Source organism: Phycodurus eques, chromosome 3 (genome assembly GCF_024500275.1).
Source record: "Phycodurus eques isolate BA_2022a chromosome 3, UOR_Pequ_1.1, whole genome shotgun sequence".
In the NCBI taxonomy this organism is placed as follows: domain Eukaryota; kingdom Metazoa; phylum Chordata; class Actinopteri; order Syngnathiformes; family Syngnathidae; genus Phycodurus; species Phycodurus eques.
Window position 1 is genome coordinate 30711703 of NC_084527.1, and position 288358 is coordinate 31000060.

The 288358-nt window shown below is 41.9% G+C and overlaps 5 protein-coding genes and 1 long non-coding RNA gene across 8 annotated transcripts; 3 read left to right on the top strand and 3 right to left on the bottom strand.

The window, feature by feature from the left end:
- The first annotated feature begins 9837 nt into the window (after positions 1-9837).
- Positions 9838-14844, top strand: bcl2l16 (BCL2 like 16). The gene is given in 4 exon segments (XM_061671147.1): positions 9838-9977; positions 9979-10108; positions 10110-10294; positions 14697-14844. Coding segments are annotated over 4 exon segments (603 nt in total).
- A 564-nt stretch (positions 14845-15408) lies between these two features.
- Positions 15409-23137, bottom strand: LOC133400432 (tubulin beta-1 chain-like). Its single transcript, XM_061673097.1, has 4 exons — positions 22971-23137; positions 22251-22359; positions 16915-17025; positions 15409-16760 (listed from the first exon to the last, which is right to left on the bottom strand). The coding sequence occupies exons 1-4, from the start codon at positions 23025-23027 to the stop codon at positions 15700-15702; spliced, it is 1338 nt and encodes a 445-aa protein (XP_061529081.1). The 5' UTR covers positions 23028-23137; the 3' UTR covers positions 15409-15699.
- A 13216-nt stretch (positions 23138-36353) lies between these two features.
- LOC133400433 (uncharacterized) lies at positions 36354-66947 on the top strand. The gene is made up of 3 exons (XR_009768347.1): positions 36354-36367; positions 66381-66425; positions 66520-66947. It is a non-coding gene; the product is annotated as an uncharacterized LOC133400433 (long non-coding RNA).
- LOC133400431 (tubulin beta-1 chain) lies at positions 37114-39684 on the bottom strand. Its single transcript, XM_061673096.1, has 4 exons — positions 39557-39684; positions 38585-38693; positions 38367-38477; positions 37114-38291 (listed from the first exon to the last, which is right to left on the bottom strand). The coding sequence occupies exons 1-4, from the start codon at positions 39611-39613 to the stop codon at positions 37231-37233; spliced, it is 1338 nt and encodes a 445-aa protein (XP_061529080.1). The 5' UTR covers positions 39614-39684; the 3' UTR covers positions 37114-37230.
- A 1420-nt stretch (positions 66948-68367) lies between the features above and the next one.
- LOC133399583 (Golgi-associated plant pathogenesis-related protein 1-like) lies at positions 68368-74577 on the bottom strand. The gene is made up of 6 exons (XM_061671148.1): positions 74571-74577; positions 74273-74482; positions 73981-74058; positions 72911-73060; positions 68612-71202; positions 68368-68531 (listed from the first exon to the last, which is right to left on the bottom strand). The coding sequence occupies exons 1-5, from the start codon at positions 74575-74577 to the stop codon at positions 71027-71029; spliced, it is 621 nt and encodes a 206-aa protein (XP_061527132.1). The 3' UTR covers positions 68368-68531; positions 68612-71026.
- Positions 74578-87533: 12956 nt separating this feature from the next.
- Positions 87534-133908, top strand: LOC133400434 (protein crumbs homolog 1-like). Of its 3 annotated transcripts, XM_061673100.1 has the most exons (15): positions 87534-87605; positions 87788-87870; positions 97984-98146; positions 108632-109327; positions 109641-109836; positions 113624-113763; positions 114483-114668; positions 114749-114862; positions 121757-122710; positions 122955-123496; positions 123809-123974; positions 125035-125896; positions 127488-127604; positions 128123-128249; positions 129208-133908. In XM_061673100.1, exons 3-15 carry the CDS (start codon positions 98077-98079, stop codon positions 129427-129429), a joined length of 4392 nt encoding a protein of 1463 aa, XP_061529084.1. In that variant the 5' UTR covers positions 87534-87605; positions 87788-87870; positions 97984-98076; the 3' UTR covers positions 129430-133908. The 3 variants fall into 3 exon arrangements, with proteins under 3 accessions (XP_061529084.1, XP_061529085.1, XP_061529083.1); XM_061673101.1 differs by lacking the exon at positions 87534-87605 and having other exon boundaries at positions 87762-87870; XM_061673099.1 differs by lacking the exons at positions 87534-87605; positions 87788-87870 and having other exon boundaries at positions 97871-98146.
- The last annotated feature ends 154450 nt before the right edge of the window (positions 133909-288358 follow it).

Consider the following 288358-nt stretch of genomic DNA (forward strand, 5'->3'; position numbering starts at 1 on the left):
GGCGATACACACGGACACAAATATTGGGACGCTTTGTCAATTCACTTACAGAAACTAAAAGTTCTTAAAATATGGAGTTGGTCCCCTTTTTACAAGTCCAACAGCTTCCACTCTTCTGGGAAAACCTTCGACAAGATTCACACACACAGCCCTATTTTCGTGACCGATGTAAATCCGGTGCAGCGGGCGGCGATACTATGCGCCAGGGGCAGGTTAGGTCGCTGTTGGTAATTTCAAAAACTAGCGCACCCTGGTGGACCCGAGTGTGGGCGAGCTGCGGGTGTGTCTCCAGTCGATTTCATTTGCTGCCAATCAAAGGGGCTCCTCTCATTCCCTTTAAATGTGGCGCAATGACAGTCTTGCATGGTGACATCTCTGTGCAGAAGATGATGATGCGGAATCGCAGCGATCCATGTGTAAGTGAAGCATTGTCACTGCTCTTGGCCGGTGTGGCAACAGCGTAAGTGGGTATCCTGATTAAATACAGAATGAGCTGGTGATAACTGCTGGCCAGAGGTGGGAATGTGTCACATACTGCATGTGCAAGATGCATGCAAGTCTGAAGTCATAACGTTCAAGTTTCAAGTTACTGTGAAAAAAAAATCAAGCAAGTTGAGTCGCCACCAAATTTCTAGCAAGTCAAGACCTGGTTCAAAGTGTATATTGGAGTGATAAAAAAAATAACACAAAAAGCACATGTACTATTCTCAACATTAAATGAATGCACAAAAGAGTACGTATACACCTCTAAAAATGAATAACTTAAAAGTAAAAAAAAAAATTTACTATTAGTATTATTATTTAGAAGAATATGTTTTTTTCCCATTTGCATGTGTTTACAGCAACTAATGTATCTCACACTATTAATGTGATGATAAATATTGAAATATATTGTATGTCGGAGAAAACATGCAATCAGAATTAAAAACAATTGCTTCCAATTGTGTGTGTAGGTGTGTGTGTGTGTTTGTGTAAATGGGTAAAATGAGAATTATTAACTTTGTAGGTTGTCGCTTTGTTGGGGAGCTAATCTGTAAAGGTAACCGAGCTAGCTTACCTGCATCAGGCAGATGAAGGTATAGACCTTGTAGAAGTTGTGTCTTTTATCTTTGAGTTGAAACCTGCTTGTGGGAACCCTAAAACTCTAAACCCAAACGGTGTTTCCACTGTATGGTATCCACTTGGCTTGAAACAGCTCTACACAAAATTTTAAGCTTTTGCACTGGAAAAAAAGATATATTGTGAGGTACTGTCTTATCTCAATTTTTTTCCATTATGCAACTCCAGCCTCCACTTCTCTGCTACAGCAGTCAATTTTCTCATTTCCCCCAGTCACGAATAAAATTTGTTTCCCACTCTACCAAAGAGAAATTTGCTTAAAGGAGATAAATACAGGAGATCCTCATTCTCCTCCAGTATTGGTGCATGTCCGTGTCTCTCTTTATGACTGATGCATTGAGTGTAGCATGATTTTCGCAGTTAACAGCAATTACATTTTGAAGTCCTCTGTATGGGTTAACAAAGTTCTCCCACCCCATATTCATCCAACTATGACTTTTTAGGCCTTCCTTTCCATACTGGGGCACAGTCGTGCTGGAAAAAAACGTTTGCTGAAGTGTTTTCACAAAATTTGAAGCATTGTAATTGCGGAAATGTCTGAGTAAGTGAAGAATTAAGAGTCCCAAATAAGCATGCATGTTTGTGCATAATGGATGGGATATGCAAGTGCAAATATGCATTTTGGCATCATTTTGTTTGTATAATATTTCATCCATGATATTATGTTGTAAAGCTTTATTTTAGAAAAACAAAGGAGCTCTGTAAGCGAAAAATTAGGGTAAGAACTGAGGTCTTGGTTCAAATGGAGGTAAAGCTATACAGATTAAAAATAAGTCACATATGTGAGACTGTGTGTCTGCGTGCGTGCGTGTGTTCAAGGCGAGCGGGGGTGGGCTTCTTTCTGGATGGTTAGTCTTATCTTCATGCACACTCACAATGTATGCTGCACCAGATGGCCACAGAGCACATAGCAGCTAATAGCACCACTTGATCATGTCTGGGTTGTGCTATAAATCAGTATATTAACAATGAACACATGTCATACATAATGTTTGATTGATCCCCGTATGACACAGCAAGCAATTTCATGAAAAGGGAGGAAACACTCAGAGGACTAGATAGATTTAGCCGTGCGTGTCTGATTGATGGGCAACAGGAGAGATCTCACAAGCATTATCCTCAATTTATGATAGCTCTCATGTTTGCATATACATATTGTTTGTTCATCAAGAGATCACATTGCTGCTGTCCATGTGGGGAGACTTAATTGGTCTGCTCTGTAAAGCTGCTTTCATTTTTAAAATCTCTGGAAACAAGTGGTTATGAGCTCTGATGAGAGTGAGCAATTTGACAGGGAAGACACAGGCACAAACCACTACCACATTGCCCTTCTATATTGCAACTATTCGTGAACATTTCTTAGAAGCATCAGATGTCCACAAGAAACAAAATTCAAATACTGAACATGTCATTATTTCATTTTAGATGTTCACTTTTTTAATTGAAGACCCTAAATTGCCCATAGGTGTGAATCTGAGCACGAATGTTTGTTTGCATGTGCCCTGCGATTGGCTGGCGACCAGTTCAGGATGGACACCGCCTCTCGGCCAGAGTCAGCTGGGATAGGCTCCAGTATGGCCGTGACCGTAGTGAGGATAAGCGGTACAGAAAATGGATGGATGGATGTTCACGTTTTCATTTATCACACAAATTTAGTATCGTAGATAATTGCTTCCTGTTGCACAAGAGTCAGACTGAAGGCCGGCCAGATCCGGCACTTCACATAATTTTATGTACCAAATGATTGCCAACATTTTTATTTGAATTAAGTTCAAAACTAGCAATACAATGATAATGATAAAATAATGGGGCAATTTCATAGTATGATGGGGCAATTATTAGGATTCCCACACAGAACAAATTATAGGGACAAGAAGTGCAACTGCTTGGTGCTAACGCCACACATTGAGTCTTTAAGAGCACAGCATCTCTGCCTCTGGTTCACAGACATCATGGCTAGGGATATACGTTTGGCAGAACTTAAAATGGCATCACACCAACGTGGATAGCAGGGCACCTCAAAAAATTTATAAACTGTATAGTGTGGTGCAAAGCTGAGTTCCAGCAGATTTTAAACAGCAGCAGGCAGGCTTGTTAAATTTGTCCTTGTGTACACAAAATGTAAGGGTCTCTGCAGACTTGGAGGACAATTTAAGCACCAACATTTTTTAAAAACATAACTTTAGTGCATGGATTATTTGAAAATTCATGGGAGACACACAAAAAGCCTCCAATTCTGCAATGACCTAAGAAGCAGTTTGCAATTTGCTGTACCAAATGTGAAAGAAACCGTTAAAGCAAAAGCATACCGTCGGTAATCATGGTTTTTGCCATCCCATTCCACCCTTAGTGATTATACATTTGTGGTTTCACTGTTGTATCCAGCCCCCTGAGGGGAGACCATAACTACAAAGTGACCTCTGATGAAAACAGGTTTGAGACCTATACTGGAGAGTCAAAATTACATTTGCTATACAGTATCTTGCATATCCCTTGACCTTTTGCACATTTTGTCACAATTTTATTGTGATTTCATGTGAGAGAGAAATCAAGAGCAATGTAAGTACCCACCACCCACCCTATTACTAGTGGTTACTTGGTCCCCAACTAGCAACCATTATCCCTGTAGCGTGATCCTGTAATGGTGGGATGTCATAATCAGAATCAGAAGCATCTTTATTTGCCAAGTATGTCCAAAAAAAACACAAGGAATTTGTCTCCGGTAATTGGAGCCGCTCTAGTACGACAACAGACGGTCATTTGACAGAGAACACTTTTGAGACATAAAGACATTGAGAATGTCTTTATGTCACTGAACAATAAAGGGTTGCTAGTTATCTGGTAATGCCAGTACATGATTATTATTATTATTTTTTTTGGACAATTGTGCAAAAGATGCAGAGTCTTCTAGCACATAGAGCAGTTCAAATGACAAATATTACAATAGTCCGCCGAGACTTCAGGGAATGTATGCAGTTTAAAGTGACAAGTAGTGCGATAATCTGGGACAATGTTGATTGTGCAAATGTTGAAGATACTCCTCAATCAGTGTGCAAATGGGGCAGATGCTACTCTGGCATGAGTGGCCAGTATTGGTCAACAACAGATATGCAAATAGTGCAGCGTGGTGAGACTACTACAGTGAGTGCACGAGTAATATATAATTGGCCCGACAGAAATGTGACAACAAACTCAAGACAAAAAGACAAAAAGACAAAAACTTGCCAGCACGTTGTAATGCAATTGTAGGTTAGGTGTTTAAGAAGTTGATTGCAATAGGGAAGAAGCTGTTGGAATCTCTGCTAGTTCTAGTTTGCATTGATCGGTAGCGCCTACCTGAGGGAAGGAGCTGGAGGAGCTGGTGACCGGGATGTGGAGGGTCGGAGAGGATTTTGCATGCTCTTGTCTGGCAGCGTGTAAGTCCTCAAGGGTGCGTAGGTGGGTACCGACAATCCTTTCAGCAGTTTTGATTGTCCGTTGCAGTCGGAGTTTGTCCTTTTTTGTTGCAGCACCAAACCAGACTGTGATGGAAGAACACAGGACTGATTCGATGACCGCTGTGTAGAACTGCCTCAGCAGCTTCCATGGCAGGCCGTGCTTTCTCAGAAGCCGCAGGAAGTACATCCTCTGCTGGGCCTTTTTGAGGACGGAGTTGATGGTGATCGCCCACTTCAGGTCCTGAGAGACTGTAATTCCCAGGAACTTGAAGGTCTCGACGGTAGACACAAGGCAGCTGGACAGCGTGAGGGGCAGCTGTGACGAAGGATGCCTCCTGAACTCCACGATCATCTCTACAGTCTTGAGCGTGTTCAGCTCCAGGTTGTGTTGGCCGCACCACAGCTCCAGCCCCTCCACTTCCTGTCGATATGCAAACTCGTCACCGTCCTTGATGAGGCTGATGACAATGGTGTCATCTGCAAACTTCAGGAGTTTGACAGCCGGGTGCGTTGAGGTGCAGTCTTTCGTGTAGAGAGAGAAGAGCAGCGGAGAGAGGACAAAACCTTGGGCGCGCCAGTGCTGACGCTGCATGTGGATGAGGTGGCCTCCCCCAACCTCACCTGCTGTGTCCTGCTCGTCAGGAAGCTGTAAAGCGACTGGCAGATGGCAGGTGAGATGCTGAGCTGGAGAAGCTTTGAGGAAAGGAGTTCAGGGATGATTGTGTTGAACTCTGAGCTGAAGTCCATGAACAGGATCCTCGCGTAGGTCCCTGCACTGTCGAGGTGTTCTAGGATGAAGTGCAGTCCCATGTTGACTGCATCATCCGCAGACCTGTTTGCTCGGTAGGCAAACTGCATGGGGTCCAGCGGGGGGCCTGTGACGCTCTTGAGGTGGTCCAGCACAAGACGTTCAAAGGACTTCATGACCACAGATGTCAAGGCCTGTAGTCATTTAGACCCGAGATTGCAGGTTTCTTGGGGACTGGAATGATGGTGGAGCGTTTAAAACAAGATGGTACTTCACACAGTTCCAGAGATCTATTGAAGATCTGAGTGAAGACTGGAGCGGGCGGCTCTGTGCAGATTTTGAGGCAGCATGGGGACACATGGTCTGGGCCTGCCGCTTTGTTAATCTTTTGTTGTTTGATGATGCGTCTCACATCCTGTTCGCAGATGGTTAACGCAGAAGTCGGTGGTGTGATATTGGTCGGTGGTGCGGCTGGGTGAGTGTGGGGTGTGAAAGTGTCCTTTTCAAATCTGCAGTAGAAGGTAGAAGTCATTGGCTAGTGTTTTATTGTTCTCAGCTTGGGGGGGGATCATCGCTTGTAATTTGTCAGCGATTGGAATGCATGCCAGACTGTCGTGCATTAAATTTAGGGAGACTAGTGGGAGTGAGGCGAGACGGTCATGGGGCAATGATGACCCACAACCGTCACCCCCACCCAGGCCAACCAGCTCCCCAAAGGATGTTCGACTGTATGTGGTGCATTAAAAATCTATGGGGAAAGGCATGGCGGGCCAGAGAGCAGGCCGGAGTGCCGGAACACCTGGCCGAGTGTCCTCCCCAGCCCGACACTGCCCTCCCCCTGCTGACGGGTGTATGATGCATTAAAACTGGAGGACCAGCAGGGCAAAGAAGGTGGGTGACCAGACCGGAGACCAGCACAGATGTGCCAGTCCCCCAGGGGACCCTGAATGAAATGTGAATGTGCCCATTGTGCGAAATATGTACATTGTAAGTAATAAAAATGTGCAGAGTGTGTGAAGTAAGAGGCTAAACCCCTGCAGGCCCAGCCCGGCCCGAGCAGCTAGAAGACCACATAGAAAAGGGAGGCACCCTACCATGGGCCCAAGTCAGCCGGGGACCCCACACTTCTCAAGTGAGAGAGGGGCGATGACCACGGCGGAACGTCCCGGGGAGAGGAAAGAGGAAGACACAGGCCCGGGATGCAGGAGTAGGGCCCCCAGGCCACCACCTGGAGACCAGGACTATGCCCCGGAGTGGGGCCAGTGGGGACCTCCCTGGCACCCAGGGACAGAGAGCAGCCCCGGGACTGGCACCCCCAAGGAGGGCAACACAAACACAACCAGACCCAAGAGGAGGAGGGGGACACAGGCCCAGCATCCTCAGAGGCCCACACCGCAGATCCAGAAAGCTAGGGGTTCAATTACATGCAAGTGACCCTATGGCGTGCACAGAAGTCTAAAATGAGAAGTTATGATTTGGTCGTATTACATTACATTTACATTGAATTACATTTCTGTATGACATTCTTTCCCAAGCAAATAAGAACAAAGCTTCAAGGTTCACCATTTTAATGAAAGGTGACCAGTTTGTCTTAAAGTTATCCATTTGGTTATTACGTTTAGCAGAGATATTTTCGAGTTTTATATACTCTGACAAGATTTTGCCATTGGTTAATGTTGATAGCTTGTTTATCTTTCCAGTTTACCAATATTGTTTTTTTTTAGCGATTGCTAGAATTACAAGTATTGGTTGAGCATGTTCATCTGGAAAATCTATGCCTTTTAAATCACCAAACGATTAGTGGAAATCGGAATTCTACAGTTCAAAATTGATGAAGGTTTCTGTGTAACGAGTGACCAGAAGCGCTGTACAGGTGTCTAATGCCAAAGAGCAGGAAAATAAGTGTCTGAAGCGTTTTCAGAATTAGTACATATGTTTGATTTTGAATAGCCCATTTTATGCATACTACATTGCATAATGTGTGATCTATGGAGTACTTTGTACTGGATTAGCTGTAATTTACAGTTTTTTGTCGTGGAGATTGTATTTCTGCAGATTTGCAATCATTGTCAGTAGACACTGAGAGGTCTTTTTCCCATTTTCGGAATGGTAAGTGTATTGAATTCGTACTTCAGATTAATTTGTATACCTTTTAAAAGGATTTTTTTGTTTTCGTGGGAGTCGTTCCACTATTTTCTGAACAAAAACAGGTAGTTCTAAAGTATTCACGTGTTTAGAATCTTTTTAGGATAGCTGTTCTTACTTTATAGCACAGGTGTCAAACTCAAGGCCCGAGGGCCAGATCTGGCCCGCCACATGACTTTATGTGGCCTGCAAGGGCAAATCATGTGTGTCGACTTCCATGATTCTTGTTAAAATATGATTTCAAATTGTCATATTTTGGAAATAACATTGAGATATTGCAAGCATTTTTGTGTTACCAAATATGAACAATAATTGAAAACCCCATTACCCTTGATTTCTGATTCCAAAACTAGTTTATACATTTCGGGTGTAATAATATGATGAGGTGATTCGGCTGTTACAGCCACACAGGACAAAAAAATAAATAAAATGAGGTGATTATTTTTATGGTTTCACAGTCATAACGGCCCTCTGAGGGAAACCGTAACTACAATGTGGCCCGCGACAAAAATGAGTTTGACACCCCTGCCTTATAGTATTGAAGGAAGTTACCACCTGTAATTTGAAATTCTTGGAATAAGCTTTGACATGTGATGTAGGAGGTAAATTCCCCTTTGTTTCCATGTGCTGCGCTAAAGGTGTATTTTATTCATCTCAAAATCGGGATTGTGCCAGATTGGGGAGCATTGATAGGGTGCTAACTGAGATTGTGTGGTTTACAGAGTTTTCCACAAAGCTGATAAAGTGGCTGCCATAATCTGATTTTTCAAACAATTGTGGTGTTTGACACTTGTGCTGATAAATGGGAGGTCCGGAAGATTCATGCTAATGCTGTCACGTTTCGGGTTTTTTGAAAGCAAGGAAGGGGAAGCAAAATGTGGAGGACCCAAGTGGAGGGAAGCAGGGAGGCCAGGCAGAAGTCTCAAAACTGATATCCATCCATCCATCCCATCTATCCATTTTCTGAGCCGCTTCTCCTCACTAGGGTCGCGGGCGTGCTGGAGCCTATCCCAGTTATCATCGGGCAGGAGGCGGGGTACACCCTGAACCGGTTGCCAGCCATGACATTGAACTGACAAGGACTGAAAGCAACCAGTGAACTAAATACACACAAATTGACAAGACAACAAGTAACACCTGGACAAGACATGAGTGGCTGGACGGAGCTGATTGGTCGACACAAGGTAGATGATAATCCATAATAGTCCATAATAGTCCGGATGGTTCTTTTCCTCTTTTGCCCGGAGGGCACAAGGTCCACAATTTCCAAAAACAATTTGAAATGTGGACTCGTCGGACCACAGAACACATTTCCACTTTGCATCTGTCCATCTTAGATGAGCTCGGGCCCAGAGAAACCGGCGGCGTTTCTGGGTGTTGTTGATAATTGGCTTTTGCTTTGCATAGTAGAGTTTCAACTTGCACTTATGGATGTAGTGCTGAATTGTATTTACTGACATTGGTTTTCTGAAGTGTTCCTGAGCCCATGTGGTGATATCCTTTACACATTGATGTCGGTTTTTGATGCCGTGTCGACTGTGGTATCGAAGGTCATGGGTATTCAATGTTGGTTTTTGGCCTTTCTCCAGATTCTCTGAACCTTTTGATGATATTATGGACCGCAGATGATGAAATCCCTAAACTCGTTGCAATTGTACGTTGAGGAACATTGTCCTTAAACTTTTCTCACACCCTTGTTCACAAAGAGGGGAACCTCGCCCCATCTTTGCTTGTGAATGAGTGAGCAATTCAGGGAAGCTCCTTTTATATCCAATCTTGGCACCCACCGGTTCCCAATTAGCCTGTTCACCTGTGGGGTGTTCCAAACAGGTGTTTGATGAGCATTCCTCAAGTTTCTCACTCTTTTTTGCCACTTGTCCGAGCTTTTTTGGAACGTGATGCAGCCATAAAATTCTAAGTTAATAATTATTTTCTAAAAACAATAAAGTTTATCAGTTAGAACATGAAATATCTTGTCTTTGTAGTGTATTCAATTAAATATAGGTTGAACATGATTTACAAATCATTGTATTCTGTTTTTATTTATGTTTACCACAACGTCCCAACTTCATTAGAATTGGGGTTGTACATCTGCATCTGTTAGAATGGAGATGTGAAACATGGGTATCAGTGTGCACATGACATTTGAGACGCCTGTCAGTAAGAGCTCTATATTTAGCTGGTAAAGAGACGAGGTGACTCGGTGTGACTACAACACACACACCACTGGACCTTGTGCTTTTTCATCAGCTGGATGATTCTTTTTGTGTGTTCTATGCCACTCACAGGAGGAGGATTGCCAAGTCGGCACGACAGATCAAAGTGATTTAAAGAATGCCTGTGCTGCTTGGGTCTGTCATCTGTTTCCTAATGAGAATAGAGGAAACCATGTGCCAGTCAGAGGTACCAGAGGCCAGACGTGGTTGAAGCAGTCCTGACCCACTGGTGAGCGAGGCCTTCCTGATGGCCCATGATTACATAGACTATGTGATCACAGACAGCACAACGGGTCCTGCCCCCACTGCAGCCCACTGGGGATGTGCTCCTTACATGCTTCCACAGCTTCTTCAGACGCTGGCCACGTGTCTTCCAAGATGTGACAGAGAATACCGCATCCCCTACACTCATGAGGATCCTAGATAAACACTTCTTCCCCACTATCCCTGGGGTTGCGACGCCGGGACCTGGCACGGAGCGCAGAATTGTCAGTCTATATTCTAGCTGGTCAGATGGCCTTGCATTGCCATGAGAATAGCATGGTGGTGGTTATGCCTCAGCTGAAGGAGTGTGTGGGTGCTTATGTAGAGAGGGTCATTTGCCCTGAGATCAGAGAAAGGGGAGGATGCATATGTATTCCCAATCTGGATATATTCTTACTCATAGAGCACATTGACAGTATGTATACGTTGCGGTCCAGTGTTTGAACATGGACTGTTTCCATTATTTGTTTCCTGTAATAACACCTCCAGCAGATTTGAAACGACACAACCGAGATGTGATTGAACTGAAAACTTTACTTTGAGTAATCAGTTCGATTAAAAAAAGTCATGATCACCCACGGCACTACAAGAGGAGATGACACAATGCCGATTAAGTCTATCAGCTCCTCTAACATCTTACTGTATTTTTCAGTATTTTATCTTTTATATTTAATGTCGATTAGCGATATAAAAAGAATTAGCGATAGCGATATAAAAATAATCATCATGATGACAGACCGGAAATAATGCATTTTACCTAGCAAGAGCGGCGTACAGCCCCTTGTCTCCTGTTTGTAAAAAGCTAACTAAACATTATTTTTGCATTACTGTAGCAGAAAATAATCATAGATTAATTACCTCTTTGAAAGAATCCATCTTTTTTCCACACCTGCTGTCCTTCAAAACTGAATAAAAATGTACAATCACACCGTTGTGGGGGCGGGGGCTTGGTAAGGCCTACTTCATATCAAAGGGACGGCTCTGTTGTCATGCAGAATTCCAGCACAGGGCCGACAGAGCCGCTACTAAACGGCCAATTTGCAGTGGAGCCATCCAATTTGCCATCACCTCACTCCGTGCGGCGGGTTGTGGGCATAGCTTCATAGCTAATTGCACGCTGTAGTAGTAGAAATGGGTCAAGTTATTAACACTAACTCGCAATTGTAATGGATAGCCACCGATGAAATGACGGCACCCAGTACTAACGGTATACAGTATAGTGGCGGGGGGCCAACTCAGGGCCAGAATGTACACCCAAGCCCAAGTGGGTACTTGTGGTTGTTTTTAACCCCGCCCAACAAAGGCCATACAACTGAGATGGTGAAAAAGTTTAACACTATAGCTCAACAATTCAATACTAAACTGTTAAGTGTTAAAACATGTGCAAAGACTGATCTTAAAAACATACAGTGGAACCTCAGTTTACGAATTTCATTTTTTCCATGACTCCATTCTCAAACCGAGGTACATCTAAAGTTGTTTCCAATTGAAATGAATGAAAAGGCAATTTTGATCAGAGTGTGGTTAAAAATAAATACTACGCAATATATAAATAGGTGAGAACACAATTTATGATAATGAAATAACAGTGGGTTCGCAAGCAAATCACTGTCTTACCCTTTTCGGGTACAGTATTGTTTACATTCACTCTGGTTACTGCTAGCCCAAATGGCCACCACCTTCCACAATTCAGTGTAGCTTGTGTGTTGCACTGTGGGATGTGGTGAGCACTTTAGGTAAAAACAATAAGGCCTACCTGAAACACTGAGCCAATGATGTTTATACGGCGCAAGAAAAAGCACAGTTCTGAAGCCTTCCGCTGTGCCAACAACGTTCGTAAAACAAAAAATAACCAAAATAGTATCTAACCTAAGATAATTTTATTTGGAAAAATTGTTCATGCAGCACAGTGGGGGACTGGTTAGAACATCTGCCTCACAGTTCTGAGGACCCGGGTTTAAATTCGACCTTGGCCTGTATGGAGTTTGCATGTTCTCCCTGTACTCTAGTTTCCTCCCACATTCTAAAAACATGCATGATAGGTTAATTGAAGACTAAAGTTGCCCGTAGAATGTGAGTGAATGGTTGTTTGTCGATGTGTGCCCTGCGATTGGCTGGCAACCAGTTCAGGATGTGCCCTGCCTCACGCCCAAACTTAGCTCGAATAGGCTACAGCACGGCCACGACCCTCGTGAGGATAAGCATGTAAGGAAATTGCTCATTAACCAAATCATTCATAAACCAGGTCATTTCTAAACCAAACCTTGGTTTACAAATGACCTGTGATCTGTAAGTATTTAGAAACAAATCACGAAAATTACTTGACACATTGTTTCATCTGCCAGAAGAAAACTGATTACAGAACACGGGGGAGATCTTTTAGATGTTGTCTCACCTCTATTTCGGGTTTCCTGTGCATGAATTTTACCAGTGGTTTGCACCTTCATGTAAACCCAGGAAAACCTCCAGTGATGTCCAGTGACTGCATATGTCAAGCAACCAATGACTGCAAGTGATTTTCATCAAAATACAAAATATTATGGTTATTTTGAACAATTACAACCCAATTCCAATGAAGTTGGGACAATGTGTTAAACATAAATAAAAACAGAATGATTTGCAAATCATGTTTAACCTATATTTAATTGAATACACTACAAAGACAAGATTTTTAATGTTCAAACTGATAAACTTGATTGTTTTTAACAAATAATCATTAACTTAGAATTCTATGGCTGCAACACGTTCCAAAAAAGCTGGGACAGGGTCATGTTTACCACTGTGTTACATCACCATTTCTTTTAACAACATTCAATAAACGTTTGGGAACTGAGGACACTAATTGTTGAAGCTTTGTAGGAGGAAGTCTTTCCCATTCTTGCTTGATGTACAGCTACACCTGTTCAACAGTCCGGGGTCTCCGTTGTCGTATTTTACGCTTCATAATGCGGCACACATTTTCAGTGGGAAGCAGTTCTGGACTGCAGGCAGGCCAGTCCAGTACCCGCGCTCTTTTACTATGAAGCTACGCTGTTGTAACACGTGAAGATTATGGTTTGGCGTTGTCTTGCTGAAATTAGCCGGGACGTCCATGAAAAAGACGTCGCTTGGATGGCAGGATGTGTTTCTCCAAAACCTTTATGTACCTTTCAGCATGAATGATGCCTTCACAGATGTGTAAGTTACCCATGCCATTGGCACTAACATACCCCCATACCATCACAGATGCTGGCTTTTGAACTTTGCGTCCATAACAGTCCGGATGGTTCTTTTCCTATTGATGTTGATGTCGGTTTTTGATGTAGTGCCGCCTGAGGGATCGAAGGTCACGGTCATTCAACGTTGGTTTGCGGCCTTGCCCCTTACATGCAGTGATTGCTCCAGATTCTCTAAACCCTTTGATGATATTATGGACCGTAGATGATGAAATTCCTAAATTCGTTGCAATTGTACGTTGAGTAACATTGTCCTTAAACTGTTCGACTATTTTCTCACAGACTTGTTCACAATGAGGTGAACCTCGCCCCATCTTTGCATGTAAATGACTGAGCAATTCAGGGAAGCTCCTTTTATACCCAATCATGGCATCCAATTAGCCTGTTCACCTGTGGGATGCTCCAAACAGGTGTTTGATGAGCATTCCTCAACTTTCTCAGTCTTTTTTGCCACTTGTCCGAGCTTTTTTGGAACGTGTTGCAGCCATAGAATTCTAAGTTAATGATTATTTGCTAAAAATAATAAGGTTTATCAGTTTGAACATTAAATATCTTTTATTTGAAGTGTATTCAATTAAATATAGGTTGAACATGATTTGCAAATCATTGTATTCTTTTTTTTATTTATGTTTAACACAACGTACCAAATTCATTGGAATCGGGGTTGTATATCCCTTTCAAATGAAAACAGAGGGAATCTACATATGCAATACAATGCCTGCAGTTCCCTAATGGTAAATAGCATGTTTTGGGAATTCCTGTAAATAAAACCTAGACATCTACACTTCAAACCCATCCATATTGCTTCTTTTCAAATTTATTGCAGTTGTTTATAAAGGCAGCATATCTTAAACCTCTACCACTGTCCAAAATGCAATTTCTGGACCAGAGAAGAACAAAAGTCACAGAATTTTAGCACAGTATAGCAAAATCTTTAATAATAATGTAAATTGAGGTCATTTCAAAGTTTTAAAAAAAGTCTCCAAATAAGCAAATGTCATTTTCAAAAGTAACCAGATTTAAAATGCATAATGTGTGCATCAGAACACTAACACGACATCCAATACGTCACATCGGAATGACAAATTTTCCATCCATTTTCTTTAGTGCTTATCCTCACTGGGGTTGCGGGCTGCTGGAGCCTATGCCAGCCATCTTCGGGCGGGAGGCGGAGTACACCCTGAACCGGTCGCAGGCCAATCGCAGGGCAAATAGAAACAAACCATTCACTCTCACATCGACGGGCAATTTACTCGTTTTCTCAACCAACCTACCACGCATGTTTTTGGGATGTGGGAGGAAACCGGAGTGCCCGGAGAAAACCCACCCAGGTACGGGGAGAACATGCAAACACCACACAGGCGGGGCCGGGATTTGAATCCTGGTCCCCAGACCTGTGAGGCAGATATGCTAACCAGTAGTCCACCATTCCATTTGACATGTTATTATTATAGTCAAATATTTAAGTATGCTTGACAAATTGGGGGGGGGGGGGGGGGGGGAGGGAGAGAGAGAGAGACTATTACCTTCATTTTACAATCGTTTTCTGCCAGAATGGTTTTGTGTCACGATTAGGGGACAAACCGAACCTGGAGGCTCAGGTGAAGGAAGTGTGCTGCTGCACCCTGCTGGCTTCAGCCTCAAGCGTCCGCAGTTACGTCTTGTGGAAAAATGTTTTAGCCAACATTGCCAGCTACTGACCATAGCCAGAATTACAATGGCCAAGCTTTTGTTTTTACTGTTTTTTTTTGAGTGACTGTCTTTTTAGGAGGCACAGTGAACGAGAGGGTAGCACATCTGCCTCACAGTTCTAAGGAACGGGGTTCGAATCCGGCCTCGTCCGTGTGGAGTTTGCATGTTCTCCCCGTGCCTGCGTGGGTTTTCTCGGGGTAGTCCGGTTTCCTCCCACATCCCAAAAACATGTGCGGTAGGTTAACTGAAAAAATTTAATTACCCATTGTTGTGAATGTGCGCACGAACGGTCACCTGTATGTGCCCTGCAATTGGCTGGCGACCAGTTCAGGGTGTACCCCTCCTCTCACCCAGTTAACTGGCATAGGCTCCAGGACACCTGCGACTATAGTGAGGATAAACTATGTAAAAAAAATTGGGTTTTATTAGATTTGAGTAGCTCTATCTCCTCAATTGTATTGTCAGTATATTTCAAGCTCATTCGGTCCAGTTTTAATATTGATGAATAAACGCATTGTCAACATTACTGTGAATTTGCTGATCGTGTATGAAAAATAATGACCTGAGAATCATGGCTTTAAACTCCATATTTTACTCATTTGTTTTAATTGAAAAACATTGGTCGCAGTTACAAACCTATTCCAAATGTACAAAATGTTCATTTTATGGAAAAGCTGACCATCTCTGAAGGTACGCCATATACAGTCAATTTTTGTTTCAAAAATAAACACTCAAATCAACTTTCACTATGAACTAAACTTCATGAACTGACACTTGTGAACACTGAAACCTGGAAGGATTGGAACGTATTTCACGTTGAATAACGAACGGCTGGGGGAAAAAGGGGAAAAAAAAAAAAAAGGTTAAGCCATATCTTCCTCATCATCTTCACCAAATTCTCCATCATCCTCAGCTGTGGCATCCTGGTACTGCTGGTACTCTGACACCAGGTCATTCATGTTGCTCTCTGCCTCAGTGAACTCCATCTCATCCATGCCCTCGCCAGTGTACCAGTGGAGGAAAGCTTTGCGCCTGAACATGGCTGTAAACTGCTCTGAGATGCGCTTGAATAGCTCCTGGATGGCTGTGCTGTTGCCAATGAAGGTGGCAGCCATCTTGAGTCCCCGAGGAGCAATGTCACACACTGCGGTCTTGACGTTGTTGGGGATCCATTCCACAAAGTAGCTGCTGTTCTTATTCTGCACGTTGAGCATCTGCTCATCCACCTCCTTCATGGACATGCGGCCACGGAAGATGGCGGCCACGGTCAGGTAGCGCCCTTGGCGTGGGTCACAGGCAGCCATCATATTTTTGGCATCAAACATCTGCTGAGTGAGCTCGGGTACCGTAAGGGACCTGTACTGCTGGCTACCTCTGCTTGTGAGGGGAGCGAAGCCTGGCATGAAGAAGTGCAGACGGGGGAAGGGCACCATGTTGACGGCCAGTTTCCGCAGGTCAGCGTTGAGCTGTCCGGGGAACCTGAGGCAAGTGGTGACGCCGCTCATGGTGGCCGAGACCAGGTGGTTGAGGTCGCCGTAGGAGGGAGTGGTGAGTTTAAGGGTGCGGAAGCAGATATCGTACAACGCCTCGTTGTCAATGCAATAGGTCTCGTCTGTGTTCTCTACCAGCTGGTGGACTGACAGTGTAGCGTTGTATGGCTCAACAACTGTGTCGGATACTTTTGGAGAGGGCACCACGCTGAAGGTGTTCATGATGCGGTCTGGGTATTCTTCACGGATTTTGCTGATGAGCAGAGTGCCCATTCCGGAGCCAGTACCGCCACCCAGAGAGTGTGTGAGCTGGAAACCTTGGAGGCAGTCACAGCTCTCTGCCTCCTTCCTCACCACATCTAAGACAGAGTCCACCAGCTCCGCACCTTCTGTGTAGTGACCCTTAGCCCAGTTGTTACCAGCGCCACTCTGGCCTGTAAGAAAGATCAAGAAGGAGCTCCTCAACACTACATTAACTGACACCAGTAATACTGCATGAAGCAATCTCAAACAAAATGAAATAAGAGTAAACTGTTACATTTAAAATTTTCTCTGATGTAAAACTACAATTTAATCAAAAGGACTCACCAAAGACAAAGTTGTCTGGTCGAAAGATCTGACCAAAAGGTCCAGACCGCACAGAGTCCATTGTGCCTGGCTCCAGATCCACCAATACAGCACGGGGAACATATTTACCACCTAAGAGAGCAATATAACAGGTGAATAGATATTGCGGCATGTTATTACCACAAGCTACTTCAAATATAAGCTTACATACATTATATGAAAAGACACACCCCCGACACACGCACGAAATCAGACTAAACTTACTGTTTTCAGTCAATTAGTATTACCAAAAATACGCCAATTGTCTTTTTTTTTTTTTTAATAAATACAATTTTCCCATTACTTTCTTCAAGTCAGAAGTTTACATACAGTAAGATTACTATGCCTTCAAATAATTTGAGAAAACCCAGATGTCATGTCTTCGGAAGCTTCTCATAGGTTTATTGACAACATTTGAGTTACACACACTTGTAGATATATTTGAAGGCACACCTGAAACAAACTGATTCTTTGTGTAACATCATGGGACAGTAAAAATAAATAAATAAAATAAATTTAAAATCACATCAAGAAGAGACGTGGACTTGAACACCTCTGGTTAATCCTGGGGTGCAATTTCCAGATGCCTGAACGTGCCACCTTCATCTGTTCAAAAATGTATATGAAACTATAAACACCACGGGAATGTCCATCCATCATACTGCCGAGGAAGGAAACGGGTTCGGCGTCCCAGAGATGAACGCGCTTTGCTCCAAAAATTTGCCTTTCAACCCAAGAACAAAAGCAAAAGACCTTGTGACGATGCCGGCTGAAGCTGTTAAGTGTCATTATCCACACTAAAACGGGTACTGTACAGACATGGGCTGAATGACTACTCTGTCAGGAAGAAGCCACCATCACAAGTGTGAAACATCGGGGCGGCAATATCATGCGGGGTTGCTTATCTTAAGGCGGGACTGGTACACTTCACAAAATAGATGGAATCATGAGGAAAGAACATATGTAGAAACACTGAAGCAACATCTCAGGACATCAGCCAATAAGTTAAAGCTTGGGTGCTAATGGGTCTTCCTAATGGACAAGGACCTGAAGCATACTGCCAAACTGGTTACAAAGTGACTTAAGGATAACAAAAGCAATTATTTGGAGTGGTCATCACAAGGCCATGATCTCAAATCTATTGAAAATGTATGGGCAGACCTGAAAAGGTATGTGCAACCAAAAAAAATTGGCTCAGTTACACCAGTTCTGTCAGGAGGAATGGGGCACAATTCCTGCCAACTATTGTGAGAAGCTTGTGGAAGGATACCAAAAACACTTGACCCACATCATAGTTTAACAGCAATGATGCCAATTACTAATGAAATGTATGCAGTCTTAGAATAAAGTTTAAAAAAAAATTTATTCTGGCATTTAGCAAATAGAAATAATTTTGGTAATCCAGTTCCTAATTTACCTCAAACAGGAGGTTTCATCTGATGTCATGTCAGATAGTGAGGGGATAAAAAACAAACCTGTGTCTTTTCATCTAGCACAACATGACAAGACTTCTCAAAAATGACAGTCAAAATGCAAAGTGTGGTTGGAATGGCCAGTTTAACCCAAGTACAACATACCAATAATTTTGAAAATCGGATAACTGGTTCCAGAGAAATTGAACTTTTTTCGTGTGTGGGGGGGCTTTTGGGGAACGCTTGTTTGTGATATCACCTATAGAAAATCTGTTCATTAAAAAATGTTTTAAAAAACAAGCCTTCAATTTCAAATGAAACTACAACTTCACCATGTCTACAAAACTTCACACATTTCTGTATTTGGTTATGCGGAATTTGATTTTGAACTTATTTCTTACGAAGATTGTCATTTAAAGGACTTAATTAGCATATATCATGCCCCAAAATTGTTGATTATATTGTTTTTTTAGTACTTTACCCCCCCCAATTTCCTTGTTACGGAAATTTAAAAACTAGAGAAATTTAAAACGTCAGTATTGGTTGCCATGGTAACAGTCATTCCGTAATAGAATTAAAGGATTTCAACAGTAACTATTTCTCAAGAACTACTACGTGGATTTAGCTGAAAATTGGCATGCACCTACTTGTAAAGCTATTACGTGCAACTATGACGTTTGGTGCTATACATTCAATTCTACTTCATGCAATAGGTGCCTGAAGTTGTGAGACCCCACACCACACCTTGGTATTTTGTAACACTGAATAACCCTTTTCGGGAGATTATGTGTAAACCTGAATGAAGACTCTTTTGAACAGTAAAGAAACTTTTGATTCAACTTTTGAGTAAATCCTGAGTATGAACCAGAGCCTACACAATCAAAGCAGGATTGAATCAAGGCTGAGCACATAAATTTAACATGGTTATAGGCAGCTGTTTTACAGAGCTAGAAATTAGCACCTAAAAATCACATAATTTTTTTTTTTTTTTATAACAAATTAAGCAATATGGAAGACTCTGAAGAGTACATACACGACAGCAAAATACAACATTTTCTTCATGCAGAAAAACATGCATTTACACCGCTCAAGTACTTGTTGATGTACAAATGTAAGATTAAAATTAAATTTGCCTGATTTCTTTGCTTTTTGTTTTGGCCTCTAACTTGAGCCAGACTCATCTCCACCTGTGCCTAATTCCTGCTTCAAGCTGTGCCACATCAATGGCATCCCCCTCTTTTGCGCTCACATTCTGGAAAACAATTGGCGAAACCATTGTATAACTTCATTTTTCACTATTACCAATTTCAAAGGCTAATCCCAAAACCACCATCCAGGAAAATATCAAGTACAGTATTTTTCCATTTCTGAATTTGAAGTTAGTTCATTCTGTGTTGTGACATAATCCCTAACATCGCTCCGTCGCTTAATACAGTTAACATTAACAAACTAATTAGGAAACTCACATACAATTATCTAATTAATATGTACAAGCAGATCAGCACTTGTCGCCAATGTTACTTGCGCTTCGCGGTTCCTCTGGGACCACAAGCAGACCCACGAACCGCAGCACCTCAACGGAAAAATACAAAAGACCAGCGCAACAAATACCACACTGCCTGATCTGATGAGGAAAAATGTTGCTTAAACGCAAGAGTAGCAATAAAGTATGTCCGCTCCAGAGGTGGGGAGCGTAGCCAAATATCGTACTCAAGTAAGAGTACTGTTACTTGACAATAATGTGACAAGTAAAAATAGTCCTCCAAAATAATTACTTGAGTAAATAGTACCCAGTGGAAAAACAATACTCAAGTACTGAGTTACTTCAGATTTGTTTTAACCACAGCATGAACAATAAAAAAAAAAAATTGTGAATGTGCAAATTCTGAAATTGATGTGAGTGTATATATGCACCGCCAAAACATCAGCAATTCATTGCAAGGTGTTTTCTCAAGTTATACGTGGGGTAAAATATCCACAATTGGGCAGAGTGCGCCATACAAAATACTACATGAAAGCTGTTGTTTCTGTTCATCTATATGTAAACACGACGAGTAGCGCGCCGTTGCCTTCATGGTAACGACAACCTTCCCAAAATGGTGGCCACGTAGGCACGACCAATAGAAGATGCTGTGTGAGGTCATGTGACTGTCATTTGATTGGTGCACTAGACTTAAACGTCATTAGCACTTAAATTGGATTGGCACAAATAGCACCCAATACACCCAATACAGAAGTCGAAGTCTTGTGCACAAAATAGTTGATAAATAAGCAATAATTGATCAATAAAAGTAATGAGCGACATTTAGATCATTATAACAGAGTAAAAATACAGTTACTTCTCAACAGCAGACGGGGCGGAAATGTTTTTAATCTGGCCTCGTCAACTCCTGTGACCTATCCAAAGCAGGCGCACAGGCGGAACCTCAGGCCGATGCCCTTGCATGTTAGTCCGTAATATTCAGAAATTACATGCGTGTGTGGATGGTGGCAAGGATCTAGCTGCCAGCGTACCAAACAGTCTAGGACGACAGAGACCCAAGAAAACGTATCGGATCTATACGATTCACGTCAATGGCCTAATTTGAGTTCAAAACGGCAAATTGCGCTGAAAGGCGACTGATGTGCATGGATGAAAAATGTATTATGCCCAACAGAAGCAAAATTAGTTGATAATCATGTATGAAAACAGAAAAGATTGATAAACATTTATGAAAGAACACATTTGCACAAATTACCTTTTATTATATGGTGGTAATAATAAATGATACTGATCTATGTGAAGACATAGATCATGTTAAAGATTTCTCCCAACGATCAATGATTTAACAAGTAAAAAATATCAACGTGCAACACTATAATTGTTTTTTAGTGTTTACATTTTTAAATGGTCACTTCAACAACATTCCTCTGAGACAATCACTGGTGAGCTATTTTTAGAACAGGCCCACTGGCTACTCATGTGATCCTCAGGGGCACGCAGGTATCATGTTGGTGACCCGGTCTGAAGGACTCTTCATACTCCCGACAACGCCCGCATTACATCACGTGACCGACGAATTGGCCCGTGCGGCCCCTCATGGCAAAAATTGTTGCTACGCGTAGAATGATGAGAAATGCCGCGGAATGCTCTCGTGATTGGTCCGTTTTAGTTACGTGCTGTGATGATGTAATCAGCGTTCCTCCCGGTTCCACGTAGCACCTACGCCGCTGCCTTCTCGATTGATTTTGGCAGCATATTTAAACGCATCATCTGGTCATCTAGGTCCATTTGTTCTAGCAGACTCTGTTCCACGGTCGCCATTGTTATTGCTGTGTTCCTTGTTACGGAAAGTAAAGTAAAAACCAAATTTCGCCGAAAGGAGACTGATTTGCATGTATGATTTACAGTTGCCATGAGTTTCAGGGAATATACTCAACCGGCACAGAATGTCTGTACTCACCCAGAAAAGCCACATTTTGACATCCTCGACACAGACGCGCATCTCTCCACACCTACGAATCGACACGGTTGTTTCATCTGCCCCTCGGGGAGTCCCTTCTTTGATTAGCTGACAAGTTTCAGCTAAAACTATCACGCAAAAGCTCATACAGGCCAAAATTCCAAGATGTTCTCCAAGTCAAATCCTAAAAATTACAGTGATGTTTCAAACTGCATCGCCCTAAAAACTCGACTTAATAGCGAAAATAAAGCATTATTCGTGAGAAGAGCAGTGTTGGCAGTAGAATACGTCATATCCGTTAGTCAATTGTTTTTTGGTGAATTTATTTGTTATGGAAGATTTTAGAGGCATTTGAAGTACTCATTCCATCCTTTTCAGAAAACTCTACCAAGGCGGTGGCCACTTGTCACGTTGCTACTTAGTGTATGTAAAGGTCTGGTTTCCACTGTGTATTCGATTTTACCTGAAGCTTCATTGTAGTAGACATTGATCCTGTCCAACTGCAGGTCACTGTCACCATGGTATGTCCCAGTCGGGTCAATGCCATGCTCGTCACTGATGACCTCCCAAAACTAAAGTCAAACAAGAAATGTACATAGTTGGGAAACGTGGCAAACGGTCGCAAAACAATGTTCTGTTTTTTTCCAAGAAACATGTTAAGATACCTCACTTTTATACTGAATTACCCCAAATATCGTAAAATTTAAAACGAGCCACTTACCACAATGGCGTTAGCTTCAAAGTTAACTACCCTTCATAATACAAGGGACTGAGTTTAGAAACGAATCAAAGCCATCAAACGTAATGAACGGCATGTCTCATGACATGTCACGCGCCTTACTGTTTGACAAAGGCCAGGTCATTTCGCTAATAAACTCATCCAATGACCTATTACAAGTTTGGCTACATTAATGCTGTGAAAATGGCGTTAATATTGATACCCCAAATTGGCTTTTTCCAGGGCACCTGGACAACAAACGCATGGATTCGCTTCCCATCGATAAGCGATCGACTTACGTTTCAAATAAAAAGTCAGCCTTATCCAAATGTAAATTCAACCAAAGTTTGGGATGGAAAAGACATGAATAATCGTCAGACATTGTTTTCAAGAACGCTGCCCGGAATAAGGAACCAAATATAGCACAATATAAAACCTTAACAATAGAAAAACATATTGACTGACCTTAGCACCAATCTGGTTTCCACACTGACCAGCCTGAAGATGCACAATTTCTCTCATTTTCTGGCGCGTCGAATAAAACGTGTCTCAAACGTACGAAGTAATTCGAAACGCAACGTTACGATGGTTGAGATGTGTGATCTGTGCGTGAGATTATTTCTACGGGGATACCACGCCCCTTTATTCTCAAACCTACTCTGTTATTGGTTCTTCTTCTTCTTCTTCGTCTTCTTCTTCTTCTTCTTCTTCTTCTTCGTCTTCTTCTTCTTCTTCTTCTTCTTGTTCTTCTTCTTTTTCTTCTTCTTCTTCTCTTTTTTATTTTGTTATTTTATAAATTAACGACAAATTAGTACTGTACATACAGAACAATACAGTGTACTAAATATATGAAACAAACAAAAGCGACATTCAGTGAGGTGCGTTTCAAGACCCCCTGTGGGTCCCAGGCAAGAAGGAACATGCGACTGCCCCCCCCTCCCCAAAAAAGGCTATATGAGTCTATAAACAGTACACGACATAAAAACAAAATGCCAGGGGTTGCAGGTGCGTTCAGAATTTTTACAAATATTTATTGTTTTAGATCCTTTTTGTTACTAAAGTCATCGAAAAGTTTGATGTATGAAACCGTGTCATTGTGTAAGTGTATAAAAGCAAGCTTCTGATTTGCATATTTACTTGTCAATATAAAATGTTGCCATTGTGAACAAATTACGAAAAATGCATTAAATTTATCATGCTTTCTTAAGAAAAAACAGAAAACAATATTTTCTCATTTAGTCCTTGTGAAGAAGCATTTAATTAAGCTTTTCCAAAAAGTCAGGGCAGGTGAGCAGATGGTGTTGAACTGTCGCTGGGTGGGTTCCACAAAAAGGTCAATGTTCCTTTTGAATTTAGTGTGGATGGAGACAACATCTTTCTGGAACAAGGCACAAACCTTGTAAAATGTTTATATTGAGCCAAACAAACATTACTAATCTCTGTCTTTAAATGATTATTTTCAACCCCGAGGTTAGCGTCATATAAAATAGCTTATTCTCTTGCCGTGATTGGAAATTTACAAGCGTTTAAGAATTCTGATTAAAATATGAGTTGCCCATTGCTGTTAAATAGCCGCATAACTAAAAGCACTATACAATATACAGAACAGTGAAAAGTCTACATACATAAATAAACAGTCTACAAACATAAATAAGTAAACAAAACAAAGATATAGGAATGAAAGGGTCTGGAGAGTATTTTCTTAATATAAATTGGAGTCCTTACAAAGTCTTCTGGTCTGAATGGGCTTGGGATTCAAAGAACAATTTATGTCAACGAGATATACAATGGGGGAGGAGTTAGCACAGGCGATAGGGGCGCTCGCTCGGCGTGTCGGGGTTCGCCGGATCGATGCCCGCCCGAACCCCCCCTCCTTGTCCTTGTCCAATGGGCACGATGGCCGACTGGTTAGAGCGTCAGCCTTACAGTTCTGAGGACCCGGGTTCAATCCCCGGCCCCGCCTGTGTGGAGTTTGCATGTTCTCCCCGTGCCTGCGTGGGTTTTCTCCGGGCACTCCGGTTTCCTCCCACATCCCAAAAACATGCATGAATTGGAGACTCTAAATTGCCCGTAGGCATGACTGTGAGTGTGAATGGTTATTTGTTCCTATGTGCCCTGCGATTGGCTGGCAACCAGTTGAGAGTGTACCCCTCCTCCTGCCCGATGACAGCTGGGATTGGCTCCAGCACGCCCACGACCCAAGTGAGGAGAAGCGGCTCAGAAAATGGATGGATGGATAGATATACAATGGGAAGAAAAATTATGTGAACCCTTTGGAAGTTCTTCAAGTTCATAAATTGGTCATAAAATGGGGTCTGGTCTTTATCCATTCATACCACAAAATTGAAGTATATGTTTTCATATTTTAATGAAAATAACATGTAAACATTCACAGTACAGGGAGTAAAAAGTGCACCTCTAGGCTACAGATACTCCAAGATCTAATCAGATTCCGATGGGAGCCAACCTTGAGTCCAAACAAATGAGACACGATTGGAGGTGTGGCTTAAAGCTGCTCTGGCTACTAGAAAAAATCAAGAAGCTGATGTGTACCATGCCTTGCTCAAAAGAGCTTTCAGAAGACCTATGATTAAGAATTGTTTACTTGTATAAAGCTGGAAAGGTTACAAATGTATCTCTCAAAGTCTTGATGTCTGTCAGCCCATGGGTAGACAAACTGTCTATCCATGGAGAAAGTTCAGCACTGTTGCTTCTCTTCTAAGGCGTTGCTGTCATATAAAAATAACTGCAAGAGCACAGAACAGAATGCTCAATGAGGTAAAATGAATGCATACATACATAAATATCCATCCATCCATTTTCTGAGCCACTTCTCCTCACTAGGGTCGCGGGCGTGCTGGAGCCTATCCCAGCTGTCATCGGGCAGGAGGCGGGGTACACCCTGAACTGGTTGCCAGCCAATCGCAGGGCACATAGAAACAAACAACCATTCGCACTCACAGTCATGCCGACGGGCAATTTAGAGTCTCCAATTAATGCATGTTTTTGGGATGTGGGAGGAAACCGGAGTGCCCGGAGAAAACCCACGCAGGCACGGGAAGAACATGCAAACTCCACACAGTCGGGGCCGGGGATTGAACCCCGGTCCTCAGAACTGTGAGGCTGACGCTCTAACCAGTCATCCACCGTGCCGCTAATTTCGTATCCATTTTAGTTAACTATAATGGACATGAAATTAAGCAATCTGTATAAATCTTGTATACTAAAGTAAAAAAAAAAAAAAAAAGAAAAATCTTTGTCACTGTCCAAAATATCATTACTGGACTTAACTGAGGAGAGCAGCACTGCAGACACAAGTCACAAAATTCCAGTAGGTAATAGCTAAATCTTTACAATCATTATCAATGTAAATAGGTCATTTCCAAGATTAAAATAGCTCCAAATAAGTGAATTCTATTTTCAGAATGAGATGTGCACATTCTGTCCAAATGTACATCAGATCAGTTGCATAACATCCAATACTTCAAAGCAAACATCGGAATGAAAGATTTACACGAGTGATTAAGTCAAATATTTAAGTATGCTTGACATACGATGCTGCTTATTGTGAAATCCAGACAACATAGTTATCGCTATATCAATGATCCTGAAAAGGCTGCACTTCACAGCAACAAGTGTCAGTTAAGGTCCAGGACTGGTGTCACAAAGGATATATTTCAAATCCAAATGACAAGTTTTCCCCTTCAAAGTAACCCCCCAGGATTGGAACACATTTTCCCAGCCTTCTCTGCCACGCCTTCATGCACTCATGAAAGGATTCTTTCAGGATTTTCTGCAGCTTCGTCGTCACGTCCATCCTGATGTCATCCATGTCTCCAAAAGGGCACTCCTTTTGATGACCCCTTGAGCTTGGGAAAGATGAATAAATCACATGGAGCCAGGTCGGATGAAGTAGGGCTAGGGAGGTTGCTCCAGCACTGCAAATTTCTTCTCAGCCAGTTGTTGGATGCTCCTCTGTTGTGAGCAGGTACGTTGAGCAGGTACGTTGTAGAGGTGAAACACCCATGGGTTGCACTGCAACCACTCTATCCTCTTCTTGTGCACTGAAGCAAGCAAACACTCCAGGATCTCTATGTGGACATCGAGATTCTTGCCTTGTCACGTCTTGTCTAGATTAAAGGGGAAACAAATCATAGTTTGTAGTTTTGGTTTGAAATATATCTTTTGTGACACCAGTCCTGGAATTTTTCCAACACATCTCGCATAGCAAAACAGGGTACATGCGTAACAATTTTTAAAATGTGAGAGACACGACAAGAAAAAAATATCACCTATCATCACACCACACACATAACGATGTACCATGACTGGTCCATGAAAGTCATCGTGGTGCCACAGGGTACCCTGACTGTCAGAAGAAAAACAAAAGAATAATAAATAGTAGTAGTTGAATAGAAGACGCTAACTGCAAGGTTGCAAAATCATATTGACCATTTCATTGTGGTGATTGACTGGAGATGCGCTATACAGACACCTAACACAAGTTGACCAGGACACTCTGGTAAAAGAGATTTTTAATCTCGATGAAGTTTTCCTGGCTAAATAAAGGTTAAATAAAAAATAAAACAATCATGAGGTTCAGAAATCAGATGAACTCTTAAGGACTTGCAATCGTAAATATTGAACAGGTTGAGCATTTACGATTGTCAGCCTGATTGGTTTCCGAGCAGAGAGTAAACATCACTGTAAACACAGCCTCCACCACAGGATAATTGGTTAGGATAATCTTTTAGACACCTTTGATAATCGGGCCTTTGCAGCCTTTGAGGGAAAATGCTCAAATTTGGCCAGATTGTTGGTATGTGTGTACCCTGCTTAAGTGTTTAACGAAGAGACCTGATAAATAATGTGACTCTACACGCCTGGACAAGCTTGTGAGAAAAGCAGAGCCTGAATCCAGAACATCTGTTTGAGAGAAAAGTACCCTCCTTTAATTGCTGTCAATTAATAGATCAATCAGGGTCAGAGGTGCATGTTCAGTGGGAGGCTGCTGTCCCTCCCTGTCCTGCCCAATGGACAGACTAAGGAAATATTTCCTTCCACGAGCCATATGGCTCCACAACTCCTAAACAACTTATTACTTTTTTTGCACTTTGTCACTTAACTGAATTGCACTGAATGCACATTATGCCAATCTTCTCACGGTTGCAACGTTTACAGTAACATTTCAATTGTAGTTGCTTTCATTCCTTTTTGATTTACAGTGGGTACAGAAAGTATTCAGACCCCCTTCAATGTTTTACTCTTTTTTATATCATAGCCATTTGCTAAAACCATTTAAGTTCATTTTTTCTACATTATTGTACACAACGCACCCCATATTGACAGGGGTGGGAAAAAAAAACAAAATTGTTGAATTTATTGCAGATTTATTAAAAAAGAAAAACTGAAATATCACACAGCCATAAGTATTCAGACCCTTTGCTCAGTATTTAGTAGAAGCACCTCTTGAGCTAATACAGCCATGAGTCTTTTTGGGACTGATGCAACAGGTTTTACACACGTGGATTTGGGGATCCTCTACCATTCCTCCTTGCAGATCCTCTTCAATTATGTCAGGTTGGATGGTGAACGTTGGTGGGTAGCCATTTTCAAGTCTTTACAGAGATGCTCAACGGAGTTGTTCTGAAGCTACTCCATTATTTTAGCTGTGTGCTTAGAGTCACTGTCTTGTTGGAAGGTGAACCTTTGGCCCAGTCTGATGTTCTGAGCACTCTGGAAAAGGTTTTCGTCCAGGATATCCCTGTACTTGGCCGCATTAATCTTTTCTTCGATTGCAACCAGTCTCTTTGTCCCTGCAGCTGAAAAAAACACCCACAGCATGATACTGCCACCACCATGTTTCACTGTTGGGACTGTATTGGACAGGTGATGAGCAGTGCCTGGTATTCTCCACACATGCCACTTAAAAGTGCTCTGACATTCACTGTGAGCTGTAAGGTCTTATATAGACAGGGGTGTGGCTTTCCTAATCAAGTCCGATCAGTATAATCAAACACAGCTGGACTCCAGTGAAGAACGATTTTAAGGATGATCAGAAGAAATGGACAGCATCTGAGTTGAATATATATGAGTGTCATAGCAAAGGGTCTGAATACTTATGGCTGTGTGATATTTGAGTTTTTCTTTTTTAATAAATCATCAAAAATTTCAACAATTAAAAGGTTTTTTTCTGTCAATATGGGGTGCTGTGTGTACATTAATGAGGAAAAAATAAACTTAAATGACTTTAACAAATGGCTGCAATATAACAAAGAGTGAAAGATTTAAGGGGTTCTGAAAGCTTTCCGTACCCACTGTACCTTTAGATTTTTTTTATACGACTTGCCTTTTAAGTAAAACTGTTGCTTGCTGTGAAATGTTGGTCGAGCTCTTCAGGCTTCCTCAGACTGGTTTTGATGCCCCTTCAATGTGCTTGGAACCCTTGAAGTAGTCGCCCGCCCTAAACTTGATTGAGACTGTGCCTGTCAAAAACCAAGTGTTGACTTATGAAACATCAGATCACTTTCAAGTAAAAAGGAGTTCAATTTTTAACTCATCTTTGTTTGCTTATTCAAAAAATGTTTTAATTTGGGACTATTGCAAAGTGTTAAAGTACCTTACAAAGACCTACTTTTCTATGAGCAGTTGTACTTTTCACAAAATCAAACAGATTAAAAAAAGAAAGTCATTCTAAAAAAAACCACGGTTCTTCCAAAAGATGTATTTTGGACAAACAATCCGAATTCTGTCTATTTATCATCTAACGTATAAAGTAAAAATAACATCAAAAACTATAACAATAATTTAATACTGCCAATAACAATAATAGGGCCATATTATCTGCCGAGGGAGCAGATCCACACAGTGACAGCAAAGCTGCAGACACAGCACCCTAAGGAATTCATTATCATCGCCGGGAATTATAATTATGTCACCCTGGATCCAACCTTGGCTGCCTTCCAACAGGCTGTGGACTGCCCCACAAGGAACAACAGGACAATTGATGTACTATATACCAATGTGAGGGATGCACATAGAGCCCATCCCCCTCCCCCCTCTTGCTATCATAACCTGGTCCACTTACAGCCACAGTACACTCCCCTAGTACAAAGACAGCCTACGACAACAGGCTTTGAAGTGATCAACTGAAGCAGAGGACGCTCTGAGTGACTGGTTTGACACCACAGAATGTGCTGTTAAAAATCTCACAGTGAATACATAGAGGGGCAGGCACAAGCACTGTCTGACGGATTATTTACATTTCTCTTTGGACGTGGTGGCGGCACGGTGGTCGACTGGTGAGAGCGTCAGCTTCACAGTTCTGAGGACCCGGGTTCAATTCCAGGTCCCGGCTGTGTGGAGTTTGCATGTTCTCCCCGTGCCTGCGTGGGTTTTCTCCGGGCACTCTGGTTTCCTCCCACCTCCCAAAAACATGCATTGATTTGAGACTCTAAAAATTGCCCGTAGGTGTGACTGTGAGTGCGAATGGTTGGTTGTTTGTATGTGCCCTGCGATTGGCTGGCAACCAGTTCAGGGAGTACCCCGCCTCCTGCCCGATGACAGCTGGGATAGGCTCCAGCATGCCCGCGACCCGAGTGAGGAGAAGCGGCTCAGAAAATGGATGGATGGATGTTTGGACGTGGTGTCCCCTGCTAAAACCGTACGTTGGGTGACTCGAGGTTAAAGCTGTGCTCAACAGGAAGAAGGCGACTTTAAGAAGTAAGGACATGGAAACAATAAAATCAGCACAACAATTTCTGAATGTGGCAAAAGACAAGTACAAGAAGAAGGTGGAAGAGAAGCTGAGTGGGAGTCATAGGACGGAGGTCTGGGACGGTGTTAACACCATCACAGGACACAGGATAAAGACTAACACAGCAGCGTGGACAATAGACCCTCCCCTGGACAATAGACCCCCCCCTACCCTCACAGTGGCCCAATAGCAACAGTGATGTTGCCTCCTCCCCTCGCCCCTCTCCTGCCCCCTCCACCCCTGACCCCTCGCTTCAGCCTCTTCCTCCCTGCATAACTACAGATCACGTCAGGAGAGAACTGAGGAAGCTTAATCCCAGGAAAGCAGCAGGGCCACACAAGGTCCCCCCTCGGCTGATTAAGACCTCCGTTGCTCAACTAGGGGAATCCCTCCAGCACGTCTTCAACCTTAGTCTACAACTCGGGAAAGTACTCATCTTATGGAAAACATCGTACATCATTCCAGTTCCAAAAAATGAACTGACCCAGCGAGCTGAACGGCTACCGACCGGTGGCACTTATAGTATATCAAAGCTAATAAAGATATTTTAGTGGCTTTTCCTCAACCCCAAGTGCACCATGCCGAGGACCCTCTACAGTTTGCATACCAGAAAGCAGTTGGTGTAGAGAATCCTATTCTCTACCTACTACATCAAGGCAACTTGCACCTGGATAAGGGAACTGGCAGAGTGATAAACCTTTTCCTGGACTTCTCAAGTCCTTTTAACACCATCCAACCACTTATGCTCCAGGAAAAAGTGATCCGGATGCTAGTGGATCCCTGCCTGGTGTCTGGATCTCTGACTACCTCACCGATACACCACAGTATGCCAAGCTGAAGGACATAACGTCTGACATTGTGGTCAGCAGGACAGGAGCACCTCAGGGAATGGTGCTGGCCCCTTTCCTCTTAACCCTATGCACCTCAAACTTATGCTACAAATTGGAGCTGCTGCACATCCAGAAGTTTGTTGATGGCACAGCCATAATGGGGTGTATCAGGGATGATAAAGAGGACGAGTACATTTATATGGTAAATGTATTTGTTGCCTGGAGCCAGTTTAAAAAAAAAAAACTACAACTCAACACTTTTAAAAACAAGGAGATGGTTATAGACTTCAGGAAGTACAGACCATGTCCATGGCGAGTGTTGATCATGGGTGATGAGGTTTAGGTCGTAGGCAACTACAAATACCTTGGCTTGTGGTTGGACAACAAGCTGGACTGGACATCCAACACAGACCACCTGTACAAGAAGGGTTAGAGTAGACTGTACTTCCTGAGGAGGCTGCGATCATTCAAAATCAGCAGGAAACTAAAGTGGATGTTCTATCAGTCTGTGATCGCCAGTGCTCTTTTTTATGCTGTGGTGTGTTGGGGTGGCAGCATATTTAAGAAAAGATCCACTAGGCTGGATAAACTGATCAGGTGGGCTGGCTCTGTGGTTGGACTGAAGCTGGACTCTCTGGTGACAGTGGTAGAGAAGAGAATGCTCAACTAAATAGTGACTATCATGGACGATGCCAGTCATCCGCTGCACACTGTCATTTGTACACAGAGAAGCCTGATAAGCAACAGGCTGCCCCTCCCCAGGAGCAGAAGCAAAAGACTCAAAGACTCCTTTGTCGCCCGAGCTATCAAACTGTACAATTCTGCACTCAGTGAGATGGAGATAAGTGGCAGTGGCGAGAGGATGGGGAAGATGATAAGGAAGACCACCACCTAACCTTTTCCATCCATTTTCAACACCGCTTATCCTGGATAGGGTCACGGGGCGCTGGAGCATATCCCAGCTGACTTCGGGCGAAAGGCGGACTACTCCCTGAACTGGTCACCAGTCAGTCGCAGGGCACATGTAGACACAGACAACCATTCACACTCACATTCACACCCGTCACTGAGTGGGAACTGAACCCACGCTGCCTGCACCAAAGTCAGGCTAGTGTACCACTGCACCATCAGTTACCTTTAATTTCATCCATCCATGCGTGCTGGAGCCTATCCCAGCAAACATCAGGCAGGAGGCGGGGTACACCCTGAGCTGGTTGCCAGCCAATCACAGGGCACATACAAACAACCATTCGCACTCACATTCACACCTACGGGCAATTTAGAGTTGTCAATTAACCTACCATGCATGTTTTTGGGATGTGGGAAGAAACCGGAGGGCACGGGGAGAACATGCAAACTCCACACAGGCGGGGCCGGGGATTGAACCCTATATTATCGTAATATATTTATGATGACACTTCATTACCTTAATATGTATAACTATGCCACTTTATTATTTTGATATGTTATTATGTAACTTTAGTTTATATCTACTTTTTACCTGTTTTACTCACCTACTGATGCTGTCTTGTTATCGTACTGTTGGTGCTGTGATGTTGCTTGCTGGAACCTTTACTTGAGGGAACCCTCCCAAGGGATAAATAAAGATCTATCTGTCTATTTATCTATCTATCTATCTATCTATCTATCTATCTATCTATCTATCTATCTATCTATCTATCTATCTATCTATCTATCTATCTATCTGTCTATCTATCTATCTGTCTGTCTGTCTGTCTGTCTGTCTGTCTGTCTGTCTGTCTGTCTGTCTGTCATTGTATGCTTACCATTTACAAACTTTAGTAACATCTGATCAATAGTGGTCCTGCATAGATTGACATCTATTTCGTATAATGATTAATCATTAAAAAGCCAACCAATGATGGACAGTCAGAAGTATAGAAAAGGTAGGAATGACCGATGGTCAAGAAAGTGGACTTCTCTGAGGAAAAGTCATCTGCTCACCACAAAGTGAAAATGTGTTGGACCTCATGTTACTGAGATAACAGATACCTGTACTTTTTATAATGCATTACGGCCAACATTCATTGTGGGTATTATTTACATTGTTATGGAAATGGTCCAAGTCATGAGTCAAATCATGAGGTATTTGGCTACCTCATAGCTATATGTGAGTCAAAATATTTGACACAGCACTACAAAATACACCCTGAAGGATTATTTTTAATAAAATGTTGCTCTCACAGTGGAAATAAAAAACTCAGCATTACATCAAAGGAAACAAAAGTTTTACAACCCAGTGTAAGTATACTTTAGTTGCTATGACGTTATGTCTCCAAGGACTTTTAAGTGACAACTGCCACAAGGGGACATTCTCCCTTGGCATTGCCAAATTCAGTGCATCATGAGAATCATGTGAGCTCTTGATAGACCATATCAGTATTCAAAAGATTATTTACGCATGTCATGTATTTTCATGTAGAGAAAATGAGAATGATGAGGATGAATGGATTTAAGGAAGTAAGTGTATTTGTGTGATTGTACAACCGCAATTCCAATAAAGTTGGGACGTTGGGTTAAACATCAATAAAAACAGAAAAAAATGATTTGCAAATCATATTTGACCTATATTTAATTGAATACACTACAAAGACAATATATTTAATGTTCAAACTGATAAACTTTATTGTTTTCGCAAATAAGAATTTATGGCTGCAACACGTTCCAAAAAAAGCTGGCACAGGTGGCAAAAAAAAGACTGAGAAAGTTGAGGAATGCTCATCAAACACCTGTTTGGAACATCCCACAGATGAACAGAATGAGAAGAACAATCATTGTTTATTGTCATGAACATGCACATGAAATTTGTTCTTTGCATTTAACCCATCACAGTAAACACATACACATTAGTGGAACACACTGGAGCAGGAGGCAGCTGAAGCGCCCGGGGAGTATTTCTGGCTATCAGTGTCTTGCTCAAGGACACCACAGCCGTGAGTCCGGGGGATGTTGGCGGATGGTCCAGTCGGGGACTGGAACCTTGGTCCCCCACAGTGGCAGGCAATGAGCTTAACCATTGGGCCACGGCTGCCCAATTTTGGCTAATTTGGGAACAGGTGGGTGCCATGATTGAGTATAAAAGGAGCAGTCATTCACAAGCAAAGATGGGGCGAGGTTCACCTGTTTGTGAAGAAAATAGTCGGACAGTTTAAGACCAATGTTCATCAACGTACAAGTGCAAGGAATTTAGGGATTTCATCATCTACGGTCCATAATATCATCAAAAGGTTCAGAGAATCTGGAGAAATCACTGCATGAAAGCAGCAAGGCCAAAAACCAACATTGAATGCCCGTCACCTTCGATCCCTCAGGCGGCACTGCATCGAAAACTGACATCAATGCGTAAACGACATCACCACATGAGCTCAGGAACACTTCAGAAAACCAATGTCAGTAAATAACGTTCGGTGCTACATCCGTAAGTGCAACATGAAACTCTACTATGGAAAGCAAAAGCCATTTATCAACAACACCCAGAAACGCTTCTCTGTGCTCGAGCTCATCTAAGATTGATTGAACCAAAGTGGAAAAGTGTTCTGTGGTCCAACGAGTCCACATTTCAAATTGTTTTTGAAAATTGTGGACGTCGTGTCCTCAGGGCCAAAGAGGAAAAGAACCAGCCGGACTGTTATGGAATCGTCCGGAATGTTATGGACGCAAAGTTCAAAAGCCAGCATCTGTGAAGGTATGGGGCTGTGTTAGTGCCAATGGCATGGGTAACTTACACATCTGTGAAGGCACCATTAATGCTGAAAGGTACACACACGTTTTGGAGAAACATATACTGCCATCCAAGCAACGTCCTTTTCATGGATGCCCCTGCTTATTTCAGCAAGACAATGCCAAACCACATTCTGCACGTGCTACAACAGCGTGGCTTCGTAGTAAAAGAGTGCGGGTACTAGACTGGCCTGCCTGCAGTCCAGACCTGTCTCCCATTGAAAATGTGTGGCACATTATGAAGCGTAAAATACGACAACGGAGACCCCGGACTGTTGAACAGCTGAAGCTGTACATCAAGTAAGAATGGGAAAGAATTCCACCTACAAAGCTTCAACAATTAGTGTCCTCAGTTCCCAAACGTTTATTGAATGTTAAAAGAAAAGGTGATGTAACACAGTGGTAAACATGACCCTGCCCCAGCTTTTTGGGAACGTGTTGCAGCCATAAAATTCTAAGTTAATGATTATTTGCTAAAAACAATAAAGTTGATCAGTTTGAACATTAAATATCTCGTCTTTGTAGTGTATTCAATTATAGGTCAAACATGATTTGCAAATCATTGTATTCTGTTTTTATGTATGTTTAACACAAAGTCCCAACTTCATTGGAATTGGTCCCTCACGTACCTTGTTTTGTAATCTGACATTGATCTCCTGTTCGCTGAAAAACGTGATGTTTCAGAGAAAATAAATTCATACACAATCAAATGAGCAAAACATTCCTTGAAAGGTTTAAAATGACTTTACCACTTACCAAAGATAGTGATTTTAAACCGGTCTATTTTAAGTGTAACTGTACACAAGCATCAACTAATCAAGAAAATGATACTGTGGCTATGACTGACTCCAAATCATCACTTTGTCACATAGGAAGGGACTTAGCTGTGCAACGCTTACAGTGACACCATTGCATAAGGATGAAGAGGCTCATAAATCAGTTTCCTTACGGTACAATAATACACTGTCTTGATTTTTACTTAACTGCACTATTAACCCTCCTCAAGCAGTAAGATCAATGCTACATGGCAGATTCCATTCTTTGGGATCTTGACACACCTGTAATCAATTCTGCTCATGATGTAATGCAAAATGTTTAAAACAACAATAGTGTGCAGTGTCTAAAGTTAGACTGCTAATGGCACTGACCATCTGTTTGGAATCCGTTATGATCCAGGAAGTAACTTGCTAACAAATGAACAGATGGACACAAGGAAATACACCCTTTGGGTTAAAGGGTGTATTGGAAAAGCAGCAACAACACAATAACACATTTCTCTTTTTCTTTTCATTCCAAATTCAACCAGCCTTGATATTTCCTCACGAGATTTTATGAGTGAATTCATAAACAACAAACCTAATTATTTAGTTTATACTTCAAGGTAGAACCACAAAGCTTTTTTTATGGTGTCACAGTTGTGGGTGGTCAGATGATATGACACGTCCATTTAATAAAGGATCAAGGCTCAAAGGAGCCTCCTATGTGGTATAGATCCTGCCAGGTTAGTTTAGATAGAGAAGACGGAGACAGCGGTGGTAAGTGGAGACTATATGAATGTTTAATTCCATTCGAGAGCCGTCTGAAAAATTCTACAGATGACTCTTTTCCCCGTTTTCAGTCGGGTTTTATTAAAACATTTTCATATATCGGATTTATTTTAGAGTGGTGTAGATCTGTACTGCACGATACCGTCTTGAGTGTTTTTGGTTGCCTCATTTAACTACGAGTTGAATTGGAAAGACTTCCAAGTACGATGCAGTGTAGTTAAAACACCGATGTGAACTGGTCAATAACCTGTGTCAATCACAACTGAGCATAACCTATTAAAAGGCTTTTTCCCCATAGAGCTCCTGTGTATAACATCACTACAATGTGCCATTTAACTCAATTGTGACTACCCAGTGTAATGAATTAGTTATATCAGTCACCATAGTGATCCTGAAGTTTCTAATTTTGTACTGCAGGAGCTGGATTTTTCTTTTAGCAACACTGCCACCTGGTGACCACAGCCAGCACTACCAAATACTAATACTCCGGCTTTGTCATACTGCAGTTTGTACAATGTACTCATTAAGCTAGGATTTACACTGCAAGCTATGCTACACATTTGTTAGATCACTTGACCCTTGGTGATAGGTAGTACCATTTACAACTAAACCTCTGGAATTAAAGTGTGGCATTTAACATGTTACAAACAAAACTAATTTGATTGCAGCCACATTTTATGGACAATGTGGGACATGGAAATCAGTTTCAGTAAAATTTCAACATGCAAAAATAATTTTAAAGTATGCACAAGAACCTTTATTATTGACAACAGCAGACAGAACACAGAAAACTGGAAGAGACTAACAGTAGGAACTGGAAATCAGCTTCGAGCAGAAACCAAGGAAGAAAATTAGGCCATCTCCTCCTCCTCATCCTCACCAAATTCTCCCTCCTCCTCAGCAGTAGCATCCTGGTACTGCTGGTACTCTGACACCAGGTCATTCATGTTGCTCTCTGCCTCAGTGAACTCCATCTCATCCATGCCCTCGCCAGTGTACCAGTGGAGGAAAGCTTTGCGCCTGAACATGGCTGTAAACTGCTCTGAGATGCGCTTGAATAGCTCTTGGATTGCTGTGCTGTTGCCAATGAAGGTGGCGGCCATCTTAAGACCACGAGGGGGAATGTCACACACTGCGGTCTTGACATTGTTGGGGATCCATTCCACAAAGTAGCTGCTGTTCTTGTTCTGCACATTGAGCATCTGCTCATCCACCTCCTTCATGGACATGCGGCCACGGAAGATGGCGGCCACGGTCAGGTAGCGCCCGTGGCGTGGGTCACAGGCAGCCATCATGTTTTTGGCATCAAACATTTGCTGAGTGAGCTCAGGTACCGTAAGGGACCTGTACTGCTGGCTGCCTCTGCTTGTGAGGGGAGCGAAGCCTGGCATGAAGAAGTGCAGACGAGGGAAGGGCACCATGTTGACGGCCAGTTTCCGCAGGTCAGCGTTGAGCTGTCCGGGGAACCTGAGGCAAGTGGTGACGCCGCTCATGGTGGCCGAGACTAGGTGGTTGAGGTCGCCGTAGGAGGGAGTGGTGAGTTTAAGGGTGCGGAAGCAGATATCGTACAACGCCTCGTTGTCAATGCAATAGGTCTCGTCTGTGTTCTCTACCAGCTGGTGGACTGACAGTGTAGCGTTGTATGGCTCAACAACTGTGTCGGATACTTTTGGAGAGGGCACCACGCTGAAGGTGTTCATGATGCGGTCTGGGTATTCTTCACGGATTTTGCTGATGAGCAGAGTGCCCATTCCGGAGCCAGTACCGCCACCCAGAGAGTGTGTGAGCTGGAAACCTTGGAGGCAGTCACAGCTCTCTGCCTCCTTCCTCACCACATCTAAGACAGAGTCCACCAGCTCCGCACCTTCTGTGTAATGACCCTTAGCCCAGTTGTTACCAGCGCCACTCTGGCCTATAAGAAAGATAAAGAATGAGCTCCAGTAGCAACTGCATGAAATCAAATGTAGCATTACACAAAACAACTTACCAAAGACAAAGTTGTCTGGTCTGAAGACCTGACCAAAAGGTCCAGACCTCACAGAGTCCATTGTGCCTGGCTCCAGGTCAACCAGTACAGCCCGGGGAACATATTTTCCACCTAAAAAAAAACAAAAACAAAACAAAAAAAAAAAAAAAAAAAAAAAACAGCACAAATTTAATTATACACACACACACACACACACACACACAAAAGGCAAACATTACCTGATGCTTCATTATAGTAGACATTGATCCTGTCTAGCTGCAGGTCACTGTCACCATGGTATGTGCCAGTTGGGTCAATGCCATGCTCATCACTGATCACCTCCCAGAACTAAGAGCCAAAGGACAATTTTCAGTTAATAGCACATTATATATGCAATATACTACAATATATATATAGTATACAATATACAGTAAGACAGCATTAAGTTGACCAAATGTGAAAAACTCTTGAAATTCAAACGTGCAATTCCCGCCGTGGAGCATTAAGCGCGCACACCCTGAGCCCTTATTGGCTCAGACCCCATTTTGAAAAAGTCCTCTTGTGTGACGTCATTAACCGCCAGTCTGGCCCACTCCCAGCAAATGCCGGCCTCAGCTCGAGACGCAATGCGGTGTAGGCCTCATCGAGTTTAGACGGGGGCAAAAAAAAATAAAAAAAAATAACGGGAAATGTTCATTTCACAAAAGGTAAGACTATTAATATACCGGTCGTTCAATCATATTAATCGATGGAAACGCAATATAGCAAACGCAGACATAAATGATAACCATGTATTTTTGTTTCATTGTATTACCCAACGTGTGTAATACAATTCGCGAAAACTTTAATATCGTGGTTACATTCTTATAATGCTCAATCGCAACTACTATATTAAAATTGTACCGTTTGATTTGGAAGTATTTTTTTTTTGGTGGGGGGAGAAAAAAAAAACTAAAAAAAAAAAAAAAAAAAACTAAAAATGTTAAACCGTCGAAATATATTCTGAATAAACAAGTAAATTTAAAAACACCCGACGTTTTACAATTACCGTTATACAGAAACACTCGTAAGTAGGACACGTTGATAATCCTAGGGTGTGGTTTCTAGGACACAAACGGGCACAAAGCAACGACTAGTGGGGGGGAACCGCAGTTTTAATGGTGCTTTAAAACCCGATTTTGAGCCTTCACCAAACGCAAACGTTCACTAACCTTAGCGCCAATCTGGTTTCCACACTGGCCAGCCTGAAGATGCACAATTTCCCTCATTTTGTCAGATGCCGTTACAGCTTCGTCTCACACGGTCTTTGGCTTGCTGAAAGTGCGCGCACAATGGCGGAACATCCATATTTATAAGATCTTGACCCGCCCTCTCGACCTCCACACGACGGATTATTGGACAATCCCGAACGAAACCTATACCGACAAGACGCGCAGCCAATGGAATTTAACCTAGGCTTTACGCCATTGGTCAGATCTCCAGCAACCATTCCTTTCCAAGTTTGACCAGCCTGCGTGCAGAAGTCAGGCGACTTCATCCATGATGAGATGGCGAAATTGAAGAAAAGACATTGGAATCGTTGCTCGCGAAGTCTGATTGATATCGTATCATTTTAGAAAGAAACTCATTTAAATAATTTAAGGGAATAAACAAAAGTGGAAACAGCTGACCTAAATGCAACATGTCTGGACGAAAGAATATTAAACAGTACTTTGGTTAAACAATGTTACTATCTAGATTACATTTGAAATGGTTAATTTGATTGGATGCGTGAACATTTCACTTTTACTTTTGTTACAGTTGCTATGCTCATGTTTCCAAGGACTGTGGGGGGATGGGAGTACATTTTCTCTCAGGTTGTTGTCGCCATGACGATGAATCTTTCCACATGGGCAGGAAGAACCTGCTGCATTACAAGAGTTTTTAATGCTTTCTATAGTGCTTTAAGCATTAAGTGCATTTTAATGTATTTTCATTGACTGATCTGTTGTGAAGTGTTCACTTGAAATAATTAACTGTGATTGACACAGTACATTCATTCATTCATCTTCCATTCCGCTTATCCTCGCAAGGGTCGCGGGCGTGCTGGACCCTATCCCAGCTATCTTTGGGCGAGAGGCGGGGTACACACGAACTGGACGCCAGCCAATCGCAGGGCACATATAAACAAACAACCACCCAGTCACATTCACACCTAAAGGCAATTTAGAATCTTCAACCAACCTACCACAGATGTTTTTGGGATGTTGGGGGAAACTGGAGTGCCTGGAGAAAACCCACCCAGGCACGGGGGGAACATGCAAACTCCACACAGGCGGGGCCGGGATTTGAACCCCAGTCCTCAGAACTGCGAGGCGGATGTGCTAACCAGTCGTTCACCGTGCCGCGACACAATACATATCACGTATACATATTTTAAAAAAAAATCATATTCTTTCAGCATGGGTTAAGGGTGTTTTTTTTACACAAACACCACCTGTCATATAAGTTGAACTGGTTGCCAGCCAATCGCAAAGCACATATAAACAAACAACCATTTGCACTCACATTCACACCTACGGGCAATTTAGAGTTGTCAATTAACCTACCATGCTGGAGTGCCCGGAGAAAACCCACGCAGGCATGGGGAGAACATGCAAACTCCACACAGGCGGGGCCGGGGATTGAGCCTCGGTCCTCAGAACTGTGAGGCAGACGCTCTAACCGTGCCGCCAACTATACAACATCCACGGGTAATTTTTTAATGCAACTTTAATGCGATATTCAAATTCTGTCACACACTTGGTTTTACTAGGAGAAATCTATGGAAATTGAAGGACGTTGAAAATAGTATTCAGAGTACGAACAAATTGCATGTTGTAATCAGACCTTGGATATCAGCTAAATGTTATTTAGTACTGTCATCCAGCAGAGATGTCTTTATTATGGATTTTTTGAGCCATATCTGATAATTGTTTTTGTCTCTCCCAAATTGACGGCTCAGTGTAAGATTTGGCCTCAGCACAGTTTAGCATGCACGCTTAGTACATCGTAGAAGAATAAAAACATTTCAAGTGAATGAACAATGTCAGGATGAAGCTCATCAGTCAGTGTGCTTTTCAATACAGAATGTCTACACTGCCATGTTGTACTGCATGGCGGTGCTTCCTATGACTCAGCATCTATCAGAGCACTGCAGCATTTAGCGCTCATTCGCCAGCAGTCAGATCAATACTATAGAGGAAACAGATGCCATTCCGGCTGGCATCGACACACCCTGAATTGATCCTGTAGATAGGCAGTAATGCTTCATGTAATAACGTGAGTATAGTGTATCAAGATCCGAAATCAGTTTGATTTTCTTGTAGTCTTTAACATCACAAAATTACTCGTGTTATAATGTTGATGTTGGCTTTTATTCCTAATTCAGAATTCACAATTGTGCCTGTACTGTACTTTACATGATAGGTGATACTTTCCAGTAATGTAGACCTAACCTTTGTTTCATTTATTTATTTATTAATTTTATTTTTAAGTTCTCATTAACCTCCGATGTCATTTTTTTAAAATCATGTGGAACCAGTACATGTTCAAATTAAGTAAATGCAGAGTTTAATTTTCCAGTTGGAGCCATAGATAGCAAGAACTGTGAAAGAAACTATTGAATTTTGGTGTGAATCTGGGCAATTGTGCAATCAGGTCAGGGCTACATTCAAGTGTTAGCGCTTTTGTCAAGGTCAAACTTGACAAAAGTAAAAAAATAAAATAAAATACTGGATCTGTAGCTTTATATTTACTGGGTTCTTACTTGGCCCATGTCCCAATAATGTGGAAGAGGGTTAAATGGTTTTTGTGTAATCCTGCAACAGAAGCAAAAATAAAAATATTCCCATACATGAGCACGAGGATGAACACAACATAAAGGTTTTTGCTCTTTAATGTTTGGCCTTGATGGAGGGCTGTACTCTTATGAGTGATCGTGTTGTAAATTTAAACATTCTATGGGAACAGTCAGTCCACTTGGGAACAGTTGTAGGGAGGACAGGTGTTGGAATAGAACAGCTGGGCTCATGTACTGTATGTCAGCTAAAAGAACCACTGATTCACCCAGCTCAAGTTACTGTTTCCATTATTCATCAGCATTCAGGCAGGCCCACGTTCTATACGTTCTGCTGAAAACTTACACACCATCATTATCCATCCCATCAAGGTGTGGGAGAATCTCAGGACCTACTTTCTGTTGAATACAGGTTACATCCAAACCTCTACTGCATTGTATAATAAAATGGAAAAATAAAATGGAAAAACACAAAGGTTTATGCGGGTAGGAGACTCCTGCCCGATGATAGCTGGGATAGGCTCCAGCACGCCCGCGATCCTAGTGAGGAGAAGCGGCTCAGAAAATGGATGGATGGATATATAGTTCCCTCCAAAAGTATCGGAATGGCAACATCATTTCCTTGGTTTCTGATCAATACTGAAGACATTTGGGATTCAGATCTGAAGATGGATATGAGACAAAAGTTCAGAATACTAGCTTTTATTTAATGGTATTTACATCTAGATGTGTTACACAACTCAGGAGAGAGCACTTATGTTGAAACCACCCACTTTTCAAGTGAGCAAAATTATTGTAACATGTGACTGATGGGTTTCTAGTTTCTCGGGTGTTGCGTTTTAGATTGATTGCTTAAACATTAGATCGTGCTTGTTTTTGGCTTTGGGATTCACCTGTGAACTGCATTTGCTGCTAAGCAAACATGAAGAGACCAAGAGTAACCTCTACCAAATTGATGGAAAGGCCAAAGTACAGAGAAAGAAATGATCTTAGGATCCAAAACACATCAGCTTATCCGTGAAGCACTGTGAAGGTAATGTCATGGCTTGGGCTCATGATGGTAGCAGCAGAATGAATTCTGAAGTCTACAAAACCATTTTGTCTGGCAATTTACAGAAAAATGCATCAAAACTAATCGGGAGAAGCTTCATCATGCAACAACGCAATGACCCAAAACACACTGCCAACAAAACAAAGGACTTCATCAGGGGGGAAAATTGAAAGGTCTTTGACTGGCCAAGTCAATCACCGGACCGTAACCAAATAGACCATGCATTCAACCTCCTGAAGAGGAGACGGAAGGGAGAAACCCCCAGAAACAAACAAGAACTGAAAGAGGCTGCAGTAAAGGCCTGGAAAAGCATTTCAAATGAAGAATGGAACAGTCTGTTAATTTAATGTCTGTTCCAATACTTTTCCTCACTTGAAAATTGGGTGGCTTCAAACAAAAGGTGCTCTGTCCAGATTTAACACACCTAGATGTAAATGTCATGAAATAAAAGCTGTAATTCTGAACTTTTGTCTCATATCCATCATTTGATCTGAAACCCAAATGTCTTCAGTATACAACAAAAACAAAGGAATTGAAGTTGCCGTCGAAGTTTTCTGGAGCAATTGACTCAGGAGACTGCACCTCATATATATATATGAATTAGTTTCTTCTTCCGCCATGTCAAAGATGCCAGTGCTCCACTCTCGCCACACTTAAAGGGAATAAGAGCTTTTGATTGGATGGGATTGATGTTCGCTGTGTTCACGACACACAGAAGTCAATGCCACAGATGCTCCCGGGTGCGCTGGTCCACAAAATTATAAACACCGGGTGTAATCACCGAATTGGCAACACACCACACTGGATTTACGCCGGACAAAACAATAGAGCCCATTGAGTTGATCAGGTTGTTGATTGTGGCCTCTAGTTAGTTCATCACTTGACATTTATTTTATTGTGATGTTTTTATTTTTAGGTCTTCTGTTATTAATTAAAGCGTTTGGGAAACTGTTTTAGTTAATTAAATTGTTTATGGAGACTTCTTTGTTGATTGTGAAGTGCTATTTTGTTCACACTGTATTTATTCTTGCCCATTCCTTGGCACATTTTTAGTGACATGGCAGTGTACATTAGCCCCTGGATGATTACGTGCACAGTGGGGATATCCACCCATACAAGCTATGAGACCACTCCAGATGTTGTCCCATTGACAGATGAAAGATTCCACAGTCTTCATTGCAGGAATTGTATCCACTGCAGCAACCCTGTAGAATCCTACATGGCAATTCATGGGATATTTTCTGTAAAATAATGTAGATTGTGCACAGTTGTATTCATGTGATATGTAATTGCTGCTTAAACATTGATCTTTGGAAAATAGTCTTTTTTTTTTGTTTAAAGATGTCCCATATATTTTTGACTTTTCAGGATCCAGTTACCCTGCAGACCCAGTTCTTACAGGATTGTTCTAAACACGGGGAACAATATGTTCAAAAAACAACGCAGGGTTTCAATTATTATTGTTTTATTTTTGTTTTGGTCCTGTTCGGTCAAGCAGGATGGAGGATCTGTGTCCCTTTTATGTTTTACTGTGTCACAGTGGCGTTTTTAAGCTGCTGCTCTGGTTTCTTAGTAGTATTACGGATATTTATTGAGAATCAGAGTCGATCAGTCGAACAGAACAAGGTTTCTAGAGGGGAGTGAGAAACGAAGACAACAAAAGACAAGTACAAACTAAAGATGAGAAAAGTAAATCCTTATACAGTGGGAACCGAAAGTATTCAGACTTTGTTCTTTGTTATATTCAGCCATTTGCTAAAATAATTTAAGGTCATTTTTTTACTCAAACTGAAATATCACAGCCATAAGTATTCAGACCCTTTGCTGTGACACTCATATATTTAACTCAGGCGCTGTCCATTTCTTCTGATCATCCTTGAGATGGTTCTACTCTTTAATTGGAGTCCAGCTGTGGTTATACTGTTTGGACTTGATTAGGAAAGCCACACACCTGTTTAAGACCTTACACCTCATGAGACCTCAGGTGTTCCTTTGACCAAGGGAAGTGCCTGAAGAGCTCAGACAGAATTGTGGCAAGGCACATCTGGTCAAGGTTCTGGTTAAGGTTCCTAATAGCACAGTGGCCTCCATAATCCTGAAATGGGAGATGTTTGGGATGACCAGAACCCTTCCTCGAAACTGAGCAATCGGGGGAGAACAGCCTTGGTGAGAGAGGTAAAGAAGAACCCAAAGATCACTGTGGCTGAGCTCCAGAGATGCAGTCGGGAGATGGGAGAACGTTCGTTGAGTTCGTTGTCACATTTCTGTGGGGCCAATTATATATTACTCGTGCACTCACTAGTAGTAGTCTGGCCTCGCTGCACTATTTGCATATCTGTTGTTGACCAATACTAGCCACTCATGCCAGAGTAGCATCTGCTCCATTTCCACACTGAGGAGTATCTGCAACATTTGCACAATCAACATTGTCCCAGATTATCGCACTACTCGTCACTTTAAACTGCATACACACCTTGAAGTCTCGGCCCCCTTTGCACAATAATCATTGCACCAGACTATTGCAATATTAGTCATTCGAACTGCTCTAAGTGCGAGAGGACTCTGCATCTTTTGAACAATTGTCAAAAAACAAAAGGATGATTCTGATTCTAGAAAGTCTACCATCACTGCAGCCCTCCACCAGTCGGGGCTATACGGCAGAGTGGACCGACGGAAGACTCTCCTCAGCGCATGACCCATGAAAGCCCGGAGGGAGTTTGCTAAAAAACACCTGAAGGACTCCAAGATAGTGAGAAATACAATTCTCTGGTCTGATGAGACCAAGTTAGAACATTTTGGCCTTAATTCTAAGCGGTATGTGTGGAGAAAACCAGGCACTACTCATCACAACATCCCAACAGTGAAGAATGGTTGTGGCAGCATCATGCTGTGGGGTTATTTTTCAGCTGCAGGCACAGGACGACTGATTGCAATCGAAAGGATAATATGGCCAAAGACGGGGATATCCTGGACGAAAACCTTTTCCAGAGTGCTCAGGACCTCAGACTGGGCTGAAGGTTCACCATCCAACAAGACAATGACCCTAAGCACACAGCTAAAAAAATGGGGTGGCTTCAGAACAACTGAGTGACTGTTCTTGCATGGCCCAGGCAGAGCCCTGACTTAAACCCCTCTGGAGAGAGCTGTCTACCAACATTCACCATCCAACCTGACAGAACTTGATAGGATCCCCAAATCCAGGTCAGAAAAACTTGTTGCATCATTCCCAAAATGACTCATGGCTGTATTAGCGTAAAAGGGTGCTAAGGGTCAGAATACTTATGGCTGTGTGATTTTTCACTTTTTCCTTTTTAATAAATCTGTGCAAATATTGAAACAATTCCATTTTTACTGTCAGTATTGGCTGCTGTGTGTTCATTAATGAGAAAAAAACTTACAACAAATGATGTTAGAAAATAAAGACAATTTTAAGGGGGTTTGAATACGTTCTGTACCCACTGTATATCTAGAACAATGACATTAGATATGAGTGTTGTATGTGGCAGTAGTGGTTACACCCTGTGCGGGAAGGACAGGACAAGCTAGGACAAGGACAGGAGAGGATGCATGCAGGACAAGGGTCCTGAACCTGGCTGTACAACTAAAGTGTGGTGGGACTGGCTATGTAAATTATAAACATCTATCGGACCAGTGTGAGTGAGGGGATGCCCAAGCAATACGCATATTCAAGAGTTTTTTGTCGCAGTAAGTGACTGGCCCCACACCCAGAGAAAAAGTCCCTTGGGTGTGCGCATGCGGACACATGCAAGTGAAATGACACCGTTTCGCATGCACAATGACAGTGTTGTGTAATTGCTGTGCCTGCACCGCGGAGGCTGACTCCACCCAATCAATCGAGAGGCGGGATCGGGGCGGCGCCACCACAACCGGCCACCCAGAGGCCGCAGGGACACAATGCCACCCTCCCAGCCAGTCACTCAGTCACTTTGGAACATTTTTCTAATCCTCGATAATTGCAAAACTAACTGGATTTCTCAAAACATCCATCCATCCATTTTCTGAGCCGCTTCTCCTCACTAGGGTCGCGGGCGTGCTGGAGCCTATCCCAGCTGTCATCGGGCAGGAGGCGGGGTACACCCTGAACTGGTTGCCAGCCAATCGCAGGGCACATAGAAACAAACAACCATTCGCACTCACAGTCATGCCTACGGGCAATTTAGAGTCCCCAATTAATGCATGTTTTTGGGATGTGGGAGGAAACCGGAGTGCCCGGAGAAAACCCACGCAGGCACGGGGAGAACATGCAAACTCCACACAGGTGGGGACAGGGATTGAACCCGGATCCTCAGAACTGTGAAGCTGACGCTCTAACCAGTCGCCCACCGTGCCGCCTTTCTCAAAACAGTTTGTACAAATAGCAAAACACCATAGATAACCTGCGAAATTTTGTCAGTCCCTTGATCAGAAGCCTTAGTTCATCTCTCAAAAGTAATATCTGTGACTTTCAACATGTCAGTGCCATCAAAAGTATCATTGTGTACTGATGAGTCAAATTGATTTGTCATGTCAATGTAAGTCCTCTGAAGGGATATTCTGACGCAAACTTGACTAAGCTTTTCTCACTCAGTTTCTTAACATTTCTCCCAATCATCTTCGACATTTGCAAAACAGGTCATTTGTTCATTTCTCCCAATCATCTTTGACATTGCAAAACAGTTCAATTCTCAAAACAATTCATACAAATGGCAAAACACTGGATTGTCTGCAAAAGCCAGTCTCTGGCTCAAAATCATTGGTTCATTTCTCAAAAGTAAATACTATATTTTCACGACCATGAAGTGCACACAAGTAAATATTCTCCAAAATGGATGGGGTGCCTTGTAATGCGGCGGTGCGCCTTATGTGTTCACCGAGTTCCAAAATCTGTAAATGTGTGATGAGCGCTCCGCTTGACTGACTGACGGAGCATTTCCTGCTGACTTATACAGAGGAAAGGCGGACGTGACTGAGGACAGCATGCGGATGTTAAAAGGGGAAGGGTGCGCGTGAAAGAGGACGCTAAAGGCACGCCCCCAGTAGGTATATAGTGCCGGTATGTGCATTGTTCAAAACATCGGTTTGGCTAAGGACCCCCGAAAATGGCACATTCGAATAGAGACGCTTACGAAGCACAGTCTAAACTGCAAGCTATCAGTTACGCGGAGGAAGATGGGAATCGAGCAGCTGCGAGAGAGTTCAAGATCAACGAATCCATGGTCCGCAAGTGGAGGTAGCAGGAAAACGCCGGCATCATTGCTGAACAGCCCCCCAGCAACGAGCCTGACTCCGACAATGACGAAAGGGAACTTGGCATGTTTGATGGAGAACTTGGCCAGCTGTTCATTTCGGATACAGAAGAGGGACTTTGATGGATTTGTGGAGGAGGATTGATCAAAAAAATAACGTGAGTACATTGTTAAATACTTCAATAAAGTACAACCGAACGCAGTGTTGCTCCCGCTGCCTTTTTAAAAACATACGGTAGTGCACATGCATGCTACCGTATGTCTTAAGATAGCGTATGTCTACCATGCCTGAGCCCAATAATACGGTGCGCCTTATGTATGTGTTAGACCCCGTAAGAGACTGCTGCGCCTTTTAATACGGTGCACCTTATTGTGAAAATACGGTAACTTGTCAATGAATGCTAGTGCTGTCAGAATGACATGTCCTTGTCAAAAGTGTACGGATAAGAAATTAGGCATGTTAATATAATCGTGTCCTCTTGAGGGATGTTCTGTTGTAAACTATGGATCAAGTTTTGATATTGTCCTTGCTGTATGTGGGAGATTGTAAGATTTACGCTTATACTGCTTGTACTGTAGCTTATTGACAGACTATTGAGTTACAGAAAGGAAAAGACAACCCTGCATAGCACAAAGGAAAATACAAAAGTGAAAATGTGAACATAAAGACAAGTTTCTTTAGGAAAAACTACATAGTCCTGTAGGAATTACAGTGGAGTCTTTCTACAACACCTGACATTCCTGTCTGTTGGGCTACAATTTGCTTGCAATGCAATATGGAAAGAATCTTTTACGGTCATATCCAGCCTCTGGAGGCATCTGCAGTGATGTCATCACATGGTGCATCAAAAGCCAGCCAGAAGAGTAACTGGTGTATGTGGCTTGTAGTCATATAACCTTCCATCACCATGCTGAGACTAACCAATAGTATTGATTTCCATCCATCCATCCATTTCCTGAGCTGCTCCGCCTCACTCGGGCTGCGGGCGCGCTGGAGCCTATAGCCTAAGGTCTAGTGGAAAAAAGTATGGGCAATTTAGAATTGTCCAATTTTACAGAGAGTCATTGAGCAATGTAAGGGTACCTCGTACAATAATGTGAAACTAGCGGAGTCGAGTAAAGTGACCAATTGTATGGTAATTCTGATACGACAATTGTGAAAATGGTGCTGAAGCATTTAATGTCCAGTGGTGTGGTAATATTCACTGGTAATACAGGGAAGCAAATAACAGACTCACGAAGCTACAACAGTCCTAAAATTTCAGGTTTCATGGCGAGTGGGATAATGGTGGAGAGTTAGAAGCAGCTTGAGACTTGACACAGTTCCAAAGCTATACTGAAAATCAATGAAAACTGGAGCCAGTTAATCAACACAGACTGGGACACACGTGTACCAGCCCCAACGCGTGACTGATCTTTTGCTGCTTGAAGAGCTCTCTCACATCCCATTCGTGAATAATGGGCAAGCCAGGAGGGGTAGTCAGCAGTGTTGCCACAGTTACTTTGAAAAAGTAACTTAGTTACTACTGATTACTTGAGCTTAAAAGTAACTCTTTTTTTTATTTTTATTTTTTTATAACTGATTACCTGATTCAAAAGTAACAGAAAAAAGTAACTTTTTAGTTACTTTCAGCAGTTGCCAAGTATCACTTATCCACAGTACAAAAAAGCATTAGCTTAATCGTACCCATTACTTGGTAATGTACGCCACACAACTTACAGAATGATGTCATCAATCCATCCATTTTCTGAGCCGCTTCTCCTCACTAGGGTCGCAGGTGTGCTGGAGACTATCCCAGCTACCATCGCGCAGGAGGCGGGGTACACCCTTGAACTGGTTGCCAGCCAATCGCAGGTCATCAATATGAACCAATGATTTTAATATTAGTGTAGTTAAAGCCACATTAAATGAGCAACTTATTGCAACCTTGACATGCCAACACAATACAGTAAGTACCTAAATGTAAACAAGCGCACCATTTTCAGTACACTTAACTGACAGATGCCGATTGTGGTCCATGAAGGCAACTGTGTGTGCATGTTCGTAAACGTGAAAGTGACACACACATAGACCATTAATTCCACCACAGTAATTTTGATGCGAACAGCGGCGTCAGCGTCAGCCGTGCAGGGCGTAAAACCAGTTCACAGTCCGGACTTCAGACTAAGTTGAAAGTTCTCACTTTTCATTGTAAATATTATTTAAGCTAAGTATTGTAAGTCCTTCAGTGAGTCAGTCCTTACCCGCCATGACCCTGCACTTCGGTATGAATAATTAACCCACAATGCATTCCGTGTTTAACACGCCAGTAAAACTGTACTCAATGTGTAAATAAAAAAAATCCCAATCAAATACACTTTGTACTTGGGAAAAAAAACAAAAATAGTGAAATTTTGCATTTCTTTGCACTTTTATGGTACTGCCCTGTCACTGTATTATGTAATAAACAATCACTTTCGTCTTATTTCTTGAAAAAAAAAGCTGTCTCGGTTAAATGCTTCTACACAGCTGAACTGCTCTTTGTTTGAATCACCAGCTACAAATTAGTACTTGCTACTTGGTGAGAGACATTGATGTTGCAAAAGTAACTATTGTTGGTTTGAAGAAGTAACTGTATTCGAATTACTTTCCTGGGAAAAGTAATGCGTTACTTTGTTCGTTACTCAAAATGGAGGTATTTTAGAGTTTTGCATCACTGGTAGTCAGGTGTGTGATAGAGGTTATTCATGGTGGTTGGGCAGGGTGAGTTTGGGGTTTGAAAATGGCTTTTTCAAATCTGCAGGACATGTTCCAAATGTCCATTTGAGGGGTGGTCTCCTGAAGTTGGTTATTGATTGCAATAAAGCCTTTCCACACAGATCCAGGATCGTTAGCAGAAAACTGTTTTTTTTTCATCTTATCTCTATAGTTCCTCTTTGCGATGTTAATTTGTTTTGTCAGTTTGTCTCCACTACGATAATGCGTCCTCCTCGGTCTGACGGGGTTGGCAAAGTTTTCCAGTGAACCACAGCTTGTTGTTATTGAACGTGCAGAACGTGAACGTTTGTCGGGATATACACGTCTTCATAAAAGATGATATAGCATGTCACAATGTGTATATTCATCCAAGTTGCCAGTTGAAGTTTCAAAGACATGCCAATCTGTGCAGTCCAAACAGTTCTGTAGTTTCAGCTTTGCTTCATTGGTCCACTTCTACACTGTTTTCACCACAGGCTTTGCAGATTTAAATTTGTCCTTGCATGTTGGAATTAAGTGGATTAAACCGTGATCAGATAAGCCCAAAGCTGCGCCACCAACAGAGAGATGAGCATAGCATAGCAGTGGTCTAGAATGTTGTTTTCCCTTGTGGGACAGTTGATTTAGGAAGTTCATGTTTTGGTTTTGCTCAGTTAAAGTCCCCAAGAATAAGGCTACATTCACACTGCAGGTCATATGTGACATGTATCAGATTTTTTCATGTCCATTTCAACAGTACAATTAAGATTTTCCAATGCCACCCAGGCCTCTTTCGTGTGTGGATATACATGGAATGTGTCCGATGCAACTGCAGTCTGGATGCTCGGGTCGTCCTCATCTGACCTAAACATGATTAAAAAAAAATATTGTGAAAAAACATTACAAACCCAATATATGTTGCGACTGGAGCGAGATTGTATGACTTGACTTGCGACTTGCTTAAACCAAGGAATGACTTGACACGACTTGGTTGAAATTTAGTGGCGACTCGACTTGATTATTTTTTTTACCGCAGTGATTTGGGACTTGGCTTGAGACTTGAAGGTTATGACTTAATACTTGCATGTGACCTCTGGTAGAAGCATATGCAACCACCTTTTGTTTTCCCCAAGAAATCCTTGCCGTGATATGCTGGATGAAGTTGGAAGCCGGTCAGTTAAATAGCACTGTTAGGGTTGCGTTCATTGAGCCAAAGTTCAGTAAAGCAGAGGGCGGCAGAACATGCAAAGTTTTTGTTGGTCCTTGTGAGGAGAAGAAGGTCATCCATTTATTTGGGCAGAGATTTGCCTGATTGATCGATGGAAGCCAAGTTCGAAACACCCACTGGTGTAGCTTCATCAGTACGCCCATGCGTTTCCCTCTTGTGTCATCGTTTGCATCTCCGCCATGGGCCATAGAGAGCTGCTACGCCTTCTGTTATTAGCTAGGAAAAAACGAGGAGAAAGATTAACGAAAATGACAAAAAAAAGACTACAAGAGAGCAGGTTTCTAAGGCGACCATCTGCCGCAGAGCCATCTTGGTTCACATTTGCAACTTTTTAAAAGAGATGAGAAACTGCTTGTTTTATGTGCACATATGACACAATATAAATACTGAAGTAGTTTTGAGAATTTCAATTCTGATCTGAAAAACATACCAAGCGACTGAGAAAACCTGTATTCTAAATTGTGGGTTACACCCTGGTGTATGTGGAAGATTGATTGACATTGATTCACAATTATACCTGTACTGTTTGTACTGTAAATTGTTTACAGATCATGTCACTGCAATACAGAAAGGAAAATAGCACAGCAGAAAAAAAATTAAGTAGAAATATGAGCATAGAGTACCCCTACATACAGGAATCACTACATGCAGTGCTGTAGGAATTACATTGCAGTCTTCCTATACTGTCCCATACGTTCCTTACTGATGTTCTTGTCAGGTGTGGGAAGTCGCTGAACCCAAGACCAGGTGGAGGCTGATGTAAAATGATGAACAGTTTATTGAGCAAAGGTTATGGAGGTGGTCCTGGATGTGTTGTCGAGGAGTTGAATAGCGTACATGAGTACAGTGGGCCGGGGTACCGCTAGGAGAGGCTGCAATACTTTGGCAAGGATTTCTGGGAACAGGCAGGCTTATTACACCGGTGGTGATGAGGCTGATTGAAGACAGGTGCTGAAAACAGAGAGGGCAAGGGGGGGAGAGGACACACGAGAATATCAATTCTGACCTGAGAAATGTAGACAAATAAAAAAAGACACCAGCGCACAAAATATTCCAAATAAACAATTCCATTTCTTTTACATATGAATGTTTGATATTAGGGTTTTGCATGGTAGGTTATTGGAGTGAATACATTTTACAATGTATATACAACCCCAATTCCAATGAAGTTGGGATTGTTGTGTTAAACATAAATAAAAACAGAATACAATGATTTGCAAATCATGTTCAGCCCATATTTAATTGAATACACTACAAAGACAAGCTATTTAATGTTCAAACTGATGAACTTTATTGGGTTTAGCAAATAATCATTAACTTAGAATTTTATGGCTACAACACATTTCAAAACGGCTGGGACAGGGTCATGTTTACCACTGTGCTACATCACCTTTTCTTTTAACAACATTCAATAATTAACAACATTCAATAAACGTTTGAGAACTGATTGTAACACTAACTGTTGATGCTTTGGAAGTGGAATTCTTTCCAAATCTTGCTTGATGTACAGCTTCAGCAACAGCAACAGTCCGGGGTCTCTGTTGTCGTATTTTACGCTTCATAATGCGCCACACATTTTCAATGGGAAACCGGTCTGGACTGCAGGCAGGCCAGTCGAGTACCCGCACTCTTTTACGACGAAGCCACGCTGTTGTAACACATGCAGAATGTGGTTTGGCATACTCTTGCTGAAATAAGCAGGGGCGTCCGTGAAAAAGACGTTGCTTGGATGGCAGCGTATGTTTCTCCAAAACCTGTATGTACCTTTCAGCATTAATGGTGCCTTCACAGATGTGTAAGTTACCCATGCCATTGGCACTAACACATCCTCATACCCTCACAAATGCTGGCTTTTGAACCTTGCGTCCATAACAGTCCAGATGGTTCTTTTCCTCTTTGGCCCAGAGGACACGACGTCCACAATTTCCAAAAACAATTTGAAATGTGGACTCGTCGGACCACAGAACACTTTTCCCCTTTGCATCAGTTCATCTTAGTTGAGCTCGGGCCCAGAGAAGCCAGCAGAGTTTCTGGTTGTTGTTGCTAAATGGCTTTTGCTTTGCATAGTAGAGTTTCAAGTTACACCCATGGATGTAGTGCCAAACTGTATTTACTGACATTGGTTTTCTGAAGTGTTCCTGAGCCCATGTGGTGATAGTCTTTACACATTGATGTCGGTGTTTGATGCAGTGCCGCCTGAGGGATCAAAGATCACGGGCATTCAATGTTCTGAACCTTTTGATGATATTATGGACCGTAGGTGACGAAATCCCTAAATTCCTTGGAACTGTACATTGAGGATGAGGAATATTGTCCTTAAACTGTTCGACTATCTACTCACGCACTTGTTCACAAAGAGGTGAACGTCACCCCATCTTTGCTTGTGAATGACTGAGCAATGCAGGGAAGCTCCTTTTATACCCAATCATGGCACCCACCTGTTCCCAATTAACCTGTTCACCTGTGGGATTCTCCGTTTGCTGAGCATTCCTCAACTTTCTCAGTCTTTTTTGTCACCTGTCCCAGCACGGGGCACCCGTGGCCCCATGGTTAAGATCGTCACCTTCCACCGTGGGGGATCAGGTTCAAGACCCCGACTGGACCATCTGCCAACATCCCCCGGACTCACGGGTGTGGTGTCCTTGAGCAAGACACAAATACCCCAAAATGCTCCCCGGGTGCTTCAGCTACCCCCTGCTCCAGTGTGTTCCACTAACATGTGTATGTGTTCACTGTGATGGGTTAAATGCAGAGAACAAATTGTGTGTGCATGCATGCATGTTCATGACAATAAAAAGATGATTGTTCTTCTTTTTTGGAACATGTTGCAGTCATAAATATCTAAGTTTATGATTATTTGCTAAAAACAATCAAGTTTATCAGTTTGAACATTGTCTTTCTAGTGTATTCAATTAAATATAGGTTAAAAATGATTTGCAAATCATTGTATTCTGTTTTTATTTATGTTCAACACAACGTCCCAACTTCATTGGAATTGGGGTTGTACAATGGATAAAAAGTCTACACACCCCTGTTCAAATGCCCATGTTTTGTGACATAAAAAGACCAAAATAAATGATTGCAAAATGTTTTCACCATTAATGTGACCTACTCCTCCCTGAGCCGTTAACCTTATCGTGGTGGAGGGATTTGTGTGTTTCAACGATCAAGGGTAAAAAGGTCCTCAATTCCGTGGCTAACAAGCTAGCTCTAAGGATGTGGAACGTCACCACTCTGACAGAGAAAGAGTGCGAGCTGGTATGTGAGGTCGAGAGGTTGCGACTAGATATAGCCGGGCTTGCCTCGAAACACAGGTTGGAATAGTACCAGTCTTCTTGAGAAGGATTGTACTCTGTTCCACTCTGGAGTTGAGAGGGCCTCATGGCTCAGTGCCTGTATGCTTGGGTTCAACACAGAGGATGAGAGGGTAGCCTCCCTCTACCTTTGTGTGGAAGTACGGGTCCCAGTTTTGTGCCTATGCACCAAACAGCAATTCAGAGTACCCAGAGTATCCTTGGATAAGGAATGCTGGAGAGTGTTCCCACTGGGGACGCCCTAGTTCTGCTGGGGGGATTCAAAGTTCATGTGGGCAATGACATTGAGACCTGGATTGGTGGAATTGGGAGCAATGGCTCCCTGAACAGAACCTGGATGGTGTTGGACTTTTGTTGTCATCATGGATTGTCTGTAACAAACACCATATTTGGACATAGGATGTCCATATGTGCACTTGGCACCAGGCACCAAGACAGCCTAGGCCGCAGTTCGATTGCTTTTGTGGCCGTGTCATCGGACTTGCGGCCGCATGTCTTTGGACACTCAGGTGAAGAGAGGGGCGGAGCTGTCAACTTATCACCAGCTAGGGGTGTGTTGGCTCCAATGGTGGAGGAAAATGGTGGGCCGACCTGGCAGATGCAAATGTATTGTGAAGGTCTAGTGGGAATGTCTAGCAGAGCACCCGGTCAGAAGGAGTTTCAATTGCCCCCTCCTCCAACAGAACTTTGACCAAGACTTGGGGCGGTGGGGAACACTAAAGTGAGAGTTGGCCATGTTCCCGGCCTCCATTGTTGAGCTGGTCTACTGGAACTGTGACAATAAGATGTAAATGCTTGTTGTGAAAGCAATCACCAAATCCACTGGGGGACACCTGCATAGAGCGATTCTTTGTGGCCTGTGGGACTCCGGAGACAGCTGATGGGTGCTGGCAGGCCAAACCGAATGCAGTTTTGGTGGTCGCTTAGGCAAAAACCTGGGACACGGGAGGAGTTTGACACCCTGGAGAATGACTTGCGGCTCATCTTCCACGGCCTCAAGATTGGGAAGCAGTGCACCACCTACACTTTGTATAGCAGGAATGGGGAGCAGCTGACCTCGACTCAAGATGTTGTAGTACTTTGAAGACCTCTACAATTCAACCAAGATGGTCAAAAAGCTCCTTGGTGGTGGGGACCTGAGGACGGATGTGATTCGTTCCTGAAGGTTCTAGATGTTGTGAGGCTGCATTGGCTGACATGTCTCCGTGTACCAGCTCTACACCCTCAGCAGGGTCCTGGAGGGTGCATGGGAGTTCGCCCAACCAGTCTACATGTGCTGTGTGGACTTGGTTAAGGTATTCATCCAGGTTCCTTAGAAGAAGAAGAAGAATCACCTTTATTGTCATGCACATGCATACGAAATTTGTTCTCTGCATTTTACCCATCACAGTGAACACATACACATGTTAGTGGAACAAACTGGAGCAGGGGGCAGCTGAAGCGCCCGGGAAGCATTTCGGGGTATCTGTGTCTTGCTCAAGGTCACCACAGGCGTGTAACCATTGGACCACGGCTGCCCAGCTCGCAATCGAGCCAGAACTCTAGGCCGGATTCCACAGGGGCATGACGGCGACCTGCGCCAGGGAAACTTGGGTCCATTCTTATGGTGTTCTGAGCTGTGCTTTGTCTGGTCCCTCAACTAGGACCTTTTTACCCTTGATCGTTGAAACACACAAATCCCTCTACCATGATAAGGTTAACGGCTCAGGGAGGAGTAGGTCACATTAATGGTAAAAACATTTTGTAATCATTTATTTTGGTCTTTTTATGTCACAAAACATGGGCATTTGAACAGGGGTGTGTCGACTGAGAGAGTCCTGTGGGGGGTGTTGCGGCAGTATGAGGTACCAAACCACCTGATACGGTTTGTTGTGTCTTGAAATACCAGTGTCAGTTTGGTCCACATAGCCAGAGGTGGGTAGAGTAGCAAAATATTGTACTCAAGTAAGCGTACTGTTACTTGACAGTAAGGTGACTCAAGTAAAAGTTAAAAGTAGTCCTCCAAAAAATTACTTAAGAGTAAAAAGTACACAGTGAAAAAACTACTCAAGTACTGAGTAAATGTTTAGTAACTTTGATTTTTGTAATCAGAGCCTGAACATCAATAAATAAAAATAAGAAAAATAAAAATGTGAATGCACATTCTGGTATTGCTGTGTGTGTGCGCGTGCGCGGGTGTGTGTGTGTGTACGCGTGTGTGTGTGTGTGTGTGTGTGTGTGTGTGTGTATACAGTGTGAGCGAGATTAGCACGTCCCCCAAGAGATGCATGTTTTACAGTTACTTGTGATAAAATAGGGCTAATGTGGGCTAATATGGGCGAGGGAAGGACTTCACTAAATGTACTGCCATGTGATTCGTCACCATTGTCACGCACTTAGGTGAATGACCAATGAGCAGCCAGCGTCAGGTAGCACCACTCAGGGAAGGAAGGAACTGAATTGAATGTACCGAATGTACTTAAGTGAACCAAATGTACTGTTAGCCACAAGTGACTAGTTCGTTGAACTTCATTCGCACCCTGATAAGGAGCGATGGACTAGTAGAGTGAGGCCATGGAGATTGACTTTCGGATAGATTTGAGGTAATTCTGGTCCACTATCCGACGTCTCAGGAAGGGGAAGCAGTGCACCGTCAAGACTGTGTATGGTGGGGATGGGGTGCTGCTTATCCCAACCCGGGATGTTGTAAATTGGTGGGCTGAATACTAATAATACTGAATACAGTGGAGTTTTTAAGCTTCCGCTGTGGTGTCTTAGTAATATAATTTGTTTATTGCGAATCAGAAACGATCGGTCCAACAGAACAAAGGGCACCATTTCTCTTTTTTATAAGTGTAAAATTAGGAAAAAGTAACAAAAAAAACCTCAGTTTCATTATGTCTCATAATCTGAAGGTTGCTACACTTAGGAACACTTAGGAAATATGAATTCTATATCCCAGAGGTCTCTTTCATTGTCGTACCTCAAACACAAAAATGATACAGGTAGTGGAATTTTATCCATCCATCCATCCATCCATTTTCTGAGCCGCTTCTCACTAGGGTCGCGGGCGTGCTGGACTCTATTCCAGCTATCGTCGGGCAGGAGGCGGGGTACACCCTGAACTGGCTGCCAGCCAATCGCAGGGCACATACAAACAAACAACCATTCGCACTCACAGTCACACCTACGGAAAATTTAGAGTCTCCAATTAATGCATGTTTTTGGGATGTGGGAGGAAACCGGTGGAAGAGTTCAAGTGTCTTTTTCACAAGTGACGGAAGAATGGAACGCAACAGTCTGCATCGCTGAGCTGAGAGGCGATGCTCTGGAGATGCCGGTAGATCTACCTGCTTTAGCTGCTGCCCCAGTGAACCGACCCAAATAAGCGTAAGCAAATGGATGGATGGATGGTTGCTATACAGTAATTTTAAATGGTTGTGTGTGTCTAATATTTCCTGTGACGAGTCATCAGCCTATCGCAAGACACGCATAGACAAAACAAGACTATTTCTTTTTAGTTATTCCAATCAAAAACCTTTATAGATAAGTTTCATATATATACAGTATATAGTCACTTATTTGGTCAGAGAGTCCATATAATGTACTGTGCATTTTCATACAAAAATGCTATTTGCCATGAATTCTCAGTTATTCTTGTTTAATTTATAACTCTCCACAAGATCTTGGTCAGGTAGTTATTAAGCCAGTCACCAAGCTATGTACAAACACAATCCCAGTGTAAAAGCGCGTGTTTGTCAGCCTGATACAGAGGAAGTCCACAATGAAATCAGTCAGGCAACAGGAAGCTTAGGATATCATGTTACACAAAGTGATACTGTGTCATGATACTGGGGGAGGGTCACGTTCACCATCTACTCTTAAGCTTATATTTACATTACTGTACTTAGACTGTAAAACTGTCAACACAATATAGTTGTATATAATCTTAGGTTAAATTTACACTATTCAAATCAATCAAATCTAAATTAATATAGCAACTTTCATCCTTAACAGCAACACAAAGTGCTTCACAAAAAAGACGAAGACACATACACTCAATACCTGTGTGTAGAAGTACCTACAATTTAAAAGATGATTAAATTCATAACATGGCTGCTGAGACATTGGTGAGTAGAGTGAAGAAGCGCCAGACTATTCTTGACTGTCCATTTAAGTGGATTAAACACTCATTGACTTAACATCTTACCCAGTTTTCAGTCCAGTAAGGGATAACCAGTTTTCAGTCAGGTAAGCTAGGGTACTCACATACTGACAATTGGGCCAAATTGGAGTCTTTTCCCTCCCTTGGAATCAAAGTCAGCAAAGGCAGCAAATGTCTCTGAAAGTGGGATTCTTTTTGGTGTGGGGTGTTAGTGTTCTTATAAACTACTGGCTGTCGCAAGCATACCTGGCACTCTGTGTTTGCGAATGCCGACCGGCGGCGCGGCCGCCTAGGAACAAGAGGCCGCCCGGTGAGCTGCTAGCCACTAGCTGCCTATTCTGGTGAGCTGGCGGCATATTCTATTATTTTAATTAATGAAAGCATATTCGCAATTTTTCTAGCATATTAACTTAGCAATTGACAGAGATGGGGGGACTCGAGTTGCCAATTTAATTACTTACTTGCTTGCCACAAACTGTACTTAAGAAAAGGTAGCCAAGGGTCTTGACTTGACTTCAACTTGAAATACATGACTTCGCAAGTCATCTTGTTTAGAGTTGAAAATCTGCATTTTAATTAATTTAATTTATTCACATTTAATTCATGCCAACCTGTCAACACATTCTGCATTGTTGCGCCCTTGTCAGTGTAAAGTAGCCACCCGCATGAACAATGATGGAAGGAGCTCCAAAGATAATAAAATTTGGATTCAAGGATTATGTTGTCGATGCAGTCTTTAAAAAGAGGATGGAAACCTGCATGGTTTGCAACTCGCACATTTAAAGCCACAACAAGAATGATGTCAAACTTCATCCGTCACTACAAAGCTCACTCGGACAGTATGCTAATTTAACAGTTTAGCTAGTTGGTCAAACATTAAGTTTCATAGAGTGGTTTGGGATGATTAAAAATAAAAATGATGCAATTGTGAATGTTTTAGTCCAGCTAAGAAATGGAACTAGGGGTTATGGTTAATGGTTTACAATGATTGTCGGAACCTTTATAGTTTCGGGTCATAGGCACACAAAACTCATTTCTTTCTCTCTCATTTACTAATGAGGTGGATGCATGCGAGAGCAGAAATTAGCGCCTAACATAATGAATGGAGAGCAAGTGAAGCGGCATTGCTAGCGCAGTTGTGGAGAGATTTGCAGGCATGACGAAATAGTCACCGCTAGAAGATGCCAACTTTGTTGTAGGCCTGCTGTATGTATGCAACATGGGCATCGAAATACTCCCTCTGCTTATTATTATTATTATTCATCCATCCATCCATTTTCTGAGCCGCTTCTCCTCACTAGGGTCGCGGGCGTGCTGGAGCCCATCCGAGCTATCATTGGGCAGGAGGCGGGGTACACCCTGAACGGGTTGCCAGCCAATCGCAGGGCACATACAAACAATCAACCATTCACACTCAGATTCACAATTTAGAATCGTAATTTAGTGTCTTCAATTAACCTACCACGCACATTTTTGGGATGTGCGAGGAAACCGGAATACCCGGAGAAAACCCACACAGGCATGGGGAGAACATGCAAACTCCACACATGCGGGGCTGGGATTTCAACCCCGGTCCTCAGAACTGTGAGGCAAATGTGCTAAACAGTCGTTCACCGTGCCGCCCATAAGGAGAGCCATTAACCTCAAATGGAGAAATTATGGAGCAGTGGTATTTGTGAGCAACAGTATGGTTTCATGCCTAGAAAGAGTAAGGACCCATTATTTGCCTTGAGGATGTTGATGGAAAAGTTCAGAAGAAGGTCAGAAGTAGCTACATTGTGTCTTTGTAGATCTAGAGAAAGCCTATGACAAGAGTACCCAGAGAGGAACTGTGGTACTGCATGCGGAAGTCTGGAGTGGCAGAGAAGTATGTTAGAATAATACAGGACATGTATGAGGGCAGCAGAACAGTGATGATGTCTGCTGTCGGTGTGACAGAGGAATTCAAGGTGGAGGTGGGACTGCATTAGCGATCAGCCCTGAGCCCCTGCTTGTTTGCAGTGGTTATGGATAGGCTGACAGATGAGGTTGGACATGAATCCCCGTGGACCATGATGTTTGCAGATGACATTGTGATCTGCAGTGAAAGCAGGGAGCAGGTGGAGGAACAGTTAGAAAGATGGAGGCATGCACTGGAAAGCAGAGGAATGAAGATTAGCCAAAGTAAGACAATATATGTGCATGCATGTGTGCATCAGACTTTGATGGTTTAGACACATCCAGAGGAGAGATTGTGAGTATGTTGGTTGAAGGGTGAGATGAGGATGGACCTGCCAGTCAAGAGAGCAAGAGGAAGACCAAATACAAGGTTGATGGATGTAGTGAGGGAAGACATGTTGTTGATAGAGAGGAGGATGCAGGAGTGTGTCATTCTTACATGGAAAAGAAATGACACACTGTGGTGACCCCTAATGGGACAAGTCGAACGGAGAAAAAGAAGAAGAATCTCAGTTGTTCATTTAACTTGTATAAGGTGTGAATACATTTTAGTGTTACAATTTATGGCTGGGAAACATTTTTGATATTGCGAATGGAGCAAGATTGCATGACTTGACTTGTGACTTGCTTAAACAAGGTCATGACCTGACTCGGCTTGTTTGTAATTTAGTAGCGACTCGACTTGGTTGAATGTTTTTTTCCCACAGTGACTTGGGACTTAAGAACTGAAGATTATGACTTGAGACTTGCTTGTGACTTGCACATACGTGACTTACTCCCACCTCTGGCAATTAAACATGATTTTGAACATGATTTCAGGATCTGGGATACCAACTTGAACGATGCGAGAACAGCTGTTACATCAGCTGTTAATGTTACATCATTAGCGAGCTAGATAAGTGGAACTGCCCGATGTGTGACTTGTCATTGCTGAATATTTACTAACTGTTTTTTTTTTTTTTTTAGTAAACAAAGCGGGCTAGAATGGTTGATGCACGTCACATTCTTCTGATTTCGCACTATCGTGAGAGTGAAAAGACCTAAACATGGCGGCCTCCCTGAGCGAGTTGGTGCAATGTTTCGAACGTATTTTTTTAGAATGAATACTTAGGAGATTTAGGTAAACAGCAGCTGATAAATAAGATTTGCATATTTCAAATATAACAAAGTTTTGACACCTTGGGTTTTGTTCCCCTTTAAAAATGCAACCTCTAAACACAGCAGGAAGAGTGTTGTGCAGGTCACAATAACATCCTGAGAGCTCCCCATGCAAAATTGTCTCACACCCTGGCTAAGAATTACCAAATTACCACCCTCAGGAGCCATAACCCGCTATACGAGTACTAACTGTAGAACAAAATGTCACGTATATAACTTGCTGAATGAGGGGAGGTATAACTCATATGCTATGGTATTTTTCTTGTGGCCCCAATATAAGACACCTCGGCTGAGCGATGTCATGCGACCACACCTGCACTTACTGAAGTCATCTTGGTCGCCTCTTAAGAACAATTACAATCGTCATTCTGCACCGAGATAACATGCAGATCAAGGCAATCAACTTGTAGGCTACCTATTTTCTCTTTTCGGTAGTTGTTGTAGTATCAATTTACTTGGTCGACGATGTTATATGGTATGTGCCCCTTGGACACTGGGGGCCCCAAAAAACGTGTGAGGATTTTTAAGAAATGAAAGGTTCCGAAAACATCACAATCCTACATCCTATATATAACCCAGTGGTTTTCAAACTGGGGCGCGTACCCCCCCAGGTGGGGCCCGACACTTTTCATTACGTTACACCCAGCAGATGGAGCTAATTTTACTACCGAGCATCGGTAAAAACAGCACCAAAAGAGGGCTGTTAAAAAAATGTAAACAATACAGGAACACATTTTCACCGCTCGCATGGACAAGTTTGTGAGAGGACTACCAATTAAACACAAAGCAGATAAGTAATTCGACCAAAGCAAAGGCGTGAAAATATGCCAACGCCTATCTTGCCCACGGCTTCACCTGTACAACAATGGGTAATGAGGAGAGACCACAGTGTGTACTGTCTCAACATACTGGCCGCTGACAGCATGAAGCCGAATAAGTTGAGACGTCATTTGGAGACTTTACATCCCAAACACAAAGATAAACCCACTGATTTCTTCAGAAAAAAATTCAATGACTTGTCGTGCACAACAGTTTCTCTTTACTAAAGCAGCGTCAGTGTCATCTAACGCCCAACTTGCCTCCAACAAAGTGGCATACAGAGTTGCGAGGTGTAAAAAGCCGCACACCATCGCAAGGAGGATTTGCTTCTTTGCAAACTTTTTTTGTGAAGCACAAGCGGTCTGGGGACGTGCAATTGTTCTACTAGTGTGTCTAGTCATTCTACTAGGTTGCTGAATTGTCTTCCTAGTGAGGACAAGGAGCGTACATGGACCTTAAGGTCTATATCAAGGATATTGAATAAATGCTCAAACAGCTTTCCATAATGGAACTGTTCGGTACAGGGATAACCTTTGCAAATATGCTTGATTAGTGCACAGGCTGAAACTTAGAACCACGTATTATCTAAATGTTTCATTGTAAAGATTTTCTGACATCAAAAGAATAGCTCCTATAATATTCAGGATTTTGAACAAGACCACTACAATGACGTTTTTGTTCTTGCAAAATAACACGTTTTCCAAATGATTATGTACAACAGTTAAAAAAAAATAGGTGGTTTTAGGAATAGGAAATAGTTTATTTCAATTAAATTGAGATTTTTTTTCCCAATTATAGCATATGTAATGTGTGCCTTCATGTGTTATGATGTTTTCTATATCCCCTCAGAATTTCATTTCATTACATAGAGGTCTTTTTTAATGTACCACACGTCAGATGTGGCTTCATGCATTCCTCAGGATCTTTTCTGTGTCTCTGCTGCCACCTAACGTTATCCTTTAGTATCAGTATACAGTAGAGATACTTTATTTTTAAATCAAGGAAGGGAACACATGCTCTATAATGGTCACTGAAATAGCACACATGAAAGAAACTGCTGATATATTCCTGGAAAATACAAGTATTGTAGCACGTGGTCAAATGGCGGCCAATGTACAGTATTTCATGGCTAATGACTGCCTTCTAGTATTGCCATGAAGCTAAATGTAATTGACAGACTGTTGTGTATATCGGATTTCTGATGGGAATCGAGACAGCTGTATTAAAAGCTACTTTACTGTTGAAGTGCATCTCAGCGAATTAGAATAGTTTTCAAACACCAAGTCAACTGCCTGATCACAATTTTCAATTACCAAGGACAAAACTGAAGGCCTCAAGACCCACAACAAGGAGCAAACTGTAGCTAAAAAAATGGAGACATTCTGAATAACATGTAAATCATAATGTTAAATGCATTTTTTCTTTTCTTCCTACATGCATCACATGTGTCAAGAGTGACTTGACCGTGGAAATGTGCAGTGATTCACGCCAACTGCATGGCTGGCGTACGCACGTTTCTCCAGCTTTTGGTGCTTTGGCGACACTTCGAGGTGATGCTGGGAAACTGTTCTCATAAATCCGCACACCAGAGTCACATGAATAATTAGCACTGATGAACAATTCATGCACGGCAACATTTGATTTCAACAATGCAATTGAAGCAAGGACTCAGAATTCATTTGTTGTGTCTTAGCCCATGTCCTCTATTTGTATAAAAGTGGGTTCCCTGGACGGCAAGAAGTAATTTCCAGCGCAGGTTGTTGTTTGAGGACAAGGCCATTTTAAAAGGCTCCCGGCTGCGGCAACCTTCGGGAAAATTGGCGCGAAGTGTTTCTTCAGTTTTGTGAGATCACGTGGGATCATGGGAGATTTCAAGCTCACTGTTTGAAAATAATCTTTATGTGTGTGGTGTTCTGTGTTGATACCTGAATCACTGTTTGAAAATAATCTTTATTTTGTGTGGTGTTCTGTGTTGATACCTGAATCAGAATCATTATTTGCCAAGTCCTTTGTCGATGTTATATCACTAGCAATTTCTTGTTTTCTGTTTTGAGGTTACCCAAGTGTTTCTTTGTTACTTTGATTATTGTTTTGGGACTTAGTTTCGTTAGATTTTTTCCACATGCCTCAGTTTCCTGTTTTTGTAAATAAATCATTTTGTTTTGTAATTCCTGCACTCCTGCCTGGCCTCCCTGTTCCCTTGCACTTGCGTCCCCAAAATTTTGACTCCAACCTGCACAAACGTGACACCTGTTCCCATGCAGTTAATGTATTAACACTCTGGTTATTGTGGTGGTAGTACTATAAGCGGGGTGCTGGGTACTTACACTGTAAAGCAACTTGGTTAACAGGAGATTTAACAAAAGACTAATCCTAAAACTTTGAAGTAAATTTCAAATTACAGTACCTCCAATAAGTAGGAAATGAATAGATACATTGCTTTATAAATTCCACTAAGATTAATGAAATATGCTTAAGACCTTATTTGTTGATTTGTTATTGTAAAGCATCTGAGGGCCTTGAAATTGTTATATAAGTGGTGTGCATTATTTTTTTTTAAAATTGTTTTTAACTTGTTCCTTGCTTCCCTGCTTTGAGCCACAGTGCAAAATGGAGAATCTCAGGACTGGTCTTTCAGGAACGTTCCAGGTATAACCAAGCCCACCACTACCTAATTGGACATTAAAGGTGCGTCATCCATCCATCCATCCATCCATTTTCTGAGCCGCTTCTCCTCACTCAGGTCGCGGGCGTGCTGGAGCATATCCCAGCTGTCATCGGGCAGGAGGCGGGGTACACCCTGAACTGGTTGCCAGCCAATCGCAGGGCACATACAAACAAACAACCATTTGCACTCACAGTCATGCCTACGGGCAATTTAGAGTCTCCAATTCATGCATGTTTTTGGGAAGTGGGAGGAAACCAGAGTGCCCGGAGAAAACCCACGCAGGCACGGGGAGAACATGCAAACTCCACACAGGCGGGGCCGGGGATTGAACCCGGGTCCTCAGAACTGTGAGGCCGACGCTCTAACCAGTCGCCCACCGTGCCGCTTGTACATGTTGGGTGATGAGAAACAAAAAAAATAAACTGCACAATTATTGTACATTTGACAAACTTGCTAGGAACAAAATAAACATCATAAAACCACAAAATAAAGTGTTTGAAATAATTGGCATGGAAAAAGTTCAGCTTTATCAAAATTAACAATATCAATACATTTGACATACTATTTTTGAAATAAACTTTGTTTTATCTCTTTCAATTACAGTTTACGCAAAAAATAATGCTTTGTGTTTATTTGGGCCAAAAATACTTTTTTGGAGTGTTTTTCTAACCTTTTGTTATTCACAGTTCAGGAAAATAAAGACTTGAGTAACACTCCAGCTGCCACCATACAAAAAGTGCATTTTCCAGCGCTTAAAAGGCTCTATAATAACATTATAACAATTAACAGCAACATAACCTTTCCACTGTCAAACAGCAATAGCATAATCTGTCTGATGTGTCCCAAAAACAATCCAGGAGCATGTAATGCCTAAAACATCTTCGTGCATACTTAGACCCCAAAGTGGTGCTCAAGCATCTACCCTTTTTCTCTGGATTAAAAAAAGTACACATTTGACTTGTTGCTTAATGCAAACCAGTTTTTCTTCATTCAACATTACTGGAAAAAAATACATAAAAATGACTGTCATGTTTTGATATGATATTGATATTTTTTTTATTTTAGTTTTTTTGTATACCTTTTTTTCGGACTAATACCTTTTGAATAATAAGACCCCTGTGATCTCTGCGGCCCATGGCTTGTGTTGTAAGACACAAACAATGGCAGAAAAAGCTTTCTGGAACAGTTGAAATGTATTTGGGGTTTATCAGAGGCACTTGTAATGGTGGCAGTTGTGTGGCAATTTCAGTTTAACATGAATTTGTAATTTGTAATAATTAAATTAGTATTTTTTTTTTCTTAATTCTGAACATGCCCAGCCACATCCCCATCCCCATTTATAGGAGGGCATGTGTATTTGTGCCAACCACGTTATCTCAGTTGTTTATTTTTGACTTTTCGTTGCGTTACAGGAACGGGTACACGCTCGTTTAATATTGGAAAGAAGTTTTAAAGTGATTTATCTTTCATTTTTGTACATCACAAAAACCTGCCGTTTGAACAGGGATGTGGAGACGTTTTATATTCACTGTAGCTTCCCTCATTTATTAATATTTGTATTACTGACCGTGTTGATTATGCTAACATAAATAATTATATAATATATACACTACTGTTTTTTTCCTAATTGTATGACTAATTTTGGCGATGAGTGCCCTTTTTGTCATCGAGTGCCTGCCTACAAAAATGTCTGTGAACATGACTGTGAAAAACAATAACATTCATCCAGAAGAACAAGTTGAAAATTACACTATATACCACAAATATTTGACAATTTTTTTCTGAAATAGGTGAAACTCTATTTTCATGGTATGCATTTGTAATTAAACTCTATTTTCATGGTGTGCATTTGTAAGTCATGTGTCACGACTGGTTATCGTACGATGTAGGACTGGACCCAAAAGCAGGCGGTGGCGGAGAAAGTTGATGAGAATGGTTTATTAAGTATTGCTCAGCGGATAGGCTATCCGAGGGGCGATGTTGGTCCATTGGAACGGGGAAGTTGAAGGAAGCGGAAGCACGGGCAGGAGGAATAGCTTGGCAGCGTGGCTGGAGCGGACAGTGAGGCGGGGGACACGGAAGGAGGACTGGAGACGGAGAAGAACACAAGGGGGGTAAGTATGATTGTGGGAAGTCGAGTAACTTACACGAAAGCTGGCCTGTGTACCGCGGATGAACATCAATACTCTGGCGCTGAATTCCTGGATCTGGCTGGCTAAAATGCAGGCAGTGATGAGTGCTGATTGGGAACAGGTGCGCAGGCGAGGGGGTGCTGAGAGAGGGAAAGGGGGTAGGGGGTAGGTGGTGGGTGGAGACGAAGGCGAGGCACAACGAGCCATGCAAGTTCCAAAAAAGCATGACATGTAGTTCTGATTCACCATTCAGTTTTAAGTTGTTTTGCGTGGTGCAAAAAACTGCTGAATTGAAACTTTAAATGGTATAATTCCCCAATTTCTTAAATTGAGAAGTTGTGCAATCTTAAAATAAGAAAAAAATATCTTGCTCTTCTGTTCTGGATTTTATGCAAACTTTGTTGCTTCTATTACCAATTCAATCTTAAAATTAGCGATCATTTCTTATGAAGAAAAAATTCAATATTTTTCTTTGCGGTAAAGTTACGAATGCAGAATTTGCTCATCAAGATTATTTTTTCTTTTTAGACTTGAAATAAGAAACATTTCCCATAAGTCATTTTTTAAAATGTTCTTATAACTCCCTTTTTTTGCAGTGTAGACTTTTCAGCAATCTTAAAAGTCACGGCGGATTTTAATTGGTTTGTAGTTTCCAGGGTCAGTTTTGACCAGATTTTAAAACTGGTATCACCATTACCTACTTCAATGCCAGAAGAAAATGCTGCTTGGTCCAAAGGGTGAAAGTTATGGACTGCCACTTACAGGTATCAGTTTAGAGTGGGAGACACACCGCTCTACAGGTAGTGACATGGCTATGTTGGTCATTTTCATATAAGTTTAATCAATGATGGTGAAGAAACCTGCCCAAGAAAAATTATAATTTCACATTTTTGGGTGTTTTATATGGGTAAGTGTCTCCCATGCTGAAAGAGCCAGTGTGTTATTTTCAAAAGGTTATGGATGTTTTAAAATGTTAGGCATTCATAGTAAATGCAGTCCTTAAGAGGGAAAATGATGGCGACCCATTGATACTTTATAACGGTAAAGTGAGTTGCATAATTTTACGTGTTGCCCTTCAAACTCTTGAGGATAGAGAGTTTGAAGTGGATAAATGGTCCTAACTACACATTACACTCGTCTTTATCCAATCATATTCCTGGTGAAGACAATAGTACACAATAGCAATTAGTTCCAACACTCACAAATTCCAACCCTGGCACTTCTGTAACATTACAGATACCGCTGGTGGATTGCAACAACATAATGAGACAGCTTGAGTGACAAAAGAAGCAGCATTTGGAAAAGACTGCCCCCCCCCCCCAAAAAAAAAAAACAAAAACAAAAAGGGAATAGAAGAAACTAAGATGCACTTGTGTTAGTTTTCATGGAAAAGGCATACTAAGCAATAGGAGACAAATGCTATAAATCTAAAAAGACACAAAAACGTAACAAATCATGAAACTTAATTTGGGATGCCTAACGGTAAAGACATTTTGGCATTAAAAGTTTGAAAAATATGACTTTATAATATTTTCTGAGAAACAATTTTGAGCTTTTGATGGATAACAACTGCACATGATTCAAGTCAAATTATTTGATTTTCAAAAGGAAATTCATTGGGCCACATCTTTACTGTTATTGATGAAATTATATGAAAATGGCCCATGTACTGTATTGTTTGCCATGTTTATAAAACACACGTTAGCAAGTGAACGCTTCAGCCGTCCACAGAAAAATGCAACGTGGGGACGAGACTTGTTGGTCGGGTGTGTGCTGTGTTGCGCATCTTCAGTACACTACATATTGAGAGAGAAAAAAACATGCCGATATTTTATCGTCTCGTGTGGGGTTTCTCCCATTTATGAAATAGGTTAGTCCCCGTAAAGTGAATTCCGAGCTTTGTTTCAAAATACATTATACTTGTTTGAAGATAGTTGCTGAAAACATATACAGAGACTGAGAACTATATATATGGTATAGGTAATGAATTGTGGAGCTATAGTGTTGAACTGGTTTTTTTTCATCATTTCACATCATTTTTTCATTATTTTGGTGAGCTTGATTAAAAGAACGCTCAGTGACGCAGTCGGCCGTCTGCATGGCTCGCCCATCCCCCACTATATACGAACTCGAGCTACTCGGTCATGTAATTACAGTAGAACAACTGGTCTGAAGTCACATTATGGTAATTGCCGTACCGTGGCTGAAGGTGGAACCCGGGCAGGCTTTCACCTGGGACCACCACCTACTTTTTTTGTGCCAGCTAGCTAGCCAAATCCCTCAGAAGCTCTTATCAGCTTCCATCCTAATGGCTCAGATGGAGGACTTTGCCACGTTGTGGACTAGTTCTGCTCCACTCTCTCCAGTCGCTGACGTTCACCCCCAGGGATGGGCTGCTTTTCGGACGCCTGCTTCGGTAGTAGCGTTGCCCTCTTCTTCTGTGTTGCTCCTCAGGCGCCTCGGAAGATTTTTACCTTCTCCACTGCGTCTGGCCATGCTCCCAGCAGGAACTTGTCTTCAATTCCGCCATGCAGGACATCATGCTGTCTCTGAATCCTGACTTCAGCATGCACATCGGCTCCTACGTGCTCGCTCCCCGTTACTGGGTTTGTTTGTTTTATATGTACTATAAAGTGAGTGTACAGAAAAGCATGATATAAATTAGATTTATAATAATAATTATTGGTATTATTTTCCCTACCAATGAGTGCAAGTTCGCTTGTGTGTGTGTTTTTTTTAACATTTATATGATTATAGTCCTCAGTTACTATTCAGTTTTAGGTACACTGTATCATGAGCATAATTTACTCGGAGGGTATGGGGGACATGTCCCCTGCACTTTTTTGTGCACTGTGGTTTTTTTACCTTCCAAAAAGAATTTAGATAAACAATGGTGAATAGACAAGCACTAGGACCACGTGGAAAACTCCTGCCCATAACAGCAGTGCAAATTTGGCAGGGTCGTTTAAAAACAATCTTCTCTGTGTTGTGTCAAAATTACAAGAAATATTTAATATATTCTGAACATTACATTAGAAAATGGAACATACCACAAAACATTAATATCATTTATGCAAGGATTTATTTACTGACCATATTTTGTATGGTTCATATACACATCTACAAGCTTAATAAACAAATCAATTGTCCCTTTACTGCTCTGGTGTAAAACAGTTTAATGCTAGAAAATATTGAATATTGATACAAGCAAATCAAAATACATTATTCATGCAATTGTACTTAATGACCGGACATATTGCGAGCATTTAATTATGTTTTCATGTCATGTTTGGCCTATACTATGCCGTATAGCTGATTTAGTTCTCTGACTCCACGTGTAGACTTATTGTAATGTTAATAAATATATTTTCATTACAAGTTATCAGCGCACAACAGTTGTAGAAGCATTAGGTTGGAATCCTGATCAAGACAACTTCATGGACGGTACTGCAACGATCCTCCAGGTTTTTTATAACAGTGTGCAACAATTCTTTGGATTCTCTCCCTCCCCACCGGGTCCTCCGCCAGCTGTAAAATGCACATCCTTTATGCTGTAAAATGAACAGTAAATACTATTGAGGTATTCCAGTTTTTAACCTGATGGTATATCCGATGACGGTTCTGCATTACTTCAACATTCCATGATTCATCCATCCATCCAGCCATTCATCCATTTTCCGTACCGCTTATCCTCACGAGGGTCACGGGTGTTCTGGAGCCTATCCCAGCTGACATCTGGGCGAGAGGCAGAGTACACCCTGAACTGATCGCCAGCCAATCGCAGGGCACATATAAACAAACAACCGTTCACACTCACATTCAGACCTACAGGCAATTTCACTTAACCTACCATGCATTTTTTTTGGAATGTGGGAGGACACCGGAGTACCCAGGGGAAACCCACGCAGGAACGTGGAGAACATGTAAAGTCCACACAGGCGAGGCCGGATTTGGACCCAGGTTTTCAGAACTGTGAGGCTAACCATTTGTTCACTGTGCCGGCCCCCATGATTAATAGTAAAAAAAAAAAAAAAAAAAAAAAAAAAAAAAAAAAAAAATGCTTCTCATCATCAGCGGCTATAATGCACCTGTTATCGCCTACTCTTCAAACTATATTTGTTTTGCCAATAAAGTGGGTAATTGAAAATAGGTTACTGAATGAGCGAAAAGGGGCAATAGATTCATTGAATTCAGCTGCAACCTCACACCAGATAACCTTATCATGCATTCCTAGTTGTGTATAAGATTTTATAAAATGTTCTGGCTCATACAATATACTATATATTATGTGAAGGGGACGAGATTAACCAATGAGTGAATTATGAATGACTTACCTCGTGGGAGGACATTTTCCCTGAAGTTTTGGCTCATGCTGATGTTGCCGGCTGGTCGATACTGCCCAACAACAAAAACCTTGTTGCCATCAGTGGCCATACCCACTCCCAGTTGGGTGCTTGCTTTCCACACAACCTGAGTAAAATGACCTGTAAGACGAAACACATGCAGGAATGATAAGGGTGTTGTTTTGTACTTAAGGCATTATGCCAAATCTTTAGGTACACCTTAACAATCTGGTAGCGTATAATACAAAAAAGGTGAGTCAAAAACCGCCTCTTTGACCATCATCATGCTCAGTCAGCAGTGTTTATTATTTTATAAACACATCAAACTTGCTTCTCATGTAAATTAAGGCAACAAATATACTAAAACAAGCTCTCGGTCTTTTGCAGGGCAGTTCTACATCACTACAAAATACAATCACAGTAAAGTACATATTGTTAAAAGTAATACTTAGATTAAGTATGGGCCTAAGGTTGTTTTGATGCAGCACTTCTCATTAGGCCATAGTGCAGTGGTTCTCAACTGTGACAGACATTTTCTATTGTTGCAAAGTCTTGACCCTCTTTTAGAGAAGTTAAGAACAATAAAGAACATTTTTAAGAAAAGCCTCAGAAAATACATGTGTTTTTAACTCCAGTGTATTTTCAAAAAACGTTTCTGATGTACCGCCAAAAGAATATTGCTCGGCATCGTGTCCGCTCGCCAGAGGCTGAGCTGCACTGTGTTTGTTTATCGAGTAAACTAGTGGCTAAGGCGTGAGGCAGCTAAACTTACTGTCACTTACTTTATATGTTCCATGTGGAAACTTGGTATTCCTCCGTACTGTTGCCGAAACCTCAAAATAAAAATACATATCATTTTTTTTACTAGCTGTCTGCGACCCACACAAAACGGGTCCCCGACCCACCATTTGAGAATCACTGCTGTAGTGCATCGAGTTTAGGCACGGGAGTTTAAATGACCCATCTGTATTTTGCACACATATTTGAAATGTACAGTACATGTCCAAAGAACAACATAATGTTGTAGAAGCATTTTCTTTACTCAATTTGTGTTATTTTACCTGTGTTGCTTTGAAATCCTGGGTTCCTCCAGTTGTATTGCTGGACTTCACCATACCATGAATCCACTGCTTCTTTCCCTAGACAAGACAAACTATCTCACAAGACAATTCCATGCAACATGTACAAATAAGGTAGGGAAATGAATAAACACATACAAAGAACCCAAGATTGTGTCACAATTTGCATTGTAGGTTAACATGAAACAACGATATTCACAAGAACAACATGTATTGAGTAAATGCTAAAATCTCATGTAAGACCTATTTATAGTGTTCAGAATTGGAAATACACCTGTTAGTTTAATGGGTACTGAGCTCCACTTGAAATAAATATTCTCTCCATCATTGCTGTCACTGTGCTGTGCAGCACCCAAAGTCAGCAAGCGATGCGCCCATTCGTGAGCCGCCGCATTCAGCTCATTGTTGAGAGTCATAGGTGGTGTGTTGTGCTGTGCTCTGTAGGCATTGTGAGTTTCCAGGAACTCCCGTTGAAAGCTTGCATCTGCTTATTAAATTATAAATTAGATTTCTGGTCTTCTGCGGAGGATGGCATGCTGCAGGAATTACTCCTGAAAAAGAAGTGCACTCACCTGCCATTGTGTCTGACGTTGCAAAGGGTGAAAAAAACATGAATACAGTTAAAAACCACACCACTCAACAACTGCTTTTTTCACATTCACAAAAATATTGAAGAAGGAATAGTATTAGTCATAATCTGGTGACGAGAGCGTGACACTTACATGTCAAACAGCAGAAAACACAAATTGCCCTAGAGAAATGACTAGTAAAGATCCACTTCCTTTGCTGTGTCAGCGTAGTCTGTCTTGATATTTATATGCTTGAGATGTGGAGGCGGAGACGGACACTGCACCCTTTGCTTGTTAGTACTTCTGGGGCATCATGCAGCAGCCTCGTGCGCATCATGTTCCGTTTCAGAGCTTCCTCTATTGTCACTCAATGCACGATGCCCCTGTATAACACAAATGAATATGGCCCCCCGAATGTAGATAATGTATACGCTATTCATTTTTCCTTAATGAAAGCGCAAAAGGCAGGGGATCAAAAGAAGGTGCAACCCCATTTTGGGTTCTTTGTTGAGCATTTGCATGTGATTGGGACAACAACAACCACAGACAAAAACAAGTTTTGCGGCTTTGTCTGGGTTCCACCCCTGTGAGGCTTTCACAAGTACAACCAAGTTCTCTGACCACAAAAGAGCTTCTGCTTTAAGTATGGCAAACAATATCGTGCAAACAGCCGACATTACTACAAAAGAAAAACCCAATTCTTCATGTTACTCCGGAGTAATAGTTGAGTGTTTTACGTGAGTTTAACAAGCGAAGACCTGAATGTAACATGCATACTGAACATTCCAAGGCACCTGCATCTCAATCACTCCTTTTAAAACATGCTATTACATTGTACTGAATGCTTGTACTGACAATATGCCTTTAGTACCTCATCCTAATATGGAAGACTGCCCCCAGGTATGAATAAATTATTTTAAAAATGTGATTATTAATTCTCTTCACATTTCTTCCTTCAATACCTCCATCCATGCATCTTCTATAATGCTTATCCTCACCTAATTTAATTGCAAGGAGTCTTATGTTATGTCAGTGCTGTGAGATGTTGAACAAGATTATAAAAAAATGCTCTTATGTGTTATCGTTTTCCATAAAACATATTGCAAGGTGTGGGGCATGGGGGAGTATCACAATCAATTATACATGTATAGTATATAAATTTAAATTCAAATGATCATTATTTTGCCTTGACAGTATGATTGTAAATCGAGTAAATGTATATGAGCATCTACAGTCATTGAACTTAACTTGCCATTTAATGCTTTTGTCAGCTTGTCAATGCAACTTAATAACCAAGATGTGACAATGGGTCCGCTTCTTACATATAATCAACCGCACACTGCACGTACGATTTAAGTAGATTAGCCATTTGAGAAGTCTAGTTAGCCCTCGGAACCTTTTTAAATTCAATGATTTGAAGTTCCAGTTTGCTGTTTGAGTTGAGTAAATTGTTTCGAAAGGGCGAGAAGGAGTGTTGATTTCCAGCACCACCAACTTGTTAGAATATTTTACATGCAGTAATTCTAGATCTGTATATGTTTCTGAACACCACTGAAACCAGACAAACACATTACGAGGATAGTTCCAACTGTCTGTTTTTCTAAGGTGCCATCTATGAGTATTAACTATATTGTACAGTACGGCCCTTCTTTTCAGAGCAATGATGGAACTTTTTTCTTTGGAACGTAATCATCCATCCACCCATACAGACCAGAGTACCCAGAGAAATAAATGCAATCATATTATTATTATTGTTCTTTTATTTTACTTCGAAGAGCAAGAAACAGCCAGACGCCTGGGATGAACTGCGTTGTCTTGACATGTCTCCAATGTATTTTGCAGTGTGTTTGGACTTGTGCCATAATTCTATCGCTGTAATTTAGCAAAAGTATAACACTGTGCTGCTCTGTCTTCTAAATCTTCCATTATTCATTATTTATGCCTATTACAGTTTTTCCCAGTCGTCTGGTACATTTCTCAGATCAGAATTGAAATTCTCAAAGCTACTTGTTTCAATCTTCACATCATTGTGTCAATTGTACACATCAATGTACTCATTGCTTTGAACAAGTTGAAAAATACTTGGGTACATCCATGCAAATGATTATGTACAATTCTCTGCTGTTTCTGACATTATCAATTGCTTATGCCATGTTGATCGGAATGCTTTATAGTGTTCTCTGTGGAATAGTCTCACCCCAGACAACATTGAGGCATGAGTTCATCACATTAAGTCTTTACCTGCAAAATGGTTGAACTTTCTCTTACAAAGGGAAATGTGTGAAGCAATAGATTAACTATTGATCAACCACTTTTCTGAAATAGCTCAAAGGCGCATCTCATGAACCATCAACTGGCTAGTACTGCAGCTGGAGCACAACAATGAATTGGACGGGGTCAACAGAGGAAGAGGAATTATATTGTTAGGTGAAGGAGTTGGGAGGCAAAACAGAGAAAGAAGCAGAAGACCGAGGACAAACGCATGTTCCTAATGAGATCCTGTAAAAGCTCCATGTCCATCCATCTATGTTTGGCTTTTTTTTCTGTCATCGGCTCTTACGTTGGTTTGAAGAGTAAAATAACCGCTAAAAACCATCAGTGCAAAAGTGCACCCAAGAGTTTACCTTATTAGTTGCCGCAATGTTGGCTCCGCGCGGTGTAGGCTGAGGCTCGGAGCACGTCAGATGCTACACATCATGAAAACCTCCTTTGCACAATATGATCTTATTCCAAATGTTGCACCGAAGCGACTGGTCAACAATTTTAACAAAGTTAAAAGACACTTTTGTTCGCCGCCGCCGTTGGGCACAAGCACGTCTTGTGTGCGTTCTTCATTGTTTTTTGCCGCTTCTTCGTTGGTTCTTGCCACTTCTTCTTTGGGGTCAGTGCACTAGGTATTGAAACTGGGAACTGAAATGTTTTAATTTGAACGATTCCAGGAGAACCGGAACGTTATTCCCGGTTACAATTGGTTCTCGAGTCTCGAAGCCTAACACTAATCGCAGTGAGCTCAAGTCTGTCAACAAATTACAGTGAAAGCATAATTGTGAATCTTGTCCAGTCTCTTGCAATCAATCCGCCACATACAATTAGGTTTAACTTACAATTTAAAATTATGTCATCAAAACCGTAGCCACAGTTTTCACCAGAACATTCTTCCAGAGTATATTGTTATATTGACAACATGACTAAGCAATTTGACTGTCTTATCTGCAGACAGATGCTGGTCTGACCTGGGAGGCCCAAACGTATTGTGAGGGTCTGCTGGGAACGTCTGGCAGAATCCCCTGTCAGAAGGAGGGATGTCGTAAACCAGAGGGGAGAATATTTCGAAGACCTCCTCAAATCCACCAACACGCCGGTGGCAAGGCTCCAGGGGTGGATAAGATTCGTCCAGAGTTCCTAAAGGCTCTGGATGTTGTGAGGCTGTCCTGGTTGACACGCCTCTGCAACATCGCTTGGACATCGGGGACAGTGCCTCTGGATTAGCAGACCGGGGTGGTGGTCCTCCTTTTTAAGAAGAAGCGTCTGCAGTGATGCAGACTTTGTATCGGTCCGTTGTCGTGAAGAAGGAGCTAAGCCAAAGGGCAAAGCGCTCACTTTACCAGTCGATCTACGTTCCTACCCTCACCTATGGTCACAAGCTGTGGGTTGTGACCGAAAGAACAATATCCCGGTTATAAGAGGCCGAAATGAGTTTCCTCCACTGGGCACTCCCTTAGAGATAGGATGAGACCCTCGATCCTCTGGGAGGGGTTCAGAGTAGAGCCGTTGCTCCTCCACATTGAGAAGAGCCAGATGAGGTGGCTTGGGCATCTGATTAGGATGCCTCCTGGACGCCTCCCTGGTGAGGTGTTCCGGGCACATCCGACCGGGAGGAGACCTCGGGGATGACCCAGGACACACTGGAGAGACTACGTCTCTCGGCTGCCCTGGGAACGCCTCGGGAGCCTCTCGGAAAAGCTGGATGAAGTGGCTGGGGAAAGGGAAGTCTGGGCCTCCCTGCTAAAGCTACTGCCCCCGTGACCCAACCTTGGATAAGTGGAAGAAAATGGATAGATATTTGGACCCTCTTTATTAGATAAAAATTAACAGCAGAGCTGAGTTCTTCAACCAGACATTTTTAGAACCATTAAAATAAAAATGACATGTCACAGAGTGACTGTCATGGGTGACATTTTTAAATGAAAGGGACAGAATTTTGCTGAAAATCTTATATCATCACTCAGTGAAAAAATAAAAAGTATCATTCGAAACTTCAATTTGATAAGTAAGTTTAAGTTTAAGTCGGCTTACCACCAAACTGGGCTTGTCACCAAGTTGACAATTAATTAACTTACTCACCTTAATTTCAAGATTTCTCTTTTTTGCAGTATGGCTGATGCAATTTGAATAGTTCTTTAAATTACCCAGATAATTTAGTCTGTGTCCAAATTTTAATTTTATTTCCTCAAAAACATTTTTGGTTTACATGTTACAATATAACCGACTGGTTAGCACATCTGCCTCACACTTCTGAGGACCGCGGTTCAACCCCGCCTGTGTGTAGTTTGCATGTTCTCCCCGTGCCTGCGTGGGTTTTCTCCGGGCGCTCCGGTTTCCTCCCACATCCCAAAAACGTGCATGGTAGGTTAATTGAAGACTCTAAATTGCTCGTAGGTGTGAATGTGAGTGCGAATGGTTGTTTGTTTATATGTGAACAGCCAATCGCCGGCAACCAGTTCAGGGTGTACCCCGCCTCCTGCCCGATGATAGCTGGGATAGGCTCCAGCACTCCCGCAACCCTTGTGAGGATAAGCGGCTCAGAAAATGGATGGATGGATGTTGCATTAAGTCACTGATGGTGTAGTGGTATACTCGCCTGACTTTGGTGCAGGCAGTGTGGGTTCGGTTCCCACTCAGTGACGGTGTGAATGTGAGTGCGAATGGTTGTCCGTGCCTATATGTGCCCTGCGACTGACTGGCGACCAGTTCAGGGTGTAGTCCGCCTTTCACCCGAAGTCAGCTGGGATAGGCTCCAGCACGTCCGTCACCCTTGTGAGGATAAAGCGGATAAGGCTAGAAGCTAAGGGGCAGGGTTCAAATTATTTTACGATAGTGTGGGTATGGGAAGAGAACTGGAGAAGGGGTTATTTTAAAAGAAGAATTACCTAAGAATGTCTTGGAAGTGTAAAGAGTGTCAGATCGAGTGATGAGGCTGAAACGTGAAATTCAGGGTGTTATGTATATGTAATTAGTAGCTATGCTCCACAGGTAGGATGGGACCTAGAGATGAAAGAGAATTTCTCGAAGGTGATAGACAAAGTAGTTCTGCGCACCCAGAAAGGTAGTTGCGATTCGTGCAGATTGTAATGGACATGTTGGTGAAGGAAACAGAGTTGAAGAAGAAGTGATCAGAATCAGAATTATCTTTATTTTATATTTCAAAAACACACAAGGAATTTGTTTCCGGTAATTGGAGCCGCTCCAGTATGACAACAGACAGTCGTGAATTCTGAGGAATGAAGGAAAAGTGTGCTGGTGCCCAATTTTAAGATCAAGGGCTGTGGGAACTATAGAGGAATAAAGTTGATGAGCCGCACAATGAAGTTATCGAAAAGTGTAGTGGAGGATAGACTCAGGACAGAAGTGAGTATTTGCAAGCAACAGTATGGTTTCATGCCTAGAAAGAGTACCACAGATGCATAATTTGTCTTGGGGGTGTTGAAGGAGAAGTACAGAGAAGGTCAGAAGGAGCTACATTGCGTCTTTGTAGATCTAGAGACAGAGTGACAGAGTACCCAGAGAGGAACTTTGGTACTGCATGCGGAAGTCTGGAGTGGCAGAGATGCATGTGAGAATAGTACAGGACATGTATGAGGGGAGCAGAACAGTGGTGAGGTGTGCAGAGCTGGAGGTGGCGGAAATGAAGATGTTGGGGTTCGCTCTCGGATTGACCAGGTTGGATAAAATTAGAAATGAGCTCATCAGAGGGACAGCCAAGGTTCGATGTTTTGGAGGCAAAATTAGAGAGAGCAGACCTCAATGGTTTGGACACATCCAAAGAAGAGATAGTGAGTATATTGGTAGAAGGATGATGAGGATGGAGCTGCCAGGTAAGAGAGCGAGAGGAAAGAGAGAATTGATGGATTGGTTTGGGACAGCAAACGCTAATGATGGGGTATAGCTGGACTGGCAATAACTGTACACGCTACTTAACCAGTGTGGCATCATACAAGTACGACAGCATGTAACTTGCTTATAAGCCAAACAAAGAGGAGAAACACAACATTATGCTCAATGACATTTCAAGCTCCTGGCCTGCAGGCTACTTCTGGCCCGCAGGATCAATTTGAAGTCTGCATGACGAGTACAAAAAGTGAAAGTGACTGGCAAACGACAAGGACAAAAAGAACACCGCCGGACCTCTCATTTGGCAGTGACGTATCCATGAATACTTTTCAGAGTCTTATGGGCTGAGTTTTCATTCACGTTATCTACGTTACGTTAGTGTTTATTCAAAGTTTTGACAATGATGAAAATGTTCCTCATGGTTGTTATAGCTCAATTCTGACTGCCCAAACTGTTTTTGGTGTCGAAAATCACACGTTTATAGGATGTGGACACAATAGAAAACTACTGTATATGGATGTGATTCACTGTTATTATTCTTGTTTTCTGTAATGTTTGAAGGAAACCTGACGATGCGCTCACGCTCAGTGTGACCCGGAAAATGAGATAGCTCGAGCATTGTTCGTTGTTTACAAACTCAAAATCACTGTATGATCGCAATTGGTGTTGGTGATCATATGCTAAATTACTTTGGATATTGACTATTTTCGGTATTTTGGTGAAAATATCAATGACTGTCTCAAGCAACAGCCGCCGCCGACATCCCCATTAGCTTGTGCCGTAGCAGTTTGCTTATCCTCCATCCACTTAAAATCAACAGCACAAATAATAGATTAGTACAGCACATATTACATCAATACATTAGTTACCCGATTCATTGATACAGTAGTTACTCAGTATGCAAGTAAATGCTACAGAGTCGAACAAGTAAACAACATGAACACAAAAGACACCAGTTAATAATTTGATAAGACATGAAATCAAAGAATGTTAAAAAAAAAAAAAAGAATTTTAATCCTTAAGCAACACCTCTCAGATCAAAAGAGAATCAAGAGGATATAATTCAACCAAATAGCAGCCATTTCTAACTCGCAACCCGGGGACCACATCCGGGTAACAGCTGCCCAAAGACCTCTATAAGAGGATTAAAAGGGGTTACCTACTGTAAAAGATCTGGCGCAAAATCAATCAAAACGAGTGACAATACAGACATACAAGACAATCAAAATCAACCGATCATGCTAGGTTCAAAGACAAAGAATAAAACAAATGTTTTCAAATGAAATTTAAAAACATTTATTGAGGGAATCTGTCTGATGTAAGGTGGCAGTTAATTACACAGTTTTGGAGATGTGATAACCTGAGCTTGCAGCAGGTCCTCGGGTCAACTGGAGGAATGTGGTCTGCTTACAGGGAAAACACAAGTGTATTCTTGGAGCAATGTCTGCAACATAGAGATGTACAATACCATTTGAAAATTATAAACAAAAGGATTTTAAAGCCAATGAAGGCAAGTCAGGACTGGAGTAGTGTGCTATCATTCACAGGTACCAGCATTTTAACTGATTGTCACAGGTTCTTCTAAAGAGAATGGGGGTATTTTACCTTGACCCGAACAATTGAGAAGTCTTTATAAACTTAGTCTTCAATTAACCCAACATGCACGTTTTTAGAACGTGGGAGGAAGCCAGGGTACTCAGAGAAAGCCCATGAAAGGATGGTGTCACGACTGAAAACGCAATGACTTGAACCCCAACGCAAACTGTACAAACCGAACACGTTGAACAGAATTTATTTAACAAAAGAGTGAGAAAGTGCAAGTAACACAAACTGCTGTGACAAAAGGTCTACGTGTTAAACAAAAGTAACCAGACGGACAAATTAAAAGAGGTGGACGGAGTGCCACAGGAGGAAGTCGTGGAGCGAGAGGAAAAACAAAAACTCAAAAACCTACACAGGGCTGAGTAAGAACGCAAAAACAGAAAACACAGTAGTACATAGGAAATTCAAAAGACGAGAGGTACTACTGGCTGAATAACAAGCAACACTTAAAATGCACGAGGTAGTAACAAAGTGGGCAACTGATGATGGCGACGAGCAATGAACAATAACTCGGCAACTTCCTCCTGCTTCCCCTGCCTCTAAATACCCCACTGATAATGATGGCTGGTCGGTGCGACCAGAGGACTCCGCCCACCAATCATCTCCACGAAACTGCAGCACAAAGAAAAAACAACCAGCAGAGGGCAAAACAAAGGAAGATATGACACATGGGGAGAATGTGAAAATTCCACACAGGAAGGCCAAAACCAAGATTTGAACCCAGAACCTCAGAACTCAGAAGCAGACATGTACCACCGTGCAAACGCACTATCACATAACAATTATATTTAAATAGTTGTTAATATACCTTTATTTTAAAGTACCTCAAAGTATAGGACATTTATTTTCTAGGCTGTCTGAAAAGCATTTGAAATTTGCTTCAATAAAATCAACAATCCACATTGAAGGACATGTTTTATAATCCGACAGTCCCTGTACAATGTTACATGATGGAGGAAAAACTCTGGTTAGATTGGAGGCTCTCACTGATTTTGTATGTTCAGCCAGTGAATTTGTTTCTCGCATGCATTGCTCGAAACTATTTGGTGTCGGCAAACTGGCGGAAACCTGCAGGTTTCTGCCAGTCTGCAGACCACAAATAGTTATTAGGAATACACTACTAATCTCTGTTATTGCCCTCAGGCAAAATTGTACTTTTTTGATACTTGAGTTGATGTTTTACTGCATGTGTCTGAAATCCTTTCAAAAGATACCTTTGCTCACAAACCAAAACATTTTCAAACTAGGTAATGTTTCCCACTGAAATGAATGAAAATTGCAATTAATCCGTTCCAGCCGCAGAACGTTATATTTACCTTATTTTGATCGATGCGTGGTTAAACGTACATCTTGTGCAACATACAGTCGAAATAGGTGAAAACACAATTTATGATTATGAAATAACAGTGGGTTCGCTAGCAAATCACTGTGGAGTGTCTTAGCCTTTTCAGGTACAGTAATGTTTATGTTCACAGTGGTTACTGCTAGCCCTAAATGGCCACCACCTCCCACAATGCAACTTGCATTGTGGGATGTGGCGCCCATTTTAGGCAAAAAACAAAAAGCCAATGATGTTCATGCAGCATGATAAAAAGCACATAGTTCTGAGCCTTCCGCAGCCATGCCAAGACTGTTTGTAAACCGAAAAATAGCAGGTTACCCAAGGCCATTTTTCTTTTAAGAATTGTTCATAAACCGAATTCTTCATAATCCGGGTCATTTATAAACCAAGGTTCCCCTGGAGTAAAGTCTCTTTCTGAAAATGTGTCTGTGAGTGAGCCAATACATTAGCTTCACTTTTCCATATTGTAACAGTGGTGCTAATTTGCAATAATAAGAATAAAAACCAGAGGCACTTTCTCGCGAGTCGGACGACACGGAAGCACGATGATGTCAAAGCCAAGAGGTACTCATAGTAATGAAATCCATATTTGCCATTGGTCTAGCAATATGTGGGGCGGAATGGGGGCTGGCTCACTTCCATGAAACTTGGAATCTCCTTCTCAAACTGGCAAATTTCAGCAAGACAAAAAAACAGGGTGTGTCTAGAAGACTGTAAATCTTGATGTAAAAAAGAAACAAAAACAAAAATATTTCTGAGGTCATGAGGTGCAAGGTGGTCTGGTCTGTATAATTTCGAGTAATTTTGGGTCAATTCTAATTCAAAAAGTTAAATATGAATGCAAAGTATATTTTTGTTTATTTTTGTAATGGGGATGTTGAAAATTGAAGCCAGTACTTGTGATTCTCATTACTTGTAGCATCCTAGATAAATTATCAACAAAAGAAATCTAAACATTACAAAAAATAAAAAATAAAAATTGAAATACAAAAATAAATGTCTGTTATTTCTTTGTTGTTCATGCCAAATGTGTAACTAGGAGATAATTCAAGTGTATGATGTGTAAGCTTTTATTCATGTGCTGCAAGGTCACAAAATGCTGTCCTTTCATCCAATTTACATAACATATTCCTTTTATTTTGCTTCACCACAATATTAACTCATATTTGCATTGTCACTGTCCAATGATTTTTTTCTTTTTCTTTTTTTTATTGAGCTGCAAAAAAGAACAAACATACTTTTTGGATTTCAGATAAGTAAAAATAACTATTTGGTTCTCGGTCTATCCATCCATCCATGTTCTTCCGCTAATCTGGGGTCAGTTCAAAGGGTCAGCAGCTGCTTGAGCAGGGAAGGCCAAACGTTCGGCGGGTTCGGTGCGAACTCCTGCCGGTGGGACTTGCTCGGAACACCCCACCGAGGGAGGCGTCCGGAAGACATGCCAAGCTGATGCTTGAGCCACCTCATGTGGCTCCTCTCGATCACACCATTTGCAAACTCAGCTACTTGCACATTTTTCTGTGCAACTTCAGTGAAAAACTTACCTACAGTATTTGCAACTCAAACGCCCTAATGTAGCTTGCTTTGGCCACCAGCTAATAGCTGGCTGGCTTGATGGCGAACAACAGCGTGATGGAAAATTCCAGTAGTGGTCAGACAGGCAAGCAACGCTCCTTGTGGGGTTGATGATGGAGAATGCTGGGTGGGAAACTTTTTAAAACGATGCAGACAAAGTTCTGGTTTGCAATTGGCTGTGGTGGAAGTTACTGATCACCTGGTAAATGCTCGAGGTAAGGTACATTAAGTGCCGAACTAAAGATGAAGTGTTGTTTGTGATATACGGTATGTATTTAAAAATGAGAGCATTTCTGTGTCACTGAGGCAAAATGTCATACAATGGCAAATAGAAAAGTAGACATTTTTCTGGTGTGAAAGTGTGAAGCCACGACAGTGTCCTTGCACTTCCGTTGTATTTTTATTTTTTATTTTTTTAATCTCATCATCTGTAAGCCATTTATTTTTAGGGGTAATGTAAGTTAAGCTTGAAACGATATGAACGTGTTTTGGGGTCATAGTTTGGGGTATATATAGGGTTTACTTTAAATGAATAATATAGGCAATGATAAACAGTTGTTTGGGCGGGCGACCATTACTGGCAAGTTTTCACCATTCACATCAGAGCTTGGTGTCGAACCCCCGTGAATCGTGAAGGTTCACTGTATAGTATTAAGTGAAGGAATATTAATAACCCTCCACAACCATTGTCATCTGCTTGGTTTGAATGCAATTAGTTATGGTTATATTCCATCGAGCTGCAGCCGAATTTGATAAACCACTCTTGCTACAAGTTAAAAGCACTTTGTGCTATCAGAAGTATCAATAATCAAAGTGGACCATGGGAATGACGGAATGGAATCAAAATGTAGTCTTTTACAGAGTGAATATATGTTGAATTTTGGACAGTACTCTTCATATGATTCGATGACCAATTACTGTACTGGAGAGGAGAAATACAGTCTCTGGTTTATAATAGCAACTTTCAATGGACCCAGGGACTCTTCGACTAATCTCTTCGGGCTATATTCTCCCGTATGCCTGAATCACAAAAGGCGCGCACCTCCGCGCTTTTCCCACTGCCTCCATTGTGCATTGTTGTAGCAATGTTGCCACCTGCTGGTGACATTGGCAAGTTACAGCATTGGTGTGAATGGCACATTCCACGACGGCGCCCTCTAGTGGTAGATTTGAGCCAGTGCCAAAGATAGTGTTCATCAGCTGGTCTGAGGACACGTGAATGGTGTCCTGGAAGGAGGAGTCATTTGGAACCTTTGTTTGACTCGTGTGGATCAACAGTGAAATCAAGACAACACCTGAACCAGAAGCACACACAAAGCAACTGTGTGGCATCTCAGCCATCTTGGTCCTAAAATACAGCAAATAAAGTTATCGTCTGTAATTTAATCTGTCACCTCTTTGCTGCTAAACATAATGTGATATGTCAAGGTAACTGCAGTTTGTAGTTAATTAATACGTGTGTTGTTCGTACTACCACAGTTAGTGTTAACATGCGTGTTATGAATAGTTGAAGAAATCATAATAGCATTGTAAGAGTCTGTCCCAACAGACTGCTGATATCATATATCTCTAGAACCATAGTGTACACAGCAGCTACCTGCAGTTATTCAGACAATCAATCTGACTGATAAACTGCATTTGGGTTTACGTTATCTCGCAAAAGCACGCAAGTATCTAAATACAATTGGTTTGTATTGTAGGTATTTGGGAGAAGTAATGTAAGAAATAAAAGAGCATATGTATGTATAATATAATTGCTCCACCAAAACAGCAAAACATCTTTCTGTCTGGTCTGCCTTCTGTCCCCTGCTGTGAATTCTCTGTCGTAATGTCAGAGTTAAGCTGGCAGGCAGACACAATCTAAAAGGCTCAATGGAATGCACTGTTTTACTATTAGATTTACTCTTCAAATTTTACTTGGGGAAGTTTGCTTTGATCCCTTGTGGCTCAGTCCAAATCCCTTTCATTACTTGAGCATTTGAGTGGGCATCCTTCAGGCCAAGTTTTGAAGTGTTTTGACGGAGGCGATGAAGGGTTAACGGGGGATGTTTTTAAAAGTCGTGGGGGCCTCTTGGGGGCACTGCTGGGGCTTGCTGTCTCTCCGGCTTATTAACCCTTCATCAAGATTATACTGAACAGGAGGCCAGGGCACAGGACAACAGATTGAGCTCTGACAATCTCTTTAAACATACAGAGAGAGAGAAACTATGACTGGAGAAGAGCGCAGATGCTTGCCTGAAGTACAGCCGGGCTCAGGTGGAGCTTTAGCTGTACATGTCCCTCCTGTATTGTAAACATGAACAACAGCAATGTATGTTGCTCACTTTGTTCAAGACATCAGTGGAGCACCTTATTCAGCAGAGACAGAAAAAAGCGGAAACCCTCATGTAGACAGACACAGACACACGGTCAGTAGAAAGGTCCTAGTTAGCTTCTTCTAAATCACTTTATTGCGCTAATCAGGTATTAGAGACAGCCAGGGCAATTAGTAAAGTCAAAAAGAGATTTGTTTCGGAGAGCCACAACAAGGCAACGTCATTTTGAATGAGAAACCCCATGGATCACGTATCTTGTGCTGCTTCTCTTTAAGATGCTTGAACAGGCCAGAATCCTCTTACCGGGACTGCGACTATCCACACTAATTCCCCCATGGAGGAGGTGAACTGCAGTACTGTAAGTCATGGCATTCTCTTATCATGGCTTCAGCTGCCAAGTTACTGCTTTAGCAGAGATTTGCACAGGATGTCTCAGTTTCGTTTCGGGCTGTTGATTTTTAGCTTTCGTTTGGACTGATGTGCTGGAGTTAACATTTTCGTGACTGACATTTTTTCAGCCTTGTCCTGCTTCTCTTTGTCGACCCTGTTTTCTCTCTATGATCCATCATGTTGTACACACCTGACCTGTGCCTGTGTTGTCTTTTCTGAGTTGATGTTTGTCGATCATCCCCGTTTTCATTTCTTGCCCGTCTGATAGGATTGTTCTTGACTATTTGCTCTGTGTTATTGAGTTTCTGGCTACCTCTACCTTGCCTGTGTTAAAAAACACTTGATTGCCACATATACCGTAATTTCTCGTCTATAATGCACAATTTCCTCCTCCCCCCCCAAAAAAATTGTCAAAAGTCAATAGTGCGCATTATACATAGCTACAGGGGAAAATGGAAAAAACTTTCACATTTTATAAATGTATGCCGCCATTTAGTGGTTATGAAAAAGCTGTACACTTTCATTCCAAAATGCCCTCGCCACCCAGAGGTTATGAGAAAGGTGTACACTTTCATTCTAATATGACAAGGGTACGTATGACTGCATATATGTACCGTTGTGCTCATAAGTTTACATACCCTGGCAGAATTTGTGAAATATATATATATTTTTAAATATGACTGACTAAACAACTTATTCTTTTCCTTTCGGCTTGTTTGTCCCTTTAGGGGTCGCCACAGCGCGTCATCCTTTTCCATGTAAGCCTATCTCCTCCAGCCTCCTCTCTGACCTCATGTCTTCCCTCACGAACTCCATCAACCTTCTCTTTGGTCTTCCTCTAGCTCTCTTGCCCGGCAGCTCCATCCTCATCATCCTTCTACCAAGATACTCACTATTTCTCCTCTGGAAGTGTCCAAACCATCGAAGTCTGCTCTCTCTAACTTTGTCTCCAAAACATCGAACCTTAGGTGTCCCTCTAATGAGCTCATTTCTAATTTTATCCAACCTTGTCACTCCGAGAGCGAACCTCAACATCTTCATTTCCGCCACCTCCAGCTCTGCACACCTCACCACTGTTCTGCTCCCCTCATACATGTCCTGTACTATTCTCACATGCATCTCTGCCACTCCAGACTTCCGCATGCAGTACCAAAGTTCCTCTCTGGGTACTCTGTCACTCTGTCTCTAGATCTACAAAGACGCAATGTAGCTCCTTCTGACCTTCTCTGTACTTCTCCTTCACAGTGGCTCTTCAGTGCCACTGTCTCTAATCCGTACATCATGGCTGGCCTCACTACTGTTTTATAAACTTTGCCCTTCATCCTAGAAGAGACTTTTCTGTCACATAACACACCTGACACCTTCCCCCACCCGTTCCAACCTGCATGGACCAGTTTCTTCACTTCCTGACCACAGTCACCATTGCTCTGGACGGTTGACCCCAAGTATTTAAAGTCCTCCACCCTTGCTATCGCTTCTCCCTGTAGCCTCACTCTTTCCCCACCACCCCTCTCATTCATGCACATATATTCTGTCTTACTTCGGCTAATCTTCATTCCTCTGCTTTCCGGTGCATGCCTCCATCTTTCTAACTGTTACTCCACCTGCTCCTTGCTTTCACTGCAGATCACAATGTCATCTGCAAACATCATGGTCTACGGGGATTCCAGTCAAACCTCATCTGTCAGCCTATCCAACACCACTGCAAACAGGAAGGGGCTCCCTGTCCCACCTCCACCTTAAATTCATCTGTCACACCGACAGCACACCTCACCACTGTTCTGCTGGCCTCGTACATGTCCTGTATTATTTTAACATACTTCTCTGCCACTCCAGACTTCCGCATGCAGTACCACAGTTCCTCTCTGGGTACTCTGTCATTGGCTTTCTCTAGATCTACAAAGACACAATGTAGCGCCTTCTGACCTTCTCTGAACTTTTCCATCAACATCCTCAAGGGAAATAATGCATCGGTGGTACTCTTTCTAGGCATGAAACCATACCGTTGCTCGCAATTACTCACTTGTGTCCTGAGTCTAGCCTCCACTACTCTTTCCCATAACTTCATTGTGTGGCTCATAAACTTTATTCATCTATAGTTCCCACAGCTCTGCACATCACCCTTGTTCTTCAAAATGGCAGCACACTCTTCCTCCATTCCTCAGGCATCTTCTCACGTGCCAGAATTCTGTTGAACAAGCTGGTCAAAAACTCCACAGCCACCTCTCCTAGATGCTTCCATACCTTCACAGGAATGTCATCAGGACCCACTGCCTTTTCATTTTCCATCCTCTTTAATGCCTTTCTAACTTCCCCCTTACTAATCATTGCCACTTCCTGGCCCACCACACTTGCCTCTTCTACTCTCCCCTTTCTCTCATTTTCCTCATTTATCAACTCCTCAAACTATTATTTCCATCTATCTAGAACACTACTGGCACCAGTCAACATATCTCCATCTCTATCCTTAATCACTCTAACCTGCTGCAGATCCTTCCCATCTCTATCCCTCTGTCTGGCCAACCTGTATAGATCATTTTCTCCTTCTTTAGTGTCCAACCTGGGCATACATATGCCTCTTGCTTGCCTTTGCCACCTCTACCTTTGCCCTATGTCACATCTCAATGTATTCCTTTCGCCTCTCCTCAGTCCTCTCGGTGTCCCTCTTCCCAAGTCTCCTTCTCTCCTTTCCTGCCAGAAGATACACCAAGTACTCTCCTGCCTGCCTCTCTGACCACCTTGACTGTAGTGCTCCAGTCTACTGGAAGCTCCTACTGTCCACCAAGAGCCTGTCTCACCTCTTCCCGAAAAGATGCACAACACTCGTCCTGTCTCAGCTTCCACCACTTCCTTTGTCTTCATAATCTTCCTGCCCACCACCAGAGTCATCTTACACACCACCATCCTATGCTGTCTAGCCACACTCTCCCCTACCACTACCTTACAGTCGGTAACCTCCTTCAGATTACATCATCTTCACAAGATGTAATCCACCTGCGTGCTTCTACCGCCGCTCTTTTAGGTCACCCTATGGTCCTGCCTCTTCTGGAAAAAAATATTCACTACAGCCATTTGCATCCTTTTTTCAAAGTCTACCACCATCTGTCCCTCCAAGTTCCTTTCCTGGATGCGGTACTTACCCATCACTTCTTCATCACCCTTATTTCCTTCACCAACATTTCCATTACAATCTGCACCAATCATGACTCTCTCTCTGTCTGGGATGCTCAGAACTACTTCATCTAGCTCCTTCCAGAATCTCTCTTTCACCTCTAGGTCACATCCTACCTGTGGGGCATAGCCACTAATCATATTATACATAACACCCTCAATTTCAAGTTTGAGCCTCATCACTCGATCTGATACACTTTTCACCTCCAAGACATTCTTAGCCACCTCTTCTTTTAAAATAACCCCGACTCCATTTCTCTTCCCATCTACACCATGGTAAAATAATTTAAACCCTTCCCCTAAACTTTTAGCCTTACTGCCTTTCCACCCGGTCTCCTGGACACACAATATATCAACCTTTCTCCTAATCATCATGTCAACCAACTCCCGAGATTTTCCTGTCATAGTCCCAACATCCAAAGTCCCCACATTCAGTTCTAGGCTCTGTGCTTCCCTCTTCTCTTTCTGCCGAAGAACCCGCTTTCCACCTCTTCTTCTTTGACTTCGACCCACAGTAGCTGAATTTCCACCGGCGCCCTGCAGGTTGACGGCACTGGTGGCGGACGTTGTTAACCCGAGCCACGACCGATCTGGTATGGAATTCCTTAGATTAATGTTCATATTTGTTGGGCATAGTTTTAAGCCGGATGCCCTTCCTGACGCAACCCTCTGCATTTATCCGGGCTCAGTACCGGTCTACAGTTTGCACTGGCTTGTGCCCCCCATAGGGCCGCAATTAAATACTTTGGCAGCGGTGACTGAACAACAACCATCATTAACTTCTTTATGGTTATGTTTTGTTTAATGATAATGCTTTACTAAAATGCTTGACCGTTTAATTTGAATCTCATTAAAATAAAATTAAATGTGGTTTGCCTGGTTCCTTCATGTTTTCTTGAAACAATTGTACCCATATTACAAATTCTGCCTGGGTAATCAAACATATTGTTGAGCACAACTGTATGTTTTCTAATTTAATCAATAAAAATAGGGCTGTGAATTTCAAAATAAGAGCAAGTAAATAAAAAAAAGTATTACGTGTTTAAATAAAGTGCTTAACTTCAGAATTCCATCCATCCATCCAGTTTCTGAGCCGCTTCTCCTCACTTGGGTCGCGGGCGTGCTGGAGCCTATCCCAGCTATCATCGGGCAGGAGGCGGGGTACACCCTGAACTGGTTGCCCGCCAATCGCATGGCACATACAAACAAACAACCATTCACACTCACATTCACACCTACGGGCAATTTAGAGCCATCAATTAACCTACCGTGCATGTTTTTGGGATGTGGGAGGAAACCGGAGTGCCATGAGAAAACCCACGCAGGCACGGGGAGAACATGCAAACTCCACACAGGCAGGGCCGGGGATTTAAGATGCTCTCACCAGTCGCCCACTGTGCCGCAACTTCAGAATTATTCTTGAAAAAAACTAACCAAATACAAATGCATTATACATAGGCAGAAGGGGTTTCCAGAATTTTTAAGGCAACTTTGGGGTTGCGTATTATACATGGGTGCGCATTATACACGAGAAATTATGGTAGTAGTGTGACCCAGGGAGATGGTTTGCTTGGCTATATGCCCTGTATAGGCAACACTGCAGTAAAAAATAATGGCATATTGTATGATCATGTAAATCCTCAAGTAGTTTACACTAATATTTTCTGCAACAAACATTAAAAATTCCATTACATGTCATTCGGAATAGGCAAGCTTTCATGGTTTACATAAAACATTAGTTATTCGTGAGCAAAATGCAATTGTTTGGAACAGATTATCATAAAACTATTCAGTAAAGTATTTCTTATTAAATGCAGCTTACAAAATATAGGGGTCATGTTGCATGTATGCAGTGATTGCGAAAATATACTGTGATATAAAATTTTCAGCCTTCACTGGCAACGTCTTTTTACTACTGTAATGCTGGGTGTAATCATGACATATTGTTACAGTTGCATGCATCTAATCCACAAAATCTGTGATGGGTAGTTGAACAAATGTAACTGATGTGCACACAAAGTGTTTAGGATTTGGGCATTGTCTGAAGCATCTGCATATTTAAAGATTTCTTCTCAGTGCCCCACACAAACCTCAACATATCCTGTTTAATCTTTCTTAAGAACTCTCAAATGCATCTCTCTGTTCAAAGTTACAATCAATACAGTTTCAGCATTTCAGATACTAAATTTGAACTAATATATGTTCCAAGATTATTCAGGTCATGGTCAATATTTTCAAGTCAGCATTTGCAACTTCCAGCCAAACATCAATCCATCTTTGTAGCTGCTTATCCTGTTCAGGGTCACAGGGAGTATTATTATTATTATAATTATCATTATTACTATTATTATTATTATATTGTTATTGCTATGTTTACTTAGAATGTGTTCACCATTTGAGCACTGGAAGCATTCTATGCTGGTATTTTAATTTTTTTTTTCAAGGAGGTTGAGTGGGGAAGTTTAGGGGTCACAAGGCAATTGGAGCTCTTTTGAAAAGTCATTGTTGCTGAAGGGCCAGACAGGAATGAATGTGAAGATGTGTAAGGGAGGGAAGAGTGTGTGTGCGTGTGTTTGTGTGAATGTGGGGGAGAGATTAGTAAAAGAAAGGAAATGTTGGGATGGAGCACCCAACAACAACTCTCTTTTCAAAATACTTAAAAAAGGAAAGTCATGAATCAAAAGTATAAGTTAGGGAGTGCTGGCTAGGATGTTTCCTGAAGACTAGACAGATTTGGTAGTCATCCCGTGCTTAAAATCACTGTTATTTTCTAAAACCCATAAAACACATTAGCCTAATAATAAACGTTAAATTCAGCCATGTTAAAATCATTTTCATCATATGTTCATAGATACAGTAGTCAGAATAATCAACTTCACTAAAAGTTGGGACTGCCAACAGGCACAATTCAGTGGGCAATAACAGACTGCCATAAAACCCAATTACCATTCAATGGATGGATTAGCGTTGGCTGCCCATTAGCAGCCAGTTGCTATACTTCACACAACTTGTAAAAGACCTCCAATGAAGTGCACTGCATGACTGGACACTGAAAAAGCTGTTATTTGGTACCGTATATTGCAGTGTTTCTCAACCTTTTTGGAGCCAAGGTGCACATTTTACATTAGAAAACTTCACAGAACATCACCATCACCAACATCACCAAAAAACAAAAAAAACCAAAAAAAAACCAAAAAAGGGCGTTTAATGGTTCTGCCTGTCACTATACATCACTATACACTATAATCTTTCACCAACTAAAACACGAGATTGGGGGCATCCGCGGGGTGGCCGCACCCGTTGGCGGGGTGGCCACACCCGCCGGTGGAGTTGGCCGATTTTCTGTCTGGGGTGCCCACGGCCACCCCTGGCCACCATGTAGGCCAGGGGTGGCCGTGGGCACTTTTGCACATATCCCTTGAGGCCCAACATGAATTAACATCCTTCCATCCAGCCATTTTCTGAGCCGCTTCTCCTCACGAGGGTCGCGGGCGTGCTGGAGCCTATCCCAGCTAACATCGGGCAGGAGGCGGGGTCCCTGAACTGGTTGCCAGCCAATCGCAGGGCACATACAAACAGACAAACAATTTGCATTCACATTCACATTCACACCTACGGGCAATTTAGAGTCTCCAATTCATGCATGTTTTTGCGATGTGGGAGGAAACCGGAGTGCCCAGAGAAAACCCACGCAGACACGGGGAGAACATGTAAACTCCACACAGGCGGGGCTGGGGCTTGAACCCCGGTCCTCAGAACTGTGAGGCTGACGCTGTAACCAGTCATCCACCGTGCCGCCATGAATTAACATTACGGGTCCATGTCTGTGTAGATTCTCAGTCATCCAGGTCATGGTAATCTACAAAATTCAATCAAGACAACTGGACTGTTCTTGTTTGTTCAAGACGCTTCACGTTTAATCTAAAAGGCTTCTTCACTCCTAAAATTTTAAGTGTGGGGCGTCTACCTATTTATGGTTTATGGGTCCATGTACGTTGTTAACATATCATTTGATACATATCGCATTATAAAATATTCCAAGTTCAGATTGTTCAGAGTGAACCAAGCCAAATTCTTGATAATTCTTTCTCAAATGCGGTATTACTGATTTACAAGTATAGCAGGCCCGTCCGCTAGAATTGTTGCTAGCTATTATTGTTGCCCGTGAATATCTTATTGTTTAATTATTTTATTTTTTTTGTCCTGTTTGGCTGTTAGGTCAAGCAGAATGGAGGATCTGTATCTCTTTTATGCCGGAACAGTTTTACTGTGTCACAGTGGAATTTTTAAGCTTCTGCTGTGGTTTCTTCGTATTATAATTGATGTATATTGAGAATCAGAATCGATCAGTCGAACAGAACAAAGTTTCGAGAGGGGAGAGAGAAACCAAGACAAAAGACAAAGCACTAATTGTAAACAGGATGAGAATATATATATGCAACGAAATGGAATCTGCAAGATTTAATAATTTTGTTTAATTTACTAATCTTACATAAAATGGCGACACTAATCTCTGAAAGTTTGAAGAGCGATTAAACATTGTATATATAGATTGCAAGGGATTTAAATATTTCACTCTCGATGGTGCAGAATATATAAACTCAAGTAGTAGTAGGATTTTCACTTTGAATGGATGCACCCATGAATACCCATAATCTGCAATCCTTTCAATTACTTCACAAGGACATCGAGGACCATCTTTCACCCACAGCAAATGACCCCATTTGCGCCAGGCTCCAATGTTTTTTGAGACTTCTAGTTACTGTACAAAGTCAGAAAGTTACTCTTTCAAAAGTCAACTTTTAGTCAGGCTTTAGAAAAAAAGGACCATCCATCCATTGTCGCCAGCAACAAATCAGTTTGAGTCATAGTATGGGATTGCGTCAGTTCTCTTGGCAAAAAGAACTTGCTCTTTTGTGAAGCGCGATTAATGCCCAAAAGCACACCTCGAAGAATGGGACACTAATTCATGTGAACGTCATCACGCTTGTACTATTGGTCAGTCCGTAAATGTCTATTTAGTGTAAAACAAATGTCAAGGTGGCAACTATTTCAACCAAAGAAAGGTGCTCCTTCCTGTGAAAAGTGACACAAAGGAAAGAGTTCAAAGAAAAAATAATGAAAACTCAAAAACTGCAGTAAATTAAATAGAGTTCTGAAAATCAGCACTCTTAACAGGACATTAACCACAGGGTGCTAGAATAAACCCTTGATAGACATACAGTATACTTTATTGGTGTTATTTATTAAATTCATGAAATAAAGCTACTGAATGAAAAAATACATAAACTACAAAAATCAGGGCCTAAAATTTTAAAACCTGTGGCGCGCTTGCTTTTAGTGCCTCAAAAATCAGAAAAAAGTAATCCACAGATATCAAATTTATTTCCATGCATTTGTACATATATTGCATGACTGCGATAAAACCAACGTGATTTTTTCTTTTTTTTCTTTTTTACATTCGGAAAAAAGTCCTTCTGACTGCTCTGACTCTAAAGGTATACCATGTGAGAGTGACAAAAACAGCTACAAAGACCCCCAATGTTATTACATTTAAAATAATATAATGATGTGTGTTTAGCATGTTTCTGTGTCTGCATTGTCCGAATCAAGCTCCTCAGGCCTGCACTGTGGAAAGCCAACCTGGCTGAGACAACATGTCACCCGGCCTATTTCTCTATTGTGTAACAGCTTTATAGAATGCAGCAGCCTTTCTCTGAGGAATGTGGGGCTGCTGTGACCCCACTATCTAACATGTCGCTTGTTGGAGGCGCTGAAGTGGCGAAGCTTGTCTCTCCCAAACGGCTGCTTCTTTCTCAATGTTTAATTAACTTTTTTGTTGCCATGAACGCGGCAGGGTGGAGTTAATGCTGGGCTTAAGATCTGGGGTTGGGGGTAGGAGTGAACGGGTGCCACAGTTGGCTCCACCAAATAAATGCCTCCGCCCTCTTCTAAAGCAGAAGGGTGGGTGTTGATGTGGACTGTGGAGCAACGATCCATTGATCCAAGATTCACACTCTTACAGTGATAATATTGAACTGGGATCCAGGCCCTGGTCCCGTGGGAGCTGCCGCACCAGAACAAACATGTCAGTGGACATCAGTGAGCACACATCACCTCAAAAAGCTGCCAGGAGTGCATTACTGACATCCATGAGGAAAACACTTTGATTCTTAGAAAATATTATATATATTTTAAAAAGACATTTATGTTGGACATCTTTGAAACTATCCCCGTTTCCCCGAACAGGATAAGCATTTATAGAAAATGGATGGGTCGATGTTTGAAAGTCCAACGTTTGGATCGTACAACAAAAGGCTTACTTTAAACTACAATAACATTGTATGCATCCTAAATATTCACCCACCATTACAAACAAGAATCTCTATTAACATGCCCCAACCTGCAACCATAAATCAATAAATCAAAAGTATATTCAATTGTATCTGGTGTATATAGTGAGTAGTGCTGATACACACACACACACACACACACACACACACACAGAACAGAATATTCATCTGGATAAGGGAATATTAATTGAGTAATATCATTTTTAGGTATATATTGTTGTATTCTGTACATATACTGTTCCGTATTGCAAAAGGTGAAAAGTCCAATTTAATCCGAAGATGTGCAACACTTCAAAATAATAATGGAGAGGGAGTTGTTTTGATTGAACCTGAACACAGTGGGTGGAGTTCAGTCCTGAGTTCCATTTCATGTTTTCCTCCAGCCACTCTCTGCTGGGGTGATTATTCTGATTTACTCTGTCCCAGTTTGTTCCCCAGAGAGACTACTCGTGCACACATGCCATTTGCTCAAACAAACACAACACGCAACACCCAGTAGTGCCCAAAGTGGTCAGACATGGAGGAGCTGGTTCTGACTCTCAGTTCACTTTGTGCAGCATGGATGGAGCTCTGCAGCGTGCTGGATGGAGAACCTGAGGAGTGACAGCATTGCGCGACGCTGATCGGAAACTTGTGCAGCCTGCATTGCCATGGAGTTAGGAAAAGTTTGGTCCAGACATCAGAGGACACTGCTGATCACCATGATGATGTTCAAACTCGGTAAGGCTGTACCTGTGCTTCAACAAGAGTAAAATTACTTAATTTCATACTACAGCATAATTTAGTTGTAGTAATTTGAGATGATTTAGAAATAATAGCACATTGTATTTGAATAGTGCATTAGTTGTTGCAAAGATGTTGCAAAATCAGAAATCAAAATGTGTTTAAGCATCATGGAAGTCATTGATCCACTGTCTCCAGCCCCTGCAGCATCACACTACTACAATAGCATTTGAGTTGTAACTGCAAACAATTCTAGAGTTTGTACACACCTTTGAGAAAGTATGTCTCTTATCAAAGTAGTAACTTCCTCATGCGTTCTGAACTAGTTTACTAATAAAACATCTAAGTAGCAATATTTTCCCCTGGATTAGCTCCACCAGTACCATGGTGTGTGCGGGGGTTGGTGTTGAGACTTTGCTGGGCGACCCCTCCACCTTTTGAAAACCACGCTGACCCATTTTCCCCGTGACCCTCATTTGTGTGCAGCGTCTGAAGCTCATTTAAACGGTGGCGAATCGAAGGCAGGGACAGGCTGGGTGGCATTGTTAAACATCACCATGGTAACAAGCTGAGCGTCCGGCTGCACTGCTGCACATTTTTTTTTTTGTCTCAGTGCTCAATGGGGGTGGTGATGGGAATTAAGAAAACATGCCTAGTACTGGCACCCTGAGTTATGAAGGAATTAAAGACAAATAAACCCTAAAAATGTCTTTGATTATGTTAACTGTGAAAGAGTACTGTAAAAAACTAAATAAACGTGTAAACAACCGAAACAACAGAAAAAGTTTGCCGCATACGTATTAATTAAAAAACAAAAAGAAAAGAGGCATTACATTCAATAAAAGCCTAGAGGAAAGAGGCTACAAAACACAAACCTCCCTGCTTCTCTTTGGATCTCTTATGTCTGCCATCTGCAGATGACTCAGTCAAGCACAGGTGCATTAGATCTTTGCAGCATAAAACTGACGAATCCAACTTGAATGTGTTCTGAAGAAAAAAAAAAAAGACAAATACACGACACACTGTTGGATCTAAGGTACTGGTAAATGTTCATAGAAATATATGCAATGCTAAATGAGTGAACAAGTAGGAAGCAGCAATTAATGCCAGCAATTATTGCTACTTTACAAATAAAAATACTGTAGATAAAACTAAAATGTTGAAATTGAATGAAATGTACTGTATGTTGCCACATGCACATTGTTTAAACTTGACAAAAACTTTAGATAAGGCATTAGACTATTCAGCTTACACAAGGGACAAAAGCATGCATGCCACTGTCTGACTCAATGTGTAACCGTGACTGATTCAGAGGATTTGTGCATTTTTGTATAAAGCAAAGCAGCCACCTGCTGTGGAGACTTTGGAGCACAAAGCTGTACCCAGAAGACCTGCCAGTGTCTGACGGGGAATAAAATGGCTCGGAGCTCAACTTGTTGGCCGGGGGCTTCCCCCTTTTTAAGTCACAGCACCACTGTTTCCTCTGCCGCTTCAGCATGCCTCTGATTCTGCTGATGTGATTGGGTACCTGCGAGAAAATTTAGCTCCCTCTGCCATACCAATATAATTACATTGACATACAATATACAGTATAAATACACCATCCCTTGTCCGCCAAGCGCTCAGCTAAAACTGAGAACACTGTACATATACATGTGTAGCATAATATAGCTCCTTTAAGTCTAAGTATGAGAGGCAGTCAAAAAGTAATGAGCAAAATTGAATTGAACCTACTAATTTTCTTTCCCGACATCATTGTTGGATGTCTGTCAAAAGCAGAGAGCTGTGATTGAATTTCATGCTTTGGAATGGGAACCGCCACTAAACGTTTACAAAAGGTTGCAAAATGTGGATGGGGAAGCTGCTATAGGCTACAGCACAGTCAAAAAGTGGGTTTCCAGGATTAAAGGCCAAAAACAAGAGCCTGCTTTGAGTGACCATCTTCAGCAATTAATCCTGGGAATAGTGCTAGGGTCGAGTCACTGATAAAGAAGATCGCAGATTACAGTATGTCATCACCATCGTGTGTCATCACTGATGACATAACCCTAACCCCATACAACATTTTGCAACCTTTTAAAAATGTTTAGTGGCGGGTTCCCTTCCAAAGCAAGAAATTTAACCACAGCTCTCTGTGTCTGATGGCATCCAACAATGACCTCATTTCCATAATGGCTGACGGGAAGAGGAAAGGCTCGAACAAAACCTTTTTTAAGTTAACCTTAAAACAAGTATTTAAACTACAAACTGTGATTATTTCAGAAAAAAGGAATTATTCATCGGTTAAATGAAATTGGTTGCATTACTTTTGGACTGCCCCTCACAGATATAGTACCACACATATAACTACAATTCGGTAGAAACCTGTTTTCTGCCAGTCAGAAATGTCATCGTAATGACTGAAGCGACAGTTGAATAAGATGAATTTAAAGTCATTTTATTGGAATGTCATTATGAATATAATTATTTCATGATTTGGAAAGATTTCCTTCGTAACATGTTTTATAATGCATGTCATGTGTAAGTGTATTGTGCAAAAAGACATTTTCATTTTGAAGTACAGTATTTCACTATGTGACTCTTAAAAGGTTAAAGCCCAGTCTCTACTGCTAAGAATCACCATCGGTGGTGGATTCATCTGGATGAATAGAAATTAAAATCTTTAAAACATTTAAAAAAATTATCGCTGCAAAGGGGAAAACCAACTGCCTATATTTCCTTCCATTTACTGTAAGGTTAATTTCAATGACCAACTCAAAGGTCCCATGGCATCAATGTTTTTTTTTCCCCATAATTGTTTATGTCCTTTTTCTCGGGTTTGCAAGATAATTTGGATTGGAAATACCCAGCATGCCCTTTTTCAAGCTATTCTAGTTAGTCTTTTACACCTGGCAATTGAGAAGGCCATATTTCTCATTAATAAAATAATAAGCTTTGCTCTGATTAGATTGCTGTTATTGGTCATTTAAATATGGAAAAGAGCTTTACTCTGATTGGTCCTTGGCAGTAAAACGGCGTAAAACGGCAGTCTTGTGGCGGCCAAGTGTTCATAACGACGACGTGTTTGGATCCTTCTATGTGGGGTCTTACTATCATTGTGAAGCAGAATTTACCAAGCGTTGAATTGTTGGCCCGCTAACAGGGAAAGTGAACTGAAATGGGATGTGGGTGGAAATAAAAGAGTGGAGAATATTTTGAGCGGCTGGTCCTGCCTCCCATTCACTTCAACATAACCGACATGTGACACTTATCGCTGGTGCACAATTTGGCGACAATGACCGCAAGCGTCGCTATTTCATTCACAGTTGGATTATAAATCATAAATATTAAAACAAAACGTATGTACAGTGTACAGTAGGACTGTTTTTAGAATAAATTATCCTATAGATATTTTGTCAATCTTTTTTTTTTTTTGCTACTAACATACATTTTATTCTAATTTATGAGAGCTGGACTTCTATCCTTAAACTGCATATGTTGGTACTGAGTGTACGGTACAAACTCTGTACAGAATACGTGACAAAAAAAATCAGCCTTTACTAAATGGTCAGCATTTGCGATTAGCATTAGCGCGCTAGGTATAGTATTGCACCAAGTACCGAAACCAAAACAATGCATATGGTGTGTTCAATGCCAGTATCCAAAAAGCTGACAGTCAGCCAACAACTGGGAGAATTAAATGGCTTTAAACTACCGACGAGCTCCTGCCTCCAGCGGACACGTTAGCATGCATTAGCATTATCCACTGGGATGTAACCTTAAGAGTCCATAGCTCACGAGACTATGTGAGCAAAGTCAGTGCTATATGCAGTGGAAACTCGGCATTCGATGCACAGGAGAGTCAGTGTTCGCAGCAGGAGATCGATAGTATCGACAGCATGAGATGACTTAGCATGAGTGCGTGCCGCATGGAAGCCCAGCTTGGAGCGCTCCAACTCAGATACAGGCTACGCTCGTCGTCGGAGACCACTCCGGAAACCAGGGAGTTCGAGAAGAATAAAAATCCACTGGAATGCAAAAGGAAAACCACTTATTCTTCAAGTGGAGCAAAAAGGCCCACTTTTTGAGTGTCGTGGCTCCATACGCAATGAAAAGCAGCACTGCACTGAGTGGGTTCACAATGTATTGTTTACAATGGGAGAAATCATGCATCCATCCATTTTCTTCATTAGGGTTGCGGGCGTGCTGGAGCCTATCCCAGCTATCTTTGGGCGAGAGGCGGTGTACACCCTGAACTGGTCGCCAGCCAATCACAGAGTACATATAAACAAACAACCATTCACACTCACGTTCACACCTACAGGCAATTTGGAGTCTTCAATTAACCTAACACGCATGTTTTTAGGATGATACCACACAGGCACGGGTAGAACATGCAAACTCCACACAGTCCAGGCCGGATTTGAACCCTGGTCCTCAGAACTGTGAGGCAGATGTGCTAACCAGTTTTCCACTGTGCAGCCCTCCATTATTAATAGTAAAAAAAAAAATGCTTTTAATCAGCACTGGCTATAATGAAGTTGTGTCTTAAAAATCACAATCAGTTTATCAGTGGTCCCACACCGCGTCTATCTGCAATGTATGTCCGTGTGAAACATTGGTTCAGGGGCAAAAACATGGTGCCGGGCGGAACTATTTTATTAATTGTATTTTTTATTTTTTATTTTTTTGGGGGGGGGGGGTCTTGGCGGAGCTTCAAGGCAGAAATTCTGCATCTTCCTATGATTGAAGTCGACTTAGCCGAGTCATTCGATTTCTTTTTTACCCAGCCCTACTTTATAGACGGTATTTGTATGGCTTGGCAGTAGCTGAGACTCGCTTAAAACCCAGAAATGCCGTGTTGCTGTTTAGCTGAGTTGAGAGAGTGGGTACGAACCACGAAATGGGCAGGTACGTGAATAATTACGAAATATATACACTAACAAACGGTCTGATCCAGTCTTTTTTTAAAGCCCCGTGCTGTTTATTGCCCTTTGCACCTAATGGACAAACCACATAGTTATCAACTTAAAGCAGGTCACAGTCGTATTTTGGCCTATGTTAATAATAAAGCAGTAGAAAAAAACTGATTTTGATGGCATGGGACCTTTAAGTCAACATTGGAGTGATCTGCAAATACCGCAGAATTGAAGAAAATTGAAGAATCAGTTTTATTCTACACAGCAGTGGGAGGTGATCCGCGGTTCACGTGACGCTCTAGAAAAGACACATTGTAGTCTGGACAGTGTCAGGGGCCGACAACTTCTACCTGCTAGCAGTGACCAGCTCTGCTCAACGTTATCTCTGTGCTGATATAGTCACGGTACCATTCAGTGCCAAGGATCAAGCTTGTCTCACCATAACCATGATCTACAGCGTGCTCTGTGATTCTGGGGGTTGGGCTATGTTAGGAGGTGCTGTTATCATCTCCTTGGAATGTGTGAGGGGTTGATGGGGTCTGGATGGAGGGGTGTAGAGTGAGGAGATCCTTGCAGCCGCTGTCAGCTACTCTCTCTATGAAGATCAATGACATTACAAGTTGAACAGTTTAAAGTATATGTTACTCCTCAGGATTTCCTTTGTACAGGTGTACAGGGTGATCTTTAGCATGATTTAAAGATGTGTATCTCCCAGCAGTAAAATGGTAGCTCAGAAGGATGTGAAGAGATGATGCAAGGCGAAGGAAATGACACATCTTTAAAGCTTCCATCTGAGATAAGGGGAAGAAACATAAACACCTTCACCACTAGATAATTAACACACAAAGTGCCATTCAGTTCACTTGTGAATTATTTCAGTCCCACACATTCCTTTACAGCACTCAAATTAAAACAGAAATCTTAGTAGTTGTATGACTTGAGATGTATCCCGCAAGTGCAGTGGAGAATCTGATGTGAGGAGTTACGGTAGATAAAGAAATGATAGAGGCGGATTATGAGTAGAGGCGGTGGGAAATTAAGAAACTATGTTTTTCGGAAGATATGAACTCATTGTTTTTTGGGGTTTTTTTGGGGATGGAAGGCTTGTAGCTGCTGTTTGGTGAGTTGCGCAATTAAGCACTTTCCATAGTAATTGTAAAAGTAATTATCTAAGCACGAATGAGAAATTAAACATCTTGTTGGTAGGAAACAGGGGATGTGTCAAAGTGGTGTAGTCTGTAGCCTAGTTTATATACTTCTATTCCCTTTATCAATTTTCCACACTGCTTGTCCCTACCAGGGTCACGGTGAGCTGGAGCCTATCCCAGCTGACATTGGGCGAGAGGCTGGGTACACTCTGCCTAGACTGGTTACAAGTCATTGCACGCACATACTAACTGTACACAAACAACCATTGACAGTCAGATTCACACCTATGGAAAATTTAGTCTTCAATTAACGTAATATGCGCGTTTTTAAAATGTGGGAGGAAGCTTTAGCAATCCCGCGCACACGCCACACAAGAGGGGCTGAGCCGAGATTCCAACCAGGGACATTTTGACTGTAGGGCGGAGCAGAGTTTTAATCATTTAAAAAAAGCAGGCTTTGCAACTTGTGAAATAATAACAAATCACATAATCTCCCTTTTCAAAATGAAAATCTGATAAGCGACTAGACAGCAACCCCTGCCATGACCTGTTTAACCCTTACATACTGTCCAGGTTAAATTTGACCCGTTTTGACATGTAACAGCAAGACAAATAACCCAAATGTAATTTTTCACCCCGAAATATGGTGACTTTTCCTAAAGGGAGCAAAAATACACAAATGATAAAAAACTGAAGCTTCTCCAGGTCAGATTTGACCCGTGTCCACTAAAATTGATTTGAGATATACCAGTGTGTGTCAATTAAAGGAAAATTGTAGTAATGGTGGGAATCTAGAGAGTGTGAAACTGTACATACCATAAATGTATGTACTGTATTTTAAATGGAAAAGTGATAAGAATATTCACAAGGGATTTTGAAACAGTCCAACGATCTATCTCTGTTTCCACCACATTTGCACAGGTTCCTGCAGAAACATGTACTTGTTGGTTGTTGAAGAGTCATGGGGGAATCTTGAAACAGTGGAATAGGTAGAATGATCATACAAAAAAAAAACAACAACATAAGGAAAGGAATTCATACAGGGGTCAGAGAGTGCCTTGACACAGGGTGAAGATCAGCACCTGCAAAAACAAATACCTGCAATAGCGGGGTTTACATGGAGACTTTTTGTCATTTCGATTAAAATCATTCGGATTGAGGATCTCTGGTCAACTATGTACATGTGACGTGATCTATTCCGATTGGGTGTATCCAGGTGCACTACATTTAATCGGAACAGCCGCGTGACATGGGCATTTCAATGTCTTGTCATTTATCCAGATGGAGATCCGTCATCTATTCAGCACAGTAGTTGGGATTATTTTTATACGTTTATAAAAAAAAAATAAAATTACGCTTAATAAAAACAACTTATAAGTAGTTAAAAACAAGATCTCCGTTACATACGAGCTCTGTTGGGAGCCACCATATTTACGCCGTGCATTTACATCGAGACGTAGCACGCACAGACAGAGCATTTCCCTCTATTCCGAATGACGGTTTACATGGCAAAAATTGACTTCTGATTGGTTTACCAAAAGGAATATTCCACCTTTATGAAATCGAATTAAATTCCATTTGGAATCGGCCTGTTTATTCTGATTGAGGTGTTTATATGGAGCATTTTCATTTGGTTTGGGCTTCTAAACCGATTATAATCGGAATAGTAGGTAGCAAAAAAATACACTTTCCTCATTAATCATCCATTTATTAATGCCAGACAGGCTTTTTTTTTGGAAAAAATCCATAGTTCATAATTTGATACAGACAATTATTATGAGGATATTCATAGCCCAAGTCAATGGTTATCCATTACACTTTTCAAGGGGGATTTTACCTAAGCATAAGTATACAAATTTTTTCATCTTATTACTGGCTCCTGATTATGACAAGCCAGTGTTTCAATCTGCATTACCTTTTCACATTTGTTTAAACAATGGATACTGACTACTTTATTTAAAAAAAATACCCAACTGTAACTCCTCTCTAATATGTCTTTTCACACCTAATTTGACCCAGCAAAGTAAATACTGTACAGTGCAGATAGACTACATGGGATGCTATGCTTTGAGTTAGAAATCATGCCACTCGATTAGTTCTCCCTTCGAGGTATCTGTTGTTTTTGTGTTATTAGGAAATGCATTTACAGTCTTCATCATTGCCCATAACAGTGACATCTTACCCACGTCCTTCCCAAACAGTATAAATGTTTGTGAGTGTTACTTTCATAGACACACTGACAGCTGCTAACCTAGCCATCTAATACGTTTACTTTTGACACCATCTGCTTTGACCTTAAATCCAGAAGAATGATAGGCTTTTTACCTTTCATTACCAGATTGGTTCCTAAGCACCTCGAAAGGTCAGAGCTACAGGTAGCCCCCTGTATAAACCACACAGTCATACAACTAAAGCCTATGAGAGAAGGATGTCCATACTTTGACCAAAAGTTAAGACGTTCACTTCCAGTCAAACTGACAGTTTTCAAACTGCTCATTGAAAGTTGTGCCATCATATGACCGAGATGTTTGGTAAAACATTTTTATGCCATAACTTTATCGTCTGAGGCATAATAGGTATGTTGAAAACAAAAACACAATTTACATGAATCTATGACAGACTATTTATTGCACTGGTCAAAGATTTATTGGGATGAACATGCAAGCTATATTATAAAATGTATCCATGCCACTGGATTCTTTTTAATAATGCACAAACATATATAGTAATTACGGTTTTTATTAACCAAAGAAATTAGGCTATTGCATTGCAAGGCATTTAAAGCAAACATGAAGCAGGATTACATAGAATAGAATACAGTATATTCTGTACAAAAAAAAAAAAAAAAGCTTTTTTTTTTTGCCTTAACTTCAGATGGTAAGTTAGTTGGAGCTCTCAACACTATGAGGCACATTAGGTCATAATTGTGGTTTCTGTAATCTGTAGATTTTTATGTGAGCAGGTGATTGGCCTTCGGCCCAACCCCAGTACCTGGTACTCCTAGGCGGTCTCCCATCGAAGTACTAACCAAGACCAACCCTACTTAGCTTCCAAGATTGGACAAGATCTGGCAGCATGTGGGGATTGGGCCGACTCAGATGATAAAACAGTCCGCTTATGAATAAATAGCCTTAAAAACACAACCGCTCCTGCTTATTGGTGTAATAGAGCACATTTTTTTGTACGGCTGTAGTTGGAAATCACTTAAATTCTTATGAAATTTGGCAAAACTATATTGCACTTGGCAGAACGGTGGATGATTGGTTAGCACATATGCCTCACAGTTTTGAGGACCCGATTCAAATCCGGCCTCTCCTGTGTGGAGTTTGCATGTTCTCCCCGTGCCTACGTGTGTTTTGTCTGGGTAATCCAGTTTCCTCACACATTCCAAAAAACATGCATGTTAGGTTATTTGAAGACTCTAAATTGCCCATAGGTGCGAATGTGAGTGCGAATGATTGTTTGTTTATATGTGCCCTGCGATTGGCTGGCCAGTTCAGCACCTCGCATCTCACCCGCAGTCTGATGGGATAGGCTCCGGTACGGAAAATGGACGGATAGATGGATATATTGTACTTCAGGATATGTGGCATGATAAATTAATTGTTGGTTACTGCTGGCCCGAAGCATGCCAAGTCCCCTTTTGATTCATGTTTCCCTCATAATCAAAACATGTATCTTTGGTTAACTTGTCGGCATCTTGAAAAGGATACTAACACAGAATTGACCTCGAATCTATTAAATAAGCATATTTTATATATTGTTAAATAAATACTTCCCTTACCGTGTCAATCAAAACTGAGCTTTTTTATTTTTGGAAAGTGAAACATTTTGATACAGTTTCAATAATTTCTTGCAAACAGGGAAAGCTACGACATTGTAATTATCTGATTAAACATGCTGAAACTGGAATGTGCTTCTGAAATTAGTTTAGCAGTCTTTCGGGTGTGATCACACTTTGGCTTGGTTAAAGTGAAATAATGTGTTCGATCAATCTGATTGAGCATCGTACGATTCTTTGTCGAGCAAAGACATTGACATTCTGAAATGGACAGCAGAAAGCACAAGTGCTAATATTCAAGTACTGAAGAGTACCAGAATTGCCATTTGTGTGTCTGTGTGTATAGTGGAGAAACTTCAAGACAATCGTACGTGACGTCGCAGCTGGTGAAAGAGTTTATGTTAACACATCCAGCAAGCATACTGTATGTAACATTACTTGTCCAGACCCAATTTACATTAATACTACTGACTCCTGTCTGTTTTTGCTAAGTTTAAAGTGATTAAGAAGACTAGTATTTGACATGACAACAAAAAAATCCAGTTCTGCTCTACATAGCAACTATTGTCCGTATAGTGTATCACTGTGTTATTACGTATTTTGTACAAATGGAGCTTATTAAATCCTCAGTATTTGTATGTCATTTCATTTTCAGGTCTTCTGTGTACAGCAGCAGCAGACAAATGTCTCTCATCACCCTGCAACAATGGCGCCACCTGTCTTGAACATCTGGGTGACTATGTCTGCCTTTGTCCCAAAGGACCCGTATGGTACATGGGCAAAAACTGTGATGAGCTGTATGACGCTTGCATCTTGGCACCTTGCACCAACTGTACCAGCAGTCCCGGAACTGGCAATTTCACATGCCACTGTCCGGATGGCTTCACAGGCCTCAACTGCACCCAGGATGTAGACGAGTGTGAGAGCAACCCCTGCAAAGGTATCAGGTCTTACTGTGTCAACAGAATTGATGCCTATTCATGCCACTGTCCATATGGATTTGGAGGCGAATACTGTGAGTCTAAGATCACCACTTGCTCAGAGGAAACATGCCACAATAGGGGAACATGTATAGACATTCCTGACATTGGACATCATTGTCAGTGTCATGCTGGATACCAAGGGGCCAGCTGTGAAGAAAATATCAATGAATGCAAGTCTGCACCCTGTCAAAATGGTGCCATCTGTAAAGATGGCGTCAATGCCTACCAGTGTTTCTGTGTGCCTGGATTTCAAGGCTTCCACTGTGACTTGGACATAAATGAATGTGCCTCCGCACCATGTCAAAATAACGGCACATGTTTGGACGAAGTGGACAATTACATCTGTGATTGTGCTGAAGGTTTCAAAGGTAGGGAAAACATGAGTATGACACTCTGCAATTACCCAAACCTTATTTTTATGTGAATTGCAGTTAACATAAACCCAAATTATAAGAATATATATATTTTTTCATATATTTGCCAAATAATTCCACTAGTGTACTCTATATGGATCCCATTGTAATGTACATCAAGTGACATAAAATACACGTGTTGCTGTTGGAGTAGTTTAATGTCTTGTGGTGCTGCTGTCCATCTGTGTTATTGTTTTGAGTGTTTGTGTGCTCAGATAAATTAAGTATGTTGCCAATCTCATGTCTTGGCCCACTGCCATCCCTGCAGGGATTAACTGTGAGGTAGAGATTGATGAGTGCGAAGTACAACCCTGCCAGAATGGTGGTACCTGCCGAGACTATGTTGCCACGTACACGTGTGAGTGTATGGATGGCTTCCAGGGTCAAGACTGTGAGATCAACATTGATGAATGTGCCAGCATGCCATGTCTGAATGAAGGCAGGTGCATTGATGGGGTCAACAGGTAGGGTCCACCAAAACACACACATCATCCTATTTCATTCATTATAAAAACCTGTGTCTGCTTTATTCAAACAAGACTGCAGGGGTGGACAGGGTCTGCTTTATTTAAACAAGACAAGTGCAATCTTAACAATGTGTGTTTTTGTAGGTATGCAATATAGAGTTGCAAGGGAAGGTATGTGCACCCCATGTAATTACCTTGAGTTCTGCTTAAATTGGTCATAAATTGGCCATATCAGACTAATATCACATAAATTGTTACACTATATGTTTCCAAATGTTTTTACCAAACAGCAAGTCAACGTGAAAGTGCAGGGTCGAAAAACTATATCAGCCTTTGAATTAAGAAATTCATTGAGCCTCCTTTGGCAGCAATTACCTTAAACAAATGTCTCCAAGTTGCAGATCAGAACTCTATAATGATCAGCAAGACCATTCCTCCTCACAATACTTTCAGTTCAGCAATATTTTTGGGAAGTCTGGTCTGAATCGCTTTTCTTTGAGGTCATACATCTTATTCAGGTTAAGGTGAGGACTCTGACTGGGCCACTCGAAAGGCATATTTTCTTCTGTTTGAAGCCCTTCATTTGTTGATTTACTTCTGTCAATTGGGTCGTTGTCCTGTTTCAAATCTTCGGTTAAGCTTCATTTGGCAGAAAGATGGTCTTAAGTTCTCATGCAAAATGTCTTCATAAAGTCGGAAATTAACTTTTCCATTCACTATAGCAATAAGTCCAGACCCTGAGGTAACAAAGCAGTCCCAAACCGTGATGACACCCTCCACCATGCTTTACAGTTGGGTTTGGTGATGGTGTTGTGCTGTGCCTTTTTCTCTCGCCACGCATAGCGTTGTGTGTTCGTTCCAAACAAATCAACTTTGTTTTCATCTGTCCAGTTTACCAGTAGCGCTGTGGAACATCCAGGCTATCTTTTGCAATGTCTTTTGGACAGAACTGTTCCTCTGTGGTGTCCTACAATGATATCCACGCTTGTTGATTCATTCATTTTCCGAACCGCTTATCCTCATTAGGGTCGCGGGCGTGCTGGAGCCTATCCCAGCTGACTCTGGGCGAGAGGCGGAGTACACCCTGAACTGGTCACCAGCCAGTTGGAGGGCACATTTAAACAAATAACCATTAAAACTCACATTCAGACCTAGAGGCAATTTAGAGTCTTCAATTAACCTACCCTGCATGCTGTTGGGATGTGGGAGGAAACGGGAGTACCCGGAGAAAACGCACGCAGGCACGGGGAGAGCATGCAAACTCCATACAGACGAGACCGGATTTGAACTCGGGTCCTCAGGACTGTGATGCAAATGTGCTAACCAGTCGACCACTGTGCCACTTCAGCAGCAACAACTGAAATCAAACGTTTTCTATAACTGGCAATGAGTCTTTCACATCTCTGGAGATATTTTAGCCACTCTTCCTTGCTGAATCGTTTGAATTCAGCAAAAATGGAGGGTTTTCAAGCATGAACGGGCTTTTTTGGGTCATGCCACTGCATTTCAGTTGGATTCAAGCCTGGACTTTGACTAGGCCATTCCAAAACTTTCATTTTGTTTTTTTAAGCAATTCAAAAGTTGACCGAGTGGTGTGTTATGGATTGTTATCATGTTGAAGAACCCAAGTCACAAACCGATGGCTGAAGATTCTCCTTCAGGATTAAAAAAAAAAAAGAAACATAATTCATGGTTCCATCAATCACAGCAAGTTGTCCAGGTCCAGAAGGAGAAAGCAGCCCAAGACCACCACACTACCACCATGTTTGCCTGTTGATATGTTCTTTTTCTGAATTGCTGTGTTACATTTACGCCAGATGTAACGAGACACACCTTCCAAAAAGCTCAACTTTCATCTTGTTATTCCATATGCTCTAAGTGCTAGTGGACTCTGCATCTTTTTGCACAATTGTTTTTTGTCAATGTCTTTATGTCTCCAAAGTGTTCTGTAAATTGACTGTCTGTTGTACTAGAGCGGCTCCAACTACCGGAGACAAATTCCTTGTGTGTTTTGGACATACTTGGCAAATAAAGATGATTCTGATTCTGATTCTGATTATCCCAAACATCATTCTGATTTAAAAACAAATATTAAAAAATCAGTCTCTTCCTTATGGTTTTGTCATGAACACTGACCTTAACTGAGGAAAGGGAGGCCTACAGTTCTTCAGAAGTTGTCCTAAGTACCTTTGTGGCCTCCTGGATGAGTCATTGTTGTTCTCTTGGGGTAATCATTGTAGGCCGGCCACTCGTGGGAAGGTTCATCACTGTTCCATGTTTTCTCCATTTGAGGATAATGCCTCTCCCTATGGTTCGCTGGAATCCTAAAGCTTGAGCAATGGCTTTTGTATCCCTTTCCAGACTGATCGATGTAAATTACTTTATTTCTCGACTCTTCTCAAATTTCTTTGGATCGTGTCATTTTGTTGCAGCTTTTTTAGATCTTTTGTCTGATTTGATTTAGTCGGAACAGATTCTGTTGAAGTAATTTCTTGATTAAACAAGTCTAGAGGTAATCAGACTTGGGTGTGATCAGTGAAATTTAACCAAAAACTGTGATTAGCCACAGGTAATTCACGATTTAACAAGGGGGGGTCATTACTTTTTCACACAGGGCCAGGTAACTTTGAATATTTCTGTTTCCTTAATAAATGAAATCACCATTTAAAAACAGCATTTGAAGTTCACTTGGGTTATATTTGTTTGATATTGACATTTTTTTGATGATCTTAAACATTATAGTGGGGAAACTTTGCAAAAATCTAAGAATTTGAGAAGGAGCCCAATACTTTGTCACGGCACTGTAGATGAATATCATCACATTTTAGGACCAATTTATGCAGCACTCCGGATAATTCCAAAGGATTCATATACTTTTTCTTACAACTGTTTATGACGAAAACCATTGGTCATTGGTAGTGTAGTAGTTCACATGACTGACTTTGTCGCGAATGGTGTGGGATCAATTGCCACTCTATGCCTCATTCACTGTCATGGTGAAATTGACAAGCCCACTATGTAGTGCGAAATACAATTGAGTGATTATTCAGAACGAGAGCTGTAAAACATTTCTCCAATATAAAATTATTCAGAAAATCTGACATTGATATGCTATAATCTCAACTACTAAATTTGATAGTCCATCATATTTTGTATATTTTCACATTTTGAATCACATACTAACCTTTTCACACTAATCAAATGCTGTGCCAGTGTAGTTCTCCACAAGCCACAGTGTACACTTCACCGGGGATAAGAATTAACCCAATTTCTCTCTGCCATTTCAATGAGTCATTGGATGACCAGATGCTGGGAATACCTAACGCAGATTGACTGAAGTGAGTGACAAAGATGAGGGTCATGCCAAATATGTCTGAGGAATCACTCAGTTAAATATATATTAATACATCAGGGGTTTACTAGACCTCTTCTTTGCTCCTGAGTCAATTCTGTGCTTCCAACTTTGTGGGAGCAATTTGTCAAAGGCTTTTTCTGATGAAGCATAACTGTGCCCGAGTTCACAAAATGAGGTCATAAAGGCGTGGTTGGATGGGTTTTGTGTCAGAACTGACATGCCCACTCATTACATTAGTACAATAAAACAGGTATAGGGTTGACCTCTCTATTTTGATCCAATCAATTTGCTAGTAGTTTACTTGATGGTAATCTGCTCTACCCAAGCAAAAATGTGTAGCTTTAAATGATATCAATTTAGGACTCAAATTATCATTCCATTTTAATTTAAGTTTTAAAAGATCCCACCTGTGTCTCTGCTCTTCCTAAGATATAAGTGTGACTGTGAGGGGACAGGCTTTGAAGGTCACAACTGTGAGGAGGATATTCCTGAATGTGCTTCAGGTCCATGCCAGCATGGAGGCACTTGCTTGGAGGGGATCAACCAGTACAAATGCCTCTGTTTGCCAGGTATACAACTTTTCTTGGTATTAGCTCGGCTTTGCTAATAATGCAAACCTCTAATTTACATAACATTTCTCCTCCTCCAAATATTTCATTATCGATAGATTTGTTAATAACACATACAGGTATTATGTTGTAACTGTAAATGCCACCATGCATCGACTGCACTATATCGCAATATGTCTTGCGAATTAAAGGATTCTAGCTAATGTGGCTTAATACCTCTGCAGACTGGCTGTTTCCCACGCATAAATCAAAATCAACAATAGAATTAAATACTTTGGGGTCAGAAGGTGTAAAAAAAAAACAGGGTTGTGTGATTCTGTGGAAACAGCAATGCAGCACTTCCAACATCCAGCTTCGTAATTAAAATAATACAGTACCTCAATAGAGATGCATGCAAATGTGTCAAGTGTTGCTGCTTGCTCATAATTGTGTTTTAAAACGTTTACACAATAAAGGTTTTACTTTGCTTGATTTCACCTTGCAAACTTGGAGTCTCATTTGGACAATACAGAGACATCTGACACACGTCTGTCGACACAGGTCTTTTGTAGACCTAATTCACACACTATTAAAAAAACATGAAGACATGGGCTGATATTAGGAAACAATTCAGTGTGCTTTAATCAAAATGATAGATACATAAATATAATGATGCCCTCCACACAGAAAGTCAGCCTGTTTTTGTAAATTTATCAATGAATTCATCTCTGTGTTTTTAGGTTACAAGGGAGAGAACTGCCAGGTGGATGAAGATGAGTGTGATCAGTACCCCTGTGAAAATGGCGGGGAATGCTTCCAGCGCTCAGATGTTGAGAACTATGGGGTACTCCCTGAACTCAGCACAGCCAATTTTTCCTATGAAGAAGCAGCTGGATTCATCTGCCACTGTCGACCTGGATTCACAGGTAAGAATTTTCTTGCCCTTTAACATTGCTTTGTCAGCAAAGTGAATGATGTGGACACATACTGTATGTTGCTGTTACAGGAGAAAATTGCTCTCTCAATGTGGACGAGTGTGAGTCTGCTCCGTGTCAGCATGGAGGAAGCTGCGAGGATTTAGTAAACTCGTATCAATGTTTGTGTTCTGATGGCTTCACAGGTAGGAGCATTTTTTTATCACTTCCTCACTTAAAACACTTATGGGTCTTATGTTCAAAAGCTGGTCAATCATTAGATAACATCACAATATTTCATGACTACTACAGAGGATGAATACAGTAGAAAACAGATTACACAGCGTGTGGTACTGTAGCTCCACAATGGGAAAAAACTGTTGAAATTTGCATCTGGTAGAGGGCTTTGATCCGGTTGACCCAAGGTATCTTTGGTTGCCACCTACGGTAACCTATAGAGCTCCTACCCGGGAAAGACAAAAGAATTCCTGAACTTTTGAAAATTACTTGAACTCTCTGTCCCCCTGCGACACCCAACACCTGTGTGTAAAAGTAGTTACAATTTAAAAAAAGATGATTAAATACAGAACATAGCTGTTGAGATATGGCTGAGCGCAGACTGAAGAAGAATTTACTGTATATTCATGTTTTTTAATGCAATAATAAAAAGCCACATGCTAGGTTACAGTATCATAAAGTTCATCAGTTCGCCCCCAAAAAGTGACCATCTTGATTAACTATGTCAAGTTATTTAACTGTTGTAGTGGGAAAGTTCTAATTTCTACACAAATCTAGCTGTGGAAGTTATAACACTCTGTTAAATAATTAAAAAGGTGAAAGTACCTAGAAAGAAAACTTGAATTCAAATTTGCTATTCGTCATTGTAATCATTCATTGTGTTCTTTTGTACCTGATTCTCTGATTACAAGAAAAAAAAAAACATTAAAAAAGAATATTAATGAAGAGAAGAAAGTCTGGGCTTTTGGTGGCAAAGCATTGGTAGTTACCCTCTTGCTCTCAAGTTCAGCAGACAAGCACCTTAGCATTTGATTGTGACGCCAATTTACCTTGAGCAAGCCTGGTCTACAACCCACAAGGATTTGTTTGAGGGCTGTCAGGGCATCACACTGGGGACAGGATGGGTCCTCTCCAAAGCAGAGTCGTAGGTTGGTTGGAGAGGGCAGGACATCAGAAGTGGCTCTGATGATGAAGCTTATCCCACTGGACTCCATGTGATCTTCCGCCACTCAACTGCATACCACTTCATCCAAGCGGCCTTTTTTTTTTTTGCTGTGGACACAGCCATGGCATACTGTACTTGGCTGTTTCTTCCTGGTGGTGTACCTCCTCCACCAACAGGTGCTGGTGTTTAGATGGAGTAAACATTTGCCATGTGGGTGTTGTGGCTCCCAATCCAAGAGCCCTCTGCCATGTTTGACATGCTCCACTGTGTCTTGGTGTCTTAGGGCTGTCTTCACCGCAGCAACTGCTGCACCTGGCCTCCATTTCCTCCCTGTTGCTACAGCAACTCTAAAAAATGGATCCCATTATTCTGTGAGTGTCATTTACAGACTTGCTTTGGCACATTTGTAATCCTTCACCAGACCAAAGATTGATGTACAACCCTATGCTGGTGAGGCATCTTGGTAGTCCAAGGCACTTTCTCACTTGGTCTCTCCAGCATATTGGTATGGGATAGGATGACATGACATCTGCGTGGAGTTTGGCCACATGAGATGGGGCATCAATCCAAACTGAAGCACCAAACCTTAAATTTTCCTGGGAGAACAGTGTTGTTAGTATGTTTGAAGCTACTGACGGTATCCTGCCTGAGTTGGCGCACCTGTTTAGAGTTTTTGAGGTCTGCACTGTACCACCAACCAAGGCTATTGTTGTAATGTCATCCATGTACGCTCTGATTGGAGAACGATAAAGCCAATTTTTCAAACGTTCCTCTGTTCTGTCAGAAAATGTATATAGATCCTACATTCTGCATGACCAAGCAGCCGAGCAGGAAAGGTTTAAACAAACAAACAAAAAAAGATGCTTGAATTATGAGCTCCACTGCCATGATGAAAGCCAGTGGATGAATGGTAATGGAAAAATACACTTAGCTGGAAGCGTAATTTCAACTGTTGTTGTCGGGCTAAAATGACCATTTTCGTCCATTTATTTAAAAAATGTCTTGTGCATAAATAGGGCGCACGTCAGCCAGGGTCGAGTTCAGCGTCAGCCGTGACTCAGAAACAAGGCTTTGAAAATAGATGTTTGGTCAGTGTTTCTAAATAAGCTTGGTTCAGTTGCTTCGGTCTAGGTTCAGCAGAAATGCCGCTAAAGGTATGGCTGGATAAGCTCATGAAAATGATGCCACTGGAAGCATGCCTATAATTGAAGCTCAAGGTGACTCAAATGTCTTAGCTTGACCTTTATATGATGCCCCGCTAAAGTGAGTGTTTAAAGTGAAGTGATTGTAATTGCAGCTGTAGGAAAAAGGTATACAGTACGTACATGTATTATTATTTTTTTCTGCTGATCATTTCACAAGGCCAAATTATTATTCCTCATTGAAGTAGATTTCCATCTCTCCAAAGAGTAGAAACTTTGCCAAATGCTTCAAATACATTACCAAATTGACACAGTACCAAATCAACATGGATTTAACATTTGTTTTTTTCAGGCCTGCAGTATTTTAGTGGTGCAGGCTGTAAAAAAATGTTTTAACCCCGTTGCAGACCCATCCATCCATCCATTTTCTGTACCGCTTATCCTCACTAGGGTCGCGGGCATCCTGGAGCCTATCCCAGCTATCTTCTGGCGAGAGGCGGGGTATACCCTGAACTGCTCGCCAGCCAATCGCAGGGCACATATAAACAAACAACCATTCAGACTCTACGGGCAATTTAGACTCTTCACTCAGCCTACCATGCATGTTTTTGGGATGTGGGAGGAAACCGGAGTACCCGGAGGAAACTCACACAGGCACGGGGAGAACATGCAAAGTCCACACAGACGAGGCCGGATTTGAACCCCTGTCCTCAGAACTGTGATGCAGATGTGCTAACCAGGCGCACACCGTGCCGCCCGTTGCAGACCGAAATACAGTATATGCAAACTGTACTGGTTGTTGGGGAGTATGGTGAATTCCTCTGGTCACGGAACCCCCAAACCTCCATACTAACCTCACATCTCTGGCAAAAAAGAAAGAAAGTACATAAGACAAAATCATGCAACAAAATGGGAAGCAAATTGCCAACAGCTAACAGCAAATCTGTTATTACCAGGACACTAGGACCCCAGCAAACAGAAGGGGATGCATATGGTTTACAGGAGGACAGCAGAAAACAACAAAGCCAATAAAAGGTCCCATATGTTCATGTTGGGTGTTAAACGAGGTCTACAAAGCAATTGTTGGAGGGAAGAGGAGATTATGACAAAGCTGCTTAGAAGCCTATTTCAAATGTGATGAAAAACAAAAGGACAATGTTGTGTACATGTGAATGTGCTAGTCTGGCATTTATAAAACCTTTTTTAAAATAACGTTTCAAATGTTGATTTCTTGTGAAAATCTCACTCATGCATTTGCAAGAAACATTAATGGAAAACTACATATGGAAGTCAAGATAATCCAATTATGTTCCATATGCGTGTGTCATTGCTTAACTTCCCAAATGCAAGAGGTAGTCACCACATTAACTGGGCTCCCCCCTCCATGCCCAGCCAACCCATAACCACCCTTCCACCCACTTACTTGACTTAGGCTTTAAAAAGTGCAAGGTGCATTATCCATCTGCACTATGAAGAGCAGTCCTATCAGTTTTGTAGCATTTGGCTGATTGTGAGCAGAGACAATTGCATTTACTCTATTAGGAGATATGTGGCATACTTTGGATTGTAAACTGCTCCGTAATTTCCATTCATTATCCATCCATTTCCTATACCGCCTATCCTCGCCGGGGTCGTGGGTGTGGTGGAGGCCATCTCAGCTGACTTTGGGCGAGAGGGGGGGTTACACCCTCGACTGGTCGGCAACCAATCGCAGGTCAAATATAGATAAACATCATTCACACTTACGCTCATATTCATACCTAAGGACAATTTAGTCTTCAATTAACCTTAGACTCATGTATTAGAAGGCCGTAGCTTGAATTCGTACTAACCATTTAATATTATTATTATTAGTAGTAGTAGCGCCATTATTTTAGTATTATTGTTTTAAATAATAATAATAATAATATAAAAATAATAATAATAATAACAAAATCATAGGTATTTGTATAATTAAAAATGAAACTTGATATTTTACCACAATACCTAAATCTATGACTGGTATCAACTTCCGACTTGTTTCTGCTTCATTTTTCTCGAAGTAAGAAGTGAATGTATCACTGTGTCAATTAAGCTCTCTTGGGTGAATAATACAAATACCTTTCATGCCCTGAAAATTAGGTACTCTGCCTAAAATGGCTGTAATTCTCATTTATTTAAATTTTGTTTTATTTAGTTTATGGACATTGTGCACGCAAAGGCTGTTTTGTGTTAAGGGATGCTACACTGCTACCAGGAGGAAGCCCTTGTCACCCTGTTCGTCATTGCATGTGTTTTCTGAATAAAGTGCTTCAGGGGTGGAGCTGCAGTATTATGAATGATTTAAAAACATTTCATATGTCTGCAAACATGATCAGATTTTCAAACTTTAACAAAGTGTGTGAGAATATGACAATGATACTGTAGTGTTTTCTTGTCCAGGACTTTAAGAGCTTTTTTAATCGAGTGACCCAAGTGACTTCAGGGTTCTGTTTTTTGCTTGAGACCAGCATGACAGAGTAGGAAAAAATGATGTAATTCTTGATTACAATTTTTTTTTTATGCTTGTAATGGGACTTTCGGATACATCTGACATTCACCAGGTTGTATTTTAGTGCGTGCCTCATTTGCTTGATATGCTATTTGAAACTGAGTTTATAATCTAAAAATGTTCTCCATTATCACTTACATTAGGACCATCCCAGAATCGAGAATCATTGAGCCATTTTGATACTTTCTCCATGGCACAACATAGCTTTTTAGCAACTTCTAAATTCTTCCTTCCATCCATGCATTCTCAATACCACTCATCCTGTTCAGGGTTGTGGGGCGGTGGAGCTTACTATCCCAGCTTACTTTGGGCGAAAGGCGGACTACACCCTGAACTGGTAGCCAGTCAGTCCCAGGGCACATAGACACGGACAACCATTCACACTCCCATTGATACTATCACGGAGTGGGAACTGAACCCACGATGCGTGCACCCAAAGTCAGGCAAATGTACCTATTTGTTTTTTGTTGTTTTATAAAACTTTCTAATACAACTGAATCAATGTTGTGTGTGTGTGTGTGTGTGTGTGTGTGTGTGTGTGTGTGTGTGTGTGTGCATGTGCGTATCGGCGCATTTGCCAAACGTCATCGTGATGTAGTTCTGGTGTCATAAAATAATTTCTATCGCGGTATGCAAGTTTGGGCCAGCGGTAACCAGAATTTGCTTGAAATACGAAGTTACGCACAAATGTGTCCCAAAATCCGTCTACCTGGCCTGATTGAGGGGATATATTTGATCGATAACTTTTCGGCCTACACAGTTTCTTCACGCATAGAACAGTCAATCATTCAACTGTTTATTGGAAAATGTTAGGATGGCAAAACATCTCCCTACGTGATGTGTATTTGCATATTATAAGGTTCATATCCATTTGTAATTTGTATTCGATGGTCGGCCTACTTAAGAGGTAAAATATCACCAAAAGTAACAGAGGCATCAAGTATTTAAGAGTGAGATGAAAGTTATGACCGAATGTGAGATATATTTTTTGTTTGTGCCAAATATAATTAATTATTTAAAGTGAGTGCGAGTGGTTGCGTTGAATGGTCTATATGAGCCCTGTGATTGGCTGGCGACCAGTTCACGGTGTACTCCGCCTCTCGCCCAGAGTCAGCTGGGATAGGCTCCAGCACCCCAGCGACCCTAGTGAGGATAAAGCTATAGAAAATGGATGGACGGATGGTTACATGTAGCCGTAGGTCTGTAGTGCCTCCTGCAGGTCGATTTCAGAAGCACCTGCCACTACATGGCACCCACAGGCTAGTGCAGGGATCAGGAATGCATTCCTCTTGTCAAATACTGACAGGAGCCAGCTGGAGGCTGGAGGCTTATTACTCTGCTCGGGATGGGCTGTAGACTGTCAGGAGCACAGGGTGTGAGGGAGGGAGGGACAGAGGGATGGAAGGTGGGTGGAGGGAGGAAGAAAAGGTGGGCAGGGCTGCCTTGTAATCACTCCTGTCTGCCTGCATGGAAAGTAGTGGAGGAGTAAAGACACTTCTACTTTTTTAAGCATAAGGAGTAAAAAGACAGAGAAGACGCAGTTGTGCCACTTGTGCCATCCAAGAGAGTGTGTGTGTTGGCTGTTAACTCATTGGAACATGAGAGGAAGGAGGTTACTGCTGTTGCTGCTCTGTTACTGCTGTGGGCAATGGCGGCTGACAGGTACAGCATGGTACAGCACTTTTGATATCCCTAATATACCAAGAAAGATATGTGCTTGTATTCCAGGATATACAGACTACAAATAGCTTTAGGGTACACTGGAGTTTGAATGTTTTCAAATATTTGTCTGCTTTTATCCTGCTCTTTCTAGAGTTAGTCAAGCCGTGTGTTCCAACTTTATCCGACCAGCGCGTACCACAACTATAACAATTGTATTTCAGTCAAAGTCAGCTAAGGCAAATTTATAAATTTAGGAATACTGTAAATTTAATTTACCTCCAGGCAATTACAATTTCCTGTCCCAGCTTCCTCACCTGCAAATGACAAAAGAATGCCCTGCCTCAATCAAATCTGCTTATAAGGCTGCATGCAGGCAAGCTTGTTTCGGCATCTAATTAAGGAAGTCAGATCAACCAGTTTGCAGTACAGTGGCCGATGCTGTTTGATCATCAACTTGGTCAATATAATTAAATTAATTGATGATATACTGTATGATAATGCCCACCGTGTTCATTATGAGAGGATGTGACGATGGATCATTGTTTTAGTATGAATGACTAAATCCGTTGTTCTTTGCATGCAGGTATGCATTGTGAAGTGGATATCAATGAGTGTGACAGCAATCCCTGCCAGAACGGTGCTACGTGCGAAGATGCTGCCAACTCTTATATATGTCAGTGTCCTGCTCCAGAACCTGGTAGAGAGCCATTGGGTGGGCGCAACTGTGATGTTCTCCTGGTTGGCTGCCATCAGCACCATTGTCAACATAATGGCGTCTGCATGCCTCTGCTGACAGCGTATGGTGAGCATAGCTACACGTGCCTCTGTGGGCCAGGCTGGACTGGAGAACTCTGCAACACCTCTACCACCTTTTCCTTCAACTCCGAGGGCTACGTCCACATGCAGCTTCCCGTTTCTAAAAACAGAGCAAGGCAAAGTACTGATGACTACAACTATGGACTCCATATGCAGCTAAGATTCAGGAGCACTTTGCCTGACATGTTGTTGTACCATCGTGGTACCATGGAACACTTCATCTCCCTGGAGTTAGTTCGGGGTTCTCTCCAGGCCAGGTTAAAATGTGGGAGGTTGCTACAGGTCATTTATCCAGGTCCAGTCAATGACGGCGAATGGTACCAAGCCACTGTGACCATGGACGAGAGACTGATTATGGTTGTAGAAGGACCTGGCTGTGAAGAAGGATGTCAAGTGAAAAATGAAGTGTACAACCATCTGATCTTTTTCCAGTCAAACTCCTTTCAACAGCTGTATGTAGGAGGAGCGCCTAAGGAATATTTGACACTCTCGTCAAGTGGGAGGAGTTTCATTGGCTGCATGGAAGACCTTAGAGTTGACTATAAATTGCTGCTTCCTCAAGACCTCATGAGAGAGGAGAACACAGGCTTGGAATTGGGATGTGTCAAAGAGGATTTGTGCCAAGACGACCCTTGCAAACAATTGGGGTTTTGTTTGGACATGTGGGTTGTGGCCAAATGTCAGTGTCACCGGCCATACTTTGGAGAAACATGTGACAGAGGTGAGATTTCTTAGAATTGTTTTATTATACTGCTTTTTAAACTGTCTAATCTGTTGGAGTAGCTGTGGTAATGCAATATAAGGCAGCTCCTATTTAGTTCCTAAAACAGACAAACTACAGCTTTGCTCATTCATAAACAGCAGCTATTTAAAATACAGTAAGTCAATACAGTATGTCATTCAAGCACTGTTTATACATTATACTGTATAATAAATACATTAATCCATGTACATTGTGTTTGCAGAATATCCGTCCTGGACCTTTGGTCATGAAAACACTACAAGCTACACTGTCTTCAACGTCACAGAAACCCATGGAGAAAATTTCACCATCTCCTTTATAATGCGCTCTCTTAAAAAAAATGGCCTTCTTCTGCAGTTTCGCCGGGAGGAAAAGTCCTACCTGACAATCTACCTGAAGGAAGCTACGATTGCCATCTACAGCCCTTACACCACCCTCTTGTCAGAGGCTAAGTTTGTTACAGATGGCAAAAATAATTTGGTGACGATAAAAGTAAACTATGGCCATGTGTTCTTCCCAATAGCTAGGAACCATCGCGCCTTAGGGAATGTGAGCATAGAGGCAGGGGATATTGTTTATGTTGGAGGACTCCCTATAGGTGAAAATCTCAATGACTGGGGTGGAAAATTCAAGGGCTGCCTACAAGACATTCGATTGGACGACAAACATTTGTCCATTGTGGGCCACAACGAAGAGGTGGAGATTTATCAGGCAACTGCAGAGAAGAATGTTCTGCCAGGATGTCAAAGTGACAATACATGCAGGGTACGGTTTAAAAATTACAGCATGATTTTAACAAAGCAATTTTAATCCAAAGATCCCAGTTTTCATGGTGCTTCTATTCCCAATGTAAGGGAAATGTGTTGCAATGTTTTCGTGCACTCTGACAGTTGATCTGTGCTGTGCTGTGCTGTGCTGCCTCAACCAAACTGACATTGATCTGGTTGTGAATCCCTTTGATCTGTTTGTTACCTCCTAATCTTCTCTGGAGCTCTATCTGTACCTCTGCAGTCATCTTGGGTTAGAGATTTTACAAGTGAGTATCTAATCCTTGCACCTGTGTTTGTCTGTACACAGAATGAGCCCTGTCTCAACGGTGGAAAGTGTCAAATCACCTGGAATGATTTCAAGTGTGACTGTTCCATTAACTTCTCTGGACGACTGTGCGAGAAACGTTTGTGGTGTGTCGAAAACCCTTGCTTCGAAGGAGGGCAATGTGTCGACCTATTTGATGGTTATGAGTGTGAGTAATCTTCTGTCACCGGTTAATGTATACTTTGGGCCCTATTTTTGGTGAACAGCATCAATCCGGCGCGGCGGGCAGCGCAACTATGTGGCAGAGGCTGGTTAGACCAGTGTTGGTAATTTTGTGCACGAGCGCAGCCCACTGGATCTGGGGATGGGTGGGCTGCACCACATTGGGAATATTTACAGTCGACTTCAGTCACGGCCAATCAAAGCGACTCCTCTCACCCCATTTTAATGCCGCAAATGACAGTCATGACAGAGACACCTCCGCGCGGATAAGGACGATACGTATTCGCTGCAAGCCATGAGTGAGTGGAGCATTGTCACTGCTCAAGTCATGCTGTGGTGGCATCAGACAATGTGAGCAAGTATACAGAATGAGGTACTGATAACCGCTGGCGTCTTAAATATGTCTGCAGAGCTCAATATCTGTCTGCGTGTGCCGCAATTAAATTCACCAAAATCGCGTTGGACCAGGGAACTATCTGGTGCCAGTATTTTGACGTGGGCATACAGGCATACAGTAAATTTAGATTGGCTTTCTGCCACAGAATCTTCTTGCCGCCATGTGCATGTCCAAGTACACTGCCTCTGCTGTGCCGGAACGCCCAGCTTGGCGCAGACTGGTCTGCCAAATTGGCAACATGCAAATCAGGATGCGCCAGCACAGGCGTATCGCCCAGATGCACAGTCTACAAAAACAGAGCCCTAAAAGTCACTTGAGGACAAAGTTTGAGAAGGGTCATATTAACATTCAATGGTTAGGACAACCTACCAACCGGATACCATTTATATGCAGGGAAGAAATTCAAGGTGAGTTTCTTTCACCTCTAAGGTGAAAGACAGTCTGTGATGTCAAGATTTACAATGCAATTGGTGTAGATATAAAAATAACTGCTGGTCGTGGTACCAGAATATATGAGAAAATAGCTTTGCCATAAAAGACAAAAAAGGAATACTGTGCTGTACGGTATATGAAATTGCTAATCTCTCACTCAAAGTAGAAAGTGAATTATTTCAAAGCATCTAAAACTCATTATCTTTGCCCCCCACAGGTTTGGCTGAAGCCATTTTCCAGGACAATGCCCTTGAGTATTTTGCCAACAGCTCCCTGTTGAGCCCAGTAACAAACATCACGATGGACATTAGAACACGGGACGACAACGGTATCTTGTTGAGGGCCGAGAGCCAAGCTGAGGTATTCTGTCTGGGTCTCCTTAATTCCACACTTCTGGTCAAAATGGACACTGGAACGAGTGCAGACCTGCTAGCTTTTACCAGTGACAGGGCCATCGCAGATGGGGCATGGCATCGCATCCAGTTGAGCATGATCGACCCTTCACAGTCAGTGTCCCGATGGCGTCTCACTGTAGATGGGCAGACAGCGGGTTGCAGCCTTGGAGTTGCTGGCAACCTTAACTTCCTCAATGATACCAAAATTTGGCTGGCAGAGAAATATGCTGGATGTTTGGGGGAAGTGAGAGTCGGTGGAATCTACCTACCAATTTTCAGTGTACCAGACGCCCCTCAGACAAGTCATTTCTCCAGACTGAGTGGACATGAGCCAAACTTCGGATGCAAGGGTGCCCCAGTTTGTGACTCTCAGCCATGTTTCAATGAGGGTGTGTGCCAAGACCATTTCAATGAGTTTAACTGCAGCTGCAACCCAGGGTGGGAGGGAGAACTATGTGAGGCCGAGATAAATGAGTGCTCTTCTGGACCCTGTGTCTATGGGACATGTAAAGACCTTCTGGCAGACTACCAGTGTGACTGTGAGCCTGGATATATAGGGAGAAACTGTCAGGAAGAAGTGGATAACTGTTTGGAGTTTAGCTGCTTAAATGACGGCACCTGTGTAGAAACAATGGTAACTCATACCTGTGTATGTCCTCCTGGATACATGGGAAAACGCTGCCAGTAAGTTTTTCATCTTACGTCTTTTTTAAAAAATGTTAGAGCATGTTAGACTTTGATAGTATATGAGACTTTACAACCCTTTTTTTTTTTTTTTTTTTTACTATTTAATTAGACCAGTAACTAGTGGCTTATTACTAGGCATATAATAATTTAGGACTTCATTTATCATTATCAAACTTATCTTATATGGCTTATTCTACTTGGTAATTTATTACTGTTACTTTACTTGTTGCGAAGTGACCTGGACTATTTCCCCCCATAAAATTACCCAGCACAAGCAAGGTAGTTGGACACAAATTTTTATCATAATATTGTTTGTTATTTTTTTCTGTGGAGCCAACAGTTCTTCTCTTCTATTTCTACTTGTCTCATTGCATGCCCGCTTGTCTTTTACCAAGTAATGTGTGAGGGTCGAGATACTGTTAAGATTGTCCAACATGGAGTATTGGCAGACTAACAAAAGACAGCCACATTCCTTCAAAACTTTATCTCTTGTGTTCAAACAAACATGTCAAATACAATGGAAACTTTAAGGTTTAGTACAATCTGTTCTGGGGTGTTGGCTGACTGCTGATTTGTTCATAAATTGTAGAGAAAGGAAATGAAGGAAATTTAATTCGATTCCAGGGGCAGAATGTCACCATCTAAAATCTTTCATTAACTGAAGATTTTAAGATTCTCTATAGTCATACAGTGTATTAAGAAAGTTAACTACTGTTAATAATGAGAAATAAAAGCAATACGTTGAGTACTCACCCATATGTTTGCACAGAACAAACACTGTAAAACTCCCCGCCTGCAGATCTCAGGCAAGCAAATTCAATATCCTTTTTTAAATCTCTTTTGAATAGTCTCTTTTATCGTTTGGCTTTTCTTAACTGTTTACTTTTTTTTTTAAACTCATCACTTTTATTGTTCAGCACTTTTTAACTTGTCTTCTTTTTAAGTGCTATAAAAGATATTAGAAATGTGGACGAAGGGAGGCTATAAACAGCTCCACAGAAATGCAGTTCACTTTCAAGTGTTCTTTAGGGCTTTAATTTTTTATTTTATTTTAATGTATTATTATTATTATTATTGACCTATTGTTGACTTAGCCTGAGCAGCAAAATGACATAGGAAACCAAGCCAACAAAGCGCTGCATTACTTAATTGCAGAGAATTGCGCTGATGTTTGCTGCATGTGGGCCGGTGTGGGATCCATTTATGTAAAAAAAAAGAAAGTTATTTATTTTTGCCTTATTTCTTGATTCAGCCATATTATACAGAGGCGTCAGTGCAGTGATGTATATATATATATATATATATATATATATATATATATATATATATATATATATATGTATTTCCTGAAAATCCTGGCCAGTTTACAAATTTGAAGATAGGTGCACTGTGATAACTCGCATATGTTAACAACCAATCCATGTCACCTTTACACAGTGGTAACCACCTACTATCAATGCCATGGCTCCGCTATTCTGCTCATTTATTTTTAAATATTGGATGCATATGTTCGCCAGTCATGAAGTACCAAGCATAAAGTCACCAGTCAGTGGCCCTGACATTTGCATTCTATTTTTGTGCCCAACAGGCGGCGATTCCCTCCAGCAGCATGTGATGCCAAAACAGAGTGCCTTAATGGAGGAGTTTGCATAGGGGGGGACACTGGTGGCAACTGCACCTGCAAGCCAGGGTACACTGGTGCCAGGTGAGAGCCTCACACAAGTTCCACGCTATGCACCTGTTTAGTTGATCTATCTGAACTGGCATTCTTGTAGAATGTCACCTGTCTAATCATAGTTCCACTTCAGACTACATTGGATTTTACATAGTAAGGATTCCGAGAATGTATTTCATCTTCATCAGCTAACATTTTGGCAGAGAAAATCTCATTACAGGCAAAAATATAGAAACGATTCGGAACATTGTAGCTGTATTACGTGACATTAAGTATCCTGTTTTGGAGAAACACCGTTGTGTAAAATTATTTATCAGGGGATTTCGAAGGAAATGGTGTAGAGTCACATTCTGTAGAGTTTGCATATCCGAGGTTGAAATTCCAATTTTTCAATACTAATCTCGGCACAAAAAATCTCCTCTCCAAACATGTTGTTGAGCGCGGCTTAGGCTGTCTCATCATGTCAGTTCAGTAGACCGTTTGTAAGAGCTGCTGGTGAAGGTGTTTGTCACTTCGTGTTGTATTAAAGCCCTGCTGATGTCTTTCAGGTGTGAGACAGAAATAGACGAATGTGAGTCCAGCCCTTGTCTCAATGGTGCCACTTGTCTAGACAGATTCAACCACTTCCAGTGTGTATGTGTGCCAGGCTACAGTGGCACACTGTGTGAAAGCAATGTAAGTGGTGATAGAATCTTCATACGCATTCATCAATTTGACTAATCAAGGATTATTTCCTTCATTGAAATTTTGTTTATATGACATTACATATATGAATAGTATGCCAACACAAGTAAGTGATATAGTGTATAATATATGCTTTGTTCCTCATGTACAACTACTACTTGCTAATATTTTTTGTGATCATTGATAATAATAAGGTATAACAATATATTGTACTATAAATAAAGGAATGACAAACGTCCAGAAAAGAAAACACATAAGTAAATGTTTATCATTGTTTTAATAGGAGTTAAGAAGTCCCTTTGTACTTTGGACCATGCACCATATATTGCTTGGGCATCGTCATTGTGATGTACGTGTGCGCAATAGTCACATCGCAGAGTCCACTGCACTGTTGGTATTTTTAATATGCAGTGAATCAACTGTAATTAAAAAAAGACAAACAGAGGGACCTAATTGGATATACAAAAAAGATTCGCGCCGACGTTACGGTAGAATATATCCCTTCAAACAACACACGGATCTGCCCAGACTGTTATATACATATCTCCTTGTATGATAACTATGAATGAGGACACGGTAAACAATATACACCAGCTGCATTTCCTGCATCGCTCTTCAGAAATAAAACTCATGTACGTCGCAACAGATTCCATTTGGCGGGACAGGGAGAGGTGGAGAGATTCTCTCTGCTCAAATTAAACATCCCCATGATCAATTTTCCAGTTAGAAATCTTCCTCACAATCATCTTCATCTATTACATAGTTGTAACTCCTAAAAATAACGGAAGAATGAACATGTAAGCCCAAATCAATACCCCCCTAAGGACTGCATTCTGAATCACAGCACTGCAATACTGGCTGATATCCCACAAGTGTGATTGAATTGGAATTTTGTTTCGTTAAAATTTGAGAGGAGTGCAATAATAGTTGCTCTCTCATCCTCTTGCAGAAAAGGGAGCAAAAAGAGCGGGTCCCTTGGCTGGTGGTGACCATCCCCCTCATCACATTATGTGTATTACTAGCCATCCTAGTTATCTTTTTCCTCATCATGACGGCCCGGAAGAAGCGTCAGTCAGAGGGCACCTACAGCCCCAGCTCACAGGAGGTGGCTGGAGCCCGGCTGGAGATGGGCAGTGTCCTCAAAGTGCCCCCTGAGGAGAGGCTAATCTGAGACCTGCAGCCTCAAATTAGAGGCTGTGCGGAACTAGTAGAGAGCAGAATATCTATGCTCTGAAGGGAAGTGCTGTGCCCCACCACTCCAAAAAACAATGGAAAGTCAGATGGATCTATTGTCTAAATGACCGATGCTCCATTTTGGGAGAACTACTGATGTTGAAGCTTCAGAGCTGGATAAGGTAAAATCCAATCAAAAGACAGGCCATGGCAACGATGGGTTTTCAAAGATGTGAAAAGTCGCAAAGACAATCTCAATGGTTGAAGGATTTTGACTCAAATTTAGAACACAATTAATTAATTCATCAGCTGAAGAAACCACATTTTTATTTATATTTATATTAAATAATGCCCTGTTTTCAAAGATAGTTAATTAATTTCTTCCAAATATTGTGGATGTTTACATCTGGTTCAAAACGTGTGTCCTGACCAATCCGATCACAAGTGGACAGCTATCTTTTGTTATTTATTAGATAATATCGGCAAAAGTCAATATTTCAGACATATTCAATTATGTACTCTTGGTTTATGACACTATATCATTTAAGAACAAATGTTTTTCAGAATTTTGTTTTAATTATTATTATATATCTTACATTACAGTCAATATTTTATATCATTTTGAATTGTAAACTGAGAGCATTGACTTTCAAACTAATACATTTTAAGTACGATTCTAAACTGTTTTTTTGTGGCGAGAGCTTAAATTATTAAATCTGGCCCATCCTATTTTAATTTAAATCCGACAGACCAAAAGAGCATTCATGACTTCCATCTTCGTTATTTTCAGATAAATAGTAATCAAATGTTTGTACTCCAACAGTAACCCATGAAGGCATTTTATTAACCACTAAGTATTAATATATGGTAATTGACCTCAAGCATCTTCAATATTATTTGATGCTGCACTGGCTAGGATAATATCTAATATACAGTATCTGTCATTGGTATTCAACCTATGTGTTTGGCCCAAATTTCTCAATATTCCTGCATTAATATTATGAAAGTAAAGTTACAAGAATAACATTGCAAACAGACCTTCGTGGTGGTAAGCCACAGCTACGCTGGGGTAGTCTAGCAGAAGCGTGGCTGCCGTTTTGCACCTATGGGCCCTCTGATCACCAACAAACAGCCAACCACAGTGAGTCCGAGGCAATGTGGGTTAAGCGTCTTGGCCAGGGACACACTGACATGCGCTCGGGTAGGGACACGGACCAGTGACTCTCTGGTAGCAGGGCGTACACTTACCCTCTGTGCCATACCACCAAGTGAATGATCAGTATTATTTCATGTGGATTTAATTACTAATATCGTAGGTAGGACTTGTTGAAGGTTGAATTGGTATTAATCTTTTTATTTTCTAGAAAGCACTGAAATTACACATTATTGCTTCTATGAGGCACAGATTAGCCACACTGTAAATATGTACTATGAGAAAACATTTTCAAATGATTTTGTGGAAATTTGTGTTTTCTATTTTGACCTTTAGAATGTGACAGCAAAAATAAAAATGTAGAGAAATGACACGATAATTGTTTTTGAAGGCGTATGATGACAACTTAACACGAATACTCCAATTGAGATCGGATCACTCAGGACGCATATGATTATACCAGGTCTACTCTGAAAAGGACTATTGTTTGAACTTAAAGGTCCCATATTTTGGCTATTTAGACCTCCATAGAGTGACTCTCTAACATGGACTTAGTGTAAAAGTGACAATTTCATTTTAAAAAAAACCCCACCTTGGTTTTGTCATACGAGTGTCCAGAAAAGGCCCCTCTGACAGCTACTTCTGTTTGACCCAGTTTTGTATCCGCTTTGTCCATATTTGGCTAAGACTACCGAGTGAGCAGGTCTGCCCCCTTTCCTGATTGGTTGCCTCCATGTAGAAGACCCACTTGTGAGAGCACGCATGTTATGTCGACAGCACTGGAAGGCAGAGTTCTTCACTAGTGACGTCGATAAGCTCAGGAAATTCGTGTTACCGGATTTCAGGCCTCTCGGCAGAAAAACGTCTCGAATTCAGGAATGCGTGGAAGATTCATCCATCCATCAATTTTCTACCGCTTATCTGAGGCTGGGTCGCGGGGGCAGTAGCTTTAGGAGGGACACCCAGACTTCCCTCTCCCCAGCCACTTCATGCAGTTCTTCCGGGGGGATCCCGAGGCGTTCCCAGGCCAGCCGAAAGATGTAGTCTCTCCAGCGTGTCCTGGGTCGTGCCCGGGGTCTCCTCCCGGTGGGACGTGCCCGAACACCTCACCAGGGAGGCGTCCGGGAGACATCCAAATCAGATGCCCCAGCCACCGCCTCCTCTCGATGTGGAGGAGGAGCAGCTCTACTCTGAGATCCTCCCGGATGACCGAGCTTCTCACCCTATCTCTAAGGGAGAACCCGGACACTCTGCGGAGGAAACTCATTTTTGAAATTATGTCCATAAAAGTTATGAACAGAATCGGTGACAAAGGGCAGCCTTGGCGGAGTCACAAAATACGGGACCTTCAAGTGACACTGGATTTCATTTTTTTATTTGTCTATTTTACATGGGATTTTTGTATTTGTATTGTAATTGTTCCCAACAAATCCATCATTTTGGTTACTTTTTATGTTATATAGAATGAGAATATGAGAAGACTTAACATATACACAGGCATATTCTGTATGCACCAACCAAGCATAGCATTATGACCAATAATATTCAATACAATGTATCAAATATTCTGCCTTTACAACGATAATAGTCAGTCTCCAATAATAAACACATTTTTAAATGAATACCTGACATCTGACAGTGTCAATCAAAGCAGAGCACATAAATCGGAATATTTAATACTGCTTTTGTAATGTAATTGTGCAAGGGGTCATAATGTTGCGGCTGTTCGGAATACACCCTTGTCTCAACATAGCCACATCCATCTATCCATCCATTCTCAACACCCCTTACCCTGATTAGGGTCGCAGGGTGCTGGAACCTATCCCAGCTGACTTCGGGCGAAAGGCGGACTACACCATGAACCGGTCGCCAGTCAGTCGCAGGACACATATAGACACAGACTCACACTCACATTCACACCGTCACTGAGTGGGAGCTGAACCCACACTGACTGCACCAGAGTCAGACGAGTGTACCACTACACCATCAGTGACTCATAGCCACATCATTTAACATATTGAATATGCTGCTATGTTGATTATTTGTAACAAAGTAGAAATGCCAGTTGCGGTGATAACATGTCTGTGACGGCCCCCCATAATGCAGGCCCAATGTCGAGTACGGTTTTCATTACCATGATGATTAGTGGAAAAACTAGGATGTGATTACTTGTTGACCAGAGTCTAAAAAAGTGAGTCTGCACTTCAGCACATCAACCAAGCGTCCAACTTACACTTGTAGTGTGCAGATCCATGTATGTGGTCCATGCAGTGGAGCTTGCTCTCAGACACGTTTTTGGAAATAGGCAGCTCACTAAAAATTTATCGGGTTTGCAGGCACTCAGAGACCCAATAATACATATACAAGCAATTTTAAAAATACATTTTCCACAGTGAGTAGGAAAATAGATTATGACTGATTCTGATCAGGGCGGCAGGGCGGCTGACTGGTTCTGAGGACCCGGGTTCAAATCCGGCCTCGCCTGTGTGGAGTTTGCATGTTCTCTCCATGCCTGCGTGAGGTTTCCTCCCATATCCCCAAAACACGCATTGTAGGTTAATTGAAGACTAAATTGCCCGTAGGTGTGAATGCGAGTGCGGATGGTTGTTTGTCTATGTGTGCCCTGTGATTGGATGGCGACCAGTTCAGGGTGTACCCCGCCTCTCGCCCAGAGTCAGCTGAGATAGGCGCCAGCACACCCGCGATGCTAGTGAGGATAAGCGGTATGGAAAATGGATGGAGGGATGATTCTGATCAGATCGTTCATAGCTAACTTGGACCCTTTCAATATCACTTTGTTGTTTGTTTGTCATCCATTATGTTCAATGAGAACACACAATTAATTTTGTCACATGCAGATTACAGGTTCCTCTTCGATTCAATTTTTAATGTTCAAACTTGCCACCTCCAACAGAAAGTGTGTTTGACTCAGTCAGACTAAAGAAAACTGGTGTCAACATATCTGAATGACATAGACAACTGCATAGTGTCTGAAAAATCACTTGACTTAAACCTCTAAATGATCCCTCAGATCACATTTAGATGGTTTTTTATCTTCGAATGTGTCTTAAAACTGGAATTTGTGAAATTAGTGACGGATGGTTTTGAATACACACACTGACTCAACACACTGATATGTAATGACTGCTGTAATATGACTCGAGGTGTAAGCCTTATGTGGTCACCATTAATGTATGTACATATGATGTGAATGTTTTCTGTGTTGTTTGGAATATGCAGCATTTCCTGTGTTTTCAGTTTTTTTTATAGTTTTTTTTAACATATTCAAAGTGTTAAATATTAAATATTTAATTGAGAAACGCATTACTGGGATCTAATGTAGTCACATCTCACTGCCACAGTTTCCTCGATGAGAACGAACACATTATAGTACATTGTATTATTATTTTCTCGAGGTATAAAAACTGGAAGTAGCATGAATCTGTGTCTAAAGACATGCAGGCATACTGTACATAGGTCAGTCCTGGCCAGTTTTACTCGCTGTACAGTTCAGTCTGGTGTCACTCATTTATTCCAAACAAAGTACATAAGAAAACAAATCAATCAGGGACAAAATGTGAAATATATTGGTGTTTTTTTTGTTTGTTTGTTTTGATTTTTAAATAGAAATATACGGTTAATTTAAATAAGAAAAAGGTCAATTTAATCCAATCATAGTTGTTTGATTATTAGTCATTGTCTGGCTTAATGAAACAGCACAAATACAACAAGATAGACTTCCTGCATATATAGCACCAATGCCTCCATGGGTCATCATTGAACATATTGTTACCAAATATACAGGTGATGGATATAAGTCATTAAATTGCACTGATAGAGAATCAAATGACCAACAGAATTAAGCAGTTCATTAACGAATCCGAGGCTGGACGCGAACCCTTAGTTCCATAGAATTCCCACATAGAGCATAATTTAAATGTGCTAATGTTTTCTCTTGTATGTGTTTTGTGAGGCCAACGTTTTTTTTCATAAAATAAGCATTGGGCCATGAGAGCAAATCCCTAGTTCTTTTTAATGCAACATTACATTTTTTTCAATGTGGGTGTTTGTGTTGGTTTAATCTCCTCTATAACCCTCCTCATCCACCCACCTTTCCCCTCCATGCAGAGATCCATTGTACTGGTGCTTCTCCGCTAACTAATGTTTACTCCTACTGCCTTTATTAAGGTATCTCTATGAAGGTATTGGGATGACTTAGTTCCCTTGTAAAATGCCTAAAGGGACTGCAGAGGTCTGTCTTGTGTATGATGAGATGCAAGTTGTGCCTTCATGTTTTCAAACATTTCTTTTTGTGGTATTTATTCCTGCTCAACTCAACAAAGGACAGCTGACTCATCCCATACACACAGCAATTTTAAGTTTATTGTGGTATTAAACAGTGAAACACTGTTCTAAAGAATAAAGGAAAATCTGATTGTGTCATATGTGTACATTATGGTTGAGATCCCACTGGAGTGGTCATTGTTGGACCATGCATAGTACAATTCAAAACTGGAAGTGCTTTTCCAAAGTATTATGGGTTCATGTTGTATCACTTGTACATTTGGATTGCAAATAGTAAATTTCAGCACCACATTAAAACTAATCAGAAAGATATTACTTATGCTTTCATTTCGTTTGACCATTTTCAAAAAAATGGATAACTTAATGTGTAATTCAGCTTTCAGATATCTGATAACGTGTTTACTGTCCACCAGAAATAATCAATCCCAAAAGTGGATTGTTCCACATAATGTCATATGTATAGCTGGAATTGTTGCTCTTTGTAAACAAGATGAAATGTATTTTTACAATACATTGTTAAAGGAATAATAAATAAATAGTGATTGCCATTTCATTTTGCAACTGGACTACTGAGAGAAATATCTACAAAGACATTGATCAGAAGACCGAGTTCTTCTGCAACAGGATTTAACCCCCCCCAAAAAAAGCTTTACATTACAATGTTGAGTGTTGCGAGTAACAACATTAAGTAATATACTTACAAAAGTTGGTTGTGTAATTGTAATCCATTACATTACTGGGAGAAAATGTGTCGTTAAATTAGAGTTGCTTTTGGAAATATTGATGTTTACAATTTTTGTTACAAATAAAAATAGCTGCAATATATATATATATTCATATCACTTCCTCCTTCTATAGCCGACGCTTGTGATTGACTCTGGTCACGTGCCATTCTTCAACAGTCTGTAACGTAACACGTTTTTCCAAATCTTACCTAGAAGCGCCACCTTGTGGCGCAATCTATTAGTTTGCGAGTTTGAAAAGGTTAAAGACTCATGGTTATACTTTTGAACACAAAACATTATTGACTTTTGAACAGCTTCATCTTCAGGAATCAGAATCATCGTTATTTGCCAAGCATTTTAAAACACACAAGGATTTTTTCTCCGGTAGTTCAGCAATGAAAGGGTACCAGTAATGTAGTAATGCTGATACAATGAAAATTGTCCAAAGTTTTCATTTTTTTTAAAAATGAAACATTGCCATACGAAGTGATATAGTCTAAGTTGTGTACATTTGTTATTAGATCAACATGGTATCATCTTTTCCACACGCTGTACACATATGTGTATATACAGTACACTGTATAGATGAGGCAACAAAATTTTTTTAGTAGGCATTTACATGATTTGCGATCAGTTTATTATTTATGTAAAGAACAAATATGTGGTTATTTCCAAAATAATGATCTCTGGTTTTAATCCACTTTTTTAGAGAGAAACATCCAAGGGTCCAGTTGATCCATTCATTCCAAAATAAGTATGTAATTAAAATGCAGTCAAATGCAATAAGTTATATTATTTTTTACAAGTTTATTTTGTTTTAACAAAACATGAGACTGACAAACTACTTTTTGATTTAACTTTGTTTCTTGTTTGAATATTTATTAACCAATGTTTGGATATAAACCTGTGTTTAAATGATATACCAGTATGTTGTTGAAAGTTTCGGATCGTTTCACCTTTACCGTACTAACCCTAATAGTACTGAAAATATAGCTCTTGCATTGAAGTAGGCATCAATTGACTCAATGGTTTTTGTCATTATTAGCACACGTAGTACATATCTTATTACATTACTGCCTGGCAGACATATTGTATTCTAAAACAATTACAGTTTAATATAATTTACAAATGTTCATAATAAGAACAAATTATTCAACTCAAATGCAATACCCTCGCAGAAGTAAAAAAAAAAAAAAAAAAATGCAGACGTGTTGACATGCAGATATTTTGAAACAAATTAAGAAAATGTATGTCATGAGAATCTTTTTCACAGATTTCTCATTGCCCTATTCTCTCTGGTGCATTATTTCGTCGAACTGAGCCACTCCTATCCAAGTCAGTTACTTGTGCACTGATTTTCACCCTCTAATGATGAAAAGTGAGGCATCAAAAGCAATCTACTCCTCCGCCTCCCTAATCCCACAGTGTAAGGACCAGAGATGCCAGGAATGCTGGCATGTAACCCTGAGGTCACTACGACAAATCATGTTGGAAGTAAACACACAACACTAGTGTTTTTTTTTCTTTATCAGATATTTAGACTATTTGATTATTCCATTTTTCAAGTACTTATATAATACAATAAGTATGAATAGTGGCGTCTTCGGATTTTGTATTAATGTCTAAAACTAAGTGGTTAAACCAAGCATTTTCAGTGCGCATCTATTCTTTCTGTGCTCTGATCTGATTTACAGTTGGTGAGGTAGACATGAGGTAGACATTTACAGTAAGCGGCATCAATCCATCTCTCAGGTACTCAAATCACTGAGACAATGTTACCTCTTTAACACAGTTACACAATAGAGCTACGGGGGGTTCCTCAATTAGTTCTCACTGAGGGCCAAATTATGTCAAGGTTGCCAAGTTGCAGGGCAAATTACAGAGGAGTTTTTTTTATTGGAATGGTAAATACCGATTGAGACTCCTATGATGCATAAAAACAAAGGAAAATATGGAGCCTCTGGAACCCGCCGGCCTGGAGGTGGGGCTCGAAGGCGAGCGCCAGGCCTGCACCCATGGGGCCCGGCCAGGCACAGCCCGAAAGGGTAAGGTGTATCCCCCTTCCCATGGGCTCACCCCCTGTAGGAGGAGCCATTGGGGTCGGGTGCAGTGTGAGTTGGGCGGTGGCCGATGGCAGGGACGTTGGCGATCTGATCCCCGGCTACAGAAGCTGGCTCTAGGGACGTGGAACGTCATCTCTCTGGCAAGGAAGGAGCCTGAGCTGGTGTGTGAAGTCAAGAAGTCCTGACTAGATATAGTCGGGCTCGCCTCCACAAACAGCTTGGGCTTTGGTCTGAGTCTGCTCAAGAGGGATTGGACTCTCTATCACTCTGGAGTTGCCCACGGTGAGAGGCGCAGAGCAGATGTGTCCCGGCGCCTGTACATTGGGGTTCACCCCAGTGGACGAAAGGGTAGCCTCCCTCCGCCTTCGGGTGGGGGGACGGTTCCTGACTGTTATTTGTTCCTATGCACCAAACAGCGGTTCAGATTATCCACCCTTTTTGGAGTCCTTGGATGGGGTGCTGGAGAGCGCTCCCCCTGACATATTTTCGTTTCCGACCGTGGCATCCACAGATAATGTGCTAACACTTTGCCCTGCTAGCTCAGCGTTGCCATAGACATGTGGCTCAAAGTATCTACAATGTCTATGATCAATGGGCTTGACATACGTTTTTTTTCAGCATTCTGCTTTTTATGTTGTGTCGTTGCTAACTTTAGGTTCTAAAGGGAGACTGTGTAGATATTTGTCCCATCTAGCGTTGAAATTGTGTATTACATCCAAACGAATAGTGCGCTCTAAGACCCTAATTTTTTTTAAACACGAATTGCAACAACGGTAGCCCTTGTATATATATATATATATATATATATATATAAAAAAGAACAACAACACAATTTAACAAAACCGAATGAAAAATGTTAGCGTTAGGCTAATTTAGGCAGCGTTGACTTACTTGTCGAGGAGAAAGCTGGCAGACTGTCATGGCCCTTCCCACTGGGTCACCACTATGTATAAATAAATCAAAAATTCTTCACTTGCAAGAATGTATCAGATTATTAGGAGAGGTCATAATAAACCAATGATAACATACACACACAGACACACACACACACACACACATATATGTTTTTATGTTTTGCACCCTCTCGCCCTCTCTCTCTCCCCTCCAATCTCTCTCTCCAGCACCTTCTGCAAGCCGCGCACGTGTCAGCAATCGGCCCTCGTCACCGCCTGCATATAAACCTGCCTGTTCCCGGAAATTCTCGCCAAAGTATTTCAGCTTCTCCAAGCGGTACCACGGCCCACCTGCCTCACATAAGCCACACTATTCCTCGTCCCCTGTAATGACTCCTGTGTCTCTCCTCATTCTCAGTGTTTCACCCTAATCTACGTCATTCCTGCCACACCGCCGCCAAGCATGCCGCATGTCCTCGCCACTGCCTGCCAACGCACCTAGGACCACCTCCATTACCTTCCATAATAAACTGTTCATCATAACATATCTGCCTCTGCCTGCTCCTGGCTCCACTCCTTTCCATTCGTGACAGAATACTTTGGCCATTATGGACCCATAACCCCGGAGGCGTTCAAGAACGCACTCACCCTCCAAGGTGCCCACATAGGACATCAGGACAAGACCTTGCAAGAAATCACCGAAATTCTACACTCCCTTTTGCAACAGGTCTCCCTCCTTTCTCAAAAGTTATAATCCGTTCAACTCACCGCAAGTACGCATTCTGAGGCCACAGTCTCCGACCCAGCCCGCTTTCCTTACAAAGAACCTCGTGTACCTCAACCTGAACCCTGCTCCGGGGATTTAGGCGCTTGTAGCCAATTTCTTCTCAACTGCACCCTAGTTTTCAACCTTCAACCTTACAGTACATCGAACAATCCAAGGTAGCATACGTCACTAACCTCCTCCGTGGCAAAGCAGCTAATTGGTAAAACACGTTTAGACCCCCAGGAGCGTCAGTGTCGTGTCATCCAGCGGCTGTGCATTTATTGCGGTCAATTAATTTCCTCTTGCCCCCTCCGACCAAAAGACCAGGCTCACCGTGATCTGAGAGCGTCATGGTGAGCCAAACTTTCATTTCCTCCAGCTCTTCCTCCCGCATGACACCCCCATTACAGCACTTATCGATTCCGGTGCCGATGACAATTTTATTTATGAAGGTATTGTTCACCAGCTCCAAATCCCTCTCCAACCACTTCTGTCCCCGAAAAGGGTTAGAACATTTCACTCTTCGTCAGTCCTTCCCCTGAGACGCCCTTAGTTCTTGGTATTCCCTGGCTCCAACTTCACAACCCCGCCATAGACTGGACGCATCTACAACGTATCTATTACTGGGTGGAGTCCACATTGCCACTGCTCTACGCTATGCCACCCTCAAAGGACCCACCACCCTCTGTTACCCCAGTGGACCTTTCACGGATTCCCGAAGAGTATCATGACCTCTCCCCAGTATTCACTAAAGACTTGACTATTTCTTCTGAGGAGATGCACTTGCAGAGGCCGGTGAAGGAGAAGTCAGTGTATCCATGAAAAGCATTGCAATGTAAATGCAACACCTATGTTTAAGCGTAGGAGTGATTCACACCGATACTTTGGAACTGAGAGATGAAGAGCATAAAACCTTCTCAGGTAAAGTGGTACAAGTAATTGAACCTGAAGTCGACTCAAACAAAGACAAGCTGATCACCTAGCTGTTGTCACACTGTTCAGTCAGTGCAATTAGATTCAATGTGGATGAAAATGGCATCGTGCAACGTAAATCCTCCCGCCAGAACGGTAGCTTCTCCCCAAATTTTTCTACTTGCTCGTCTAAAAAGAACTGCAGCAGGAAATGGGCCACCGGGGAGAAAAGATGACACAACCTTATTCGAGAGGGCTTTTATTGCCCACAAATGCACATGGATGCGATGTCCCCAACTCCTCAGTAAGGAGAGTAGCAATTGGCTGTCTTAAAAGTCGTGAGAAGTTGATAGAATGATGTCACAGCCTCATTTGCATAATTGATTCCAACGGACGCTGGAAGAGAGAGGTATAACGCTGTGGGAGAGATAAAAAAGTGAGTTTCAGAAAATGCTAAATATGATTAGAAGCCCAAATGAACTTTCTTCTGTTTACTCTTAGTTTGTTTTCTTCAAATTTATAACATGAACAATTGGAATAGGACCGAGGCACAGTTGTGAGCCTTTTTTTTTTTCTTTTAATTACATTTTTTTTTCTTGCTGTGTCTTGACTGCAGCTGGGACTGCTGCGCCAGTCTACTGTGATCCTGACTGCCTGTGAGTGATTTGCAATGGGGGGTCTCACCGCAGCACCCGCTGCTCGTTGAGGCTATAAACTGAAGAATGATACATGCTTTCATGTCTCCAAAACATCTGAAAAAGTCGCTTGGTTTGTCGCTAGTCACTTTTGAGGAAAAAAGTCGCTAAGAGGAGCTAGAAAGCGACCAACACAACAAGGATTTGACAAATGAACTGTCTTTTTGTCTTTCTCCGTTTGGGTAAATGCAAACATGGATATGATTACCTCCTGGTGCTCATGGATCACAATCGTGCTTCATGTATTTTACATATAATAGACTCGGAAATACAACAGCTTTGTCGTGCAGCGTAGTCTTAAAATCTGACACCCAAACTTGGATTATTTTAACCCTCACTTGAGAAGACACTTTGCGGTAAATTGTAAATGTTTTGGTTGTTGTTTTTGGCTGTGCAACATTAGCTCTAGTTTATCGTAAACTTACTGTAACTGTAAAATATGCATCTTTAGGGTACATTCTGTAATCTCTCTCTCTTTCGCTCGGCACACGCACGCGCGCACACACGCGCACACATGCACACCCCCGCACAGACACACACACACACATGCACGCACGCACACACGCACTATCAATAAGTCTGGTCAACAAACAGCTTCTTTATTCAATCATTTCAGTGACTAAAGCCAAAAATGTTTTTGCAATGGTGACCTGAACAAGATTATTTCAGTTCATTCTCACCTCTCCTCTCAAAAAGATTTAAAAAAATCAATTCAGTTGTGTAAATTCTTCTCAGTTTTAAATGTATTTATTTTGGTGTAAATTATTTTACACCACTGAAACCACTGTTGACTGAGGAACCATCATCATAATTTTTTTTATGGTTATGTTTTGTTTAATGCTATTGCTTTACTGAAATGCTTGACCATCTAATTTGAATCCCATTAAAATAAAATTAAATGTGTTTCGCCTGGCCTTTCATGTATTCTTTAAAGAATTGTACACATCTTACAAATTCTGCTTGGGTAATCAAACATGAGCACAACTGTGTGTTTTCTCATTTACTAAATAAAAGTACGGCTGCTAACTTTCAAAATAAGAGCAAGTAAATAAAAAGAAAGTATTACATGTTAAAGTACTTCACTTCAGAATAATTCGTTAAAAAAAATTAACAACAGACAGATAATACTTTATGTTTTGATCATATGGGGAGAAGCAAAATCATGCATTGTAATAATGCATTATACAAAGGTAGAAGGGTTTTCCAGAATTTTGAGGTCAACTTTGGGGGTGCGCATTATATGTGGGTGCGCATTATACACAAGAACTTACGGTACTCAGTACTTGAGTACTTTTGCCACTGAGTACTCTCTTACTCTTTTTGAAGAGTAACTGTATACTTTCTTTACTCTTTGGAGGACTACTTTTTACTTTTACTTGAGTCATAGTGGTCACTGATGGTGTAGTGGAGCACTTGCCTGACTTTGGTGTGGGCAGCGTGGGTTCAGTTCCCACTCAGTGACAGTGTGAATGTGTGTGCCAATGGTTGTCCGTGTCTATATGTACCCTGTGACTGACTGGTGACCAGTTCAAGGTGTAGTCTGCCTTTCGCTCCAGCGCCCTGTGACCCTAACCAGGATAAGCGGTGTTGAAAATGGATGGATGGATGAGTCATGTTATTCTAAATTAGCAGTAGTCCTACATGAGTACAATATTTGGCTACTCTACCCACCTCTGCTTTTTTGCACAGGGCCAGGTAGCTTTTGATGGTTAATTTCCTTAATAAACAAACTCATCATTTTAAAACTGTATTTTATGTTTACATAGGTTAGACTAAAAAAAAAAGAACTTCAGAAAAAGGCAAATAGTTTTTCACAGCACTATACATATTTTTACCTGAGTACCTATTTAGCCCACCCAGCAAATGGCACACTGTTTAGTGCATTATAAGAATGGCTAAAGAAACAGAAGGGTGGTCATTGGTCAACAGACCATTGTAGCAAAAATACTGTCACCATGACCTGTTTTGTATTTTTGTATTCTGTCAACAAAAAGCTGACACCAAAGTCCTTTGACAGAAGTGGAGAACCCGATTTAGGGAAGATAAAAATTAACCACGTGTCCAGCAGTGTTAGCAAAGTGGATATACAGAAGAAAGCAAAATTAAATACAATATATTGACAAGATAAAATGTCTTTATAAGTGTGCGGACAAAATAATAAAGTTAATGTGGCCTGCTGTTTCTATTTAACTGAGATTAACAATTTTATGAACATTGTATTTCTGGCCTGTGGATACTGTCCAGTAGTACTGAATAGTACTTAAAATGTATTTCAAAAGATCACAAACCATTGGCTACAATTAAATATGGCAGGGTTGACTTAACACAGGGTGACTTCTTTGTCTAGCCGTATATGTTAATGGCCACCGCCATTTCTTGATGGTGTCAGAGAACCAAAAAGCAACCTGAAGCAACCAACCTACAGTATGCTGTCAACAGACTAAATTGTCCACCATCAGCTGCAATGAGATGTAGTGGTGTTGTGTTGAACTAAACGGAATTATAGTCTCACCCTTCCATGCCTTAAGAGTGCACCAGTGACCCTCTTGTACCCCCTCCTCCACCCATGTACCCCTCGTTCCCCCTGACTGGATCGCTGGCTGGCAAGTGAGAGGACTGACAGATGAAGCCTGTTCTCGAGTTAGTATCATGTCAGAGGGGAACGAAGGCTCCCAGCGGCGTCAGCCATCATAGTGCCAGTTCGAGGTCTAATGAGGGAGACGGCTGCCTAGGCATTCACTCCCCTGTGTCAGGGATTGGCCGACAAATCAGCGGTGCATCACAGCCGCCCCCGCCCCCCACAAATGATATGTTGACAAATGCAGATATTTCACTTTTAATTGACACTAAGAGACAGAGATGATCCGGCTGCCAGGGCTTCTGAGGAGACAAGATCAAGACGGGATGGTTGGAACAGTAGGAGAGAGAGAGAGAGAGAGAGAGAGAGAAAGAAAGCTTGTGGAGAATAAAATGATGTGAGACAAGAGATGCTTCTGGTATAGGCCTGGGAAGAGTTGAATATTTGTGCAGGATGTCATCTTATTTGTTATAGTCGGGGAATTAGGTTTTTTAGATTAGAGGTGCACACTTGAGATTTGTCAGCAGTGGTACATGTGCCATTAGACAGCAGCCTAATCCCTGACAACACTGCATTCCATTTAGCCAGGTGGCCTTTCTAAGAAAGTCACTGTACTCGGCCCGACAATGCTTGAATGTTGAACACCTGATATTCTACCTTATATATTACTCCTACTATATTCTAACACCCCGAAAGTGCTCGATATCAAGGATATGTTACCATTATGGAACATTTTGCTGATAGTACAGCACTGCTACTTTGTTTGTCTTTTGTGCGGACAGTTATAGTTAGACTGCATGTTTGAAAGGTGATCCCACAAGTATTTTGTGGGAAATTGTTTAAAACATTTCCCAATTATTCAACTGCCTTTGCAATTTGCAGTATATTTATTTGCAAAGGTAACACGTTTAAGTCAATAACCAATAAAACAAGAACCATTTAAATAGCACTACACAACTAATAATACAAGCGGACATTACATTTTTCCAAATAAGTGTATTTTACAATTATTATATGATGAGTACTTTTGAGTGCAACAAAACCTGCCGCCATTGTCCATCCTTTGTACCACCCGTTTTCGGTTACAAATGACATTATCTGAGGGAAAGATTCAATAATACTTTATTTCTTACTTTATTTATTAGCAAAACAAAAAATAAGTATGAACTGTGAAATCAGCCCAGGTGGTAGATAGAGTGGCACTTTATGAACCCTCAGATAGTGTACTTTAAATACGACAAACACTCTAAAATATATATTAATATATTAATTAATATATATTAGTTAGTTATATTATTATATTAGTTCTTTTTAAGAACTGTTACGAATATTCAGTCCGAAGCACCGAAAACATTTCAGGAAGATTCCAGTCATATTTGTGGCTCAAAATCATATCAATTTTCTTTTGTCTTTCCAAGTAACAGTTCCCTATCGTGACCACCAGAGGACAGCCACAAGCTACCTCCTACCGCCAGACGAGGTAAAAGTTGATTCAACGTTGGCCTTTGCTCACCACAGCAGTTAAATTACGAACATTTTTAGCTTCCATTGCGCTCTCATGAACAAAACTCTCCTACTGCTCCTCTTCTGGCATTCCTAGACTATCTGAAGCTGATACAGCATATGTGACAAGCCACTAGTTACAGGTCACAAGAGAAACACTGTTTGATATCTGACTGTCAACAACATTGTTGGAGTCTAAATTGGACCACTGGGCAAGTGATTCAGGCAGTTAAAAATCAATCGAAATTTCTAGTTTCCATTTTGCGAGATTCCTTTCGGGGTGTGTCTTCTCACCTTTTTGTTTTGACTGGAAGAAATCAAGTATTTTAAGCTGTTGAGGTATCTATCCTGTGGAGTCGGATTCGAGCACTTCACTGGTTTGGGGTACTTCCTCATGAATATAGGTTTGAGGTTCTCACAGAGGAAAACAATATTTATCTTACTGATGAATTACTGATTATGGTGAGAACGTCTTGTGTATGACTATGCGAAGTGAATGTTAATGTGTACCCTTGGGTAGGAGTGATAGAGGAAGACATAGCTCATTAAAGTAATTAGACCTGCAGGAGAGGTTGCCTCTGCCCAGGAAAGAAGAAACACACACACACGCACACACACACATACACATGCGCGTGCACGCATGCACAAACACGTGCGCGCCCACGCAAACACACTATATTTTTGGGCCACAAAATGGCATTCAGTAGGTTACTCGGTAATATGTTATTATGTTAGTGTTACCAATTATCCAATATGGTGAACATGAAGGGTGCAAGGATATTACATTTCCAGGGATCATAATTGATGAGAGGATTAACTTGAGGCCACATAATAAACATATTAAAAAAGCATATTTGAAAAAAATTGCCATCATTAACAAAGTCAGACTAGACCATACACCACTCCTTACTGTTTAGTGTTCCCTAGTCCTATTATATTTTGTTAAGGCTTGGGGAAACAACTACAGGAAATCATTACAGTCATTACTCAGCCTACAAAAAAGTTGCGCTCGCTAACATTTACTGTAATAAACAGGTATGCTACAGCGGGCATTGTAAGGTACATTGAACACATGACTTAGCTTTAGAAGAGTTGTAGGCAGCGCGTGACGGGGTCCTTCCACTCAGTTGTGCATTTTTGAGTTACATTTCTCTCAAACGCCACCTGAACCAACTAACCCATTTGATTTCAGGCATTGTGTGCCTATGGTCTGAGAACATGTTTCTCAGAGTGGAGAATGGGAAATTATTGCACATTGTCGTGGAGGCGCTAAATGTTAGGCCAAGCATGAAAGCAGCCAGCTCACTTTGCCATCACCATCAGAACATGTAATAGCTGAGGTGACCATATGCAAACCCTGTTTTTTTTAAAAACTCATTTTATCTTTATCTTACTGTTAGTGACTTAAATGAATTGATTTACACGTGGATTAAACAAATATAAATTTTGGCATGAAAAGGCTAGACCAGGGGTGTCAAACTTAAACTCGCAGTGAGCCAAAATTAAAAATTGGGACAAAGTCATGGGGCAAATTCAATATTTATTACAAATTGACAGCGATTGTGCATGTTTTCCCTTCTCTCCAGATATGTAATGTTAAACCTTATCATATGAAAACAAACTTAACTGAAACTGGAATAAGCAAACTTAGAAATGAATGAGAAATCAAATGTGCAATAAGACATCTGTGGTATTTGTTCCTTCAGCCATCCTCACTCGGGTCACGGGAGTGCTGGAGCCTACCCCAGCTGTCTTCAGGTAGGAGGCGGGGTACACCCTGAACTGGTTGCCAGCCAGTCGCAGGGCACATATAAACAAACAACCATTCGCACTCACATTCACACCTACGGGCAATTTAGAGTCTTCAATCAAGTATTTGTTTCTTATTTAAATAAATAAAATCTGTAGATTTGAAATCTAACATCTGTCACAAACAGATAATCTGCCTCCCACCTGTCTTGAAAGCTCCTGTTTTCCATCTTTCCTTTGGCCATTTTTGGGAAGGGGATGTGTAAATTTCCCCGAGGAGACTTGTAGCATGGTTGATGATGACTGCAACAGAACTGGAGAGGGTGCTTGTTGGTCTTGATTGATGTGCCAACCCACTAGCAAAGCATTCTGGGATTTGTAGTATTAATTGCGCATGCGCTATATACTGGCAGGCTAGCTTTAATACACATTTGATATGTTCTCGTGGGGTGAATACAATTACATTTGAGACAGATTTGGCCCCGGTCCTGAGTTTTGCATATTTGGGCTACACTGTAGGGGGCGGGGGCAGGGATGGACTTCAACTCATTTGGGGGGGGCATTGCCTGTGACTGTGACACTGCTACCTACCAACCCACCTACCTACAGTACCTATCAGTCATTAAGTCCACCTATACAATCCATGCATCCTTACGGTTTGGCTTATGGTTACTTCGACAAGAAAGAGGGGTTGCGGTTATCGAAGCAGTGGCCATGGTCCAACTCTCAATAATGCCAACCATCCTGTTAAATGAATAGACTGAATAAGAGTAGGCAAAATTGTTATGCAACTTTTTCGAACTGAATATTCTGTGACTGCTCTGAAAGTGCTGGCTGGCAACTTTGTTTAAAAATATTGTTTTGAGGACTTAATATATCGAGCTAATGGTTCAGTATGCATTTTCCTCATACAGCTCTTTCATGTTTTTGCCATCGTAGTCTGGACAGACAAGAAGTCTTAACAACTCATTATACAGGTGTGTGTGTGTGTGTGTGTGTAGGTGTGTGTGTGTGTGTGTGTGTGTGTGCGTGCGTGCATGTGTGTGTACATTTCGCCTGAGAGCTGTAGAGCTTATTAACAGAGTGGAGAACAGCCGGATAAAGCAGATCTTGGAAGACACACTGAATGCAAATGTAGTTTGTCACTCAGACAGTATGTCTCAATTAAGGCCTAAAAAGTTGGTCTTTACTGCCAGGCTTACTGAACTCCTCCTCTCATACACGTACACTTAATGTTCACACATCCCCTTTAAGTATAAAGATGGTAAGGAGAAAGATGAATGAAGGGGAGGGGAAAAGACATAAGGTGGCCTTCAGCTGAGTGACATACGAGGAAACTCATGAGTTGAGTGTGTACAGTAAAGTGACAACTTGGTGATGATGGAGCCCACACTGATTCCACTTCTAGCTATGATGACAACTGTAATGGAAAACACTAAGATCTAATACTCCACTGCAAACCCCTCAGCCCCAACACACACACAGATACACTTGCCCCAACGTCATCCCTGCTGCATCCTGCTTTGACTGGCAGGTTGAGTAAAAGCCTATCCTGTGATTCATATTGCATATGAAAAAATAAATAAATACTGGAAATCTACAAAGAAAAATTTTTTTCCACCCCGATCTGCCAACAATTGTAAATGTTGAAATTTTTTAAATATTTGTGAATATGATCCTTACGTGTCTGGTCAAGACCGACGTCAGCTAATCCACTTTGTGATTGTGAAATGGAACATAATGACATTCAATTAGTAAATGACCTGAAGCTGTTGCTGTTATTTAATATTTTTTCCCCCAATTCATTCACCACAATAAAAATGTCAAGAAGTAATGTAATTACCAGATAAACTTACAGTTTATTCAGCTTCACAGGTATGAATAGGTAACTATGACATGCCCCTTTTGAGCTGCGTGCCTACAGTGTCACTAAGCTAGACAGGTCAAAGTCGTTGCATAGAGTTACACGCAGTGCTGTACAATCACAACAATGGAACTGGGAATAACCTTTCACAGGTAAAAAATAAATAAATAAATAAAATAAAATTAATAATAAAAAAAAAATAAATATATATATATATATATATATATATATATATATATATATATATATATATATATATATACATATATTTTAAATGTATTGATAGTACATAGCTTTGGCAATGACAAAAAAGCAAATATCCTGAAAATCGGTTGAGAATTGAGAAAGTTCCGACTTGTTTCATTTCAATGTCAATGCATGGGAACGTTGACCTCCACCACAGGGCCGCCACGAAGGCAGATCGGTTAGCTGGGTTGCTTCAGCACGCTGACGTATCTACTCCGACCCGCTTCAGATTCTCGTTTTTGCTTAGGAGCTTTCCTTTTTATTTCCTATCCGAGCACTTATTGCTCGGATAGGAAATAAGGAAGTACTTGGAGGATAGGTCGTTCGAATTGTAGAAATGTTTTTTGTATGGATATAATTTTAGTCTTACAATTATTGAGGCAAAAATGTATATTCACGTTGCTATTGTTCACTAGGGCTATTCTTGATGTATGTTTGTTTAGCTATATACTGTTATGTACTATTTCTTTAATTAAGATAAAGGTTTTATTTAATAATTTTTTAAAGTCTCTAACTTGACACTCAAGGATCTTCGTGTAGACTGTAAACCTTGTTGGTGGTCTGTTGCTTTAAATATTGCTGCTCCACTAAAGGATTGTGGGTAATACATTCCCGTGTTGGTCATTTTGAATACACCACACACTCTGGGCTCTTGTTTTTCTTGACCATCTTAAATCAGGCATGGTGTGTGATTTGACTGCTCAGTGGAGGGATAGACCGGGTTTTCGTAATTTGACAGATGCGTGCAGCCGGCGTATTAAAAAAAAAAAAGGGGCACCGATGTGGGAGTGAACCCAGCCGACTTCAATCATCGTCAATTAAAGCGGCTCCTCTCATTCCCTTTAAATGTGATGCAATGAGTCTCGTATGACGTCTCTATATGCTGAAGAGGACGCAGCGATATGTGCGTGACCGGAGCATTGTCACTGCCCTTCGCCGGTGCGGCAACAGACTATTAAATAAAGTATGAGTTGGTGATAACCGTGGGCAACTTAATTATGTCCGTAGACCTCATATACTGTATCTATCCCCACCAACCATCGTTCATGTGCTTCATTGATCACCGAAATCTGTGTCCATTTTCAAACATATAAGATACAGATACTATGCTCATATTTCTGTTTTAAAGTACTCAAGTTGTTTTCAATATCCTCATTTCAAAAGCAAACGCTGCACGAAAGAATATACAGTACTTTGGTCTCATGTCTTTCATTGTTAAATATTTGAAAATCATTTGAGTTTTATTGTCTTGGAGGTGGAGCTCGGTGCATGTATGGGCCTGCACATTGCTTACTTGTTTTTGGTGTGTATTCGATGGTCCCAGGTGTGGAGGGGCAGGTAACAGGGCCAAACTGGGTGTAAAGAGAGGTGTCCTAATGTGTGTGTGTGTGTGTGTGTGTGTGTGTGTGTGTGTGTGTGTGTGTGTGTGTGAGTGTAGCATCAGCTGCACCCAATCTGACTACTTGATTAAGATATGTAATCTCTGGCATGAAACAACAGCTGAGAGGCTCCCAAGGGTGGGGACCACACACTAACACACACCTGTACTAGTGGCCATGACAGCAGGCACCTTGTGCTCTCTAAGGAAAGTATTTGCTATCACACACCTGCCATTGGCAGCTCCCCTGACTCAATGATGGACCTGACAACAGAAAAACATGTAAAAGCTAGTCATATTTTCCAGCAAATGCTTGGGAATCACATCGCTGAGAGGAAAATGAAAATCCCTTTATTTTTTTTCTTAAACTTTGATCAGCCATTTATCATTTTCTACTACTAGCTAACAGGGAAATTCAATACAAAAACACTTAGTGCGCATTTCTACCATTATTCACCTTAAAAATCAATGAGAGCGCAGGTGCAACTGTGAGGGCTGTCATAAGTGGAAGTCTTAAGATACCGGCACATACGCATGCATACTCATGTGCACACTCCCACCCACGACACACACTACACACATTACCTCTTTGACTGCAGGTGAATAGTTGAATAATACATAGCCTCAGTCTTCAGTTCAATACAAAATAAGAGCATACAGACATTGATCAAGGGAACTGATACCTAACCATTGTAAATTTGCCAGTAGTATTGACACCAAGAGCACTTTGCCCCAAGGCCAAAAAATGTCCTTCAGGTGGGTAGTCATGTCTGCGATCTTCATATTGAAAAATGGATCCACTATGTGGATCTGCACCAAAATTTAATTCCTTCTTCCTAATGCCTGGATCAGAGTACAAGACAAATTTGGTCTTTCACGATCGCACTTTGTCAGACTACTGTCATAAGATCTTGCCATATCCAGTCAGACAGGACAACAATACTACACAACATGTATTCCAATACCACCGTATCTCGTCTTTTACAATCACTGGGCTTTATCTTGTCAAATCAAACACTGTCCGGGAGGCGGAACCAGAAAACGTGTCACTTTTTACTGCATTCAGTTACAACTGTTACCAGGGCGACAATAAGTCATTGTCAAACAATGGATCGCTGCAGCGATGTTGGGGAAAAAATAACAAAAAGAGGAAAAAAGATGTGCGGTGTCACCGGGTGCTAGGGAGATGACGTGTTGGGCTATCCATTCAAGGATTGCTTGAGGTAGGTTCATGTACCTTTAATACGATGAGGCTCTCAAGCAGGCAACAAAACATTATGCAACCTAGCAAGCTAGTGCTAACAATAACGTTTGTACGTAAACATGCCGGCGTTCTGTTGAATCGTGCTCTAAACATTGTTTTGTGCGCGTAAATAAATGTGGACAAGTATGACCAAGTATGTGGACAACGGCAAGCACGGGAGGCGATGACCCAGTCACAATACGCAATCCTATTGGTTGACGTCAAGGTGCGCCATGAGAGAGTTGTAATTAATATGTCACACTACACTGAAGATGGCCCAAAAAAAATCAAACATGCTAGACTTTTCATTTGGCGCCGTAGAGCTATCGTAGGGCTGCATCGTTGGTTGTGGATTATGTCACACTACAAGTTTTGTCCTTCCCTACAAAATATGTCGGGCCCGATCTGGGAAATCGTACACGATAGCTAATCGGGCCAATATAGGGGCTAAAATCAGTGTAGCCTTATCTAGACATTAGTGACAAAGTAAAGGCTAAGGTAATTATGAAATGTTTATCTATAAGAATCTCTATATACTGACACCCGTAGAATTACAAATTAAAAATGAAAGACAAGTGTAATGGTTAGCACGTCTACCTTACAGTCATCTCCAGCTTAGGCATTCCTGTGCAGAAGTTTAGTGTTCAGTGTGTTTTGCGTGGGTTTTCTCTAGTTTCGTTACACATTCCAAAAAAAAACATGCATTATAGGTTAATTGAAGACTCTTAATTGCCCTTCAGAATCAGAATCATCTTTATTTGCCAAGTATGTCCAAAAAACACATAAGGAATTTGTCTTGTAATTGGAGCCGCTCCACTATGACAACTGACAGACAATTGACAGAGAACACTTTTGAGACAAAGACATTGAGAAAAACAGTCACTGAGCAATAAAGGGTTGCACGTTATCTGGTAATGTTTTTTTGACAATTGTGCAAAAAGATGCAGAGTCCTTTAGCACAGGCGTGAATGAGAGCATGAGCAGTTGTTTGTTTAAATGTGCCCTAAAATTGACTGGCGAGCAGTCCAGGGTATGCCCGGCTTCCTATTAAAGGCTCCAGCTCACCCACTAGCCCTAATGAGATCAAGTGGCATATGAAGTGGATGGATGGACGTTTTTTTTAATTCAGAAAGAAAATGCACGATTCAAGTTGATTTTTATCACATAAATGAATAATATTATGATAATAATAATAATATATTATGATTGAGATTTCACGATTGAAGATATTCTATGTTCTATATTCTATGACCTCTAACACACAGACACACACACGCACACATAAACACACGCACACACACACACACGAATCCAATAACATCTCTACCTTGGCAGTGTGCTGTGGGAGCTGGTCAGCAGCATTAGGCAATTGATTGTGCACAGAGAAGGAGAAAGCGGAAGGAGCCGCAGGCCAAGAACAGCAGAGGAGGTGAAGACCTATTGGAAATCACTTCATCATGAACATTTCAGCCCCACATGGGCATATACGTTCAGACAGCCGCCACAGTCCTGAGCAGCCTGCCCCACTGCCGACAAACATGTTACCATGTTGGACTGATGTAACCACTTAATATAACTGATTTTATGGCTTAATTTTCCATTTTTGATTTTCAACAATTACTAAAACTCCTGCACTTTCCAGACGTAGAAGTACCAACCCCAATTCCAAAGGAGTTGGGACATTGTGTAAAACGTGAATAAAACAGAATACAATGATTCGCAAATCCTTTTCAACCTATATTCAAATAAATTAACGACAATGACAAGATATTTAATGTTCAAACTGATGAACGTTACTGTTTTTTTGTGTGTGTGTGCAATTATTCTCTTCTCTATTTTGAATTTGATACCGGCAACACGTTCACAAAAGCTGGGACAGGGGCAACAAAAGACTGGGAAAGTTGAGGAATGCCATAAAAACACCTGTTTGGAACATTCCACAGGTGAACAGGTTAATTGGAAACAGGTGAGTGTCATGATTGGGTATAAAAGGCCTCCTCGAAAGGCTCAGTTGTTCACCACCAAAGATGGGGCGAGGTTCAACCCTGTGTGAAAACTGCGTGAACAAATACTTCAACAGTTTAAGAACGTTTCTCAACATACAATTGCAAGGAATTTAGGGATTTCATCATCTTCAGTCCATAATATCATCAAAAGATTTAGAGAATCTCGAGAAATCTCTGCATGTAAGCAGCAAGGCAGAAAACCAACATTGAATACCTGTGACCTTCAATCCCTCAGGAATCATTCTGTAAACGATATTACCTTGTGGACTCAGGAACACTTCAGACAACTATTGTCAGTTAACACAGTTTGTCGCTACATCCACCAATGCAAGTTAACTCGGCCATCCAAAGTGAAAGCCATATGTCAACAACACCCTCCAGTATATCAACAACTCCCTCCAGTATATCAACAACACCCTCCAGAAATGCTGCCAGCTTCTCTGGTCCCGAGCTCATATGAGATGAGGACTGACGCAAAGTGGAAACGTTTGCTGTGGTCTCACAAGTTCACATACAGGTATTACATTGTTTTTGGAAATCATGGACATCGTGTCCTCCGGGCCAAAGAGGAAAAAGACCATCCGGATTGTTATAATCACAAAGTTCAAATGCCGGCATCCGTGATGGTATCTGTATCTGGTATCTGTATCTGGTATCTGGTATCTGGTATCTGGTATCTGGTATCTGTATCTGGTATCTGTATCTGGTATCTGGGTGTCTTAGTGCCCATGGCATGGGCAACTTGTACATCTGTGAAGGCACCATCAATGCTGAACGGTACAAAGAGGTTTTGGAGCAACATATGCTGCCATCCAAGAAACATCTTTTTTTGCCAAGCCACATTGAGTTTGGTTGCAATCAAGTCAGTCAACAGCATCTTGATAATAGCAGCAACAAAGAAGATAACTGACTCTGTGCAATTGTGACTTTCCTTTCGCTTTGAAAGGTTAGGATTAAGGGGTTGATTTAAGTTAAGGGTGAGTTCAAGAGCTTGTACTTCGAGTATACTCATCTGTTATCACAAAGCTTAATACTTACTTAATACTTACTTAATACTTATTAATACTTAATACTTACTTAATACAGTTCAGTGTAATTTTGTAGATGTGGATGTGGAGATGTAGATGTGGATTTTTAAAGATTTAATTTATTTTCTTGGCATTATCTGGTTTTGCGGCGGTACGGTTGACAGATTAGCACATCTGCCTCGCAGTTCTGTGGACCCATGTTCAAATCAGGCCTCGCCTGTGTGGAGGTTGCATGTTCGCCCCATGTCTGCGTGGGTTTTCTCCGGGTACTCCGGTATCCTCACACATCCCAAAAACATGATGCATAGAAGGTTAATTGAAGACTTTAAATTGCCCGTAGGTGTGACTGAGTGCGAATGGTTGTTTGTTTATACTGTATGTGCCCTGCGATTGGCTGATGACCAGTTCAGGGTGTACACCTTCTCTTGTCTACAGTCAGCTGAGAAAGGTTCCAGCACGCCCGCGTGAGGATAAACGGTACGGAAAATGAATGAATGAATGTCTGGTTTTGCGATTAAATCCATCCCTCCATCCATTTTCTGAGCCGCTTCTCCTCACTAGGGTCGCGGGCATGCTGGAGCCTATCCCAGCTATCATCGGGCAGGAGGCGGGGTACACCCTGAACTGGTTGGCAGCCAATCACAGGGCACATACAAACAAACAACCATTCGCACTCACATTCACACCTACGGGCAATTTAGAATTGTCAATTGACCTACCATGCATGTTTTTGGGATGTGGGAGGAAACCGGCGAGCCCGGAGAAAACCCACGCAGGCACGGAGAGAACATGCAAACTCCACACAGGCGGGGCCGGGGATTGAACCCCGGTCCTCAAAACTGTGAGGCTGACGCTCTAACCAGTAGTCCACCGTGCTGCCGCGATTAAATCACATTTAAAAAAAAAAAACTCAAAATCAGTGATTTCCAACCTTTATGGCACATATTTTACAACTGAAAAATCTCATGGCACACCAGCGAACAAAAATGTCACAAAAAGTGCATACATTACTTACTCTATGTACTTCCTGCCATCTAATAGAAGAGCATTTATTTGTTCTGTCTCTCACTATGCCTCATTGGCATAAATAGATGAGCAAAGATACATTATTTATTGTAAATATTTTGAGCAATGAAGTAAAATGTGATAATTTCCCACGGCACACCTGAAACGCGATCACGGCACAATAATGTGCCATGGCACACTGGTTGGGAATCACTGCTCTAAATGTATATGCACTCAATAAAAACTATTAACTTTAATCTGGAACCAGAAATAAAAAGAATAATAATTTTACCCAAATCACAAAATACGAAGAGCCTTTCTTTTACATTTGTAATTGGTTACTTCCCACCACTGCACTAAACACTAGTTTATCTGCATAGGTGGGTAGTAACGCGTTACATTTACTCAGTTACATTTACTCAAGTAACATTTTCCATAAATTGTACTTTAAATGCACCATACTTTTTACTTTTACTTGACTATTTATGTGAAGAAGGATCGATACTTTTACTCCCTTACAACGATCGACATGCCGTTTGCTACTTTTATTTATTCATTCTTGCATGTGCGCGTCTATTTTTCGATTCCATCTTCGACGTCTGCATAGGGCGCCCGTTGCGCCAATCAAACTGGATCACTAATGTCATTTGACTCCAATTCACCAATCAGACGACACAAGGCAGTCACATGACGGCACAGATATCCTTCGCGAGCCAATCAAAATGATTCATTTTGGGGGTGAAAAAACAGCCGCTCCAAAAAACAACAGCTTTATCATGCAGCTCTTGAATTGTGACTACTCAAACTTGAAGAAGAATCATCATTTATTGTCATGAACATGCATGCATGCACACAAAATTTGTTCTCTGCATTTAACCCATCACAGTGAACACATACACGTGGATATTTCAGCCCACTTCTAACTTGAGAAAACACCTTGGAGTAAGTTGCAGATGTTTCTATTGTTGTTTTGCCAGTGGATATGGCAAAATTAGCACTATCCCTATGGTGTTGCACACAAACAATCAATAAGTCTGTTCAGCAAACAGCTTCTTCATGAAGTCATTTAAGCGAATAAAGAAAATATTTTTTCTGTAGGGCCCAATGTATGTGTTGTTTGTTTTTGGGAAGTTAGGAATTGAAAAGAGAAAATGTGACAGTAGTGTGTGGCATTCCCATAAATTATTATCAATGTATTTTATTTGATGTTCATGCTCTGATTAAAAAAATAATAATAATAATCAGAAGTTACTCAAAGTTACTCTTTACTTGAGTAATTTTTTTCATTGAGTACTTTCTTCATCTTACTCTAGTAAATATTTGGGTGACTACTTTTTACTTTTACTTGAGTCATATTATTCTAAAGTAACAGTACTCTAACACCAATATTTGACTACTATACCCACTTCTGTTTATCTGTACGTTAAAGTAAGGTGAAGACACCTCCAACACTCACCAGCAACAATGATGATAAAAGACAACATGCGCACTCTCTTACTTGGAACAACTTCTCTGAATGTGGGATGTTGTGGTTAATTAGTCTTTATTATTAGACTAGATGGCTGGGGTTGGCACCGTGCTGACCCTGACGCTGGCTGAGTCCGTGCAGTACTTAAAATGGCCTCTGGATGACAGTGTGGTGCTAGTAAATATGCTGGAAAAGGCATGGGGTACAATGAACGTGTGATGAGAGCAGTGCATGGGCTGGTTGAAGCAAATGGAGATGATAAGAAAGAAATAGCCGTCAAACTCTCATTCTTGTTAGTTTCAGCTGTACCTCATCAATCCTCCGTATTATGCACTGTGAAAGTTGAATTGGACTTTATAGCCTTGACTGGAAAAAAAAAACAACTGCACGTCAATGGGGGAAGAGGTTATGTGACTGACTTGAAATTAATTATTTAGAGCCTCTGAGGTGTTTATGTGTATATAATGCATGCGAAGTGTGCATTTTCGCTCTTGCAATATTATGTGCTTCTTGTGACACATCGGAAAGATGTGTGTTCATAAGTATATTACCCGAAACCCCCTCCCTTCACCCATCCCTCCTGCCCGTGACACCACACCCCCCAGAGGCATGAAGCAGACTGCGGGGCTGGTACAGGAACAGAGCTAGGATCATGGAGGCAGCACTGCAGGCATCTGCCCGCAGGAAGCAGCACCAGCCCCATGCATCTGGCACCAGGCCTTCGTGAGCCAGGAAATGGCACACCTCAACGACTACACCCCCACAAACACACACACACACACGCACACACACATGCGCACACACACACGCGCACACACACACGCACACACACACACACACTGCTCATCAACAAGCATACTTCGATCAAAATTGTAGATTTTTGTTGTTGTTGGGGTACATCTGTCTGTAGAATGAGGGGTTGCTACATTTTGAGTCTTGTGACATTTATTTTTGTCCATTCATCATGCATACTGTTTAAAAATTGTTTGGACCATATTTACATAAACAGTTCTACGGGGAATTCAGTGATGGACAATTTGACAATTACCCCCACACCAACACGCAGCCTAGAATTCCCTAAAGAATAGAGCTTCCATGTCATAAATGCATGTGTAGCAAACCTCTCTGTAGATTTCATGGAAATGCAGTTTGATTTATTGTTTGCATTTGTTATGTGTGTGTTTCTGTTTACATATATGCTTGCTACACATACCATCATGCGCAGACAGAAGGCTCAGAATACATATCTGGTTTGTTGTCTATCATTCCCCACAGCATGGAGACAATCAGCTGTCAGAGCAACAGACCCTCACCTTGTATGTTGAGGAGGCTGCTCCGGGCCTGGCCGCTAGGGCTAGCAGGGCGCTAACACTCTGCATCCATACAATATACAGGCTGGACTGCGGGTACAATTAGGGGGGCAGAGCACCATTCTATTGCTCACCTGTCAGCTAGACTTGAAATGTGGATGGGGTGCAAATTGACACGAATGCCACAACCAGGCAGACAGGAGATCTGTGGCAGGGACAAATCTCCCTAACAAACCACGTTGTCCTGCCAGTCAGTGCAGAGGCCACCTCACATTGACCCCCGCACCACGTATTGGGCTGCTGTCTGTTACGCCGGGCACGACATATCCCGTCATTGAGTTGAGATGACATGGTCACATGCAGACACAGCTATCCTCCGAAGTCATTACCTTTCATCAGCCGGCTAGAAAAAAAATCACTTGTAAAAACAAGGAGAAAATGACCTCAAGGTCTGACCTGAAAATGGCACAAAAAGCTTAGAGATGGTGCTTCACCTCCTGAAAAAATGTCAGCGCACCTGGCCACTAGCCACTGGCCATATCAGCAGCCACAAACAAGAAAGAAGAGCAAAACCTATCCTGTCAAAAATGGTCTTTATCCTAGGAATGTAACTTGAGGAGCACAACAGATCCACAATGGCTTGGCGTGATAATTGTAGTCCAATATGAAAGAAAACCTCTGAACATGGTTGGTGTAACAACAGGGAATATATATATATATATATATGTGTGTGTGTGTGTGTATATGTGTACACTGTATATACCAGGTGTGAGCAAAAATACGGCCCGTGGGCCACATCCGGCCCGTTGATCATTTCAATCCGGCCCGCCAAAGATTGGTACAGAATCGCCCAAATCATATCAAAATCATGACTGCATTCATTTGACCTTGTCCTGTAATGCCGAGTGGTTCCACCAGGTTGTGCTGTAATGCCGAGTGGTTCCACCAGGTTGTGCTGTAATGCCGAGTGGTTCCACCAGGTTGTCCTGTAATGCACAGTGGTTCCACCAGGTAGTGCAGTAGGTACAGTGATACATTGACTCGACTTTGGCTGTTCTGTTTTTACTCTGCTACTGCTCTGAACCCTTCTTCAACCAAGAATGGGCCAAAGAAAAGAAAAGTTGACAGTGAGTGCTTAATATTTATATTCAATATCGAATGGACTACTAAATACTTTTTCACTGAAGTCCGGTTAAAGGCTGTATGTCTAATTTGGTAAGAAACCATTGTGGTTTTAGAGGACTATAACATCAACCGTCACTTTTCTACCTAGCATGCTGATTATGCTAACAGCTAATCAACACAGGAACTGATGGCTACGGCTCAGCGGTTAACATAAGGCTGGCAGGCTGAAGTAAAACACTGACAAACTGCCAGCAAAGATTCAGTCACACAAGACCCCGAAACAGCGCCACAGAAGTGGAACTGATTGATCTCCAATCTGATACTGTCTTAAAAGAGAAGTTCAACTCTCAAACCGGATGACTTTTATGCTTCATTAAGTGCAGACAAATTTCCCAAAATCCAGAAGATGGCACAAAGGATGCTGGTGGTGTTTGGACTCTACATGTGTGGGTGAACAGACCTTTAGTGTGATTAAGACCAACAAAACATCCAAGAGATCCCAGCTGAGTGATGAATACCTCAGATGTCTTCTGAGAATTGCCACAACAAAACTAACACCAGACTTTGATGCACTGGCAAAAAAAGGTGATCAACAAAACAACACTGTTCCCATTAAAAGTCCATCTAAGTATTAACACTATCATGACTTTTTTTGTTTTGTTTATTTTTTTATATGGAAGCATCTGGTCCTGGCTTGGCCCGCCTGTCAAATTTTAAAAGTCAGTGTGGTCCCTGAGCCCAAACGTTTGCCCACCCCTGGTATATATATATATATATATATATATATATATATAGTTATTTGAGTTGACAGTAACAAATTACTTCCAAATCTGTCAATTGAATTGATGGCAGTTTTCGGACATTGAGCGACATAAAGCTTTTTCTTTATAGTGAGCACCTCTTAATGGGAACAGGCTTAAAGTGCACAAAATTTGTAATATTGAGGTTATCGTTCTGATATTTTCAGAGGTTGTAGTGGGCATGAGTAAAGATTTGGGTGACGATTGACGGCAAGTTTCCAGACATTAAGCGACGTCAAGTTTTCTCACGCTTACATTAAGCATGGCATATATATATATATATATATATATATATATATATATTACACTCACTTTCTTTCGGGACAAAACATTACGTCAAGTGAGGAGTTATATATTGTTTTTTGTCAATGTCTTTATGTCTCCAAAGTGTTCTGTAAATTGACTGTCTGTTGTACTAGAGCGGCTCCAACTATCGGAGACAAATTCCTTGTGTGTTTTGGACATACTTGGCAAATAAAGATGATTCTGATTCTGATTCTGAAATAATCCAGTAGTCTGACTGCGATCTGCCGTTTGTAACTGTTGCAAAGATAATGCACCGCTAAATTTACTGACGTTTGCGCTAATCCACTTAATTTTCTTGTAAGGGGACAGTGTCCACATGAGTGAGCTGCTTATTTTAAAGTAGATGATTTAAAGATGGACGGAGTTATGGAAGCAGACAGCTCTATCCATGCAGCCTACATGAAAGCGTTGTAAGATGCTGTCGGTGAAGGAGAGTTTTTAAATGGGGGCAGGGTCTTACTTCAGATGGACTTAAAGGACATTTTTTCTTTCCTCTTTATGTCTAAGCTTGGGGGTGAGGAGGCAGGTAGGCAGTCAATTAAGGTTTCCATATCTTTTTAAAACGAGTAATGGTTCTCCATTGTGGGGACTTTATTAGCCAAATGCTGTTGTTGTATGCAGGGCCAGTCCCCCTGGCTAGGCAGGCTCATCCCGCCCCATTGTTCTCTATCAGTGGACAGGGCTGATTCCTGTAATTAGCTGTCAGCACAGAGCCCTCAGCAGCTTAGTGCTGTCCGCTCAAATCAAACTAATGAAATGCAATCCGCTCAAATGTCCTGGATGCATATCTGTAACAGGCCTACGCACACGAGAAGGGGAGGCACGGGGAGTCTGTGCCACAACATGGATACAACTCTTTGCCAAATTTAAGATTCAAATTCAAGCTCATTAATCTGTTAATTCAGCACATTTAGACAGCCAATTCATGTAGTTGAGGAGGGAGTGATTTGTGGTGGACAAGAGGTGTCTGAGCACCGCAAGAGGAGCAAGGGTGACGAAGTGCTTGGAAAGCATTGCTTGCTCCTTTCCTTATCTTTATCCTTCTTTTTTTTTAAGATACAATGGTATCTTGAATTACTGTGTGAATGACCCCACTGTGTTTTTTTAGATACAGGCCGTCGCTCTGCCGATTTCTATGTCTCGAGTTTGAATTTGAGTCACAAACCCTTCCTATGGTCGCAGCGAACTTTGCAACAAGTAGCACTTTGGCAGATAGTGAACAATTCTTAGGAAATATGGTCAAGCGGTGCTTTAAGCTGTCTATTGCCACTCCTCGTTGAAGTTTACTATAAAGCTAAACATAAAACAAAGAGAATTACAAGTTGTGTATTTAACTAAAGAACATTGGGCTTACAAGTCTGTTAGCTTAATGCTAACACACAAATGCTATAGACGGGCTAACGAAACGAGCATCGATGATGCCGTAATTATTAACCTGTAAAAAAACGTGTATTTGACACAACACAAGCAGAAACAATACATGCAAATAGAGCATAGAACAATACTCACAGGATTAGATTCTGTATCCTCTGCACAAACAATTATGATTATTGCAGCTTTATTCGACGTCATCTCTGTGTTTCATCATCAAATCTGCTGTCGTATGTCTGTATTATACAGCCCTCTGGTGGCAAAGGCGTGCACAAGACTATGAGCGGCACAATGCTCAATGAAATATCATGATGCAAATTGTTATTACTGTATCTTTTTATGAAGTAAAATAATGAAGGGGTTTCTAAAACTTAAATTTCTGTTGGTGTTTTTTATGACACTGGAACAGATTAATGGCATTTCCATTCATTTCAATGGGGAAATATGATTGGAGATGCAAGTGTTTTGAGTTACAAGCATGGTCAAAGAACGAATTGTACTTTGTAACCCAAGGCAACTGTACAGTGATCATAGAATGACAATTATTTATAAGAATAGGGGTTATGGCGTATAACTTATATTGTAGTGTACATTTGCTCGGCAGACAGACAGACAGACAACTGGATGGATGTTGCTGTTAATATGTTTGTTATATCAAATCATATTTCCACAATTTTCCTTCATCTAACCCCTGACACTTTGACACCCTCCCTTCTTCCCTCCGTCTGCTGTGCAGGTGTGTGCGTGAGTGCAGGGTGATGTGAACGTGCTCGAAGCCTGGGGGCATTGAAAGCAGTCAGGGTTTTGCCGTAGTGTTGGTGGGCTCCACTGAGCTGTGATCAGATGGGTCTAGGCCACTCAGGGATAAGGCCTCAGGCACTCGACAACACTGCCAGCCCTGCCATGTGTGAACGCTTGTTCTCTTCAATTAAAACAGTCATCTGAATATTCAAATCACATTGCTTAATGGCAGCTCTACACCATACATGCATGAAATCGAAGTAGAGTTCAATCACAACCTGAAAGGGCCGAAACACTGACCCAGACAGAAATACCGGATTCACTACTTCTCTTATATGTCAAATTAGTTTGCCTCAAGAGATATAATTCATATTTTTTTTTCTATGCTCCCAAAATGTTTTGGTGACAAGTCTCTTATTCATAATATTATTCAAAATAAGATTGAAAAAGTCAGGTAGAAAAAAAGTGCTAGTTTATGTATTGTAAAGCTAAATTCCATAAAATTGAATGTTTTTTTTTTTTTATTGTACTTAGAATACAGTATATTTATATGATCTGTTCCAGCTTATTGATGAAATGTAGGTTAAACATTTTGTATCATAACTTGATAGTTAGTTCATTGATGGTGTCGTGGTACATTCGCCTCACTTCCGTTTAGTCCCCCCTCAGTGCTGGTGTGAACATGAGCGTGAATGGTTGTCTGTCTCTCTGTGCACCCTGTGACTGACGACTAGTTCAGAATGCAGTTCACCTTCGCCCCAAGTCAGCTGGGATAGGCTCCAGCTCCCTATGACCCTAAAAAGGTTCATCTGTCTAGAAAATGGATGGCTGGAACTTGGTAGTTATTTGGTTTTAATTGCTTGTACTTTCGGCCAAGTTATTTGTGCCACACAGTCAGACACTCAATAAATCCCCTTGCCAATTACTAATGACTAATTTAACAACATTTTAGTGGCAACTGAACTTATGTTTTACATCACTGTTCTATCTTACATGACAACTTTAGAAAGACTTTAGTTTAGCAGTCGGTTATTGAATTAAACATCGCATAAAAAAACACAACACAAACAAAAAGTAAGGAAATTTGTGTCTCGTCTCGATAACGCTCTGCACTGAGATTGCCTCCAATGGATGATAAGCTTCACTTTTCCAGTGAGCCTTGTGAGCCCACCTCTGCGAAGTAGAATACCGTTAATGATGAATAAAACTGTTTAATTTATCTCTATTGTCTCATTTTATGACCACTTTCAGTTACTCTTTTCCCTAATGAGGACAAGTGTTCGATAAAACGGATCCATGAACATTTCTAATTGTCTATATACTGTATACAATGCTGTTGTCGTGGCGACATGCTGTTCGCCGCGCTGTTTGACAAGAAAACAACGCACTTTTGAGGGCCTAAACATCACAAAAACTCATGACACTGGACACACATCAAGCCAGGCCAAAATGTCAATATTTATTATTTATATTTATATTTACGTTTATTGTGCAGTTTCAAAACATGGCTCAGTCGCGCCCATTACAAAAGCAGCCTCGCCTGCACGTTTCACCTAGGTCTACCAAAATTTGGAGAAAAAAGTGTCTAGGAGCCATACTCTAAACACAGCAAGAAATCCACCATTTTTAATTAATTTTCAAATTCTGACCAATTTTCCCCCTTTACAGCTACTGTCCAATATTTTATACACTCCTCCTAGAGATATTATCTGAGAAAGAGAACTTTATTCGCCGCGCTGTTGTGTCGTGCCACACATAATTGTGAAGTGGAATGCAAATGATATACGGCTTTACGCGACTATAATCTGAAACGTGTGGTGCACATTTCTATTCAGTGGATCCGCAATGTGCCAGTACCTCAACGTGCCAGTACCCCAACATGGCCAGTGATGTCAGGGCCCTCAATAGCTGCTCGCAGCTCTAGTTTTTGTAATTAGTTTCATAATTTTGACAAAATACTCCCATGTGAAGAAAATAGAACAGCCTTAACTATCAAAAAAGCAAAACAAAAATATGATAGCTCGTTTACCACATGACTAGCACCCACCCCATACTTAAGCTTTTTGAGCTTTCTTTCTGAGCTATGGTAAAAATTATAATGTATCTATACTGCTTGTTTTTTTTTTTTTATTGTTTTTTGTGTGTGTGGGGAACAACAACAGGTCTAAAATGCAGGCACAAATCCTGTCATGAGCTAAACTAACATAGCACAGCTAATACTACTGTTAGCATGTACAGGTACGTATCAGCCAACCAACACACTTTACTTGTAGTTTGTAACTTTCTAAACCTGCACCACACTATTAAAACTGCGCAACCTAAGTCACTCACCAGTCTCTCACTGGTTACTTGCTTGCTCGACTGTGAGCTCGCGAGCCACAGAGGATCCAAGTACTAGCTGCCTGAACATTGCCTGCCTAAAAATACAAACAACATGAGTCTTTTTGTACAGTGTACAATTTGAACATCTTACAGGCCACCCACTAACATTTTTGTCTAGTTTTGTCTCGTCAACATATCCTGGCACACATCTCGTCACAAATAAGTAATCAAAGAGCCTTGTATTGCTGGTCACTGTCACGTTGTCATTCTTAAAATAAAAGGACGTTAATGAAATCATTACGCCATCATCATTGTCGATGGATAAAAACATTGATTTGTAAACATAGATGTATGGGCCATTTCATAGTATTTGTATGTAGGTCACTAAGTTGACCAACAGGGAGCACTATCATGCTTTATCCATCCAGCCATCCATTTTGTGAACGCTTATTCCATTTCTATTTCAGTAGGAATCGCTCAAAAGGTGTGTAGCTAGACAAAGGAAGCCCATGAAGTTTTTGGACTGCTGCATCACCAACAAAGATGAAAAGGTTGTCGTGAAAACAGGAACACATGGATAGCAATATTATACCAATAATAATAATACCAGTCACTGATGGTGTAGTGGTACACTCGCCTGACTTTGTTGAAAGCAGGGTGGGTTCAGTTCCCACTCAGTGACGTTGTGAATGTGAGTGTGAATGGTTGTCCGTGTCTATATGTGCCCTGCGACTGACTGGCGACCAGTTCAGGGTGTAGTCCGCCTTTCGCCTGAAGTCAGCTGGGATAGGCTCCAGCGTCCCGCAACCCTAACCAGGATAAGCGGTGTTGAAAATGGATGGATGGATAATAATACCAAAGCACTGAGAAACCAACACTGTAGTTTTCTCTGTCTATACCTATATGTGCAACTTACTGCTTTACTTCAGGAAAATATGATAAGTGACAACCTAATGCTGAAGATCTGGATGATTATTTATGAGGTTGAAGTATCCCACACCATTATTGCTAATGTGCAGTTAGCTCTCATTATCTTTTAACAGTTCACGCTCTGTTGGGCACGCACCGGTAGAGGAATTGACCAATAGATCATTCTTTGACACACTACCTAAAGTAATGATTTCATTTAAAATAAAATAAAAAACTACAACATCAATCAACAATGTGAGAGCTAAATAAGGTATGTTTTGGATACTGACAAGAAATGTTAAATTTAAACTGATATATATTTGTGTTTGAAATTGCCTCACTAGAAATGTTTGTAGACAAGAAAATGGTGTTTCCTGCTACATGCACAATGTGAATTTAAGAAAAATACTGTTGATTATCTAAAAGACGAAATATATTTGATTATTCCGATAGAATTGTCAGTAGAATACACGATTACTAATTGCAGCACTAATGGATGCACATTCTTATTTTTGACAGCTCTGTTTAATGAAATAAATAAGAAATAAAGTGAGAAAAAGTAAGTCATAGCATTTTTGAAGGGGCAATAAACTAAGCCCCCCCTTGACGATTGGCTTTGAAGGCGCAAACATTTTGATCAGCCCAAAGGTTTTCTTATATATGTTCAATGCACTTGTGTATCAAATTTGTTTTGATAAATAAATATGGATTTTAAAATATATAAATGCAGTATATCATACATACATATTAATTCAATGAATATTATATATATATATATTATTATTATTTTTTTTATATTGTTGGTAAAACTCAAAGTGTAGGACTTGCGACTTGACTCAGGACTTGCATGTCTCGACTTGAGACTTGACTCGGGACTTTGCCTGTCTTGACTTTGGACTTGACTCGGGCCATGGGGGAAAAGACTGGAGACTTGTGACTGCCAAAGGAATGACTTGGTCCCACCTCTGGGTACGGGCAGAAAAGGAGGAAAAAGTGGCTCAGGAGTCATTGACAGACCGGCCCACTTCACGCGCGTTATGGGGAGCCGCTAGCCGGAACACAAGTTTCATGTAACTCAATGGAAATAACTGCATTTGACGTTTTGGACCATGAATCATGGAGTAATTAATAACCTGAAAAACCTAAAACTAAAAATATAAAGAAGGACAAAGGGAACAGAAAAGCTACTACCATCTACACATCCAGGGGAAGCAAGTCCTAAGGTCTGAATACACACCGTAATGTAAGTTAAAGTGATAAGATGAAATCACAAAACAACACTGTAATGCATGGTTCTCTGAAAGGCACTTTGAATATCTGCGCATCGTGTCGTCATGGTAAAAAAATATTTTCTATGTTTTCAAAGGCTATTTTTGAACAATATATATAAAAATATGTGTTGCAAATTAGCGACAATTGAAAAATGGGGGTCCCTGGGTGACAACCAGTTGGAACCCACCACTCTAGCTGTTTTCAGTCATGTCACTTGCGTGTGAATTACTTTCTCTCCATTAGTTTTGTTTGACTGTGAAGATTAATTCTGGGAGATGACTTTCGTTGGTTTAGATGCAGGCTAAAATCGCTATTAGCTTCATTGCTAATTAAGCAATGCTAGCTTTGTGATAATTGTATTATCTTATGTTTCCCATTTTTGTAAGTCTGAACTTTTAGGCCTATGGTGTGGTGTGTTCAGGTGTCAATTATATGGAAGTATATCGGTGCCATCAGATTTTTTAATCTGAATTACTAACACACACAATTTTTTTACCATCAAAATATTCAAGCTTCAAAAAATCAACATATTCAGCTGTTAATTCAACATTCAGTGTCAAATATTCAACGTATTCAGTGACAAATTCAACATTCAGTGTACAGTATATTTGAACATTCGACATACTTTGTCTGGTTAGCACATCTGCCTCACACTCCTGAGGACCCGGGTTCAAATCCAGCCTCACCTGTGTGGAGTTTGCATGTTCTCCCCGCACCTGTGTGGGTTTTCTCCAGGTACTCTAGTTCCCTGCCAAAAACATGCATGGTCGGTTAATTGAAAACTCAAAATTGTCCATAGGTATTAATGCAATGGACAACAAAGAAATTTAGGTATGAATGCAATGGACAACAAAGATATGACAAATGGGACTATTTTTGGGCTTTTTGCATATTGGAATTTTGGAATGTAGTCAAATAATAGACTTGGATTGAAATACCAGTTCAGTTCATATGTGCCAGAAGTTGTCAACTCCATGCAACATAAATTTGAAGTAGTTCTCAGAAACATTGGTGACATAACTAATTATGAGTTCAGTGATTTAGATAAAAGTAAAATAATTTTTTTTTTGCTTATACCGTAAATGTTGATTTTGTGAAGGAAATGCAGATACAGCTATTTTTCTTCACTGCCAGATAATAATTTTTTTCCTTGCTTTCTATTTTTTCCCCCCATTTTTCTTCATGTTTTGATTTGGAATAGAATGTGAAGTGTTCTAATACATGTCTGTGTATGGGAATAAATGCTATTGTAAGGGTGAACACACTGCAATTGTTTTGAATGTAACTGTATCTTGGTATTTTCAGTCTTTTGTGTTTTTGATCCCAATGCAGTACTTTTGTCAGATTATTGACAGGCTCATTTTTAGCATGAAGTCCAAAACCAGAACACCTGAAGAAAATCCACAGATACGACTTCCCACAATGTCACTAATGTAGTGGTTCATTCACATGACTTCTGTGCAGGCAGCGTGGGTTCAGTTCCAACTCAGTGACGGTGTGAATGTGAGTGTGAATTGCTGTTTGTCTCTGTGTGATGTGTTACTGATCGGCAACCAGACTATGTAGTGTAGTCTGTCTTTTGCCAAAGTCAGCTGGGATAGGCTCCAGCTTCTCGGAATCCTCATGAGGATTTGGTATTGAAAATTGATGGATGGATCGCCAGAGACAAAATACCAGGAATGGCAAAAGCTGAACCCAAGGAGTCACGTGGAAATGTAATTCTAGCAGAGGAGTGCAGACCTATCTCTGCTGGACTAACCTTTATCAAAAGCACTGCCCTGCATTTACAACCTGTATTAATTGACTTTCTCTTGTAATTATATAATTGCGTGTGTCTCGGCTGAGCAGCTAGCAAAAGAGCATGGAGTTTGTTTCCTAATAATACACATCTCTGGTGAGTATGATGTGTTTTATTTAACGTATTTAGGTTTTTGTCATGTTATGTCATCCATCCATCCATCCATTTTCCGTAGCGCATATCCTCACTAGGGTTGCGGGCGTGCTGGAGCCTATCCCACCTATTTTTGGGCGAGAGGCGGGGTACACCCTGAACTGGTTGCCAGCCAATCACAGGGCACATATAAACAAACAACCATTCACACTCACATTCACACCTATGGGCAATTTAGAGTCTTTAATCAACCTACCATGCATGTTTTTGGGACGTGGGATGAAACCGGAGTGCCTGGAGAAAACCCACGCAGGCACAGGGAGAACATGCAAACTCCGCCGTCATGTTATTTGATAATAACACTGTCTCTTCATTTACTTAATGATGACGAAGCATCAGGAGCAACTGGGGGTTCAGTACCTTGCTCAAAGGCACTTGGACATGGACACAGGGGGCCGAGGATCAAACCCACAAGAGATGACCACGATACCACCTGAGCAATGTTGTTCCCTTCATCATTTATTGAAAGTGTGGTTGCATTTTTTTTTTTGCATGCAATTGTGGCAGTCTTTCAGGGCAGCTGAGGAACTGAAAAACGCCATATTGAGGCCTGGCCAAGCAGGTTCAGGTAAGGCAGCTTTAAAACAGCTCATTACTCATTACTGCAGAGCTTGGGACCTTTAATTTGTGGAGCTTGGCAGCTGAACCACCTGGCCACACATAAAACACTAAAGGCTGATCTCCCTAATGGCCACAGATTAGATCATTACCTTAACAAATCAGAGAAGAGTTTGTCTAGGCCAAGTTGGCAGCCATGAGAGATGTCAGGACTAAGGACGAGAATGGCTGAGTTTACAAGCAAGGCCATGCACGAAACCTTACAATCGATCAGTTTATTGACTGCATTTATTGGATGATTTAGCATTTGGAGTCCTTTTATAAATCTGTGCCATCAGATTTTGAATCTGAATTACTAACACAGATTTAAAAAAAAAAAAAAATCAAAATATTCAATGTACTTTTCAGCTTCACAAATTCAACATTTGACATTCAACATTCAGTTGCATATTCAACTTTCAGTGTATTTCTCAACTTTTTGTGCACGTGCCTTTAAGCATCACTTTTGGTACAGCCAGGCCGAAGCAATTGAGACAGCAGCATCCAGCGTCAGCCAATCATGTTGCGCGCCCTTGGTCACGCTGGCTGCACGCAGGCTGGGAGCTACTTCTTCTTCTATGGTATTTATTGGAAGTTTGCATCCGTTGTAGGGTATGAGCGAGACCCTTTCTGGGTCTTTGTGCTTTATAGGTTTTTTTATCTAAACCTTTCCAATACAGAATTTCTTCCTATCGTCCTATTTAGGTATATATTAAGATATCTCACTCCACTTCCCTTTATTCCACACTGTAATATGGATAAATAATTGTAGCTGGCCGCTGCCAGCCTTGTCAGCACACGTGACCAAGGGCGCGCAAACATAACTGGCTGACGCTGGATGCTGCTGTCTCGATTACTTCGGCCTGGCTGTACCGGAAGAGACATTTAAAGGTGCGTGCACGAAAGGTTGAACTACTCACTGAATGTTGAATTTGCAACTGAATGTTGAATGTCAAATATTGAAATATACACTGAATGTTGAATTTGCAACCGAATACATTGAATATTTGGCACTGACTGTTGAATTTGAATTTGCAGCTGAATTGAATGTTGCGTTTGTGAATCTGAAAAGTACAATGAATATTTTGATTGGGAAAAAAAAATCACTGTTCGTAATTCAGATTAAAAATCGGATGGCACGGATTTTTCTTCCGTACTTTTGAAGCTAGTTATTCAAAATTGTGTGAGGAGAGATTTTCCCTCAGTTTTTACAGAGGTGAATGAGCATTTACATAATAAAACAGTCAGTGGGCATGTAAACGGAGTTTACGTAGTGAGAGGATGTAAAAAAACATTAGAATGTGACGTGTGTGCAGGGCAAAAGAGGTAGGACAATGAACACCTTGGCGCTACAAATGGTGACACTCAGGATGTAAACATTCCTGCGTCTTTGTATCAAGCGACGTTTCGTTGTCATGTATGGACAGTACATATGTTTGCGTCGATCTGAATCTGGTCAGGATGAAACGCTGCCTGACTCTGGTCCACAGAATGTTCCTTCTGGGTTAAAACTAATTGGTGCAGCAACATCGAGACTTGCTCTGATAATGACCACAAGCAGTCCAGCTGCTTTCGCATGACCGATCTCGCACTGCCGACCACCTCCTTTCTTCCCCTCCCTCAGCCTAAGCACCCCCTGCCCCTTTGTACTCTCACACAGAACAGTGCTGGGGTAAGTGAGGCGGAGCAAAAAGGAAAAAAAGATCCATGATGTTAGCCACCATTTAGGATGGTATACTAATTCATAGTACAGTATCATGTTGTAACATAACTCGGCCTTTACCGTTGTAAACATTATTGACCAGGTTGCACTTAAAATGTCTCCAAACTTAAGTTTATTACACTGTAATTATTTAATCATTTTTGCTCACATCTTCCTCAATTAACTTCCTTGTTGTCCGAATCAGGTTGTTTAACGTCTCGACACCTGCTTTCGTATAAAAAGTGTTCTCAGGCTTGAGAAACTCACTGTAAATCACTGTAACTCAGTGAAATTAGGCCTTTAAATCAATAACACAGTTTTGAAAACTGTGAGGCGACGTCTAACATTTATGTTCATCAACATATACTGTAATTTTCGAAGAATACTAGAGTTTTTTTATTGGGCCAACAAATTTGAATCTCCTCTCAATAAAATGCTTTTCTGTATTCCTTAAACTGCAAACTACAAACACAATAATTTTATAATATCGAAATTTTATTTCAATCTTTCAATTTTAACTATTAGAAAACGTTCTACCCCGGAATTGATTTTTTTTTTTTATGTTTCCATTGGTCCTTTAGTTACACAATGCTGACATTACATGAAGAAACCAGAGATTCATAATATGATAAAAATTAAAAAGTCAAAAGCGCTTCATGCAAGCGCAAGACACGCTGCACCAAGACGGCATAACGGCGCAGCGAGTGTGTGCCCTCGTTTGGTGGCGTGAGATTTTTGTGTCAAAAAGTGTGTCGAAACCTATGCCGACTGGGACCATGTTTTGGTGCAGGGGGTATCAGGCGATTTTGGTGAATCTGATCGGTGCACCTGCAGGCAGACAGACACACAAGTTCCTCGGACATGTGTGGTGAATGACAGATTTATTTCAATAGCGGGCATCCAACCCTCTTAATCATTGTAGAAATCAATTAATTATTATTATTATTATTATCCATCCATCCATCCATTTTCTGAGCCGCTTCTCCTCACTAGGATCGCGGGCGTGCTGCAGCCTATTATTATTATTATTATTATTTTATTTCATATCACGCTCACGCACGAACGATCTTGCATGGGTGGAGATAGATCCATGAGGTCCACAGACATATTTACAGTGTCGTGAAAAAGTATTGGCCCCCTTCACAGATTCTTCTATTTTTGCATAGTTCCCCCACTTTAATGTTTAAGATCATCAAACAAATATAAATTCATCCATCCATCCATTTTCTGAGCCGCTTCTCCTCACTAGGGTCGCGGGCGGGCTGGAGCCTATCCCAGCTATCATTGGGCAGGAGGCGGGGGACACCCTGAACTGGTTGCCAGCCAATCGCAGGGCACATACAAACAAACAACCATTCGCACTGACATTCACACCTACGGGCAATTTAGAGTCATCAATTACCCTACCATGCATGTTTTTGGGATGTGGGAGGAAACTGCAGAGCCCGGAGAAAACCCACGCAAGCACGGCGAGAACATGCAAACTCCACACAGGCGGGGGCCGGGGATTGAACCAGTCTCCACCGTGCCGCCACAAATGTAAATATCAGACAAATATATACCCCAAGTGAACTTAAAATGCTATTTTTAAATGGATTTAATTTATTAAGGAAAATATGAGGTTGCTGGGCCATCTAATTCGGATGCCCCCCTGGACGCCTCCCTGGTGAGATGTTCCGGGTATGTCCCATCGGGAGGAGACCCCGGGGACGACCCAGGACACGCTGGAGAGACTACGTCCTTCGGCTGGCCTGGGAACGTCTTGGGATTCCCCCGGAAGAGCTGGATGAAGTGGCTGGGGAGAGGGAAGTCTTAGCGTCCCTGCTAAAGGTACTGCCCACGTAACCTGACCTCGGATAAGCGGTAGAAAATGGATGGATGGCTGGAAAAACAAAACTATTCAAAGTTACCGCGCCCTGTGTGAAAAAGTAATTACCCCCATTGTAAAATCATGAATTAATTGTGGGTAATCACAAAGCCTGATTTTCTCCGGAACTGCTCAATCAAGAAATCACTTAAACAGAATCTGTCCCGGCAAAATAAAGTCAGACAAAAGATCTAAAAATGCTGCAATAAAATGACAAGATCCAAAGAAATTCCAGAACAGAACAGTTTGGAAATAAAGTAATTGGCATCTATCAGTCTGGAAAGGGTTATAAAAGCCATTTCTAAAGTTTTAGGTTTAGAAATTTCTTTATCCCCACATGGAGAAACCATGTAACAATGGTGAACCTTTCCAGGAGTGGCCAGCCTACAAAGATTACCCCAAGAGTCCAGCGACAACTCATCCAGGAGTTCAGAAAGAAACCCTGGACAACATCAAAAGTACTGCAGGCCTCCCCTGCCTGAGTTAAGGTCAGTGTTTATGACAACAATATGGAAGAGACTGAGCAAAAATGGCATCCATGGCAGACTTCCAAGGCTCAAACCACTGCTGACCAAAAAGAACACAAAGGCTCATCTTACTTTTGCAAAAAAAAAAAACATTTGAATGAGACTTATTGGAGAATATTATAGGGACTGACGAGATGAAAGTTGAGGTTTTTGGAAGGTGTGTGTCTCGTTACATCTGGCGTAAATGTAACACAGTATTTTCGAAAAAGAACATAATATCGACAGCCAATCATGGCGGTGGTAGTGTGATGGTTTTGGGCTGTTTACCTCTTCAGGACCTGGACAACTTGCTGTGATTGATGGAACCATGAATTCTGCTCTTTAACAGAAAATCCTGAAGGAGAATGTTCGGCCATCAGTTTGTGACCTCAAGCAGAAGTGCACTTGGGTTCTGCAGCAGGATAACAATCCAAAACACATCAGCAAGTCAACTTCCGAATGGCTTTAAAAAAATATATAATTTAAGTGTAGTGGCTTCGTCAAAACTCTGGACTTGAATTGAAATGCAGTGGCATGACCATAAAAATGGCCGTTCATGCTCGAAAACCCTCCATCGTTGCTGAATGAAAACAATTCTGCAAGGAAGAGTGGGTCAAAATAGCTCCACAGAAATGTGACAGACTCATTGCCAGTTACAGAAAACACTTGTTTTAAGTTGTTGCTGCTGAGGATGGCCCAGCCAATTTTTAAGTTTAGGGGACCATTACTTTTTCACACAGGGCCAGGTAGCTTCGAATATGTTTTTTCCTTAATGAATCAAACCACCATTTAAAAACAGCATTTTATGTTTACTTGGGTTACCTTTGTCTGATATTTACATTCGTTTGATGATCTTCAATAAAGTTGGGAAACAATGCAAAAAAATGAGAGTTTGAGAAGGTGGGCAATTGCCCGGTGTTATCACCAACTCATACTATATTTAATCTCGTTGTCTTTTGCCACACCGGCCAAGTGAAAATACTCCAGTCATGCGCGGATCACTTTCTCTATGCGAGACCTTCGCTGCGCCTCGCTTAAAGGCAATGAATGAAAGAAGCCGCTTTGATTGGTAGTGAATAAAGTTGGCTGTGTTCACTCCACAATGGCGCAGACAGCCCCTTTTTTAAAAAGGCCGGCTGCGCTCATCTATGAAATTACAAACACCCAGTCTAAGATGCTTCCTCGCATAGTTACACCAAACGCAGCGCTGGAGTTGCACTCGTCACAGAGCCCATACTGTCTAGAACGTGACAGCTCCAGATTATATAATCTCCCAAAACTGTTCTTGATGTTTCTTTTTCAACAGATGACAACTGATTCTGATGTTAGATACATTAGCTGCTTCCCCCTCCATTTGCTTGGCATCTCTCGCAGAGGCTTGCTTCTCGTTCTCCCAGTAGACAGTGCCGCCTTGCTCAGTGCTGTTTAACATGACAGCAGCCTAGTGTATAAACAGGGACATTGTTCTACCCTGCTGCACAGCGCACTTCCTTCTCCATGCCACCCCCGCACCCCCCCCCCTCCTTTTGTCCCCCCTCTAATTCCTGTAATTTTACTCCTGTGATGTCAAAGGATGTCAAGTGTACTGCATCATACTGAGAAGTGTTATAATGTATAGTATTTTTGACTCTCACAGAACTAATTGAGGCAAACCAAATATTAGACAGTTGTAATTATAAAGCAGTACAGTTCTTCACCACTGCAAATTGTTGTTGCTGCAACTTGCTGCTTGTTCAATCACGGTTCGCGACAGCGAGTTATTTATCTGATTTGTTTGGCACTGTTTTTATTTCAACCTCAAATTGTTGAATTAATACCTGTCAATCGAAACTGAACATTATATTCATTGTGGTTCAAATCTGGCCTTGCCTGTGTGGAGTTTGCATGTTCTCCCCGTGCCTATGTGGATTTTCTCCGGGTACTCAGGATTCCTCCCACATTCCAAAAACATGCATAGTGGGTTATTTTAACACTCTAAATTGTCAGTAGGTGTGAATGTGAGTGTGAATCTATGTGCCCCGCGATTGGCTGGGAACCAGTTCAGTCTGTACCCCGCCTCTCACCCAGAGTCAACTGGGTGAGAGGTGAGAGAAGTTCATTTTTTTGCTCATTAATGTAAACACAGCACCCCATATTGACAGAAAAAAATTGAATTGTGAAAATCTTTGCAGATTTATTAAAAAAGAAAAACTGAAATATCACACATCCATAGGTATTCAGACCCTTTGCTGTCACACTCCTATATTTAACTCAGGTGCTGTCCATTTCTTCTGATCATCTTTGAGATGGTTCTACACCTTCATTGGAGTTCAGCTGTGTTTGCTTATACTGATTGGACTTGATTAGGAAAGCCACACACCTGTCTATATAGGACCTTACGGCTCACAGTGCTTGTCAGAGCAAATGAGAATCATGAGGTCAAAGGAACTGCCTGAAGAGCTCAGAAATAGTAATCTCGATAATCCTGAAATGGAAGACGTTTGGGACCATCAGAACCCTTCCTTCTGTGAATATGGGGTGCTGTGTGTACGTTAATATGGAAAAAAAGTGAATTTAAATGATTTCAGCAAATGGCTGCAATATAAAAAATCTGATCTGAATTCTTTCCGTACCCACTGTATACATATATATATTCATTTTGCGTACAGCTTATCCTCACTAGGGTCGCGCCCATGCTGGAGCCTGCCCCAGCTGACTCTGGGTGAAAGGCGGGGTACAGACTGAAATATATATAAAGACAGACTGATATATATATATATATATATATATATATATATATATATATATATATATATATATATATATATATATATATATATATATATATATATATATATATATAAAGGCAGACTGACAGACTTTATATATAAAGACAGACTGAAATATATATACACACACACACACACACACACACACACACACACACCGCCATGTTTTATATTGTAGCGGACATGCCATGAAAAGATGACACCAAGCACCCCAGTCTCCGGCGAGACTTGCTCTTCCCACAGAGCGAGACGACCACGGAGTGGCGAGACGTAAAGTCATATACAGACGCTAAATTAATCAACAGCCATAATCAACAGAAGCAAGACACAGACATTTGTGTTGGCATGACGACACTAAGTGAATTACTAACAACCGGAGCTTCAAAGCGGAAAGCAAAGATACAGAGTTCACCCTATGTTAATTAACTTAGCCCCCGCCACCCTGCCCGGAGGATTTCACCAACAAAGGCGCCTCCACTCTACTGGATACCGTGCCACTTGGGAGTTTGAACAGGCAATAGCGACACCCACAGGCGATGGAACGGCACTACAGACACAAGTTCAGGAAACATCATCTGTCCCGGACTTGGCTGGGAGTTCATATTTTAAGAACTTTACATGAACGCCACGAGTGACTGTATTGCTGCAAACTTGAATGACTGATGTCGAATCTGTTGTCAACTGAACCAGATGAAATGTTTCACTGCACACCACACAAATGCCACATTGATAATTGTAGTGTTCACTTGTAGTGTTGAACTACAATTAGTGATAATTGTAGTTCAACAATCACATAACATTTGAAACATTCGTTACAGGTATTAAAGAGGATGAGCATGGGACAATGCAAAGCGAACGAACTCTCGGAAGCTTGACCCGCCTGCCTCAAACGTGTTCAAGACACTTAAGTCATTGCGGTCTACTAAATGTACAGTACATATTTGGGTTTAAACAAGAACAGGGATCCCCAGCTATATGCATTCACTACACACAGAATCAGAATCAGCACTTAGAGCAGTTCGAATGACTAATATTGCAATAGTCCGGTGCAATGACCATTGTGCAAAGGGTGCCGAGACTTCAAGGAGTGTATGCAGTTTAAAGTGACGAGTAGTGCGATAATCTGGGACAATGTTGGTTGTGCAACTGTTACAGATACTCCTCAATCAGTGTGCAAATGGAGCAGATGCTACTCTGGCATGAGTGGCCAGTATATGCAAATAGTGCAGCATGGCGAGACAACTACAGTGAGTGCACAAGTAATACATAATTGGCCCCACAGAAATGTGACAACGAACTCAAGTCAAAAAATTGCAAGCTTGTTGTAATGGAATTATAGGTTAGGTGTTTAAGAAGTTGATCGCAAGAGTGAAGAAGCTGTTGGAATGTCTAGTAGTTTTAGTTTGCATTGATCGGTAGCGCCTACCTGAGGGAAGGAGCTGGAAGAGCTGGTGACCGGGGTGCGGAGGGTCCGAGAGGATTTTGCACGCCCTTGTCTTAGTTCTGGCAGCGTGCAAGTCCTCAATGGTGGGTAGGGGGGTACCGACAATCCTTTCAGCAGTTTTGATTGTCCGTTGCAGTCAGAGTTTGTCCTTTTTTGTAGCAGCACCAAACCAGACTGTGATAGAAGAACACAGGACTGATTCGATGACCGCTGTGTAGAACTGTCTCAGCAGCTCCGGTGGCAGGCCGTGCTTTCTCAGAAGCCGCAGGAAGTACATCCTCTGCTGGGCCTTTTTGAGGACGGAGTTGATGTTGTTCCCAGGAACTTGAAGGTCTCGACGGTTGACACAAGGCAGCTGGACAACGTGAGGGGCAGCTGTGGCGAAGGATGCCTCCTGAAGTCCACGATCATCTCTACAGTCTTGAGCGTGTTCAGCTCCAGGTTGTGTCGGCCGCACCACAGCTCCAGCCGCTCCGCTTCCTGTCGATATGCAGACTCGTCACCGTCCTTGATGAGGCCAATGACAGTGGTGTCATCTGCAAACTTCAGGAGTTTGACAGTCGGGTTCGCTGAGGTGCAGTCGTTCGTGTACAGAGAGAAGAGCAGCGGAGAGAGGACACAATCTTGGGGCGCCCCAGTGCTGATGCTGCGTGTGGATGAAGTGGCCTCCCCCAACCTGACCTGCTGTGTCCTGCCCGTCAGAAAGCTGTAAATCCACTGGCAGATGGCAGGTGAGACACTGAGCTGGAGAAGCTTGGTTGAAAGGAGTTCAGGGATGATGGTGTTGAACGCTGAGCTGAAGGACTTTATGACCACAGATGTCAAAGCGACAGGCCTGTCGTCATTCAGACCCGAGATTGCAGGTTTCTTGGGGACTGGAATGATGGTGGAGCGTTTGAAACAGGATGGAACTTCGCACATATCCACATTTCCAAAGATCTATTGAAGATCTGAGTGAAGACTGGAGCGAGCTTTTCCGCGCAGACTTTGAGGCAGGATGGGGACACATGGTCCGGGCCTGCCGCTTTGTTAATCTTCTGTTGTTTGAAAATGCGTCTCACATCCTGTTCATGGATGGTTAACGCAGAAATCAGAGGTGTGGTTGTGGTCGCGGGTGCGGCCGGGTGGGTGTGTGGTGTGAAACTGTCCTTTTCAAATCTGCAGTAGAAGGTATTCAAGTCGTTGGCTCGTATGCTATTGTTCTCAGCTTGGGGGGATCGTCGCTTGTAATTAGTCAGCGATTGGAATGCATGCCAGACTGATTTAGAGTCGTTTGCGCTAAACTGTTTTTCCAACTTTGCTGCATGGTTCCTCTTTGCAATGTTAATTTCTTTAGTCAGCTGGTTTCTACCTCGGTTATACAGGGCCCTGTCCCCGCTCTGATATGCGTCCTCCTTAGCTTGGCGAAGCTGCTTAAGTTTAGCAGTGAACCACGGCTTGTTGTTGTTGAATGTGCGAAATGATTTTGTTGGTACACAACACCTCTTCACAGAAACTGATATAGGATGTGACAGTGTCCGTATATTCATCCAGGCTGCCAGCTGAATTTTCAAAGACACTCCAGTCTGTGCAGTCTAAACAGCTTTGAAGTTCCATCTTGGCTTCATTGGTCCACTTTTTGACTGTTTTCACTGTACGCTTCGCACATTTAAGTTCTTTCCTGTACGTCGGTATTAAGTGAATTAAGCAATGATCAGACGAGCCCAGGGCTGCACTAGGTATAGCACGGTATGCGTTTTTTCCCGTAGTGTAGCAGTGGTCTAAAGTATTATTTTCCCTGGTAGGACAGTCGATGTGCTGCTTGTATTTAGGGAGTTCGTGGTTGAGTTTAGCTTTGTTAAAGTCCCCGAGAATAATGAGGGGTGAGCGGCGAGCGTTAGCAATGCGGCGTTCATGTTAGCTTGAGGCGTTATATAGATGCGAACTCACGTGGCGAGTAGAATGGTTTACAGTTTAAGAATAGCGACTCCAAATGCGGGCTGCAGTGTGTGCTGAGCACCGTGACGTCCGTACACCATTTTTCGTTGATATAGAGGCATATCCCGCCGCCCTTTGTTTTCCCCGATGATTCCATGTCGCGGTCCGCTCGATGAATGTTGAAGCCGGAAAGCATGACGGCGCCATCGGGTACAGCGTCGCAAAGCCAGGTCACCATGAAGCACATGGCCGCGGAACGTCCGAATGTCTTTACTGGTCTTTAACAGAAGATGAAGCTCGTCCATTTTGTTCGGTAGGGAGCGTACATTCGCGAGGTGGATCGACGGGAACGCCAATCTGTGTCCTCTCTTGCGGAGTTTCACCTGAATGCCGGCTCGCTTCCCTCTGTGGTGCCGCTTCCGTCTCCATGCGCCGAAAACCGCGGACGCCGCTCCGGTGAGTAACTCGGGGAAAAAACTGAGCGGATATTCGAATGTTGGTGACAGAAAGTCCGGAGTAGCCTCCTTGATGATTAGCAGGTCTCCCCTTGTGTAAGTGAGTCGTGTAAAGTCTCCAAAGACAGACGAAAAACAAAAAAACAAAGACAATACTAGAGAGCGCGTTACCGAGGCGACCACACTGGAAGGCGCCATCATATTACCATCACAAGTCAGTTTCCTTTTTCAATGTTCATCTGTACTTTGTTTGTTTTGTGTTTTTCTGTGTCCTTCTCCTGTAGATCCCCCATGTTAGATCATTACATTTTCCATAAAATTCACTACCTACCTTATTGTGTGTGTTTGGGTTTGAGGAAAAAAAACTAAACCTTGGAACGTCTAGAACTCTTATCAAAGTTTTCTAAAGTGTAGCAACGTTCAGATTGCGAGACTGATAAAAAGGTTTCGCGTTGCTTCTCCTAAATTTTATGTGCCCCTCTTACATATCAAATAGCTTGATTTCTAATGCTGTAATTTAAAATCACAATACTGCGTCGCTTCCGGCTCATTCTTTCCTCCTAAATTAATAACATTTATTTAACCCATATACGCCACATATATACATATATATATATATATGTATGTATGTATATATATATATATATATATATATATATATATATATATGTATATATATATATATATATATATATATATATATATATATGTATATATATATATATATATATATATACATATACAACCCCAATTCCAATGAGTTAAACAAAATACAACCCCAATTTCATTGTGTTAAACAAAATAAAAACAGAATACAATGATTTGCAAATCATGTTCGACCTATGTTTAATTGAATGCACTACAAAGATATTTTATGTTCAAACTGATAAACTTTATTGTTTTTAGCAAATAATCATTAACTTAGAATTTTAGGGCTGCAACACGTTCCAAAAAAGCCGGGACAGGGTCATGTTTACCACTGTGTTACATCACCTTTAATTTTAACAACATTCATTAAAGGTTTGGGATCTGAGGACACTAATTGTTGAAGCTTTGTTGGTGGAATTCTTTCTCATTCTTGCTTGATGTACAGCTTCAGCTGTTCAACAATCCAGGGTCTGTGTTGTCATATTTTACGTATTCATAATGCGCCACACATGTTCAATTGGAGACAGGTCTGGAATGCAGGCAGGCAAGTCTCGTACCCAGAGTACCCACACTCTTTTACTACAAAGCCACACTGTTGTAACACGTGCAGAATGTGGTTTGGCATTGTCTTGCTGATATAAGCAGGGGCGTCCATGAAAAAGACGTTGCTTGGATGGCAGCATATGTTTCTCCAAAACCTGTATGTACTTTTCAGCATTAATGGTGCCTTCAGAGATGTGTAAGTTACCCATGCCATTGGCGCTAACACAGCCCCATACCATCACAGATGCTGGATTTTGGACTATTTATGTTTAACACAACGACACAACATCTCTCTCTCACACACGCACACACACGTGCACGCACACACACACACACACACACACACAGCTCTGAATGTGGTTGTTATATAATAACAGCATCACTGCAATGCACGCCAATTTCTGAAGGGACCCCAACTGAAGCTGTACTTTCTGAGGAAGTTAAAGTTTGGTAAATAAACTTAATTCCTCAACAAATATTCCAGAGGTACAAGGGAAAGTGTCACTAGCTGTTCCATTACATTGTGGGACGGAAACTGCACCATACAGGACAGGAATGAGAATTGGAGTGTGATTATGATCTCCACATTACATCTCTGTAGCATCCTTCCCCTTTCTACAGGACATATACACCAGCAGGATCGCAACATCACCAAAGACAATATGCACCCGCAACACACCATCTTTATGTTGCTTCACTCAGGGAAGAGCTTCAGGAGTGGGAAATCAAGTGCCACTAGACTGACAGTTTCATCCCGCAAGCTATTATTCATGAATTCAACTCTTAAAATATTGTCCACAAACTTCACACACACCATGACTGCCATAATACGAATTCAGGCATATTGGACTTTATGTACCAACTCATTAATCTGATGTCCCTTGTATGTCTTTTTTTTTTTTTTAACTAATTCATTTTTCTTTTTTTATTTTATTTATCTTTTCTATTGTGAAGGGAAGTATGGAAATAAGAAAGTCATTAAATGTTTTTTAAACATCTGTTTACATGACAATAAACATCTTTAATTCAAGATTTAAATTTTGTATATAATAATATAAATAGTAGTTAACCCCGCATACTTTACTTGATAATTGATTATGTTAAAATGTTATAAAATGTTACTTATAATGCCTTATAGAAAACAGGTTTTATAATGTCAACAGTTTGACTCGGGTACTGATCATTTCTATTTATCTATTTTCCAACTGTTTTTTAATCCGACAAAATTGAGGTTTACAAGCTTCGTTTTGCATTTGACCTGGAAGGTGCTACTGAAACATCTTGAAATATATTTTCCGTAGCACTGCTTTCTGCATTCAGCATCATAAGAAATGAAACATTAATAATCACTGTCGTTGTTAATTTTCAATGTCAACAGGTCTGCGCAGCTCTGTCAAATTTCATCATATTAGGTTGTGATTTGTTGTACTCACAGGACCTTTTTATATTTTAATTTAAAGCATTACATGTAGTCAGAGAACTTTTTCTTAAGTGTCAACGTTCCATCTGACCACAGAACCACTGCCCTGATCTGTTCCATATGTGTCTGCTGCCTCTCAACACGACCATATGCCAGCAAGCTCTGTCACAGTTTTGCTGTTCACCTCTCTTATCAAACAACTTTGACTGGGCTTTCTCACACTTCATTTGCTGCATCATAACTTATTACTTCCATCCTGTGTTAACCCAGTGAAGTTGAGGAAACACTTTAAATAAACAGCCACCTGAGAACATGACGAGAAATGAAAACCAATCAATCAGCTGAAAGGCCAGCAAAGTGGAAACGGAGACGGAAGTCAATAATGAAAGGGAGAGGGCGCCTCTTAAAGCTTTATGACATTCCTGTATAGATGGTTGTGTGGGCCTGGCATGGTAGAGTGGCCTCTGATGTTCCACAGTGGTCCCAGAACCTTACTTTCATTAGCAGACTGGGCCATAAAGGGGCACACAGAGCCCCTGATGGCTGGCCCAGGCAGCGCCGGCACCCCTCTGCCTACATCCCTAATGTGTGCCTACCCTATAAAATATCTGGTGACACAAGACTTTGACTGTTTCACCAAAGTCTGCGCGGTCCACTCGTAAACAGTCTCTGGTCTAATCCAAGACAGAGGTGCTATGACGCCAGACGAGACCAGATTTAGCATTTTCATAAAGGGGACAGTGCTCAGCGTCTGCAACTCAGGAAGCATGAGGTCTGGTGTTTACTCTCAAGACAGTGATCCCCAAAATGTTTTTGTGCCACAGATTGCTTTCACAGACATATTTTTTCAGACCGGCATAGAAACAAATACACAGGAAATTAATTAACATACAACTCACCATTACGCTGAATGTAGTTCTTTCAATTAGTGTTTAGCCCTGCACTTGTTTCTCTTCAACAAGCACTTACATCTTGGGTTAATCTTTTTTTTTTTTTTTTTTTTTAAAGAACAAACCTCCAAAGGCTTGTCTTTTAATGCTGGCCGCTTGGGCTCCATGTTCTAAAGCAGTTTTGATAGCATCACTGCCTTATTTGTGAGACTGTCGCGACATATTACGCAGAATGGGTTTGCTGGGTGTTAGTCAACAATAATAAATCTGTACTTTAAGTAGGACTGCCGACATTGTTTCTTAAATACAGCTTTCTTTGGGGGAATTGAAGGCTCTTCTTCTGTCTCATTATTTTGCCTATTGCCCTCATCAAAGAGGCAATTCAAACACATTTGTTTGGTTTTATTTGCTAGCTTGTCGGCTCACATTTTACACGTATCACGTGACTGAAATGAGTATTTTGGGTTAGGCCACAATAAAATATTTGTTTGTTCAGTCTGTCTGTGCGGCCCAGTACCAAATGGCAGCATGATCTGGGCCGTGGCTCTAACAAACAAATCAGATAAACCAGCGTACAAATAGATCAAACAGACATAGGTGGGAGTGATTGATAGGGGCACATACAAAGACAGACCTTGCCAGGCACCTCAGCAGGAGGCTTCGGCCCCTTGACTCTTGCCACATGCACACGAACGTTGGGGTGATGCAGGGCCTTGGACTGCATGCTGGACCAAGAGATTTCGGAACAGCTTTTAACCCCTCACCTTTTCAAGATCTCAATTCTTGGCCACCTATCCCATAGTACGCCATGTTCATCAACTTAACTGACTTTGGACTTGTTTTATGTGAACAAAGTGTGGGCACGCCCTGCATTACGTTTTAATGTTTATGTACTTGACACTTTACTTTTTACCAAGACTAATTAACTTAGAGCTGTGCATGTGCGAGTATTGTATTATTCTCACTGCAATGACATGAAGAGACTACTGCCTATTGTCAGGTAGAAACAGTGCCCCACATCAAACAGAATACAAGAAGTAAAATTGCTACAGTTTACAAGGGTAAAGTGCTGAACTCAAAAACAGATTCCTGTCCATATTTAAATTGAGTCAAGCCGAGAGGCTTGGGTGGATCAAAGGCTAGTAGCGTGCCGTTGCAGCTTCTAACCACTTAGCACCTTTTCACTGCCTTTGATCGCCTTATTAAGAGGCTACTCCAAGAGCAGGTGGCACTGATAAGCGTGGGCCAAAACTAGACAGGGAATTGAGTATATTCACTGCCAGTGTCGTCTTGTGTTACAACAGAAACATGACACTCAGGTACAAAAAGAGTCTGGCTCATCCATTTTGAGTAAAACACAAGCCAGTGATGTGTAAATAGCACAAAACACTCCAGTAAATGAAAAGGCAAAGATGAAAGTCGTAATAGTCTGAGCCTGAAGGAGGATGTTGACCGCTGAGAGCATGGAGTGAAACAAAAAAGCCGACAAGGAAGTGTGGAGGAATAAGGGGAGCAGGACATATTTAGGTGGCCTTTCCATTACTGAATGTGAGGTGTGGAGATGAATGTGAAGAGAATCGCCCCTGTTGTTTTGGTGACCATGTTCCTACACTGTCAGATGTGACACTACTTGGAGTTGAATCGGACACAAAGTCGTGTTTACCTTGTTTTTATCAGTGTGTGGTTTAAAAGATACAGTACAATACAAAAACTGGTGTATGTTGATTATCATGCAAGCACAAAAAGAATCGTTGAACATGTTTGGCAATTTGGCAGACGAGTTTGTGCCAAGCTGGGTGTATCAGCACAGCGAGGGTGTGACCTTGGCAGAATGAGAAATAATGTGTGAGAAAAACCATCTAAACTTAAGCCTACTGGGATCACATCTAAGTTTTGGCGCAAGTGATCTAATGTAATTTTGGTGTATTTGATCGGTGCACATGCAGGTAGACAGATGCGCGAATTCCGTGGACGTGTGGTGGACAACAGACTTATTTTAACAGCGCCCATCAAACCCTCTTAATCATTGTATAAATCATTTCTTATAACACATTAGTGTTTTTAGTGATTACCTTTTCGCAGACCTCTTTGGGCAGAATTGTTTGTAATTTGATGTGCAATTTGTCTACTTTTAACTTGAGGCTTTCAATGGTAAAATTTACTTGTCTTACTCTCTCAATTCAAGAGTTGTTTTTGTGCCTTTTCCAGGATTTTGCTTGTCCTATAGCCTTTCATTTATTAGGATGATCATTATTATATTTTTTTAAGTCATCCCACGTGCTGGCCGGCACGCAGATATGGGGGGAGTACACGAACAATCATTGAGGGGGATTTAGATATATTAGATCTGCTGACATATTTAAGTCGCCAGCAGTTTTCACCGGCCCATTCTGTATTTAATTCTGCCCACTCGCTAACGTTCACACACGGATCGCTGCGTCCTCTTCCGCATATAGAGACTTCTCCATGCGAGACAATTGTGCAGCTTTTAAAGGGAATGAGAGGAGCCGCTTTGATTCGATAGGATTGAAGTCAGCTGTGAACATGCCCACAGCAGTGCAGACGTCCCACTTTTAAATGCATTGATGGACGCATGATGAGCTCCTCGCAGTGTCGTGGCACTGGATTTGCGACGGTCACAAAAATAGAGTTGCTTGTGTTTGCAAATCACTGTGTCTTCTTTTTCTTTTTCTGTCGACTTTTTACATACAGATACAGTACTGCTTTGGGAACCACGTTGCATTCTGGTATGTGGTAGCCATTTTGGGCTAGCAGTATCCATGGTGAATGTAAACAAGGTTTTGTAGTCACACAGTGAAAGACGACCTTGCTAACACTATCCCCAGTGAACTTATAATATAGTAATGTTATCGCTATTATTATTATAATAGTATTCCTTCATTCCTTTGGTAACACTAATAATTATGGAGTCATATTGAGGGCTAATTAAGAGCAAAAAAGCAAAGTTATACCTGCAATGTGTCACACATGGAGCCAATGGGTATTACGTGGCACAAGAAATAGCATTACTGAGCTTCCAAGGCTGTGGCAAGACTGTTCGGAACCGAAAGAAATGTGTCAACCGAGGTATATATAGAAGTTTTCTGGACACTTAATGATGTTTTAAAGTATATTAAAAACAAATAATTAATAATTAGATAAGAGAAAGAGAGGAGGTGAGCGTTTAGGAAGACGCAGACAGAATACAGAGATGGGACGCTGTCTAGCACGGCAGAATGGCAAACAAACACCCAGCGGGAGCCTGGTGGACACAGCTGGTTGGGCGAAGAAGTCCGGAGTCCTCTACCGAGGCAAAAATCTCCGCGGGAGAAGACATCCAGTGGAGTTGCACGGATGTGCGCGGCAGCACCACGATCCAAGCCAGAAAGGAGCCACTGCTGGATATGGACGGCAGACATGACAGGTGAATGGGAGAAAGCGGAGCAGGATCCACCACAGCATGGCAGATGGAGAGAGACCTCCACCTGAGCCCATCAGGATGGAAGCAGATGAGAGCTAGCCGGCTCGCTGAGGAAGCTGGCTAGCTAGCTGGCTCGAAAAAAAAGGTAGTGGTACCAGCCTGAAACAGCTAATGCTTATTTTACTTTTGTTAGTTTTTCAAATATAATTCTATATACAAACGATTCAGCAAGGAAGAGTGGCTAAAATATCTCCAGAGATGTGAAAGACTCATTGCCAGTTATAGAAAACGTTTGATTTCAGTTGTTGCTGCTGAGGTGGCACAGTGGTCGACTGGTTAGCACATTTGCATCACAGTCCTGAGGACCCGAGTTCAAATCCCGGCCCCGCCTGTGTGGAGTTTGCATGTTCTCCCCATGTCTGCGTGGGTTTTCTCCGGGCACTCCGGTTTCCTCCCACATCCCAAAAACATGCGTGGTAGGTTGATTGAGGACTTTAAATTGCCCAAAGTTGTGAATGTGAGTGTGAATGGTTGTTTGTTTCTATGTGCCCTGTGATTGGCTGGCGACCGGTTCAGGGTGTACCCCGCCTCCTGCCCGAAGATTGCTGGGATAGGCTCTGGCAGCCCCCGACCCTAGTGAGGATAAGCAGTAAAATGAAATGGATAGATGGATGGATAGTTTTTCAAATCTAATTCTAAATTTGGGCGGCACGGTGATGAACTGGTTAGCACATCTGCCTCACAGTTCTGAGGACCGGGGTTCAATTCCCAGCCCTGCCTGTGTGGAGTTTGGATGTTCTCCCCATGCCTGCGTGGGTTTTTTCCGGGCACTCCGGTTTCCTCCCACATCCCAAAAACATGCATTAATTGAAGACTCTAAATTGTCCGTAGGTGTGACTGTGAGTGCGAATGGTTGTTTGTTTCTATGTGCCTGTGATTGGTCCAGCGACCAGTTCAGGGTGTACCCCGCCTCTCGCCCGAAGATAGCTGAGATAGGCTCCAGCACAGCCGCGACCCTAGTGAGGCTAAGCGGAACGGAAGATGAATGAATGAATGAATGAATTCTAAATGTGAAGATTATGGTGATGGTGTTACATTAATATGTTGTTTTTATTTTTTTTGTCGCCCAAAATATGTGTCACAGCCGTTGATGCGACATCTGGTGCCAAGATTTTTTGAGTGATTCGACCCCATGGATAAATCCAAGAAAATGAGTTTCTGAAGATTGTTTAATTCTACTGAACGTGTCACATGAACTATTGTGTATTAAAAGCAAACCTCGTGCATGCCTCACGGATTACAATCGTGTGTGAAGGTGATGGTAACGTCTTACTGCCCTTATGTAACAATGTTGTGCACTGAGTTTCAGGAGCAAAACTCATATTAACCAGGTCAAATAAATATTTTAATTGGCTATTATTTTACAAATACATATTTTACATTGTGAAACAAAGCAAAGCAAATTGATTTATATTGCACTATCCATGTACAAGGTAACTCAATGTGCTTTACATGATTAAAAACATTAAAAAACAAAGAAAGAAAAACAGTGGACTGCACGTTCCATGTGTTAAAATGATGACAGAACACAAAACCAGAGAGTACAGTATTTTAGTCTGTTTTTGGTTAGGGGCAGCTGGATCATTTACTGTAAGATTGGTTTCAATTTTATGAATGTGAGGAGGACCCAAATAGACTCACTATTTCATTTGAAAGGAAGCTTCAACAAAACAAGTTCAAATTTGTTTTTGTTTCATTCAGAAATAAAGTTTTGTGCTCTCTGGAGCTGTTCATTAATTTTATAAATGCTACACACTATAGTTTTTTTTATACATACAAGAGAAGAAAAAAAGATGTATGTAGGGTTATCCTCATTTTAAATGTCAAAAGTGTGTCTCCCAGTGTTTTTTTTTTCTCTGGGAGACGGTCCAAATTTGTGGTTGCCAACCCCTGTATTAAACTGTACTTTTTAACAACCGGTATTAGTGTAATCCTAAACCAAACCCTTTTTATATTTGGGGAATCTTTATGAGAATTTAATATTCACCTCAAATTTTGAAAAAAAAATGGTGTTGATTTTAATGATTAAAATTTTGTTTTGACCTTAAGGAACAGAAGTGTGAATATTTGTATTTTCGTTTCTATAATTACGCAGACAATCCAGTAGAGCTGTTCCAGTACAATTTGTATTAGTGTTCGTAACTCAGGCTGTCAGAAACAAACACAGAGCGGAACGAGGATCTGTGGTAGCCGTTGAACTGGGTTTATGAGGGTTGAAAGTTGTTAAGTGTCACACCAAGACAAATGAGGTAATGAGAGGCAATAGAAAGGCAAAGACATCAGCCACAAGTAGTAGACCTGCATCCCCTAATGGTTCTATAAATCAATGCTCTGGCCTTTCCCCTCTGAACAGGAAAGCATCCAAACTGGGTTGAGGTGCAAATACTCTCTCTTCACTCTTGTCAATAGAAATGTTGTGGAAGTAAGAAAGAGGAGAACATGTCAATGCTAACATATAACATTAACACATTGTCTTGTTTGGAAGGAAGAGGTTGAACTAGAAATCTGTTATTGTCCATGCATTTTACATTTTTCTGCCCTTTAAATTGGTCTTTTATGACCAATATGTTACACTGCATCCCTAAATATTAAGGACAAGTACTTTAAATACTTTAAATATAGTTAAAATGTGTAGTTTGAGATTGGTGTGTGTCACTGTAAAATCAGTACTTGTAGACTTTAAACATATATTTATACTTACCCTCGATGTTCAAATAATATCACTGATACATTACGTGAATGGTAAAAAAAAAAAAAAAAAAAGAAAATAGCAAAGAAAAGGTCATTACAATTGTCAAGGGAATTATTTACTGGTTATTGAAATCGTGGTTATAATACATCCATTCTTTGCCTCACAAAGAAGCAAAGTTTTCAGAGTGACTAATTTTCATGAAACCTGGTAAAGACAACAGAGAAAAGAAGTGCTATGTAATATTTTCATGAATTCTACTGTAGTATTTTATGAGTGTAAACAAAGAAAGTTAATTTAATTCAATTTCTTGTAGCAGAATTTGCCTTAATTCATGTTGATTTATACACATTAAATGTATGTATTATTGTTTCAGTTAAAATTATATTGTTAGACCATTCCTGAATTTTCAATTTTGCACATTCCCATTATGTTTTTGTCGAGTTGACATTCATGCTTTGATTTGAAAAAAATAATAATCAGAAATTACCAACCAGTTAGTTACTCAGTAACTCGTTTTTAATAGTAATCGTGTTTTTTCACTGAATACTACTTACTCTTAGTCAAATAATTACTTGGAGGAATGCTTTTTATTTTTACTTGAGTCATATTATGAGGGGTGCACAAGTGCGCAACCATCCATTTTCCGTACTGTTGATCCTCACAAGGGTCACGGGTGTGCTGGAACCAATCCCACCTAAATTCGAGCGAGAGGCGGCGTACACCCTGAACTGCTCACCAGCCAATTGCAAGGCACATAAAAACAAGCAACCATTCACACCTACAGACAATTTAGAGTTCAATTAACCTACCATACCTGTTTTTAGAATGTGTGAGGAAACCAGCGCATGCCTGAGCATTAAAACGATAAAGATACATATTTCAAAATAACTTTTTCTTGAAGGACATTTATGTCATTTACTCTTCGGCTTGTTTCCCCCTCCCAAAAAAATGACAGCAAAACTCCAACAATTGTCAGCAAAATATTGTAATAAGTCATTTCCTCTTTACAAGTTATTGCATTTACAAAATATGAGGTCTGCTTACCCAGCCGATACAGTATCATGATTCCACCAAAGCGGAAAATTTTCTCAGCTGGGGCTGATCCTGGAACTGGAAGTGCTCTCATTGCAACTTGGAAAACTTTTTATGTGACTTTTAAAATATAGTTTCTTTTCATTTGTCAGTAATTTATTTATTCATTTTTAAAACCATATTCATATTCATATGTACAGTTTTTAACTTAAATTTACTTTATTTTAAAACCAAATTACTCCTAGTATTATGACTTTGTTTACTCAATTGTTAACAGCATTTCAAACTGTATTCAAATTTATAATTTTTGTTTTTGTCAGTGTCTTCTTTTCACATTGCATTGTGACACAATGTGAGGCTTCAGAGTTGATGCCTGAATGTTGGTCACCCTGAACTTTATCATGTCAAGCTAGTTAGCCAAATACTGACCGAGTATTTAAGAACAGGGTAATGAATTTACAGATATTTATTGTACAGAGTTGTCAAATGAGGAACAAAGTTCATGTTGTAGTCTGGCTGTCCATTATCTTTGAGGAACACATTCCACTCTTTGGTGTTTTAGATCACACTTGGAGTTTTTATTGAAAAATAACTCTTGGTTACCCCTCTCACTCCAACCGATATGATGATGCCCTTCGATATGAGAGTGCATGCTTCTTGGGAGCGGGGGTTTTTTACTGATTAAACTGGCTAAATCTCCAATTACGGCAGTGTCACCATTCCGAGTATATGCTCCCATACCGACATGTAATATTATAGCCTAATTAATTTCATATTTAAACCAAACATATAAAATCTGTCAAGTCACCATGTCTCATACAATCTCAAGTGTTTAACTCCCAAGTCCAAGATGAGTCTCGAGTCTTTCTTTTTGTCAATTCTCAAGTCATCCAAACAGTGAGTCGAGTCGTCGACTCGACTCCAAGTCACAATGATTTGAGTCACGATCTCTGGTAATCCAAACTTTTATTGCTGTGGGTTAATGACAGAAATGTGGGATGGGTGACATGATAGCATTTTTGTTAAGTAGTAGTATAAGTTCACTCAGAGGATACTATGTTAACTAATGACATTGCAAAATCTCGTGAAGGTGATTTGCTTTTGTTATTAAATACATTCTGACTACATTCGTCTAGGTAACTTAGTTTCATAATTATATTCATAAATGCATGGTGTTTGCTTTATAATGATGCTTTGTATTATTACAGACCACAGCTAAATAAATCAGTCCAAACGGAAGACCAGCATCCATGCTCTTTTACGTGAACAGACCATCTGTACCTGACCACTCTAACCTGTTTAATTCATGGTTACGTCATCGTCCCTCTTTTCCCCAGTCAGGCTGAGAACAGATGCCTGGCAAGATGGTTACAGCCACCCAGTCGTAATGAGAACAGGTGACTGGCACAGCGCTTCCAACCGCAGAGCCGATACTGGATTTACCAGCAGCCACGGAGCCAGTACTCAATCCATGTGCAGCCATAGAGCCAGTACTGGGGCCTCTAGCTGCCACAGGGTCGTTACTGAAGCTGCATGGCAAAACGGGTACCCCGAGTTAAGGTCAGAGTGAAACGTTTCAGACGCAGGCATACAGTACATGAGTTGGAATAAGACAAACGTGATGCAAACTGACGAGGAGTGGACAAATCACACAGGGGACAAAACACGAATCAAAATGAAAGGGAAAACAAACATTCTTAGGAACACAAGGAAGACTAGAGGGCACCGGTGAGAAGGACATAGAGGGATGAACAAGAGGCCCTACTGGTTGACATGTGACTCGGTAGGCAGGCTGATGGTAACAGTGAGCAGAGTGACGGCATGCATGCCGATGCTGTATGTTTCCCACTGGGTCTTCATTTGCTCAATTCATTCTGACACAAGTAGGATTAATTGTCATGGTGAAGTGGAGGCAAAAAGGCAGGTGGACCAAAGCACATGGAAGCAGATGAGGCAAGACGGTAGTGCAGGAGTAATTAATCTTAATAAGGGTATTTAATTTAAAAAAGGCAAACAGAGGTACTTAAGAGGGTTAAAATATATTTATATATATTTTGACCTGCGATTGGATGGCAACCGGTTCAGTGTGTACCCCGCCTCCCGCCCGAAGATAGCTGGGATAGGCTCCAGCAGCCCGCGGCCGTAGTGAGGATGAGCGGTAAAGAAAATGGAGAGATGGATGTGTGTATATATACATATATATATATACATATATATATATATATATATATATATATATATATATATATATATATATATATATATATATATACACACACACACACAGTGGGTATGGAAAGTATTCAGACCCCTTAAATTTTTCACTCTGTTATATTGCAGCCATTTGCTAAAATAATTTAAGTTCATTTTTTCCCCCTCATTAATGTACACACAGCACCCCATATTGACAGAAAAAAACGGAATTGCTGAAATTTTTGCAGATTTATTAAAAAAATAAAAACTTAAATATAACAGCCATAAGTATTCAGACCCTTTGCTCAGTATTTAGTTGAAGCATCCTGTTGAGCTAACACAGCCATGAGTCTTTTGGGGAAGTTTTTCACACCTTGATTTGGGGATCGTCTGCCATTCCTCCTTGCAGATCCTCTCCAGTTCTGTCAGGTTGGATGGTGGGCAGCCATTTTCAGGTCTTTCCAGAGATCCTCAATTGGGTTTAAGTCAGGGCTCTGGCTGGGCCATTGATGAACAGTCACAGAGTTGTTCTGAAGCCACTCCTTTGTTATTTTAGCTGTGTGCTTAGGGTTATTGTCTTATTGGAAGGTGAGCTGTCAGCCCAGTCTGAGGTCTTGAACACTTTGGAGAAGGTTTTCGTCCAGGATATCCCTGAACTTGACGACATTAATCTTTCCTTTGATTGCAACTAGTTGTCCTGTCCCTGCAGCTGAAAAACACCCCCACAGCATGATGCTGCCACCACCATGCTTCACTGTTGGGACTCTATTGGACAGGTGATGAGCAGTGCCTAGTTTTCTCCACACATACCGCTTAGAATTAAGGCCAAGTATTTATATCTTGGTCTCATCGGACCAGAGAATCTTATTTCTCACCATCTTGGAGTCCTTCAGGTGTTTTTTAGCAAGCTCCATGTGGGCTTTCATGCGTCTTGCACTGAGGAGAGGCTTCCGTCAGGTCCCTCTGCCATAAAGCCCCGACTGGTGGAGGGCTGCAGTGATTGTTGACTTTCTAGAACTTTCTGCCATCTCCCGACTGCATCTCTGGCACTCAGCCACAGTGATCTTAGGGTTCTTCTTTACCTCTTTCATCAAGGCTTTTCTCCCCCAGTTGCTCAGTTTGGCCGGACGGCCAGCTCTAGGAAGGGTTCTGGTTGTCCCAAACGTCTTCCAAGGATTATGGAAGCCTCTGTTCTCTTAGGAACCTTAAGTGCAGCAGAATTATTTTTGTAACCTTGGCCAGATCTGTGCCTTGCCACAATTCTGTCTCTCAGCTCTTCAGACAGTTCCTTTGATTCTACTTTGCTCTGACATGCACGGTGAGCTGTAAGGTCTTATACAGACAGGTGTGGGGCTTTCCTAATCAAGTCCAATCAGTATAATCAAACACAGCTGGACTCCAATGAAGGTGTCGAACCATCTCTAAGATGACCAGAAGAAATGTACAGCACCTGTGTTAAATATATTCCCCAAAAGACTCATGGCTGTGTTAGCTCAAAAGGGTGCTTCTACTAAATACATATGGCTGTGTGATATTTCAGTTTTTCTTTCAAAATAAATCTGCAAAAATTTCAACAATTCCGTTTTTTTCTGTCAATATGGGGTCCTGTGCATACATCTTCTTTCTTCTTCTTCTTTTCCTTTCGGCTTGTCCCGTTAGGGGTCGCCACAGCGCGTCATCCTTTTCCATGTAAGCCTATCTCCTGCATCCTCCTCTCGAACACCAACTGCCATCATGTCTTCCCTCACGACATCCATCAACCTTCTCTTTGGTCTTCCTCGAGCTCTCTTGCCTGGCAGTTCCATCCTCATCATCCTTCTTCCAATATACTCACTATTTCTCCTCTGGACGTGTCCAAACCATTGAAGTCTGCGCTCTCTAACTTTGTCTCCAAAACATCGAACCTTGGCTGTCCCTCTGATGAGCTCATTTCTAATTTTATCCAACCTGGTCACTCCAAGAGCGAACCTCAACATCTTCATTTCCGCCACCTCCAGCTCTGCTTCCTGTTGTCTCTTCAGTGCCACTGTCTCTAATCCGTACATCATGGCTGGCCTCACTACTGTTTTATAAACTTTGCCCTTCATCCTAGCAGAGACTCTTCTGTCACATAACACACCTGACACCTTCCTCCACCCGTTCCAACCTGCTTTGACCCGTTTCTTCACTTCCTGACCACACTCACCATTGCTCTGGACGGTTGACCCCAAGTATTTAAAGTCCTCCACCCTTGCTATCGCTTCTCCCTGTAGCCTCATTCTTCCCCCACCAGCCCTCTCATTCATGCACATATATTCTGTTTTACTTCGGCTAATCTTCATTCCTCTTCTTTCCAGTGCATGCCTCCATCTCTCTAACTGTTCCTCCAGCTGCTCCTTGCTTTCACTGCAGATCACAATGTCATCTGCAAACATCATGGTCCACGGGGATTCCAGTCTAACCTCATCTGTCAGCCTATCCATCACCACTGCAAAAAGGAAGGGGCTCACGGCTGATCCCGGATGCAGTCCCACGTCCACCTTAAATTCTTCTGTCACACCTACAGCACACCTCACCGCTGTTCTGCTGCCCTCGTACATGTCCTGTATTATTCTAACAAACTTCTCTGCCACTCCAGACTTCCGCATGCAGTACCACAGTTCTTCTCTGGGTACTCTGTCATAGGCTTTCTCTAGATCTACAAAGACACAATGTAGCTCCTTCTGACCTTCTCTGTACTTTTCCATCAACATCCTCAAGGCAAATAATGCATCTGTGGTACTCTTTCTAGGCATGAAACCATACTGTTGCTCGCAAATACTCACTTCTGTCCTGAGTCTATCCTCCACTACTCTTTCCCATAACTTCATTGTGTGGCTCATCAACTTTATTCCTCTATAGTTGCCACAGCTCTGCACATCACCTTTGTTCTTAAAAATGGGCACCAGTACACTTTTCCTCCATTCCTCAGGCATCTTCTCACGCACTAGAATTCTATTGAACAAGCTGGTCAAAAACTTCACAGCCACCTCTCCTAGATGCTTCCATACCTCCACAGGAATGTCATCAGGACCAACTGCCTTTCCATTTTTCATCCTCTTTAATGCCTTTCTAACTTCCCCCTTACTAATCATTGCCACTTCCTGGTCCACCACACTTACCTCTTCTACTCTCCCTTCTCTATCATTTTCCTCATTCATCAACTCCTCGAAGTATTCTTTCCATCTAGCAAGCACACTGCTGGCACCAGTCAACATATTTCCATCTCTATCCTTAATCACCCTAACCTGCTGCACATCCTTCCCATCTCTATCCCTCTGTCTGGCCAGCCTGTACAGATCCTTTTCTCCTTCTTTAGTGTCCAACCTGCCATACATGTCATCATATGCCTCTTGTTTTGCCTTTGCCACCTCTACCTTTGCCCTGTGTCGCATCTCAATGTATTCCTTTCGCCTCTCCTCGGTCCTCTCAGTGTCCCACTTCTTCTTAGCTAACCTCTTTCCTTGTATGATTTCCTGTACTGTGAGGTTCCACCACCAAGTCTCCTTCTCTCCTTTCCTGCCAGAAGATACACCAAGTACTCTCCTGCCTGCTTCTCTGATCACCTTGGCTGCAGTGGTCCAGTCTTCTGGAAGCTCCTGCCGTCCACCGAGAGCCTGTATCTTCCCGAAAAGCTGCACAACACTCGTCCTGTCTCAGCTTCCACCACATGGTTCTCTTCTCTGCCTTTGTCTTCCTAATTTTCCTCCCCACCACCAGAGTCATCTTACACACCACCATCCTATGCTGTCTAGCCACACTCTCCCCTACCACTACCTTACAGTTGGTAACCTCCTTCAGATTACATCGTCTGCACAAGATGTAATCCACCTGTGTGCTTCTACCTCCGCTCTTGTAGGTCACCCTATGTTCGTGCCTCTTCTGGAAAAAAGTGTTCACTACAGCCATTTGCATCCTTGTTGCAAAGTCTACCACCATCTGTCCCTCCAAGTTCCTTTCCTGGATGCCGTATTTACCCATCACTTCTTCATCACCCCTATTACCTTCACCAACATGTCCATTACAATCTGCACCAATTACGACTCTCTCTCTGTCTGGGATGCTAAGAACTACATCATCTAGCTCCTTCCAGAATTTCTCTTTCACCTCTAGGTCACATCCTACCTGTGGGGCATAGCCACTAATCACATTACACATAACACCCTCAATTTCAAATTTCAGCCTCATCACTCGATCTGATACTCTTTTCACCTCCAAGACATTCTTAGCCAACTCTTCTTTTAAAATAACCCCGACTCCATTTCTCTTCCCATCGACACCATGGTAAAATAATTTAAACCCTGCCCCTAAACTTCTAGCCTTACTGCCTTTCCACCTGGTCTCCTGGACACACAATATATCAACCTTTCTCCTCATCATCATGTCAACCAACTCCCGAGATTTTCCTGTCATAGTCCCAACATTCAAAGTCCCCACATTCAGTTCTAGGCTCTGTGTTTTCCTCTTCTCTTTCTGCCGAAGAACCCGCTTTCCACCTCCTCTTCTTCTTTGACTTCGACCCACAGTAGCTGAATTTCCAACGGCGCCCCGCAGGTTGACGGCGCCGGTGGCGGACGTTGTTAACCCGGGCCACGACCGATCCGGTATGGAATTCTTTGGATGAACGCTCATATTTGTTTGGCAAGGTTTTAAGCCGGATGCCCTTCCTGACGCAACCCTCTGCATTTATCCGGGCTTGGGACCGGCCTACAGTTTGCACTGACTTGTGCCACCCATAGGGCTGCATTGGTCCTGTGCATACATAAATGAGGGAAAAAATAACTTACCTCATTTTTAACAAATGGGTGAAATATAACAAAGAGTGTAAAATTTCAGGGGTCTGAATACTTTCCGACCCACTGTGTATATATATATATTCATTCATTTATCTTCCGTTCAGCTTATCCCCACTAGAGTGCTGGAGCCTATCCCAGCTATCTCCAGGCGAGAGGCGGGGTACACCCTGAACTGGTCGCCAGCCAATCCCAGGGCACATATATATATATATATATATATATATATATATATATATATATATATATATATATATATATATATATATATATATATATATATATATATATATATATATATAAATAATGCTAAGTCCAAACCTGATATACAAAGTGAACAAAGAAACAAGAAGGGCAGAATCACCACTACAGATGATGGGTGAAATGTGACATAGGACAATGAACAGAGACATTGTGAAACTGGGAACTAAAATAAAAAAAACATACTGATGAGACAACGGGGCACACCTGGACAAGACACAAGTGGCTGGAAAGAGCTGATTGGGTGGCATAAAGAGCAAGGTTGAAAAGTCCAGGTGGAGAAAATAACTCGACGACTAGTCGGAAGGCACAAAAGGACACAGAAAAACACAGAACTCCAAATGACATGGACCAAAACCACATTAAAACATAATGGAAAAGCAATTCCAAAACATAAACATAAACAGAGATCATGACAGATGTAGCCTAGGATGAAAATGAGGTCTGATCTACATCAATAATTAAGGGATTAACAGATCAATTAATTAAGGGATTTTCCAAAACTTCTGGAGGGGAGTGTATATTCTGAAATCACTGTAGTAGACAGCTTCGAGGAAATTCTGGTCCACAATCTGTCATCTCAGGAGGAGTAAGCACTGCACCATCAACGCTGTGTATAGTGGTCATGGGGCACAACTGACCTCAACTCGGGACGTTGTGAGTCGGTGGGCCGAATATTTCAAAGACCTCTTAAATTCTACCGACACGCCTTCCTAAGAGGAAGCAGAGTCTGGGGACTCTGAGGTGGGCTCTCCTATCTCCGGGTTAGAGGTCACAGAGGTGGTTAAAAAGCTCCTCAGTGGCAGGGCCCCGGGTGTAGATGAGAGCCGCCCAGAGCTACTTCAGGCTCTGAATGTTGTTGGACTGTCTTGGCTAACACACCTCTGCAACATTTCGTGGATATCAGGAACAGTGCCACTGGATTGGCCGAAAACGGTGATGGTCCGCCTTTTTAAGAATGGGGACCGCAGGGTGTGTTCCAACTACAGGGGGATCACACTCGTCAGCCTCCCTGGTAAGCTCTATTTAGGGGTTCTGGACAGGAGTGTCTGTCTGGAAGTCGATTCTCAGATTCAGGCGGAGTAGTGTGGTTTTCATCCTGGCTGTGGAACAGTGAACCCTCAGAATTGTCCTCGAGGGTGCATGGGAGTTCGCCCAACCAGTCTAGATGTGTTTTGTGGACTTGAAGAAGGCATTCGACCGTGTCCTTCGGGGAGTACTGTGGTCGGTGCTCCGGGAATATGGGGTACCGAACCCCCTAATAAGGGCTGTTCAGTCCTTGTGTGACCGGTGTCAGTGTTTGGTTAGCATCAGCGGCAATAAGTTGAATATGTTTCCAGTGAGAGTTGGACTCTGCCAACACCCTTTGTCACCGATTCTGTTTGTTTCCTTTATGAAGAAAATTTCTGGGCACAGCCAAGGTGTTGAGTGGGTCTGCCATTTGCAGATGATGTGGTTCTGATGGCTTGATCAAGCTGTGACCTTCAACTTTTGCTGGAGTGGTCCACAGCCGAGTGTGAAGCAGCTGGGATGAAAATCAGCACCTCCTAATCTGAGACCATGGTCCTCAGTCCAACAAGGGTAGATTGCTTGCTCTGGTTCGGGGAAGAGATCCTGCCCCAAGTGGAGGTCTTGTTCACGAGCAAAGGAAGAATGGAGCAGGAGATCGACAGGCAAATCAGTGCAGCATCTGCAATGGTATGGACTCTGTATCGGTCTGTAGTCGTGAAGAAAGCTGAGCCAAAAGGCGAAGCTCTCTATTTACCGGTCAATGTACATTCCTACCCTCACCTATGGTGATGACCTGTGGGTTGTGCCCGAAAGAAAAAGATCGCAAATACATAACACAAATACGGCTTAAATGAGTTTCCTCCCTTAGAGATTGGGTCATCCGGGAGGGGCTCAGATTCTACCCGCTGCTCCTCCGCATCAAGAGGAGCCAGATAATGTGGCTTGGGCATCTGGTTAGGATTCCTCCTGTATGCTTCCCTGGTGAGGTGTTCCGGGCACGTCGCACCGGGGAGAAGCCTTGGGGACAACCCAGGACAAGCTGGAGAGACTATGTCTCCTCGCTGGACTGGGAACGCCTTGGGATCCCCCCGGAAGAACTGGACGAAGTCACTGGGGAGAGGAAAGTCTTGGCTTCCCTGCTTAAGCTACTGTCCTCGTGACAGTAGCTTCGCCGTACAAACATGGAGAAATGTGTTTCTTAATCAGATGGATATGAAAAGAAATACACAAAATGTTCATGGCTCTAAACTACTTGTTACAATTGCCAATGGCATCACAGAAATAGGTCATGTCTATGTTTACGATTAACCAAGTGATGAACTCCTGCCACATTCTGCAAATGAGAGACAGAAATCTACCTCCATCCCCCAGCAGCTAGCAGCACATGGTGAAAAAAGGTTGGGGGCGGAAAAAGAGAAGAAGAGAAAAATAATTGGACTTCCCAACCCCCATGTTTCTCCCCCTGCCCCCAACCATCGTTCACCGACACAATTAATACTGCCCTAGTCAGGAGGGTGATGATTGTTAATAAATAAATAAATAAATAAACACACTAACATATTGTCTCATTTATATACATGCAAGCAAATAACATGGGTAGCACTGACCATTGTAATGAACTGCTTTAAAAATACTGACAAAGTCATTCATTCATAAAATCCCAATGTGTGACTTACTCTAATTACAGAGCATGTCGGCACCAATTAGCCCGCTGCGTCTCCTCTGTTTCATTCTTAATTAACAAAGCCCTGGTAATTACAGGTTCCATGGTGGTGGGGTGGGTTTAAGGCATTAGCTGGCCTACGCAGCAAGCTGTTAACTCCATCCATGTCAGTGCACACCAAAGAACCTTTTTTTGTTTGCTTTGTTTTCACCATACATTGCCAACTGCCTGGCTGTCTTCATCAAGTTGTTGTCTTCCGCTGTCACTTTCAACCACAGAATGCAGTCCATAAGCCATGATGCCTCCTAATAAAGAAGAGAAAGAAAAGGTAAATAATAGTTGAGAAGAAAGAGACAATGAGGTAAGGTTACAGAGCAGAGTTAAGGTTTGAGGCAATGCAAGGAGCAATGTGTTAATTACAGATGTAAAGCCCATTATATTTGGGAGTGGACACCTGCTGGCAAGGGAAATGAGGCCAGCAAAAAAACGTGAGCTGCATAGGGTCAAGCAAACCCTCTCGCTGCTGGGGTGATGATAACACTCTGATTACCTTTTCATATGGTGTCTAAATTGGAGGGCACACTTAATGCACACATTATTCTCAAGGGAGCTGTCATAGGTTTAAATGTTCCAGGTTGAAGGGTCATCACTTAGAGAGTTTTCAGCTCTCCGTGTCATCACCATCATAGCTGAGATGCAGGAGATGAACAGAAACTGATATTAAGTAGCATATTGTGGTTCTGAATGACTTTTTTGCTATGTAAGTTTGAGTAATATTTATTATACGCAATTGTTATCATTGAAGGAAATGTCCCTTTTCATTCTGCTGTATTTGTGTTGTATGGATTACACAGCACACAGATGCAAGGATGAATGAGTCTGAGTCGGAATGTCAGTTCAGTGTTCCTTTTGGTTTAAAGTTTATTAAGACAACTTATTTCCTAGAAATTAATGCCTCATGGAATATTAATCGTTCTTATCGACCTGTCAAGGATTACAATATGCTTCAACATCTCTTTGTTGTGGTAACTATAACACTTTGTGTCCTGAAACTTTGACAGGGCTGTGCTATACTGCATACATCATGGTGGTCAGATATAGATTCAAATGATTTTTTTTTTTTGGTTTTGTGTGTGTGAAGCAACATATACTGCCATACAAGCAACACATATTTTAGGGACATCCCTGGTTATTTCAGCAAGGCAATGCCAATACATTCTGAAAAAAGATGTTGCTTGGATGGCAGTATAAGTTGCGCTAAAACCTTTATGTACAGTACCTTTCAGTATTAAAGGTGCCTTCACAGATGTGCAATGGGCGCTAAGACACCCACATACCATCTCAGATGCTGGCTTTTGAACTTTGCGCCGATAACAATCAACAATGGTCCTTTTCCTCTTTGGCCCAGAGGACATGATGTACATGATTTCCAAAAACCCGTCAGATAACGGCACACTTTTCCACTTAACATCAATCGATCTCAGATGAGCTTGTGCCCAGAGGTGTTTCTGGGTAAGAAAAGTAATGTAGTGATGACAACCAGTGGTGGGAACATCATGGGCAAAATAAAAAATGGAAAACTGATAAAGCGGTGACAAGGCAATGAAAAGGAATGAAAAATGTTGATTGTTGACTCTGGATTTAAAGTCCTAAACACTAGTATCAAATTTGACCAATGGTTCTCATCATGTTGCAATATCATACAAGAAATTGTACTCTTCTTTCAAAGCAGAGCCACATTACAATAAGCCCTGGTTTAAACCCTACTAAATGAGTCTTAAGTCGAAATGATATGATCAACTTCACACCCATCAGGGGAGCTTCTGTACATCATGCCTTGGGTCTTACATCCTCATACATATTCAAAGGACTTTCACAGTTCATTATTAACTAAAAAACATCAATTCTTTCTTATCCTAGATGGCCACATTACTTTTATTAAAAGCGAGAAACACAAAGCTTTTCCAAAATATAACGCTAGAATTTCTTCATGCAATTATAATATAACCATTCACCAGCTTACATCTATGCACACATAACATCAAAAACATCAAACGTAAGCCTGCCTAATGGTTGCCTCTGCGTTGCACAATTAGCACTCAAGGACAAACAATAAAACAGTGGAAATCATGGGCTTCTGATGTATGAGGCTTTTGAAGCATATTTTGTCCTTCAAGGCCATTTGATTTGCAGGTCTAAAAAGTAAACTCCTATCTTTCTATTAATTAAGAGTCATCGCCTGACAAAAGCTAACTCCGATACAAACACACATACTTGATTTGTTTTTTCGTAACTCTGTTGTTGTATGGATTACGAAGTACACATTACGAATCAATTTATTTATTAATTAAAGTATGTGCACCCACATATCAACTAAGGTCTGGATTAATGAATTAGTATATTTGTGAAGGCTACTACTCCGATAATACGGTTGACTGATGGCAACAGAAATTATCTCATATTTTCTGGACTTGGTAGAGAAGAACTTCTCCTGCTGCTTCCCAGACCAGGCTGGCTGTTTCTAATGAGACAGGCAGAGAGGGAGCTGTCACACTGACTGGTGTTCCTGACACATGAAAATGAGACCAACAATTCACATGCAGTGACATCGGGGGAAGACGGGGAGGACCGTGAGGCTGAAGTAGCAAAAAGGAGGAAGGAAGGGGGGGAGGAGGGTGTCTTCGCAGCTGTCAGAAGAGTGAGTGACAGGTCAGAGAAGGTGGCTGAGCAGAAAAAAAAATCCTCCAAGAGCCTTTAAGTGGCAACAGACAAAAGACACATCTCTGCATACACAGGATGTAGTGCAAAGTTCCCTGTCTAGTTTGTCACTATCATCTGACTAGTCTACAAGGAAGTTTGGAAACCATATTCTAAGCCAGGACTACAAACAACAGACAACAAACAGATTATTGATTTACTTTTAAGAACTTAAACCCAATTTTCTCTTCATGTCTACTGGTTTTAAGTAGTGTTTTTCAGCACATACTTTATCACTACTACTTGGTTATTATTTCATCTTGTCATAACAATGGCGTCACAGGTATTTACCAGCTGAATGTTGCAAAACACATCTCTACAAGATGCCCTGTGGACAAGCATTTCTGATTGAGCACTGTTGAATTATCCCTCCATTACATTGATTGTATCTGACAAGGCATTCTGTCACTTACCTCCATTGAAGATCCAGGTGCTCTCTGTCACTCACTTGCACACACATCCGGAGATTTGAGGCAGCCCCACATTATGTTTCATCTATGTAGGAGAAAGAAAGCGCTTGAGTTCAGCGACACTCCCTTCCTTCAAGGTGTTCTTGTTCCATCTGCTGGAAAGTCCAGTGGGAATATTTATCTGTGAGCTCCTTCTTCAGTCTTAGTGAGCAGTCTTTCATGTCAGACAGGATACCAGACAGGAATCCCAGCTAGCATTCAGCTTCATTTAAGACTTACATGTTGACAGAGAGAAAGAGGAGTTTTTTTTTTTTTAATCTCTAAAAGACTCCATTTTTTTTGTTCCACGGTCCATACTCAAATACCAAATTCAAAACGTATGTGGCATGGTAGCGGATGCATGACTGGAGTACCATAGTTACAGGAGTAGGGAGAGAGCTCTCTTATGGGTCTGTGCAGAGGGTGCAGCCAAAAAAACCACAACAAAAAAACAATTATATCTTCGTAGAGTTTTAGACTCAAGGTGCATGCTGAAATAAACTGAATATTCCCAAATCATTTGGGATTGAACACCAATCAGGGAGACCTCAGTTCAAGTAATGCACTGTAAATTAGTGGAAAATTGTCAGGTTTTGGTTTGCTGGAAGTAGTATATTATGAATTTATTTAATTTTGTGAACTAGTACATAACTGCTTTAAAATTGGTTTAAAATTCATTACCTTCGACGATAGAATAAGTAACTGATGATATAGTGGTAGAGTCACTTGACCTTGAGGCAGACAACAACTGTGAACTCTAACACAGACATGATATTGTCCTGCTTCACTGGGTTCTGCGCAAAAGTCAAGGGGAAATAAATGCCTGCACTATTGCTCTGTATCTGATGCACCAATTTTGCAGAAACTATGAAAGAGGATTATATGTGCCCTGTGATTGATTGGAAACCAGGGTGTCGTCTGCCTTTTGCCCGCATCTGAGATTGGCTTTCCGGATGCAGGGACCCTCACCAGTTTAAGCGATAGAAATTGGATCGATGGATATTTTATGTTTTGTCTGAATACACTGCAACTACATGTACCTGTTCCTTTATGAAGGCTCAAGTCAGTTCTTGGGGTGTTCAGTTTTCTGACTGTTTGGTGGATAAAGCTGTTTTAGGGCCTGGTAAGCAAAGCCCAGAGACCGCAACAACTTCTTCCCAATGGTAGGAGGGAGAAGAGGTTGTTCGAATGCTGGCTGGCGTCACCCACAACGAGGGTTTTGAGGTGGCTGGGATGTTCAGGAATGAAGGGAGAGGGACACGAATGACCTTTCCAGCTGTGATCGGTGGTGCGTCTGGTCAGGAGGCTCTAAATGGTGCCATGGTAGACACATGATCCAGGAAGCGGACTCAACTAGCCTAACTAACGAATAGATGGACCAGCATGAAACCAATCAGAAGTCCCATGACCGTGTTTTGAGCTAGAGCCCATAAAGCATTGACTCCATGAAAAAGATGGATTTTCAGATGTGATTCAAACACCAGAAAAATGAGTAAGGATCACTTACTTCCTAGTTGGAATTGATGTGCATTCCTTACCTAAATGTTTTGAAAAAAATATACATTATTGGAAAGCATTTTATTAATGCCTTTTCAGAAAATGTATATAGCTGAAAAACACGGCCGTGCGACTTGCTATCAGTTTCGAGCTGGGGGGTCACAAATATGCAACGTCCCTTTTGTTCACCAAGATGGAAGTCTACATTTTGCTGAGTAACATTCCAGTTTAAATACTTAATGACCAATACAGCATTGTTATGACAACAAATCTAGTTGTAGCCTTACTTTTTTACATTTACATGCAGCACTTTTTACTGCTACTTCCTAAAGGTTTGCTTCTTTGGTTGTAGTAGTTTTCAGTTTTCCCACAGAATGACCTTGAGTTTTGTGATCTGTGTCAAGAGATGCATAATCTGAAGCACACTCTTTTTATCCAGTTGATGTGCTGTACGTATTCAATTACTGATATACTATTAAATATTTAAATATAGTAATTTAAATATGATTGTTGACAAAAATTGCAGAAAAAAAGATGTTCACAACATGTTAAATAATATAAATTGTCAAACAAAATTGTGAAATTTATTTTAAAAACTAATTTTCAATGAAATGGCATGTATATTCAGCACATAATTTCAATTGGATATCCATTGAGTTTTGAAGGCTGTCACCGAATGAGTAATTTTTCCCAGGCAATCAGCAAAGAAAATAATGATAACGGTACAAGATGTATGAATACACAATATCATACACTAAATGGTATTACTGTGGTATGGTGATGATTATAAAACCTTGGCTCAACTTAAACCTGGCTGTAGACCATTTTTTTGCACCATTTGATTTGTTGTTTGCTATAATCGCCATAAACAGTACAAGTGGAATCAATTTAGTTCATTCGGTAGGGACCAATGTGAAAACAAAAATAGTTTCATAATTGAGTTTGTTTGTCTGTCTGTTTGTTCGTCAGCAGACCACTTCCTGGTTGATAGAGGAGGATGAAAGGTTTGGGGTGCCATTGTGTTTGTTTTTGTTTTACTCTGCTTTCTGCAGCCAGTTCGGCATTGTGAATGAGAATCTGTTCAAAATAATTTCACCTGGATAAATAAGGTTGAATAAATAAAATAAATAAATACTGGGGCGGTGACAGTTGCATGGATACCATCGGCATAGAGACACAAATGGTGAAAATAGGTTCCTGTATCTGAAGCTTTATCCAGAGCCTCCCTAAAATGCAATGGGCTCTGGGCTGATGCAACATCTACATCAAGTGCTGTTTAAATAAGCTAGTGTTTTTCGAATAATTCTTCAAAGTGTATCAGTCCAAACATTTTACTATGTCAAAATGACTGCTGGCAAAAAAGATGATTGAAATAAAAAAGCTAACATTGGGACAAGACTTGCACTGTACTGTATATAATAAAACCAGAAAACACATCTGACTTTTAGCTGGTATTTAGTAGCAATTGACCTCACTCTGTCAAGACAGCAAAGAAGTACAAGGATCATGTCCAATCATGTATGCATGACATGTTAGACTTGACACAAATTAACCCTGAAAGAGTTGGAAGATAAATCACTGCCAGCCGAACAACAGACTTTTAAAGTATTTGAATAAATTAGTGTGCACAATTTTGAAAGAGAATGAATGTTCAACATTTCAATTCATATGATTTTATTTCTGTTCGGTTCCTGTGCGCCCGGAGTCAGAGTTTGGTCCGCATATCCGGCAGTATGTCGGACTCGTTACCGGTCAGAATTTCAAGGCGCAGCCGAGGTGTAGAGGGGGTCCGGTTTGGTGGCTTCAGTATTGCATCTCTGCTTTTTGCAGATCATGTGGTTCTGTTGGCTTCATCAAGCCGTGACCTCGAACTCTCATTGGAGCAGTTCGCAGCCGAGTGTGAAGCGCCTGGTATGAGAATCAGCACCTCCAAATCTGAGACCATGGTCCTCAGTCGGAAAAGGTTGGCATGCCCTCTCCAGGTCGGGGATGAGATGCTGATTCGGATGCCTCCCGGACGACTCCCTGGTGAGGTGTTCCGGGCATGTCCCACTGGGAGGAGACCTCGGGAACGACCCAGGACACGCTGGAGAGACTACGACCTTCGGCTGGCCTGGGAACGCCTCGGGATCCCCCCGGAAGAGCTGGATGAAGTGGCTGGGGAGAGGGAAGTCTGGGCATCCCTGCTAAAGCTACTGCCCCCGCGACCCGAACCGGATAAGCGGTAGAAAATGGATGGATCGATGATTTTAATGTGGGCAATGTGGTTTAACTTCCCACTCAGTGACTATGTGAAGGTGGGTTTGAATGGTTGTCTTTCTCTATACGCGCCCTGTGATTGACTGATGCCCAATCCAGGGGTCACTGAGCGCTGACTTGTTCCATACGTAACACTGATTGCTCTGGATATTTAAAAAAATCCAGCATATGACATTAACGGTCAGTACTGCACTGTGTCGGGCCACCAAGATGCTTCAGAAACTGGTCAGTACAAATGTAATAAATCAATTAGATGAAATAAACACTATATTGTAAAAAAAAAAAAAAAAATTAATTATGAAAATGGTGGCACGGTGAACATTTGGTGAGCACGTCTGCCTCACAGTTCTGAGAACCGGGATTCAAATCCCGGCCCCGCCTGTGTGGAGTTTGCATCTTCTCCCTGTGCCTGTTGTGGGTTTTCTCCGGGTACTCTTGTTTCCTCCCACAACCCCAAAACATGCATAGTAGGTTGACTGAAGTCTCTAAATTGCCCGAATGGTTGTTTGTTTATCTGCGCCCTGCGATTGACTGACGACCAGTTCAGGGTGTACCCCGCCTCTCGCCCGAAGATAGCTGGGATAGGCTCCAGCATACCCGTGACCCACGTGAGGATAAGCGGTACAGAAAATAGATGGATGGATAAAAATAGCTCGTCCACATGGAATAGTCGGCGAGCCTTCCGAGCTACGGCTGGCTCACGGTTTAACACGATGCTGAGCCGGCTCCGTGTTTGGTGTCAACGCAGTGCAAGTCACTAATAATTGCCTCGATGGCAACAAATAAGCTACACTTGTGACAAGTATTGTTATCATGGAGTGAGGATGAGGAGTAATTAACAGTAGCAAGACGGAGCAGCCATGTTAATTGCTAAGCTGTCGTGACATGTTGTCGCAAAACATGGAAATAAATGATTGGGTGACAGAGTACGCTTGTCACACAGCTCTGGCTGGGATTGCGTTATAGTGGAGATTAACCAATTTTGAACAACAAAATGGCAGGAAATGTGTCTGGAGAGGAAACAATACACAGCGAAACAGGAAGCCATCTGAAACCGGAAATGAACTTGTAAGTCACCACATGCATCACCTGCATAAGTATATTGATATAATATATATTTCAATTATAATGTAAGATAATGGGCGGCACGGTGGGCGACTGGTTAGCACATCTGCCTAACAGTTCTGAGGACCCGGATTCAAATCCAGCCTCGTCTGTGTGGAGTTTGCATGTTCTCCCCGTGCCTGCGTGGGTTTTCTCTCGGTACTGCGGTTTCCTCCCACATTCCAAAAACATGCATGGTAGGTTAATTGAAGGCTCTAAATTGGCCGTAGGTGTGAATGTGAGTGTGAATGGTTGTTTGTTTATATGTGCCCTGCAATTGGCTGGTGACCAGTTCAGGTTTCACCCCGCCTCTCGCCCAAGGATAGCTGGGATGGGCTCCAGCACGGCCTAGTGAGGATAAGTTGCTCGGAAAATGGATGGATGGAAAAGATAACCTTTATTAGTCACGTACTGTTTTTTTTTTTTATAGTTTTAGCAGCAATAGCAAAATTGCATGCAAGAGAAGAAATTTGTACAAGAAGTACATTGCACAAAATAGAAACCTAAACTATTGTCTATGTATAAACTATCCAATCTATCAGCAATGTTTTTTTTGGGTTCATTTTCATACTGACTTTTGAGAGCTGATAAATCTGATTTAATAGACATGCTTTCTTTACTTGAAAACAGAATGAGTGAAGGCTAATTAATTTATAGACAGATATATTTTTATGATGGCACGTTGAAGTCATATACATTGATTCAGAGTTCACTATTACAAGGTTGATGCAATAAATACATAAAAAAAACATTGAAGCCATAATTTATCAACGATCATGATTATAGAGTAATGATTATGTTGTGCAATTGAACAGTATGCAGAATTCTTTTTATCCTATTACACAATATAATGCAATAATGCAGCCCTATGGAGGCACAAGTCAGTGCAAACTGTAGGCCGGTCCCAAGCCCGGATAAATGCAGAGGGTTGCGTCAGGAAGGGCATCCGGCTTAAAACCTTGCCAAACAAATATGAGCGTTCATCCAAAGAATTCCATACCGGATCGGTCGTGGCCCGGGTTAACAACGTTCACCACTGGCGCCGTCAACCTGCGGGGTGCCGTTGGAAATTCAGCTACTGTCGGTCGAAGTCAAAGAAGAAGAAGAGGTGGAAAGCGGGTTCTTCGGCAGAAAGAGAAGAGGAAAACACAGAGCCTAGAACTGAATGTGGGGACTTTGAATGTTGGAACTATGACAGGAAAATCTCAGGAGTTGGTTGACATGATGATTAGGAGAAAGGTTGATATATTGTGTGTCCAGGAGACCAGGTGGAAAGGCAGTAAGGCTAGAAGTTTAGGGGCAGGGTTTAAATTATTTTACCATGGTGTAGATGGGAAGAGAAATGGAGTCGGGGTTATTTTAAAAGAAGAGTAGGCTAAGAATGTCTTGGAGGTGAAAAGAGTATCAGATCGAGTGATGAGGCTGAAATTTGAAATTGAGGGTGTTATGTGTAATGTGATTCGTGGCTATGCCCCACAGGTAGGATGTGACCTAGAGGTGAAAGAGAAATTCTGGAAGGAGCTATATGAAGTAGTTCTGAGCATCCCAGACAGAGAGAGATTCGTGATTGGTGTAGATTGTAATGGACATGTTGGTGAAGAAAATAGGGGTGATGAAGAAGTGATGGGTAAGTACGGCATCCAGGAAAGGAACTTGGAGGGACAGATGGTGGTAGACTTAGCAACAAGGATGCAAATGGCTGTAGTGAACACCTTTTTCCAGAAGAGGCACAAACATAGGGTGACCTACAAGAGCGGAGGTAGAAGCACACAGGTGGATTACATCTTGTGCAGAAGATGTCATCTGAAGGAGGTTACCAACTGTAAGGTAGTGGTAGGGGAGAGTGTGGCTAGACAGCATAGGATGGTGGTGTGTAAGATGACTCTGGTGGTGGGGAGGAAGATTAGGAAGGCAAAGGCAGAGAAGAGAACCATGTGGTGGAAGCTGAGACAAGACGAGTGTTGTGCAGCTTTTCGGGAAGAGGTGAGACAGGCTCTCGGTGGATGGGAGGAGCTTCCAGAAGACTGGACCACTGCAGCCAAGGTGATCAGAGAGGCAGGCAGGAGAGTACTTGGTGTATCTTCTGGCAGGAAAGGAGAGAAGGAGACTTGGTGGTGGAACTTCACAGTACAGGAAATCATACAAGGAAAAAGGTTAGCTAAGAAGAAGTGGGACACTGAGAGGACCGAGGAGAGGCAAAAGGAATACATTGAGATGTGACACAGGACAAAGGTAGAGGTGGTAAAGGCCAAACAAGAGGCATATGATGACATGTATGGCAGGTTGGACACTAAAGAAGGAGAAAAAGATCTATACAGGCTGGCCAGACAGAGGGATAGAGATGGGAAGGATGTGCAGCAGGTTAGGGTGATTAAGGATAGAGATGGAAATATGTTGACTGGTGCCAGCAGTGTGCTAGCTAGATGGAAAGAATACTTCGAGGAGTTGATGAATGAGGAAAATGATAGAGAAGGGAGAGTAGAAGAGGCAAGTGTGGTGGACCAGGAAGTGGCAATGATTAGTAAGGGAAAAGTTAGAAAGGCATTAAAGAGGATGAAAAATGGAAAGGCAGTTGGTCCTGATGACATTCTTGTGGAGGTATGGAAGCATCTAGGAGAGGTGGCTGTGGAGTTTTTGACCAGCTTGTTCAATAGAATTCTAGTGCGTGAGAAGATGCCTGAGGAATGGAGGAAAAGTGTACTTGTGCCCATTTTTTAAGAACAAAGGTGATGTGCAGAGCTGTGGCAACTATAGAGGAATAAAGTTGATGAGCCACATAATGAAGTTATGGGAAAGAGTAGTGGAGGCTAGACTCAGGACAGAAGTGAGTATTTGCGAGCAACAGTATGGTTTCATGCCTAGAAAGAGTACCACAGATGCATTATTTGCCTTGAGGATGTTGATGGAAAAGTACAGAGAAGGTCAGAAGGAGCTACATTGTGTCTTTGTAGATCTAGAGAAAGCCTATGACAGAGTAGCCAGAGAGGAACTGTGGTACTGCATGCGGAGGTCTGGAGTGGCAGAGAAGTATGTTAGAATAATACAGGACATGTATGAGGGCAGCAGAACAGCGGTGAGGTGTGCTGTAGGTGTGACAGACAAATTTAAGGTGGACGTGGGACTGCATCCGGGATCAGCCGTGAGCCCCTTCCTTTTTGCAGTGGTGATGGATAGGCTAACAGATGAGGTTAGACTGGAATCCCCGTGGACCATGATGTTTGCAGATGACATTGTGATCTGCAGTGAAAGCAGGGAGCAACTGAAGGAACAGTTAGAAAGATGGAGGCATGCACTGGAAAGAAGAGGAATGAAGATTAGCCGAAGTAAAACAGAATATATGTGCATGAAGGAGAGGGGTGGTGGGGGAAGAATGAGGCTACAGGGAGAAGAGATAGCAAGGGTGGAGGACTTTAAATACTTGGGGTCAACCGTCCAGAGCAATGGTGAGTGTGGTCAGGAAGTGAAGAAACGGGTCCAAGCAGGTTGGAATGGGTGGAGGAAGGTGTCAGGTGTGTTATGTGACAGAATAGTCTCTGCTCGGATGAAGGGCAAAGTTTATAAAACAGTGGTGAGGCGAGCCATGATGGAGGTGGCGGTAATGAAGATGGAGGTGGCGGTAATGAAGATGTTGACGTTCGCTCTTGGAGTGACCAGGTTGGATAAAATTAGAAATGAGCTCATCAGAGGGATAGCCAAGGTTAGATGTTTTGGAGACAAAGTTGGAGAGGGCAGACTTCAATGGTTTGGACACGTCCAGAGGAGAAATAGTGAGAATATTGGCAGAAGGATGATGAGGATGGAGCTGCCAGGCAAGAGAGCTAGAGGAAGACCAAAGAGAAGGTTGATGGATGTCGTGAGGGAAGACATGATGGCAGTTGGTGTTCGAGAGGAGGATGCAGGAGATAGGCTTACATGGAAAAGGATGACGCGCTGTGGCGACCCCTAACGGGACAAGCCGAAAGGAAAAGAAGAAGACACAATATAGTGCAATATCTGTCCTGTGGTAATGTTCTTGACACTTTTAAGAATATGAAAATTCATACAAATTGTTCTGGAAGTGGATTTTTATAGGTTGGCAGCTCTGTAACTAATGGATGGATGGTTGGATGAAAGTGTTTAAGGCACTAAAATAAATTATTCAAAAATTCTCAAGGTTCTATTGTTTGATCAAAATCAGAATCCAGTTTGCATCTAAAAGCACATATCAATACATTTCAGCAGGATGAAAGACACCTCAACAAACCACTTATGCATATTGCTTTTTGATGAAAATCAGATACCCGTCTATTCACAAATGTATTTTTTGACTGTGGACTTATAGCAATGGCTGAAGATTAAACATGAACTAAATTGATTTTATTTTTATTATTATTATTTTCAAAAATGTGGAGTATTTGAGAGCAGGGGGAGAGGACAGACAGAACAGAATGACATACTGTATCTGGTGATGAATAAATATGTTGGGAAAATAAGACAAAGAACCCTAGCGTTTGAAAGTCTGGGCGAGGAATCAATGTCGCTCTTCAGCTGGAGACTGGCTCCGACGCCTGACTGGAAAGAAAGCAAATGAATGTTGATGGTTGTTAAAATAATGTAAAGCTGGCAAGCAATAAAGACTATCTGTCAATGAAGAGTACGTGTGTGCTTAGTGGGCAGGGAGAGGTGGCTTCTGAGTCCTCACCTCTCCAGTGAAGTGGTAAATCAGCCATCAGCCATGTGACAGGCTCAGCGCCCCCCTACTCTGCCCAATGAGACATGACCCTTTCAGTCCACTTCCCGACCCTCCTTGACTGAGCTTTGATATCCGTCTCCGCTCCACTGACCAATCCATGGGAAGGGGGGCACCCGCAGCATTCCTCCAGACCAGCCGGACGGAGCAGCTGAGCGTATCCCATCATGCAACAAAAGCCCAGAGGAGCCACATTGACTTTTGGGAGGAAAGAGTGTTGGGGTCGGGAAAAGTAATGTTCAGACGGCCCCCTCAGACTTTCGGCCTGATAGAACGGGTCATCATCTGAAGTCGCAGCTGACCCGGCAGGAGCCAACAACTGTTTCCTGTCTGCTGGCATCAGCTTAGCCAGTGGTGAGGCTTGAGGATAAGATGAGTGCACGATTGGACCACTGCACAAAACCTGGCTGCAGCTGAGAACCTAACTAAATGCCACAGATCGCTGAAATATATGAGGGACAGTCAAAAAGTAATGAGCCCATTTTAATTTAACCTAATAATATTTTTTTCCAGAAATGTTTACAATTTGTAGTTGAAATAGTTGCTTGGAGGTTTATTTATTTTTTTAAAGTTTAAACGTGCCCTCTTTCTGTCAGCCATTTTGGACATGACGTCATTGTTGGATACCCGTCAGAAGCAGAGTGTGAGTGAAGTTCTTGTTTTGGATGGGGTACCACCACTAAATGTTTTCAAAGGGTTGCAAAATGTGTATGGGAAGCTGCAATAGGCTAGAGCACCGTCAAAAAGTCTGTGTCCAAAATCAAACGCGAACAACAACAGCCGAGTGACATTTGTGACAAGCAAAAAAGCTCGTGAGGTCATCAGTTCCTTTGACTGACAACCATAACCCATCCCTCATACTCATCTGATCTGGCACCATCAGATGACTGTATAACCTTTTTAGACCATTAAAAGTAGGGCAGGGCATTGTTAAGAACCTCATGATTTGATTTCGATTCTTTAAGTTGCAGTTTGATTCAATATTGATTTAAATGTTTCGATATCGTTTCAATAAGTCAAAATACAGAAATAATTCATAGCAAATTTTGACAATTATGAAAGATTTATTTTTGATACCATGTAAAAATATGTCATATGTCACATCATATTTTTTTAAGCTCGAAAACATCTGAAAAGAAAAATGTGCATATAACTTATTTGTGTATATGGAGTAAAAAATTTAAAATATGGCAGTTGTGTATAAACACTGAAAAGGTAAAGTGCATAAAAATGTAATTGTCTATTTCCTCTTTGAAATTGTAATTACAAAATGTACAATAATAACTTATTTGTTCACATAGAGTACAAAAGTTAAAACATAATGACAGCTCTGTATTAAAAAATAATATTTACTTATTAGGGTTAGTATTATTATTTACAGGGTGTCCGTTATGTGTCCGTGTACAGTTCCAGAATGGCAACTTCTGGCGTGTGTTGGAATTGCGTATCGTGGTTGGAGTGTCTTTTTGTTTATTTCTGTGTTTTGGATTTACAGTGGTATCCAAAATGACCCCAAACGTCAGATTTAAAAGTAGAAGTCGCTTGCTTCACGCTGCTGCTGCTGCTGCAGCTGCTGTTTGCTTGAGTAGCCATTTTGTTTTGGCTTCCGTCTATACAATGGGACGTAAACGCACGGCGCCTCAGAATGACCAGGAGGTGAATCAATTCAGCAGATTTGCTGAATCAATATTAAATTGCAGGAGGAAGAATTGCATTGCATTGCTGAATTGATGTGGCACGGTGAACTACTGGTTAGAGCGTCTGCCTCACAGTTCTGAGGACTGGTGTTCAATCCCCGGCCCCACCTGTGTGGAGTTTCGATGTTTTCTCCGTGCCTGCGTGGGTTTTCTCCGGGCACTCCGGTTTCCTCCCACATCCCAAAAACATGCATGGTAGGTTAATTGACAACTCTAAATTGCCCGTAGGTGTGAATGTGAGTGCGAATGGTTGTTTGTTTGTATGTGCCCTGCGATTGCCTGGCAACCAGTTCAGGGTGCACCCTGCCGGGATAGGGTCCAGCACGACCGCGACCCTAGTGAGGAGAAGCGGCTCAGAAAATGGATGGATGGATGGATGGATGCTGAATCGGTACTTTTACCCACCCCTAATTAAAAGAAGGAGTCAGGGGTCAACACTTCTCTGATGATGAACAAGTTAAGCAAGCTGTATAAAAATAAAAAATAAAAATAAAGAAAAAAAAAAGAAAAAAAAGAAAAACGCCACCTACTGAATTTCACAAGGCTGGCATACATGTCCTTGTCCTTAATTTCTAAGTGTATATTCCCTTTCTATTGCAGTAAATAGAGCTCGAGGAAATTTTGGCTCATTACTTTTTGACTGCCCCTCCTGCATAGAGACAATTTAAGTCAAGGCTAGAGATTTAGAAAATGGAATATGAGTGCACTGTACAGTATATTTGTTTAATCATATTACACAAAAATGCAACACAGTTAAAAACAGATTTTAATGTGTTAATTCAATTGTCTGTAATGGTCATACTTAAATAGGGTTAAGCGTTTTACTCAAATAATTTACATAAACGTATACAGTATATTGTAGAATTTTAGAAGGCAATGTTAGTATGGGAACAGCAGTGTCAGCTCTGTGTGGTTACTATGATGGCAGCGCAGATGATGTTGGCATTTTCAGTATCTATGGCATCAGCCTCTGAGTGAAGCCACTGGGGTGTAACTCTCAAGAGGCTCAGGAGCAGGTTGCATTATGTAGCAACCTTGACACTTAATGCCACCGGCTGCAGAGAGCACAAACACTGCCTCTGCCTCAGCACGGTCCTCTGAGACAACAACTCAGTTTCACTCACACACACTCACCTTGCATCACTTAAGGAGTAAAACAAAACCCTAGATCAGAGAGAGAGAGCGAGAGAGACAGAGATTAAGGAATTTACTTCCTTCCAGCTGCCAGGTGGAGATTACAGTTTTCAAAGGATTAAGGAAGTACAAAAAAGTTGCAGTGCAAGATAGAGACATGTCTTTTTGTGAGGCAGGATCAGATTTTCGATCACTTGTTATTTATTTTCACGTTCACTCTGGTAATCTCGAATGATTGAAGCATGTCATTGGATCTAAAGAAAGGAACAACAGCAACAAGGCGGAAGTCAATAATCTGCATTGGCTGTGTCCTCAGTCATGGTGAGGATAATGCTCGTGACATAAGAACAACATGCAGAGGGACATGCTCCTATAGTGAGACCTGGCTTACACTATGGTTACTTACTGACTTACTTACACTGTGGTTACAATTTAACATTGGCAATTCATTAATACGATTTCCCGTGGAAGACTTATTTTAGGACAAACTCTGAATATAAAATGCAATAAAAACAATAAATAAAATACAAAATACCCAAGTTATCTCCGTTTCAAAACAAAATGACCATGGTTTTAGGCATGGATTCTGTGTAAGCAACATAGTAGACAGATCAGCCATGTCCCAAATAAAACTGACACGTGTTCTGCACACAGTGGAATTCAAATAGCCAAATTATTTTGGGGCGGCACGGTGGATGACTGCTGAGCACGTCTGTCTCACATTTCAGAGATTGTATGTTTGAATTTGGGCTTCCGCTTTCCTATGTAGAGTTTGCCGTTCTCTCCGTGTTTGCATGGTTTTTTTTTTTTTTTTTTTGGTTTATTCTTTGTTTAACCAGGTAAGGCAGTTGAGAACAGTTTCTCATGTACAATGCCGACCTGGAGGCAAGTTAGGGTTTAGTGTCTTACCCAAGGAAACCTCGACAGCACATAGCGGAGCTGGGATTCTAACTGGCAACCCTTTCGTCAGTGGACATCTCGCTCTACGGTGTGTCGAGTAGGTAAACGCAAACAAATGTTTTCATTACTACATTTATTGATTTTCCTTCCTTCCTTCCTTCCTTCCTTCCTATACGGCTTTAGAATGCGCTTTCTTTGTTCTTGCTTCAAGCAATTTGTCATTAGTTACAGTACATATATATCCATCCATTTTCCATACCACTTATCTTCACTTAGGGTCACGGGCGTGCTGGAGCCTATCCCAGCTAACTCTCGGTGAGAGGCGGGATACACCCTGAACTGGTCGCCAGCCAATTGCAGGGTACATAGAAACAAACAACCATTCACACTCACATTCATACCTATGCTCAAATTTGAGTTTTTCATCAACCCTCCATGCATGTTTTGGGAATGTGGGAGGAAACTGGAGTACCCGGACAAAACCCACACAGGCGCAGGGAGAACATGCAAACTCCACACAGGCGGGGCCGGATTTGAACCCAATCCTCAGAGGCAGATGTGCCAACCAGTCGTCCACCGTGCCGCCTAGTTACAGTACCTCCATCCGTCCATTTTCTGAGCCGCTTATCCTCACTAGGGTCGCGGGTGTTCTGGAGCCTATCCCAGCTGTCATCGGGCAGGAGGCGGGGTATACCCTGAACTGGTTGCCAGCCAATCGCAGGGCACATACAAACAGACGACCATTCGCACTCACAGTCATGCCTACGGGCAATTTAGAGTCTCCAATTTATGCATGTTTTTGGGATGTGGGAGGAAACCGGAGTGCACGGAGAAAACCCACGCAGGCACAGGGAGAACATGCAAACTCCACACAGTCGGGGCTGGGGATTGAACCCGGGTCCTCAGAACTGTGAGGCTGACGCTCTAACCATTTATTCTTTTTTTTTTTCAAAATAAAAAAGTTTTTGGAGGAAGCCGAGGGACCTGGAGAAAACCCACAAACAGCACACAGAGAGACTTGAGCCAACTTTGGAACCTGGCATCTCTTTCTTTTTCTACGATCTACGTGTGTATATCCCATGCCCGACCTCTGAAATACACACAGTATAAATTTGATCCTCCAGTATGTATGAATAATTCCAGCAAGCAAAACACAGTAAGACAATGCAATGTCTACATTATCTCTGCTTCCCCCCCCCCCCCCCACTGAAAAAAATATTTCTTGCATGGAGTCTGACCACCTTCTGTAAACGGGACCTAATATAAAACATTCCCTTGTCAAACTATAGGTTCTTTCTCACCCAACCCACAACCACACACAAACATGCATGGGCGTACACACACACACACACACACACACAAAATGGCATACAGTATATTACGTAACTCAGGGCTCCATTTGGCATTCATTTATTATTGCCCTGCCCATAAAGGAACAGACAATAACACCCACTTAGCCAGTGCTTGTCAAAAATAGACACTTAAATGGTTGTAATTGGATACATTTCTGTGGCAATGCAAATAATGGCTAATTACCACTTCCACTCAAGGCCATAGAGAAATTCTCCATCCAGTGGAAATAGAGGAAACAGACTATGTTTTAGCCATGAGGCTCCCCCGCAACTGAGACCCAACTTCTTTCTTCCATTCCTAGTCTTAGTGCATTCACATATCTTAAACAGCTCATTGGAGATGGTTCACTGCCAAGTGAGCACCCTCTACCCCCTAAACAAACACATTAACAATATTGTGAGTCAAGCTGTTGTTTGGTACTGGGCAGTGAGATGACTGTAACTCAGTGATTACTGCCTCACAAAGCTTACTGTTGTCTGACCCATTTTTAAAGGAGTGTGTGTGGATGTTAAGACATGTTCAAGTCACAGCAGATTGTATGAAACAATGTACCAGTGCTCTAACTCAAAAAGCTGCAACCCGTCGATCAAGGCAACATCAATTTACAAGTGAGGGAATATTTTGCAAACAGCAAAACGCTGCATTTGAATTTACTAGGGCTCGGACTTGCCCTCTAAATCCCCATTCACTAGTCGAATTGACGGGAATGAAGGACTTCCAAATCAGAATCGAATCGTTACTCCTGTACTATTCCGAAAGAAAGGCGTAATTGTCCAAACAATTGAAATCTCGAATCTGATCATTTAAAAACTGTCTACTGAACCACAAAGAGAGTACGCTGATCGGTTTTGGCTGGCGTGTTGTGGCAACCGCTTCTCCGTCCGTAAAAATGTTTCCCCTTTTGGTTTAAAATGGCTTACTTTAACCAGATCCCTCTCATTCGTTGGCCGCTTTTCCACGCCCATTCAAATCCTAATTCCAGTCACCACCTATTCGTGAACAGTACTAGAATTTATAATGATTTGTTTCCTGACATGATCTGTTCGAACGTTGTCTTTGTCTTATTATCTTTATCTTTGGATGTAGCATTTTATTTTTTTATTTGTATTTTTTTGGTGCATTGTTAATTGGAACAGTGCACATCACTCCTTGACATGTCAACTCGAGCAACTGGCTATGTAAGTTATATTGCCGACCTCCACTTACCTAATTAAGACAGTCACAGCTTTGTATATTCCAGAGCAGATCAAACAGTACTATCTTGATGTGGGAAACAGAGGAAGATGAGTCTCCACCAATACTGTTATATCATAATCCCAGCTCCTTCAGCCTGATTAAAACATTTCAACAAGAGAAAGGATTGCCTACTGGGGTACCGCCACAAAGCTACTTGCGTAGAAATATCACAGCAGCCTCATTAGTGAGAGCGGATTTCGTTTGGAATAACTCACTGTTCAGATTTATAGAAACGCCTGTATTTACTGTAGCTTTAAAAGATCCAAAGTGAGCATCTGAAACTAGCTACCCCTGTCCTTAATTGCTGGCTTCACTTGCCCATGAATATATCCACTTTATTACTGGCTCTCATTACTGAGCAGCAAAAAGCAAAGTCTCTTTCTTTCTATCGTCACATCTCTGAACCCTCTGTGTCTCTAACATCCTCTCTCTCCTTGTATCTCTTTACAGCACGACTCAATCAGTCACAAACATTCAAGAAGATTAGACTTTAATCCTGTTTTTACTTTCATTTGTCACATATTCAAAAGAGAAGATCTGTGAAGCATGCACTTCTTAAAGGATAGGATCAATGGTAAAATAAGTTTAGACACTCTAAAAAACAATACTGTAAGAGTTGGATAAAAAGTTTTTAAACAAGAATAAGACAATGAGCCAGCAATTTAGTCTTTAAGTATTGTCTTTTGTTAATCCAGATCAAGATCAAACACAATACACTGCAATGCTACTCAATTTGTCAATTTGTTAAAAAAAGAAATCCCATTTTTTCTTGGTAACATTGGAAATGGATTAATCCAACCTTTACTGAATGTACAGATGATATTTTATGGAAGAAGTTTAACAAAAAAAACATTAAAAAACATTAAAGAACATGCAAACGCCACACAGGCGGGGTCGGGGATTGAACCCTGGTCCTCAGAACTGTGAGGCAGATGTGCGAACCAGTCGTTCACCGTGCCGCCAGGAAAAACTCGACATTCACATTCACATTCACATTCATTGGTAGGTTAATTGTACAACTTTAATTAAAAGAACAAATTTCATGTGCATGCACGCATGTTCATGACAATAACCGGTGATTCTTATATATATATATTCTTATATATATATATACATATATATATATATCCATCCATCCATTTTCAACACCGCTTATCCTGGTTAGGGTCGCGGGACACTGGAGCCTATCCCAGCTGACTTCGGGCGAAAGGCGGACTACACCCAGAACTGGTCGCCAGTCAGTCGCAGGGCACATATAGACACGGACAACCATTCGCACTCACATTCACACTGTCACTGAGTGGGAACTGAACATATATATATATATATATATATATATATATATATATATATATATATATGCAGCGTGGGTTCATTTCCCACTCAGTGACGGTGTGAATGTGAGTCTGAATGGTTGTCTGTCTCTGTATGTGCTCTGTGACTGACTGGCGACCAGTTTGTGGTGTAGTCCACCTTTCTTTCGCCTTTCTCCCGAAGTAAGCTGGGATAGGCTCCAGCACCCCGCTGCCCTGAATAGGGTAACGATGAATGGATGGATGGATGAAATTATACTTTTCACATTCATCCATCCATCCATCCATTTTCTGAGCCGCTTCTCCTCACTAGGGTCGCGGGCGTGCTGGAGCCTATCCCAGCTATCATCGGGCAGGAGGCGGGGTACACCCTGAACTGGTTGCCAGCCAATCGCAGGGCACATACAAACAAACAACCATTCGCACTCACAGTCAATTTAGAGTCTCCAATTACTGCATGTTTTTGGGATGTGGGAGGAAACCGGAGTGCCCGGAGAAAACCCACGCAGGCACGAGGAGAACATGCAAACTCCACACAGGCGGGGCCGGGGATTGAACCTGGGTCCACAGAACTGTGAGGCTGACGCTCTAACCAGTCGGCCACCGTGCCGCCCTTTTCACATTCATTTATAACAATATTGTATTTATAATTTAAATATAATTTATTAAGATAATAAATATCTTTTTCAGACTAAACTGACATTTGTGTTTTCATCTGTGCACCACTTAAATTAATTTTGAGATGGTGCCTTTGAAAGTACAGTAACGTGAAACGTGTTGCCCGTGACTTGGGGTAGTGTTTTTCAGCACTTACAGCAGTCTGGGTCTTGTCGGATAGGTGATTTCCACATCTGTTCTCAACCGGGTAGCAAAATGATCCCATACTGCTGACATAAATGAGCTTGGATGGTCTACAATTTCAGGGTTATTAGGCATACTAACTATGTTTGCTCCTCTCCTCTGCTCCGCTCTCCTCACGTTAATGAACTCGCATTAGCGGTAGCCACAGTTTTTCTCACGCTGGTAGCACTATATTGTAAAATGAAAATAAAAACCTTAACAATACCTAATAAAAGATAATGTACAGAAATTACTGGTTTTACAAAGTGTAATTAAAGGGAGCTACGAATTGTCAGGAAAAATTCACTTTTTGTCATATTGATAAAACTGTCTGTAGACAAGACAGGCTAAGACAACCAGAGCAGTCTAGTTGCGATCGATTAATGCCCTGAGAATGAAATGACCTGAATGAAAGAGAACATTCACAGGCATGTCTGTATAAACTTGACAGTAGTACATTAGTAAAATGAAAAAATATATATCTTATACCTCTAATTTGATTTTTAAGATACTACTATGCCTGAAGAAAAAGAACCAATCACAGAGAGCAGGTGTGACCAAAATGGTGTGACTCATCGCCAAGCCCCTCACTTACGTGCACGTGAGGGATTAGGGAAATAAGGCTAGATTCAAACCTTGCAAGCCGTTTTTAAAACTGCTAACTCTCCCTTTTAACTGAAAGACACACACTTTCAAGTGTCTGTCTTTAAGGGGCTTGGACTAGTGAGCAGGAGCCTAGAGTCAGTCTGTTTGACAGTTTACCAAGCGATAAATTCTTTGTTAGCATCTACTCCATGCTCCTTGCAAATGCCTTTTTGTTTTAGAGTTGTGTGTTTGACTGTTTGTCCCATTCAATAAATGGCTAAAAGTGCATCACTGACTGCTGCCCTCAATTTTTTTTTAATCTGTTCTGTTCAGCTGCATGGCAATGCAAAATGGTGGATCTGTATGCCTTTTCTTCTGGAACATTTTACTGGGCAGCAGGGAAGTTTGAAATACTCCCTCTGCTTATTTTTTAAATTATTTAATTATTCTGATGTTTATTGAAAATGCAGCCGGACAGAAAATGGGTTTTAGGGGACGGACAGAAGGACAGAACGGACAAGCGAACCCCAGCAGAACAGTAGTTAGACAGTCTAGATATTTGACCAGAAGTAACGTTACAACAGTCAAATCGTGTTCTTATTTGTGGATGGGGGAGGACAGCCGGTGAGGACATGCAACAACTAACCAATAGAATGAGATGAGAGAGGACAGAAAAGGACAGGAAATTATGTGGAAAATGAGCAAGGCAGTGCTACTGATGAGTGGTGCGGTGGAATGCTTTTATAGTGTCTAAATACCTGTAAGAGCCTGTGAGTTGATATCTTAATATAACCTGTGTTATTATTAGTGGTCCCAGTGCAAGCAATTAAAGCCTATAGCACGTCTATGGAACTTAGTGAATGAACATCATTTCACATGTATGTTAGTCAACTGGTGTACTGAGTTGCTGAGCCGGCACATTGAAGAAGGGTGGGCCCAGCCCCCTCCACCCGGAAAGAGAGGGGTGGGGGCCAAGCCAGCGAGCCTATCCCGCTGGGGACCCAGCCAGGGGGACACCATCCACTCCGCAGGACCCAGGGCGGTCCCCTAGCCCAACCGAGGTGCCCCGATCAGTCTCAAGATGGGGGGGGGGGCATGGTATCTGAACCCCCCCCCCCCCCCCCTGCACCTAATCCCCCCCACCACCCAACCACCCCTACCCAGGCCAACCAGCTCCCCAAAGGATTTGCGAATGTATGTGGTGCATTAAAAATCTGTGGGGGAAAGGCATGGTGGGCCAGAGAGGAGGCCAGAGTGGAGGAATGGCAAGACAGAGAAGGGTGGGTGACCAGACCGGAGACATACATAGTCGTGCCAGTACCCGGCCCGGCATCTGCCTCATCATGCCAATCCCCCAGGGGACCCTGAATGAGATGTGAATGTGCCCAATGTGCGAAATATATACAGTGTGAGTCATAAAAATGTGCAGAGTGTGTAAAACAAGAGGCCAGACTCCTGCGGCCTGACCGGCTGGAAGACCAAGAGAAAAGGGGGACAGCCCTTTCCCACCCATTTTCTTAAAGTTATCCATTTGGTTATTATGTTTAGCAGAAATTTTTTCTAGTGTTATATACTGGATGACAAGATTTTGCCACTGGTTAAAGTTGATAGCTTGTTTATCTTTCCAGTTTAACAATATTGTTTTTTTACTGATTGCTAGAATTACAAATATTGGTTGAGCCTGTTTATTTTGAAGATCTATACCTTTTAAATAACCCAACAGACAAAGATTAGGAGAAACTGGAATCCTATAGTTCAAAACGGAAGAGAGATTCTGCGTAACTAGTGACCAAAAGCACTGTTAAGGCGTACAATTCCAAAGTGCATGAAAATAAGTGTCTGGAGAGTTTTCAGTACAATGTTTAATTTAGAATATGTCACGAGTTGAATTAGACTGGACCCAAGATCAGGCGGAGGCTGAGAGGTAGTGATGAAACGTTTATTGAAAAAAGGGGAAGGGAGATGGTCCTTGGAATGTGCTGGCAGGTTGTTGAGGCAGAGAACGTGTGGCAGGGGGTGACGAGGACACGGGGCTGGCTTGGTGGGGTGGTGGCAGAAATCCACTTGGCGAGGAACACGGAGGGAACACTGAGGACAAGGAGAAACACGGAGGTCAGAAAGATGACAAGGAATTATATAGCTTACTTGTAACTGGGAAGCATTTGTACCCTTGCAGAACTTCAATACACTGGCGAGGATTTCCGGAGTCAGGCAGGCTTAAGTGCAGGTGGTAACAAGGGCTGATTGGTGTCAGGTGCGCGGCCAAAGAAGTGCTGGAAAGAGAGAGAGGGGAGAAAGAGGGTGAGAGGGCGCAAAGCACCACCCAAGCTCCAACAACAGTACTGCAGGGCACAGCTCATGACAGAATAGCCCATTTTATGCATACTACACTGCGTAATGTGTGATCTATGGAGTACTTTGAACTGGATTAGCTGTAAATTACAGTTGTTGTTTTTTTTGGTTGTTGAGAATGTATTTCTGCAGCTTTGTGCCCAGTAATTATTTTCCCATTTTCCCTGTGCAAGGAGTTTTTGTTTTGTGGGAGTAGTTCCTCTATTTTCTGAACAAAACTGGGTAGTTCTAAAGTATTCACGTGTGTTAAGAATCTTTTTAGGATTGCTGTTCTTACTTTTTAGTATTGAAGGAAGTTACCATCTCTAATTTGTAAATCTTGGAATTCTCGGAAGGGAATTTTTTTTCCTCAAGCGGCGGCGTGTCTGAACCTCATGCTAAACTTAAATTTGGGCTTGTAACACAAAGCACAAAAATCAACCACGTATAAATATAAACATTGGTAACATCACATGACTTAAAATAACCCTTGCACAATGCTTTGTGTAATTTTTAAGACTTTTCAAGGCATATCATGCTTTAAAATGTAGGTTTGTAAGCCAGTCTAAAATTATTTTACCAATCATCATTCAGAGGATGTGAAAGTTAGCATTTGCAGGCATGATTTAAAGTAGCTGTACCGAACGAAAGATGCTTCTAAACATTCGGTGGCACCCAGGGACACTAGTGTGGATCTTGCAATGTAGTAGTTTAATTAAAATGTGAAAACATTTATTAATCCCAAACTACTTTCTATCAAATATAACAATGTGAAGAAAGCCATCTGCTGTGTCAGGTTCTTACAGCGCTAAACAACAAGACCAGACTACTAATGTGGAAAAAAATAAATAAAACATTCTTCAAAGCATTTTCATTAAATGTAATATATAGTAACTCCATCTAGTGAGTGCTTACAAGGAAAAGCTCTGGCCCAATTTTGAACCTGGTCATTAGATTGCGAAAATAATATATGTATGACAGATTAGGTTTTGACAGAGCAAGTTTTTACAGAGGGTAAGGCCTGGCTCACATATAATGATATTTAAGACAGTTTATATGTTACAGACCTCACACATGAAGATAAAAAAGAAATCAGGCATTTAACAGTTTTGGTGTGGTGTGCTCCGATAATGTCAACGAAGAACAGAGAGAGCAACAACTCCGGAGAGATTGAAGGCAGGAATGTTGTAGAATGGTATGTCGCCAAAACAGACTTCCTTTGGAAAATACTTCCTACCTTTTGGGGAACCCACTTTTATAGAAAAATAACTAATAAAAAAAAAAACGTCATGGGCTAGGACATGTTTGTTTCTTTTCATTTACGGCCATTTTGTTGTTCCTCAGTCAGGGGGCTTGTTTTATTGGCTAGATTTCGTTCCATGAGTCATGACTCTGGAGTAGGTATCTTTCCCCATGCACATAACGATTTTTGGTAATAAATACTGAACACTTAAAAATTAAGGTTTTCTGCCCTGACGGGTCTGAGATGGGTCGGGGCTAACAATCTTAAATATGAAATTATCAGAGCACACAGGATGCAATACGACCAAAACTTCATCTTCATGTGTGCTGTTTGTCACAGATGAAAAAAAACTTTTAAGACTGGCAAAATCTTCGTGTGTATTGGGCCTAAAACAGACCAGAGATAATTCCTTGACGTGACTCCAACTCTATCAAATTTGTTAAAATAGATAAAGAGATTTTTTTTCACCCTCTAGCATGTAGGGTAAAATACAATTGAATTTCTGTTAAGTGTAATAGCATCAAACAAGTGCATAAATGCAACTCAGCAGTTAAGCAGTAATTCTTGAGGGCCTCTAAGAATTCTATACAGAGTAATCCAAGCCGATGTGTATCACTGCTGGCCCCAGAGGAGAGATTGTGACTGCTACATCAACACAGGGAATGACCTTGTTTCCCCAGGAACCCCCCGCCCTACCCCCTCATCATACAAACACATTACAGGCTGGACAACACACACCTGATCGGTGTCACTCAACACATGGCTCTGTGGTTCTGTGTTGTTGTGAACAATGCCTTGCTATTATCACGTTGTTTAAACTAAAGAAGAAAAAAGAAAACATTTACTGGTCAGTCAGCGGCAGAAAAGGCAATGAGCACTGTGAAAATTAAAACGCGTCACCTTATGAAGATATACGAAAAAACGGAATTGGTTGTAAAGGTCACCACAGCATATCTTGCCATTATTTTTATAACAATAACTGATATTTACGATATGCATGCAGCAAGTAATTGTTCTTGGTGAAGCAGTCATAGGAACTAAATTAATCAATCATCTGAAGAATGTTATCTTGAGTACCAACAGGCATCATGTTTGCAGAAATTATATCAGTGTCTTGTGTGCCACAGGCTGTGTTGTCTAGTTGTCAACAGGTTACTTGGTCCAAAGCAGTGGGATTACACAGGAGCTGACAGCTGTCTGTTCCAAAGTGAGAAAGCCACATGGCAAACACCCGGATGACAGCTTTGCCGCCGGTTCTGGTTTTAACAGGGTTGTCTTTTTGTAGCCTGTTCTGGAAAATGTTTAAATTCTCCAGGGACATGGAATGTGGCAGTTTTTGATGGGCCATGTTGATTTATAATACAGTGGTGCCTTGGGATATGAGTTGAATTAGTTTGTACGACCACGCTCGTAACTCAAATCACTCATATCTCAAAATATCTCACCCTATTAAATTAAATGGAAATGGCATTAATCTGTTCCAGCCTCCCAAGAAAAAAAACACAATTTTGTCATATATTATTTAATGAGAAAAAGAGCATTCTATAATAATGTACCTTATACAAACATGCATTAATAACAAAAATAATTAAACAGTTTTTGTCAATTGCAGCAATTGAGTAGCCATTTTGCTGCTCCTTCTGGTGTGCCCGCATTGGCCACCTGAAAGCAGTTAAGACAGACAGACGGACATACTGTTCATGGAGGCTATCAGCTCATCACAGCTCTTCACCGAGGATAAGAATATATGACTGTGAGTACTGTTAGTACTGTTGTCTTATGTGTTGCTGCACCTTTTGTGTTCAAATATTTGTTGCATAAAGGGCTAAATATGCACAACATATATGAAAGAGGTATAGAAAATGGATGGATGATATATATATGGTGTTTCTCATTATGTATTAGCATTAGCATTAAGCTAGTGGATGAAAGGCTAAACTATGCTGATTAAAAAAAAATGTTTAATTAATAATTGTTTTATGTTTAGCTTAACAGTAAACTTCAACTGGACTTGTTATTAAACAGCTTGGAGCCTCTGTAGCGTAGATTGGCGTTTGGATAAATCGTAATTTATTCAAGAAATAAATTAAATAAAGCAGAGACGCCTGCGTTGCTTCCGGTTTAGTGTGATTTGATGCTTAACGTTAGCTATTTTGTCTCGTAGAGGGCACCACATCACTTTTTATACATATACAATTTAGGGAAAAGCGACGACAAACCTTTTATCAGTCTCATAATGTAAAGGTGGCTACATTTTATGAAATACGAGTCCGAGATGACAGAGGTTTCCTGATTAAATTAAAAACACAACAAGGAGTGGAATTTTATAGAATATTTAAAGACATCTATAAGGAAACACACAAAGGGGTCTAACTACAGAAAGAAAACAACACTAATAATGGTGAAAGAAACAAAAATAGGTGCACGAAAAGGAGAATCGAACATCGTGAGTTGATAGACTAAAGTTGAAAATGTGAACGTTTAATGCGTTCAGTCCGACCGAGAGATAGAGAGAGAGAGAGCAAAGTTGAGAGTTCTCGCTTGTGGTGTCGCCGGAGGACAGCGGAAAAGGAAGGGGGGAGGGGCCGTGCCGAGGTCTCCCAGACCAGAGGAAAAAAACAAGAGCCGAGAGAGAGGACGAGGCGGGAGTCAGAGGTTAAATACTCCGGAGGCGTGTCCAAGAGGACGGAGGAAACAGGACAAGACCACGCCCATTGAGTAAAATTTCAGTCTGCAATTTAGCCATAAGAATCGTGTAAAAATAATATCTTAATAAAAAAATACTCACAAATTTGTACTCTTACTCATAGATGAAACACATGGAATGATTGTTTAAACTTTAGTCTTGGGAAATCAACTGCTTATGGTTCAATCACATTTCACGTTGTTCAGGCTTCAAATCATGACAAACAGTTCTCAAAGTCTCGCAGTTGCACCTGTAACGTTGACACACTGACACAGACATCAAGGCATACATTTGGAATAATTCTGCAGAGTTCGTGAAATATCAAAATGGGCATTTTATCTTCAGTTAAAAGAAAACATGAATGGAAGTCCACAGGTTGCAGTTCTCTCAAACACTAGTGGCTGGCGCCTTGTGTGCATGTTTGAATATTAAGCAAATAGCTCATTGCTGTATTGATGATCCTTTATTTTTATGTATTTATTTATTTTTGCAACATGTTCCCGATGTCAGCCAAAATTGTTGGTGCACATGAAGGGAAAACAACTTCACATCATCTTATCATGGTCATACTGTTAGAGATGTTGATATACAGTAGACCAGCCGTCACCAACCTTTTTGAAACCGAGAGCTACGTCTTGGTACTGATTAATGCGAATGGCTACCATTTTGATACACACTTCTGAAATAACTAATTTGCTCAAATAACCTGTAATTATATATGGTATTATTAATCATTATTCATATTTATTATTATTGAAGACATTGATCATGTTAATGCCTTTTCACTGTATTTATTGACAATAGTTAAGGATTTAGATAAATATCAGTACTGAACACTTTATTTCTTTAAATCTCTGCAAGTGTAGGAAGTCACGTCACATTTTCATCGACACCAAAAATTTGTTTCCAAATCATGAACTATGCTGCACCATGTTTGTACAAATTTATTATGAATGATGTAACATACAAAGATGTACTTTCAGATTTTTAAATCACTTTTTGAACAAACCAAATTGTAAGCATTTTTAACAATTTTACAATATTTAAATTTAATTTTACCATGGCACCGCCATGTTGCCACTGAGAACATCTCTATCTGTTTCTTTGTCTGCATTGCCTGCTGTGCTCCAGTGTGTTGTAATCTGGGGTGTAATTTGACACTGTAACTCTGAGTGAGTCTTGGAGGTGTCCATCAGTAAGGCGTGTTCTGCTTTTTTTTTTTTTTTAAGTTCATGTCAGAAAAGGCAATTTCACACAGATTGGATGATCCAAACAAGCTGGAAACCTTCATGGCTGCCGTACATACACCATTGTACTTTTCTGTGTCAACAAGACGCCAAAGATTTGGTGCAGCCTGATAGGCTTTGAGGTTCAGATCCTTTGGCAATGTCACAATTTCAATCTCCACCTGTCCAGCATCCCAGCTGAACATTCCAATAGTTGCTCAGCAATGTCTATGGTGTCCATGGTCATGAAAGGGTTGGAAATGAACGACACACAAGGCTCCAGCTGACAAAGGTCTCAAACTCTTGCCCAAGTCTGTTTATGACTTGAGAGTACTTTTTCAAGTCTCAGATGATTAAGCATTGTCTTTCAGCACCTTCTGCACAGAAGGAAAGTGCAGAACCTTTTTTCTCTGTAAATTTACAGAGAAAATGTTCATCTGAGCTTTCAATTCATTTAGATCACTTATCATATCAGCAATAGTCTTAACTTTACCTTGCAGCTCACAGTTCAAATGGTTCAGTTTCATGTAATGTCTGTTGAAAATGCGAGGTCAAGTGTCCACTCAGTGTCCTCCAGCAGCAAGGTGTCTTCGCCTTCGGAGCCAGAATTCGTCCCCTGCTGAGCTCTCGGATTTCTGTGTGTAGTTAAGGCTCCTTTATGCTTGCGCGGACAGCGACCACGCTGACGTCACTGCGGCTATCCCGCACACAGTTTGCCTTTATACTCGAGCGCAACCCACGCGTGCTGTTTTGAAAATGTGCTGCAGTTCTCCTCCAAGTTGGGGGTGTCGCTACGGTTGGTATTGACTAGGACACCACAGGGTGGAGTTTCCTCTGCATTTTTTGGCCATGTAGCCGTTTTTCCTTTCCTTTCCATAAAAAGGAACAAAACAACAACAATGGGGACCGTGGAACAGTCTGCTAGTACAAACGGACCTAGATGACCAGATGATACGTTTAATTATGCTGCAAAATTGATCGACAAGGTGGCGGCGTAGATGCTGTGTGGAACCAGGAGGAACGGTGATTACATCATCACAGCATGTGACTAAAACGGACCAATAACGAGAGATGATGTTCGCGGCATTCTACGCGCAGCAACTATTTTTGCCGTGTGCGCGTCAAGCGACGCAGAGGGGCCGCGCGGGCCAATTCGTTGGTCCCCTGATGCAATGCGGCCGTTGACGGCTGCGCGAGCACTGGAGTATAAAGAGGCCTTAACAGGTAATCATAGTCAGATGACAGCTCCTCCAAAAGCACCTTCAATGTTCTGAGCTCTGGAGCGGATGCTGTTTTTGATCTTCACGACGGGAGTCATTACGTGCTCATAGCTGATCACTTTTGCACATAACGCCTGATGGTGAATGATGCAATGGTAATGCAGAAACTTGGGAAACTATGTGCCACCTTTACAGTGAGCAATGTATGTATGTTGGCCGATCATAGCAGGAGCCTCGTCTGTCGTCACCGATACCAGTTTTTCCAAGGGCACCTTTTTCTATGCGAAAAATACCTACGCTTTGTTATAGATGTCAACACCCCTCGTAGTTTTCTTTAGGGGCAGTCATGTCAAAAGTACTTTTGTGGAGAAATCATCAAACACCATACGGAAAAACACCATTAGCTGCGCCGTACAGCTTCTGTCCACATACTTGTCTCACTGAATGCTGCTAAACCACCTGCACTTCGCCAGATCCCAGTCCAGCGGACCATGATCCGGCTAAATCATCACAACGTCGCTGTGCTTGCTAGCTTCTCTCCACGAATGCTACGGTTTCGTCACACACTACAATATGACCTTTGAACGCTGTATTTTAGTATTATTATTTTTAATACTGTCATTTCCAAAATTACACCAATCTAATAACAATAGCGACAGAAAATGCTAGATCCAACACACTGTTAAGTGGCGTTTTTTTTCTTTTTTTTTAATAGCAGCATAAAAAGATTTTGTCACCACGTTAGTGAGCCCTGATATAAGTTGATGTTGATGATAGTTGTCAGAGATGCAACTAAGGCCTAGTACAACTCTTTCAAATGTTAAAAGACTTTTGATCTGCTGCAGGCCCCACACATGAAGATAAAAAAAAATAAAAAATCAGGCATGTGACAGTTTTGGTCACAATCTGTGTGCTCTGATAGTCTCGACAAAGAACATACAAGCAAATTATGGGACATATCCATTCAGGGTGGCTCTCTCTGCTGCCACCAATTTAGAAGACTTTAGAGTGTTGGCCTGCTCCGAAGTTTTATTTGTGTCTCTTGGACAGGATCACTGTCCAACCATCATCTGGGCATTTCTGTGTGGTGCAAGTGATGCAGAAAATATTTACTGTGCTATTGCTGAATGCGTCCTGGCATTCATGCACAATGAGATGCAAGAATCTGACACAGGTATTAGTGAAGTATAACTTCAGTGAGAGTGCAATTGTTATTGAAGTGCACTCTGTGACCAACCATTTGTGCAGCCAGTGGACTGAAAATGCAAATACCACTTTTATGGCATTAAAGCAAATCAAACACTGAGGAAGCCTTTACCACAGCAAACAGCAGAAGTTCAAACGGTCTGAGACTGCATGACATCACGACATATGTAGACAAAATCTTTTGTTGGTCTATTTTTGTCCAGCAAGACATCTGAATTCACTAAGCTGTTAAAAGTAATTACTTTTGTTTTTCAATACATATCAGTAATGCCTATCTAGAGTGAGTTTTCAGTTATATGGAATATGTTTGGTCTAACAAAAGGAACAGAGTCAGTTGCAATGGTCAAAGCGGAGCTTCAGGTCAGATTAAATTTAAAAATATCATGCAATTAATTCGAGACATTAAATAAAGAACATATGCCACTTATAACTGCAGGAAATGGAAACCAAAAATATACATGGAAGACAAGGTAAGAAAAGCCCTGTTACAATGACATCCCACAGGCCTATCTGACTGATGCATAAAGTGTAAGTTGGTATGTGAGGCCAAAGCATGTTAAAGGCAACTCTAATGTCTTCCATCTGCCAATGTGTTGAGTACGAGAGGGAGAGGAAGCAAGCACAAGCAAAGCCCATACAGCATCGTATCTAAACAATCAGGTAAGCTGTTTCCTCTCATTAGAATACTTGATATGTTTAAGGTATTCAGTGTGTTTTAACAATCGGCAAAAATGACAAATCTGTCACATCAGTTTGGTATGTAAAAGACATTTTTGTTCATGCCGTTTGACTGTAGCGCATTATGTTGCGTCATCAGTGTGTGCAGGTTTTTTGAAAGACATGGGTGGCAACCCTACCAGACGATGTAAAGTAGCAAGTAAATTGATCTTACAAACTTGTTTTTATTTTTTCTGTTCAGCTGATCTAGAGCTCTGTTTCATACTTTATAGTCTATGCATTTATGGAGAAATCATCAAACACCATACAGATAAACACCATTAGCTGTGCTGAATAGCTTCTGTTAATATGGGGCATGTGGATCCCATCATGTGACCCCCCCCCACCCCACAGTCAGAGGTTCTGTGTTCAAATCTGAGATCGGGCAATACTGTTTGCATGTATTCCCCATGCTATTCTCTGGGTACTCTGGCTTCATTACACATTAAAAAAGGACGATTAATTGAAGACTCTAAATGTGTCAATTGTTGTTGTCTGTCCATATTGTATCTGCCCTGTGATTGATGGGCCACCAATCCAGGATGTGCCCCACCTCTCACCCAAAGTCAGCAGGGATAGGCTTACCTGTGGTGCAAAATGGATGGATGGGTGGATAGATAGTTTATTCTAGCCACCAGACCCACGTGTAACTCTTTTCAATATATCTGTGTAGATTCTCAATCATTCAGGTTATTGGCAATATTGTACATGTATAATATGTGTATTGGGGGATTTTAAATAAAGTCCATCGCATTTGTTGCAAGTGATCATTAAAAATACACATGCGCTCTACGACAAATGTTCCTGGACACCAAGGAAGAAATTGAAGTTATGGTGTGGGTTTCTCCTTTACAGATATAAAAGTGGGTTGAGATGAGCATTTGTGCCGGCCACACAGGGTCTTCTATACCAAAGAATCTAAACATACATTTATGGACTTTGTTTAAACATTTTCGCTGATACACATTTTAAGCTCAAAATTATTTATACCCGGACAACACTTGGTGTCTTCTGGCTGGAAATGACTTAAGTGGCAAAATATTTTAGTTTGAAATGTTTAGAAAACAGTTGTTAACTTTTTTTTTTTAGAAAACAGTTGTTGACTTTTTTTCTCCTAACGTCAAATAATTTCATGTAACTAGCATATGCACCACCACAGCATACTGTATGTTCATGTCACACACTGTACTGCATTTATCCACGACTGTTTTCCTTTCTTTTTTTCCCCCCACTCCTCACACGTGGGATCCATCTTCCCTTTCGTCCAGTCATCCTCCAGATATCCTTTGAAAAGCAGAGACTGAAGTGAGGTTTTAAAACTTTATGGTGAGCGTCTTGGTACCACATGCTATTTCAGTAGCAGCACTGTTGGTAGGCCTGCCGATTTATGACTCATGACACACATATATATTTAATTTGTAACCAAACACTTCCTGTTTCCCTTGGCCTTCTCAGAAGTCCGATACATGTAGTGTTTTCTCAGGTCAGGGGTTAAACAAAGGAAACAGCACCGGCTAGTTGTATGGTCAGAGTTGGGGAGTGTCAAGGTAGGTTGCACCTTTGAGGCACACAGAGGAAAAGTTTGTTGTGGTATCAGGCACGTGGGTTAGATGCCTGTGAATATTCAGTGCAAGAACGTTAAACTGGACAGCATTTTGCTTTACATACAGTACAGCTGAACAAGAACTCAATAATAACTGGTGGAACCTTCCCATTTTGAAAGAATCCCTTCCTGTTATCGGCTATGGCACCTTTACTGTCCTATGGCTGTCAAACATTTGCAGGGCGGTCAAAACAGAGTTAACCCCCTCACTGGTGTTGTACTTTTACGATGCAGTGTTTATGCTTATAATATATGTATGGGTCATTTTCATATAATTTGATCAATAACTGTAAAGACATACCCCTCTGAATTTCCTTTTGAAAATAAATACGTTTTACTGACGTGAGAATTTGAATTATTGACAGTTGTTATCATTCTAAAGGTAATAATTGTTTCTAAGAAAAAAGGTTATTCGAAAGAAATATTTTTCAAACTTTTAATGTCAAAATGTCTTTACAGTTATGTATTCAAAAGGAAGTTTCATGATTTGCAACATCTTTTCTAAAGATGTTAATTACATTTTGGGATATGTAGGATTTTCCTCCTATTGTTTAATATGCCTTTTCCATGAAAACTAACGCAAATGCATGTTAGTCTCTTCAGAGTTATATATATATATTTTTTTATTTTTCCTTCTTGTACAAATACAAAAAAACTAATTGAAAAAAACAAATGCGATACAAATCACTCGCAAGCAGGGAAGTTGTTGCAGGGATCTGTAAACTAAAGTGCGAGGATGAGGCAGCCATTTCGAATTCACACTATAGCGGTCAATCTACATCTAAAGACGTGCTAACCACTACAAATGGAGAAACACATTTTTTTATTATTTCTATGAATGGCAAAATAGCTCTGTAGAATAGGAGGCACATACGTAAGGAACAGACAAAACATAACTTGCATTGTAATTTATCTTATGGTGCCCTGTAATTACCTGCCGACCAGTTTAGGGTGTACCTTGCCTCTTGCTCAAAGTCATCTGTGAAAAGGGGATAAGCTCCAGCTTGGCAGTACACCAAATGGATGGATGACTATACAGCGGCTGAAATAAGTATTCAACACGTCACCCTTTTTCTCACTGAATATATTTCCAAAGGAGCTATTGACATTAAATTTTCACTAGATGTTGGGAACAACCCAGGTAATCCATACATACAAAGAACGTACAACACATAAACTCAGAAATTAAGTAGTGTGTAATAATATGAAATGACACGGGGAAAAAGTATTGAACACACAAAGAATGGGAGGTGCGAAAAGGCATAGAAAGCCACCTACAACACCAACAATCTATCAATAATCAAATAGCAATCCAGCCCCTTTTCAGTGCAAATTAATATCAGCTGGTTCAGTACTAATTGGTGGCCTACAAAAAGATCTCATTGCCAAGGTATGAGTCAAGACACATCTTGTGATGGGTAAGAGCAGAGAGCTATCTCAAGACCAACGCAAATTAATTGTTGCAAAACATAATGATGGCATTGGTTACAGGTGCATATCTAAGCTTCTGAACGTTCCAGTGACCATGGTTGGGGCCATTATACCTAAGTGGAAAGCCAATCATGCCACCATGGATTTGCCTCGATCAGAGGCTCCTCGCAAGATTTCTGACAGAGGAGTGCCAAGAACAATAAGAAGAGTTGTCCAAGAGCCAAGGACCACCTGTGGAGAGCTTCAAAAAGACCTGGAATTAGCAGGTACTATTGTCACAAGGAAAACGGTGAGTAATGTACTCTGCCGCCATGGCCGTGCACACTCAACACGCAAGACCCCATTGCTGAAAAAAAAAGCATTGTCAAAGCTCGTTGAAATTGAACTCTTTTGATGCCGGCGTCACGGTGGGCGACTGGTTAGAGCGTCAGCCTCACAGTTGTGAGGACCAGGGTTCAATCCCCGGCCCCGCCTGTGTGGAGTTTGCATGTTCTCCCCGTGCCTGCGTCAGTTTTCTCTTTCATCCCAAAAACATGCATTAATTGGAGACTCTAAATTGCCTGTAAGTGTGACTGTGAGTGCGAATGGTTGTTTGTTTGTATGTGCCCTGCGATTGGTTGGCAACTAGTTCGGGGAGTACCCCGTCTCCTGCCCGATGATAGCTGGTATAGGCTCCAGCACGCCCGCGACCCTAGTGAGGTGAAGCGGCTCAGGAAATGGATGGATGGATGCCATAATGCACACTGCGTTTGGAGGAGAAATGGCTCATCAGATCACCCAAAAAACACCATACCAACAGTGAAGTTCGGAGGTGGGAACATTCTGATGCGGGGCTGCGTTTCAGCAAATGGTATTGGTAAACTATACATTATTGAAGGAAGGATGAATGGGCAAATGGACTGAGACATTCTTGACAAAAGTCAGCTGTATGAGGATGATGAAAATGAAACGAGGGTGGACATTTCAGCAGCATAGTGATCCAAAACATACTGTCAAGGAAACTCTCAGTTGGTTTCAAAGAAAAAACTAAAGCTGCTAGAATGGCCCAGCCAATCACCTGACTTGAATCCAATTGAAAATATATGGAAAGAACTGAAATTCGATGTCCATAAAAGCAGCCTACGGGACCTTCAAGATTTGAAGTCTGCTTGTGTGGCGGAAAGGGCCAAAATCACGCCAGAGCAATACATGCGACGAGTTTCTCTATACCGGCGGCGTCTTGAAGCTGTCATTGCAAACAAAGGCTTTTGTACAAAGTACTAAATAAATACCCGTTGGCGTGTTCAATACTTTTTCCCTGTGTAATTTCACATTATTACACATAACTTAATGTCTGAGGTTATTTGTTCTACTTTCTTTGTAATATATGGATTACTTGGGCTGTTCACAACATTTGGTGAAACTTTCATGTCAATAGCACCTTAGGAAATATATTTGAGAAAAATGTTGACATGTTAAAACTTATTTCAGCCGCTGTATCTTATGTTTGGTATTTTAGTCCTAATCATATTATCATTTGAGTGATATCTCATAAGAATGTTATGATATTCATTATGTTATTTCTCATAACTTCTCCATCAAAGACTTATGCAGTTTAATAATGAGATGCTATTTATGTAATTATGGCTACAATAATACTTACTGGCCAGTGTGTGTCACCAACAGTGATACTGAATTAGTTAAAATTGCACGTTAAACACCTGTTTCTTTTCTCAAACACACACACAGAAAAGTCACATTACAACAGAATTTCAACCAGAATTCAGTGTCTCTCCATCTGCTCTGCAGCAAGGGCTGCCAAGTACAGTTGAGCAACACCACATTAACATTTGCATACATTTGTCTTGCACTGTTAACAAAACTTAACTTTAAATGTTACTTTTTGAAGTGGAGAGATGTTCGAAATATGTCATCTAAGTAAAGCCTCATGAGCAACACATCAAAATGATAATTAATTACATGGAGTTTTCAGTCAAAACAGATGGATAATAACTGCTATAGCATGGGAAGGCAACGAGGTTTGGCTCTGTGCTATAAACAGCATCGAGGCCAAGTTCTGGGCTGCTGTTACAACCCCTGTCTCATTTAAAAGCTTTTTATGAGCCATTGTTCACCATATGGGGCACGTAAAAGCCTTGTGTGTGTGTGTGTGTGTGTGTGCGTGCAAGTGTGTGTGCGCCCCAGTCTATTGCATGGGAGTCCATGTCGTAATGCTCTGGACTGAACAGTCTAGAGCTGCCCCAGTCTATTGTATGGGAGTCCATGTAGTAATGCTCTGGACTGAACAGGGAAACTGTTTGGAAAGTCCAGTTGAATGCGATGATACTTGGAATGCATAAAACTTTTCCCAAAGAAAGAATCAGTCCCATATCCAGAAAGCTTCAGCTAATGTGCGCAATCTTCCATCCTCTTTTGCAATCCCACTGTGCTGGTCTACTCACCAGCATAGGGGCGTGTAATTCCAGCAGCAGCATTGTGCAGAACAGCAGGCATTTCCCGTGGCCGCTGAGCAGCGGACTAAGCTGACTGGCAATGTTGTGAGTGAAAGAACAGTTATCCTGCTTCAAGCTGACTCCCTTATTTGCTGTTTATCAGTCAATACTATAAAGATGAAGATTTTTGTCGTACAGCAGGACCTATTATCTCTTGGATATATATATTCACATTGCAAGTCAATACGCCTGTATGCGTGCATTGGTATTTAGTTATTTGGTAGGTTTTTCATTGTTTTCCTTATCCTTTCCTTTAGCCTCAATGATCACCATTTAGTTTCCAGCTGCTTTCAATTCAGTACAAAAGAGGGGTACACTTAATCTCGACTGACTGTAACAGTGAGCGGTTAATATTTCGTGTGTGTGTTTGTGTGAGGCCCATTTTTCATGCAGTTTCAAGTTAGGGGCCTCCTATCGGTTTGTATCAATTTGAATTGTTGCACTTTTTACAAGTAAACATAAGATTAGTCATTGAAAACTGGTATTCGTGGTATTGTGTGCACAATCATACTGTATGCTGCTGCTGTAAAAAGGAAAGATGAAGCTACAGAAATAATAATAAGTAAGTTAAATTAACCAATGAGAATCAAGCAATGCTTTTTGTGGTCCAACAGAATTATGTCGCTGTACAGAAACTGCTCCAGCTGTCTGAGCCTTTAAATGGGGTTTCTCCAGACTCATGTTTTACCCTTTCACACATGTTAGAGTAAGGCTTATCAAAGGCCACTTCAGAATATGTTTTTAGCCATTTTTGGGTGTTAATAGCTATGTAGTTTGGGTCATTAACCTTTTGGAGGACCCATGACCTGAGACCAAGCTTTCTGACACTGGGCAGCGCATTTTGCTCCAGAATGCCTTGATAGTTTCAAAATATTGTTGTGCCCTACACAGATTGAAGACATTTTGTGCTGGATGTAGTGAAGCAGCCCCAAAACAGAACAGAGTATCCTCTGTGTAGGTCCATAACAATGTATAATTTAAATCCATTAAAAAAATATTATTAAAAGTGTTGGCAACGGATTTCATTATCGATTTGTTGTGTTGCGCGATTGCGGTCAGCTTCTATGTCGTGGAGCTCACATGAGTTGAGCAGTCTGATGCGCACTTTCATAAAACACTACATAAGAAGAACAGTGTGGAGGAGGTAGCGCCACATGGATAAAGCAGAGTTGGTGGGAGCATACACAGTGCAGAAAATGCTTGGCTTGCAAGCTTTGCAAAGGTGAGATGGCATGACACGGGAGCACCACGGTGATCATACAGTCCCTGAATTGAAATTTGTTTTGCCGTCATTGAGGAGGCAGCGAGCTTGTCTTAAATGTCTGCATTTGCTCGTTCGGTTACTAACCTTTACATAACTACTGACTAAAACAAGGCATGTGTTGAGTTGATTTAAATGATTGCATTACAGTATTCATACTATCATGTCATCCTGCTAAAAATGGGCTCGCTGAAAGATTTGTACAAACTATGAAGCAAGGGCTCACGTCCTGACCAAGCACGCAGTCCCTGAACCGATGTCTCAGTGCTCTTCTGTTGTCATCTAGAAAAACACCTCATGTTACAACAAAGGTGTCTCCTATGTTCATGAAAATACTCTGCACTTGACTTTATCTTCTAAGACCTAAAAAGACAAAAGACTTAATTCACCCTCACCAGAGAGGTCAAATAGACTGACCGACAAATGCAAAGTTCTGGTTATTCACAGATGAAGGTAAGGTGCTTGCCCTGAGCTAATGGTGTAAAGTGGACACTCATGGCAGCTTATTCAAAAACTGGTCCTGGCTCGTAGTGTGGAAACCAGTAATGCTCTTGTTTGGAGGGGACATCCATCCATCCATTTTCTGAGCCGCTTCTCCTCACGAGGGTCTCGGGCGTGCTGGAGCCTATCCCAGCTGTCATCGGGCAGGAGGCGGGGTACACCCTGAACTGGTTCGCCAGCCAATCGCAGGGGTTTGGAGGGGACATGTTGATCAATTGCTCCACACTTCGGGTCAATGTGAAGGCTCGTCTCATGTAACACCCCTCATTTCAGAGCTGTAGATCCATCAGGAGCAACATCCATCCCCAGGGGAACCCCAGGAGCAACCTTCAGAAATGGACTGTGTCCCAGGAACACCTAGGCTGGCTCAGGGGCCTTTGCCGGCAACCCTCTCAAACCAGGGAGGCATAAATCTCAGCTGGCAGGTGGTGCAACTCTGTGCCAGAGGCGGGTTAGATCTGTGTTGGTAATTTCGTAGACAAGTGCAGGCCAACGGATCTGAGGTGGGTGGGAGTGCTTACAGCTGACTTCAGTCACCGCCAATCAAAGTTGCTCCTCTCATTTCCATGTCAAGTCTGTACACAATCAATATGTGCTGTGTGTATGCAGATGTTTGTCTTTGTGTGTTTATATAAATTATCGCTTAAACAAAGAAAGTTATTGCGAACACAACAGCGTGGACGAGACTGGCGAGAAACAACAAAGCTGGGTGAGGCTGCAATGATGCACAGCCAATCAGCTCACGGGATAAATACACTCGTGCTCTCATTGGTCGATGTCGCGCCGGGAACCAATCACTCGCCTTTGTATGAGTGCCCGTATAGTACAGGCATGTACAGGCACGCACAAAGCCTCTGAGTCAACTCATCTCTTTGTTTGGCATGCAGAGAATCATCAACATGAAACTACGTGTCTTTTCGCAATATGGCTGCCGATATGATGATGTTTTTTTTTTTATGAATATTTTGGAAAAACCCGTGAAGCACTGAAGCCGCAAAACCTTAAGTGCCAAGTGGCGAGGGAACACTGTATTTCTTGCTATTTTAATTATTTTTCTCTCTGTAAATTGTAACGCACAATGTGCTGCATTTTAATGTATTAAAAAGTAAACTTGATTTTCGTTCAAATGTGGCACACACACTTGTTTGGAGACATGGCACCATTCTCTAAGTGTAAGAGCGAAGAGTAAATCTCTCATTAACGCAGAGATCAGTGCGTGAGTGGAGCATTGTCACTGCTCTGGTCATGGTGTGGCAGCAGACAGTGGGAGTAGATACCCTTATTAAATACAGAATGAGCTGGTGATAACCACTGGCAACTTAAATATGTTTGTGGAGCTCGGTATCTTTCTGTCTGTACCCTGATCAAATTCATCAAAATCTCGTTTCACTAGTGATCTACCTTGCGCCAGGATTTAGACCTGATCTGAACAGGCATGAGTTAAGATTGACTTCCTACCACCAAATTGTCACTCCGCCAGGTACATCTCCAGGGACACTCCCACTGCTGTGCCCGAAAACTCAACTTGGCGCAGACCAGTCTGCCAAATTGCCAAACACGCAACGAGCAGCATTGCGCTTGCACAAAGATCTGAATCCGTTCCCATGTGTGCCCTGCTGCAGATGCGCAATCTACAAAAATAGAGGCCTTAATGTTAAATTTGCAGCTGAATGATGTATTCGCAACTGAATATTGTGTATATATGACACTGCATGTAGAATTTTCTGAAGCTGAATAGTATTTGAAATATTCTAAGGTTCAGCCAAACTTACCTCGCTGGTGCATGAGTGTTGATAATGGCGTGCAGCTCGTAGAACAATGGTTGTGGGGACGAGTTGAGGGTCACTTTCATGAGCCGCGAGGTTCGCACGGTTCCGTTTTTTCACCTTTCCAACTGGATGCAATTGAGAAGGGCTTGAAAAAAATAAACGTACAGTATACTCTACCAAAAATAGCATGTTCCAGAAATGTGTACGCAATGTCGTCGTACATACTATAACTACACGAGAGGCACTCAATTCAGTAAACAACAGCCATAGATATGAATAGATAGATATATGAGCGGGGTACCTACGGCAACGCTAAGCTAATTTCCTTGTATTGTATATATATGTATATATATAGGCGGCACGGTGGACAACTGGTTAGCACATCTGCCTTACTGTTCTGGGGACTGGGGTTCAAATCCCGGCCCCACCTGTGTGGAGTTTGCATGTTCTCCCCGTGCCTGCGTGGGTTTTCTCCGGGCACTCCGGTTTCCTCCCACATCCCAAAAACATGCAATAATTGGAGACTCTAAATTGTCCGTAGGCATGACTGAGTGCGCGAATGGTTGTCTGTTTGTATGTGCCCTGCGATTGGCTGGCAACCAGTTCAGGGTGTACCCCGCCTCCTGCCCGATGACAGCTGGGATAGGCTCCAGCACGCCCGCGACCCTGGTGAGGATAAGCGGCTCAGAAAATGGATGGATGGATGTACATATATATATATATATATATATATATATATATATATATATATATATATACACACACACACACACAGTGGGTACGGAAAGTATTCAGACCCCGTTAAATTCTTCACTTGCTATATTGCAGCTATTTGCTAAAATCTTTGAAATACATTTTTTTTCCCTCATTAATGTGCACACAGCACTCCATATTGACAGAAAAAAACAGAAATGTTGAGATCTTTGCAGATTTATTAAAAAATAAAAACTTAAATATCACACAGCCATAAGTATTCAGACCCTTTGCTCAGTATTTAGTAGAAGCACACTTTTGAGCTAACATACCCATGAGTCTTTTGGGGAATGGTGCAACAAGTTTTCACACCTGGATTTGGGGATCCTCTACCATTCCTCCTTGCAGATCCTCTCCAAGTCTGTCAGGTTGGATGGTGAACGTTGGTGGACAGCCATTTTCAGGTCTCTCCAGAGATGCTCAATTGGGTTTAAGTCAGGGCTCTGGCTGGGCCATTCAAGAACAATCATGGAGTTGTTCTGTAGCCACTCCTTTGTTATTTTAGCTGTGTGTTTAGGGTCATTGTCTTGTTGGAAGGCGAATCTTCAGCCCAATCTGAGGTGCTGAGCACTCTGGAGAAGGTTTTCATCCAGGATATCCCTGTACTTGACCGCATCCATCTTTCCTTCAATTACAACCAGTTGTCCTGTCCCTGCATCTGAAAAACACCCCCACAGCATGACGCTGCCAACACCATGCTTCACTGTTGGGACTGTATTGGACAGGTGATGAGCAGTGCCTGGTTTTCTCACCATCTTGGGGTCCTTTAGGTGTTTCTTAGCAAGCTCCATGCAGGCGTTCATGCGTCTTGCACTGAGGAGAGGCTTCCGTCGGGCCACTCTGTCATAAAGCCCCGACTGGTGGAGGGCTGCAGTGATTGTTGACTTTCTAGAATTTTCTGCCATCTCCCGACTGCATCTCTGGCGCTCAGCCATTAGTGATCTTAGGGTTCTTTTTTACCTCTCTCACCAAGGTTTGCCTCCCCCAATTGCTCAGTATGGCCGGACGGCCAGCTCTCGAAAAGGTTCTGGTGATTCCAAACGTCTTCCATTGAAGGATTATGGAGGCCACTGTGCTCTTAGGAACCTTAAGTGCAGCAGAATTCTTTGTGTAACCTTGGCCAGATCTGTGCCTTGCCACAATTATGTCTGAGCTCTTCAGACAGTTACTTTGACCTGATGATTCTCATTTGCTATTTGCACTGTGAGCTGTAAGGTCTTAGTGCAGACAGGTGTGTGGCTTTCCTAGTCAAGTTCAATCAGTATAATAAAACACACCAATGAAGGTGTAGAACCATCTCAAGGATGATCAGAAGAAATGGACAGCAAAGGGTCTGAATACTTATGGCTGTGTGATATTTCAGTTATTCTTTTGTAATAAATCTACAAAAATTTCAACAATTGTTTTTTTCTGTCAATATACGGTGCTGTGTGTACATTAATGAGGAAAAAAAATGAACTTGAATGATTTTAGCAAATGGCTGCAATATAACAAAGAATGAAAATTCTACTGTGAGAGATGCAGTAGCTGGACTAGTGGTGCTATGTTTGGATAGGAAAATGGATTGGTGAGGACTCACCACATCATTTTGTGAGAGGAAAGATGTGAGCTGATTATTGATGAGTGATTCCAGAACATCCATCCATCCACTATCTGAGCTGCTTATCCCCACAAGGGTCAGGTCCCGCGAGGGAGCGCTGGAGCCTATCCCAGCTATCATTGGGCAGGAGGCGGGGTACACCCTGAACTAGTCGCCAGCCAATCGCAGGGAACATATAAACAAACAACCATACACACTCACATTCACACCTAAGGGCAATTTAGAGTCTTCAATCAACCTACCATGCATGTTTTTGGGATGTGGGAGGAAACCGGCGCGCCCGGAGAAAACCCACCCAGGTACGGGGAGAATATGTAAACTCCACACAGGCGGGGCCGGGGATTGAACCCCGGTCCTCAGAACTGTGAGGCAGACACTCTAACCAGTTGGTAAGTTGATTCCAGAACATTTGCAAGGAAATGTTGGAAACATTTGGAAATGGGTCAATAACTGTTTTTGACTTTATCGGCATTTTTGCAGCGTGGGAACGCGTGAGCCATTTTCCGTACCTGGAGTATGACCCCAGAGAATGTGGTAAGGTGAAACATCTATGTAACTTGGTCTGCAAATAATATAAATCAGAACAAATCTGTTTCAGAGAACAAAAAATGTTTTCAGTAACAATTTTACATTCTTCACTGATAATTATTTCAAAAAGTAAATTTTGAAGAGGTACATTTAAAAGCAATTCAATGTGTTCTCAACCTTAATTCAGTATGGCCGTACACGAGGAAAATGTCAAAAAGAAAAAAAAGCCCGAAGTGCAGTCAAGCATCTCCTCATATTTTGCGAGAAAGCAGTTCAGTGAGACTTTTCCAGCTTCATGTTTCAAACTCAACATATCATAACAGTAGTGTTTGAGGGCACTGGATTGTTAAGATATATATTTTTTGGTCAATATTGCAAGGCAACGGTTGAACTTGATAGTTGCAGCATTATCAGTTCTGAACATTTGTTTGTTATTCTGCGAACAATCGTGCACACAAAGTATGATACTGGTGATCCATGTTTCTTTCTTGAAAGGCCTGAATGTGGGTTTGGAGAAAAAGCTAAGTGTTCTTTTAAACGGTAATAGGTATTTTAGAATGGCAACATTACGGGATGACACAGTGGGGCATTACTTTTACCCTCAGTGCTACAAATTATTTTTTTGTCTTCAAAGTAGAATCAGATAGAAATGTCAAATATCACTAAAGAAATACATTGGGTGCATCTCAGACTGTCGGCGGCCTGATGGAAGTTCTGTCCTGCAGCCCTAGTGAGGTACACTTGTCCCCCCTGCACTGCTACCCTGCCAGTTGGCAAGCCTAAGCCAGGAAACTGTCAGTGTCGATTGAGCTGAGTGGAAGAGGTCTTGCTGAAGGAGCCTTGCTAGTTCCAGGGCCCACCTCTGTTTCCAAAGCATGGGAATAAAGAGCTCTGCATTCCACAGGGCTGAGCTGCCAGCTTTCCCCCTGCCCATAGTTCACAGGGAACCCTGAATGAGATTAACAAAAGCGTTCTGTTGGACCTCTCTTGGCCAGCTTCCACGTCAACAGCTCACGGGGTCAGGGGTCACACTAACTACATTCATTCCCAGCAGACCCCTTGCTCCAAACACAGGCTGCCAGTCGCACAAACTCCAAGCTTTTCCTATAATCCCCGAAGATATGTCTGATCTCTCCACATGTTTCTGCTCAATTAGAGCAATATCACACCTTGCAAATGGAAAAGATAGAGGAAAGAAGAGTAAAAGCACGGGAGAATGCGGCCCAATGAAGAACAGAGACAAAAATGAGAAAAGCAATGGAAGAATGGAACATAGAGAGTGAAAGATTCAGATGTATAGTATATGCACCTGATCACACAGTAGAAGTAAGAAGACATATGTTGCTTTCATCCATCTAGACCATTCTCACCACCGCTTATCCTGTTCAGGATCACGGGTGGTGGAGCCTATCCCAAATGACCTTGGACGAAAGGCAGACTACACCCTGAACTGGTCGCCAGTCAGTTGCAGGACAGACATAGACACAGACAACCATTCACAGTGACATTCACATAGTCACTGAGTGGGTACTTACCCCAAGCTGCCTGCAGAGAATTCAGACGAATGTACCACCACACCATCATTGACCCATATTATGCATTTTTATTCACAATTTAAAACAGTTCCCTGGTGTCTTAATAATATGTCTGTGTGAAAATACCCAAAGGATCATGAATTACAGAACACTATAGACTATAGTTTTTTGCCCCGCTTTTGTCTCATGCAGACGAGCCCCTGCTCACCCCGCCTCCTTGTCGTGCTTCACCAATGGTGAGAACACTTTCTATTACTGTGTCAACCGAGGGCAGATACTAGGCCTAGAGACTTCTTATAATCCCCGAAGATATGTCTAGAGACTAGGCCTAGTGTCTAGAAAAAAAATTAATCAAATTTCACTCGTGTAGGCATCATTTTATCGCCAAACAACGGAACAACACTGAATGGATCCATGCATGTGGTGCATGCAGCTGACATTTTGCCAAACTCTATACTCCTGTGGTCCCAGGTCGACAAGATAGCCAAATAGTCAAGTATTTGCTGGTTATCACTTGTGAATGCTGATAACACTGTTAGCTAACACTTAATCTGTGGGAGCTCTGATTACCTTTTGTCTTTGACATGATAGTGCTTCTGTGTAGTCCAGCAGCCAGACTCCAGTTGTTGCTTTGAAAATGACAGAGCCCTGCCTATCAGAAAAAACTCGCTTTGGGGGTAGCATCTGGTAAATTTGCTGAACTGTTTGAGCACAATGCGGCAAAATTCCGAGTAGCTTGGTGACAAAGACATTTTAGGAAATAGGCAAATAACAAAATAATTACCTTGTTGTTTAATTACACACTTGATGTGTGGGTAGGTACTCCAGAGACCCAACTATTTGTATACAAGCAGTTCAAATGTCGATTTTCCGTGAGATGTCCTCTTGAATAAGTGATTAGGGAGGAAATGGTATGAACATTTCATTTCACGATTATTCTGAACAAAATCATCACAATTCCCATATTATCACAGAAAACTTTGCAACACATTAATTTTCAATATAACACGTATTAGTTTAACATCCCCATATACCTTTGGGCATTATCATAAACAGAAACAACCAAAGTTAATTCTAACGTAGACAAGACCTCACAACATTTGCAACAGTGATATATTTAATAATGATGGGACTCAAACTAATCAGAGCCCTTTTAATTAATCTCATTCCAACCAAAGAAAACCTTTTCCTTATTTTCCCTTTGGATACGACTACACAAACCTGACAAGCTGCACTTTGCGCTGACAGTCTTTACGAGGCTCTAACCCAGAAATTTAAGTTGGCTCTTTGGAACCTTTTAAAGGACATCTCAACTCAACTTTATCATAGCATTGGCAGTTCCGCCGTGAGGGTCCAAAACCATATCAGGAGCACAAGGGTTCTCTCTCTGCGACTTAAAGGCTGAAGTCAGGGATACCTGGACTTCAGGGCTGTTTGGCATTTCCCCTCCACAGCAGGAATGAGTGAACAAAACTCTGGTTGGCGTTCTCTCTGTGGATTCTTTATTGTTAATGGCTCCATGTTTGCAGAGGTTTTCTCCATGTACTTGCACCCAAATTCCAAAAGCACATCAGGTTAACTGAAGACTAAATTGTCCATAGCTGTGAATTGTTATTTTTCTATTTGTGCCTTGAGCTTGATTGGTGACCAGTCCTGCCCCTTGCACACAATCAGTTCCAGTTATCTGCAACAGTTAACCGCTGTGCACCCACTTAAAAGTACCTTGTGGGAGTGGAAACACAATCTGTGAAAAGTAGGGTCAATTGAGTAGAGCTAATTGGGGGCAAAAGACTGGTTCCAACATTTATTTTAAAATCCATATCACATAGGGAGAGTGATGTGATGTCATTATGATGCAGGAAAAAGAAGTTGAAAGATCACAAGATTAAGGAAATTCAAGCCTTGCTGTCAACCTTTTTCTTCTTTAGGTGCTCATAATGTTTATTAAAACAGTGCACATCTCCTTTGCAACACTGAGTCCGACATCGGTCTCTGTTTTGTCCTGAATAGAATACTCCTACATAAGCACCAAAGAAAGACACCAATCAGGGGACAGAAGAAAGAAACATACTGGAGATGGGATGAGGCCAGGTGGAGAGTTAAAGATTATTGGTGACGGGTTACTGTTGTTCACATGGCGAATCATATTCTTGTCCTTGATCTGCCTGCTTTTCTTTAAGCTGGATCCAGATCCCCACCCTCCTGCAGAGTCAGTGACCCAGAGGAGGGGAGGTCTTGGCCAGCTGCAGGCTGGGCTCCTGTGCGCAGTGGTGGAGGGTGGGTGGAGCATAGGGGTGGTGTTGTAGTGGATGGAAGTCGAAACGCCGAATGAGGGCCGAGGAGAGAGCCAGTTGATGACAGCATGAGAGCAGCAGAGGATATTGCACTCCAAGACACAACACGGAACTCTTGAGAGATTGAGTTTCAAACTCTCAAAGAGCTGACAATTTCCTGGCCTCTCAATCTGTGTACAGTTCAAATTGTCCAGAATTTTTCAGCAGTGGTTAAGTCTCAATCTCAAACTAAATCTATAAAGCTTGAAAGCTATTAGATGCAAATAATGATACAGTTAATCCATCCATTTTCTTTACCGCTTATCCTCACTAGGAGCCTGTCCCTGCTATCTTCAGGCTGGAGGTGGGGTACACCCTGAACCCTGAACCGGTTGCCAGCCAATCGCAGGGCACATATAAACAAACAACCATTCGCATTCACATTCACACCGAGGGACAATTTAGATCAATCAACCTACTACGCATGTTTTTGGAATGTGGGAGGAAACCGGAGTGCCCGGAGAAAACCCACACAGCCACGGGGAGAACATGCAAACTCCACACAGGCGGGGCCGGGATTTGAACCCCGGTCCCCAGAACTGTGAGGCAGATGTGGTAACCAGTCGAACACCCTGCTAGCTGATACAGTTAATATTCAACATTATTTAAGTTTTGGCTATAGATTTAATTGAATTATTTTCACACCATATGTTCCACTTCCCATTATTACTTGTTGGATAGTTTTCATATTATCAAAATTAAAAAAAAATAAAAAAACAGCCCTCAATTGAATTCTAATGCAATTCAAGGCAGCGTAGCGCACATCTAGAAATATAAATCAAACATAAAAATACGCACAAAAGGACATCTAAATTTCTAAGTAAGTAATCTAGCTGATAAGTACTACAGTGCAACAAATCAACACACCAGGTACAATATAAGCAGTGTGTCACAAAAATTCCAGAACTGGTGTCACAACCCAAGACTACAAAATATGAGTTTTCCCCTTCAGCATGGGCCAGATGATCAACCAGCACATCTACAAACGCGACGTTTGCTTTGTTCAGTGCGCAAGAAGAGGTGAGAGTTGCGGCAGGACAACTCATGGCTGCTTCACCGTGACGACGTGCCTGTTCACAATAGCCTGCCCATCTAACAGTTCTTGGCCAAAAAGAAGATTGTCGTGCTGGAGCAACCTCCCGAGCCGTACTCATCCAACCTAGCTCCGTGTGATTGCTTCCTCTTTCCCAAGCTCAAGCAGGTGACACGAGTCATGGAAATTCTCTGACGCACCTCGTACTAGACGTTTATATTAAATTAATATTTCATTAATTTTCACGTTTCATATATTGTATAAATCTCGAAAGCCAAGCAAGAAAGTGCGAGAAATTACAACTAGACTGTATGCTATAATTGCAACATATATTGTATAGTGCAGCTATAATTTATTGCAATCTAATTACTTGAATTACATTGACAGAACCTTCATCATTTTTGTGTGTGTGTCTTTAACGATTGTTAATATTCTCCATCACATCAACATGTACTGTACAGTCTACCTTGTACTGATAATTTTGTCAGTCCAGTGTGTGGTTTGAGGAGTTTTGAAGCGTGTTCCCCCATAGGGTCAATAGAGGGCGCTACGATGCAGTATGTGGCTCCATTCAAATTGCTTGTGTATAATTTTCACAGTAAACATAAATATAAAAAAGAATGCCAGGTTTACATGCATATGACAATTCAGATATGTGACAAAGTAATTGTTTAATGTGTGCGTGCGTTAGTTATCAAAACAACTGCAATATCAAGTTTGTTTTATATGTATCACTTTGGTTCTGTTAGTCATTCTTTTCTGCAGGGTGACTGAGATGCAGCCAAATCATATTTGCAAAAGACATTAAAAAAAAAAAAAAAAGAACAGATCAGATCAGACATTCTCTCTCTAGTGTAAAAACTCAGCAAACCCAACAGCATGACCATAAGGCGCAGCTCCAACATGTGTAACCAAACAGTCAAATCCCAATGATGGTGTTTTATGATCTGTTTGATAACTTGTGTGAAATAGCACTCCCTGTTCACTTATAAATCCCTGCTAATCCCCGCGAGGTAGTGACAGCTGATTTAGAGACGCTTGGGGCTCTGTTGGTGAAGATAAACTGAAGTACTTTCTAGTAGCAAGGTCTGCTAAGGGCCTGCAGAGTTTAAATCACTCTTTAAAGAGACAGGGAGCCTCAGCGTCACTGAGGGCCACTGCATGGACCAATCGCCAGAACACGCTGTGGTCAAACAAAGAATATGCCATGCTACTCTTTAGGTGATCTGCTCAGTTTCTTTAAGTAAGAAATATTACTGGTAGAAAGAAAATGACTACCGGTAGTCATAATACTAATATATTAACTCCATGTTTGGCGTATGGGTCATTTACATATACAATACCGGTTAAGAGACTTAGAGCAATTTGTTTTTTATGCCGCCTTGGTTTTAGATGGGTAAATGCTTCCCATACTAAAAAAAGTTACACCTAAAGTCCTATTTTCAAAAAGTTAGTGATGATTTACAATTTTAGGCATTCATAGAAGAGGTGGTACTTTTCGACCAAGCAAATGGTGGTGGCCTATTCAAATACACTTCTTGCATAACATTAAAGACATACACAGCTTCATAAAAAAAGCACAATTTGCGTGTTGCCCTTCAAACTTTGTGGATACAAGTGTGAAAATGATCCTAACTACTCATTGATCCCATTACACTCTTGTCTTTATACAATCGTAATAACGGTAAAGACATGCAACGGTTCCTACACTTTCACAAACATCATACATATTGATTCATATCTCAGCAGTAACACCATTTATTTTTATGTCTGCTTTTGTCTGAATTAGAGGCAGACAATTTTTTCGGGATTCTCACCGCGTCCCATGGGTCCCGCAATGGGATAGGAGTGAGTTTCGATATTAATCACAGGATTGGGCAGGAGCAGGAGTGAGAGTTACTGGGAGCCGTGACGCGGAAGCAGAGTAAAAATGGGGTGGGGGGGGGGGGGGGGGTAAAAAGGTAGTGGGTTTCTGTAAAATTTTGGCTGGGGATTGGGAGGTAATGGGATCAATCTCTGTGGGAGTGAGCGGGTGTCAAAATCTACTCAGCCTTTATCTAGTCTGAATGCAAAATGGCTGCCTCATCCTAGCACTTCAGCTCACAGATCCCCCTGATTTACTGCAACAACATAATGAGGCTCACTCCAATGGTATTAATGGTAAAGACAGTTTGAATGACAAAGAAGGACTGTTTGTAAAAGAACCACAAAAAAAGGAACTCTGAAAACACTAAGATGTAGTTTTGTTAGTTTTCATGGAAAAATAATATTAAGCATCCATCCATTTTCTGTGCCGCTTATCCTCACTAGGGTGGTCACGGGCGTGCTGGAGCCTATCCCAGCTATCTTCGGGCGAGAGGCGGGGTACACCCTGAACTGGTCACCAGCCAATCGCAGGGCACATATAACCAAACAACCATTCACATTCACTTTCACACCTACGAGAAATTTAGAGTCTCCAATTAACCTACCACGCATGTTTTTGGAATGAAATCGGAGTACCGGAAGAAAACCCACACAGGGACGGGGAGAACATGCAAACTCCACACAGGCAAGGCCGGGATTTGAACCCCGGTCCTCAGAACTGTGAGGCAGATGCGCTAACCAGTCGTCCACCGTGCCGTCGATCTGAAGCAACGGAAGAAAAATCCTATATATCCAAACATGTAATTAGCATCAAACCGTTGCAAATCATGAAACTTCATTCGGACACCTAACGGTTAAGACATTTTGACAAAGTAATAGTATTCTCTGAGAAACAATTGTGACCTTTAGATGGATAACAACCGCCAATAATTCAAATACTCATATTCGTCAAATTAATGGATTTTCAAAAGGAAATACAGTGGGCCATGTCTTTACCATTATTGATCAAATTATATGAAAATGACGCATATGACATTCCTCACTTGAGTGCATCGCCTGGTGAATAAAGGCACAAATGAAGTAGATAGGAAACATCAGTGTAAAGGTAAAAAAGGAAGAACAGGGAGGTAGCAGTATGTCTGGTTAACACACTACAACAAAAACAGTGAGAAAATCATGGTCCATACTGCGGTGTGATCAACACAATCAAAAGCTGGGGGGTGTGGGGGCACAGGGTAGAGGGGACATTGGGGTGACGATGAGCCCCGGAGCAGGGGTGAGACAGGAGGTGAGAGGGACCTGGTGGCAGGGCCCAGGCCTGGGTGGTGCGGCGTTAACAGGCCCCTGGGGATCCAGTGCTGCAGGACCATATGGGGAGCAGTGAAAGGGAGGGAAACAGCGGGAGCCCCACGATGACAAGCCACCACTGCCCCTGCTTCAGCTGTTCCTCTAGAGCCCTGGGGACCTGGGGATTAGACTGCACACAACAAAGACAACACATACAGGAGACACACAAACACACGCACATTTACAATACACTATGAAAAATGGGGGGGGGAATAAAAATCACTCCACTCACGAAACAGTAATGGCAAAGGTAAACACACATACACACTTACAATCTTGCATGACTTATGTACTTCCCAAATAAAATGCTAAGCAAAGAGGCCATCGACTGAGACTGCGCAGGCAAGTAAGTGCAAAGTGGCAAGGCTAAACTCGTTCCACTAATGTACTGAATTGTGCATGCCACACAAATGGTACACAATAACATCTGAGAAGCAGGCACAAGCCACTGACTCAGAAGTACATTTCACTCACACATCCACACACCAGAAGAAGACACTCTCACAAACTGACACATTATCGTTTAGACGTTATGTACTGCCCAAAATTAAAGCTTGATACATCTTATTAGAACATGTTATTTTGTGGGAATTTTATCAATTAATTGATAATTTACTATATAATGACAATGTTAGTAGCTAATATAGAGTAGATAACAGTCAGGGAAACAGTTTTTTTCCCAGATAATCGACACAACAGCTGCTAGCCGACACATACACCTCCTCAACTGAGAAAATAGGCCATGTGTGAAGAAAGGAAACAAGGCAGCAAGGAAATAAATGTGAAACTAATCACAACTGTGCTTCAAAACATTATTTCCAATTCTTTCATATGCTGTACACCAGTCCCATTCTGATGAGATCTCATATAAAGAGTAAATTCTGCCTTCATGATTATGCTCAGTTTGGATCGACTCCTCCAGGAAATTTATTTAGGTTTTTTATTGTGCTTGGATCCAGGTATCACAAAAGGTATCACAAGAATATATAAACCCCAAAAAGTTCCACTTCCAAAATATTCCAATAAACTTTTAACATCATATTAAAGATAAGCAAACAAGAAGTGAAGGAACGTACAACCCCAATTCCAGTGAAGTTGGGACGTTGTGTTAAACATAAATAAAAACAGAGTACAATGATTTGCAAATCATGTTCAACCTATATTTAATTAAATACACTACAAAGGCAAGATATTTAATGTTCAAACTGATAAACTTTATTGTTTTTAGCGAATAATCATTAACTTCGAATTTTATGGCTACAACACGTTCCAAAAAAGCTGGGACAGGTGGCAAAAAAGACTGAGAAAATTGAGGAATGCTCATCAAACACCTGTTTGGAACATCCCACAGGTGAACAGGCTAATTGGGAACAGGTGGGTGCCATGATTGGGTATAAAAGGAGCTCCCCTGAATTGCTCAGTCATTCACAATCAAAGATGGGGCGAGGTTCACCTCTTCGTGAACAAGTGCGTGAGAAAATAGTCGAACAGTTTACGGACAATGTTCCTCAATGTACAATTGCAAGGAATTTAGGGATTTCATCATCTATGGTCCATAATATCATCAAAAGGTTCAGAGAATCTGAAGAAATCATTACATGTAAGCGGCAAGGCCAAAAACCAACATGGAATGCCCGTGACCATCAATCCCTCAGGCGGGCCTGCATGAAAAACCGACATCAATGTGTAAAGGATATCACCACATGGGCTCAGGAACCCTTCCGAAAACCATCCATCCATCCATCCATCCATCTTCTACCGCTTATCCGAGGTCGGGTCGCGGGGGCAGTAGCTTCAGCAGGGACGCCCAGACTTCCCTTACCCCAGCCACTTCATCCATCTCTTCCGGGGGGATCCCGAGGCGTTCCCAGGACAGCCGAAGGATGTAGTCTCTCCATCGTGTCCTGGGTCGTCCCCGGGGTCTCCTCCCGGTGGGACGTGCCCGGAATACCTCACCAGGGAGGCGTCCGGGAGGCATCCAAATCAGATGCCCCAGCCACCTCATCTGGCTCCTCTCGATGTGAAGGAGTAATGGCTCTACTCTGAGATCCTCCCGGATGACCGAGCTTCTCACCCTATCACTAAGGGAGAGCCTGGACACCCTGCGGGGGGAACTAATTTCGGCCGCTTGTATCCGGGATCTCGGTCTTTCGGTCACGACCCACAGCTCATGACCATAGGTGAGGGTAGGAACGTAGATCAACCGGTAAATCGAGAGCCTCGCCTTTCGGCTTAGCTCCTTCTTTACCACAATGGATCGATACAAAGTCCGCATCACTGCAGACGCTTCACCGATCCGCCTGTCGATCTCCCGTTCCATTCTTCCCTCACTTGTGAACAAGACCCCAAGATACTTGAACTCCTCTATTTGGGGCAGGATCTCATCCCCGACCTGTAGAGGGCACGCCACCCTTTTCCGACTGAGGACCATGGTCTCAGATTTGGAGGTGCTGATTCTCATCCCGGCCGCTTCACACTCGGCTGCGAACTGCTCCAATGAGAATTGGAGGTCACGGCTTGATGAAGCCAACAGAACCACATCATCTGTAAAAAGCAGAGATGCAATACTGAGGCCACCAAACCGGATCCCCTCTACGTCTCGGCTGCGCCTAGAAATTCTGTCCATAAAAGTTATGAACAGAATCGGTGACAAAGGGCAGCCTTGGCGGAGTCCAACCCTCACCGGAAACGAGTCCGACTTACTGCCGGATATGCGGACCAAACTGTGACTCCGGTCGTACAGGGACCGGACAGCCCGTATCAGGGGGTTCGGTACCCCATACTCCCAAAGCACCCCCTACAGGACCACCCGAGGGACACGATCGAACGCCTTCTCCAAGTCCACAAAACACATGTAGACTTGTTGGGCGAACTCCCATGCACCCTCGAGGACACTGCCAAGGGTGTAGAGGTGGTCCACTGTTCCAGGGCCAGGACGAAAACCACACTGCTCCTCCTGAATCTGGGATTCAACTTCCCGACGGACCCTCCTCTCCAGCACCCCTGAATAGACCTTACCAGGGAGGCTGAGGAGTGTGATCCACCTGTAGTTGGACACACCCTTCGGTCCCCCTTCTTAAAAAGGGACCACCACCCCAGTCTGCCAATCCAAAGGCACTGTCCCTGATGTCCACACGATGTTGCAGAGGCGTGTCAACCAGGACAGCCCCACAACATCCAGAGCCTTGAGGAACTCCGGGCGAATCTCATCCACCCCTGGGGCCTTGCCACAGAGGAGCTTTTTAACCACCTCGGCGACCTCAACCCCAGAGATACGAGAACCTGCCTCAGAGAACACAGATTCTGCCCCCTCATGGGAAGGCATGTCGGTGGAATTGAGGAGGTCTTTGAAGCATTCTCCCCACCGGTTCACGACGTCCCGAGTCGAGGTCAGCAGCGCCCCATCCCCACTATACACAGTGTTGATGCTGCACTGCTTTCCCCTCCTGAGACGTCGGATGGTGAACCAGAATTTTCTCGAAGCCGTCAGGAAGTCTTCCTCCATGGCCTCACTGAAGCATGCCCGAGGTTTTGCTTCAGCGACCACCAAAGCTGCATTCCGCTTTGCCAGCCGGTACCCCTCAGTTGCCTCAGGAATCCCACAGGCCAAAAAGGCCCGATAGGACTCCTTCTTCAGCTTGACGGCATCCCTCACCATTGGTGTCCACCAACGGGTTCGGGGATTCCCGCCACGACAGGCACCGACCACCTTATGGCCACAGCTCTGGTCGGCCGCCTCAGCTATGGAGGCGCAGAACATGGTCCACTCGGACTCGATGTACCCCCGCCTCCCCCGGAACATGAGCAATGTCGGAGGTGGGTGTTGAAACTCCTTCTGACAGGGGATTCCGCCAGACGTTCCCACCAGACCCTCACAATATGTTTGGGCCTGCCACGTTGGACCGGCATCTTCCCCCACCATCGGAGCCAACTCACCACCAGGTGGTGATCAGTTGGCAACTCCGCCCCTCTCTTTACCCGATTGTCCAAGACATGCGGCCGCAGGTCCGATCACACGACCACAAAGTAGATCATCGAACGGTGACTCAGGGTGTCCTGGTGCCAAGTGCACGTGTGGACAACCTTATGCTTGAACATGGTGTTCGTTATGGACAAACCAGTGAGCATGGAAGTCTAATAACAGAACACCGCTCGGGTTCTGATCGGGGTGGCCGTTCCTCCCAATCACGCCCTTCCAGGTCTCACTGTCATTGCCCACATGAGCATTGAAGTCCCCCAGCAGAACGATGGAGTCCACAGCGGGAGCACTCTCCAGCACCCCCTCCAAGGACTCCAAAAAGGGTGGGTACTCTGAACTGGTGTTTGGTGCATAGGCACAAATAACAGTCAGGACCCGTCCCCCCACCCGAAGGCGGAGGGAGGCTACCCTCTCGTCCACCGGGGTGAACCCCAACGTATAGGCGCCGAGCCGGGGAGCAATAAGTATACCCACACCTGCTCGCCGCCTCTCACTGTGGGCAACTCCAGAGTGGAAGAGAGTCCAACCCCTCTCGAGAGGACTGGTACCAGAACCCAAGCTGTGCGTGGAGGCGAGTCCGACTATATCTCGTCGGAACTTCTCAACCTCACACACCAGCTCGGGCTCCTTCCCTGCCACATTCCACGTCCCTAGAGTCAGCTTCTGTAGCCGGGATCGGATCACCAAGGTCCCCACATTCGGCCACCGCCCAGCTCGCATTGCACCCAACCCCTATGTCCCCTCCCGCAGGTGGTGAGCCCATGGGAAGGGGGACCCACGATACCCTTTCGGGCAGTGCCCGGCCGGGCCCCATGGATGCAGGCCCGGCCACCAGGCGCTCTCCTTCGAGCCCTAACTCCAAGCCTGGCTCCAGAGGGGGGCCCCGGTCACCCGCGTCCGGGCAAGGGAAACCTGAGTCCATAATTTGTTTTCTTCATACGGGCCGTGCTTTGTCTGGCCCCTCACCTAGAACCTGTTTGCCATGGGTGACCCAGCCAGGGGCATAAAGCCCCAGACAATTTAGCTCCTAGGATCATTGGGACACACAAACCCCTCCACCACGATAAGGTGACTGCTCAAGGAGGGGCCTTCCGAAAACCTTTGTCAGTAAACCAATGTCAGTAAATACAGTTCGGCGCTACATCCGTAAGTGCAACTTGAAACTTGACGATGCAAAGCAAAAGCCATTTATCAACAACATTGAGAAACGCCGCCGGCTTCTCTGGGCCTGAGCTCATCTAAGATGAGTGGAAAAGTGTTCTGTGGTCCCACGAGTCCACATTTCAAATTGGAAATTGTGGACGTTGTGTCCTCCGGGCCAAAGAGGAAAAGAACCATCCGGACTGTTATGGACGAAAAGTTCAAAAGCCAGCATCTGTGATGGTATGGGGTTGTGTTGGTGCCAATGGCATGGGTAACTTACATTTCTGTGAAGGCACCATTAATGCTGAAAGGTACATACAGGTTTTGGAAAAACATATGCTGCCATCCAAGCAATGTCTTTTTCATGGACGCCCCTGCTTATTTCAGCAAGACAATGCCAAACCACATTCTGCATGTGTTACAACAGCGTGGCTTTGTAGTAAAAGAGTGCGCGTACTAGACTGGCCTGCCTGCAGTCCAGACCTGTCTCCCATTGAAAATGTGTGGCGCATTATGAAGCGTAAAATACGACAACGGAGACCCCGGACTGTTGAACAGCTTAAGCTGTACATCAAGCAAGAATGGGAAATAATTCCACCGACAAAGCTTCAACAATTAGTGTCCTCAGTTCCCAAACGTTTATTGAATGTTGTTAAAAGAAAAGATTGATGTAACAGTGGTAAACATGACCCTGTCCCAGCTTTTTTGGAACGTGTTGCAGCCATAAACTTCTAGGTTAATGATTATTTGCTAAAAACAATCAAGTTTATCAGTTTGAACATTCAATATTTTGTCTTTGTAGTGTATTCAATTAAGTATAGGTTGAACATGATTTGCAAATCATTGTATTCTGTTTTTATTTATGTTTAACACAACGTCCCAACTTCATTGGAATTGGGGTTGTAGAATAGTAGCTTAAAATGTATGATTCCAGAACTCATAAGGCCCGCCGCACACTGCATGAGCGCTCAAGCTGATTTGGACTGGATCATCACAAAAAAACAAAACAAAAACAAACAAAAAAAAAAAAACAGTTCTGACTAACCCCAGCATCTGCTGCACGTACAGTATAGTCTACTGTATGACATTTATTAAAACGAGAAATGGATAGATTCAAGACGAAGAAGTGGATTGCTAAAGAGAGTGGATGTAGGCGAGAATAAAAGCGAGAGTGGATATTTTAAGTCTCGCTGGCTCCCATTCATCTCAATGTACACAGCGTGCTATTTGCCCACAAACTTTGTTTTTTCACCCACAGGCACATTATAAAATTACAAATATAGTTGGGTATTGTTGTGAAATCGAATATTTGATCGCCGCCGCCATTCTGTCTCTTGCTCGCTTAAATGTATTGTGCGGAAATTTATTTATAGCGTGAGTGAAAGCATATGTGCATTTTGATTGGCTGCAATCTGCAACGTTGCTATGGTGTACACCGGCAATTTAAATTTCTTATCCACCACTCATGAAAACAGTTGCCAAACCCTGCACACTGCGCGACAGTTCAGCCGGGGTCGGCTGCATTGCTTGGTGTGCAGCAGCCTTAAATCTTTCAATTTCTAATGTATAAAGAATCAGTGTGAAAACCTCAGGTAATGTTTATGTACTGTAACGTCATCCATCCATTTTCTATGCTGCGTGTCATCATTAGAGTCGTGATTGAGCTGGAGCCTATCCTGGCTAATTTTGCGGCAGGGTATATCCTGGACTGGTCGCCAGTCAATCGTAAAGGCAGCTATGGATAAACAGTGATCCACACCCACATTCACACCATGCTGCCATACGTAACTTCAACACAATAGTATTTTTAGCTACCTGCACTGGCAACCTGCCAAGCTGCTGTCAAGCCTGCTAACCAAACTTTCATCTTAATCTAATGTTGTCTAAAACTCTACTTCTGATGTGCTTGTGGAGGTTGTCTGGTTTGATCAAATGATAGCTTATGGTAGTAGCGGTGGTTGTGTGTGTGTGTGTGTGTGTGTGTGTATGTGTGTGTGTGTGTGTGTGTGGATGAAATCGAAAGCTTAACACAACTGCTAAATCTACCCCACGGCAGCAAATACCTGCTGCCTGCTCCCTTTCTGTCCCTCCTGTAGCCTGGGGCGGTGAAAGCAGCCTTGGCTAACATTGAGCTGCATTTCCTGGGGCTGAAAGCGAGTACCACCTGTCCACCTACAGTGAATTATAAGTAAAAGTAGCCTTCCTATTTGCATCAGTCATCCATCTTCACTAAGACAATTGACTATAGGTACTGTTTGCCAAGACTCCAAGGCGGAACCTTCCGCATAAAATATCAGCCAGCCCAACTATTTCTGGTTGTCATCATCTCTTCAGCATTCTGTTTGATTTTTAGAAATGCTATGTGCTTTGCTCTCGAAGTAAAATGAAGAAGTTGAAGTTTCAGCAAAAAAGAGGCACTGTTGCCAAGCATTGCTTGGTGCCTTTTTGTCAGGCTTCTTCTAGCCTAAGTACAACAGCATTCTTCATTTTTACATTTCCCACAGATGAAGAGATTCGACGTCAATGGATTGTCGCCATTCAAAGGGAAATCTTTAGCATGATAAGTGCTACTCACTTGTGATACTCACAAGCTCCTTTTATACCCAATCAAGGTGAGTAGCAGTCATTTAAAAAAGAGAAAATACACAAGAAAGCAACAGACTGTGAGAGAAGACAAAGACCACCACCCGAGGAAGAGACAGAATGAAGCAACAGACACGTTTGGCCAAAACAATGTCTTAATGCAGTGTTCCCCAACCTTCTTCGCACCGCGGACCGGTTAGGAGTCAGCAATTTTCTCACGGACCAGATGTGGTGGCGTGCACGCACATTCGCACGCACACACGTGCGCGAACACACACACGCACCCACACACACACACACACACACACACACACAACACAAACACTCGCTTCTGCTTCGTCCTTCACCGTTCGTGGTGCTTCCACTGTGGGCGCGATGCAGTAGTCGGAGTTATTGTAGCCAGCCAGACCAGACTGGAATTCTATAGCTCCTCAATGAGAGGAGACTTTGAACTCTGTAAAAGTAGTTCTGCCTGTGTCGAGCAGAAACCTACGGCTGTATCTGTATCAGAGCGGACTTGGTGCGTGAGAGTTAACTGTTGCGATAAACCTGTATTTTAAGTAGGACTCGTGATATAGTGTTGTTTCGTTTGCGAACGTTTCATTCAAAAGAACAGATCTTTTCAGTAAACGTAATGAACTGACCGCTTCTTGAGACGTCACCTTATCGTGGTGGAGGGGTTTGTGTGTCCCAATGATCTGAGGAGCTAAGTTGTCTGGGGCTTCACGCCCCTGGTAGGGTCAACCATGGCAAACAGGTCCGAGGTGAGGGACCAGACAAAGCACGGCTCCCAAAACCTCTATCAAGAATGCATTAAATGGATCAAGGTTTCCCTTGCCCGGACGCGGGTCACTGGGGTCCCCCTCTGGAGCCAGGCCTGGAGGTGGGGTTCGAAGGCGAGCGGCTGGTGGCTCGGCCTGCACCCATGGGGCCCGGCCGGGCACAGCCCAAAAGGGTAACATGGGTCCCACTTCCCATGAGCTCAAAATCTGTGGGAGGGACCATAGGGGTCTGGTGCAGGCGATCCGATCCCCGGCTACAGAAACTGGCTCTATGGATGTGGAATGTCACCTGTGGAATGGATGTGGAATGTCACCTCTCTGGCAGGGAAGGAGCCCGAGCTGGTGTGTGAGGTTGAGAAGTTCAGACTCGATATAGTCAGGCTCGTTGCCCATGGTGAGAGACGCAGAGCAGGTGTGGGTATACTTATTGTCCCCCGGCTCGGCGTCTATACACTGGGGTTCACCTCGATGGACGATAGGATAGGGTAGCTTCCCTCCGCCTTCGGGTTGGGGGGACGGGTCCTGACTGTTATTTTTGCCTATGCAACAAACAGCAGTTCAGAGTACCCACCCTTTTTGGAGTACTTGGAGGGTGTGCTGGAGAGCGCTCGCGCTGGGGTCTCCATCATTCTGCTGGGGGAATTCAATGCTGGACAATGACTGTGAGACCTGGAAAGGCGTGATTGGGAGGAACGGCCTCCCCGATCAGAACGAGAGTGGTGTTCTGTTATTAGACTTCTATGGTCACTGGTTTGTCCATAACGAACACCATGTTCTAGCATAAGGTTCTCCACACGTGCACTTGGCACCAGGACACCCTAAGTCACCGTTCGATGATCTACTTTGTGGTCGTGTGATCGGACTTGCGGCCGCATGTCTTGGACACTTGGGTGAAGAGAGGGTCGGAGCTGTCAACTGATCCACACCTGGTGGTGAGTTTGCTCCGATGGTGGGGGAAGATGCCGGTCCGACGTGGCAGGCCCAAACGTATTGTGAGGGTCTGCTGGGAACGTCTGGCAGAATCCCCTGTCAGAAGGAGTTTCAACTCCCACCTCCGGCAGAACTTCACCCACGTCTCGGGTGAGGCGGGGGGCATTGAGTCTGAGTGGACCATGTTCCGCGCCTCTATTCCCGAGGCAGCCGACCGGAGCTGTGGCCGTAAGGTAGTGGGTGCCTGTCGTGGCGGCAGTCCCCGTTGGTGGACACCTGCGGTGAGGATGCCGTCAAGCTGAAGAAGGAGTCTTATCAGGCCTTTTTGGACTGTAGGACTCCTGAGGCATCTGATGGGTACTGCCTGGCCAAGCAGAATGCAGCTTTGGTGGTCGCTGAGGCAAAAACTCGGGCATGGGTGGAGTTCGGTGAGGCCATGGAGAACGACTTCCGGACGGCTTTGAGGAAATTCTGATCCACCATCTGGCGTCTCAGGAGGGGGACGCAGTGCACCATCAACACTGTGTATAGTGAGGATGGGGCACTGTTGACCTCGACTCGGGACGTTGTGAGTCGGTGGGGAGAATACTTCAAAGACCTCCTCAATTCCACTGACACGCCTTCCCATGAGGAAGCAGAGCCTGGGGTATCTGAGGCGGGCTCTCCTATCTCTAGGGTTTAGGTCACAGAGGTGGTTAAAAAGCTCCTCGATGGTAAGGCCCCGGGGGTGCATGAGATTCACCTGGAGTTCCTAAAGGCTCTGGATGTTGTGGGGCTGTCCTGGTTGACACGCCTCTACAACATCGCATGGACATCAAGGACAGTGCCTCTGGATTGGCAGACTAGGGTAGTGGTCACTCTTTTTAAGAATGGGGATCGGAGGGTGTGTTCCAACTACATGGGGACCTCAGCCTCCCTGGTAAGGTCTATAAAGGGGTGCTGGAGAGGAGGGTCCGTCGGGAAGTTGAATCTCAGATTCAGGAGGAGTAGTGTGGTTTTCGTCCTTGCCGTGGAACAGTTGAACAGCTCTTCACTCTCGGCAGAGTCCTCGAGGGTGCATGGGAGTTCGCCCAACCAGTCTACATGTGTTTTGTGGACTTGGAGAAGGCGTGGGGGTGCTTCGGGAGTATGGGGTGCCAAACCACCTGATACGGGCTGTTCGGTCGCTGAATGACCGGTGTCAGAGTTTAGTACGGCATTGCCGGCAGTAAGTTGGACTCGTTTCCGGTGAGGGTTGGACTCCGCTAAGGCTGCCCTTTGTCACCGATTCTGTTCATAACTTTTATGGACAGAATTTCTAGGTGCAGCCAATGCGTAGAGGGGGTCCGGTTTGGTGGTCTCAGTATTGCATCTCTGCTTTTTGCAGATGATGTGGTTCTGTTGGCTTCATCAGGCTGTGATCTCCAACTCTCACTGCAGCGGTTCGCAGCACAGTGTGAAGCGGCTGGGATGAGAAGCAGCACCTCTAAATCTGAGACCATGGTCCTTCGTCATTGTAATTGTCTTATGTTGTAATGTGTTAACGTGTTTAATAAAAAAAACTGAAAAAAACAATGTCTGATTTTTGCTGATTTGAACAGTGCTAATATCCTCCGATCGATTAATCTGTTGGTTCCTGGTCCTGATCGTTGTCAACCTGGCGCTAGACGAAAATGCATGTCTCCAAGAAAAAAAATTGCCAACTGAGACAGCAGGTTGAGAACCTTATATTTGAAGTAAAGATTCGGCATTCATCATTTTGCGTCCTCGGGATAAAGGTTATTCACCAGGTAAGACATCAGTAACGAAGAATATAAATGCATCCAATTTTACTTTAAAGTTGCATTCTTTGACAATTGGACACAGACTATAGTTGAGTTTCTGGACTTGTAAGAGTTATTGCATACATGTAGTGTATATTCATATTTATGAATATAATTTGACAGGTACAGCTTGAAGTCTTTGTCCTTCCTGGCAGCTGACTCTTGGGAGCGATCGTGTGAAGAATGCGATCATTTTGCTTGGAAATGGATAAGCTAGCTAAGTCCGTACAACAGGAAATACATGGAAAATAGTCAATTAGTTGCCATTTTTACAGTAATGAGTCTGGGCTGATGAGATGAGAATGCAAACCATCCTTCAGACTCTATATAATGAAGAGGAGGAGCACGATAATGTATGTGTTTGGGGGGTTGGTGGGGGTAGATGAAGAAGCTAGCACCAGCACCTGCTGTGTCACAAGTTATAGCCTGTCTGTCAAGTAAATCACCCAAATCACTAATACAACCACCTTGCCATCATCCTGGTCAAGTTGATAAAAAGAGGCAAGACTCAAACTTGGGAGGATGACTCCCTTCCAAAGATGTGTGATTAATCCATGATGATAAATATATATTTTTTTCCTCCTTGCACCGTTAGAAGGGGGTTCAGATCTGTGGTCTTCAGCTGCTTTCTCCTCCAACCACACACATTCACACCAACACACCTCTAATTCACATTCACTCGCTTTGTCTGCATTTTCAACTTTAGCCTTTCGTGATCCCCTTCTCCAATCAGCGGAGGGGTGAACACCTCCTGCTCTAGAGGTAGTCTCAGAATCTCCAGAAGTCTTAAATAACACACACAGACCAGACCAGAGTACTATGTGTGTGGTAGTTCTTTCTCCTCTCTGTATTTTGATGGAGTAAAGTCAGAGACCTTTAATAAAGACACATTGGAACTGTTTTAAATTCTGGGGGGGAATGCATATCTAATTTAAACTGGCGTAATTTATCACATTATGGCGCTACATAATTGTTTTCGCATCGTTTATATATCATACTTCTTGTGAGAATATCTTAGATTCCAGTCACTCGTATGAAACAGGCCATTACTGTTTTCACACTAAAAACGATCGATGGAAGGGGTTACTTCGGTGAAACAACCTGCCCTTTACTTTTAACGAGTGCATATATCATGAAGAAATCTGAGTGCAATAATTGTTCATCATCATTGAGACAACACTGAACCTGGTGGCTGAATGCAAAACAGATTTTCCTCCAGGTGGGGTGGAGTGTTGGAGGCAAGACTCACTCTGTGAAAGGAGCTTAAGATGACTTTCAGCATGATGGAGTATTTAATGGTGTTTTTACCCCACTGAGTATAACTAGGACAAAAATAGTTCAAACATTTAATTGTCATTTTCAATCTGTTTCGATACATATACCAACAATGTCAATACACCTAGAATCCATTCTGTGCCATGTCTGTAGGGTGCAAGTATTCAAAACATACAATCAAATTCTACATAAACACATTAGGTAGGGAGCTGTTGTATAGTTGTCATGTTTAAATAAACAGCTGTATCTCATTCTCCAGTGTTTTACACCAGTCACACTGCAAACACCAGTATCGGGGGTAACAATTAAGCAATTGTGTGTTACATTTTTATGAATTATAAATGTGAAACATCAAGCCAAACCAAATGCCAATTGCACTCTTTTATTCCAAACACAATAAATATATATTCATTTTGAACAAATCTATCAAGTGTCTTGCTTCTGTGTGATGCTTCATTTATTTCGTATTTACCAGCCTTACAAATGTAAACAAGAAAAGTGAAAATGATGAAAAATTTGGCAGTACATATTGCTACCCTGACACTTTCAACACCTTATCACCACTTCTTTTTTTTTTTTTTTCCTAGCACAAATACATTATTAATGGGAAATATGTGTGGCTACTTTAATGCTATGCATACCTATGCCAAGGTGAAAAACACGCCATGCTTTATTCATTCTGTATTCATCTATGCATTTTGCAAAAAAAAAACCTACCAATTTTGAATAGAATATATTTGGGCTGGGAGAAGGCTAAGGAAGAAACCAATTTTTTGTCATGTAGGTCCAGATAAAGGTGCAGATCCAGTATATACTTTTTGGGAAATGTTGTTAACATTTTGAAGTTGGTGCGGGCATGTACATAACACTCTCCTTAGGGGATATTGTTTTTTTTTTGGGGGGGGGGGGGGAATTTACAGACAAATAGCCATAAAAAATACCCAAGAAAACAGGGCTAAGAGCTTTCAGAAACAAAATGTCTTTCGTCATTGAGGTTATACTGTAATTGTATACCTACTAATAAAAACACAAAGGAGAAGTTGTAATGCTTTTCAAATAATTTGGTGTTAGAAACATTGGTTTAATCTTTGTATACCTTGCCAAACTAGTAGTGCTCCACATAAATTAAAGACCCCTTTGAAAAACTTTTTATCCATGTCTTTGTGCACAAAAATACTTTGAATTGGGAAGATAATAAGGCTCCTGTAATTTTGAATGTAGCATTGCTAGACTTTTTTTTTTTTTTTTTTTTTTTTTTTTTAATTGGAACATGGTTAATTTGTATGAAAAGTATATTTTGTGTGTGCACATTGTCAAATTTCATTTGCAATTACTGGCCCACATTTGTTGGAGTATTTTGTAGTATGCCACAGAAAATATTGATTCTGACACTCACGGTTAACTGAACACTGCATACAGTAAGTGATTTTACTACTACTACTACTGGCAATATTTAGTGAAGAGGTTGAAAGAAACATTGAAGATACAAATCAGAAATTCATTTGGACAAAATCAGACTTTCAGAATAGAGCAAAAAAAGGAGGCAGAAGAGTCCCAGCTTGTGTCCATACGTGCGCGTGTGTGTGTGTACGTGTGAGCGCGCGTGTGTGCTTACTTGTCTGTGTGTGTATATGTGTGTCTGTGTCCCAGTCCCAGAGCGTAAGGTGAGAGGGTTGTTGTGCTCTGTATTTTATTGTGCTTTAGCCAGCAACTGAGCCAGACTTTTAATTGCAGTAGCAGTTGTGGGAGGGGCTGCCGGGGCACCTCGTCACCCTGCTGTCGTGAGCTGGGAGCCTGGGAGTCAGGGCAGGTCCTGATCCCCTCCCAGGGGGCTCGGGGACCCAGCAAACAGTCACCTCTTCCTCTTGACGATGCACACCTGAGACTCCTCGTGCTCTCGCCATCGCATTACCCATCCCCCATCAACCGCCTTCCAACTCCAGCCCTTTCAGCACACTTTCTCTCCAGTCCTCCCCTCAGCCCTCTGACATTATACAGCTCACAACATCTGTCTATACACATCCACTGATCAATTGGCTTGACTCGGAGCATATTGATGCTGGCATCGGCTTCATTGATCACATCCAGCCTCTGTGGTTGTGTTTTCAAAGATAATTGGGCCAGGGAACTTGCCTCACTATGAGTGACAGTGAGCTGAAATGATAATCAACTGGATCCAGTCCAACTACAATCCCAGCAGGACCAGCTGGACTCGATGCAGACAACAGGGTTTCACATTTTTAATAGTACCTTTGAGCTGTAGTCTCCAACAGCCATGAGTCATCAACATGAACAATTGAAAGGTTTGATCATTTCATTAAATGACCACCCCATTGGAACATATTAGAATGAATCTTAACTCAATAGTAAAGAGTTAACAAAATAATGTATGAGGGGCAGTCAAAAGGTAATGAGCCCAACTTCATTTTACTGACTATTTTTTTTCCTGTAATGTTTAAGGTTTGGAGTTTCAATATTTGTTTGAAGGTTTATTTAACGCAGGTTTTGTTTAAACCTGTCCTCTTCGTGTCAGCCATTTTGGAAATTATGTCATTGTTGGATGCCCATCAGAAGCAGATTTAATTTCTTGCTTTGGAAAGGGACCCACCACTCAATATTTTTAAAAGGTTCTGAATGTGTATGTGGAAGCTGTAATAGGCTACAGCACAGTCAAAAAGTGGGTGTCCAGGATCAAAGGCGAAGAACAACAGCCTGCTTTGAGTGACCTTCAGGACAAGAGCAGCAGACCATCTTCAGCGGTTCATCTTAGGAATAGTGATACTATTGATGACGTCACCATTGATGAAATAACCCTAACCCCACACGTGTTTTTCACCTTTGAAAATGTTTAGTTGTGGTTCCCCTTCCAAAGCAAGAAATTCAATCACAGATCTCTACTTCTGATGGGCATTCAACAATGACCTAATTTCCAAATTGGCTGATAAGACGACAGGCGTAAACAAAACTTTTCTTTAAAATATCTTTCAAATAAGTATTCAAACTAGAAATCATGGAAATTTCAGGAAAAAAATAAAATTATCTGTAGGTTAAATTAAATTGGATGCATTACTTTTGACTGTCCCTTGGAATTGCTGCTCAAGTGTTGCAGCAAAGTACTGAACTAGACCCCCTGCTGCCTTCAACACTCAAACCGAAGTTGTCAGCGAAATGATGCAATGCTTTAATAAAAAGGCTGGCTCATATTAAAAGTCATTATTAGGTGGCCTTAGCTAACCCCATTATGTTCCCATTAGAGGTAATAACATAAACGGCTACCTCATTTGTTTTATTTGGCCGTTCTACATACTCAGAATTAAATGACACTGGATTTTGACTAAAGAAGACTGAGTGTGGTCTCACTTCATTAATGTTCAATTTACTCCTGTGACGTCATAAAAGAAAAAAGAAAAAAAAGAAAAGCGACTCCTCCAGATATCAAAAGAGATTTATGTAGGATAATGAGTGAGGGAAATCAATATTTCATACAAGAGTGAGATTTATGGTCTGTTATGTGTCGTTTTGAAAAATATACTGATGCTTTCAAACATCGACGCAACACAGGGTGAGGAGAACGAGAATAGCTTTGCAAAACGGTGATCTAGTTGGTGAATAGGATGAGCGGTAGCAAGCCCAGGGCATAAGACTACATATTCAGAGAAGAGGACTCAACCTGCTTTTGGAGGATGAAAGCTGCTAAAAATAAGCAGAAATCACTGAAACTGAGAGAAAGGGGCGCTGAAAGCCTGGGTTTTGACCCTCGCCAATTTAAGCCAGAGAGCCTCCACATCTCCACTGCTGCCCCCTCTGCCCCGTCTCTGAGCTCAAACCCTCAGTTAGACGCTGTGCCCTGTGCTCAGACTGTCAGGCCAGCACACCAGCTCACTACCGAGAGGCATTATGCTAATGGTGGGGGGGGCCTTCTTTCCTCTGCGTGGCCCTTCACTGCTCAGTGGATCGGCTTGCCTTAGGGCGCTGCTGCTTGTTTTGACAGTGCATCCCCTGATAGTTGGGATTAGTCCAGCTTGTTTGGCTAAACTAGGAGAGGGGGATCTTTGGCTACTTTGGGTTTTTGGAGCTCTGCTGGAGCCAGATGCCTCCTGCTTTTATCCCCACCAGGATAGAGCCTGCAAACCCCAAGGCCTGCCCACAGCCATGGGCAGCCATAACCATCCAGGCAGTGTCAGGACCCTCAATGCGCACATGCGTCACATAAATACTCTCCTCATACCATATCCAGAAAACAAAATATTCAGACCACATACAGTAAATAGTACCTTAATACATTCAACAACAAAGGAAGACAGAGCCAACCAACACACAGTAGCCTTCTGTGAAAAAAATGCAGATACAGCAAATTCAACATCCATCGATCCATTTTCTATAACGCTTATCCTCATTAGGGTCACGGGTGTGCTGGAGCCTATCCCAGCTGACTTCGGGCAAGAGGCGGGGTACACCCTGGACGGGACGCCAGCCTATCGCAGGGCACGTGTAGACAAACAAGCATTCATACTCACATTCACACCTAAGTACATTTTAGAGTCTACAATTAACCTAACGTGTGTTTTTGGTGAATGTGTTCTCCGGAGTACCCCATGCAACACGGGGAGAACATGCAAAGTCCACACAGAGCCCAGATACAAACCCACAACCACAGGTTGAACATGTTTCTGAAAATCTGAACAGATATGAAAACATTTGAGACAGAAAATAAAAATAATTAAGAATTAATAAATAACAAAATAAATCTGCAGTGTTCCTGGCAGGCTGAAGGAAAAAACACCATGGACCCAGCAACTTCCAGGGCAGCCTTACATGAGGAAGTGCTGTTTTATGGCTACATTCCTGCTCTACATTAATGGAGGCGTCAGCCTGCTATCCGTTTGAGAGAAGCATTAACCTCTCTATTAAAGTGACTGACCTGTACTCGATGGTTCAAACAGCCGGTAGGCACATTAATGTCACATTCCCGGCGTTAGTGTCTGAAGAAGGAGTTAAGGAGAATAAATAAGAAGTGGAGTTATCTCCTTTTCAGTAGCCATCCATAACAGAAGGCTCATGCTATATTTTATTCACTAATGTCAGGTGAGGTCAGGCACACTCAGGGTTGCCCATAGACCAACCTCATCCCCTTTTTTCATCCAGATCAGCTGGAAGAAAAATGAGTTATCCCTGTTAGATTGACTACAAAACAGTTGCTACTGAGCCAAACTGCATAGAGGAAGATCTAAGACATGGAGAGGAGATGAAAGTCAAATGGGAAAAAAAGGAACAATTAAGGATTAGAAGGGGCAGGAATAAAGGTATAGTGGATGGGATGAAATTAAAAAGGGGAATCTAAAGAAGAATGGGAGAGGAATGAAGGGGACAATCAATAACAGGATGAAATGAGCATTGGGAAGAGAAGTTGGTTGAAGAGCAGACAAAGTCTAAGAAAAGGAGAACAGGGTCTCAAGAGAGCCAGGTCACAGAGGCCCAGTGGTGATGTCAGCCTATTAAACTGATTTCACAGGTTCCCTTAACGAAGCCTCTGGCATGTTAAAGGGCAGGAAGCATCCTATTTCAGCCGTTACTTCCCCTCCCTTTTATTGTGCAGCAAGCGCGGGACTTATCGACAACTCCTGACAAACACGCATGAAGGAGGGCAGCTGCTGGGGCGCTCCTCACAGGATCTGTAACACATCATGGGATTCAGCGGCAGGCCCCAGTCTAGCTCTGTCTCATTGCTCAATACTGGACTGACACAAATCTAACCGTGAATGTTCAGCACTCAAGTGTAATCAATACAGTTGTCTGTTGATATGTGTGGAATGATGGTTTATCCAATAATTTATTGTTTTGGGAATTTAAAAAAATATGGTTATATAAAGGTTTGCTTTTACAACATAACTGCGATAATTATTGCTTCTTGCAATGTGGTAATATCAGGAATCAGGATCACCTGATTATCTAGAATGGCTGGCAAAGCAGAAGAAAGAAGTAACTTCACAATTTAACGTTTACACATTTGAAGGTTTGTATCTCACGTTCCGTGCTTAAGGTTACAAATAAGACTTAAATGATCGAAAATCTTTCGAGGCTATGACTGTTTTGTATATTTAACATACAACTGGAATATCTTCTGCAATATCTATGCATTTCAACCTCATTATACTGTAATTGAATTTTGAGCTCATCCAGTGTAAAAATAAAGCTATAGATATGCAAGAACATGGAATAAAATGATATGATAAAGGGTATATAAGTAACAAGTTAATTCTGAGTTATAGCTATTCAGTTGTCAAAAGATCTCTTGCATAAATATATATAAATAACCTAAAGTGGGAATAGTAGAACCAAGCAAAAGTACATTCTGTAAGGTAAACTCCAAATAGGGTAACATCACACAACATAGGAATAAACCAAAGCACCATCCGCTGGATCTGGTGGAGCACTGCGTCATTTGTCTCGAATGCAAAATTGTCACCGGATTTGAAGTATTATTTTATAAAAAACAGATTTAGCACCGGAATTTTTTTTCACGGACATGCTATGCTGGAAGCATACATTTTTGTCATGATTCATTCAGTTTCACTTTGTTTTCCTGTCAGTTCACACTCCTCTCTGTTTTAGTTCCCTCTAGGAACCAGGAAGAATCCAGATCATTCCTTTATCACTGCCGATTGCTGTACTGCATCCTGTCCCGCTCCTGTTTTTATTTTTCACTCCATGTTAAATATTTTACATTGTATTCCGTTTACATTCTTGTATTACTACCCCTGTTAGTTTTGGCTTCTTCCTGACTACTCACTTCTTACTCGCTGTAAAAAACGTTTTATCCTTCATCTTCTTCTTTTGCTGTGGTTCCTTTTTGCGTTTACCACGTAGGCTGCCATAGGTTTTCTCTTTATTTTATTCTAATTTGAATATTTACATGATAATTTTCAGATTGGTTTTTCGCTTGAATTACCCTTTTAGGTTCTTTTTTTTCCCCCTAACTCTTTGTGTTGGACACTTTTTCTTAATTGTTACTTTGTTGGAATTAAAGATTTTATTGTGTAATTCCTGGTTCAAGGTCCAGCCAGTCATTAATCGAAACACATTTTAATGCGTTTGAATTTTGAAACTGACACAGGCCTAAACACAACTTGTGCGTCTAACATGTAATAATGGCTCTCTATGATTAAATAATGTTAACTCAGTTGAAAACAATATGGAACAAGGTAAATCAACATGCTTTTACATCGCTCACGATTTCATCAAAGCAACACTTACAGTTTACATTTAACTCAGCATAAATAGTTTAATTGCTGTTCGGCCCCTGAATTTTGGCTGCTCACCGGAAATATCAGTTTATCCTTTCTCATCCGATTCTGCTCCTCTTGAACTCATCCAACCTGGACACAACCTTTTCGAACCAACCTTTTCCGTTTGGTGGGCATTATTGAACACTGCACACCAAAATCACGAGACATTGGAACAGCTTTTTCCCCTTCGACAATTGACTTGTATGGTCACTGTCCCCATAATTTTGCAGCTGTATTATACTCCCTGTCATCACTGACAATTTGCCTCCATTTGTGCATTGTGTTTGAACACTTCTGTCTGTGTTTCTTTGTGCACGTATACTGAATAGGGGTGTAACGATTCATTTTAGCAACGATTTTGTCAGGAGCTGTGCCCTGCAGTTCCTTTGTTGGAGTTTAGGTGGCGCTTTCCGCCCCTCTCGCCCTCTTACTCTCTCTCTCTTCCCAGTAATCAGCACCACCTCGGCCTCACACCTGTTGTCAATCAGCCTTCATCATTGCCTGCATTTAAGCTTACCATTTCCAGGACTCCACTGCCAGAGTATTAACGTTCATCCGTGGTACACCGGGTCTCTACTCACACGTAAGGTACGCTACTTCTCACAATTGTTCTGACCTCCATGTTCTTCCTCATCCTCAGTGCTCCTTCCGTGCTCCGCGCCTTGCTGATCTCTCCGGCCACGCCTTCAAGCTCTTCCACCTGCTCATGCCACCGCTTCCCGCACGTTCCTTGTCCCGACGGTCCGCCATCACGCCTTGGAGGTCCAACTCTGAATTCAATCCTAAGAAACCATTCTCCACAAACTTCTTCCACCTCCGCCTGCTTCTGAATCCAGTCAAACCTGATACAATTGTATTGTGACAGAATACGCTGGCCATCATTGACCCAGCAACCCCGGAGGCACTAAGAGAAGCACTCAACCACCAAGGCGCCCACATTGGAAGACAGGACAAAGTTCTCCGTTAGATCATGGACTCATTAAACACCCTCTCTCAACAAGTATCCCTCCTTTCTTCCCAAATGCAATCCGGCCCTCTTCTTCGTTGAGACGAAAGCTACCACGCTCCACCTCTGCATCGATTACCGTGGACTCAATGACATTAACGTAAAAAGCAAATCTCCACTGCCCCTCATTGACCCCTCATTTGAACCCCTCTGTGACGCCATATATTCACCAAATTGGATCTACGCAATGCATACCATTTCATTCGCATCAGAGAGCAGTGGCGGAGGTACACTTTTATCCTTGGGGTGGCCAAGGCTATTTTCGGGGGGTCCACAAACGATAACAATGAATTTGTTTCTCGACCAATGAATTGGAATCTGAGTCTCTAAATGTTGCAATGTACATACTAAGCACACAGAAGATGAGGTTTTTGAGCACAAATTAAAGTTTATTAACAATGTTTACAACACAATGTACACACAACTTCAGCAATTTTTCAATCACAGAGTAACCCGCTCACACAGTTATCCACTCACACACACACAATTACCCACTCACAGTACTCACGCACACACACGCGCAATTCACTCACACTCTCTCTGTCCACCTTACCGTTATCTGACTTGCTTCTCTTTAAAAAGAAGTTGTATATCTTGTCCCCGTCTTTTCATTTCTCAACGGACTCTATGAAAAAAAATATGCCAGTTTTGTCACTCTTAACATCACTTACAATTGCACAACGTTATCAAATCCCCACTTCAAGCCTAAAAAAATGTCAAGGGAATTAGACCACTGTCAGCTACTCAGTGGTTACCAACTGGTTTTGCCTCAGGACCCAAAATTTAACTTTGTCAAAAATTTGGGTTGCGACTTAATTACTTTCTTTAGCAACTCAAATTTATTTCACAAAAAATAGCCCAGTAATACAAAAGCCTTTATGCACAGTTGAAAACAGTCAATATATATGAAACATGAACAAACATGACAAATATGAAATATGAAATAAAAAGGCACACCTTTTAGGAATAAAAAGGCAGACTTAGTTTTTTGTAGTTGAAAAAGGCAGACTTCTTGAATCAAACAGTAAAATAAAACAGACAAAATACTGAAATAAAAAGACAGAATTCAGTTGAATTACAGTATTTATGCTTTTTAAACAAGTTACACTCATGAAGCCCATTAACAGAACTTTTGTGATGCCCTCAACTCCTGAGGTTTTCTGTGAAAGCCCGCCACTAGTTTGTCTTAAAAGTGTTTTTAGCTTGCTTGTTGTGCAATACATTATGCATGAAATAAGATGCCGCATAGAAGAGAATACTTTTGACACTGTAGTGGTGTCAGTTTTAAAGCTTTTAAACAAACATATCAGTATACCAACAGTTTAGAGACATAACAAAGGGCAAAACGTTAAGGATTATCCCCCAGCCTCCTTCACGTTATATTTCATTGAAGCCAACAGAGCATGAAACAGCTAGCTGGCCAATGGTCTGCTCGTTTCAGTCCTCTAAAATCACTGGAGAAACACGTCATATTAAGTAGCAACCCGAATTAAATGTACACGTTCATGTTGAGTGGCTGTTGGAAGCTGACACTGGTCATGTGTGAACTTGTTCATGTACCCGTGGCTGCTAGCAAAACGATCTATCTGAACACAAAAATGATTTTAAACAGTGATTCATTAGGACACCACTGTAAAACTTACTTTTGGATGAGGTCGTGACGTAGACTAGCTTTTGGCCAAATCTTCTTCTTCTGTGGCGATTCTTCTTCTTTTCCTAATAAATGTGGATTACAACTCTCTGTGGTACATAGCACCAACTACTGTACAGGAAGGACTTAGCAGTCAAAAGGCATCACTGATTTCAAAATGCAAACGGCTCCTTTCGACGAGACATGCGCTACCATGATATGTCAATCATCTGGGAGGGGGCACCTGGGGGGTCCAATCACATTTCAGGGGGGTCCAGTGCTACCCCAGCCTCCCCTCTGGCTCTGCCCCTGTCAGAGAGGGGGATGAATGGAAAACTACTTTCAATACCCCCCTTGGACACTTCAAATACCTGGTCATGCCGTTTGGACTAACGAATGCCCCCGCCATCATGTCCGCCAAGTCCTCCAGCATCTCCTTGAGAACCGCCTCTATGTCAAACCTGAGAAATGTGAATTCCACCTCCCCTCCGTACACTTCCTGGGCTATATTACTGCCAATACGCAATTACAACCAGACCCAGCAAATCAGTCCATAGGAAAAACTCATCTATTCACAGTTTCTGTAATGCCTTAAAATGCCACCCAAATGTCCTGCTCCCTGCAAGGTTCCATGTTAGTGGAGGAATAGCTAGCGTTGGCTCTCAGCTGATCGCTGCCCGGCTTGGCACCGGACAGCAACATGATGGAGGATTCCAGTACAGGTCCAAAAGGCAGACAAGGCTCCTTCTGGGGTTAATGCCAGAGAATACAAGGTGGTAAACTTTTCAAAATTAAGCAGTGAAAGGTTGAGCTTGCTATTGGCAATGGTGGAAGCTAGCAGCTTAACGGATAACTGCTTAATATAAGGTACAGTAAGTGCCCAACTAAAGATCATTCATTTGCAGACTCGAGTATGCACAATATATATAAAGTGTCCTTTTCAAATCTTCAGTAGAAGGTATTCAAGTCCTTGGCTAGTGTGCTATTGTTCTCAGCTTGGGGTGATCGACGCTTGTAATTGGTCAGCGATTGGAATGCATGCCAGACTGATTTGGAGACATTAGCGCGAAACTGTTTTTCCAACTTTGCTGCATAGTTTCTCTTTGCAATGTTAATTTCTTTAGTCAGCTGGTTTCTAGCTCGATTATACAGGGCCCTGTCCCCGCTCTGGTATGCGTCTTGCTTAGCTTGGCGAAGTTGCTTAAGTTTGGCAGTGAACCACGGCTTGTTGTTATTGAATGTGCAAAATGACTTTGTTGGTACACACACATCTTCACAGAAACTAATATAGGATGTGACAGTGTCCGTATATTCATCCAGGCTGCCATCTGAATTTTCAAAGACACTCTAGTCTGTGCAGTCTAAACAGCTTTGAAGTTCCATCTTTGCTTCTTTGGTCCAATTTTTCACTGTTTTCACTGTAGGCTTCACGCATTTAAGTTCTTGTTGGTATTAAGTGAATTAAGCAGTGATCAGACGATTCCAGTGATGCACTAGGTTTGGCACGGTATGTGTTATTTAGCGTAGTATAGCAGTGGTCTAAAATGTTATTTTCCCTGGTGGGACAGTCAATGTGCTGCTTGTATTTAGGGAGTTCGTGGTTGAGTTTAGCTTTGTTAAAGTCCCCGAGAATAATGAAGGGTGAGTCCGGGTGTTTTTTTTCAATTTCGTTTACTTGTTCGGCGAGCATTAGCAGCGTGGGATTCGTGTTAGCTTGAGGCGGAATGTAGACACAAGCGAGAATAAATGATGCGAACTCACGAGGCGTGTAGAATGGCTTACAGTTCAAAAACAGTGACTCCAAATGCGGGCTGCAGTGTGTGCTGAGCTCGGTGCCGTCCGTACACCAGTTTTCGTTGATATAGACTCATATCCCGCCGCCTTTTGTTTTCCCCGATGATTCCATGTCGCGGTCTGCCCGGTGAAGATGGAAGCCGGGAAACATGACGGGGCCATCATCAGGTACAGCCTCACAAAGCCAAGTCTCCTTAAAGCACATGGCGGCAGAACGTCCGAAGTCTTTATCAGAAGATGAAGCTCGTCCATTGTGTTGGGTAAAGAGCGTATATTCGCGAGGTGGATCGATGGAAACGCCAATCTGTATCCTCTTTTGCGGAGCGTCACCTGGATGCCGGCTCGCTTCCCTCCATCTCCGTGCGCCAAAGACCGCGGACGGACGGACGGACGGGGGTTTGTTACCTAACCCCAGTGATGGAGGGGGTATTACTGTATAAACATTTTTGGGGGTGGCTTCAGTCACCCGCTTGTTGCTATTCATGTAGGGTGGGGTGTGGATCGAAGTTTTCCCCCGTCTACAGGACGTGTGTTTGAAATTTGTCTTGCCTCGAATCACCATTTTCCTGAGCGAAAGTCATTCATCGACGGGGTTTGGATGCCCACCCAAACCCGTTTGGATGTTTCCCGAGGTGGATGCCCAGGGAACCAGCAAGACCAGCATGATGGTTTTTGATTGATTTTTTTTTCCTTTATTAATAACGTGAAAATGAAAGCTCTTCCTCTTGGAGGAAATGTCCCGTTTAATATGAATAAATGATGATCATCTCAATGATTGATTCAAATGTGATTTCCAAGGGTTTTCTTAGCCCTTTCCAATTGAACAAGTTTCTTTGAAATTTTATCAAATTGAAAATGTTCTCTACATACAGAACCCATTTTAAACAATTTCAATATATTTTAATGAAATATTTAAATTATTTAAAAATTTCACATACGACACAACTAGTATGTAATAGTTTCACAAAGGAGCTACTTAAGATTAAAAAAAATATTTTAATAATTGAAATTAAATCAACGTGACATCCCCAAAATCAATTTATAGATTAAATTGATTAATTGTCCAGCCCTTTGCTATTACAGTTGATAACATTACCAAGCTAAACATAGCTAATCTAGCGAGCTAACATTCGCCCCTATTGCTGCCATGCTAACGTGGTAAACTTGCTAATATTTGGTTGCTAACATTAGCTACTAATCTTAGAGCAATGTTAAGAGAAATGAACTGATGCAAAGTGGAAAAGTGTTCTGTGGTCCGACGAGTCCACATATCAAATTGTTTTTGGAAATTGTGGACGTTATGTCCTCCGGGCCAAAGAGGGAAATAACTGTTATGTCCAGACTGTTATGGACGCAAAGTTCAAAACCCAGCATCTGTGAAGGTATGGTGATCCCAGGATGGCGCCTACCAGTGTGGTCGCCTCGGTAACGCGCTCTCTAGTATTGTCTTTGTTTTTGTGTTTTTCGTCCGTCTTTGGAGACCTTACACGACTCACTTAAATAAGGGGAGACCTGCTAAGCATCAAGGAGGCTACTCCGGACTTTCTGTCACCAACTTTTGAATATCCGCTCAGTTTTTTCCCCGAGTTACTCACCGGAGCGGTTTTCGTCGCATGGAGACGGAAGCGACGCCACAGAGGGAAGCGAGCCGGCATTCAGGTGGAACTCCGCAAGAGAGGACACAGATTGGCATTCCCGTCGATCCACCTCGCGAATGGCCTGGCTTTGCGACGCTGTACCCGATGGCGTCGTCATGCTTCCCGGCTTCAACATTCATCGAGCGGACCGCGACATGGAATCATCGGGAAAAACAAAGGGCGGCGAGATATGCCTCCATATCAACGAAAAATGGTGTACAGACGTCACGGTGCTCAGCACACACTGCAGCCCGCATTTGGTGTCACTATTCTTAAACTGTACCATTCTACTCGCCACGTGAGCTTGCATCGTTCATACTGGCTGGAGTCTATATTACGCCTCAAGCTAACACAAACGCCGCATTGCTAACGCTCGCCGAACAAGTAAACGAAATTGAAAAAAAAAACACCCGACATGGTCAAGTCTGTTTTTATCTATGTTTAACACAACGTCCCAACTTCATTGGAATTGTGGTTGTATATGTCACAGGAACAATTTCTTTCAGACCATCATTGTAGCCAACATAAGTGAACATTTTGCAAATGAACCATGAGATTAGTCCTGGCGGGATACTTGCGCCGCCTGCACAACTTGCAATGTGCATGCGCAACTAACTACGGCAACCAAACGACGGCAAAATACAAATTTGTTCCCGAGCCCTTATCGTGATCGTAATGCTAAACATAAATTATACCATAGCCTTTATTCTAAAACAATCTTTAAAACATTTGATGAGTGAACTTTTAAGCATAAGGTAGCGCGTCATTATCATTGTATTTTGTCTTTTTGATCTCACTGAAGTTGCTATCGCTAGCTTGGCCACCGTGTTGCGCATGCGCTCCTCAAATGGCCAGCTCAACTGCATGCATCCAGAGGACTGAGGCAGAATGTGTAACAGGTGTAAAAAAGGAACGTGTAACAGCTGGATCACAATAAGGTGTACATTCAAAAGGTTACAGGTTCTTTTGTTATATTCAAAGCGAAACAGATCGACTAGTGAGCAATTTGAAAGAAGATAAGAAATAATTAAAATGGAACAAGAATGTTCTCATCAAAATTAAGATCTGAAGAAATGCATCATTGCTATTCATCAACACACACACAGGGGTATATTAATTTTTGTTTTGGGAGAGTACATATAATATAAAATTGACTCAACATTGAAAACATTATGCCGGCATGGTGGACAACTGGTTAGCACATCTGCCTTACTGTTCTGGGGACTGGGGTTCAAATCCCGGCCCCACCTGTGTGGAGTTTGCATGTTCTCCCCATGCCTGGGTGGGTTTTCTTCGGGCACTCTGGTTTCCTCCCACATCCCAAAAACATGCGTGGTAGGTGGATTGAAGACTCTAAATTGCCCTCAGGTGTGAATGTGAGCGTGAATGGTTGTTTGTTTGTATGTGCCCTGCGATTGGTTGGCGATCGGTTCCTGCCCGAAGATAGCTGGGATAGGCTCCAGCAGCCTGCGACCCTAGTGAGGATAAGCGGTAAAGAAAATGGATGGATGAAAACATATGTGACTTTATAATAGAATGATAAAGCAATTGTCAGCAGGAAAATCAGCTGGACAAAAAGATTTCACGGTCCCTCAAATTTTGGGGGGAAGATATAAAGTAACTATTGTTTAATTGTCTGAATGGATGCCTTGAAAGGGAGGATCTAACACCTACTATGAAACAAGATAAACTATCTAAGACCGTAACTTTATTAAATGTTGAACTCCCAAAAGGCCGGTCCATGCAGGCCGACCTGGCCTTCTTTTTTTTTTTTTTTTTTAATATAGGATAATTCCGATATAATTTCCATTAACCACAGGCATCTTTCAACAAAAAAATAATTACAGACTATTATTCAACAAATCCAAGATGACTAATGTCAAGTCGTGTAACGTGCACAAGGCACCCCACCGGCCCCGCGTGCCAAAGCTAAACGATGGGAGTCGTGGACGAATTGAGTGTATTATGACCTTCACCTCAGAAAGGTCCACAGAAATTGCTTTGAATTTCAAAAATCTTCATACACAACCTTCCTACCCATTGTCCAAAGGTAATGATTTTGTGCCACATGTGAGACTTGTGAGCGAAAGTGTTGACTCGCCAGTTTGTCTGGTTCCAGTTGAGAGGTTGAAGGAGAAATTTATCATTTTGAAAATTGGTGATCAGATGTTAATTTGTGATTTCCCAAATGTACATGAAAGAGACTAGTGATCCCTGTGTGTATTGCATACAGGACATGATGAAAAATAAGTTTTTATCAACATCCATGCGTTAATTTCTTGATTGTATTTATATTTTCATGGTGGTTACAGGTGGAACCTGTAGGTAGGGAGCAGAAATGGTGTCCAAGTACAAATGCAGTCCTGCAATCTTTGTCTTACACACGTATGTCGAGTTGTCTAATTAGCCCTACTTACTGTATTGAATCATATACAATCAGGCAAATTGACACACTTGTGTATGACATCGATATGATAGTTGAAGGACTACATTTGATACCCATGAATACATAAAATTTTCAAGTTAAAAAAAAATCAACTCGAGTTGAAAAGCAAGGCTACAGGAGCAATAAAACGGTATGTGGGTACAATGGCTGATGGGCAGAATGAGTGTATTAGGTAGTAAGATCAAAGATACGTTAGTCATAAGATGGATCACCCACATCAGTATGAAAAGACCGTTAACAAACTAAAAAAGCTAACAAACTCCTGCTGGGCGGTGCGTGGGTATGACCAATATGGCTACCACTGCCATGTCGAGCATATAATGTCTGGTAAAATGATATGAGGGTATGACTGATGATATGAGGGACAGCAGGGTATGGCCAGTGTCAGGCTATGAAGAGGAAGACGTCTTATGAGAGTTGACCGATGGTATGTGGTGTACAATAAATATCAAACATAAGATGATGTGAGATAGATTTTCTCCGAAATAGTGTTCATGTAGCATTAAGGCAATAAGGTATTCCTACTGTACCTACCTACCGAGACTGAAGCTGTTAATTTACACAAAGAGCAATGTACCATTGTCATGGTGCTGACCTGTCTTAATTTCTCGAACCTGCTGTGTCAATATCTGTGGTGGTGAACGTCCCCCTTCTGCCCCAATGGAGCACCTGTACCTGTGTGGTGTGCTCTTATGGTAAAGATGGAAGAGAAAAAAAACCCATTAAGATGGCCCAATTAATTGACCATCAGGGGAATGTGCACCCACCAACATGGGAACAACTGTGCTGGTAAATCCGCTTTACCAGCATGCCATACTTTTCCACTATACATCCCGTGCTGGTCCACCAACCTCCTGTGCTGATCCACCAGCATGGGATGCCAGTCCACCAGCATTCCATGCTAGACCAGCAACATTGCATGCTGGTCCACCAGCATGGAATGCTAGCCCACCAGTATTCCATGCTGCACCAGCAACATTGCATGCTGGTCCACAAACATCCCGATGCTGGTCTACTAAAATCCAATGCTGGTCAACCAGCTTGACCAGCATTGCCATGCTGGTCCACCAGCAACACCAGCATCAGACCAGCATAAACCAGCATTAACCAACTTAGACCAGCAAAAATATCCATGGTGGTTGATGCTGGGTTTTTCAGCAGGGCACTACTCTGTTGAGTGTCTACTCAAGAGGTATTCAGGCAGTGTTCCTTGTAGACCAACCATTGCTTGGCAGGACTCAGAAATCAACTCCAATATTTATTGCCTTAGCCAGTCTGTTAGGCCAAATTGTTTCGCAAACCCAAATTTTTTCCAGAGTCGTTTTGGCAAAGTCCAAACATCAATAAAACACAGTTGAGTAAATTGATTTCAAATTAAATTTCAACATCATTTGAAGGTTAAATGTAACAAGTTGCTCCTAATTTAACCCTGCCTATATCCTATATTAACTGTGGTATAAAACATTGGGCCCTATAGTTAGAGGCCGTTTTCCTCCGTCACTGCTTCCCAGATACTGTATGAGCTAATCTGTCAAAGATGAAGGATGTCAAGCCCGAATGCTTCTAAGATCTAAGATGTTGTGTCTAAGTGTGTGCGTGTGTCCTCTTTTCAAAACATATACACAATCTGCTGAATCGTCCTGGCTGTTAGTTGCAGCTGGCGCTCTGTTGCCCTGCAATCAGTCCCTGCAGCATATGTTACCAGGTGTTCTCTCCCTCCGAATGCAGTCTTTCATCAAGGTAGCCCAACTGCAGACAAATTAATTAGGGGAATATTAAGTCAACATAGCGGAGCACAGAAGTTGAATGTGCAATATCAAAGAGGCAAGACTTTTTGGGTCATGTGCCCTTCTTTAAAATCTATTTTACCCTCTCAAGTGTCATGCAAAGGGCTATTATATTATCATTTCATTTAGTTTATCATTTTGTCTAGAATATACAGTAAGTCCAACACGGTCTGTGCCATTATACGTGAAATTAAGTAAATGGTATACAAGTTCATGTAACAAATAAAAAAACATACTTAAAAAAATGTTAACTATTCAAATTTAGATTTGTTGAGCATGCTGCCTCTGCTAAAATAATCCATCCACAAAGATATTGATTAAAGAGCAAGATTACTGCTGAAATGTGTTTTGGATTGGTCACAATAGAAAATTCACATGGAACATTTCTTATGGTTGGCAGATAATCTCTGAATTTGGACTGACCATAGAGGTTCACGCTTTGCAGGGTTTCTGGGCACTGACAAGAATTTTAACCCACTGTTGGACTTGTTGAGCCAAAGTACCACAAAGCCTAAATTTGTGGCACATCAAATATCCAACTGTAGGTCATGCAGGAATTTGAATGAAGATATATAGCACCATTTGTATTGATAGTGTGGTTCAGTTTTAAAAATGTCATTCATTCTTTCTATTTTCAGTTGGAAATTTAAACAAAAAACCCAAAGTGAAAAAAGTCAGTTTTTATTCATAAATAGCAATTTTGAAAAAAAAAAAAAAAAAAAAAACACAGGCCACAGAACAAGGAGCATTACAATCCTAACCAAGGGAGAAGCATGAACTGCAGTCAGAACCAGTTTGTGAATGTTTTCCCTCTACTCAGTCAATTTGCACCATACACATAGTTCCTCGCATGTCATTGTACAGTGATTGAAAGATTAATACAAATAACAGTGTTGTTGAAGTGATGTGGCCCAAGTCTACTGTTCTGTGTGGACAGTAATGAGTTGAAAACAATGCAATCAGACAAACAAACAGTGGTAAAAGCATATATTCCATGGTAGATGTAATGCATGAAGAAGCTGATTACAATCATGTTTAAAACATGTTTGTCTTTGATAAATATGGCGAATGGATCATTTGATGGATCAGTGTCATTGACTTATTGTGGTGGTTAAGCTTTTCACTTGCTAGCTGAAAATGAAAACAAATGATACACCGATTCATTAAAATTTGTTTATTTGTCTTAATGTCACTATGACTAATTGTTATGGTTGAAGTCGCACAATTCAGTTTTTTTGCTCCCTAGTGGGCGAAGGGTGATGGCAGCGTAAAGAGAAACAAACTGCAGGACCTCTTTGAAATATGGATAAATATACACACTGTATCAGAGATCAGCCAATGCGACTGCAATATAAATAGACAGATCGGATGTAACCCGTGAATGTGAGCTTGATATCAAGGTTTTTACTCCTGCATTTTGAATGAATATTTTCTTGGTAGCTTATGAAATGCTTACTCAGCAAGTCAAGCATAGAGGTTGCTGAAATGTATGCAGCAACTTTCCCAATTTCAGCATGCAACAGCATTTCCTGACCCCATAAAAACTGCTGTATAAGCTTTTACAGTATGTGTTGTGTACTGAGCCACAATAAGCTACCACACTGTATACTATAGTTCCACTGGCTATACTATTATTGCTGGGAGTAGTGCCCACACAACCACAAACATAATACTACCTGTGTCGCGGCAATGGCAGACTGAATGAGTGGTATCAATAGAGTCTGACACCACATCCATATAGATTTAGGCTAAATGCAGTCTTTGTAGCAATGCTGCAAGGATCTCCGTTGAGTGCTTTTTCTTTTGATAACCAGTTCTTTGATATCATCCTGAGATTTCAGTATGGGCTAAATGTATTTTTATCAATGAGAAATAAGATAAGGAAACATTCATTTTCTTACCGTGGTAATAAAAACTCATTCAATTTGACATGTTTTATACCTACGTAACTGGCATTATATCAACACCTGGACAAAGCGAGGTGTAAAGTGTAACACACCATGCTCCCATTTATTCAATGCATGGTGCATTGGGTCTCTCATTCTCGAGGTCAGTTATTTGAATATTCCTCTGTTATGGGCTAGCACCTTCTTTTTGCCTTCCAGTTAAAACAGCCCAACATCAGCCACTTCAAAAGAGCCTGGCTTCAAACACCCCATTCACAATACAACAAACGTACTTCACAGTAACAGCTCTGACAAAATCTGTAGCAGCCAAATGTAAAGGATGAAACATGTAAAAATCAAGACTGAGCTGTGCTGGTGCCAAAGAGGAGACACAAGAGGCAGGGAACAAGAGAGTGAGAGGAGGAAAGGACGTCAGACTGAGAAAGAAAAGACACAGCAGACAGTTGGTGTCAGAGAAAAGCCCAAACAAGCTTTGTTTAACTGTGCAGGAAAGACAGAAACACAGATGTTTTTGCTCGTTAGACAATAGCTTTGGATCAAACGCTATATTTACATATCAGATTAGACTGCTCCAGCAAATATGAGATCTGGAGCAGTGAAGGCACGCTAACGAGAAAACTACCTTTCTGCTCACATTTGATGGAAGGGATAACTTGAGCACAAAATCTCATGTTTGGAAGTAGCAAGTAGAAGAGTTGAAGGCTTTTTCATACAACAAAAATATAAATACTCCAAAAAAAATTAAACACTTCATAGATTTTTAATAATGAAGTCATCTGTAACATTTCAGATTTTAACTTTGATTCAATAAAAATGATTCATTTAGTGTATCCAGAAAGTTTTTAGTTCATGTACACAATGTTTGAAAGTTGGAACAAATATTGCCAGTGTTAGTCAAAATGTTACCGCTCGCTAATTTAGCTTAGTTTAGAAACACGGCAGCGCAGTGCTCATACACATTCACACACTCATACAAGCTTTACACAAGGCACAGGCTTTTACCTTTATTATTTAACAACATTTTATGCCATCTTTCTGGTTCATCTGAGAGAAATACTGTATATATGTTTAGGCAGCACCTCCTACTGTCCCCAGTATAGGTAGGCTACCGTCTATGGCTGATTATTACATCCAGTCAAGAACAGATACCATGTTTAAAAACATAAATGACTTTAAACTAACCGTATTACCAAAATGCCAAGTTGAAGTTAATTCTTCCTACCAATGTCAACGTCGCTCCTTCCGTCCAAGTCCGCCATGCATGCAAAAATCACGTTAAATTAAAGAAAATCCTTTAATCAAAATGAAACATTTCAATTCAGTTCCCTTAAATTAAGGTAAATCAAATACATTTATATCACTTTAAATGAGCAAACTAAAATTTTGCAACAATTTGAATAAAAAAACAAAAAGAATGACAGCTTTTTTCCCATGTAGCATGACAAGCTGAATAATTTTTGGGGAAAATTGTGAGTAAGATAAAAGGACTGAATCCTGAACATTTTACAAGTTCTTATTGAACTAGCCAATTAGAGGCCTTGGTGGGTCAAAGTGCATAATGGAAGGTGGTGGGAGTTTAGAAGCGGCACAAACATACTGAGATGGACTCCCTCTCCTTTCATCGTTCCTTTCTTCCATAGCCTTTCTTCTCTCTGCTGTAGCGGGAGAAGAGTGAGCTTTGTAGCTTAAGGGATTCACTCGAGCGGCCGTCATTATTCCCTCTCAGATTCCAGTCTGGCCTCCACCCCGCCACCATCGCACACACATACACACCGAGCGTTAAACTAACAGAGGCACGGCTGCAAACGCGATGATTTCATGAACTCAATGGTTCAGTCTAAAACAGGTGTATTGTAATGAAATATGTGAATGATTCTTCCACTCCACAAGCTGAATAATTAGGTGATTTTTAAATACACTTTGCCATGTAACAAAGTTAAAAAATCTTTGTAAGCGACATTTTCACTTTTTTTTTATTTTTATTTTTTTTATTCACATATTTTGTGGTTAAAAATATATATATATTTTTTAATGAAGGATAGCTGTTAAATTGATGCAGCACATCAGAGAATGGCCACTCTCCAATGGCAAATAGTAAGGGTGGTTCAATTTTGTGTATTTACTTGCGCTTGTGACAAACGCAACCTCATTGTCTATTTGCATAGCAATGCAAGTAATTGGAGCTAACATTCCAAATCACTTGCTTTGCGGATGTGAACATAGAGTATGTCATGTTGTTGCGCATCGCGATCAAAACTAATAAAAGCCTTCCCTGATGTCAGTGTATACAGTATATGCGTGAGAGCCAGGCACAGAGCCCAAGATATGGTAACCTCAATCACCTCCTCACACACACACACACACACACACACACACACACACACACAGACACACACACACACAGCATTTCCCAATGTCAGCTATATCAGCAGCATCCTGTGCCTCTCTTGCTGAACCAATGAAAAGACAGACATTTAGGCTTTAAAAGACACATAAACAAAAATGGCAGAGATGAAAAGAGAGCAGGGAGAGTGACAGAAACTAGAAAGGGAGAGAAAGAAAGAATGAAGGGAAGCAAGGATGATGGGAGAGTGTAGTCGGGGGGATGATGGGGTACAGAAAGAGGAAGTCAATTATGCATTCTGAACCTGGCCGATGTAGTCCTCGGGGATCTGGCTTTAGACCTCAGGATCTGTAAATAATTGACAGATAATATTAATTGGCTTTGGATTAGTGAGCAAGCTCAGTATCACACATTAATATTTGATCAGAGGATGATAGGGACCCTGGCAGGGGATCCGAAGGGGCAGCTGAGGCT

What these genes read in the sequence shown, in the direction of transcription:
- LOC133400432 (XM_061673097.1), bottom strand. Translation starts at nt 23,027, where the DNA reads ATGAGAGAAATTGTGCATCTTCAGGCTGGTCAGTGTGGAAACCAGATT. An exon ending in GAAACCAGATTGGTGCTAAG is followed by an intron (nt 22,360 to 22,970) that starts GTCAGTCAATAT and finishes GTTTGACTTTAG; the next exon opens with TTTTGGGAGGTCATCAGTGA. An exon ending in CTACTACAATGAAGCTTCAG is followed by an intron (nt 17,026 to 22,250) that starts GTAAAATCGAAT and finishes TTGCTCTCTTAG; the next exon opens with GTGGTAAATATGTTCCCCGT.
- LOC133400431 (XM_061673096.1), bottom strand. Translation starts at nt 39,613, where the DNA reads ATGAGGGAAATTGTGCATCTTCAGGCTGGCCAGTGTGGAAACCAGATT. An exon ending in CTACTATAATGAAGCATCAG is followed by an intron (nt 38,478 to 38,584) that starts GTAATGTTTGCC and finishes GTTTTTTTTTAG; the next exon opens with GTGGAAAATATGTTCCCCGG. An exon ending in ACCAGACAACTTTGTCTTTG is followed by an intron (nt 38,292 to 38,366) that starts GTAAGTTGTTTT and finishes TCTTTCTTATAG; the next exon opens with GCCAGAGTGGCGCTGGTAAC.
- LOC133399583 (XM_061671148.1), bottom strand. An exon ending in AGGATTTCAAAGCAACACAG is followed by an intron (nt 73,061 to 73,980) that starts GTAAAATAACAC and finishes TTCGTCTTACAG; the next exon opens with GTCATTTTACTCAGGTTGTG. An exon ending in GGAAAATGTCCTCCCACGAG is followed by an intron (nt 71,203 to 72,910) that starts GTAAGTCATTCA and finishes CTCACTTTATAG; the next exon opens with TACATATAAAACAAACAAAC.
- LOC133400434 (XM_061673100.1), top strand. Translation starts at nt 98,077, where the DNA reads ATGGAGTTAGGAAAAGTTTGGTCCAGACATCAGAGGACACTGCTGATC. An exon ending in TTGTGCTGAAGGTTTCAAAG is followed by an intron (nt 109,328 to 109,640) that starts GTAGGGAAAACA and finishes CCATCCCTGCAG; the next exon opens with GGATTAACTGTGAGGTAGAG. An exon ending in CAAATGCCTCTGTTTGCCAG is followed by an intron (nt 113,764 to 114,482) that starts GTATACAACTTT and finishes CTGTGTTTTTAG; the next exon opens with GTTACAAGGGAGAGAACTGC.